This window comes from Lepidochelys olivacea (genome assembly GCF_965140295.1).
Source record: "Lepidochelys olivacea isolate rLepOli2 genome assembly, chromosome: 16".
In the NCBI taxonomy this organism is placed as follows: Eukaryota; Metazoa; Chordata; order Testudines; family Cheloniidae; genus Lepidochelys; species Lepidochelys olivacea.
This window is the reverse complement of record NC_140426.1, coordinates 16,929,897-17,174,131: the sequence shown is the minus strand read 5'-3', so window position 1 is coordinate 17,174,131 and position 244,235 is coordinate 16,929,897. Positions and strand designations below refer to the sequence as shown.

Here is a 244,235-nt window from a genome sequence, read left to right as displayed (position 1 = left end):
CCTGCCGGGAACCCGTCTGCTGCACCTTGGCAGCCGCTCTGAGAGAGGAGCAGCTTCAGTTCAGAGGTTAAACGAGCATATTTGCTTTTCTAAATATAAAAGCCCAGATCATTTCTATGGCTAGAGTCTTAAAGGGACAGCTCCTCACCCAGCGTACGACCGTGTAGCGCTCATGAAGCTTTGCTGATTTACTGCAGTTGAGGGTCTGGCCCCAAATTCAATCCACCTCATTGGGGTGGATTTCCAAGCCCTTCACAAAAATTAGTTGGGTCTCTCAACCCCTCTATGACACAGGTCAGTGTTAACATCCCTGTTCTACAGATGGGGAAACTGAGGCACAGAGAGTAAGTGACCTGCCAAGGCTGTTCAGAGAGTCAGTGGCAGAAGTAGGAACAAAGCTCAGGGGTTCCTGGCTCCCGGGCCCACCTTTGTTCCACTAGGCCATGCTGCCAGAAGACAAGGAGCCAGAAGAGTGGTTGGTAAACCACAACCTGCACCATGGGTTGGGGGAAGGAAAATCAACGCCAGAAATACAAACCCAGCCCAGGCTTTCTTGGCTGAGACAGGTGAGACACGCAGGAAATACCCCATGCTGCCAAAGAATGCAGCCACCTCCCTGTTCCTGCTAACCCCCTCTTGATGAGCCGTGGGCCAAGGGCACAAGGTTGGGGGGGGATGTCTCACACTGAGGGGCAATGCCCATTCAACAGCAGCCTTGTCAGGCTAGCAGAGAGGCGCACATCATGCCCACCAGCCATGGGCCAGGCCTTCCGCTCCAGTGCAGATTTGGAGCCAATGCAGAATGGCATTTCCCCCTGCAGCCCTTCCCAGCTGGGGTGGGCGCTGCGGCTGAGCATCCTGCATCTGACACTGGCTGGGGCGGGGGAATGGGAGATGGGTGAAGGGAGAGACTTGGACAATTCGTTGGGCTCCTGGCAGGGATGGTTCCCAGAAAAGCTGGCTAGGGAGGAACGTCAATGAGAAAAGTTTGCCCTCATGGAGCAGAGCTGGAAGCTGGAGGGGTGGGGGCCAGGCAGAGGGTCACAACAACCAATGCCACCCAGCACCTTCAGTCCCAGTGCTATATGTGTGTGCAATTCAGGGGGTCCTTCTTAGACCCCCTGCTGCTTTGGGGTGTCCAGAGACCAGCCGTGACCGTGAGCCCTTTTGTCCATCTCCACTTGGCCAGGCCCCTCCTCCCGCTGTGCAGACAGTCCGGCCCCTGCGCACTGATGCTCTCCCTGGGGCCACCACTGAAGGCCACTTGGAAACATCAACTGGTGCAGAACACAGCTGCTTGCTCGCCTAGTGGCAGCTCGTGGCTGGTCACAGTGCATCACCCCCATGCTCCAGAAGGCTCTCCAGGTGCAATCCCTTATGGTGATTTGAACCCACACATCCCTTCATGGCGTTGGTGCTGCATGCCTTGGAGAGATGCTTCACTCCTCATGCTCTAGCCCAGCCATGACGTAGGAACGGACAGTCTCTTGATCTGGAATCCTCTCTTCCTTGGCCCAGTGGAGTTGGTTTACCATCTGGGCACGTAAGGTCCCACTAGCCACGGAGGCTTTTCCAGATGGGTGGTCAGTTGGTGTCCCAGCCGGACGGCAGTTGAAGGGATCTCTCTTTTGCCGTTAATTGATGTAGTTTCAGGTCCCATGGGTGCATGGCACTGTTCACGCACACCTAGAGCCTGCAGCAACCCCCTCGGCGAGATGGCGACAAGAAACCATCAAGCAGGCAGTTACAATCCAGGAGTAACTCTCGGATTCATAGATTCATAGATATTTAGGTCAGAAGGGACCATTATGATCATCTAGTCTGACCTCCTGCACAACGCAGGCCACAGAATCTCACCCACCCACTCCTGTGAAAAACCTCTCACCTATATCTGAGCTATTGAAGTCCTCAAATTGTGGTTTAAAGACTTCAAGGAGCAGAGAATCCTCCAGCAAATGACCTGTGCCCCATGCTACAGAGGAAGGCGAAAAACCTCCAGGGCCTCTTCCAATCTGCCCTGGAGGAAAATTCCTTCCCGACCCCAAATATGGCGATCAGCTAAACCCTGAGCATGTGGGCAAGATCCCTGAGCACAGGGCAGGAACTCCGCTGGCCAGAGCTGCCCATTGCCTTTGCTGCCAGCCGAGGGTGACTCACAGCTAGTTAAAGCGGGTCCGGGGCTGCTTTCTCCAAATGAGGTGGCAAATCAAAGGAGTGCGTTAAGGACCCTAATCAGAGCCAGCTCATTGCTCCCATTGTGGCTGCTCAGACAGGCCCAATCAGTCAGCGGTCTAATCTCCATCTCCACCCAGCTTCCCAATGGGATCCCAGCCTCTGGAATGTGCAGCAATAAACCCACTGAGCCCCCGTGGCTGGGGGGGGGGGGGGACTTGATCATTAACGCTGCAGCTTATTTAAAGGAGTCAAAGCCCAGCTGCCTGGCTCATCCTGGTCTCCGGTGCAGCTCTGCGTAGACTGGTTGCCCAAGCAGAAGGAGCAAGGTAAGCAGGGCTCTGCCACTGGGAGAACTGACTTGCTGCATGAGATGCTCTTCCCCTGTCCTAGGCCCCGGGGGCCCGGAGCAGCCTCCGCTCTCACTGGAGTCAGTGAGGGAGCTGCAAGCTCTCAGGAACAGGCCGGATGGGCCACATCTGCGGCCCTGTGCTGGGTAAGGAGCAGAGCGCTCCAGGTACCCGCTAACCACAGCTCCTCACGGTCCTCGGCGGAGGGGCTGTCAGGCCTGCTGTGGAGTCCCTAAAAGGGGGGAAGGTGGTTCCCAAGCCAGTCCAGCCTTTACATCAACACCTGGCAAGCTCCTTTGCAAGTGGCTGACGAGGGCCAGAGCCCAGGGCGCGAATGAGGAGCAGAGATCTCCATGGGAAAGCGAGGCCCCCCCAGAGCCCTCCTCTGCCTGTCTCCCCCCAGCAGCTCCCAGGCACAGTTGTCTCCCGGTCCTCGTGCTTTGATTTTAAGCGTTCTGAAGTTGCCACATCCAGCGAGGAGCGGGGTTTGCCACAGCCCCGGTGCAGCTTGGACAGCCATGGCTGTCCCTCAGCCCCCCGCCCCCTGACAGTCCTGGGGGTAGCAGCACAGAGACAGCCATGGGAGTTCAGCCTCCAGGCTCCTGGGGCACAGACACCCGCCCATAAAGGAGATGGGCCACCCGCCCACGCGACACAGGGCCCGACACAGCCGCAGCTTCCTCGCCTGGCTCTGGGTGCAGGGACTTTAACGGAAAGGATTTCCTGGGAAAACATCTTCTCCCTTAGGCCAACCCTCCCCACCGTCCTTTACAGAGAGGGAAACTGAGGCATAGAGCCATCGTGCAACTTGCCCAAAGTCACAGTATGGTAGTTCTAAGAATGCAACCTCAGTCTCCTGCTCTCTCTGGTACGGGATAGTTCCCTGCTTTGATCACTAGACCACGCTGCCACCATGTCAGCGGGAGGCTTCGGAGCCTCATCAAAAGAGGCATCAAGCATCTTTACTGAATGCCATTCGCCATTGGTGCCCGGTGCCATTGGCCATTGGTGCCCTTAGCTTTGCGGTGTAGTAGAAAGTGGAGGATTGTTCAGGTGAGTGCACTGAAGCTTTCCTTGCAGTGCCCCTGGGAGAAGCCTACAACTAGAGATCCCATCATTATAATGAAAGGGTCCTGGCCTACGGTCCGTCAACCCTCGCCCAGGCAGAGCTGTGCTCTTCCCATGTGGCAAACCAGGCGAGTGCAGCAGGATTTGAACATATAGCGCACAGGGTACGTCTACCCTACAGCCGGGCGCAACTCTCGTGGGAGCACAGAGCCACCCCAGCAGGGCTTGAGCGAGGGGGCTCAGTGTGGGTACTGCAGCTCGGGCTCTGCTCCATCTCCCTGGGTTGGGAGGCTCGCTCTCAGTGGCAGCGTAGTCAATACCCAGAGACCCCCAAGCACCTAGAGAGAAGGCGAGTGTAGCAGAGACGGGCACCAGGCCAGTGGGGCAATCAGCTCACACATCCGACCCCAGACCCTACTGAGCGGGGCTTGGCAAGGAACTTCCAGCACGAGCCATTCGATGCTGGGGAAGATTTCAAATCGGCCCCTAGGGACTGCCAGGCCAGATCCTGCTCTGCTGGGTGCCACAACAGATAGGCAGGCAGGCGACTCGGCTCAGCTGCTTTGCAGAACCTCGCTGCTGGACTCTTGGGTGCGGCTTCTCTCTCACCCTGAGCAGGGACTGGTTGGCTGGGGGGTTCTTCTGCACTGGGAGCCTCATTAAGCGGTGGCTGCTTTTAGAGGAGGTGTTGACATCTGGGAAGAGGTCCACTTACAGGCACATGCCTCCATTGTTCTTTTCCATTCCCACCACCCAGATGAAGGCTCCCTACTCCTTCTTCTGTCTCCTCTTCTTGAGCTTGGGAGCCTGTGTCCCTCCTGACAACAGAAAGGAAACGGGAGAGCCAGGGGACGGGATCCGGTTTGAGACAAGCTGGCAGGGACCGGCAGACGACGCCTCTCAGAACGGCCTGTGGAGGGAAGTGCTGCGGTGGAGGAGATTCGAAGACCTCCGTTCCCTGTTCAGCGTGGCCAAGGAGCTCCAGGGCTTTGGCAAGGAGAGGGCCGGCTTCAGGTTCAGGTTCGGGAGGCAGGAAAGCCGGGAAGAGGAAGGCGAAGGGGTCGGTTTCCTGCGGGGGGACGGTGAGAAGCGCAGCAGCACCCTGGGGAACCTGGCGGAGGAGCTCAATGGCTACAACAGGAAGAAAGGGGGATTCAGCTTCCGCTTTGGCAGAAGATGAAGGACTGGACTTGACTGAGTCACCCCGGGGGGGTCATACCCTTTACTCTGCCCTTCCCAACTCCTGCCATCTCCAGCCAAAGAAGTGCTTCGGGTCCCATCCTCTTCTACCCTGCCCGCTAGTTTCCCTTGGAGAAGAGGGTTCGGGGAGGTTGCTATTTTTGGGTACCACACTCTCTCCATCACTTTCAACTCTGTTTCAGATATCACATCCCCACCTCATTGTCCATGTCCCTGCTAGGCCAAACCCCCGATCGAGGACTCGGGGGGCAGGGGAGAAAAGGAGGGTGGGTGTTAAAACCCCGGCACCTTGTGCTGCCTTTGCTGGAGCTCACTGTAAGTGACCGTGGGCCGAGCAGTGGTCATGCTGCCCCTGATTGTTCTGAGCAGTCGCCCGCTCCACTGTCAGGACATTGAGCGGGGTGCGCTGCTATGAATAAGAATCAGCAGACCCAGCGCTGCCGTGCTGGTAAGTTAAAGTAGAGAGACTGAATGATTATAGGGGGATAATCAAAGTGTTGACAGGCTCCATAGGGACTGCCTGGAGCTGACATCTGGAATACGGCTGTGAATGAGGAATAGGTCCCACTGGGCACGGTGTACAGTTCTAAAAGCTCCTGCTCTCTCTCATTAACACAAACTCCCTCCGGCAGCAAATGCTGTTCAGTGTCACGATGCCATTTACAACAGGATTGCTCCTGCGTGCAAACCAGGACCAGGCAAAATGGCCCAATAAACTGTCACCCTTCAAAATCCCACAGAGCGAGTATGCCAGTCCAGCCATCGGATAGGGGCCAGGCTAGATCCTGAAGCATTGCTGTCTCCCAGATCCGACTCGGACAGCTTTTGTTAACCGCTATCATACTGACGCGGGACCGGCTGACCGACAATAGCGTTGCAGAGCAAGCCCAGATCTTTGCCTTGCTGCTGAATTGTGCCCGCTTTAGCCACTTGGGCCTTGCCTCCATGCCCATGTTGGTAAACAGTCCCAGTGCTGGCGAAGTGCGGGGAGTGCCAAGTGCAGCTTGGTTGCTGACATTTTAAGCACAGCGTCATCTACCCCCAGGACACTGTGGTGGAGACGCCAGTGGCTGGTGCCCACTAACACTGCTGCCAACTCTACCACTAGTGAAGCTTCACCACTGGGAGGGCTTAGCAGAAAAAATACAGAGCCAGCAAGGCCCTGCAGACTGAGCCTGATTCTCAGCGCTGGCCTCTCTTTTTTGCAGATGCTGTTTTGTAACTAACTGCATCCTACCGGGCATGCTTTTCCGTGCCCTCCATCAATGGCAGGCACAAATATGAATAATTAGAGGTCTGATTACCTGGAGGTGATAAGGGGCTAATGGCTACTAATATTTCACCGCGGGCACACAGAGTAGTGGCAATTATTTGCAGGTGCTGAACTGCACTCTAGAAAGCAGAGAGCACGTCAAGACTTGGCTGAAAAGCCAGGCTCCAAAAGGGGCACTGTAATGCACATTGTGCAGGCAGCCCTCTCAAAACCAGCGCCTCCCTCAGAGGCCAGCACAAATTACCCTCTTAGTTGACTCGAACTATACTCGAAATGGTGTGCGAATGCTTCCAGTGGGTTACCCGACACCTGGGTATGGTGCAGATTTCTCTGGATAGAGAAGTGGACCCGATTCTGGTTTCAGTTACACTGATGTAAAACTGGATTTGCAAGGGAGCTATTCTGTATTTACAGTGATGTGAGAGCAGAATCCCCCCCGCCCGGTACAAGAAGCACATTACCCACACCCAGGTCACCCGAAGGATTAACTTGACTGGCTGTCTAGAAGGCGGCTGCTATTTGAAGGGGAGAGGCGAGGCAGGGCATTTTTCCTTCCCTCACCTTCCAGCGCTGTAACTGAGAGCCCACTGCAAGCAGCATTCAAAATATAAAGGGGCCCAAGCAGCACTCAGCGTGTCCAAGCCAAAACGGACTCAACCGGGGGAAAGGAGTCAGATACGTTTCAAAATGCACTTTTGGTCCTTCTCTAATCCCAGCCCACGAAAGGCCCCGAGTTCAGAGAACACACGTGCACCAGTCTGATTGAACAGCAGAGCTGGGGAGCGGTTATTGATGTTACTATGGCAACCCCTCTCTCTTTTTCCCTTTGTGAATGTTCAAATCCTCAGTAAATATCCACTCGTCAATTTTACGCAGAGCTGCCAGGAGGACAGCTGCGTTTTTACACACAGCTCAGCGAGAGTCGGGAGCATTAAATATTTCACCCCGAGAACCTTGCGTTTTGTTAGGGAAAACCCATTGCTCTGCAGCGGTGACACTGGGCAGGGAAGAGCAGCTTTGCCCACTTTGGGAGAGGAAGTGAAGTCTAGTGATTAGAGCAGGGGGCTGGGAAGCCAGGACTCTGGGGGTTCTATTCCCAGCTCTGGGAGGGACGCAGGGTCTAGTGGCTTGAACAGGGGACTGTATGCAAATGTTTGTACAAGATTATTATAAAGGGACAAAACTATCTGCCATTAGGGCAACTTCTTACAAGCTAGAGACTTTCATTTTGCTTCCCTGGTGACTGGAGCAGACCTAGGTGTGTCCGAGCTTGGTTTCAGACAGCTTTATCCTGCGGGGGCAACAGCTGCATTGTCATCTTCAGCAGGAAGGAAAGAGCCACCTGCAGGGCTGTGATGTGCCACAGGCTGGCCAGGATCTGCTGGGTAAGCAGTGCTTCCTTGGAAGGGAGATAGGCAAGTCTTTCGCTGGCTTGGGTTCCAAGGGATGCTCTGAGCAGGTCATTCTTGCTTCAGGTTAGTTTTCACTAGATACTGAGGGAGGGGCCAGCTGGGGGGGGGGGAGTGTGTGGTCGGGGGGGGGGCAGTGGAATGGAGAATAACTCCTTGAAGCACAGTTTTGTATTTGCTCGAAACATTTTATTCCTCTCCCCGCGACCAATCCCCAGGACGGTGGAAGGGCCCAGCTCCACTGCCCCTCATCCTGAAAGGCCACTCCACTTTGGGCTTCAGGTTCTCTTCCCAGTCCTGCTCACTCTGGGGACACCAGCTCCCCCACTTCCTTATGGCCGCTCCTTACCTCTGATGGGAGCGGAGGGCTTTGCTCCCAGTATAGGCCACCAGATGGCGCGAGAGCTCAGGGGCACACAGCTGGCGTTCTGCCCTCGCAGCTCAGAGTCCGGCCAGCTCTCAGGGTGTTGGGTGATGTGTTGTTCAGAAGCACCAAGTGCCTCTGACGATTAGGCCAAGGCCCGTGTGCCTTTGGTGGTAGCGAGAGCACCAATGCCAAGCCCCAGCACCACGGAAGGGACCGTTTCTTTAAAGAATTCCCTTGCCATTTAAAAACTATCGACAATGCAAGGGGGAGGCTAGTTTTCAGCTTTACCGGAGACTTTTCAAGCGTCAGGAGCTTGCTCTGAGTGGGGACTGGCCAACCTCATGCCGCGGGAAGACTTTTCAAGGGGAAGAGTGCAGCCCGGCAGAGCTCTGCTGTGAATCCCAGCTTTCCGTCAGGGCCAGGGCACCCTGGCTGTCCAGTCTCCAAACTAACCTTGCCCAGGGCCTTTCAAATTCATCTCAGACCGTGCTCCCCTTCTTGATCGTTCGCTTTCCTGGTGGCCAGCCTCTCTTCTGCAAATAGCCAGACATCAGACCTTGTCAACACTGGTTTACACACACTGCTTACTCACGGACTTCCTGCACCAAGTCCCTTTTCCACTGCTGAGAGACCCAGTGACAGCCCTTCTCCCCCACCTCCCCTGCAGGGTTTGTTCTTGCCGGGTAAGCTGGAGCTAACCATCCATGTTTTAACTTTATCTTGAGCGGAGCTGCAGCCTTGCAAAGTCCAAGGTGGTGGCAGAGTTTGGGATCCCAGATGGGTCCATCCGCACAGGAAGCCCCAACAGCGTTTCAGTCATGTTGTGGGGGGAAGGGCAGAGCTACCGTGTTATAACAATCTCCCAGCGTTGTCTCTTTGCACTGAGAACTGTGTTATTAAAAGCTGTCCTGAGTGGTGCACTAGCTGGGGTGGCCAGCCTCTCAGATAAGCTTCCCCCGGGACTAGAACCCCTGCTGGAAAGGTAATAATAGACAGAGGCTCAGGAACACTTACTGATCAGCGGAGAATTCACGCCAAACAACGGGGGATACTGCCAGAGAAACATTGGCAGCACAAGTCCATAGCAAGATTTCCCTGTAGTTGGCAACATTTTCCCCCATTGGGAGAGGTGCTTGTCTAGCAGCATCTCTGCAGGATAGGAGGCTTCGTGTGGGTAGAGGGGACTCATTTATTTTTTGTCAATGAACATTGACCATATTTTGAATCTTGTGACAAGTCATTTCCTCAGCAAAGCTGCCGCTAAAAGGGCACGCACGATGCATTTGAGGAAAACCTGACAGGGAGCATTACCATTTCAAACGAAACAAAAGTATTTTCTCCCCTGAGCACTCACTCACTTTCAGGTTCAATAACCCAGAAAATTGGAGCAACCAACCTGTTAAATGCATCAATCTGTTAAATCAATTCCCATGGTATCTGGCTACGTTTAGGGCTTGTCTACACTTAAAATGCTAGCGCAGCACAGCGGTGCAGCTGTAGCGCTTCAGTGTAGACACTCCCTACGCCGACAGGAGGGATTTTCCCATCAGCGTAGGTAAACCACCTCCCCAAGAGGCAGTAACTCGGCCAACAGGAGGATTCTTCCCTTGACCTAGACAGTGCTCAGGGGTGTGGATTTTTCACACCCGAGTGATGCAGTTATACTGACCCAATTTTCTAGTGCAGACCAGGCCTGAGTGTTTTACCTCCTTTCCCCCCCTTCTAATCCTGTATTTCCTGATGCTTTCCCCACCAGTCAACTGACCTCCCCTCTCCCAAAGATTATGGTCCACATTAGGAGAGAGAAGGATTTTCAGGAATGATTTCATTTGGCATGTAGCCCCACCACCTCTTTCTTGCTCTACAATCCTTCCTACCCCAATCCAAAGCCAGCGCAGCATCTACCCGCAGCGGGCAGCTATTAACTGTATCCATGTCGTTCTGTTGAGATGTAAATCTAAAACATTCTAGGTGTGGATCTCTCCAAGGGCCATTGTCATAAAATAATTGTGAACTTCCTGTACTTTCGTGAGCATTTTTTGTTGGATGAAACCAGTCTAGTAAAGAATTAATCCAGGACTTGCTAAGAGTGGCACCAATTTTGCCACTAATAAAATTTATACTTACCTATTGCACATCCCTGCTTTTATTTTTTTTTAAACAACCTTCTGCTAATTTAGTAATGGTTCAATCTCACCTGCATATCAGCAACTGCAACTGGACAAATGTTCTGATGAACTCCTATGCCCCATATAAAGGTTTCCGCTCCCTTTATCATGCATGCTAAATCTTTCAGGAGGTCAGGATTCTGGTCCCTTACTGAGCTCTGTTACTGACCTGTTACATGAGTTTGGGCAAGTCACTTCACCTCTCTTTGCCTTCTCACCCTTGACCTGGTCTGCCTCGAGTATAAGCTAGCTGGGGCAGGGACTATCTCTGTGTCTGCATGTCGCCTAGTACAATGGATATAAGGATATGACAAATCTGAGATTTGCTGACTGGTCAAGAAGGAATCCTCTGGACTGTTCCATCAGCAGTGGTTAAGCTCAGGGGGCAGCACACAATGGTCAACAGAGGTCTTAGCTCATCCATCACTCCACAACCAAAGCCTTTTAGGAGCTTGGGAATTTCTGCCAATTTCACGCTAAGAATCCAAGAGCCAGGAGGGAGAATCCTGGCAGCAGCTCTCTCTGGAGCAGTACCCTTCCCAATTTTCAGAGAGAAACTGTGGCACAGACAAGGTGTCAGTGAGTCTGTGTTAAAACTGGGATTAGGAGGCAGAAGATCCTGGTTTCCAATTTTGGGGTTAGGCCACAAAGCCCTGCCTGCCTCACAGCAAGCACATACCTTGGAACCAACTATGGATTAGCTAGACATTGTTTTAGAAGAATGGAGAGGGACGCCCCTCCACATCAAAGGGGAAGAGAGAATAGAGACTAGATCTTGAATGCAAAACACATGGCGGAAGAAGAAAAGTCTAGGCTCAAGTCCTGCTCTCACTGAAGTCAGTGGCAAAACCCTGACTTCAAAAAGGGACCACATTCAGATCTTTATTCTGTAAATTTTTTTCCCCCCGTATGATTTTCAGAGCTAGTTCTAAAGACTCTGGTAACTCGCTGCCCTCTGGTTCTGATCAGCATGGTGAGCAGAAAGGCCTTTGTGAAATATTTCATCCAGAAAGGGGGTCTCATTTCAGCAGCAGAATTGTGGACGCTTGCACCAGACAGAGGTCATCTAAGCTGAAGCAGCCTTGCCAGTAGACCAATGAACTCCTGGTTTTCTTTGACACAGTTTATTTTTAAATATACTATGCAAGAGAGCGCAGAATAAAAAATAACACCCCCCCCAAAAAAAAACAAAAAAAAACGGAGAGCCATGTACAGAAACAATCTGTATTGGACCAAAATAAAGGGGAAACGGCCCCTTTGGTATTACAGAAACAAAGGACAGAGCTATTTACACATTGTAAAAAAGACAAGTCTACAGAAGTGTGTAATACTGAGATACAAATGTATAATATAGTGGCACAATATGTTATCGACAAAGTTAAAACAGTACCTCAGAAAAGAGATAGTCCAAGGGGTGTTTTTTTGGTGGGGTGTTTTTGTTTGTTTTGCTTGTGGGTTTTTTGTTGCATGTATGTTTGTATTTTGTAAAGGCAGCCTGTGGTGTTTTGTTTTTTATTTGACTGTCACGTGTTACACCAAGGTGATCTGTGAGGGCGAGAATGGTGTGAGCATAGAAAAGATCAGAAACCACCTACAAAACAAACAGTTCATAAGAGGAAAAATAAAATATCATCGAAAGCAATTAGTGTTTAAGATACACATGGTGGGGTTTCACAGGAGATACTGGGGGAATGAAGTGGGGAGATTGCTTTCTTCTCTTGTCCCGAGTGAAAGGAGTTAAATTGCACTGTTAATTGTTTTAAAGTCTTGTCCTTTCAAGAACACAGGGAGTCACAGTTAGTCCCCAAACCCGCTGGATTAACTGGGAGGGTCAAAGTGAACTGGGAAAGGCTGCCAAGGAATCACAGGTTCAGAAGTTTGTGGCATCCTTCGACAGTCTCCTTGAGAGGTGCACCCCAGGCAAAAGGGGTCCGCAGGCTTCTCCGATCCCTGCTTAATCCTGGACAGAACCACCCGATCATTAGGGTGATCAAGGTTTCCACTGGAATTAAATAAACTACTTCAAAACCCTATGTATAGATTTTAAACTCTTCAGTGGGATTTTGTACAGACACTGAAAGGAATGGCTCGCCACGAGCTGCTTTCCTCTTCCAACCAGGGCTGTATGAGAGAGCAGCGTCCAGGTCTGATGTAGCCCTTATCTGAGCTCATTACTCCCATGTAGCTCACCTAATTTGACGTGGCTGGAAATCTAACTAGACAAAGAACAGCTCTGCTGATGCATCAGCTCATGCCCATTTGGGATGCACAAAATCAACTAAAACCACGGCTGGAGGCACAGTGGTATCTTTAAATTCATCCTAATCCACCTCCCCCTGTTGCCACCCTTCTCTCCCTCACCCAGCGACGCAGTCAGTTCATTGCTCTCACAAAGGATTTGCCACTCCCCCAAGCTTGAACCTGGCTAGTGTTTTGCATCTGCAAAGCATGGATGTGCTCTTCCTCAAAAACATCACTCCTTTATCGTTACCAAAAGAGATCCACAAACGGACTCCTGTACCACTGCAGTCAGAGGGACCATCCGTGCCATTCCAAACCCACAGTGATTCGTCAGGGGCTCTCGGACATGAGGAAACATGGATTCCTTGACCAGCAGCTAAGGGTCACCGACAGAACCACAGGGAGGATTTTCGTAAACGTATTTCGTAGCATTCTGTTTCATGACAAAGTTTCATTAATAACTCCCCCGTCACCTCCAAATCTGTGGTGTTAGTGTCATGGATGTGCCTGCGGGGAAGGGGACACTGTGACCCCAGGAAAGCAGGGTATATATTGCTATTCAAACACTCATCCTCGTGTACAACAGGGGCCGGGGGAGGGAATCAAATTGCAGTAGGAATTCCTCCAGGAGGAAGGCAGAATGTCAGCGTCCGTCAGTCCGGGTTCCATCTTAAAGCTCTGTCCAAAACAATAAAATATTATAAAAAGGCCTGGTGTGACCTCAGCATTTAGACTTGTAATCCACAAGGCAAGAACTCCACAGACCAGAGGATTTTGCGTATGAGAGAGACAGGGCACCTCGGTGAAAGGGAGGAAAGTGCATCTTGATGAACACCCTACTTTAGGCAGTAGGGCTGTGTTCCACAGTCTGGGCCTTTTGCACATCCCTGTACTGAAGGCCCCTGGGTCCTTTGTCAGTCTACCATTGCGCTTATGCTGTAGTTCTCTCTGCAGTTGGCTTTGGCCTGTAATTTAAAAAAAAAAAAAAAAAAAAAAAGAAATGAACGAAAAGTGTTACCTGGCTTCTGCTACCTCTGAACAATATCGCTGATTTCTTTCACCGAGCTGAGAAGTTTGCTAAAGTCCTGCGTGGCTGCAGGGCCGCTGCTAGCGGTGGCCGGACAGATCTGGAGCTCCCGAAGGTTATTCTCCAGCTTGTTGATGGCCTCACGGAAGGCAAATTTGTTCCTCATCTGCTGGATGGAGTCCACGTAGCTCACACAGAACGTGTAGAGGTTTTTGCCAGCCTCCAAGACGGCGCTGTGGCTCGCCATTTGTTCGGAGTTCTTGTTGATGGCCACGCGCAGGGCCTCAGTGCTTTCCAGTACCACTCCCTTGGTGATGGTGCCACTGGCTATCCTCTCTGGAGGCTGGCGGGTTTTGCGCAAGGAGACTCTGGTGGATATGAGAGGGATGAAGGCTGTTGACGACGGCTGGTCCCCGCTTGGGGCGGGTGGGGCAGATGAGGAAGAGGGGGCTGGGGCCGCTGTGGTCAGCAGCGGCTTTGTGGAGGACTGTGGCTTTGGTACAGAGGGGAGTCCAGGCTTTTTTACACCCTCCCCTACCTGGTTTGGCTTGGCAGCGTCACTGCTTGCAGTGTCTGCAACCTGAGCCACCTGTTTAGATTTAGTACCACACCCTGCATCTGCTGCTTCGTGGCTGGGGCTGTGGGATGATTTTCCAGGCTTCCCGATGGAAGCTGAGGAGAGTGGAGGCGGAGGGGCCGGTTTAAGCTTTGATAACTTCATCTTGTCCTTTCCTGATGACTCGGAAGTCTGTTTGAGCCTCCTCATCCTTGGCTCCTCTATAGAAGCCTTGCTGGCCACCACAACCCCAGCAGAGTTGGGTTTGACAGTAGGACCTTGGTCTGTCATCCCAGTGGTCCCTAAGGCACTGGATTTGATGCCATCATCCTTGTGGGACAGGCTGGAGGAAGGAGCGATTATAGGTTGCCTGCGTACAAGTTTTGGTGTCAGAGAGGGTGGGCTGGAGCCAGGGCTGGACTCCGTGTCTTTGAACACATCGTCAGTTGTCTCTTCATTTTTCTTCAGCAGCCGGGGAGGGGGCGTCACCATCCCTCTGACAGCAAGATCCGTCTTGTTCTCATTTGCCCGCTTCCGAGGCAGGGCTGGCTTTTCGCTCTTGTGCCCGCCGAAGGTGGAGGAATCAAACTGCCGCACTGTGGACTGCAAATCCCTGGGCAGCGTCACGGATCTCCACTCCGTGTCCCTGGCTCCATGGGGCACGCACGATGCTGAGCAGGACCTCAGGAAGCGCTTGCTGGCATTAGAACTACACTCTTCTTCACCAGTTGCCAGCCGACTGCTCGTCATGGAGCTGTTTTTTTTCCATAGGTGTGGGGATAAAAAGCCAGAGTTCCCAGTGACAGCTCCGTTAGTGACTCCAGCCCCATTGCTCGGGCCCTGGCACTTTGAGGCATCGATGGCATCTGCAGGGGGCACGATGAAGGCTCCATTGCTGGCATCCCTGCTTTCATCCTCACCTCCACCCTTGCGGTCCGAGTGGCCGTCCATCTCCCGGAAGGAGCTGCTGCGTTTCGGAGGGGCAGGGGCAGTCTTCTTCTTCTTCTTGATAAGGGCACTGAAGAGGTTGGTCTTTTTGTCTTTTGGAAGCAACCGCTCATCTTCATTTAAACTGCTCTCCAGGGGAGCTCTTTCCTTCCGCGGGAGCAAGGGAGAAACAGCAGGTTCGTGCTCCAGAGGGTCTGCAAGGAACAAAAGATTCTACTGAGCTTTGCTTAAAGAAATACAAGTTTGCTTTCCTTTGGGATCACATTGCAGCACCTCCTAACAGGTGCAGGCTCTGTAAACAGAGGGCCAAGTTCAGACCTGGTGCAAGCAGGCACTGCTCCACTGAAGCCAAGGTTGGATTTGGTCCAGAATCTTTGGACACGAATTCTTGGGGGTGGGGAGTGTTTATAGGATGCCCTGCCAGAATACCTCACCCTTTGTTTTCTCAAGCAGGCCTCTGACTAAGTCAGTCAGACAGGAATTTACATTTAAAATTCAGACACACTCAAATTAACCCTCGTTATCCCAGAGTTCCTGACATCACATCTGGAGTTTTCTCTAGCCTTGTTGAGGGTAAGCGAACAATAAGGTCAACTTTTTTTTTTTTTTGGTCCCTTTGTTGTTTTCTCCCATGTGACTGAAGGTTCATTTTTTAAAGGCTTGTCTGTATCCACACACTCATCTCCCTGTTTGGTTACTCTAAGGTGTCCATAATCCCCAGCTGATATGATCCTCTGGTGAAGTGTATGGTACAAGCAGAAATCAAGGTTATTCTAGCAGCTGAATACACCTAACCATGTCGTTGTGAAGACAGGCAGCCTTGCACAACGGAGGAATCCAGAGATAACAGCCTGCTGCAGTGGAACTGCTCTGGAAGGAGAGCGGGGTGACCCTTTTTCCACTTACATGAGAAATACTTCAAAAATGAATAGTGGTTTATAATACTTTTGTCAGGAGTCCTGAAGGTCCCAATATTTGAACAACAGGGTCTCTCGTTCACAGGTCAGGCATTAGAATAGTGCTCAGACAGCCTAATTCAGAAGAGATGCCTTCAGGGTATTGTATACATTTACAGCTTGAGTAGGCAGCAAGAGGGGGAGATGGAGCAGGGTTAAATAGGGAAAAGAGGATGCTACATAGTCATATTCTGGAAAATATTCTGGGGTTTGGATCCTGGTTGAGAGGAATTCTTAAAAAAAAGGAAATTTCAGGATTGCAAAGTCACACTTTTTTGGACATGTGTATTTAAACCAGTCACATGCACCTGAACACATCTGGAGGAGCATAAGCAAAAAGAGCTTTTAAAAAAATTTGGAAGGGGACACCCATTTCTGAGAGCAGATATGGGTATGTGAACTCCTCTGCTCATTTAGGAACCAACATGAAAAATGTTTCTTCTCAACACTGATTTTTCAAGAAAACAATGACTCAGGTCCCTAACTAACATCCCTTCCCAGGGACCAACAACTCAGTGATCAGGACTTAAACTCAAATTTCTCACTGAGTGCTTGCTACTGATGGGAAGTGATGCTCACAGGTCTTGGATATTTGTAAGCAACTGGAAATGGGAAGGGACAAAGGACATTCTATAGGTACCTATTGTGAAGTTGACACAGTAAACACAGCTTCCAGGCTCAGATATGGCACCAAGACACACCTTCTCCAGAAGAACCATCAAGTGTCTGTATTATATAAAAAGTGACCCCAAAGAGGAGTTTCGGTGGTGACCTTCTCTCTCTCCTATGCATGTATGCCTACACACACACACAGAGGTGTGTACACAGAGGTGTACTAAAGATCTCCAAGATCCCAAGTCCGCAGAACATACTGCTTACTCCCGATGGGACAGCTGAGCAGGCACATTTAACAGGAGTTGGCAAGAACCAAGAGATCAAATTTTTATTGGGTTTTTTATTTTTTAAACTTTGCATTTCAAAATGCTCTGGATACAAATTAACTGCCCATGCTCAATGTTTTGTCATTGTTTCAACTGCCTCAAAATGGAAACTACACGCTTTGAAAAACTGATTGAAAGGCTGTTTAATTTCATGGTAGATTTTGTAAATACCTCAGTGTCCCTTGCTGAAACTATATTTGATATCTGCCACAAGTAATACGCTTCAGTGTTTCAAAACAGACAAGTCTGGACCGTATATACCAGAGCCCTGATCCTGAGCAGTGATCCAGTCTCTTTAGACCACTCTGGTGATGTAAAGGGGCTGGCAGCCAGGGAGATTCCTCTCTGCTGGGAATTCCCCCAGCACTGGAGCAGCTTCAGGACAGTGCAGCGAGTCCTATCCTATCCCTTTGATAACTCCTGACACAGGGGTGAGGGAGACGCTGTGCTCAGAGTATTCTGTGCTATGGCACTGCTCCACTGGGCGCCATGGGCAGCAGCTGTAAGCTAAAACAGTCCTCAGGGCTGCTCTAACTTTCAGCAGGGGCTGCACCAGTCCCTGAACCAACTAGGAAATCAGGAGGTAGAGAGAGAACACAAAAAGGCGATATCCCCCCCTTCCTGGGCTGCATGGCTGCTGCAGCTCAGAATCTGCAAGTAATACTGATTGCTAGCAATCTACAAGAAGTGCTAGGAGCTACAGGAACAGAGTCCCAAACCCATCGCGAACCTAGGAAGAGAAGTGCCTAATGACAGGACACATCCAGAGAGCAGGTACCTATCATTAGGCACTTTTCCCATGTTCTCTCTGGGTCTGGGCCTCCATTTTATTTCAGTCTGTCTCACTGGAGGGGAATAATGGCTGTAGCTAGAACATACCACATTCCCCTTGTCCTTTAGGATGCGCCATCTCCATGTTCTCACTGGCATCTTTGCTTTCAGCAGCTCTCCTGGATGATCTCGTTTTGGTCGGTAGTTCTGGAGCCTGCAGGAAGTTACTCACTACGCTTCTCATGCCTTTTTTCCCCAACTCTTTCTCCACCTCTGGAAGGCAAAGAAAAGAATGATCACAAGGAAAGCGCGCAGGGGCGGGGGGGTAGAGATAAAAGGCAAAAATACTGAGCTATCTCTGGACAACAGGGGGGAAAGGACAAGCTGACAGCACCCAAGGGAAGGGGGTTCAGCCAGACAGAAGGCCTGTTGGTAACAAAAATAATACAAGCATCTGCCTGCTCCATCTTTTTTACACTGGGAAGTACAACTTACAAACAAAGCTTCACTGCAAAGCAACTTGGTGGGGATGTTCAGATAGAGCAATAAACTACGTTACAATGCACTTATGCCATCGCCCCCATTCCCAGAAACAGTGTGATGAATGGTGCAAGTGGACTTACCGTCTGATATGCTGGATTCTTGAAACATTGTTTCAAATGCTTGGTGGATTTCAGCAAACGAGGGCCTATCAGACGGGCTCCACTGCCAGCCTGAAAGAATACTTCTACTCAGGACTTCTAACAAGCCTTACAAATATTCATTAAGCCTCACACTACCCCTGTGAAACTAGTTCAATATCATCAGCCCCCTTTTACAGGCAGGGAAGCTGAGATTTAGATGTTAGCCACCTGATTTTAAGGACACCGGGCACCCTCAGCTCCCACTGACACCAGTGGGAGCTACGCCTACACAACACCTCCAAAAAAAATCAACCATAAACGACTAATGGCCAAGGGGACTAAGAAAAGTCGTTCCCAAGACAATTAACAAGGCTCTCTTCCCCATCCTAGACAAACGTGGACACCCAATTCTTTATTTAGATACCCAGGAAAGAGGAGACAAAGAAACTTGAGTTAAACAACACCTTCCCCAAGACCTGGACAATTCCCACTCCTAGTAGAGAAGAAATACCCCCAAGCCAAGTCTGCATGTCTTCGGAACATTTACATCTTCCTGGGACAGCAGAGTTTAAGACTGTAACCACGTGCTGCATCTTCAATGGGAAACTAACAAAGGCTCCTTGTGCCACAGTGTTTAACCAGACCCTTGTACAGTGCTACTACCTCTTTGCAGAGCTCCATCAGCTTTCACATTTGTCTCTATATGCTTTTAGAAGACTCACATGCTCTCATGAGCTCGTAGACTTTCTCAGGACAACCTTCAGGGCGCTCCATGCGGTAGTCTTTCTCCAACAGCTCGTACACCTGAGACAGGTCAATTCCAGGGTAAGGGGACATGCCGTATGTTGCGATTTCCCATAGCAGGACGCCAAAGGCTGCAATAGAGAAATCAAAAGGCCTGAGAGTTGTTTTTTAAAAAAAGAAAAGAAAAAAACCCCAATAATCTTGCAAGTTTGCTGTAAGTGGATGCACAAAACAAAAATTCCCGGGCACTTAAACAAGCTCCCTGTTCTAGGTGGCTCAAATTCCATGCTCAGCAGCAGGTCAGAAACTAAAGTAATGTAATGAGCTTTTTCATCAACACAGACAAGTCTCCTGCAATACGACAAGATAGAATTAGACTAATTTTTAATGTATCAGCTGTCTCAAACCTGAATGTCTTGATACCCTTCAAGTCCTATTAAAGGCACAATTAAGAGATGCCATTGTGGATTAATTGAAACTGCTTCTCTGCTACACTGCAGTCTTGCTGTAAATCTGACTGCTCTTCTCATCTCTATTTTCCCTTTTTCTCTTTAGGATTCCCATGTCCAATTGATTCACTGTTTACGGGCTGCCCCCGTTCTAGGAGTATCAAGATATACAGAAAGGAAAGCTGCGGTCCCAACATTGTGATGGAATTCACAGCGATAGCTGCCAACTAGGCAAGAACTATGAGAGACAGTTTGGTTACAAGGAAAGTTTAACAGAATGCACCACAGCCAAATAAAAATAACTTCTATGATCGGGATGCCCTTTCTGTATTGAACTGTGGTGAGGATGTGAGAGAGCCCCATGGTTAGACAACTAAACTGGGATTCAGAGTACAAAGGACAGACCCCGCACCAGTTCAACAACCTGCACATAATTAGTTCGGTCATTGTATTCTGTTTTTAGCCTGAAGAGAAGGCAATTATAATCCTACGTAAGTACAGAAATCACATCATATTACATGATAAACAACCAAGGGCAATTTAAACCAGCCACTTCCATGAGCATTTCTGTTTGAATTCTGTCCTCAGGCAGTGGAATGAAAGTTAGCAAAATCCTGCACCCACAGCAGTTGTAGTGAGTGACTGGGAGAGGGCTCACTTTATTTTGAGTCAGATCCCAACTGATCAGGACTTGGCCCAATATTAATTAAAAATAACCTTGCGTGTTTAGAATACCTTTTCTCCCAAAGCGCTTTATCATTTCAATGTACACAGGAGTCACCCCAACCACTGAAGTACAGCAGCATCCTTGATGGATCATGGCAGCTGTTCACAGCAACACCACACACAGGTTTAGGATAGCACAAAGAAAAATCAACACCTTATCCAATAATACAGTACCCAGAGCTTTGTCGCCATCACCAGAACATTCACAGCATCAACAATCCCTTTTCAACATCCTAAGAATAAAACCCCACTCCAAGCAGAACTTGCCATAAGATGAAAAGGGAGAACAGCCAGAAGTCCACTAGATACTTCACTACTGCCAAACTGATTTTATGTGGAAGGAACTTGGGGTCAAATCTTCAGAAAGTCTTACATGCCACTGAATCCTAAATGTCTATGGTCACTTACACAAATGGGTCTTGGATTCCTAGGTCACTTAGACACTTTTGAAAATTTGCCCCTCAGATACTGTGGTGATCAGCAGCAGTATAAAACCTCAAGACAGACAGACAAAGTGCACTAGGAATTTAGGGAGTTAGAATGGATAGACTTAGGCTATATCATACAGGCTATCTATCCTGTTCTTATCAAAAGTATTCCAGGCTCTTCAAGAGTATCAACATGTCTTCAAGTTCTCTCTCTGCTTCTCATCTCATTCAAAGGATTCTTTTAAAAATGAGCTCAGAGCTATCACTAGGCACACAGAGATCATGTTTAAACATCTCAGACTCTCATCCTAAAAGTAGTTTACAGAGCCAGTAACCTTCAACAACATAATGCCCCAAAGTACCATTCTATGGCATTGATTCAGAGCTGGCTAGGGCACCTATCCTGCAAACACGCATCTGCTTAATTTTTACATGTGAGGACTACTCTCTCATGTGTGAAGTTACGTGTCTATTTAACTATCTGCAGGATTGCAACCTCAGAAGAAGTCCTGACTGACTGAAAGTGTGCAGCTCCTGGGTTTTCCTTTTAGGTCTCCCATTCAAACACTGAACCAGCCCACACATGATTAGCTGTGACAAGGTCACAGACCAAAGTGGTTCAGCCACCAATCATTCTCTCTCTCTTTGGGATTGGTTCAGCCACCAATCATTCTCTCTCTCGAAGAAACAGTTTTTAATGTCTTGATTTTATAGCCAGGAAAGAAAAAGGCTGTCATCTCATGTGCATGTAAGTATATTCTTACCCCAGACATCAGACTTAATGGAGAATTTGTTGTAAGCCAGACTTTCTGGCGCAGTCCACTTGATTGGGAATTTGGCTCCAGCATGGGCAGTGTATGTATCACCTGTCATCAGCCTGCTTAGACCAAAATCTGCCACCTTCACCAAGTGGTTCTCCCCTACAAGGCAGTTTCTGGCAGCAAGATCCCTAAGAAAGTAGACAAGAAAAAAATAGGCCATGAAAAGTCTTCACAATATCACACTTTTAGCAGCAGAGAGGACTTGGCTTATTATTGAAGAAATCCAGGACTTTGTATGCATTTTTCTGTATTAAGGGTGTAGAAAGGGGGAGATTATTTGTTCTCTCCACTTGATAAGGTTGTCGTCAAAACTTTTTTTTTAAAATTAGATTACAACCTTTTAGAAAAATTAAAAGCTGCCACCGTCAGGATAAAAATAATTTAAAAATAAAGACCAGTGTGTCAGTGCTCATTTTATAATTTATCTTAGATTACTGAAACAAAGGATGTTTAAGATCCTCACCAGTTTTCCTGTTTATTATTTACATATCACTCAACTTAAACAATGAAAATATATTGGTCAGTTTCAGGGATCTCGCAAATCAATTTCACTACAGTTCCCATGCTTACCACGTTTAAATCTCAACCACACAAACTATTTTTTCCAAACACATCAACTCACATAATATACAACCCAATGTAGTGCTTTTTCATACTGTACTAAAGAAGTTTTATTTTACCATAAGTATACAATACCATTTGTAAAAAGCAAAAAAATATCTGTACAAAATGCAAGCAACAGAAAATACAGTATCTCTCTTTCTGATGTGGATGGGCACGCATAGGAACTGCCACAGCAGGTCAGACCAGTAGGTCCATCCAGTCCAGTACTGGTCTCCGACAGTGGCCAGCACTAGCTGCTTTAGACAAAGGTGCAAGAATCTCTGCATAAATAGTTAAGGAATAACTGGCCCACAGGGAAAATTTCCTCTTAAAAGTTAGCAACTGGTTCAAGCCTTCAACCTTTCAAATCTCTTTAAAAAACTTTACTATCATAAACCTGTATGCTCTTATTACCCCTGTAAATGTCCAATTCTTCTCTTAATTCTGTTAAATTCTTGGCCTCAATATCTTGTGGCAATGAATTCCACCGGCTAGTTGTGTGTCAGGGTGTAACAGTATTTCCTGCAATGAAGTTGTTCTGAAACAGCTAGTGCATTCCTCAGGACACAACACTCCTTTATTCTGAAAATATGCTCACTAGGTACACCAATTCTACCACCACCTAGATGGCAGGCAAGGGCTTTGACACAGAATACAAAAACTGTATCCTGATGACCTGGATGGTCAAAGGTGGTCAACATGGACAATCATAATCTAGGAAAATCTGATTATGGAACAATTCCCCATGCCTCATACACACGATTCTGATTTGCAGAACAGTGGGCAACAATTGACTGAAATCATCCTTCTATTTATATACCAGCTAGTGAGGGATGCACCGACTGCAACTCACTAGGTCATGTATAATGTTAATATGGTCAAAGTGCATTGCGTGTTTAAAATCGTGAACGTACATGAAAGCATATCTGCTAGTAATAGATTTTGTAAAAATTTACCAGATTTTGTCAGGTTATGTTAGAAACTGATTTCACTACAAAGCTAAACAAAGAGTCTACTTCAAATCTAAGCAAGATCTGCCTCTCTCTGATACTTACTCTTTAAAAAGTCGCTTGCAGAACTCAGAACTTTAAAAAAAAACAGTACATTTTACCAAAGGCCCATTAAGCTGTGAGGCAGTGGTCTGACTATCCCCATATCAACACTGATTTCTACCATGTTTGTCTAAATAAAAACTCCTCTTTACAACCCCATTCCTACTCCTGCTTGATTCATTCAATGAGGTCACAGCCCATCATCTGAATCCATGGATGTGGACTATGACAACAACTCTGAAATAACTGGGCAAGAGGATGCAGGGGTGGCAGATTATAAGGAAGAAAACTTGTGTTTTCTGAAGATATTTGCGTCATCAGCAATAATGGGAAATGAAGTGCAAGAGCATGCAAACAAACGGGATTCTGCAAAACATTTTGTAAAGTTCATTTGCTACATGTTGAGGGGACGACAATCTTACAACAGCGCAAATCGAAAGCTCAAAACTCTGATGCTGCAAGTAGATGTTAACTTTGATTGACAGGAGCATGTGAACCCAGTTCTCATGCAGCACTGGAAATATGTCTTACAAGGAACCTTTAGCATTTCACACATGATCCTCATGTGAAGTCTCTATGAAGTCATATGTACAGATTTCATATTCCAGCTAATTGGGTGGGAAAGGTCACAACTGTGCCACGGAGAAGATGTTGTATTAAATAAAACAGCAAAGACTCTCAAGCCTCCATCCAGGCTGTCTCATTACATTGCTAGGAGGTGATTTCTTCAGACAAAGAATGCAAAGCACTAACCATAATTGCAGCACACTTAAAGGTCAACATCTCCAGACTTTAAGACTGCAAAGATGCTTAATACAGAGACACACGCAATTCATGCAATAATGGAAAAAAATCGCCAAAGCAGATGAAAACAAGGAGGGGGACAAATCAAAGCACTATGAAAAGGCAGCAAGGTGACTTTGCTGGGAACCCCAGTATGAGTATAGCAATGCCAACAGTTCTGGGGAAGAGGTCATTCTGCTGACCATTAGCTTAATAGGACTGAGAGATGATCTATTTCACCAAGAGCCATGATTTTTAGGAATCTCTGTACCTTTAAATGACAGAGGGGCCAATTTAACTACCTCACCTTACATGGCGATACCTTCACAGTATGTGTGGGTAAGAACGACCACCATGGCAGAATGGCTGTCTTGAGATGCCTCTTGTACAGTGTCTTCTGAAGTGCAGTGTCCCGGATCAGAATGCAACACATCAAGGAGTTAGTGTAAGTGATGCACCTAGATCCCATGTTGCTACACTCTGAAATTCAAGAGCTTTCTGGAGTTTGAGAAGTGGGCGAGCACTCAGTGTCATTCTTACCTGTGAATGAAGTTTTTCTTCTCCAGGTACTCCATGGCTGAGGAGATCTGAGTCGCCATGTACAGTAGCACCACAGCATTCACCTCCTGCCGGTTACACTCGCGCAGATAATCCAACAGATTCCCATAAGTCATAAACTCTGTGATGATGTAGAACGGAGGTTCCCGTGTACATACCCCTGTGGAACACAGCATTTTAGAACACATTGAGACATTGTTTATGTCTGCAGATTCTGCCCTTTGGGACATATATAAGAGTGTGTGTGGGGGGGGGGGAGAAGAGTTGTTTCCCAAAAACCGGATAGCAGTTTGTTTTATATTTCCTGCTTTAGGCTCTTGTATCTTAAATGCAAGGAAGAAAAGATAATTAAAATCAAGTACTACTTTTACAAATTGTGAATTTTGCAAGAGAATAAGTGTCTGTATCTGAAGCCTTGGTACAGTAAGCAGCTTATCTGCTCCTTAACATCCATATCGCTGCACAAGGGTTTAATTCAAATCCCTTTGCTTGGCATTTCTATCACTCACCTAATAATTGCACCAAGTTAGGATGCTTGATCTCCTTCATGACTGCGGCTTCTTTTAAGAACTCTTCTACCTCCATGGTGTCCTCCTGAACAGAAAAAGAAAAGCTTCAGCAAGGATAATATGCACAAGGTGGAAACAGATTTTAGCAGGTGGACTGAAGAATCACTGCAAACTGAAGGTGTAAGCTGAGACTGTCCCAAAACTACTGTTCCTTACTGCAGTTGTATCACGCTGCTGGGTGGGGCTCGATCCTCTGTTTAACTGATCTACTGTCATTCTTATACCATCAGCCTCTTTTGGCACAAAATAACTATTTCCCCTTTTGTGGTAGGCCCCTCTCCTGCAGGGAGATTATCTGCTTAGAGAAGCCCATTTAGAGTTCCCATCTTTAGAAAAAGACTGACGGCACTTGCTCATGCCACAAGAAATAGTACTAGGGTGACAAGAGGTGAATGAGGCAAGAAGACAGATGAGAACAAAAGGCACAATGCTACACATGCAGATGCCTGAGGCTACCTGCATCCATTACGAACCACCATTTCAAGGACTCAGAGTCGTCTCTGTTGATTGGGTCAGTGACAACTGACGGTGGCTGCTTCACAACTGAAAAGTGCAGGTTTTATGGCTTATGAATTTGTTCCTGGCTTTTAGAGTCTAATCTGTGATGTAAATGTTCTGGCTAGATGTTGCTGCATATTATTTGTTGAGTGTCATTAAGTTGCTCGCAATTACACAAAACAAGGAAGATACTGTCTTTATTTGAAGGAATATATATTCCAAAACGAATGTGCACTGGAAGGCCAAAAGGTCATTTCGAAGTGGTTCAAAAATATACTTGTAAATACAACTATTCTTTCTATATCAATGTTTCTTTCACTGGTGGATTAATGCTGATAGGCTTCATAGAAGAAGTGTTTTAAAGAGGGATTGCAAGGGATTTGCTGCTGCTGGTAAGGCTGATAACATGGGTATGGCTTATGCTGTAGACCTAGCTGGTACTCTATTTCGTTGTTAGCACTGATAGTTCTATTAAAACAGTTTCACTCCATCATTTACTGTTCCTTTATGAATTGGTACTGTTTAATTGGCAGCTGTAGTTTCCTGACACTGTCAATATTACACAGCTGTGACGTTCTTGGGAACAGAAATTTAAACCATTTCCTTTGGCAAACGAAATTGGGTTAATCAGAGTTTCAGAATGATCCTAAATACTTGTTTATCTAATGTTGGATATGTAAACTCCACCAGGATCATTCTGTACAGAAGATGGCAGTTTTTCCTTTGTGTTAAATCTCTTATCCCTCAAAGAAAGCGGTAACAGAAAAGAAACAAACAGAGAATTACTGTAACAATTATTTGTTTGAGAATCTAGTGTTCATGAAAGGTACCAGATTTATCCAATTTCAATTATATCACACCACAGATCTGGTACAGCAGCGTCAGCAGCACGACACAGTAATATATCTCAACCCTGACCTAAAGAGATCACCTCCAGAGGTATCAGGGTAGCCTAAGGCTGCATGACCAGTTCAAATCACTGGCCTCTCTGCTAAGGAAATGAACAAGGATTTCATTAGGTCAGTCGTGATAGATGTAAACTAGATATCTCTGCACTATGAAAAGGACTGAGATGATCAGCTCACTTTACAATGGGCCATGAAAGTGCCCTCACATGACAATAATTTTTAGTCACGATCAGCAACAGGTTGGATTCAAACTAATGGCCTAGAAGTTAGAAAGCTTTGTCTCCAATTGCCAATCCATTCCCTGAGCTATCCTCCACCAATAACATTGTGTTTCTGTTATCTCAGATCTGTGTGTGACATTCCTATACCCAAGTACATGAAATAAGGAAAGTGTCTCAGCCTTAACACTGAAATTTCTTGTTTTTAGTTAGCATATGGCATCAAAACTATAACCTTATATTACAAACAGAACACTTTTTGATCAATAGCAATGCTCACCATCAGTCCAGTTACTGAGAGGCTGCTCTGTAAGAACTAAACCTAGGAAGTGAGTTAGTGCTCTTTGAAAGGATATGACATTCCTCTCATTGCTTTAAAACTGATTCCAAACTGGAATAGCCAGCTCACTAGTGAGTATTCTTTCAACCCCAAACAATACTAGCTTCTGTTATTTTGGGGTCTTAAAATACTCAATACACAGGACATTCTGGCTAGGATACCTTGATTTTCCAGTGGAATATGCTAGTGAGAAATGCACAAGCACTAACAGATTATCTAGCACCATGCAATTATATGTGATAGAAGCACAGAACACGTCACTTTGGGCCCTTGTTTTCTCTCTGTATAAACTACCGTATATACTCGTTCATAAGCCCATTTTTTTTTTTTTTTAGTAAAAAAGGGAAGTACTAGTGAAGGGGGTCGGCTTACCAATGGGTATAGAGCAGGAAAGGTGGGACACAGCCCCTCCCCACAACAGAGGGGGCAAGGAGAGGCAGCACAGCCAGCAGAGCCAGAGTCTCTCTGCTTCAGGCCATGCTGCGCTCCCCACAGCCTCCGAAGCAGCTGCAGCTCTGGGGCTGGCAAGCCGCAGCCGTGCTGCTCAGCCCCACCCCCCAGAGCAGGCCGTGGCCGTGCCGCCCAGCCTGTCAGAGCAGCTCCAGCCAGGCCAGAGACATCCTCCCCTGGCCCTCCCCAGATAAGGTGGGAAGGGATGGGATGGGGAGAGAGTGTGGGGGTCCCGGGCTAGGGGTGGGGTCATGGTCACAGGGGTTACTCCCCTGACCCCCAGCTTCTCTCCCCCCAAAAAATTTCCCCACCGGTTGCTGTCCTGGCCTGTCTGGGTAAGCAGCTGGCACACTGGGACAGTTTGTTTACTTAGGTTTACCTCCATGCCTGTGGACACTCGAGGCAAACAAACCATCTTGGCCCGCCAGCAGCTTATCCTGATGGCCCGGGATCCAAAGTTTGCTGACCCCTGAATTATAGGGTCGACTTATGAATGGGTCGTAGAAATTTTCCATTTTTACTTATCCATCTTGGGGTGTGTGTGTGTGGGGGGTCGGTTTATAAACAAACCGTCTTATGATCGAGTATATGTGGTACTTGGTTCAGCAGGCTCAGAGCTACTCCTAACCAGTTTAAAGGAGGCTGGGTCACAAACGGGCTGCAGTGAGATGCAAGGAAAATAATTCATCAAGCACAAAGGATATCAGAAGAACCAAGGACATTTTTCCCCTAGTTTTTCTTTTCATTATTATTTCTAATATGCAGATCTGGGGCATCGAGGGAGACAAGGAAAAGCAAGAGAGCTTTGGAAAATAGTCTTTTAAAGGACAATAAAACGAGTGCTTTGGGCTTCCCTAAAGAAGCCATTGAACACGTGGCTCCTCCTGCTGGCGTTGGAATATAAATGTGAGGTATTACAATATTCCCTGAAACTTTGAAGATAGGCATAATCCCATCGGTCAGACAGTAGACTGATGGATTTAAAAGAAGGTGAATTATGAATTTGCTTTTAAGTATGGTTTAGTGTGCATAATTTCAGATTACAGTGCTTCTTCAGTCTCTTTTAGGGTATTCGAATATTTCCCATGGGAGAGTATTGCTCTGGATTACATTATGAACCATTTTCAGTCATAAAATATTTACTTGGAGTATCTGAAACAGTCACGGTCCTTATCAAGGTAGCTTTTTCTGACGCACAAACACGGAGATTTTATGGAATAATACACTGTGCCTTTGCTGCTAGAGGTTTTCATCAAAGCAAACAAGAAAGGAATGCAAAATTATTTGAGGTAAGGGGGGAAAAACATCTTTGAAATGCCCCTTAACCCTCAAATACCACATCACCAGCAAGATTGCAGATGGCTACAATAAACTCAGTGTTTCAGGAAAACAACTGGTCTCTCATTATTCCTTTAAATAGACATTTCATTCTGCTTGTCAAATCCCTATTCTAGCAACACTATGGGGATCAAGGAAGAGTTCTTCCCAGCATTCTCCTCTGCAAACGAGATATAATCACACTTTAACACTAGGTGTCACTCTCTCCATAGAATAAAGAGGAAAGGGGACTTGAAGTGTTATTTTTCTTTGGATGAAACCAAGTGGGGAACAGTAACACTTAATAACAAACAGAGTGTTATAAAAACAGTTAAGTGCCCAAATGATCATCTTCTGAAACCATAACAACCCAGGAATATTCTGGTAGTCAGAATTCAAGGGGTTAAAAAAAATAGAGAGATCACTTTCCCCAGGTCCAGGACGCATTTTTATTCACAGACATAAAGCATATATACATTCCTCTCCATTTCATGATTTCCAACATGAAAGCTTTCATTTGTTATTGTTTCCGTACCAGCACACTACACTGCAACTCCAGCAATGATGGCATGGTCTGAAGCTTGCGTTTGAATTCCTAATAGTCAGAGTTTACGCTATGTGGATGGAAGGCACTATGGGATCTCAATGAGCTTTTTTTTTTGGTTTACAAAATCAAACCTCAATGCCTCTGTGAGCTAGGTAAGTATTATCCCCATTTCACAGATGGGAAACCAAGGCATAGAGAGACTAAGCAGCAGAGGCAGGAACAGAACCTGATTCTCTGACTTCCAGTCCAAGCCACTAAGAGTCTAATCTATTTTGGTTGTAGATACTTAATCCAGAAAGTTCCTTCCCCTCATCCTAAATCTTTTAACAGTGAACAGCTACTGAAATGCCTATTTTCTAGGTGCACAAGGAGCTCGTCTTTTGGGAAAGGCACATGATGTGACTAGAACAATTAAGGTATCTGAAGTACCAGTGAAGCATGATCTCTAAATTACATTGCCTGTTTCACATCCCACAGTAACCTTTATCAATTTGTGTCAGTTATGTGACACCTCACCTTTGCAGCTCTCCTTCCCAAAAATGTGAGAAACACACATATCCCAGGCTTTAGCCTGGTTACTGGACACAATGAAGTCCTGCCTATATTACAAGTCAGAACAACATTGTAAGCAGCTTCCCTGACTTGGTTGTAATTGTTGTGTAGATGGAGCCTTGGAAAACAATACATAGAGCCCTGTGCAGATACAAAATCTAGTCTGTGGATATCCACAGATCTGTAGGGCTCTAACAGTACAAACGGTCCAACTCTCATATAAACATAAAATAATTAGAAGAGGCAGACAAATGCACTTAACTAACAGCCACAGATGTTCTAGACCAGATGTAAGTAAAGGAAGGATTTCCAACAATTTGCATTATCTGACCCTGACGGAGGAAGACAGACAGAGACCACTATCCAATAGCCAGGCTTAAGAAGGGGTAGCATAAAACTTGCGTTCCAACTGGAAGGCTATGAATAGAAGCTTTAGTTCCTACCTTTAAGGTCTTCACAGCCACTGTAAGGTTATATTTCTTCCAGACTCCTTCATATACCTCTCCATACTGGCCCCCTCCAAGTTTGTGCTTCATGGTGATGTCAGTTCTCTCAATCTCCCACTTGTCATAGTTTGGAGACACTCCGTAGATAGTGGGCTTGTTGCGCTTGGGTGCTGGGTAGTGTAAAGTGGTGATGAGCCCATCTGCTACAGTCGAGTGGTGATGGACCAACTCTGCCAAAGTGTTGAAGCGGCTCTCTGAGGAGACATACAGCTGAAAAGCAACCACGAGAGAGAGAGGGTGGGTTCATTCACACAACACAAATAGGGTATTGATAAAACGGCTTTAACATGCAGACACATTATATTTTGCTTTCCTGATATTATAGTTTGTTTTTGTTTTACTGTTGCTTACAGTAGGCCGGCAGACACACCACCTCCAGCTGCCATCTGGTTAGATCTCCCAAGCTAAGCAGAGTTGAGAATGACCAACGCTCGGATGGGAAAACCTCTGATGCAGATGACTGAGCAGGCAACAGTCTTTCCTCTGAGTCAGTATGGATCCAGTGGCCTTGAATCGTGTTGCGGATCACCCTGTTGCTGTTGGAAGTGCTCTCTTTCAAAGGAGGCCCTGGCCACTTGTGGTCATTTAAGATCCCATTCGCTTTTCAGAGAAGTGGAATTGTTAGCCCCAATGTCCTGACCAAATTTCTACTTGGGTAATGACATTCTACCTGCCTAAATTCCCTTTGAAGTTTCAGTAGGACACCATATGCCTCTTCACTCTTGTGCTATGAGATTGTGTAGTGCTGCTGTGTGGCATTAAACAGCTGGGCTGTTCCAATCCAGTGATCACTGCAGAGCAACAACACACTTTCAGATTTGTCTGGATGAGAGATGCTACACGGATGTAAGATCATTGCCACTGAACGTGAGCCTTCTGTGGAACACTAACAGTATGCTGCACATGCCTTTCTCTAGGTCTCTTACACATTTAGCAAGCCTGATGCATTTTGAAACTAAAAATCCCTTAATAATGCTGGGCAAGTGACTCAAGAGTAACACACTGCATTCCCAGTGTTCAAATTCCAACCCAACTCTATACTCCTTGGGCTCATAGAAGCTGGTAACATGGGAAAAGGATGCCGATAATCCCCAAAGTAGAGAGGGGGAACATTTCACTGCACCAGCATATTGGTCTGCGCTGGAAGCAACAGGCTGAAGGTGGCAGAGTTCCTCTTTTCGATTGAAGGATGTAGCCTTGTCATGGAGTCAATTCAAAGCCGAAGGAGGAGCAGTAGTGTGCCTATCAAACAAGGGAGATGCATCTGCAGCAGGGAAGCTGAAGAGAATCAGATGGGGAAAGTGAGGCGTAGCATAGTCTCTAGTTTAAGCCCTGCCAATCGCACTGTGCGGGCTCTGGCTTTCTGGATCTGTGTTTGGTTCAGTGCACCCAAGCAAGGGAGGGCTGGGGACTGGAGATGACAGAATGTTTGTCTGAATGAGTTAGAAAAAGGTGTGAGAGGGAAGAGATAGGGAATAAGGAGAAGGGAAACCAGACACCAGTTGCATAAAATGAGGAAGCCTTGTAGTGCAAGAGAAGCATTCCTCCAACCCCTGGCCCCCCGCCCCAAAATCTCATGAAACACACAAACGGGTCAGCCAAATGGTTAAATACATATAGTAACCCTTAAGGTTAGTCACAATGGGCAGAAGCTTCCAGTGCTCCAGGGACTTATCTGAAACAATGCAAAAAAGGTAAAAGCTCAACCAGACACAGCATAACCCAGAGGGCAAAACTGAAATGTGTAATCTGCAGCGATGGCCCCATGTTCTGTCTGTCTGTCTCTGTACCACAGGATGAGTCACAAATACGTTATGCTGTTGCAGCCCTTTGTATCTATTATCTTTCAGGCTAAACAAGAATTCCAGGAGTCTTGTCCTCTGTAAAGTTTCTGGGAAATGTAACATCTATGCAAAATTTGGAGCCTAGAAAATAACTGTGCTGTAGGGACACCCTCCTCCACTGATACGGGGCCATAATCCTTGTCTAAAATGGCATTTCCTCTGAGGAAAATATCCTTTGAGCTACTGGAAGAGAGGCATACATGCATGCCCAACTGCTAGTCTTTCTATAAAACCACTTGAACTGAAGCCACAAAATTAACCGTTCAGGGGATAACGCAATGACTAATGGATGCATATAGACATTCTGAGCTGGGGAGTTTTGCACAATGAACTGTGGAGATCTACATTCCCTTATTCTTCCTTTTCTTTAGCTGCCTTTGCCATTGGTAAGGCTCATGCAGGAAGTTTGTATCTATAGGAGGCAGAGTTGGCTCAAAAAGGGGACATTTTCTAACCCCCTACAAAAGTCAAGACAACATTCTTCAGTGAAGTGTGAAAAAACCTTCATAATCGACGAGGTGAAAGCACTTTTGGCCCACACACAGAAAAATGAACCAACATAAATGATGCAATGCAGCACAGCAAGAAGCAGCTAGCTGTCAGTGGAGCAGCCTAGTTGGACTAGGACTCCTTGATCAACTATTCCAAGCTACTACAACCACTGGTTTAAGCAGATAGTATCTGTATGAAAGCAACTTCTCTGATACTAACCGTTCAGATACCACATTGATGGGTGCAACAAAGAATGTACTTAGACGATAGTTCAAGATCCCTTTGGCATACAGTGTGCTGATATCCCTTTGCATTAAAAAACGGTGATCTTGGTCTTATATGTTGGTTCTCATTTTACAGTCTCAAAGCACTTCATATATAGGATTTGAACTGCACAATGTTCCTGTGTGGCAGATAATAGGCCCATTTTACCTTTCTATTGGAATTGGGTTTTGGAAAATATTGTTTTTAATTAATCTAAATTTTAGGCCAAATTGGATCGTACAGTGTTTCTTTACATCCAGATGAGGAAAGTGATACACAGAAGTTAAAATGACTTCCCAAAGGTCACACAGAGAGTCCACAGCAAAGCAGGAAATAGATCTTCAGATTCCTCTGTCCTCACCTCAGATCCCAAGACCACACTTCCTCACATTTTTGCATGCACAAAATTTACTATTCATGAATGGATCCCAAACAAAAACTTCACAGTACAACTTTTCCGTAGACGGGGCTTTTCTATCCTCTTGATGCTCAAATCCCAAATTCAATCCTGAACGCCTTACTTCCCATCAGCACTAATGGAAACCAGAATTATGCTGATGTGTTCAAATCTACATCTGGAATTTGTGGCATGCATCAGAAGAAAATGAAACAAACAGCAGCTACGAATGGCTATGCTATGCAATAAGCCACATAAACATTCTGACCAAATATTCACAGCTACCTCTCTCTTCCTCAGACCTCTTTCCCCAAATATTCACCCAACCTGTTTGTCAAAGAAATTGCACCAGGGACCCTCCGTTGCTGCTGACAGCAGTCCTTGTATAGACATAATGGATTTTAGGCTTCTGCAATGTGTAGGGTCACATGGAACGTTCATATAAATTGTTTGCTGGCTGCACTGCTGATACGTTGCCCGGACAATTCTTGTAGATCCTCAGAAAACCTGTGATGCTGGCCCTGCTTCAAAGGTCTCCTGTCTGTTCTGCCTGCACAGATTAGCTGCCCTTCTGCAGCTTGTGTCACCAAACTGCATTCCCTTCTCTGCTATGGCTTTTTAACATTCACCCACTCCCAGGAAGGTCTCAATGGATTCCAGGGCTGACCCCCCCTGCTTTCTGATGCATACTTAACCTCAACAGATTTCATCATCCACAACTGCAAAACCAAAATTAAAATATATAAACATCACCGCAAAAGGAAAAGTGCACAGGTAGTCATGATAAAAGCATCAGGGTTTCAGTGATGGGTTTCCATCAAGGTCACTCACGGGAAGTCCAAGAGGAAACAGAGAGAACCATATAAGATGCACAGTCCTGTGACCCTATATGCTGAGAATGACAAGATTTTAAAGCCAGCTCCACAATGCTGTTTGTTTGATTTGGTTATTGAATAGGAAGACTTGGCTTCAAGTGCATCCAAACTAGGAAAATCAAACTCTCTGGAGTACGGAAGGAGCTTACCCTGAACCTGGCTGCCCTGGGCCAACCAGCCAAGAAAGAACACTTTTAATACCTTCCTTAAAGTAAAGAAGATGTGGTCTGGGTGAAGATGAGCCAGTGAAGTGGAAAGTAGAGAGAAAACTTCTTGAAGATCTTATTTTCTAAGCTGTTGAACACCAGTGGGTTTGATTTAAATGGTGCTAAAATTAAAAAGTAGTCATCTCTATCTGACCCTTTCCTATACCCTTCTATTTTCCTTTGGAAAAAAGATGAATAAAAGCTGTGCTATGCAAGGCACATTTGTATGCCAAGCAGCAGTTGTTCCGCACATTTTTGTAATACCTCCTTCCCCTGACACTGTGTTCACTCAGTCACAGGATATGATCCCACCACCGCCATTCATCCCAACTGTGGCGCTTGCAGTATTAAATTACTCAGATGGGCTGACTAATGATACAGCAAGCTGAGAAGGCCCCAGATGCCCAGAGAGCTGAGGGGAAGGGCTTTGCCATTTGCTTTTTCTTTAGGAGAGGGATGATTTACTGCAGAGCAGTTAATACAGTTTGATACCCAGCAGTTCAGAATGCAAGCGTCTGGCCTGGCCAGTCCAGTATTTCACTTGGTAAGGACTTGGACATCAGCTCTGTCCCTGGTAGAGACCACATTACCGTCTCCCCTCCCCCGCCATAGCTTTTGGATTTCATGTGACTCTCAGCTACAGGTTTGTTTTAATGAATTCTGCTTGTCTGTGCCTATTCTCAACAATGTTGATTAGAACAACTCTGGGGAAAAGAAACCATTAACCTGCGTAGTATAGTTGTAAGCTGATCACCTGAGCTCTGCTTGATTGTTTCCTGGGATAAACAGCACTGCCAAGATGCAAGCTTCCAAGTACCAAATCCTTAAAATGCTACAATGGGGATCACGTGGCATGACATCTTGCAGTTAATTGGTCATGGAGCTATGCTCATTTACAACATATGAGGATCTGGCTCAACATCTTCATAAGCAAGCAACACACATCCCCAATACCAATTTGGAAAGAAGCAACATTAAACTTCTAGACACAGAGAAAGTATAATATTCCCGACCATCCTTTAACTTTCTTAAGCGGGCTTGTCTATATGAACATTTAGGGTACGTCTATACTGCATACTAACTGCAGGCTCAGACTCAGGTTGGAGCCCAAGCCCCGCTTCTGTCCAAATACGAGCACGAAGGACCCAGATTCTAGGACACTATGGAAAGTGGGAGGATCAGAGCCCGAGTCCCTCTGTGATTCTGGTCCAAGCCCGGTCATTTTGCAGTGTGGACACAATTCAAGCCGCAGACCTGAATCAGAAGGTCTGAGAAGTGCAGTATGGACACATTAGCAGGGCTGAGACACCCAGGTCCAGCAACTATAACCCAGGTTTAAAATGCAGTGTGGACGCTCAAGTGCGGGCTTGGAAACACTGAGTTTATAAGCCCGTTTCCACAGACCCAGGCTTACAATGCAGTGTAGACATATCCTTAGTTCATGGCAAGCTGGGACATAAATCTACCTCGCACGAGCCTGCCATGCAATAAAAAAGTTCCTAGTATGCTTTAATCCACTCCCATTTCAAAGCGTGGTAGAACGAAGAGCGCTACAGCGGCAGCACAGATCCACATGGACACATAGCTGGCAGCAGGCTAATCTGAAATGGATTGAAACCCCAGCTTGCCACAAACAGTGTTATATAGATAAACTCTAAGTACATAACACAGACCATTTCACTTTGCTAATTTCAACCATGTGGAGCCTGGCTGCATCCTGAATGAGAGAAGAGCAGGGGGAAAAGGAAGAGATCACAGTACCTATACATTGCCTTGACAAACCTTACAACATTACCCTAATTACAAAGCTTTTAATTAAAGCAGCTAAGAAGCATTTTCATTACAGAACATTTGCTTTTCTATAAGCTTCTTCCATACTTGAAGTGTCTTAAATGGTTTTACACAGTGATGAGTTAGACAAATAGAGAAGCCATTAAGTACATCAGGTTTTACTGACCTGATCCTGCACCAGTGAAATCAGAGAGTTTTGCCATTGATGTCAATGGGAACAGGCCCTTACTGGGCAAAGGAACGCTGGCCTGGACCAGGACCATGGAACCCCTTGTGGCTGATTTTTTAAAATGTATGTATTTTTAAATGGCAAGGGATCTTTAAATTACTAGATGTTGGCAGAAAGGGCCTCATGGAGAACAGCAATAGCCATGCCCCCCGAGCCGTACTGCAACGTCCAATTTAGACTAGATTTAAAGAAACACTGCACAATCCAATAGGGCTTAAAATTTAGATTAATTAAAAACAACATTTTCCAAACCCCAATGTTCTGATGAAATTCAAACAAAAACCCTAAGGAAAATAACACTTTAAAACAAACGTTTCCCTGCAGCATTCACAAGCTGATTACAGTAGCACTTGCTAGTGCACAAAAACCTGAAAGTGAATGAGACAAGAAACTGGCCAATACAAAAGTGAAACTACAGTGCTAAACCTTCCTTTCATTATCCAAGATGAAATGAAGAACAGAAGGCAAAAAGCAACAAACAATGATAGCACATCTAGTGGTGTTGTAGCTGTATTGGACCTGGAATATCAGAAAGACACGGTGGGTTATCAGAACAACTTTTGTTGGTGAGAGAGACAAGCTTTTGAACTTACAAAGAGCTCTTCTTCAGGTCTGGGATTCCCAGTTTGTTTAAAAGCGTCATTTAACTGGGATTTCCAGACCCAAAGAAGAGCTCTGTGTAAGCTTGAAAGTTTGTCTGTCTTGACAACAGAAGTTGGTCCAATAAAAGATACTCCCTCGCCCACCTTGTTTCTGTAATGATAGAACATGATAGCTTTACAATTATTTTGGTTCCAATAACCTGAAGTGTTGTTAGTAACACAGATAAAGAGACTATTTTTAAAAGACATGACTTTTAACTTGATAGTGTCATTTTAAGCCCAAACTATGCTACTTGAACCTCTGGGGCAAAATTCATTCCTGATATAACTCCACTAAAGACATTAATGGAGTTACATCAGGATTAATCTGGCCCAAGGTTTTCACGACTGAGACATACCAACACCTGTTAGGGGCTTGTTAAAAGGAGACACGTTTTCCCAAAGCTCTGCTGACAAATGGTTATATCATCATCTGAAGTGCTCTTTGTTTAGATGTTGTAGGTCTGTATCTAGGACCTGATTCTACTCCTGCTGAAGTCAATGGCAAACCCTCAGTTGATTTCAGTGGGAGCTATACTGGGCCCTTTCTACATCAAGTAGTTGAAGTGGACAGAATGATTTTTCCTTTGCAATTTGCGAGGTTTAACTCCTACCTTTCCATCAGATGCAGTGTTTATCCTGTAGTGGTACACCCTTCCCTCGTATCTCAGTGATATAGACCTCTGTCCTGGGCTGCTCTCACTCTCTCGCACCAGAAAGCTGCCATTGATTCCACTGCTCAGCAGGTACTCAGCGGCATTGCGCGATACTGGTCCATGGTACCAGGAATGTTTCTCCAAACTATTCACTGGGGTGATGTAGTTACTTGGTACCCAGCCCTGCCCATTCTTTGTTTGGGCCTCACACCATTCCCCGTTATGATTGTAGCCCAAGACACGGAGCTTTTCACCTTCACATAAAAACAAAATATAATTAGACATGGCAAACCTGGGATCTGAGAGTAAAGCTACGTGCCTTCTGGCTCACACATCGCCATCCAAAGTTCTGCAATCAGAACATATGCACTAATTCAGCAGAGAACTTAGGCATGTGCGTGCCTTTAAACACAAGTATATTCATCAAAGCCAATGGGACTACCCACATGTTTAAAGTTACATATGTGCTTAAATGCCTTGGTATATTTAAAGGCCTAAAGTTAACAACTCTCTTGCTAATGCATGAACCAGAATAGAATCCAGCAAACTCTACCTGAGCTACATAGGCTCTGCAGGGCTAACAGGTGGGAGAAAAAGGAGTAAAAACTTATTGATTAGTAAGGCAAGCAGATGTGGTTTCAAGTACACACATGGTATAGAACCTCTGAGTGAGAAGGGGATATTTTTATATAGTCACTTTTTAGAGAAGAGCTGCATTTTAATGAAACAGTTATAAAGCTACAGACCATACTCTAAAAAGTACTTTAAAAGTACAGTTAAGGTTTAATTCAGCTTTAAATCCTGGCTTCCATTGAAGGGCTTAATTTTAGTATATAATTTTCTTCCCCCAATCCAAACTTTAAGCAGACTACCCCATTTAAAAGGCTCTTTCCTTGTGCCTTCATTTGTTTTAGGACAATTTCCACTACAATGGTTACACTGATGTGTTTCATAGGAATTATGAACTCAGATATTCCTGACTGACTTCATTTTCTTGTTCCTTGTCACAGATGCTCTAAAGCACCCCCTGGAGATCTCTTACCTTTAGTTATGCTGAGAGTGTTGTCCCCACTCGCCACAAAATCATATAGTGCAACAAAAAGATTGGGATCATTTTCACTAGGACCAGACAGGAGGTTTTCCTTGGAGTTCCAACGGGCTGCTTCACTCAGACCCTGGGGCTCAAAATCGGATACTACTGGCCTCTGAAGGGCTTCTGGAGGAGAAGAGAAAAAAAGATACAAGGAAAAAATAGGTTCAATCTTGCAGATAAAAGCCATCTGTTTTTTGCACCCATTATGAGTTTCTCGTTTATTTCATTTCTTGACATCTGTGGTCCTCATGTACATGGGCAGAGGGCAAAAATGGTCATTCCTTAATACAAATCTTATGGAGCATACGGAGCACTCTCATTCCAAAGCTTTGTGCAATAGGGTCCCCACATTCTTTTCTGTAACATGCATTTTCCCTGCCTTCCAAAGGCATGGTGAGGACAGAAGACATCTTTTCTACCTCTCAATACATTTCTGTTCACGTAGCCTGCCTGCTGCTTTGCAAGTCATAGAATCACAGGACTGGAAGGGACCTCGAGCGGTCATCTAGTCCAGTCCCGTGCACACATAGCAGGACAAAGTATTACCTAGACCAGAGTGGTGGCCTGGTCCGCAAGCCATTGGCTGCTGGTCTGCGCGCACATTGGAAAAAAAAATTGCCGGTCCCCCCATCAGATAGCTTGAGAAGCACTGATCTAGACCATCCCTGACAGGTGTTTGTCTTGGCTCAAATACCTACTGGATGCCAGATTTATTTATTGATTTAATTTTTTTAAGAACAAAGGTAAATCTGCTAATTTTTTCTAATAAATAAAAAACATCAACGATCCCAAATCATAAGACGACACACAGGACAATGATTATGGGGAACAGTATACTGAGGTTACAATTACAAATACTTCTACTTTAAAAAAATTATAAACTACCCTTCCTCTTCATTATTTTACCTAACAAGTTCAGAGTACAAGGCTGTGTTTCCCCCGACAGCAGCTGGTGACACGCACAAAGCAGAGATGGGACCATTTTTCTTTCACTTTTTGCACATTTGTAGGTGTCTGTGATGCCTTCAGCTGCCTCAAGGGAAAGATTCCCGACAGCTGGTCTTCGCAATGAAAACTGAGTTTCAAGGCCCCCTGTACGAAGTGGCACATTATACTGCTAGTATTCAATAGAAAGAGCAACCCAAAATTTCAAGCTAGTCCAAGCACAGCAGAGAACCTTCAAGCTGCTGCAAACTTCTACCACGTATTGTAGAATGGATTAGTTCAGCATACACCCAACCCCACCCCTGCTGCCACAAATTAGTTCCAAGCCTTTCTTTCTGGCGTTCACATGGCAGCAGCTTGGAGGGGGGCGTCGCAAGCCAGGAGTATACCACAAACTTTTGCCAGTACAATAATGTCAGTTAGGGGTATGATTCTTCATGACATTTTTATACCAGCAAAAATCCCTAGTATAGATGCAATTATACAGCAAAAAAGTCCTTCTGACAGTATTGTTTATTTTGGTTGAGGAACTAGTATAAACTGTACTGGCAAACCCTTTCTAGGGTAGAGCAGGCCTTGGAGTCGAGCTCCAGCTGGGTGATGCCCAAGACAAGGATGGGGAGTGCAATGCCCTTGATCTGGAGAAAACTGTTCTACATTTCCAAGAAAATACCAGTTCTCACATCCTCCCTGGCTCCCTTTTGTGATGCAGGAAGCTCCAAGAAATCTTTTGTTCAGGTCCCCTTCCCTGATCAGTAATGATCATGGATTGACCATTACTACTACAGCCAGCTGGAGTTTCTCAGATGCAAGTGGGGAACAGTAATTTGGGAATCACTCCAAACTTTTAGAAACATGATTTTGAAACAAGCTGGGAGCTATTTACAAAATGAACCAACACTAGTGGAAAGGAAGGTTTTAAACGCTGTGTAGAGGGGATATTACATACGAGTGGGGCGTGAATGTGCTGTGACTGTTATTACATCGGAGAATGGCTAAAATCCAGACTTCATTAAGTTAGGTCCGGTTGCTTTAGGGTATGTGGAGGTAAAAACGTTATTCAACAACTGACAAAAATTCAGTAACCTCAGCATGTTGGTACAAGTCAGCAAGATAGATACATACATGCTCAGAGTCTGTAGTATTAACACAGTTTATTATAATCATTTGGACTGGGTAAATTCAAAGATATCTATACACCTAATTAAGCCTACTTTCTTAGGCCAAATACTTGCTATTGGGAAGTATATTCATATAGTAGATCAAGAAGTCAAATCATATTGCTTCACAAAAAATATAAAATGCTAAAAGGTCAAAAAACAACTGAGAAATTTAGAAAAAGCATATCTGAAGCCCTGTTTTTCCTTCCTTTTTGTGTAATGCTGATACATATTTTAATGCTCCAGGCCTGCTTTAATAGGGACAAAAAAGGAAGAAACAGAAAATTAAGCTATAATCATTTTACCATGAAAATACTTTGATCTTGTCAAGCCCATTAAGCTCCCCTTATCAAACTCAGGATGCTGCACTGATTGGAGTTACTCCAAAGTGAGTTACATCATCAGACTGGTAAACACCTGGAATAAACAGACAGCAAACAGCTGGAGGTGACTGATACACATCATCAGTAAGAAGTGGTTCTATGATGAAAGAGCTGCTCCCCCCAAATATGGTGCAAGCAGTGCAATTTATGCTGTGGGATGTACCATAACCTCAGATAGGAAGGAAAATGCCTCCCACTAGGGACTGTTCAACAGGAAGGCAGGAAATCCAAGGTAGTTTCACCTCCAATTACAATGTGACTGAGGCCTAGCAGGGGATTTGCTCGGTCCTGTCCATGAATCAGGATACTGGAGTGAGGCTACAGTGCCCCACAAAAGTCCTGCTCTCAGTCCCAGTCCACAGTGATGTCAAAATCTGATTATGTATAGATACCAAGTTACTTGTTTATTTTCAGACCATCAGATGACACTGTCAAAACATTAAAAGCAACTGCAACGTACAGTACCGAAGTCTAGAAGACTAGTTTTTTTGAGAATACATTTTTGCAAGCACCATCTGTGAGAAGTTATTCTGGGGAGTATGCCTCAAACCTTCACTGATAACTTTCCACAAGCCTGGGGATTGGGGAGAATGGGACTACTGAACAATCTAAACTGTTGGCTGGCCTTTTTTTCTTCTTTTCTTTTAAACTGGGAGATTATAATAATAGGAATCATCAAAGAGTCTCCCTGACCTTACAAGTATGGCTTAAGCCAGCACAGATCACACAGTACATGCTATACACATGAGATGAACACCCCCCTCCATCCCCCGCTCCCTGGGTATCTTTTGACTCATTAGCTATCAGAACTTTACAATGGGAGACACACAGAGCACACAAACAAATGAAATGCCTATTCAAGAACATTGGGGCTAACTTACTAAGAATAGCTGAAAGAAATGTAAGACAAAGCTAACAGGCTTCAACTATACATACCTGACACAGAGATAGGCATATCCTGTCTGGACTTCTGAACGTCTAAAAACTCTCTCTGCAAGACAATGTTATGTTCCGATACTCAGTGTAGCACAACCTATTCACATTCTCTCCTATTGGGGCTTAAAATCGATACAAAATAGTTCTCTGTCACAGTCACTCAGGCTTTTACTTCTACTGGGGTGTGCAGCAGAAGTCCTATCAGCACCACTCTGCCACTCTCCCTTTTCCTTAATGATTTCCTTTACTCTCTCTCTGCCCCCTGTTGACAGAGGCCTTTATCCTGTCTTGCTTGCTGCTCCCTACACTTGGAACAATCACCTTCTTTTTACCTTGGTTTCCATCTCTTGGAAATGCCAGCTTCAACTGTACAGCAAAATCCCTTAAATATCCACACTGTACCTCTCCAAGTGAGATAACATCTTGGGGCACTGACTATATCTCACTGTATTTGTAAAGCACTGAGCCCTCTTTTCAGTCACAAACATTCTGGGCTAGAACCAATGATGGGAGGTGAAAAAACTTTAAAACGCATTACCAAGCCATTCAGCCAGTCAGATCCCTCCATAACTTACCTCTGCCGTGATGCAGACTGAATGCTGTCAGCTGCCAACGACAAGGCAGGTGGTGAGTTGAGACTACTGCTTCTTCTGCAAGAACTCACTTTATTACTACCTTGTTGTCCCCTGGTGCTCCAAGCGCTCCCATTTTGATTTTCATTCATCAGTGGTGTCCTGTCATAGACCTATGTGATAAATTCTCTGGGGTAGGAGCTCTCTTTTGTTGTTCCCTATCCACATCCACACAGTGTCCCGCACGGTGATGCCTGATTCTTGCCTGGGGCCGCAAGGCTCTACTGTAGTACAAATCTCCATTGTGATCAACAACACGGCTACTTGCTTCTTTATAGCACCCTTGTACTGGGGTAGATACCCACAAACAGACTATATAAACAACAGTTGCTGCAGTTCTTTTGAGTCAGATATTTGGTGAAATACTTACCTCATCTCTTCTAAAAGAAGTCCCTCTCTCACATAGCATTCATTCATGTTAATACACTAAAAGATCTAGTAGGCCTAGCAGTCTCGTTAATTACTGCTTACTTCAGGTAGAGAGTCACTTTTAGAGACCATATATAAGAAAAGTTCTTGGATGCAAAGAATTCCGGTCTAGACCAAAGTGAGCAGATTTCCTTAATAATTAAAGCACGGGGCTGGAAAACAAAAGGCAAATCACAGCATTATGACAAGCGTCCAAGGCTGACAGCTGGGCAGTCCCTTGGGGAGGAAGAGACCTCACATCTTCCAACAAAACAAACATCCCATCGACTTCCAAACTCGGCTGGCACTTTTTCACATGGTCATGTGAGTGAAGGAGTAGCTGGAGGACACAGAATAGATTATTAATCTCCTTGTGTCAGACTGTCAATCAATCTGAAGTATTCCCCCTCTCCCTGACTCCCCAAAAACTTCTACTATGAGCCAGGATACACAGACTGAAGAAGATTAAATATGCCTGAGTTTTGTGCATACTTGATGACTGTTGGAATAGCTGCCTCTTTATCCCCACTATTTCCTTAGTGGCCACTCACAGATTTTCTGCGCCTCATGGAATCTGTATTTTAAAAAATCTGTAAAACAGACCTTCCAAAGAGAAGGGAGATTCCAGGTTTTAATTCATAACCCATCCCACTCAGCGAGTTCATGCTCAGCCTGTTCGGTCAACCAGTTTATAGCACAGTCTCATATAACCTTCTGCAACAAACGCTTTTACCATAACTCGCGCTACAAGCTAACATTTCGTTAGTCTAGTCTAATACAGTCAGTGCAACAACAAATGTTCACATGAAGTGTCACCTATTTCTAAATGAATAGCAGCACAGATCCAAACTCTCACAACCTAAACTATTTTATTCACATTTGGTCACACGCTTCCACATTTGCTCCATCATAACTCCGCTGGCTGAGCTATACATTTTTAAAAAGTCATTCCCCTTTTTCACAAGGGGAAGATCAGATGCAGCCTGCATTGATCGGCACAGTCAGAAAAAAGGCTTGGACACGCTAGAGATTAAAAACGAGCTTCCACAGAATACACACGATTTATAAATTTCAATAAGTACTTTACATAACACAGCAAGCCCTACTAACCAAGCGGGTGACAGCTGGAATGAGTTCCAGAAAGAAAAAAAAAGCCACAGCCCCAAATCTATAAATGAATTTAACTACGGTCATTTTCTGAGAAATGTGAAAGCAGTCACACACTGACAAAAAAGTCCTATTAGGCTTTCTATTCCATCCCCTCCCTCTCTCAACAATGCAGGCATGAGCCACACAGTGTACTTTCTAGTATTCTTTCCAGTCAAGCTTAACAGTCTTCCCAGTGCGATGGCTTCCACCACTTCCTCGGAGAGACAATTCCATAGTTTTTAATAGGCTTCATCATCAGGATGGGTGTTTTTCTGGCATTTTCCCGTTTTTAATTTCATCACATTAATTCTGCTTACAGCCCCTTGATACCATGGCAAAGAATTCTTGACTCTTGGCATTAACTAGTTTGAGACAGGCAGCATGGCACAGATGCTAGGACATAAGACACAGCAAGGGAGACCTAGATTCCATTCTCGGCTCTGACACCATCTTGTCATGTGATCTTGGATAAATCACTTTGGGTAAAAATTTCAGACGTACCTTAGTCTCAGTGAAAGTCAATGGGGCTTGGGCAATTCTGAAAATTGCAATCTGTGTTTTAATTTTCCCCTCTTTAAGATGAAGAGCAATGATGCTCACCCATATCTGAGCTATGGAAGAACATTACATAAGAGCTAAGCACTTAACTCAACATGCTTCCCAGAGAGTGTGGCTACGCATGACCAGCCCCTGGATGGTCAGTTTTAGAGCTGAAATAAAATATAACTCTTCCCATGAAACTATAACACCTTCCTCATCCCAGCCCAATGTGGAAGGGTAACAAGCAGTATCCAGGTCTGTAACAAAAAGATGTCACAAGGCAGGAACCACTGGAGTTAGTGGATAACTAACAGGCCATAACAAAACCTGAAACATACAATGATGAAAAGAACCATACTATCAGCGGGAAAAGAGAAGCCAGGGGATAGGAGTCAAACTGAATGCACGTGCGTTATTGGTCTGCAACCAAAATTATTTGATTGGATAAAACAAAATGAAAGAGCTTCCCTGAGCAGCAGTGGCCACAACACACTTTATTTGTTCCAAATTTATTCACCACAAAGCCAGATTTTGATCTCAGTTACATCAGTGTAAGCCTAAAATAAATCCATTGATTTCAGTCAGTGTTACTGAGATCAGAATCTGGCCTGGTACCTCTCAAGTGCATGAAGAGAAGCTCTCTCCAAGAATAGGACAATGACTATTGGCTGCTCCAAACCCCAGGCTGGTCTAGTGTAACTGTAAAATGACAATTTACCAGAAAAGAATATCCACATAATCCGATGGCTAGGAGTTTAGATATCACATCTTCAGTTACTTTAGAAAACAAAGGATTTTACCAGCATGCACAAAATAGTTTTCTACCTTTCGAGAATGTTTACAGGTTTAAATAAGGCTTCTGCTTTATAGAATTATAACCAGCAGCCTTCCAAAAAAGGAAGCAAGAATATTTCAGCCCCAATTTGGGACATGGACTCGCTCCATTTTTCAGATCAGATTGGCACACGTACTCACTATGCCTCTGCAAACTGGCAAAGATAAGGGCGGGTGAGGGGGAGCTGATGATAAATGTTTCTTTTCCTCCCATTTTAAAATATTTCCTAGTGGGAATAATGTCTTCTTCTAGCCTTAGTCCCATCCATTTGGGGTCAGCTCTTTGAGTCCTTCTCCATTACAGTCTGTCTTGAAACAGTTCTTCAGAATCTCCACACCTGGGTTTCCAAACCTTCTCTTATCCTCCACTTCTTAAAGTTAACATCCTGCTTCCTATACATTCTTCAGATCTTTTTTAGACATGCCCAAACTATCTAACCCTGGATTCCTCATCTTTTCTATAATTAGTACCACTTTTACACTTCCCCTAATTCATTTGTTCTGAACATGATCCAGGCATGTTAACATTTTCATTTCCAAGGTGTTCAAGATCTGTTCCTGTCTCTTCCTCAGTGCCAGTATTCTGAGCCATACAAAAGTGCAGGCCTAATTGTGGTCTTGTAGATCTGACCTTTTCAGTTTGATAGACATCCTTCTATCACAGATCGCTCCACTCATTTCTCTCCATTTAGTCCATGCCTTTCCAGTTCTACATAGAAGTTCATTGCTGAGTTCACCATTATCCTATAGTATTGAATCTAGATACTTGACATTCTGGACCTTTGGTACTGGCTGGCCCCTCAGGGTACAGCTATGCAGCAAGCAGGATCCTGCAGCAGTGAGTCTCAGAAGCTGGGTATATAGGTTCATGCTACAGAGTTACAAATAGCTGTGTAGATCTTCAGGCTTCAGAGCCGGAGTTCCAGCCCGAGCATCTGCACACCAATTTTTAACGAAGTAGCATGAGCCCCGCGAACTTAAGTCTGTAGACCCAGGTTCTGAGAGTAGTGGCCACAGGATCCTGCTTGCTATGAAGACATACTCCTGGACTGAGTGTCATTGTCTTCCCAGTGGGAAATGTGTGAGAGAGAAAAAAGCCCAGCTTAAATCACAAATGAAATATCAGCATTAAAACTAGTTTAAGAACTACTTAGTTAATCAAACAAGGAAAAATCTGAGAGGTCCCAATTCATCAATACACTGAAGAACATGCTTACTTATAGCACATGCTTAAGCCCATTCCTACTGAGCAAAGCACTTTGAAGCAATACTCAACCCCTTCCACATACTCACAAATATGCAAAAAGGACTTTCAATGATCTTCATTCCTAGAAACTAAAAGATCAGTATAACAGAAAAGACTACTACAACTTCAAGTCTTGTAATACAAGACCATTGTGACATGACATTTCTGATTGTTTAGTAACAACACATGAGCGGATGCACACAGAGCACAACAGAAATAACAGTGAGTGGTTTCAACTTAGTGTAGTAAACTTCCTGACAGTAGTTATGTCCAAGATTTAGGTCTTGTCTTTACAAACAAAAATTATGACTATTAGGTTTCTATAAAATATGTTCATGAATTTATTAATAATTTGAATGAATACAGGTTTATTCTGTTACATTCCCCTATAGTGCTTGCAAGCCACACACTGCAGCATTGTGCTAATGCATGAGGACTATAAAGTTAAATGAAACTAACTGCAAATTAAAGTTAACTGATTGGTCTATTTTCATTACCCAAGCTAAGAGAAATGCAGACAGTAAACAGCATCAGTGCTGAAAAGTCAATTCAGTTTGTCAGATTTTTCCAGGTATTCTTAGCAACACAGGTAAGTAATTAACCGCTTCCTTCATTTTAGATATGATTTTCAACCAGAATCCCTTTAAAAAACAAAAACAAACAGCTTTGCTCGACTATGATTCAAACAATGTAGATTTAGGGAAAATCTGACATTTAAGCTAATGTTCAGTAGTTTTAAAACAGCAGTTTCAGACTCACACCACCTATAACACAAGCACAAAACAATTACACTGATTCTCTTCTTCGCTGAGCATCTGGTAACGTTAGAGAGCACAACAAAATGGGGTTGCCAGTGTGGGCACTATCAGTGTTTTTCCAGCAAGGTTCAACAGCCCTCAGCAAGGATCCCTTCGTGATCCAATCAAAACCACCCTTCTGTACTAGCACCTCATCCTAGGCAAACACATTGGAAAGTAAGCGCACTCAGCTCTACAAGATAGTGCAGTAGGAGATGCATCTTCAGGAGTAACTGGCTGCAACTGTTTTCCCACACAACTAATGGTAATTTTATTTCTCGATTACCAATGAGACTTTGTAGTCTACGATAGTCATGAAAGCACAAGGCTGCCACTTGCTTTCTCTTTTTTCTCCCCCGTAATTCCACATGTTGCTAAGACAGGGAGAGCACAGTAAGATCCTAAGGGTGTGGGTGGGTGTCTTGTGACACTGTGTTGCAAGGTAACTGGGGAGGAATAGAAGATGGCACACAGCTTGTAAGGATTCGAGAGAAACAGCACATAATTTATGGCCCTTGAGGAATATTTATCTCCTGGCGCTCTTTACAAAGTCTTACTAGACCATAGGCTCAGGTGAGGACCTGTTGCTTCCATCAAAATGATCACATCCTCGTGTGGAACAGATGTCCTCATTCTTTGTGTAATATAAGCAAATGGTTTGCACCTGTCTCTCTGGAATTTGTGGTTTGGATCAGTCAACCTGGTGCTCAAGTGTGACCATCAGAGAGAAATGGAATAGCACAGGAACATATACTATAGTTTTCTTCTTAAAACTGCAACAGAATTGAAAGGTATCTAAAATACTTGATCAGGCTTTGAGCTTCAGAAAGGGATAGCAGGAATAATTTTTTTCCCCTGTTATGCTGTTATATTTCCACTCTTCAATCCCCTTCCCAAGAGAGATGCAGAACTGATCAGGATTATGATGCTATCTGTATTCCCTGATTCCTTGGTCCCAGCAGGAGAGTAAATATCATTAAAACTACCAATTGCAAAGCTTGTTCATTTCCATTATCTTCGGATGCTGACTTCAGCTTTGTCCCGGGCTGGGAAATAAATTTGATCTAGATATCAGTTTGCTGGAAGTGTTTTTAAGCATTGTTTCCAAACTCATTTCCCAGTCCACTGTAGGAAATGAGTATACAGATGCAGCTTTAGAGAAACTGAAGTAAAGACATAATTTATAGTATCAGGGGACCACCTCATAGCAATTTGGTCTTGCCTGTGAGCACCAAATCAAACTGTGTTATAACCCCATTTTGGAACTGTAAAGACAAAGGCTGTAGTACATTTCCATATCATCTTTTTAACATGGTTTGATTGTATCCACACACGTAAGACCACATTGTGCAACAGCAAAATTAGAGCAATACTATGCTGTATCACCATCCCTCAATGGTAACTTTTGCTGGGAAGATTAGGGCCTTATGTGTTACATACACTATAAAAACTGTATGAAGGACCCAGCTGCAATACAGTGGTGGCCCAACGTGGTTCAAGTCTTCCCATAAAAACAGGGGTATTCTTGGCTGCTACAGACTACCAAATCAAAATAGGGAACTAGATGACCATCTCCTTATGCACCTATCTATAATGTGTAGGGAAAAAACTGTGTGATCGTAGGGGACTTCAATTTGAATGACACATACTGGAGGTCTCATGCCACCAGTACTAAAACATCCTTGGATTTTTTAAACAGTATAGATGACAATTTCCTAACTCAAAAAGTGTGCACACACAAGCAACTCTTTATTAGACCATGTCCTAACAGAAAGAGAAACTGACCACAGAACTAAAAATTAACAGTGATCATGACTTGATATTTATAATGTCCATATTTATGTCATATTTATAATGTCCAAGCAGAATAAAGTACAAACCAATAATATATAACAAGTCACGATCACTTAATTTTTAGTTCTGTGGTCAGTTTCTCTTTCTGTTAGGACATGGTCTAATAAATAAATAAATAAATAAACACACACACACACACACACTTGGTGCTTTAATAGGGCCAGTTCACAAAACAATGATGAGTGAACAGAGCTGGGAAGAAGAATTTAGTCATAAAAATATGTATGATAATTAGAAATAATTTAAGAATACCTTACTAGATGCCCAAAAAGTCATAACTGAGGAAGGCAGCCTGGCTGGTTTAAAAACTGACCTGGTTTAGAGGGGAAGTGAAGGCAGTTATAAAAAATAAATTTTATATATAAATAAAACAAATGGAAGAAAAGGGAAACTCTTCGTAATTAATATCAATCAGAAATTGGGAATTGTAGAAAATGGATAAGGGAAGCAAAGGGACACAAGAAGAAATCTAAGGCCAGCATTGTTACGGATCATAAGAGGTTTTATTTTATATATATGAATGAATAAATAAATACATGGAACAAAAAGAATCCCTCCAGTGGTATTGGTCCACTACTAGATGGATATAATAGAATTATCAAATAATAATGCAGAAAAGGCAGAAGTGTTTAATAAATATTTCTCTTCTGTATTTGGGGGGGGAAAAGATTATGTAGTCTCGTTATCTGATAATGATAACTCTCTTTTCATCCCACTAGTATCTCTGGAGGACATTAAACAGAAACTACTAAGGTTTAAAACTTTTAAATCAGCAGGCCCAAATAACTTCCATTCAAGAGTTTTAAAAGAGCTAGCTGAGGCACTTGCTGGACCATTAATGTTGATTTTCTGTAAGTCTTGGAGCACTGGGGAAGGTCCATAAGACTGAAAGAAAGCTAATAATGTGCCAATTTTAAAAAAGGGTAAAACGGGATGGCCTGGGAAACTATAGGTCTGTCAGCCTGACATCATTATCGGGCAAGATAATGAAGCAGCTGATATGGGACTTAATAAAGATTAAAGGAAGGTAATGTAATTAATGCAAATCAACAAGGGTTTATGGAAAATAAATTTTGTCAAACTCACCTGATTTTTTTTTTTTGTGAGATTACAAGTTTGGTTGGTAATAGTATTGTTATACCATTCTTTGACTTGGTATCACACAACATTTTGATTATAAAACTCGAATATAAAATTAACATGGCATACATTAAATGGATTAAAAACTGGCTAATTGACAGATCTCAAAATGTAACTGTAAACCAGGAATTGTCATCAAGAGGGTATGTTTCCAGTTAGGTACTGCAGGGATTGGTTCTTGGTCCTATGCTATTTAATATTTTTATCCATAACCTGGAAGAAAACAAAATCATCCCTTATAAAGTTTGCATAGGATATAAAAATTGGGAAAGTGGTAAATAATTAAGAGAACAGGTCACTGATTCAGAGGGATCTGGATCTCTGGGTAAACTGGGCACAAGCAAACAATGTGTGTTTTAATACAGCTAAATGTATACATCTAAGAACAAAGAATGTAGGCCATACTTACAGGATAGGAACTCTATCCCAGGAAGCAGTGAGTCTGAAAAAGATTTGGGGTGTTGGTGGATAATCAGCTGAACACGAGCTCTCAGTGTGATGCTGTGGCCAAAAGATAATGCAGTCCTGGGGTGCATGAACAGGGTAATCTTGAGTTGGAATAGAGAATTATCTTTCCTTAGTATTTGGCACCAGTGTGACCACTGCAAGAATACTGTGTCCAGTGCTTATACCCGTAATTCAAGAAGGATGTTCATATATTAGAGAGAGTTCCGAGAAGAGCCATGAGAGTGATTACAGGATTAGAAAACATGTTTTATGGTGATAGACTCAAGGAGCTCCATGTATTTAACTTAACAAAGAGAAGGTCCAGGGGTGACCTGATGAATAGTCTGTAAGTATCTACATGGGGAACAAATATTTACTAGTGGGCTCTTCAATCTAGCAGTGAAAGGTGTAACATGATCCACTGGCTAGAAGCTGAATTCTGACTGGAAATAAGGCATATATTTTTACAACGGGGGTAATTAACTATTGGAACAATTTACCATGGATTGTGGTAGATTCGCCGTCACTGACCATTTTAAAATCAATACTGGATTTTTTTCTAAAATAACATGTTCTCAGAATTGTTTTGGAGAAGTTCTAAGGACAGTGTTATATAGGAGATCAGACTACATGATCACAATGGTCCCTTCTGGCCTTGGAATCTATGAATGAAAAAGTATTAAAGAAGAGTGGCACAGACCTGGATTGTACAGAATTAGTAGTTCTGTAGACTGGTTCGGCCCAGTCTACTCAGACAAAATAAAACTGTTTTATATCCAAGCCTGGCCACTACTGGATCTCCCAACATGATCGTTTTTAATTAACACAGAAAAAAATCTTACAAGGGATGGAAAAAGAAAGAAGCGGGGGAAAGTAAGAATAGAAGTGGTGGGGGAGAAAAGAGAAGAATGCTTCTACCACTTGTTCTTGTTGATATTAGAGCTGAACGAGTAACAGCAAACATATTTTACAAATTTAGACTACTATTTAGATATCTACAAGCAAATCACAATTTCTTCAATTTGATTTATTAGAAATTATTCATGTCTTTTGTGATTTTTTTCATTTATAAATTAATTGGGAACATTTCTCTGGTGAATATTTGACTCTCGAGCAACAGTTACCTGTGATTGGTCAAGTTAAGTCACATGGTTTGGTTTCCATTCCCTGATTTGATGAGTGAACAACATACTTCTGGAATGAATATTATTTGAACTTCAGTAGCACTTAAGAGGCCTCAAAGAAGATCAGGGAACCACTGCACTAGTTTCTGTACAAATACATATGGAAAGACAATCCCTATCCTGAAGAGTTTATAACAGAAATAAATAAGACAGACAAGGATTGGAGAAAAGCAATGTTATCCCTGTTTCACAGATGGGATTAAGTAATTTGCTTAAGGTCACACTGAAATCTGTGGCAGAGCCAGGAAGCCAGAACTCTCAATTCCCAGTCCGGCGCCCTAACCACAAGTCCAATCCTTCTCTATCTAATCATGCATACAAATTTAAAATTCAGTTTCCACAAATACTTATACACGTGACTTGGAAATTCGCTTTCCATGAGCATTCATGGAAGTGAAACTCAGTTGCATGAACTCTTGAGGAAAGCAAACACAAAAGGCATACGGATCAGATCAAAATGAATTAAAACAATATAACTGAATATTGGCAGAAAATATTTTGCAGTATTCAACCAGCTCTGTTGATCTAAATTAAATATAAGATGCTTTTCAAGCATCTAGGCTCCTTTACATTTCAGTCCTAACTTCAAGAGTGGCTTCTCTCCCCGCCCCCTTTCCCCCCAAAAAAGGGAGACCCTTCTGCAGGCAAAACTAAATTCAAGGCCTGCAGATATGGCTTTGTTTATTTTATCAGCAGTAAGATCCCTTGAAATTTTACAACCATAAATGGTAGAGCCATGTTCCCTTTGTATACTGTAGTTAATGAAAATCACCTGGTTTTGAAAACACATGGAGCCACATATACCATGAAAATTCTCCTCATCCCCATAAGTGAGAACAAACTAATGAGCTTAGGTTAACTTTGAAAATAAAAAGTGTCTCCGTTATAGCCCCAACTCAAAAGTGGAGGAAGGACTTCTCTGCTAAGGTCCACGATCACACAATCTGGCTGCTCCTCTCACAACGCAGAGCCACACAATATACCAGAGGCCTAAGCAAAGGGATTCCAGACTTTAGGAATCCAGCTGTTAGGCCTCAAGAAGCCAAGACTTCCCCCCAGAATCCACTTCAAACAGCCACAGTTTTGAACTTACCTTCCAAATAGCAGCTGGAGGAAGAAGAAAGTCCTTTTTTCGATTTGCAACCCACCAATTTCAAGCAAATCTCCAACATTTTCATTTGTTAGTTTGGCTTCGGCTTGTGTGTTCTCTCCCCTCCCCCTTAGGTTTCACATACACAAAAAAGAGTTGCCAGTTAAGAGATCTAAAAATCCAGCACTCTTAAAACCAAGAAAAGAATAAGCCAGAGAGACAGATAATCCACAGGGCCCATAGTACCAGTCCCAGAAACTTAACTCAAGTTTTGCTCCCCTCTTGTTAACTCTTTTGTCAGGCGAGAAAAAAAATCCTACTAAGTTGGAAGCAATTACTTCTTGCGGCAGCTCCAAAACTCTGCCATTCCTTCCCTCATACTCTCACTCCGTTAGACACTTCGTGCAGGCAGAGCTGCTTACGTTAAACTGCCAACAAAGGGCCCCCTTCAGGCTTTGGCTGTCTGACTTCATGACATCAGATAGGCTAGTTACGCCCACAGCATACTTAACCCCTCATTGTTCCAACTTGCCTACGATTCATGTCAACAGCAGGATTCTACTAACATATTTCTTCAGTCATTTCCAGAGAACAAAATCAGCAAGTCTTCCTTGCCCTGGGAGCAACGACAGCGTCATTGGAGGCATTTCCTTAGAGTCAAAGAAACTCAAAACAAAGTAAGGGCTAATTATTATTATTTATATAACACCATAGATGTATATGGGAATTTACAGTAGTAAGAATGCACAGACTGGCAAAGGATAGACAATGTCCTAGCGCCGAAGAACAATGGCACTTTATACTAATATTTTGAACTTTACTCCTGTGCAGAAAAGCAACACTGCCAGCCATTCCTTCACCACACTAAGTACAATGCAGGAGAGGAATAGGCATTATTCCCCAGCACGTACAATTCTGATACCACTGTGATATTTACTGTTGTATAGACTCACATACCTAGACCTGAAGTAATTATACTTTTTGAATATTTGTTACATAGAGGGGCAATGCTTCTGAGAACCCCAATGGCCTCTCCCACCCTTAACACTGTTTTGCTTTGCAGGTTTGTGAAGGGTATGGTCCTGCTTGCGGCTCTCCCCAATTTTGTATTTGTGGTATGTCCAACCAATGCGTGGCTCAGCTCCTCTGTCGTCTACATTGATCTACATCCCTTTGTTTAAATACATACATGCTTTTACATTGTTCTACACCAGTGGTTTTCAACCTTTTTTCATTTGTTGACCACTAAAAAATTTTGAATGGAAGTGCGGACCCCTTTGGAAATCTTAGACTTTAGCTGCAGACCCCCAAGGATCTACAGACCACAGGCTGAAAACAACTGTTCTATGGTAGCAACCACCTTTCATGGACCCCTTAGATACAGTCTGTGGAGCTCCATGGGTTTGCAGACCACAGGTTGAAAACCACTGCTCTACACAGTAGACATAAAATGGAATATATGTAATACTGTATTCTTCTAATTCTTTAGAAAAAAATGAACTTCAGCAGATCAGATGGGTACACACCATCACAATGTGTGGAACACTGCTGCTGCAAACATGACTAGAGCTCTTGGGATCCACAAAGAGGACTGACCCCAGCATGACTTCATATTTTCCCTCCATGTGTTCCCTGCCCTGAAAGTTTCTCTCCATATTTGTTTTAATAAACAGTTGCGCCAAAATAAACTAACTATTGCACTTCTCCCTTCCCGCTAACATTTTCAAATATTTAATATTTCAAGGGAAACTCTGCATGTCTCCAGGATCTGAAAAGCATGTATCTAACACAGCAAACACACAGTCCAGATTCTCCATATACATTATTTTAGAGCATTGTTTTGCTTCAGAGTTCTGGTCTGTGGAGGTGCATTCTCCTAACAGCACAACTTGGAAAGAAATCACCAGTCCGTCAACCCATGCCATTTTTTAAAACGGTAAGAAACACTGTTTCTGATCATACCACCAGCTGCATTCTTTCTATAGCATAAATCACTTTGCACCCATTTCTGGTTTTATCCACACATCTCAAAACATTGTAAAAAAAATAAAATAAATAAAGATTGGTGAGCACTATTATCCCTATCTCTGTGACTCAGTTTAAGTGAATTCCTCAAGTTCACAGTCAGCGGTAGAGACAAGGACAAAACTCTGATCTCTTCACATTAAGTATGGTGCCCAGCCCACAGCACAGTGCTACCTCCCTTAAAAAGGAAAAAAGAGTATTGCAGTTCACTCAGGGCTCTGCTTGAACTGTGCTCTGGAGGTGGATGAATTTAGCCAAGATCCAAGAGCAACTGAGGGCTATCTACTCACTCAGAGACCGTTTATTTTCCAAATAGATACTGTATGCACAGAGTTTACACTTTTGAAAGATTTAAGCCATTGAATTGTGAAAAGGAGGATTAAATCACAATATTGTGAGGAGGGTTATGCAAGACACACAAGTGACCCAGTCATCATGTGCTGATGAACTGCGATGGAGTAGCAACACAATAGCGGATCTGAATCTCATGTTGTAATGTTTAGTTATACTGACCTATTCTACTTTTCCATGTCATGAATCCTTTTCACTGCAGCTGCAGGAATGCAGAATTCCACTGGAATTACCACGACTGCCCCCATTAACACTCAACAGCCTCATTATGAATAAGGTAATACAAGCAATGCCAATTGAATTAATAAGGATTACATTTATTATTTGAAGTGGTTTGTGCTTGATGCTTTTAAGCCAGGTTTCAAATTCTCTTTATTCCCTTCCTTAGATACAGGCAATAGCTATATCAACACCTAAATACACTTCTGAAGAGAGCACATTCAATTCCCTATTACTAAAAACTGAACATTTAAAATGTGTGGGTGTATGCAAGATTTCTGAGTAGTTTCTTAAGTTTCCCTGTCAAGATTACAGACACTTCCATCTAGTACAGTCCTTTTAGTTGTTGAATGGAGTATGTGCATGGATATTCTGATGTTAACTAATGTAGTTGCTTTTCCTGGCTTTTCATTTTTACTATGCATTTAACATACAAAGATTGAGACCATATTGACACAATGATATTACATCTATCTAGTTTGCTTGCTCTACATGCAGTGATTTAACTATATTAAACTGAAGTGCATCTAAACCTCTTTGTTATGTTGGTTTAAGGTACTTTCCTTGTTAATCATTGCATCCACACATCTCTGCCCTTGTTCTAATTAATTAATTAGCATTCTGGGCAGATATCCCGTGGTGCAATGCTCCGCAGCTCAGCTCTGTGACTTTTCTCACAGGGCATTGTGGGATGGCTACTGGAAACTAGAGGAATTCTGGGACTGATGGGGCGGAGTCAAACTAAAATTCCCATGATTCATATACTGGCTTTCATTAATTTCGCCATTGCCATTTTTGAACTTCTACCAGGTAGCATGGAGGACCCACTGCAGAAAGCTGTGATCATGACAGTAATTAATACAAACAAGTTGATGCAAGTGCATTTGGTTAACAAGGAAAGTACACTGGCAAAACAAAGTGACCTAAAGTGCTTCCATACAAATATAGTTAAATTGGCAATGGGACCAGCACCAGGAGTGCCCCCTTGTCTATATTTGCTCTGACAGTGTCTTGTAGATATTCGCATTCTAGTGACTCTTCTCCAGACTGGATTAAATATGCTGCTCTCCAAAGAGGGCAATTAAATCCAGGACTTCTGAATAAGTCTACGCAAAAGGCACAGGGGGGCATGGTAGCTGTAATGGCCATGTGAATTCATTACTAGCTGGTATCAGAAAGGATTAGTCATGGCTGCCTGCCACCATTTCAATGAAGAGATGACATCAGGTCAAGATGATCCCAAAGGAATGGTGGGGCACAGAGGTACACAGACAGATCAATCCAGGTGTGAAGCAATGCAGTGTGGAATAGTAACTGAAGGACTGCCAGAAGTGATATATTTCAGAGTAGCAGCCGTATTAGTCTGTATTCGCAAAAGAAAAGGAGTACTTGTGGCACCTTAGAGATTAACAAATTTATTTGAGCATAAGCTTTCGTGAGCTACGGCTCACTTCATCCGATGCATTCAGTGGAAAATACAGTGAGGAGATTTATATACATAGAGAACATGAAACAATAGGTGTTACCATACACACTGTGATCACTTAAGGTGAGCTATTACCAGCAGGAAAGCGGGGGGGAGGCGGGGGGGGACCTTTTGTAGTGATAATCAAGGTGGGCCATTTCCAGCAGCACTGAGGAACAGTGGCGGGGGGGGGGGGGGGAGAACAAACAATGGGAAATAGTTTTACTTTGTGTAATGACCCATCCACTCCCAGTCTCTATTCAAGCCTAACTTAATTGTATCCAGTTTGCAAATTAATTCCAATTCAGCAATCTCTCGTTGGAGTCTGTTTTTGAAGTATTTTTGTTGAAGAAATGCAACTTTTAGGTCTGTAATCGAGTGACCAAAGGTCAGGGTTCCAGGGGTGTATCTGTGTGGATTTGTTCTTGTGCTTTTTCAGGGAGTTTCTTGAGCAAATGGTGCAATTTCTTTTGGTAACCCTCAACGGGATCAGAGGGTAATGGCTTGTAGAAAGTGGTGTTGGAGAGCTGCCTAGCAGCCTCCTGTTCATATTCCAACCTATTCATGATGACGACAGCACCTCCTTTGTCAGCCTTTTTGATTATGATGTCAGAATTGTTTCTGAGGCTGTGGATGGTATAGTGTTCTGCACGGCTAAGGTTATGGGGCAAGTGATGCTGCTTTTCCACAATTTCAGCCCGTGCACGTTGGCGGAAGCACTCTATGTAGAAGTCCAGCCTGTTTCGACCTTCAGGAGGAGTCCACCCAGAATCCTTCTTTTTTGTAGTCTTGGTAGGAAGGTCTCTGTGGGTTAGTATGTCATTCAGAGGTGTGTTGGAAATATTCCTTGAGTCGGAGACGTCGAAAATAGGATTCTAGGTTACCACAGAACTGTATCATGTTCGTGGGGGTGGAGGGGCAGAAGTCCCCAAGATAGGACAGATTCTTCTGCTGTGCTAAGAGTATAGTTGGATAGAACAACAATATTGCTCGGTGGGTTAAGGGAACCACTGTTGTGGCCCCTTGTGGAATATAGTAATTTAGATCGTTTAGTGTCCTTTTTCTTTTGTAGAGAAGCAAAGTATGTGTTGTAAATGGCTGGTCTAGCGGCACTGCTATGGGTACCCACATGGCCACACAGTATGCCAACGTTTTTATGGCTGACTTAGAACACTTCCTCAGCTCTCGTCCCCTAATGCCCCTATTCTACTTGTGCTACATTGATGACATCTTCATCATCTGGACCCATGGAAAAGAAGCCCTTGAGGAATTCCACCATGATTTCAACAATTTCCATACCAGCATCAACCTCAGCCTGGACCAGTCCACACAAGAGATCCACTTCCTGGACACTACAGTGCTAATAAGCGATGGTCACATAAACACCACCCTATACCAGAAACCTACTGACCGCTATTCCTACCGACATGCCTCCAGCTTTCATCCAGACCACACCACACGATCCATTGTCTACAGCCAAGCTCTGCGATACAACCGCATTTGCTCCAACCCCTCAGACAGAGACAAACACCTACAAGATCTCTATCAAGCATTCTTCCAACTACAATACCCACCTGCTGAAGTGAAGAAACAGACTGACAGAGCCATAAGAGTACCCAGAAGTCACCTACTACAGGACAGGCCCAACAAAGAAAATAACAGAACGCTACTAGCCATCACCTTCAGCCCCCAACTAAAACCTCTCCAACACATCTGTCATAAATATAAAGGGAAGGGTAAACACCTTTAAAATCCCTCCTGACCAGAGGAAAAGTCCTTTCACAGGCTTAAGAAGCTAGGATAACCTCGCTGGCACCTGACTAAAATGACCAATGAGGAGACAAGATACTTTCAAAGCTGGAGGGGGGGGGGAGAAACAAAGGCTCTGTGTGTGTGTGTGTGTGAGTGAGAGAGAGATGCATTTGCCAGGAACAGAAAGGAATGGAATCTCAGAACTTAGTAAGTAATCTAGCTAGATATGCGTTAGATTCTGTTTGTTTAAATGGCTGAGAAAATAAGCTGTGCTGAATGGAATGGATATTCCTGTTTTTGTGTCTTTTTGTAACTTAAGGTTTTGCCTCGAGGGATTCTCTATGTTTTGAATCTGATTACCCTGTAAGGTATTTTCCATCCTGATTTTACAGAGGTGATTCTTTTTACTTTTTCTTCTATTAAAATTCTTCTTTTAAGAACCTGATTGCTTTTTTCATTGTTCTTGAGATCCAAGGGTTTGGGTCTGTATTTGCCTATGCAAATTCGTGAGGATTTTTATCAAGCCTTCCCCAGGAAAGGGGGTGTAGGATTTGGGGAGGATTTTGGGGGGAAAAGACGTTTCCAAGCAGGCTCTTTCCCGGTTATATATCTGTTAGACACTTGGTGGTGGCAGCGATAAAGTACAAGGGCAAAAGGTAAAGAAGTTTGTACCTTGGGGAAGTTTTAACCTACGCTGGTTAAAATAAGCTTAGGGGGTTTTCATGCAGGTCCTCACATCTGTACCCTAGAGTTCAGAGTGGGGAAGGAACCTTGATAGCATCATCAAGGATCTACAACCTATCCTGAAGAAAAACCCATCACTCTCACAGATCTTGGGAGACAGGTCAGTCCTTGCTTACAGACAGCCCCCCAACCTGAAGCAAATACTCACCAGCAACCACAAACCACACAACAGAACCACTAACCCAGGAACCTATCCTTGCAACAAAGCCCGTTGCCAACTGTGTCCACATATCTATTCAGGGGACACCATCAGAGGGCCTAATCACATCAGCCACACTATCAGAGGCTCGTTCACCTGCACATCTACCAATGTGATATATGCCATCATGTGCCAGCAATGCCCTTCTGCCATGTACATTGGTCAAACTGGACAGTCTCTTCGTAAAAGAATAAAGGGATGCTAATCAGACATCAAGAATTAGAACATTCAAAAAACAGTTGGAGAACGCTTCAATCTCTTTGGTCACTCGATTACAGACCTAAAAGTGGCAATTCTTCAACAAAAAAACTTCAGAAACAGACTCCAAGGAGAGACTGCTGAATTGGAATTAATTTGCAAACTGGATACAATTAACTTAGGCTTGAATAGAGACTGGGAGTGGATGGGTCATTACACAAAGTAAAGCTATTTCCCCTTGTTTATTTCCCACCCCTCACTGTTCCTCACACATTCTTGTCAACTGCTGGAAATGGCCCACCTTGATAATCACTACAAAAGGTTCCCCTCCCCTCCCCCGCTCTCCTGCTGGTAATAGCTCACCCTACCTGATCACTCTCGTTACTGTGTGTATGGTAACACCTATTGTTTCATGTTCTCTATGTATATAAACCTCCCCACTGTATTTTCCACTGAATGCATCGGATGAAGTGAGCTGTAGCTCACAAAAGCTTATGCTCAAATAAATTTGTTAGTCTCAAAGGTGCCACAAGTCCTCCTTTTCTCTTCAGAAGTGATATAGTTAGGAATGAACACACTCATCATGAAGTGGACTTACCCCGTTCGCGACATATTTTGGTTTAAAACCAAATTGTGCGCAGACGCAAGGCACTTTGAGGTGAGCTGACTACTATTACGCCAATGTAACGCTGCTGTACAGGTAAGATCTGAGTATCCAAAAGCTGAGCTTTACTGATGACAATACTACGCTGACATGAGAGTTTCTCCCGTCGGTGTAGCTAATACACAGCCTCGAGAGGTTGTAGCTATGTCAACAGGTGAAGCTCTCCCGTCAACATAGCACTGTCTACAGGGGGGTTAGGTCCGTATAAGTATGTCTAGGGCCCTACCAAATTCACAGCCATGAAAAACACGTCACGAACTGCAAAATCTGATTCTTTCGCCCCCACAAAATCTGGTCTTTGGTGTGCTTTTACTCTCTACTATACAGATTTCACAGGGGAGACCAGCATTTCTCAAATTGAGGGTCGTGACCCAAAGGAGAGTTGCAGGGGATCAAAAGGTTGAGGGGGGGTGGGAGGGAGTACTGCAACCCTTACTATTGCACTGCCTTCAGAGCTGGGCAGCTGGAGAGTGGCAGGTGTTAGCCAGGCACCTAGCTCTGAAGGCAGCATCCGGCCAGCAGTCGCGCAGAAGTAAAGGTGGCAATACTATACCACACCACCCTTACTTCTGCGCTGCCCCCTTCAGAGCTGGGCAGCCAGAGAGCGATGGCTGATGACAGAGGGCCCAGCTCTGCAGGCAGCAGCACAGAAGTAAGGGTAGCAATAGCATATCATGCCATCCTTCCTTCTGCACTGCTGCTGATGACAGCTCTGCCTTCAGAGTTGGGCTCCGGGCCAGCAGCCACTACTCTCCAGCTGCCCAACTCTGAAGGCAGTGCCGCCGCCAGCAGCAGCACAGACATAAGGATGGCAGTACCGTGACCCCCCCACCCCCCACCCCAAACTCCTTGTTGGGTCAAGACCCCTACAATTACAACACTGTGAAATTTCAGATTTAAAAAGCTGAAATCATGAAATTTACAATTATTAAAATCCTATCACCGTGAAATTGACCACACTGGACTGTGAATTTGGTAGGGACCTAACTATGTCGCTCAAGGGTGTGGATTTTTCACCTGAGCAACACAGTTATACTGATATAGGTCTGTAGTGTTGATTTGGCCTAAGGCAACTTTATTTCTGAATGAGAGTGCCCACTCAAGGGTTTAATGTGCTTTAACTCACGCACGTTCAATACACTCCATTAGTTAAGTTGGCCATAATTCCCACATAGACAATCCCTTTGTGATCCCATCACTGTCAACTTCATTCATTCTCTCCTCATTCTCCCTACTGTGTGTTACTCTCACTTGGATCAGGACAAACTAGACTAAGCACTAGGGGGCAAGGACCTTAGGGCTAGTCTACACTGGCAACGCTAAAGTGCTGCCGTGGCCATGGCGCAGTGCCAGGAGAGAGCTCTCCCAGCCTCTAAAAAAAACCTCTCTCAACAAGGGGCACAGCTCCCAGTGCTGGGGCACTGTTTATACTGGCGCTTTACAACGCTGCAACTTGCTGCGCTCAGGGGAGTGTTTTTTCACACCCCTGAGCAAGAAAGTTGCAGCGCTGCTAATTGCCAGTGTAGACAAGCCTGTGTCTCTATTTATAGTGTGCTGTAAAAATAATGGGTGTTGGGTAAACAAAACTCACAATAGTGCCATTACGTGCACAATGATCTTCTAATTGTTAAACCAATTAACCCCTTTTAAACCCCCCCTCCCCGCCCCACACACACAAAACCTGGTCAACAGAAGTGTGCTGATTTCAGGATTATAATGACTGATTCAACCTTAAAGTCAGTTGTTCTATTACATACAAGCTTTTGTAATATACAATTATTATTTTATTTCTTACTTTTTAAAATTACCTCCAGAGGTCGAGGCACCAATTCTTCCAGAAGACCATGCAAGTTAAACACCACTAATGTGCATGATGGCTGCAATGGGAGGATCAGACTCCATAAGCAGAAAGTGAATTCTGGGATGATCTCACAGTAAAGAGGAGATGGTGTAAATTTTGCTATGATCACATTAAAAGCAGACAGTGCTTTTCACCAATTTTAAAGTGCTGCTGAACTTTGTTTTAAAATTCTCATCTGAGATTTAAAAAAGGCAGCAGCTTTTGAGTCCCCAGAGTAGAGTAGAAGCAATTGCTTGTTTGTTTTTTGAAGGCATGTGTTAAATGCACAAGGATGGAAAAAGTCAGTTGAAAGACATGCAGCATAAGCTAGAGGATAAAGAAAGGGACTGAGTGAGAAGAAAGACATTCTGTACCCAACTTTGGTGCAAACTTGATTGGGGTCATTTTAAACTCTGTGCCTCAGTTACCCCATCCGTAAATGGGGCTTATCTCTTCACAGGAAGTGTTAGGGCGAGTTAATTAATTGATTGGAGAGCACTTTGTGATCCTTAGAAGGATAGGGCAACAGAACTAGAAAGGCTTTTTTAATAATACACATCTTAATATGCCACTGCTTCTGGTCTGTGATCCACACAAGCAAGACCAAATTGCATTATAGCACAGTCAAAGAATTACCATATTAGACTGTTCTGCTCTGAAATGGAAGGTTTCACAGTGCAGATGGATCCTATAAAATGCAATATATAGTGTAACACCATCCCTATCCCCTCCCCCCATCACTGTCCACACTGATCATGGAAAACATGCTAGATCTTATGAGCAATCACTATGTTTTAAAATAAAATTTTAGCTAGTACAATTTTGATTCCAGTGCAAATGGAATGCTTCCTCCCCTCCATGGGCTAGTCCAGCCTTCTTTTAGACACTGATTTAACTGTAAGGCTCAGCCGGGGTCCTCAAACTGCTGTGGTGGTCTCCATTTGTCAAATTTTTTTTGGCAGATACCAAGGTCTCTGATACTGGGGACTAGCAACTGAGGAGCTCTGGTGGGGTTAACTCTGATTTGCAATGTGATCAGTTTCGTGCAGCACAGAATTCTTTGACTGATGCAGACCAAATTTTAAACCAGCTTGCAATGAATAAAACTTCAGCGCACTACGCATAATTAAGTAACAAGAACTTCACTTTTATATGCCAAGGAAAACATGGAAAAATCTCAAACTGGACTCACCGTGATCACTAAAGTTAAAGCTAGCACAGATCATATGGCATGGCCAAACTTACTGACCCTCCAAGCTGCATATGGTAATCTTCAGAAGTTTGAGAGTCGGGCACACCCCATGGGGCTGAAGCGCAGAGCCGCAGCAGGTGCACCCCGCAGGGCTGAAGTACCAACCTCCCTCCCTTAGCCCAGAGGTCCCCAAACTGTGGGGTACGCCTGCCTACCAGGGTGCAAAGGAACATTCGGGGGGGAGGGGTGCCACAATTGGCCCAGGCCAGCCCCCACGGAGGGTGGGGAAGGAGCACCACCCAGCCTCGCCCCCAGTTATGCTCCAGCCTTGTCCCTAGCCATGGCCCCGGCTCCTGCCCCCGCGCCTGGCCCCATCCCCAGCCATGACCCCCCCCCCCCCCGTGGCCCAGCTGCCACTCCCCTCCTGCCCCTACCCCCAGCCTTGGCCCTTGGCTGCAGCTCCGTTCCCAGCCCGGAGGCGAGAACAGGGACGGGGCTGGGAACAGAGCCACATGGCCACTGGCCCATTCTCTGCTGTGCACCCCGGCATCTTTGTGGGAAGGGATGAACCCCACACTGCTCTCCTATGCTCTGTTAACTGTCATGAAGACATCACGGATGGCAGTGCAGTTAATCATCAAATTCCTAACTGAAGACGACTCGCAGGCGCCCAACATTCTGCGTGACATGGATAGAAGCAACTTGAGATTGCTTTTGGCATTCACAGAGCAGCTGCATAGGGCAGACTGTCACTTCTGGGCTCGGGAAACAAGCACCAAATGGCGGGATCATATAGTCATGCAGGTGTGGGATGACGAGCAGCGGCTACAGCACTTTCGGATGCAGAAAGCCACCTTCCTGGAACTGTGTGGAGCTCGCCCCAGACCTGCGGCACAAGGACACCAGAATGAGAGCTGCCCTCTCGGTAGAGAAGCGTGTGGCAATTGCTATGTGGAAGCTGGCAACTCCAGACTGCTACTGGTCGGTCACAAATCAATTTGGAGTGGGGAAGTTGACCACTGGGGATGCGTTAATGCAAGTGTGCAGGGCTATTAATCGCATCCTGCTATGAAGAACCGTGACTCTGAGAAATGTGAATGAAACAGTGGATGGCATTGCAGAAATGGGATTCGGTAACTGTGGGGGTGGCAATAGATGGCACACACATTGCAATTTTGGCACCAGACCATCTTGCAACAGAGTACATCAATAGGAAGGGGTACTTCTCCATGGTGTTGCAGGCACTTACGGATCACCGACGGCGTTTCACTGACATGAGTGCAGGGTGGTCTGAGAAGTAAATGACGCATGCATCTTCAGGGACACTGGCCTGTTCAGAAAACTACAAGCGGGGACTTTCTTTCCAAACCAGAAGGTTATAGTGGGGGATGTTGAAATGCCCATAGTGATCCTGGGAGACCCGGTGTCAGCTGTAGCTCATGAAACCTTAAACGGGACACCTGGACAGCAACTACAGGCTGAATAGGTGCCAGATGACAGTTGAATGTGTCTTTGGCAGACTAAAGGCAAGCTGACGATGCATTTATCGCAGGCTAAACCTTAATGAGGATAATATTCCCATGGTCACAGCCGTGTGCTGTACGTTGCGTAACATCTGTGAAGATAAGGGCGGCAGGTTTGCTACGGGTGTCATGCTAAGGCTTGGCTGCTGATTTTCAGCAGCCAGATACCAGGGCTGTCACAGGAACCCACGCGGGGGGGCAATTTGAATCAGGGAGGCTTTAAGGCAGCACTTTGACAATGAGCACCAGTAATGTGTCTCTCTCTGTCAGAGGCGCTAGCTTTCCTCGGACACGGTGGTGTCATTTGGGGCCTTATAGTCCTGTACGACAGGGATAACAATGCCTGTGCCAGTGGTGGGGCCTGCAACCTCAATTTGTAAAAAAGAGGAAAAAAACGGTGATTCATCATGAAAGAATTTTGCTTTTATTCAGCAAGAAACAGCGCACGCACGCACACACACACAGATGCCTGATGGGGAAAGGAGGAACCAGGGACGGACAGACTTTCACAACTGTGTGTAGGTCCAGCTATCATTGTGAAAGTTGTTTGTGGGAGTGGAGTGAAGGGGAAACCGAGACTGCCCGGAAAGTGAAAAGGAATGCGTGGGTGGAGTTTGGGGGGGGACGGGGGAGTCATGGACAAGCGTGCTGCAGGGGAGGGCGAGCACAGATCTGCTCCGTCTGCAGCCCTATTAAGGACTGCAGCATCTGCATTTGCTCCTCCATCACTGTAATCATCCTCTCAGTTGCATCCTTAACAAACGCTTGATTCTCTATTCTGTCCTGCCCCCAGCACTCCTTACGTTCTCTTTTTTCTTCATTTGAGCACTGCAATACCTCCCAGAACATGTCGTCTTTGCTGCGTGTTGGGCGCTTTCTTATCGGGCGGAGACGCTCGGCAGGGGTGCATGGGGTGTTCCTGAAGGCCACATCTGGTGAAGCACAGGGGACAATGCACAGAAGCGGGATTGTTAAATTCACGCACAGCACTGAAACGTTTCAGTGAAATACACCTTTTGAAACACTGCCATCACTTTCTCACTGACCCTAGCCAGGCACACATCTCCGTAAACAGCCAAAGCATGGTGAGTGTTGGCGGGAGGGCTGCTCCACATGGGGAAAAGAGCACACTCTCTTTGCAAGGTGCAGAGCATTCTATAGAAAAAATTCTAAAATTCTCCCACGCTTTTCCACAGGCGGGGGTCATTCTAGCAGACATCTCACTGCTAAGGGTAAGCAGGGAAATGAGGGTACATCTACTCCATGCTTGTAGCTTCCACCCTGCTCCCTACGCTGCTCGCCTATGTGCCACTTTGGTCCCTGCACAAGTGATTGCCGAATGGCGTGAGAAAGTTTCCTACAATGGGGGAAGGAACAAAGCTGCTCTGCCACAGAACCTTCAGCGAAGGATTAGCGAGTACCTCCGGGAAACTTTCCTGGACATCTCTCTGGAGGACTAACCGTGGGACCTCGGCGTGCATCAACACCATTCTGCCGTACCCATTAGCTACACAGGGAAATGTCCACCTCACAGAAACACAGACAGCCTCCCACATTTCTATATCCTGAACCCATCTCCACGCTGCACAAGCCATAGCCACTTATCAAGTATCTCATCTCCTGCTTCTTGCTCCCAGGAGAGCGACTGCTGAGACTGGCTATACACCTCTGGAGTGGAGAACAGTTCCTGGCTGCCTGCCCCACCGGGCAACCCTGCCGGGAGCTGCACATCCTCGTTTAACTCCACCTCTTCATCAATAACTTTGTCTTCCAGGTTAGATCCTCTTTCTGCCGCCTCCGTTCCCTCCGAAGTATCCACAGAGCTCTTGGTGGTGGAGGTGGGGTTGCCACCAAGGATAGCATCCAGCTCCTTACAGAACCGGCAGGTTTTAAGTGAAACAACGGAGCGACAGTTTGCCTCTCTCGCCTTATGGTTCACCTGCCTCAGCTCCTTTATCTTCGCTCTGCACTATAGCATGTCCAATCATAGCTCTCTTTGCACAAGCCTCGAAAAATGTGCCAGTAGGTATCCCAATTCCTATGGCTCAAGCGCAGCTGGGACTGCACAGCCTCCTCTCCCCATATACTGATCAGATCCAACAGCTCCACAGTGGTCCAAGTGGGACAGCATTTGGTGCAATAACCTGCTATGGTCACCTAGGATGATGTGATGGGACCTCTCCATGCTGAGACAGCAGGAAACAGAATTTCAAAAATTCCCGGGGCTTCTAAGGGGGAGGGGAGGATGGTCGTTTACCTGGCTGCAGGACAGCACAGTTCAAACCGCTGACCAGAGTGGTTAGGATGGGCATTGTCAGACACCTCCTGGAGATCAATTAAAGTGATGAGATCAAGAATGATGTCTACACTGGCACTTTGTCAAGAAAAATGTAGAGGAAAAAGACATAAGTATCTCATCGTGGTGGATGTATTTATTTGCCAAAACCGGGCATTTTACCCGACAAAAGTTGCATCGCAATGTGTACACATACACAATTTGGTCGACAAAAAGCAGTTTTTGGCAACAAAACTTGGTAGTATAGACAAAGCCTTAAAGACAATCTCAGATTTAAACAATCTCTCGACTCAATTGCTTTCTGGTCCTGATAATTACTCATTGACACCTTGTAAACACGCAAAACATATCCCATACGACTACTGTTTTAATGCATACTCAAACATTCCTTGCTTATTACTTACCTAACAATTGGTGTACTATATTAAAAGGCAATTATGTCTGCGGACAATGTTTTATTTTTAATACCTACCACCCAGCACAGGTAGTTTGTGAGAAAAAAGAAAAGGGAGGACTTGTGGCACCTTACAGACTAACAAATTTATTTGAGCATAAGCTTTCGAGAGCTACAACTCACTTCATCGGATGCATTCAGTGGAAAATACAGTGGGGAGGTTTATATACATAGAGAACATGAAACAATGGGTGTTACCATACACACAGTAACGAGAGTGATCAGGTAAGGTGAGCTATTACCAGCAGGAGAGCAGGGGCAGGGGAGAGGAGGGAAACCTTTTGTAGTGATTATCAAGGTGGGCCATTTCCAGCAGTTGACAAGAATGTGGGGGGTGGGAAATAAACAAGGGGAAATAGCTTTACTTTGTGTAATGACCCATCCACTCCCAGTCTCTATTCAAGCCTAAGTTAATTGTATCCAGTTTGCAAATTAATTCCAATTCAGCAGTCTCTCCTTGGAGTCTGTTTCTGAAGTTTTTTTGTTGAAGAATTGCCACTTTTAGGTCTGTAATCGAGTGACCAAAGAGATTGAAGCGTTCTCCAACTGTTTTTTGAATGTTATAATTCTTGATGTCTGATTAGCGTCCCTTTATTCTTTTACGTAGAGACTGTCCAGTTTGACCAATGTACATAGCAGAGGGGCATTGCTGGCACATGATGGCATATATCACATTGGTAGATGTGCAGGTGAACGAGCCTCTGATAGTGTGGCTGATGTGATTAGGCCCTCTGATGGTGTCCCCTGAATAGATATGTGGACGCAGTTGGCAACGGGCTTTGTTGCAAGGATAGGTTCCTGGTTAGTGGTTCTGTTGTGTGGTTTGTGGTTGCTGGTGAGTATTTGCTTCAGGTTGGGGGGCTGTCTGTAAGCAAGGACTGGCCTGTCTCCCAAGATCTGAGAGAGTGATGAGTTGTCCTTCAGAATAGGTTGTAGATCCTTGATGATGCTATCAAGGTTCCTTCCCCACTCTGAACTCTAGGGTACAGATGTGAGGACCTGCATGAAAACCCCCTAAGCTTATATTAACCAGCTTAGGTTAAATCTTCCCCAAGGTACAAACTATTTTACCTTTTGCCCTTGTACTTTATCGCTGCCACCACCAAGTGTCTAACAGATATATAACCGGGAAAGAGCCCGCTTAAAAACGTCTTTCCCCCAAAAATCCTCCTCAAATCCTACACCCCCTTTCCTGGGGAAGGCTTGATAAAAATCCTCACCAATTTGCTACAGCTCACTTCATCAGATGCATTCAGTGGAAAATACAGTGGGGAGATTTATATACATAGAGAACACGAAACAACGGGTGTTACCATACACACTGTAACGAGAGCGATCAGGTAAGGTGAGCTATTACCAGCAGGAGAGTGGGGGGTGGAGTGGGAACCGTTTGTAGTGATAATCAAGGTGGGCCATTTCCAGCAGTTGACAAGAACGTCTGAGGAAGAGCGGGGGGGGGGGGGGGGGAATAAACAATGGGAAATAGTTTTACTTTGTGTAATGACCCATCCACTCCCAGTCTTTATTCAAGCCTAAGTTAATTGTATCCAGTTTGCAAATTAATTCCAATTCAGCAGTCTCTCCTTGGAGTCTGTTTCTGAAGTTTTTTTGTTGAAGAATTGCCACTTTTAGGTCTGTAATTGAGCGACCAAAGAGATTGAAGTGTTCTCCGACTGTTTTTTTAATGTTATAATTCTTGACGTCTGATTAGTGTCCCTTTATTCTTTTACGTAGAGACTGTCCAGTTTGACCAATGTACATGGCAGAGGGGCATTGCTGGCATATATCACATTGGTAGATGCGCAGGTGAACGAGCCTCTGATAGTGTGGACTTCCTGGACACTACGGTGCTAATAAGCGATGGTCACATAAATACCACCCTATACCGGAAACCTACTAACCGCTATGTCTACTTACATGCCTCCAGCTTTCATCCAGACCACACCACACGATCCATTGTCTACAACCAAGCTCTATGATACAACCGCATTTGCTCCAACCCCTCAGACGAACACCTACAAGATCTCTATCAAGCATTCTTCCAACTAAAATACCCATCTGCTGAAGTGAAGAAACAGACTGACAGAGCCATAAGAGTATCCAGAAGTCACCTACTACAGGACAGGCCCAACAAAGAAAATAACAGAACGCCACTAGCCATCACCTTTAGCCCCCAACTAAAACCTCTCCAACGCATCATCAAGGATCTACAACCTATCCTGAAGGACGACCCATCACTCTCACAGATCTTGGGAGACAGGCCAGTCCTTGCATCCGATGAAGTGAGCTGTAGCTCACGAAAGCTTATGCTCAAATAAATTGGTTAGTCTCTAAGGTGCCACAAGTACTCCTTTTCTTTTTGCGAATACAGACTAACACGGCTGTTACTCTGAATCCTTGCTTACAGACAGCCCCCCAACCTGAAGCAAATACTCACCAGCAACCACACACCACACAACAGAACCACAACCAAGAACCTATCCTTGCAATAAAGCCCGTTGCCAACTGTGTCCACATATCTATTCAGGGGACACCATCATAGGGCCTAATCACATCTCCCAACTGTATTTTCCACTGAATGCATCCAATGAAGTGAGCTGTAGCTCATGAAAGCTTATGCTCAAATAAATTTGTTAGTCTCTAAGGTGTCACAAGTCCTCCTTTTCTTTTTGCATATACAGACTAACACGGCTGCTACTCTGAAACCTGTCATTTTGTGAGAAAAGGCTCTCTCAACATTCTAACATGCTAAGCATATATTAGCCCGCCAAATCTTTTGGGTTTGTTCACAGAGCTAGGGCATGTCTACACTAGAAAATTAAGTCAACCCATCTTAGGTTGGCTTACAACCCATGTCTACACTACCCTCCATCAGTGGTGTGCGTCCTCACCAGGAATGCTTCCACAGACTTACGAGGGGCAGTGTGGGGGTGATGAAAGCCTGGGCTCTCAGTTCCATATGCAGCTGCAGCCGGGAGCCCAACAGGGAGCACTGCACACGTAGTCTGGGAAGCTCCCAGCAGGGAGCCAGGAGCCTCGGTGCAGCTGCCGGGCTCCCCATGGGGAGCTGGGAGCCTCCAGGCAGGTGCAGCTGGGCTTGGACTTGGGAGCAGGGAGCCCGGGCAGCAGCCAGACTTGGGGAAGCTGGGACCCGGAAGTGGAGGGAGCAGCCTGGCTAGGAGTGGGGAGCCAGGGGGCCAGCCAGGCTTCATACTGGAGCTGTGAAATTGACAAGATTGACGCCAACAGCCAATATAAGTAATGCAGTGTCTACACGGACACTGTTTCACCCTAACTACACGAACATAAGCCCTATGCCTCTGATGGAAGTGGAGTTATGTCGTCGGTGTAGTAGGGCACTTACATCGGTGGGAGAAAGGCTCACAGAATTAGACTGACAAACTGCCTTACACCAACCTAACTCTGTAGTGAAGAGCAAGCCCAAGAACTGGGCCCCAATCCACCAAGGTGCTGAGCACTCTCAGCATCCACCGACTTCAGTTGGAGACGCAAACTCATTGCCTTGCTGGTTCAGGCCCATAATCTAACACAACTGCGCAGAGGAATCATCACTAGGAAACATCACACTCTCCATACATTCAACTTCTTTTTCTAGAATTCACATCCCCATGCTGCCACAAATCACCCAAAACAAGAATATTCATATGATAAATGTTTTACCCTAGGGGTCAGCAACAGGAGATTGCAGAGGGACTATAGGCCTGTTAATCTAACTGAAAAATTCCTTGTCATTAACATGGCAGAATCCTTCTTTTCAATCTCTCCCCATAATGGTAAATATGGGACACTCTCACTGCTATACTTAAGGTCTGTCCACATTGGCCTTGTCTATAATAGAAAGATTAGTACCATTTCTACAACAGTGCAGTGAGCGTGTATGCACTAGCGTAGATAGGGCTCAGGTATTTTTACCAACATGTCCTGAAAACCTGCTCAACTGAAGCTTCTTGCCACCACCTTAAAAGTAATACATAACTCTACCTCTCCTTAGTTCTCCATCCTTGCAGGAGCAGCAAAAGCACCCTGGAAGTGGGGGAGGCCACTAGGATTGCTACTCACCCTTACAGCCAGTAAAAAGTGGGGGGGAGGCATGGCCCCCTGGCTCCTCCTGCTCCGGCACCCCTGCATCCTTGTCTTACTTCATATCAGCTTTTGTCATTCTGCCTGATGCCAGTATTGTCTGCCTTTCTTCAGCCTCTCATGCAGACATCTCTGCCTCGTATGCAATTACACGCATGGAACACCTTTCCTAAGCTTATCCACAGGCCATTACACCTTCTCTGCATTCAGACCCTTCACAGACCCACTTTGGCTGCAACCTGAAAAAACAGATGACTAACAGAAGTCTGAGGAGTAATACTGAATACTTCATATAGTCGATTAGTGAGCATAACTGTTTATTTCTCTTCTGACCACTCTACATAGGTGCTGTACCGCTTCCCCCGGTCTGTCTGACTTCAGTTTGTGAGCTCCATGGGGCAAGACCTTTACTGTTGGAAACTGTACTGTGGGTACTTCTGGAAGGACATAAAATAAAAGCACACACAAGCATAATGAAATGTTAGCAATTTTGGAAGCTAGATATCCCAAGAGCCACTGTGATAAAATAGGTGAGGTCCAGAAAAGAATTCTGGGCTAATCATGAAAACAAAGCACACCAAGCAGTTCAACTGAAAAACAAAACGCTTTTGCAATACAACATGTGTATTTGTTGCTTTTACCTCCTTGTCTAAAAACAGATGTTTGTTATTTGCAGTTCTCACAACTGAAGGAGTCAATTGACAAATGGTGGGATTATAGACATGGGCTGTTAAACTATCAGAAATTCCTTTCAAGTAACATGCCAGAATCCTTGTCTTTAAGGTGGTGGCAAAGGGGCTATGCCTGAAGCGTAAACTCTTGAAGTCATCACTTCATGATATCCTCCTTTCTAATTTCGGAGTGTCAGTAAGAAAGAAAATTGCATTCATTGTCAGCGTTTGAACCCTTTATGGTTTTCATGTTCATGAAAAGCCTATTAGCATCTCCCATTGAAAGATTTTGAAACATTTACAGACAAAGAAAGAAAAGAGGCTTTTTGGAATTTCTAGCATCAAGATGGAAGTAGTTCTGAAAGGCGTAAATCACAAAACCACACCTTTGTTATATTGACTTTGCTTTCTTTATCTTGTCAGCCCATCAAATAAATTGTTAAGAAGGGAGTGGAAACTGAGTTTGAGAGTGATATGGAGAGTTGTTGCTAGTTTGGAGATTTTATTTAAGTGTGTACTATAATATTTGCTGCAAGATCAGAGAACATGGAACATATTTTAAGGCAACAAGGACATAATCAAAATAGACACGTACCCAGAAAATTTCAGAAAATGAAAAGTAAGTTTTTCCACCAAGTACTACCTCTTTGGTAATTGTGGAAACCTTTTTTGTAATTTAAGAAAATGAGAAGGGAAAGGAAGGGTTAAATGAAACACACCAAAAGGGGTTAAACCGAAATAACATTGTTCAAAACTGATGGGTTCATGTAAGGATCATAGTTTAACCTTGCATGATTTTTAGTACAACAGCACACACAATAAGCAGCAGGACTGTAAAAGTGTGGTTGATTCTTGGTGGTAAGGAAGTAGTTAATTTCTTCCATTCAAGGGCTGAAAAACCTGCCAAAGCAGAAGACCAGGCCTGAAAGATCAAATTACATCTGAGGAGGGGGTGGAAGGGGAGAATAAGAAAAGAAAACAAGTATTCTGAACCTCTGCACAGTATTAGACCCAGTAGGGATTAGAGGAACATGGAAGAGCCAATATTTATCCAAGTTATCTCCAGCGCAGTTGAAATGGACTGTAAACATATATGCTGTTCTTCTTCTTATTAAAATATTTTCAGATGGATAGGAACCACAGGCTGTAGCCAGCATTCACAACTATTATACAAAAATTACTTTTTAAAAATGGTTTGAGTGGTTGAGGATCTCCATACCCCACCCCCACCCATTTAATTGCTATTCATTTTGTCCTCAAGGTTAAAAAAACAAACACTCAAGGAGGAAATGAAACCAGCAGAGTGCTCTGCTATTAGTTTGCTCAATAGCATTATTACCATGAACACACACAAGAAAGTCAAGTTTAGAAAAGCAATAGCATTTGAAGGGCAGCCTGAGTGATCAAGAGAATGTACATATTGATAACGTATCCAGACCTAATCATCAATGGTGCATACCAAGACCTTGGTCAACACTGAAGAAGCATTAGGAACCTTCTCATTTATTTAAAACTAGCAGTTCTCAAACTTCATTGCATCGTGACCCCCTTCTGACAACAAAAATTACTACATAACTCCAGGAGGGGGGACTGAAGGCCGAGCCTGCCTGAGCCCCGTCGGGGGGGCCAAAGTTGAAGCCCAAGGGCTTCTGCCCTGGGTGAGGGGCATGTAACCTGAGTCCTGGGCAGTGGGGCTTGGGCTTCAGCCTTGTTGGGACCTAGGGCCAACACCAGTCTTGGCGACCCCATTAAAATGGGGTCCTGACCCACAGTTTGAGAACCCCTGATTTAAACCTTTGGTCACCTCAGGAGGAAATAACCTGGTCAGTGGCCAGTTACTTGCAAAGAAACGCACTGCATGAACAGCTGTGAGGTTTGAGAAGGCTGTGACCGCAGTGATAAGCCACCAGGGGCATAGTTTCAGTCTGAACATTTCTGTTGCACTTTCTTCATCACCAACTGCTCTGAGACCTCATTGTCTAAATTCCTAAAATATACAGAAAAAATTAAAAATAGTCTATATATTTCCACTTTCCCCGAGCAAATAACCATTTCTAGTGTTGGTTCAATTCTTTGGCCCTGAAGATTCTCAGGGTAAATTAAGTCATATAGGAATAGATAACTTTATTCCTCCAAGTACAGTATGAACATTTTCATCTATAGTTCATGACAGCAAAAGCGTGGGTTACAAGAAGCTCACAGCAACCTCCGAGCACAGGTTCACTGCTTGCCAATATTCCACTCAAACTAGTCCTTACACACTAATGCAATGTTTGCTGGCAAATCCAACAAGAGTTAAGAACAAACACATTGCTAATTTTAGCAAATTTAAATTTCTCTTCTATCTTTAAAAATTCCACAAACAGACATAATCTGTTCATAATTCATCAGTATCTGGAGATTTTACGGTAAAAAGTAAATCACAAGGACCATTATTCTCTTGGGCCCCAATTCTGCAAAGGATCACACCTGGATATACAGTTACTCCCACACAGAGTACCATTATCCCTGGACAGAAGCCTTTCAGACGAGGGACTATATATTTTCTAACATTTTACAAGGATTGCAAAATGGCTTCCTTTACAAGCCAGTGCTTTCCGACCAGAAACTCAAGGCTGAGATAAGCCTTTAATTGAGGTGTGTGTACGTTCCATGAGAAAACGGAGCTGAGTTTACAACCATCCTCATTTCAAGATTTTTCTTTCTACAGTGACTTTTTTTTAAAACCACAGTATATGTCTTGTCTCAGACTCCCACAGATTTACATATAAAATCCCAGTTCACCTGAAGTATTAATTACTAATTATTTCCAGTTTGAGAAAATGAATAAATACCCCTTAGAGGAAAAAGATTTCAGTTAAATAGACTTGCCTGTGGCTATGCTCTCCTTCAAATATTTCAGCATTTTATTTTGTTGGCTGGCAACAATACAAATGTTATAGGATTCATGCCGGGAATGCGCAGTAGGGGCAGGACTAGTATTTCACTTTGATTAGTAATGTTACTGAGACTGTAGCTAAAAGGGGGAAATTTGAGAAAAACAGCAGCTACTTTATTGTAAAAAGGCAAAAAGCAAAAAAAGGACAACTCTTGTTCACGTGCAAATTGGGGCACTGATGCAGAAGAACAACTGTCCATCATGCTCCCTTATTACTTAGTGAATTGGCACAAGGGATGCAGTTCAAATGTGGAAAAATGAACCAACAAAAATAAAAATCAAGAGAATACATTTGAAATCTCTAAACATAAAGCCTCACTGGAGAAAAATATAGGTTCTAATTTGCACAGTCTTTTGCAAAGGAAACTGATCCTGTCTAGCATTGTTTTCTGTGCGACGCACTGTTAAAAATGAAACAGAGGCCCAATATAGACATAACTGGGAAAAGTTCTTTAATTAATCTCTTTCCAGGAGGAGTTTCTTTGGTGGGAGTGAGTATGCTTTTGATTTTAGATGTAGAAAAATTGCATGAGGGCAAGCAGTATGTCCATATAAGATCTAAACTATAGAGAAAATAAGGCAAAGAAGAAAGGCAAGGACAGAGACTGAAAAATAAACCAACAAACAAACATTCCTGATCTCTGGAGAGTCAGAACTCTGTATTCCAGCGCATGAGGAATATGAGAGTCTTTCCTTTCACCCTCTTTCTTTTCCCTACCTGTCCACCATTACTTAGACCCATTCACAGGGCAGATCCATTACATGTGATCAGAGGATTACAGTAGTTGGGATGAATAAAGATTGTAGATTCTTCTGGTCCACATCATACCCAGAAAATAAAGCAAAGCATAGAAGTATAAATGAATAGCAACATCAGGCACCCCAGAGGTTATCTGACTCTGTTCCCATGCTCGCCCAATAATAGTTGCCAAGTCTGTAAATTTTAGACTCAATGGAGTGACTTGATGGTTTTCAAGAGAAGCAGATTTTTGATATCTTACAAAAGTAATTAGAAACAAACTAGTCAAGTAAAATACCTAAATCATTGTTCTGAATACCTGATTCATAGATGCATTGTTCTGGATACTTGATTCACAGATCTATATTAATCAAGTATTCAGAACAATGCATCTAGGCATTTTACCTGACTAGTTTATTTCTAATTACTTGTGTAAGATTTCAAAAATCTCCTTTTTTAGAAACCATCAAGTGACTCAATTGAGACTGAAATGTACGATGTACAGCTGTGGTGCACCTATTTTTGGTGGCATTTAATAATTCATTCTTTTAAAAAATAGTTGAGTGAAGCTAACCTTCGAATTCACGAGTGCAATGCCGTCTTCCTGAGTCTGTGGGCAGCCATCTTCAAACCAAAGTTTTTACATAGGTGACCTAAATCCATTCCCCTCAATGGTGAGGTGCTGATTTTTAACAACCAATTATATGCAACGGTATTAACTACGTTGCTGATGATCATTTCAGCAGAAATTCCCAGCTAATGTGCTTATCCAGAATGGCTGGATATCCCAAAAGTTAGAGATGGAAAAGACCCATTAGTTCTACGGTATACAACCCACAAAGGAGAGAGTAGGTACGAAGTATATGAGACTTCCTGATTTTGTTCAGTCTGTCTAGCACGTTTATGGATTCCTGCAGCAGGCAGATAGAGAAGCTGTTCTGAAACTCATTAATGATCACTGCTCTGTAGGACTCCCCCTCTCTGCCAGTCTGAAGCCACTTCCTGACTTTCAAACAGCTGAGAAAATATTATTTTCCAAAATTTAAAAATATTAAATTTCAAAGTAGGGAACCTTTACCTGCTGCAGCTGAAGGAGGCAAGGAAGCATGGACCTTTGAATGCAGCTGCCAGCATTTGAATAGATAGCTTCAGCATCCTGCTTGTAGATTTGCCCACAAATCCTACAGAAACATGAGACTGACAGTCATTGCTATATGAACGGACCAAGAAGGATTAAGACTTGTTTGATCAACCGTTCAGAGAATTTCAAGGGGATAAAAAACATTTGTGGTGTTTACAGACTTACTTCCATCTGAATCACAAGAAGCTGCATCCAAAGTTCAGCTAGAATCGAGTGACTTACATTGTTCCAATCCAAGTATGGTGAAGGAAATTGCTTGAATTTCTAGAGAGCTGTGTGACTGAAATCCAGATATGTGAGAGGGCTGCTATTTATTAAAACCTCTTTGGAAGTACTCACATGTGAGAGATGTGTTTTCAAACGAGGCACGCCACCTGCAACTGTCCCTGCAGATATTGTCTAAAAGGTTCATAAAGTGCTATATATATGACAATTCTATAAATAAATGCATGGCTTTTTTCCATCTCTGATCAAAATACAGTGCATATTTATTTAGTTTTTATGCCAGGGACATGAAGCTCTGGTAAACTGCAGAAACTCATTTCTGGAAAGGCTGTAAACTACTAGTGTATGCTTTCATTAATGCTTTCTTGCTGTTCTTAACATGTATCCCCTATACTACATCCTTAAAAGGCTATCACAAGTCCAGGTATATGGACAAATCAGCCCATAGATTTTAACTATTGGTGTGACAGACAAGTGCATCAGGCACATTTGGCTTTTCAAACAGTTAATTTAGTTCTGAACATGATAAAAATTAGCACAACACACAACGGGTCAGGGCCTCAGCAGCACTAGGATAGCTTTGTGAAGCACTGTAGATGCAATACTGCACTAACGGTGCCTTTGTCCCCCTGGACAACTCTCTCTGGGCAGGGGAATCCTTCAATGACAGAGCTGCCATAATGGTTCTTACACCACTCCCAGTCTGTAGTTGGTGAAGCGGAAAGGCTGTTGGAAGGGGGAGAAGCAAGGGTGTCCCCATATTCCAGCAATCTACAGCTACTGAAACAGAGGATCTGGGAACTAACCCAGCACAGCTTACCATAGGAAGGACAGCACACAAAGGTGGCTTAAGGCCTCCTTTGCACAACTTCCACCCCTGCGCTGCAATAAGCACTCCTTGACTGTAGCTCAAGATCTGGCTGGGTGCATTGGATCCCCCACACCCAAATCACACACTTGTCTTAAGTTCTCTTCCAAAGCCAAACATCTGGAGTGCTCAAAATGATATTCAGTCAAGTTAATGCCACTGGATAGCAGTAGACTGCTTGAGTTCAATTTAACCACAACAAGCAGAGAAGAAACACTGACTTCTATCAGGAAAACTGATTCTTTATAATCCTCTCTCACCTTTCATTTCTTCCATTAAGAATGATATTTAAAATGTTCTCGAAAATACAGTGTCCAATGCATTGTGAAGCTGAGTGTATTCATCTCCCTGCCAACATGCTACAAAAGGATGGATATTTATCATCATGCTTTTCTTGAGTGTCTGAAGAAATGACAGAGAGCAGTGTCACCAGTGGAACGTGGGGCTACAAAGCAGTTTCTAATTACACATCGACTTTTACTATTTTGGATTCAATGGTGTGGCTTTACTGCAAATACAATTGCTTATTTTGGATGACGTACCTGAGTCTACAGGCCCCTTCTTTCCAGTGCCACACAATCTGTCTAGCATGGATGGTTTGCATGTCTTATATGGCATTTAAAGCCCAAAGTTACAATACAGATTTAACATTGAGTCCTGTATTATAATGATTCACTGTACTTCAGTTCCACTACCTGCAAAGCCCAAGTGGGCACACTGTCTCAAGGTATTCCTGGGAAAAGAAAAAAAATGCAACATTATGAAGAAATAAAGGTTCCGAGTTAAACCAACAAAAGTGAGGAAATCCAGAGTTAAGGACAACTGCTCTGTTAAGCCTCAGGTCTGGATTTCCTTGCTTTTGTTGGTTCAGCTCAGATCCTTTATAAGACTGTACACCTGGAAGATGTCCAGAGGATTTTCACAGAGTGACAACCAGTACATCTTAAGGGAGATTTATTAAGGGTGCCAGGTGATCCCATTTCAAAAACTTTCCCCCTAAGGAATTGGAGAGGCCAGAGAATAGAAATTTACTAGAAAACTCCTGGGGCTCTGGAGTCAAGGAGGGATGAAGCTAGTACTTTGCCTAGTGTGGGCTGATGAAAACTGTTGGAGATCTGAAGTAAAAAGCATTTAAATCATGCAACATACCATTTATGTTTTTAACCTGATCTAACAAAAAAGCAAAATGTTTACAGATTTAAGTGATATGTCTTTTTTTTTTTTTTAAGTCGCACCTGCACTGAATCCTTACACAATCAGCTGGCATCTTTGCAGGCAGGACTGTTGTGAAGATTAGCTAGGTTGTTTGTAACAAGCTGGAGAGTTTGGCTCTTTGTAGCCTAGACTGTCAGTCCCCAAAATAGGACATGGTTTTAAGAAAAATGGATTTATGGATTAAGTGTAAAACTAGGAGTCAAGTGACCTGGGTTCTATTCCCAGCTCTGCCACAGACGTCATGTGTGACTTTAAGCAAATCCAGTGCCGCCCAGAGGATTCAGGGGTCCTGGGGCAAAGCAATTTCGGGAGTCCCTTCCATAAAAAAAAAGTTAGTTTTGTAGCCCCAAGCGGTGAAGAAAAAAAAAAAAAAAAGAAAGAAAGAAAAACCCAAGTCATGCCACCAAAGAAAGAAGAGGACAGGAGGACCTGCCACCAAATTTGGTGGACTTCGTATTGTAATGACAACTGCTCTAGCCCACTTCATTCTTGAAGATTTTAGGAAGTCAATTAAATGGCAACTGGCTAATTGGAAAATACAAAGGCTTCCACAAATGCCTGTCAATATTGATTTCACAATGCCCTTTTCAGCGTCTGCTCTCTTCATGTTTGCTTTTACTTATGATATTATAAGAAGCTAGAACAGCTATGAGGAACAGCCTATTCTGAACCCATTTCCAGGAACAAGGTTTGTTTAAACAAAATGTATTAAGTGAAACCAGCTGTATTAAGGGTAAATGCCATCTGAGGCTGGATGCTGAAAACTAGCCGTATTACAGCATTTGGGTAATTATCCCTTGCTTTTAACATGAATAATAATAGCTGTATTGTGGTATTACTAAAGGGACTGGCTGGATGATGAATGCTTGTATCTGTGACAATTCTGTGTGCGCCGTCAAAATGTGTATATCCTATCGTTAAAAAATTGTATTAATAATGTCATTGCCCACTTCATCCCTCTAAGCACAAAGCTTTCCCCATCGCCATTCACCAATCATCCTACCTACTACTACTCTACAACAAGTAGTCAGGAGGGGGTTATGCAAAGGTTGCTAGCTCTTCATTACAATAGAGGGAGGGGCAGTCTCTTTTGATTGGCTCAGTATACACAGTTGGTCAGTTAAGCTGCATCACATGGGATGATGCTTTCACAATAGCTGATGCCAAAAAGGGACTTGACTAATTAAAATATCAACTCTGTGGAAAACTGACTGGTTTGAAACTTTAAAAAGTTGAGACAAAAAATCAACAATGTATGTACAATAATTTCACCAAAGTCCATTACCACTGGAGGTGAACAGGATTCAAAACAAGGTTGGGACATTTACGTGGATAACAATAATATTCATACAGAGTTAGGATACTAAGTATTCTTAAAGTATAGAATAAAGAGCTTTGTAAGGGATATAACCCAGTGCTTTAGGGCATAAATCAGCTATTGGGGACCAGTAAGAAACTTTCCATGGGTAGCACGGTATCCCATAACTCCTTACCATAGGATTTCTTGCCACATTCCTCTGCAGCAGCTGGTGCCGGCCGCTGTCAGAAACAAGATACACCACTGCTCTGATCCCGTATAACAATTCCTATGTTTATTGCTCTATAGAATCTCTTCACAATGGACGTCGCCAGACCTCAGAGAATAAGGACTGGTCTATGCTGACAATGTACATCAACGTAACTATGCCTCTTAGGGGTGTGAAAAATCCAACCTAACCCCGAGCGTAGAGAGTGCTAGGTTGACAGAAGAATTCTTCCACCGACCTCGTTACTGCCCCCCAGGGAGGCGGATTAACTACAGCAGCGGGAGGACCCCTCCCGTTGCTGTAGGGAGAGTCTACACTGACAACGCTACAGTGGCACAGCTGCAGAGCAGGAACCGTGACACCTTAGCATTTTAAAGACATATGTACATTAAGCGACCCAAATATTTACCTGCACAATGCTGACGGTGACCCAAGTACCATTGGCCACAGAGTGGCAAAGCTACTGTTCACAGCGAATTCTCCAAGATCTTGCCTGTTATGGCAGGGCTTCCTTTTGGCAACTGCATCTGTACATACTCCGAGTTCTGTGATCTGGAGCAGATAATGTCCAATTAACTTGAAAAGTATTTCTGTATGGCTCACCAATGCAGCTAGACTGTAATCAAGCACTGCAGCTGTGAAAAGAGAACCATTAGTCATTTTACTCGGGGAACCAAGTAAGGATGACGACGGAAATGAAAGCTGGGATTCATTTGTTTTCACCAAAACCGCCCACAAAGGGGAGGCCAGGAGAATACCCATATTTTTACATTTACATGCCAACATGTTTTAAGGCCAGAAGATTTTTAAGCAGAGATATATTTAATAGATCCAACATAAATCCAAGCATCAACTATCAAAATCAAATTGCACAGCTATGATGTAATAAAATAGCTTTGATTAACATGAGGTCAGATTTGAAATTTGGCTTTATGTGTAAGAAAAACCTTTCACAGAAGGTGCAAAAGTATATTTCAATTACTTATATAAATCACAATTTATACATTTTTAATTTTTGCTCCAAATACATAAAAAAGTCATATAGAGCTGCATATACCCTCCCATGTTCCAGATCACTCCTCGGTCACAACGAGCAATTAAGGTTGCATGATTATATGAATTCAGGATGACAGCCAAACCCAATCTCTGATGTATACACACTTCAGTATGAAGGTACAATCACAAAACCGATAGTGTAATGTTTTTTGTAATGTTGATAACACAGTATAAGAACAGGCTACACAAACATAAAAGTACAGAGATTGGTATATCCAAAAGGGAGTATCTGTATATTTGATAGGACAGGGATAAACGTTTGAAATGGACAAAGATTCAGAGAATCAATGAGGACAGAAAAAACTATAAAGCCCAGCAAGTAGATATTTAGACTGTTTTATTACAGAGAAAGATAGGGGTCACGTGCCATGTATTGAAAAGAGGTGGGATTTGAAATGAGTTAAGGGCACAGAGACTGTAACAAACCATGTGGTTTAGAAAGAAGTCTAGTCTAGTTTTAGATAGGCATGGGGAGTGAGCTAAAAAATATACTGATGAGTTTAAGGGGCAGGGGGGAAATATCTGTCTATGTGAGTCCCCGATGAAATGCACATCACCATCATACCTAAGTATTAAGGGTCTACCACTTACCTGGGATTTTCAAAAGCAGGACAGTGGGGTGGGAATAGGTATTGTTTCATATTCTCTGTGTATATATAAAGCCTGCTGCAGTTTCCACGATATGCATCTGAGGAAGTGAGCTGTAGCTCACGAAAGCTTATGCTCTAATAAATTGGTTAGTCTCTAAGGTGCCACAAGTCCTCCTTTTCTTTTTGCGAATACAGACTAACACGGCTGCTACTCTGAAACCTAACAGAGTTTGGAGCCCAAATACCATGCTTACCTCCCCTAAGCTCCCTGCAGTTATAAGTCTTATTTAACAAGGACCAAAGCATCCACTAAGTTCTCTCTCTGCCTCCTCAGAGAGTTGGGGTTTTTGTGTTTTGGAAGGAAGTCATTCTGTTCTGAAGGAAGGCTTTGTTAACAATGCCTTACATTTTGATCTGAACAGTCAGACTTGGTCTCACTCTGATCTCCAGCAAAATTTCAACTGATGAAGTTGTACCAAGAATAGTCTTCCCCAACAGTGAAAGAGCCGTGACGTGACGTGAACCAAGAACCTCTTGACGCCAGTTGACAGAAGGCACAGGGATACATATGGGTTACAGAGATCCCTGGGATCTGGCATCTACCTTCTAGACCACTGAAGAATGGCAAGTAAGGTCTCTAACGAAAGGCTGTGTTACGCTCATCATCATAATCACTGCGAAATGTATGTACTGAAAATATGTGAAGAGATGTATACATACTAAAAATTATGTTCTTTAGGTTGGCAAGTTAAGGCAAGTGACTGAAAGATGATGCACATATCCAGTCAGGCAGCTGGGATGAGATGCTTATCCCACTCTGGCAGGTCACATGGAAATTAAGTATTGTATTGTTCACAATGGATGCCCATTTACATTCTTAACAAAATGCTTATCAGTAGATTGCTGGGGCTGGAGGAACAAACAAAAACAGTGGGGGTTATCCTGTTTAGGGGGTGCAGATGAACCCTCAATTATTCCTTCAATCTGTGAGGACAAGCTGCCAGCAGGCTTGATCTTAAACAAGAAGGGATCTCAGCCAAACTGGTTGAAAACACTGAACATTTATGTAAGCATCTGGTAGAAGACAGGAGAATACCTTGCTAGTTAAGTTTAGGGGCTAGAAAGTCTGCTGTGATTCTGTTGTGTGTGTGTCCAATATTCATACTTCCTATCACTTAAACATCTGTGCTTTGATAATAAATTTGTTTTCTCTCTCTCTCTCTCTCTCTATATATATATATATACACACACACAGTGTTAAGTTGAGTGGGGATCCTAAGTTGAATCTTGAAAGCTGGGGTATACTATTCCCTTGGGAGCAGCAAACCAGAGTTCTGTGAGTGTTCAGTGCAACAGTGGCTGAGCACCTCAGAAGGATTCTCAGAGGACTACGCAATTGGTGAGTCCCTATCACTAATCTGTACACAGACAATGAGGCCTCTGGAGGGCTGAAAGGTAGCGCTTGTGTTGCCAGAGGCTGGTGGTTTCAAGGAGTTGATCCACAGCAGACACAGACAACACTTCCTCATGCTAAGCACAAGTGGTGGCAAGGTGCCTCGCAATCCTACATACTCTTAGGAAGCAACACACTTGGGAGTTTTCCCATCATCTCCATGGGGTGGAATGGTGTCAGTGGGCTGTGGATAATGAGGTTGACTCAATACGGACCTTGTAAATTAGGAAAAGGGCTCTGAATTTGGATTTTAAATTAATAGGGAGCCAGTGGAGCAACATGAGATAGGTCTGCTTTTGTTGTTTAGGTGGAGGGCAACTTGTGCGGTGTGCCAGCCACAATCTCCATATGAGGCTTTTAATAACCTGTGACCTAATGTCCAAGGTCAGTGGTGAGGTCAGAAAACTGGCAATTTATGAACTGTTTGCCATTCCTATCATAAGAGGACCCAGATCCACACTTTGCTAATCAATAGATACCATAATTTGTACCTGGAAAGACTGCAGGCTCTCCCCACTTCTCATCAAAGATTTAGCAGCAACAACAGTGCTCCAATGGAGATCTTATATTACTAGAACTTCATTACATTTACAAAATATGCTAGAGCACATTTACTAGTATACAAGAATTGAATACTGTGGTTATGTGTTTGCCATGTCAACGACTTCCCTAAGCTCTAAAAGTCCCTTTTCTTCTTCTTCTTCTTTTTTTTTTTTGGGGGGGGGGGGAGATTCATAACAAAATCATCATCTTTGTCTCCTCAACAAGCCAGATACAGAGAACAACTACACCATGAATTATTACAAATTTATCTCAAGTGTCCACTGGAGTGGGCTTTTTTTAAAAAGCATATAATTTTATTAAATGGCTTTAAAGAACTGTTTGTTTTATTAAAGAATTTGACTATTCTAATGATTTCCCATGACAAACTCTGACTTTTTAAAACTAAAATTATGACTTTTCCTGTTTTTTGCTACAGCAACCAACCCATCCTAATCAGAAATTAAACTAAATTATGTTTGTCAAATTACTTTTATAGCATTTCTTTATTTACTTCCTAACTTGCAACAGGTCTCCCAGTCAGTGTGAATTAAGGAAGGCTTGCTAATATATGCTAGGTGGTGGCATAATTAGAGGCAGGATAATCTTGTGGCTAGGCCACTGGACTGGGACTCTAAAGACCTGAGTTCAATTCCCTGCTCTGCCAGTCTTCCTGCCTACCTTTGACCTCAAGCAACTCACTGAACCTCTCCATGCTTCAGTTTCCCCATCTGCAAAATGAGGATCATACTTGCCTATGTCACAGGTGTTGCAAGGATAAACTCGCTTTTGTCTGTGTGGTACTCAGACACTACAGTGATGAGCATCATAAGAAAGCCTGTAAATAAAATTAAATATAATAAACAATGCAGTGAGAATGGTGTCAGAGGGATAAAATCATGGGTCCCTCACCCTCTCTAGCTGCAGGGACGGTGAGCACTTAAGTAGCAGTCCGTTCAACCCCTGAAGGTCAAAACCCTTAAATGAGCTCTCATGAGCCAACATTTGCAACTGCATCTCAAGGAAGTAGCATCTAACCCCTTTGGCTAGATGGAGGAAGGATGTCAAGAGGAGCAAAAGCCCATGCAAACAGCAAATGTCCTTGGACATAAACTCTGGTGCCTAAAGTAACAGCTTCACCTGCTGTTGTAACCATGGTACGGAATTATGTACATCTTTACAGGGCTGTACTATGGCTCTGTAGCACAGTGAAACATAGCTTAGCCCCCTAGTGCCTCAGCATAGTTACATACACTGCAGAAATAGTTCCAAATTTGAAGGTGGATGAAAAAGGTTAAGGAGGGATGGGGGAGAAAATGGTAAGTCCACAGGACTGTCCACTTGTCTTCCTTCCTCCCCTACCCCCTGTCATTCATTTAGATACCAAAACACACCTATTATAAAGTGTAAGGCCAGAAGCGACCATCAGATCATCCAGTCTGACTGTCTGCATATCACAGGCCACCAACAGCACCCAGTAACTGCACACTAAACCCAACAACCGAAATGAAACCAAAGTAGTACAGCCCATGGGGGACTAGACTATTATCTGCCACAGGCAGAGAACAGGAGGGACAGAGGCCCCCGCGATGGCAGAGAAATGATTAAGAAGAATTAGAGATTTCCTGAATACCAAAATACTGAGTATATTAGCAAGTATAACAAGTTTAACTCCCTCTTCCAGCTCCACACCCTGCCCCTGGGAGGATCACTATGTTTTAAAGCTTCATTTATGTTTACAATGGTAAAGTCCCTATTAAACTTCTTTGTCACCAATACATTTTTGTGAATTCAACATAACACCCCTAAACAAAGCAGTAATCAAAAATACTGTATCTTTAAATCCATCCCCGTTTCCTTTCCAAGTTTCTGTTTGGGGCTGTTACAGCTCCCTTGGGACTGCACTGACTCATTGCATTTTCTGGATGACGCAAGTGTGCTTTTCTGCACAACTTCAAAACAGGCTGCAAACGTTTCCAGTCAAAAGTTGGCTGCTGAAAAGCCAGATAATCTGGGTGATCTTGTTGAGCAGGCATTGTCCCCATCAGGCAGGGAGCAGTCAAGTTTCTTCCTTTACTGGAAACTTATTGATCAGTGGCACTTTTACTCCTGGGAAACACTACTAAGAATGTTCAGGTTTTCATTCTGAAATCCTAAATGGCCCTATGGGTCCCGAAACACCTAACCGTCTTGGCCATCCACCCAGTGACCTCATATCCATCTTTTCACCCTAGCTTCTCTGAGGGCGGATGAGTATATCACCATTCCAACTGCACTTCTCCCATAGCCAAAATACTCTCTCTCCAACTCGTGCCTGCTCTTCAAATCCTTCCGTAAACTTACAGGGCCTGTCCTGAGTTCTCTGCATTGATATGTCAGAGAGTGAGCCCTGGGTTCCCAGTTTCTCACTCCACTCATCAGCAAAGTTGTGGAGAGGACACAGGCAGTCCTGTGCATGGAGGAAGCACTGTGCCTTGTGTCCCTCAGTAGCCACCTTTCTGGTAGACTGGGGAGACGTATTGATGGGTGGGTTCTGTAGCAGTCCTGTCAAGTCCTCAGGAAGTGAATTCAGTAAGAGGGAGGTGGAATCTTCAGTGGAGAGAGATTAAATCCTATGCACTTCCCCTTTACTGAATTTTTCATGCTTCTTTCCTCTACTCACTATATCTCAGGTGTAAGAATTCTTGCCTACGGTGAACAGCAAAGGGAGAAAATTACTGGGCTTGAGCTTTTTGTTTGCTGCTTTACTATATATAAAAGTGGCCTGACAAGTTTTAGACTCTGCTTGTTTCTTACATGAGAACTTCAGGTCTTGTCTACTCTGGAAGACTATGGTGATTGGATAACTAGCAAACCACAACATCAAAAGTGTCAAGAAGTTGAACACTGAGCAATGAAGAAAGAAAGGATTTTTAGAATAAATACATTTTAAATGACCGTGGCTTTTTAAAAATTCTTCTTAATCTTCCATTAGACCTGCTGCTTTGTTCTGAGTTTGGTGCCCCAGAATGCAGCACTCTAGAATGTCAGATAATGGTGAAAGCTAGCTTTGTAGAAACTGCTTTGTAAGAAACTGAAAATTGCAAACTATTCACCTATAAGAGCCTCATACCTTCATGCAACCACTCATTTTCCAAGAATTTGCAATAATACATTCTGGGACAACCAACTCAAAACTAAGGAGCAGACTTCTTAGAAGCTAAATGTATATACTTCTAAGTCAACTTGAAAACCTACATGCTCAGCATCCCCCTCCCCACGTCCTGATTACCGGGATACTTATGTATGTCTGTAGTTAACTCAATCTGGAGTCGTGTAGCCCACCTTTAAAGCAACAGAGAGGAGAAATGCAGTTAGAAATACACATGCAACTCTCTGACATGAGAGCAACATGGTGGTGTCAAACAACAAAAATGGAATGGATTTTCTCAATGCTTAAAGGCTTACGTCTTTTCCAGTCAAAACTCAAGGGACATTTTCAGATCTAGTTTTGCAAAGCAAGGCTAATTGAGGACAGTGATGAGAAAAATATTGGAAAGCATGATTCATGGAGGTGGATCACCACCACCAACACCCTTAGGAGGAATTTAGTATGAGTATACACCACAACCATAACCTTATAAAATGATGCAACTCCAATCAATCAGAGCAGGCTTGAGGATCATTTATATGGACACAGTGTGGCCTGGTGTATAGGGCACTGGAATAAAAGTCAAAAGACCTGGGCTCTATTTCCAGCTGTCACCAACCTGCTGTTACCTAATGGCAGTCACTTAATCTCGGTATCTTCATTTCCCTTCCTACTTTTTGTCCATCTTGTCTATTTAGATCATGCGCTCCTCAGGGCAATTACCGTCTCCGACTATGAGTTTGTACAGCGCCTAAATACCAAAGAGCTATCGATCTCAGATGGGCCGCTAGGGTTTACAGTAATACACATGATTAAACTGGAGTGACTGGAGCACTCAAGTATTCCAAGAGAAGGTCCAAAGGCAAGAGAGAAACATGAAGCTTTGGGTAATATAAGGTTTCTCTGGGAGCCTCACAACCTGACACAGTAGAACAACTTCTTCCTCAGAGTCAAGGGCTAAGGAAGAGAAGCATCAGTGCTGTAAGGTAGAAGCTAGAAGAAGGATGACTAGCACCATTTAAAACCAACAAATGGGCATTAGTGAAGTTTCAGGCCTGTCACCTTTGTCATCATCAACACAAGTACTCAAATGTATTAGGTGCAGACTACACACAGTATAAAACCCCAGTTGTGGTTGCAGTTTGGTACTTCAATAGTAAACAAGTCCCATAAACCTTGGTATATACTACTGATTATGTCACTTAGGATCAAGTTTTAGTCAACGCATTTTTTATTCTTTATCTACTGGTTATATCTTAAGCTAAAAGGAAATTCCCTTCATAATTTATGAGGACACTAATAGTCGTGTAATGATTTAAAGAAGTATTTTTTTTAAATCCTTCCAGATCCTCTCTGATCAGAACATTCACTTAAATTAACCGTGTTAACAGATATGATTGTGATGGTCCAGGGGCTGCCACCAATGGAAACGGAAGTCCCTTCTAAATTCAAACCATGTGTACAGCTGTGGTGTGGTTTACCTCATGAAGTTTCACATCAAGACATGACATTTAGATAGCAAACACTCCACACTTAGGAGGTGGGTTCATCTCCATTAACAATATGGTCTCAAGTCTCACCCAAGCAGAGACAACGAACTGCCAAATTACAGGTGATGGGTTTAGAAAAGTGGACTCTGAGAAGAAGAGAATTTTATAAAGAACGTTTAGATCCCAGAGGTGGAAACAGAGAGCCAAATTCTGCAAGCCTGACTCAAGAAAAACATCATCTGAAGTCAAAGGATGTTTTGCTCAAAGAGGAGCTGAAGAATTTGGCCCAGAGCACTTTACTCAAGAAGCCATCTAATCCCAGGACTTTAAAGCATAAGCAAGCTGGAGGGAGGAGGAGATCTTGCAGGAAGACTGAGCTCTCCTAGTAAACATCTGAACAGTTTGGAATACTGGCTATGCTATTAAAATGAAGCCGTTGCTGCTTTTCCAGTATCTTTTCCTCTGTTTATCTCAGTTGCCATGGCTGCCACTTGAATCATCTTAACAAATTGCACACACATGTCTCCGGCCACGCTATTTCCACTCACTCCACAACTTCAGATTGACTTGTACTCACCTGGCAGCCCTGCAGGCCAAACAAAGTCATCATGCCACAGTGACGGAGAACTGCTTCATTGACATCAGTGATTAGTAATTGCTTTTGATTTCAGATCTGGATGACTAGTTAATACTTCAAGGGATCAGCTCAGTAACAGGGTGCAAAAAAGGAGAGAGAATGGAAAATTCAGGCATCCTGTGGACATGTATTACTTGGGTTTTAACGATAGGGCAACGGCATGACTGTGCTTTCAGCCCATTTATGGAGCAGCACTGGTCTTAAACCGAAGGGCTATTTTTCTGCCTACCTGAGACAAAGGGGATGAGCAGAACTAAAATACAATTCTCTTCCAATTATAAATCATCTCACTCTATTGCAGAGATAGTATATTGTCCTATTCTAGAAACAACATACCGGTATATACTCCAAACATACCTAAAACTACACATTTCAAGTAGTCAGAGAGGGACGAGACACTGCCTGGCAATTGAGAATAAACCTCATGAAATGGGCATTCCAGACTGGTGAACCTGATGCTGCTGGGAAATACAGGGCTCAGAGAAACTTTACCTCATTAGGCACTGCGGGAAAACAGACAACCCCCGAGCCTTCTGCAACTGTACAGATAAGATCCATTTTCTAAGTAACATTCTCTAAGGTAGAAACTCCACAAAGATGAAGTAAGTCCCAACCAGGAGGAGTAAGTCTGGCACACTTCACTCAGATGCCATGGCAGTTACAGGACTTCTCCGTCCACCCATCTTCTTTTGTTCTTTTTATAACATTAAGTCAGGAGCAAAGAATTGATGTTGTTGGAAAACAGCAGTTGAAAAAGAGATGCTGCAAACAGTAGTCTTTGCATAGACAGAGAATATACTGATGCTAGAGACAGAGGGGCAGGTTAAAGATAGCTATCCTCTATTATCAGAGGACAGGCTCAGGACATCATCAGGGTAGGCTGGTGTGGATCTTAGGCTGAGTTTTAATGGGGACGAATTTCCATCTGGAGTCAAAAAGGATGGAAATTTAAGAAAACTGCTCTTGCATTACCACAGGAATCCCAGGTTTTTTCTGACCTCCTGCAATCTGGACCCTACCTAATTGAAAAAACCCTGCTGAACTGGCCATTGGTATGCTTGTATCTGTGCTCCTCAATCTTCCAGCGTAAGAGAATCAGATCTTGGGATTCCAAAACTGGAATCCCAGAGTTACATTGACGTTCCAGAAATGTAACGGCACCTGTCCTGGGAGTTTGGGAAATTTAAAAAAAAATTTGAGAACTTGTCATATATAAATAAAAATCTTCGGGCCAAGATCCTCAGCTCATGTAAATTAGTGTCCTTCCATGGATTTCAATGGAATTACGCTGATTTACATCAGCTGAAACTTTAGCCCTTAGTATTTAGACAATTATTCTTGCCATCTAGAGTCATGTGAGGCATATATAAATTTCAGAGAGCTTTGCAGTTTTCTGATTTTACTGACATGCTGCAGGATATTGCACTGTAACTGACATAACACCAGACCTCTGGTATGGTAACTATTCTTAAGCACACAAGATTGTAGGATCTCAAGTAATTTGATTCTAAATTCCTGAGATTGCAGATTTGCTCCAGGACTGTATTTGCTAGTAGGGCTCTCCTGGCACCAACAGCACGAAATTAACGAGACTAGCATCATCCAAGGTAGTTTCATAAATGCTGGGACAGCCAGCACAGTGCTCCAGTGCAGAAACACAGGCATGAATGAACTGCTAATGCTGGTTTTCTTCTACTGTTGCGATGATCTGAGAGAGAGACACAAACTATATTGGGAGAGGAGGATGAAGTGAAATGAAAAACAAAATGGCGGGGGAGAAGGACTGACCAGAAGATAAACAGAAGGGTGTAGAAGATGAAGTGATATAGTAATAGCAGTGGCAGCTGAAAATAAATTCTCCCTCAAGAAAAATGTAAGAAGTAGGGTAATCATTCTCTGCACAAAAAATGTGAGAAGTAGGGTAATCACCCTCTGCACCCAGAGATGATGGCAACACTGCAGAATGCACCTCTCATTTGCTTGGAGTTGTCCAGTTAAACATATTCTTGCCAGTTCGTCCTAATCAAACTGGAGGATATAGGGGAAAAAAATTACAGAATGGGACAGCTTTCTCCTGCTCAGAGAGAAAATGATTCCTTATGAGAGTAATGGCACATGCTGTCCCATACATGAAAGTCATACTAGACTAGATAGTAACTAACATATTATGACTTTTCCCCAACAAAAATCCATTCCCTTTGATTCTCTATTCTTGGGCTCTGAATGGAGGGAGTCTGAAAGCTAAAAGATGACAAGAAAGCCTGGATCATGGTGTGAACAGAAATTTTCAAATCCAGATGAGCAACTTGTTCCAGCACTGACAACGCCCTCCTTTGAAAATCAGGATACTTATTTAGGTGCCTAAATATAGAGTTAGGTGCTTAACTTTAGGTGCCTTCATTCAAAAGTTTCTGTATGGAGATCTTAGCGCAGACTCCTCTGGCAAACCAGTGCCAGAGGAAGATTCCCTCATAGTCACCTGTATATGAAGTTTGAGACACCTCTCCCTAGCTGTGTGTCACTGGTAAACAATTTGTATATTGAACAACTGCTGGGAATATGCCCCTCCTGGAGATCAAACATGTTCCAAGTATGTTAATCAAGGATGGACATACTGTCATTGCAAGAGGGGCACCGCTTGAGGCTCTGGCCTTAGATTTGGTGTTTGTCATCTTTAGACTGACCTCCACTAGCATGGAAGCAGCTCAGTGGATCCTTAACAGAGATTAAATGACCACCAGAAGTGAAAATCCCACTGTCTACAAAAAAGACTGTATTTTCCTTAGGTGAAAAAGGGGACCAATGGGAAAGTGACTGATAAGACAGAGCTCACTATAAGACAGAGCTCACTACCGACAGTAGTCGGAAGGAACTCAGTGGTAGCCGAGACTTGATTCATTTACATATGTCTGAGTGGGAATGCAATGGCCTAGATAGGGTGCTATTCAGAAGTTCTGAGCTCATACCACTCACCATCAGTGGGGATTCCTGTAAGCAATAACTCAGCAACAACAACATACCAGTAGACTCATCTGCATTGCTCTACATAAGGTTCCATTAGCAATTTAAATTTAAAAAAGGTAAGTTTAGCTAAAAATTTCCTCTGGCTGTAACTTATTGGTTATGAGCTTTTCAAACAGAGCCAGCAATGGCAACAGAACTGTGCAAGGCCTAAGGTGTTGACATATTTTACATGATATAAAAACATGACAACACTTAATTTTCCTCCCTTGCTCCCTTTCTAGGCACAAATATTGTGGATTTGATTTGTTTAGGAAGAAAGTACAAACTCAAGCCTTATGCTCTCACTAGTCAATACTGCATTGTTCAAAATGTCTTTTCAAGTAGTGATTTTTTTTATTTTTGAAGGATGCCACCAAGTGGTAGAAATCATGAACTTCCACTATAAAATGAGCAATACAAAATTTCATCTGAATATGCTACACCTTTGAAACAAAAGAGGCATAAATACTCCACCCCACGTAGCACCAATGGGTGCATAAAGATCAAAATAATCAATGCCTCAACATGTTATATGCACAAACACAAGTCTGAATCTTGGGACATACACCTCTCAACTTGCCAAGGCCCAAATGTGTGTCACAATGTGTGACAAAAAACAAAATGAGCAAAGCAAAACAATTATTCATGCAGAAAACATCCTGTAGGATTCATTCTTTTAGAGTAAAAAACTCTCTTGTAACCTCAGTTTCATAATTCTTTACTTCTGATGTAAACGGTTTTCCACAGTTAAAGTGAGAGACACCACATTTGTATGAAACACAGGCAACTTTGGGACTGAAATGAGGAACATTTTAGAGGGCAAATGGTGCAGTGTCAGTTCTCATTATCAATCTGCAAAGTAATAGTTTTCTACTCTAACTCACATTGCCAGTCAAAATGCAATGTACTGTATATAATATGCTGTAATAAAGAAGTTATTTCCTGCTGTTCTGCCTTCCTTCTACCATAGTACTGGAGAGATGAGATTTTAAAGTGCTTACATGCGAGCAAAACCAGCTTCTAACTTGTAGATTTCCTTTTATTAAAGAAACTACTGCTTAGTCTTGGTACCCTAAATTGTTAACAAGAGACCACCTGTCACACAGGGCTTCCCATAAGAAGCATCAGACACAAAAGTGAGGAAGATTACCCAATTCCACCATACACACCATGGTTTCCTTTAGGAAGCATCAATCAGTTCTAAGTTTTTATAATACAGTAGCACCCACAGTGTGTTGGGTATGTCCACACACACAGCAAGGCATGATCTATGACCCAAATGTGCTTACAGTCTAAGGGATTTGACCCCATGGGCTCCTCTGTAGTGTATTTAAGCCAGGAGGGCCTAATGAAATTGATCCTAGGGTACTTAAGAAATAGCTAAAGCGATCTTGGAACTGTTAGCAACCATCTTCAAGAATTCATGGAGGATAGGTGAGGTCCCAGAGGACTGGAGGAGGACACACACACAGTACTTATCTTTAAAAGGGGGAACAAAGGGGATCTGGGAACTAATAGACCAGTCAGCCTAACTTTGATACATGGAAAGATACTGGAGCAAATTAATCTACTTGTAGACACCTAGAGAATAATAGGGATATAAACAAAAGCCAGTATGGAATTGCAAAGAACAGGTCATCACAAATTCACCTAATTTCCTTCTTTGATGGGGCTCCCTAGTGGATGGGGGGGGAAGCTGTAGATGTGATATATCTTGATATTCATAAGGCTTTTGACACAGTCCCACATGACATTCTCATAAGCAAACTAGGGAAATGTGGTCTAGATGAAATTACTATAAGGTAGGCGTACAACTTTTGAAAGACCTCATTCAAAAAGCAGTTATCAATGGCTCTGGGTCAGACTGGGAGACCATATCTAGTGGGGTCCAGAAGGGGTCAGTCCTGGGTCCAGTACTATTCAATATTTTCATTAATGACTTGGATAATGGAGAGTATGCTTATACAATTTGCAGATGACACCAAGCTGGGAGGGGTTGCAAGCACTGGAGAATTCAAAATGACCTTTACAAATGAGAGGACTGGTCTGAAATCAACAAGATGAAATTCAATAAAGACAAGCACAAAGTACTACAGTTAGGAAGGGAAAAAAATCAAGTGCACAACTATAAAATGGAGAATAACTGGCTAGGCAGTAGTACTGCTGAAAAGGCTCTTGGGGTTGTAATGGATCGCAAATTGTATATGAGTCAACAATGTGATGCAGCTGCAAAAAAAAAAGATCCTAATATTTCGGGGTGGTGTGATGGGGTATATAATCCCCACAGCACAAAACCAAGGGTTAGTGAGCAGCTCTGGGCCCAGAACGCCCTGCCCAGCTGAGAATATTCACAATAGAGGCAGAGCTCAAAAAGGCAGTGGCCCAGATCGGTCAGAGCAAAGGAGTAGTCCTACACTGGTAGCTCCTGCAGAGAGGCCACAGGAGCTCCACACCTACTTGACCAGATCCTGCTGCAGACCCGCTGAAGGTCCCCGTGAAGACCAGGAATAGGGGACCACAAGTGAAGGAGAAGAGCCTCCAGATCTCTGTCAGTGAGCAGCCCAGGCAAGAGTCTATAAGCCAACCCCTGTTGTGACTTTGGAGGGTGCTGTAAACATAGTAGGAAATAACTCAGGGAGTAGGTTTGATGGTATTCACTACTGCAGGCCACAGGGCCCTGAGCTGGAATGCAGTGGAGCAGGGAGAGCCCAGGTTCTCCTACCACTGGACCCAGACCCTCACGCTGGGAGACATGGCCTCAGACCCGCACCACTGGGCAATACTGCCAGGCTCAGACAGCAAACCCCTATTAAGAGGAGTGTTGTCTGTAAGACATGGGACGTAACTGTCCCACTCTACTCAGCACTGGGAAGGACCCAGCTGGAGTACTGTGTCCAATTCTAGGTGCCACACTTTAGGAAAGATGTGGACAAATTGGAGACAGTCCAAAGAAGAGCAACAAACATGATACTAGGTTTAGAAAACCTGACCTATGAGGAAAGGTTTAAAAAATTAGGCATCTTTAGTCTTGAGAAAAGAAGACTGAGGGGGGAACCTGAAAACAGTATTCAAGTATTTTAAGGGCTGTTATAAAGAGGAGAGTGATCAATTGTTTTCCATGTCCACTGAAGGCAGGACAAGTAGTAATGAGCTTAATCTGCAGCAAGGGAGATTTAGGTTAGATAGTAGGGAGGAAAACTTTCTAACTATAACGGAGATTGAGAAATCCCCGTCATTGGAGGTTTTTAAGAACAGGTTGGACAAACACCTGTTGAGGATGGTCTAGGTTTACTTGGCCCTGTCTTAGTGCAGTGGGCTAGAACTGATGACCTCTTGAGATCCCTTCTAGCCCTACATTTCTATTGGTCTGTAATTAAAGGCGAAACTCCAGTGTGGACATGTCCAGCAATAAGATCTACAGAGCTATCACATTAATAGTGTATAAATCAGTGTTGTCTCTGCAAGTCAAAACTGAAAATGATTGTGCATGCCTGCTTATACTTAACTGTCTCTGCAGGAATGGTGTAATGTTCTGAACAGCATTGGCATAACATGGCAAAAGCTAATTTAGATAATTAGTTCTGAGTAGTCAGTAAACTAATCTTGTAGGGATACTCTGTGCTGTGTAGACTTGCTTTTTGGCAAGCATTGTTAGCTCCTTGACTTCTACATTTCAAGACTCGCTCCTTGTTTCAGTAATAGGGCAATTTGTGGGTTAACTTCTAAGGAATTATTTTGGTTCTCTTTGGTAGTTCCCCTGGAACTCTAATGAACTCCTTCAGTTGGCAAGATCTGTAGAAGATTTTTTCTAAACACAGTGAATTTCTTTTAAGCCACAGTTTCTCAACCCCATAGGGTTGCAGCCTAAAATGCAAATCAGAAGGCATTAAAGGGTTGTGGGCTCGCTGGGCTCAGCTGCCCACTCCAGGCATAGTGACCTGGTGTATGAGGCCACAGCATTGCTCAGGTTGATCTAGCTGACCTTCTGTCATGACAACAGGGCCAAATTTGAGTGAGTGCCTCTGAGACCCCATGCACCAATCCCACTTTCACAAATTAGGGGGGCTCGTCAAACCTGAGTTGCGCTGCAACCCCAAGAGGTCACAATGTCCAGAGTGGGAAGCCAAGCCCACCCAGCCTCAGAGAACAGGAGCCGGGAGGGAATGTTTGATGTCATGCTCTGAATTAAGTACCAGCCCCCCAATATGCCCTGTACTCCTCAGACAGATGATGCCTGATCCTCCATATCTCCTGCCCTGCCTGTCATCCAAGGCCACCAATGTATCCCTTGCCCATGGGTGGGAGACTCCCCCTCTGTCATACAATCCAACCTGTCCCCCAGCCCCCTAGATCCTCCTCCAATGTACCCCCAGCCCCTTCCCCTAGCCACCCTCTCTTTGCCCCAAGAACCCCAAATCCCCCCACCTCTTACATTCTCTACCCCCCTGCCGGGGGGGGTGGGCACTGTGTATTTTTGGGTTCTTGGATCACTGCCCCTCCCCCAGTTGCCAGTGGTGGGTGGGGGAGTTCCCTCGGCTTTTCATATCTGGCTGGAGTGTCTGGAATCTTAGCTCCAAGCTGCCCACCCCCAATGGGCCCCTGCGGGAGGTCGGGGAGGAAAATGAGGTCTCCGGGCATCTCTGTGTCACCACAAACCATCAGCATTTACAAATGAGTCTTGGGCCAAAAAGGTTAAGAACCACTGTTCTAAGCCATCTTTCCCAACATAAGGCTCAGATGCAATCTTTTAGCCATGCTATAGGGTCGTCTGCTCCTCAATAAGCAAAGTTCCCCAAGAGATGCAATAGAGGTCTTGAAGGAGAAGCATGACAGAGTTCAGTCTTCTGTTACTTGAGTGGAGGGCAACTCAAAACATGTCTGCCCAGCTGAGTGACTTCCATAGCTGCCTGGTACAGAGGCGGGACTAGGCCACAAAGTCTGAATTGGAAAAGGCAAGTGACAGAGGGTGCCACACAGTCTTCAATAACTAAGAGCCTAATTAATAACATCACTTAAGAGAAAGGTGGAAGTATCAGAGAATCAGGTGGGCAAAAAAAGGACTGAAACCTAGTATCCCCCAACTGAATAGCAAAGGGGCCCAACTGGATTTATGGCCAAAGTTACCCCCGATTCTGAATTGGCACTCATGCTGACAGTGTGAACCTGAACAGAACCAGAAAAGAGGACTGTTATTACAAAGCAGATCAAAAGGCATGAGGGAGTGAGAGTGGATAATGCTAAGCTAGTTACTGAAGTCAGGGTTTAACACTGCCAGGGCTAAAGGATACTAATTAAATAGTTTTTTCCATTTTCCCCAGGTTGAGGCCCCTGGCCTAGACAAGGAGTAAACAGCAGACTCCTTAAAGACTTTCTACATGAGATGTGAGTTCAGGTCTCCTGAAAAATGTGTGGCTGATAGCCCTCAAGACCAATGTTCAATTACCCACAGGATAAAGCACAGGCGTCAGCAGGGAAGCTTCCAGAAGCTGCCATGCTAGTGTGCCTCAAGCCAGACCCAAAAGAACCACTTCTAGCGAAATGAAGGTAAGGACTGAAAGGGCATGGAAATTGAACTGAGTTTTTGCCTAAGACTAGATCAACTGTGTTTGTGATGTGGACTCCTGTACACTGCAGACTCATCTGCGCATTTTAGCCAGTAGTGTATCTGCACTGACACAAACCTGTAATATAGTCACACTGCACTATGTAAACCATGATTTTCAAATGGGGGTAAGTTGCACTGGAGCAAGGCACAGTTTGTACCAGTGCAGTGAGGTTTGGAGCAAGGCACTGTTTGTACCAGTGCAGTGAGGTTTCCACCAAGGCAGCTACACAGATGACTGAAAACATCATTGCTGACAAGGCCAAAGTGCACTGAGATCACCAATTCATTCCATATAGACCATGAAACATCAGAGAGCAATGATTTCCGCTCATCAGCTGACCTGGTTTGAATTAGAATTAGCAATCTAGAAGCAATAACCAGTCATTTGAACCATCCAACCTTTTAGGCGATTTAAAAAAAAAAAAGAAGAAGAAGAAGAAAATCCCTTAGCCAAAGCAAACAGATCTGGAGGCCTGAGAGCTCCTCAGGGCACAATGTAATATTGCATCCAGGCCTTTGGAAAAAAGCACCCACAGCAAAATAAAATATTTAGAGCCCCAACATTTCTGACAATATGTTCCCCATAAATGACACAAGATTGAAGAGTCTGAAAATGATTGTGTGTGACATGTGGTCCAAATGTGCCTCTAAGAGAAATACTGATTAACTAGGGTTCTACAAAAAGAAAAGGAGTACTTGTGGCACCTTAGAGACTAACCAATTTATTTATAGAAATTGGTTAGTCTCTAAGGTGCCACAAGTACTCCTTTTCTTTTTGCGAATACAGACTAACACGGCTGCTACTCTGAAACCTAGGGTTCTACAGACACTGTAAATAAAGGTTCAGATAAAAGAAAAAAACTGTAAGCACAGATAAAGATTTCTCTTTGCTCTAGAGTAGAAGTGAGCAATCACTCCGGCTTTACTACTTCAAACCAAATCCCGTTAAAGGAGTTCGGGATATTTTCTGAACAAACTCCTTTTTAATTATGTCCAATCCGAGGAGTATGTTCTTTATCTAATCCTAATGCAGAATGATTAGTTCTGCTTTTCTTATTTCCATAGAGTAACTCAGACAGAGGCTTCTGGTTTCCAGCAAGGTTCCTGCTGCCTACTGAGAGTTTGTCTATACAGTGTTAGTCCACACAAGAGCAGTGTAAATGCTAGTGTGCAGTAGTGTGTTATGCACTGACTGGCCATGTGGACCCTGCTGGCACACACTAAAAGTTCCCTAGTGCACATTAATGTAGTCCCGTTTCAAACTGTACTATGTTAATGTGCACTAAGGAATGTTTAGAGCATGCCAGCAGGATCCACATGGGCCAGCTACTGCATCACACGCTAGTGTCCACTAGCATGTACACCATTCCGCTGCAGACGAACACGCCACATAGACAAGCCCGGAGTTTTCCAGCTACGTTGATGAATAGGCAAAAAGGTCTGGGGACTTGCCTGACATCAGATTGAGAAAAGTTAGCGGCTCAAACGAGCATTACAGCCCTGGATTCTTACAGTTCCCAGGATTTTCCTCTGTGCACTAGGCCGGTGGTTCTCAACCAGGGGGACACGTACTCCTGGGGGTACTTAGAGGTCTTGAAGGTGATACATCAACTCATCTAGATAGTTACCTGCTTTTACAATAGGCAACATAAAAAGCACTAGCAAAGTCAGTACAAACTTAAATTTCATAAAGACAATGACTTGGTTCTACTGCTTTACGTACTACACACTGAAATGTAAGTACAATATTTATATTCCAATTCATTTATTTTATAATTATATGGTAAAAATGAGAACAGAAGCATTTTTCAGTAACAGTGTGTTGTGACACTTTCATATTTTTATGTCTGATTTTGTAAACTACTAGTTTTTAAGTGAAACTTACATACTCTCAAGACAAATCAGACTCCTGAAAGGGGTACAGTAGTCTGGAAAGGTTGAGAGCCTCTGCACTGGCCTACAGAACCTAACCTTCTATTCAAATGATACTCAATCTGTTCTCATAATTTTAGCTATGATAAGGTTCTTAGAACAAGGGACTTCTCTTCCAAAAAGCACGAAGCAGCTTTGACAAAAGTTCTGATGTAAACTCTGAAGGCAAAAATACAGCTGCTCATAATTAGGAAATTCTACAAAGACTGCTAACATGCAAGATGAACACTACATTTTCAACTTTCAGCAACAGAATTTTCAAACATGTTTCAGCATATGATTTACAGGAAAGGAAACTCCAGGGGATGTTTTATATATATTCTGCCTAAATATTTTATCTGAAGGAACTATTTTTATTTTAGCTAGATTCTGTTGGGCTATACATCCTAGGAAATCCAATACAATTGAGACTGAGAGCCAGGGATTCCTCAGGTCCATAGACAGTTCTGACACTGACTTCCTTAGGCAAGTCACTGCCTCTCTGTGCCTCAGTTTCCCCATATGAGACTAAGAGATTGTCTACCCGGGGTATTTCTGCACTGATGTAGCTGCACCAGTTCAAGCCATGAGTGTAGCTGCTGGCAAAAAAGCGATGTGCAAACCCTGCTTAACAGTGCTATACATCTGTTTGCAGGGCTGCCCTTGTGTAGCTACTTTGTTGTGGCTACACTAGTACAAAAATCCCTAACATAGACAAGACCCAAGAGAAATAATGACATCACAAGAGCAAAGAGACTGAGCAGCTTACAGGTGAAGGGATTTCAGTGAAACTGTTTAAAACTTATTTTTGTTAACTCCCGTTTTATTTAACTATGACATTAACACAACATAATGAGTGACAGTTGGGGAAAAAAGACTTCTTGTTAAAGATTCAACACTCACTCCCCTTCAATTAGTGCATGAGGGCTAATATACATCCTCTGAGAGCTACAGAAAGTCCTTCAACAAAACCACCCTATCACTCCTCCTCCTCATGTCACCCCATCAACTCTTATGCCCCCTCTCCACACACAGCTGTCATGTACATGCTCTTACTCCTCCACATCCTAGTTCCTCTCCAACTTCAGGTCATGTCACCACCCTCATCAGAAGGGGATTCCAACCAGCATACGGACATTCCAGTACTTGCACACACCAATACAACCCCTACTCCCTTTCTGACCTCTCCATCTCATGAGTTCCCTCTCTCTGATCACCAGCTCATTTTCATTAGTATCGCTCCTGTCTGGTTCCTCACCACCTACAACTCTGCTTTCCCCATTACTTAATCCTTCCTCTCCTCACATTCACGGTCATCAATGCCAAGGTTTACACTCTTCTGAACTCTCTCCGGGGGGGGGGGGGGGAAATCGGTGCTGCCTGCGGGAATGTGACTCAAGCTGTTGGGGTGGCCGAACCTTTACATTTTGCCTCCCCACTCTCAACAGGCACCAGCTGTCTGTGGCAGAAGCCCCTAGCCCCACCACAGGGCAGAAGCCCCAAGCTCTCCCCCACCCCTTGTCTGGTAGGTGGAGACTGGAGGGGCATGGGGTGCTCCGCGAGCCACATTTTAACTAACTTGCGAGCTGCAGTTTGGCCACCCTTGCAATAGACTTTCTTATATAATGATAGGGCCCACCCTATAGCAGTATTTCTACAGCGCTATTATGAATACTCAGATAAGAAAATGATCTCTAGTCTTCATGCAAACAGTTAACCTGTCTATCTTGCAACAGGCTTTATCATGTAGCAGCCATGCTGGGTTACCATGGTTCTCAAGCATGACCATGAACAAGCTAGGGAAAGGGGGTGGGGAGAAAAAGGCCAAGTTATGCCTGGAATTAGCCTGTGGAATGCAGCAGGGGTCACGTTCCAGCCCCTCAGCATTCTGCAACTCATGGATGGAGGTTTCTCCAAAATCCTGGGAAACTCACAGTAGGCGATGACCTACACCCACTTTATCTTCATTATGCTTGGCATATCCCAAATACAATTAGATGAATTAAGTCAATTTTTTGCTGTGCCCGCTTTCCTTCGGAAAACAGCTTGTGACATGGTGTGATTGGCATCAAGCCTACCATGAGATTCCTCAGTGATATTTTTCTCAATAATTCTGCTGATGTTATGTAATTCCGTCTGTTGCTCCAGCCTCATGCAAAACACTGATACAAGACAAGTGTAAAGTATAAAGTGGGAAAGAATTACCATATAATGAGAAGGGTTTTTAGCCTTGCACACACAATGTTGGTGTGCTAATACATTGCAGTCATTAAGGTTTCCACCTTTCTGCAGAGTCATTTCAGATTTGCAGTAAGGTCCTCACGTTGGGCATTTCCCTTTTTAAACTACTAAAAAACAGATTAAACAGTTGAAGACCAAGATATTACGCAAGCAATAAACCTGAACGCTAATCCCATAACCACAACATAGCCATCTGTTGAGCAATGGTACAACCCAATTGCTTGCGATGGACAGTAAATTGCCTGCAATTGCAGTAAATGCATTTATTAAAGTACTAAAGATGCTTCTCATGAAAATTAGGCAGCATGCCTAAATACTGTCCTAGTTTGTCAGACCCTTTGCTGCTCTTAGCCAGGGATATAACATTTAAGATACCTGGCACCACTGACCATTACCTAGTTTCTGATGTTGAAGAGGCAAGTTTATTGATATTCATTTATATTAAGGTAACACCCAAGGGACTCATACTGGAGCCACGTTATGCAAAGCACTGTACTAACACGGATGAAGAGACATTCCCCCTGACATATTCGGAGGTCTTATTGTCTTTGCTTCCAAGATAAGGAATATACTATAATTTCCCTAAGGGGCTCAAAAGCAGAAATAAATGCATGCATTATTTCCTAATAGTTTAGTAGGAAACAAAGGAGGGAGATGACCTGCTGTGTCCCACCTATTCCAACGCACATGAGGACAAACTGATTGCTGAAATCTAATATAAAATGACATTTCATTCTGGGAGAAGTAAAGTGGCGCATTTGCCTAAAGTAAAATACACTCCTTCAGCTACTGTAACCAAAGGAAAAGGCTGTATGATGATAGAGATTCCTGGTGGTTCTGACACAGTGGTTTATTTTCCTTAGGACAATTAATCAGGAAAGTTTGGAAACATCTGAATATGCACTTTGCTGGAGTCCTTTCAAAACAGAACCTAACCATCACCAAACAGCAGGGGTCCAAACAGTGAACATGACCCAAGTAAAGTTACTAAACCAAAACTAAGTGCTGGGGAGCCACAGAAAACAGAACCACATTCCCAAAAAATTCTGGCACCATAAATGCAGAGAGACTTAAGCTAGTACAGAGCTCTACAGTTAGCCTGTCCTCAGGAATGTAATGGAACTCTTAGAAGTTGGAACAATCAACTTGTCACTATCAAAAAAGTAAAACATGAGAGAACAGAATGGAGAATTCTAGCCTAGTGTTCCAGCAAGTATGTATTAAATTAGGCAATGTGGCTTAATTGACTTATTGCTCATGAACATTAGCTCTCCTGTGGTGAGAGCGCTCAATAGGACACATTCAAACAGTGGCTCTGAATCAACACGCTAACAACGGAAGCTGATGTGCACAAAATCACACTTACTTGCACTTTTTGTAGTTATTGGAGGTGACAACGAAGTGGCAGAAGATCATGAGAAGAGGGGGGAAAACTGGAATGTCAAGAATGCCAGGCACTATGAATGTCTAACCTGGCCAGAAAGGAGAATAAACTGGCCTTCAGTTTACTAGGGCAGTTAGGAGCTCTCTCATTTGGAGGACTTTCAAAGGGCATGGCTACACTTGCGAGTTACAGCACAATAAAGGAGCCTCGGGCGCACTAGCTCACTACCTGTCCACACTGGCAAAGCACGTAGAGCGCTCTGACTCCACGGCTACAGCGCTGCTGGTACTCCACCTCAGCAAGTGGAATAACTTGCTGCACCCTCGCTGGAGCGCCATGGCACCAGTGTGAATGAGATGTTGCTTTACTGCGCTCTGACCAGCCTCTGGAAAAGTCCCATAAACCCCTTAAGTCAAGTGGCCACTCGTGTCATTGTTTGGAATCGGCTGTAGGAATGCGGAAATGCCCTTTGAAAGCTCTGTTTCTGACAGCCGGCTACTTATCTGCTCCGAGACAAAGCAACCATTAGTGTGGAATGCTGTGTTTGAGAGAGACAGAGAGAGAGGTGGGAGGGCGAGGGGGGTCTGCTGCTGTCTGAATTTACATGACGGCATGTGACATGCTCTCAGCCCCCAAAAACCCACTCTCTCCCCCCCACATACACACAACACATTCCCTGTCACACTCCACCCCACCCCATTTGAAAAGCACGTTGCAGCCACTTGCATGCTGGGATAGCTGCCCATAACGCACCGCTCCCAATGCCGCTGCAAGTGCTGCAAATGTGGCCACACCAGTGCGCTTGAAGCTGTCAGTGTGGACAGATTGCAGCGCTTTCCCAACTGCACTCTCTGAAGGCTGGTTTAACTCAAAGCGCTCTACATCTGTAAGTGTAATCTGTAGCCATCCGAAAGAAGCATCATTTAAACTACCCAACAGAAAATACCATGCGCTGATTGAACAGTATTCATACCACAAGGATGTGTGTCACCATAAATACTGCTCCTGAAAATACACAGAACATACTATACACTATTTTGTACTTCTATACTGTACATTCACTCTGTCCTGGGGACAGCTGGCTGTAGAGATGCATTTAACCAAGTAACAATTTCTCTTTTCTGTAGACTGACAATATCAAGTCCAATGCTATACCAGTATAAGAAGTTTCCAGGAATGTCACTGCATTTTGCTCCGAAGCCTAGAATGTCTGTAGAGTCAATGAGAAGTGAAGGAACCAGCTGCAAACATGACTGACAGCTTTCTTTGTTCAGAATATTACCAAGATGAATCATTACTGGGTTTCATGGTCAGTTACAACCCAACTTTTAAGTTCTCAGCATTCTGACTTTATGAATTACATCAGTGCAGTGTACAGCTACAGTAATGCATGCATCTATGTGATGCCAAGAGTCTAGACCATTGTGATATCAGAAGTAATTCAACCAGTCAGCACCCTTGCACTACAGCTAATTTGCATGCAACGATTTCATTGGTGGTATGAGGGAGACACCACAGTGGTGGATTGTTGGTCCACCTGACACACTTGTGCATAAAACTGCCACCTGCACAAATCCATACAACTTTCCCAGAATAATGCCCAGAAACAAATCAACACAACAAGCGTGCACAATAACCTCAAACACACATAGCCCTGCACTGCAGTACACATGCCTTATTTGCACCTGCACAAATCCACACATCTCTCTCAGTACAACACAACCTACACGCACATCACCCAACCACCACCACACACAACAACATGAACATGAACTCCCACTTTTGGCTTTTTTACACATATGATTTTACTATTTACACCCATGCAATAGCACGGGCTTTCAGTGACTAGTTTACATTATAAACCAATACTGTTCATTTGAAAAAAGTGTAGATAGTCTATAATTATTACAAAATGGTGTGTGCATGAACAGAAAATATAATCTGAGTTCAAGGCCACACCAAGCCAACTATTTAGAAAAAGCTGTTAAGGAAACCTGTGGAAAAATGATAAAGCTCACATTTTAGAAAGCAATGCTAACTCAACAGCTATTTCTCAAACAGCATGGGAGTAAAATGCATCGCAGTATGCTATCATTAATAGTTATGTCTGTCTGCTAAACAGCAGTCTATCACAAGATATTTTCTACAAGTTCAGTGCCGATGTCTAAATGAAATGGGAATTTTGCAGCAAACAAAAAACACAAGTGCAGCCTTAAGGGAATCCCACTGGTTCACAATGTGGCTTTATTCCAGCAGTCTAAGGTTTGCATACCAGTACCGTTGACTCATATCAATAAAGATAAGTTTCCAGTACTCTGGAATGCCTGCATGTACAAGAACACTGGGGTGAAAGGAGCCATAAAGCACGGCCTCTTTCACAATCATGTTGGCAAATCAGAAATAAACCAAGGTTTTAAATATTGCTGAGTAGGGAATTCACTCTACCAATTCATCCTGGGGGAAGGGAACTGATTGCTTAAGAGGGTTGGACAGGCTGGGCTGGACAATGCTGCTTGGGGCAAGAAAGGTTGTGAGGGGTTTTTTGGTTATTTTTCCCCTTTCATTTTAAGATCCATGGGTTGTTTTTGTTATTTTATTTTAAAAAGTCATGTTTTATGTAGATCTTTAACCACTGAGAGCAAAGGGAATTGTTCCATTGTCACCAATGGGCTATGGATTATGCACCTAAAGTTTACAGCACAGTTTGTAAAAGTGGGAATGAATAAATTATTAGTTGTAGCACAATCAGCAGCCCCTTGCATGACAGCTTTGTCTAAGCCAGAACTTAGGGAGACCCTGTGTAGTGACACTGAGCAGCACAGGCTGGGAGCTAGAGGGTACATCCACACTGTGATAAAAGATCCGTGGCACAGCTGTGGCTGCCCTGGGGTTGCTGACTTGGGCTTTGGGGCTCGAGCTGCAGGGCTATAAAATTGCAGTGTAGATGTTCAAGCTCAGACTAGAGCACAGGTTCTGAGACCCTGTGCAGGAGGGGCGTCTCAAAGCCTGGGCTCCAGTCCAAGCATTTACATTGACTCAGGCTCTGAGACGCCATGCTGCAGGTTATTTTACCCCAGTGTAGGTGTCCCCCAGAGAGTCCGGCAGAACGAGGTGAGCACAAGGTATCCAACAGCCAAAGAATTTCCCAAATTCCACCTATTCGCTACTGTGAAGGACACAACAACAGCCAGTTATCTGAAATTATTGCTTTTGAGTTACTGCTCCTCACAAAGTGAGAGAAGCTAGGAAAGCTTTTTCAAAATCTCTCCTGTTCAAGGGAGAGATTCCCCTGGTCAGCTGAGGGAGACTGAATATTAGCCCTTGTGCTAGTCTCAGAACAACAAGATACTTGGACAGTGCACAGAACTTGCTCCTTTCCTCTCCTGGGGAAATGTAATGATGATGGCAAAGTGTTTTTCTCAACTCCTCAGATTATAGGAGCAGACACTGCACCATTTCTCAATATGAGAATGAACCACGAGAACAATGGAAAATCCAGTAGCAAGCTGTGCTTGCTTCCACCCCTGCCACTAGATCAAATGTCAGAGAGCACAGTGGGTTACATTACACGAGTAGGACGAGAGGACCAGGGAATTGTTTTGAACTGATAAGATAGTATTAAACTTTTTAGCTTTTACAAGTGTGAAGACAACCAGTCCCTATTCTCTTCCTCCCTTAAATTTCTCAGATCTGGGGCAAAAGCTTCTGTCAAAATCAGAAGGGGCAGAGTATAGTCAACTTGAAGCATTAATAACAACAACAAAGACACCTAAAAAATGTAGTAAGAAGAAGCAGGGCTCTTTTTGCCTGCTTTCTGGTTTCTGAGACTTTAGGGTTCAGGTTTTCACTCTTTTCTCCAGAACAATGAGGGAGGGGTAGAATGTTTTGTTTTTAATGAAAACTGAGATAGTCTCTCAAATTCAGGAGCTATGGCTTGACCACCAGACAAGACTGCAAAGCTCACAAGAATTAGCAAAGCTGCTGTTTGCGAAACAGAAGTCACCAGATCTGAATTCATCAGTTTGTCACCAACATTTGTGCCTACTCCTCTGCTAAGCAGCATACTGCTTTCTTTAATGTTAGGGTTAGAGGGTTGCTCTGTGCAAGTGATATTAATATGGCAAAACACAAAAAGAATGTTCAAAGCTGAAACCATCCCTCAACCCCTGTCACCCTCTTCTTCAATTAGAAGTGATCAGGTCATTTAACAGATACAAACAATCAAGCTAATGTGCACGTTTATACATTAAAATTAAGTTTCCATACCATCTCTCCAATTCAATTTACAACAGATCTGAAAATCTGTAGATAAGTTTGGCACAGAGATCCAAATAAGCTACCATTGAAAATATTAACAATGCACTGAAGAGTGAAATTACTTGTACAGGTTAACTACATTAATGTCCTACAGATTATTGAAATGCTATATGAGGCCATTTAAGGCAGGGAAACTATGTTCTAGGAAGTGGGGAAAGGGAATAAAAAATTAAGTATTCTCCACTGCAACTGCTTCAACTACAAGATGATTTTCATTATCTTTCATCTGCCAAAAAAACAAATTAAAATATCAATCAAATGTAGCGATCCAGGTAGAAACCTCAAACTGCATCTCTCCCTCAACAGCAGCAATTATTGTGTCATTGTTCTCAACTTGCTAAGTTCTTCAAATGAGATCAGAAATGACTATAGCGGAAAACACAAAACCTCAACAACAACAAAATCTCATCTTTGGTACCTGAATTACTTCTGAATCAAGATATTTATACCCCTAAAACTAGGAAACAATGAAATGGAATTAAGGCTGTCAGCTTTTCCATTATGAAACAACAGTCATAAAAACCATCATTTGGAAAGTCTTAGCATTTTTCTATTTACTAGACTTTTTATTTTTAAAATAAGGGTTAGTAAAAAAGTTATGAATTATTTTACGAAACAATATGGCAGAGTTAGGTCCTCATGCACCAAACGAGTCCTGAACAAATGTGAAATGTAATCAATATTGCTCTAACAAAAATCCAATACTTGTACAGCACATGGTCCTTTGAACTACCACACTCAACTGCCATATTTACAGATTAAACTTCAGTGCCTGCCACAAATGACTGATCCCAGCTGTATTCATGTAAAATAGTCATAGCATCCACTCTTCTTAAGGTTGAATTTATTTATTTCAGGACAAGCCAAAACAAAATGCATCCCCCAGGCTCTAAACACCCTCACAAATAACTAAAAAGAGCACTTGCTACAGAGCTCAGTGAAGTCAAAGCAAAAATTTCCCACTGAATTTAATAAGATCTGGCTAGGCCATTTAAAGAATAGCACCCATAACTCCATGTGAAATCAGTTCAAGATGTAAGAAGCTTGGCTCCTTTAAAGAAGTTGGGAAACAAAACTATCCTTAACAGCAAAACAAAAAACAAAAAACAAAACCCACACAACACACTGAAGTAGCAGGTCAGCAACTAATCTCCTTCCCTATGCTCGCAAAATAAATGAACAAAAATATTTCCTTCTTTATTCTAACCCCCTTTCCTGGTAGTCCATAACTGACCTAGGAAGATCCTTTTTAATATGAAATTACTCATGCTTTGTCTCAGTTCACAAGTGACTTTTTTTTTTTTAAACTAACATTCATTTTGTGGCTAGGAGTGCCAGATACACACTTTTACTCCCAGGTTCCAGGAGAAAGGTTTGCATCCTCATCACACACAAATGGCTGAATCTAGTTTTGTAGCCCCTCACTGAAACAAACAATTGAAGAAGTTTAAAAAAATTAATTTCAGTAGTTAAAGATGAAGTTGCTGACTTTAAATGCTCACATTTTTCTATTCTTCTTTGCGGCCTCAAGTGAAGAATGTATCTCTTATAGGTGCACTGGAATTTAGCAATGCAGAAACAAAGCTCTCCAATGCCGGCACCGTCTTTTTATCTATGTTTGTACAGGATCCAGAATAATGGAGACTCCGTCCTGATTGGGGCTGGTAGACACTAGTGTAAGATCAGTGTTTAATACCACTAATATACACTAATTGAATTAATGGGTATATATTGTCAAATCTGAAAAAAATAGCACTCAAAAGTCAGGAAATTCCAAAAGTTACGATTTTTGCCACAACGTTAACTTAAGTGGCATTGTATACCCAGTAAGTTGCATTTCTCCACCAGTACGCCAAGTGCCTGAAGGAGAGAGTGGGACTGGAACTGCACACCTTTCCCACTATAATCCAATCACAGTCCAGCTGATTCAGCAACGCAACACTGTTTGCTGAATTCTTGTATGTCGAAATCTATATCAGACTCCATCATCATCACGTTGTATTTACTAGTCCTAATTGATCTGTTCACCACCACCATCAGTAATACACTGTTTAGTCTCTACCCTATGAGCAAACGATTAAATTGACACTGCTGTAAAAATTTAACTTTGGGAATTTCCTGACTTTTGATGGTTTTACTTTTCAGTCTTAATACTGTATTAAAGGCTAATTTTTTTTTTGCATTTATTTGATGCACAGTTGGGCCCCAACCCCGTAATGGGACCCCAAGAGGATGGACCTTTGTATCCACACAGAGCCCCAATGACTACAGTCCACCCTTCTGGATCAGACTGGAGGACCAGGCCTTAAAATATGAGCAGAGGGTACTACAGAGCCACAACTTCCAGCAAAATATATTTTCAATATTTTGATATGTAAACATCGGTAGCGATAGTAAGCCTGGTTTAGATGCCTTGCCAGTTTAGATATACACTATACAAATTGTTTTCCAATAATATCTTTGGGTTTTTTTAAATGCTCACAACAGAATGCATTAAACCTCTTCTTTTTTAATTTAAGTATTTAGATCCCTTGTATGCTACAGCATACACAGCAAGTTTGCTTTAGAACTAAAAAAAAAAGGGGGGGAGAATGGGGGGAGGGAACAGGTTGATAATAGAATACAGTCTTTCATCTCTACTTCATCAGTTGGAACCTAGCCCAGGCTGGTAGAGATCAAATGTCACTGTCATCTGAAGTCTGGTCTGTAGCAGATGTGAAATAAACTGATGATCATGGTCCAGGTCCTAAAAGACAGCTGTCTTCATCAGAATATACCAGCACAACCATCACCCTTGCTGAGACAGCTGGCAGCGAGGCAAAGGAGTAGGAACAGACCAAAATGCCCTCTAACCTCGAAAGATGGTCGCTTCAGGGCATTTGTGACGTTTATGCACAGGGCATCATGGGTAAATGAGTGCTGCTGCGGCCACCTGGTTGCATGACCATTTAATGAAAAGAGGACTCTGGTCTGTGAGGACTGTCAATCTAGCTCCTTTCACGAGCGCTAAATTCACATAATAAGTCATTTTTAAAAGGAGAAAATTAGTTTAGCATAATTCTACAAAGTTATTTCATTTGTTTTTGCTCCTGTTCATTTATTCCAATCTGCTGCACCTTTCCTTGGAGGGGTTATTAGCTCTGCTAATGGCCGCCAGCACTCATTTAATTCTTCTTAATGAATGTATGAGTGAGTAGCGGAAGCTATTATGTAGAGCTTAATAAAGGGCGGGAAGGAATTTCCTAAAATTTATTGCCACAGGCTGCTGCTTGAAGATAAAAAATAAATGGTAATTGCTTGGAACAGGAAGGAGGAGGAAGATAAAAAGTCCCTAGACATGAGGTACAAAAACACCAACTGCTATGAACCAAAATCTCAAAGCCCAGAGGAACAAGATGGCCTCCTAGTTCATTTTTTGATGTTTAAGACATTTCCTTTGAACATGGATTCTGGCTGAGAAGCTTGATCTCATCTGAAAGGATTATTTTCTGACACTGGAAGGATAAACATTCACCTACGAAGGAAGAACGGATAGCATTAACTCAGATGGCATCTTATGGAAATGTGATTTATATACTAGCAACAAGATGGACAGGTTCAAGGACATCCAGAGTGCATTTTTGGATCATATAAGCACAGCCATGATATTAGGATCACATTCTGAAGTCAACACCTAACATTTTATAGTGCCTTCCCATCACCACCACCTGTTCCATTCTCCACTGTTTTGGTTTGAGCAGGTGAAGAAGGGAGAGTAAGTGAGGGTTGGATGTGTGTGCTACCATTTCTTCAATTTCTGTTATTGTTGGTAAAAATCGAAAGACTGAATAGAAAAGTAGTATCTGTCCTGGAACTTTAAGTGTTTGTTCTACATTAAAATGCTGCAATCATACTGTCATCCTTCGAGTGAACCCTAGGTCAAGTCTTGACAACTGGCAAGAACAAAGTGGAAATCAAAGACTCATCCAGTGTAATTGCAACCTGAAAGAAAAATACAGGTTTTCAAAACTATGCTTTTGATTATGAAGCACAACATTTCTCAGTCCATCTAACTCACTCTGAACTTTACCCAGACAGTATAATCCAACCATACAGATGAGTCTAGGTAAGAAAACTTCGATCAATACCTCTGAACCAGAAGGCTAGCTTCATATGTATGCTTTAGAATTTACTTCCTGTAAATAAAAAGTGACACACCTTGCATATTGTACCAAATACACACTAAGAACTCAGCTAGTGGCCAAAAACAAGGAACCTGTTGGAGTTCTGTGTTAATTAAGGAAGCAGCAAGTTGAGAGTACAACCACTTCATGCTGGACAGAGCAACAGTCTGAAAGACGTAGACCAACACGAGAAACATACGTAGACTTGTCTCAAGTCAACCCAGATCTCACATACGACTTTGCAATAAGACGACAAGTCTTTTTGCAACCCTGCACAGCCTTTTCAAAATGCAGTGGGGAGGAAATGGCTAAATGGAACTAGAGGAAGAAGTCAGTGAAGTAGCAGACGGGATAGACAAGTCATTAGCTCCCTTGTCAAAACAAAGGTAGAACAAATGAAGTGGAGTGGAGGGCTACCCTATATTTACCAGTCAGTAAATCCACCCAGGAATTTTAAAGGTGAGCTGCAAAGGGAAAAAATTGTACCTCCCCCCCTCCTCTTTTTTGGGAGAATGCGGGGGGGGGGGGGCGGTGGAACTTCTTGATGATGTATGAAAAGCTTTATGGTTGTTTTTTCTGAAAAAAATTGAGGTATTTTTACATTGGAAATTCAGGTCCTGTCTAGCCTGTAAAACACTGTAGTAACTGGAAAACTGTGAAATAATGACAATACAAGAGTCACAACAATGAAAGCTGACCAACTGAGATGGGAAGGGATTTTTAGTCAAGTCTATTTAAAATCAGTTTTTCTTTACATCTGTTCAAGTTCAATTACTAATATTCTGGAGAAACGAGACCTATTAAAGATTCAGTGCCCTCTACCCCTTCAATGATCTAACGATATACATCTTTGGGACATACAGGCCTCCAGAAAAAAACAGGGAAGACCAGAGTTCACATTTCTGATAGTTTTAAAGTAAAATATAAGCAGGGAGGGCAGAGGGAAGGGAACACAACAAAACACACCTTTCAGGCCTGCCTCATTGCAACCTAAAACAGCACAAAAAGAGCACACACCCAATTTGTCTTTTAAATGCTTTGCAGGTCACCTGTAAGTGCAGATCAGCATCATCTTTAGCAGACAGTAAAAAATTAAGATTTTTTTTTCTAGACAGGGTTTCAGTTCCTTCACCACTCCTATTTTACTAGCCTGGAGGAACAAAATAGAAAAGTAACTGGTCAACCTAGAAAGAGCAGCCAGATTGGAGGATGGGAAGAAGTAGCTCCAGGAGGCAAAGTAGCAGTTTGGGAAATGGAGATGAGAGAAAGTTTTAGCACAAAGATAACTTGGGATAGGGATCTGCAAGACAAGTGTCAAGCATTATGGGATGCATTATGCAAAAAGATAGTTGGAGATTAGGGGGGCAATTACTGAGAGCATTACAGGCTGGCATGGCCGGAGCTTTCTTTGTGAAAATCAAAGCAACAGACCTGCCCATGACTTCCTTCCACATTACTATTTATTATGTGTTGACATGCTCAGCTTCATAAAAGACATACAACACATCCCACAAAGCTTCCAATCTAAATACACAACACAAAATGCACTGGGAGGAACAGAGAATTCAACATGGAATACTGTACTCCCTCCCCCCCCCAACCCCGCCATACTATTTATATCACCTTTTATGTAATAGCTCAGAGGATCAGAATTGCAGGATTTGTAGAAGTAGTCATTTTGAGGAGAGATTGGAAAGAAAAGGATTTTTTCTACTTTTAAAAATCAATATTTAGCCCTGTGTCAGGGCCATTTATTAACTTTCTGGGATGCGTATTGCTGTTTCTTACCACCACAAGCAGGAACATGGAATCTTAATCACTTCAGAAACAACTGAGCACTGCTGAGTTCCTTGCACTACAAAAATACTGTAACTTCTCAAAATCAATATGTACATTTTACCTACTCCAGGACAATATCTCTCTCTTTTTTGGGGGGGTGGAGGGTGGAGAGAGGATAGAGGATGAAAAGAGCAGTGACAATTTCCAAAGCAGAACTTGATGTGAACCAGGGAAGAAAGAAACAGTTGAATGTGGAAGTGATTTTTTCCCCAAAGCAGGAATTTCAATTTCTAGTGTGTGCAAGAATCAGATGTGGGAGGGAAAGTGTAGGTGGAATAGGAGAAAGGAGGAATCAAGGACCTTGTCATTGTGTTTATCAGTAGAACACAACGTATCAAAACAACAGGGAGCTCCATCATCCAGGATGTCTCATAACCACCCACACAGCAGGAAACAGGAGACCAGCTCTGCAGAAAAGTCCTGAACATTTCCTCTGGTCTCCCTTTCACCCCTCCTTCCAAACTACCTACCTGCGTGTACGTACGTGTGTGATAAAACAGCTCTATGCAAAGTACTCTCAGGGGTCAAGCTCCTAAACTGAACTTTTTTAAATAACTCAGACACAACTATGATTTAAAATAATCATTCTCTTAATAGAGAAGCCACCTTAGGAAGCGTTGATGGGAACTGGATCAAATGCATTAGCTTGTCGAATCAGGGGTCGCATTCAGCTTCATTCTAGTGACAGTCTCCATTTGAGAGAAGTCCAATGTCCTAGTTCTGCAATGAAATACACACATGCAGAACCCACACCCAAGCAGAGACTTAATGACTTTAATGGGACATGTACTCAGGCAAAAACCTGCACCCATCTGATCTCATTGCAAGATCAAACCCAAGACTAGAACAACAGGGGAACAACATGTCAGTATTTAGGTGCACTTGGAGAGTTGGGTAGAAAGTGCTTGCTCAGAGCCTTCTCACCGTGCCTAACAGTACTTCACTTATAAAGCATTAAATTCATATGGGTGGGTTGGAAGGGTTTTTAAATAAACATGGAATCCTCTCCTCCAATTTTTTTTGTCCAAAGAGGCACATTTTTATAACTACCCATTCAATGCATCCGATGAAGTGAGCTGTAGCTCACGAAAGCTTATGCTCAAATAAATTGGTTAGTCTCTAAGGTGCCACAAGTACTCCTTTTCTTTTTACCCATTCAACATCATTCTGTAAAAAGTTAATAAATCCTATTGTTTGTTCTTCTTGATTTAAGCATCAAGAAATTAAATTCACCTAAAGTTATTTTCTTGATATACCTCTGACGGCACACGGCTGAGAAGGAAGCCACAACACTTCTGCAGCACCACTTTTTATGTAAGCATCACCTTGGTGTACTGGGATTGTTGCTAGGGTGCAGGATGGAACCACCGTACAAACCAAAGTAAATGGAAGGTGAACTCAAACCACACAATCACACTGTAAGATTGCAGCAAAATGTCTCCAAGGTGGCCACGTGCTCCTTTACTTTGAAAAATTTTAGAGGCAAAATTGACCTGTTTAAAGTAGTGCATTTTTAAAATTCAGCTGCTAGCAATTTCAATTTCAGAGTCATAAAAATATACTGTGTTAATAATTGAAACCTAAAATGCCTGTCTGATTTGCTATAGTCCTTAGTCCCTCTCCCCAAAGGGCTCCATTTGCCTAGGGGGAGCACTTCACAACCTGCATCAATTTTTAGAAACAACTTCAGTGGATGAAAGCATCACAGCCATACAAATGCTGTCATCCTTTTACTGCCCGAGTTTAAAAAAGGTGACATCCCAGAGAACCATCTAAAGCGGTTTAACAGTAGAATGGTTATAATATGTCCATCAATCCCATGCACTCCAAATAATCCAGGATACAGTTATTATAACTGCAGTTCACTCATAGTTTCAACATTTCAGCCACAAAATCTGCCCTTTATCAACAGACAGACAATATTCCACCATCTCTTCCATGACTCACTAAGACTAGGATGATGAGGCATCCTTACAGGATGATTCAAACCCAACTAGTGGCCATTATATGTGCATCATTCCAGGGCCTTCAGATCATCATGTTCAAGGTCCTGCTAAGGCCCACCATTTCCTAATTTGGAAATGTTGCACATTACAGGGCTGTCTGAGCCAGAGAGCAACAGCAGGCGTTACCTTGACCAGTGCATTCTTAACGCCTTCATTATTAGGTAAGGTTAAATAATGTGAACTTGACCAAAATGTTTTAACACTGATCTACTGGGAAGAAAACAGAACTAAACACTCTGTTAATGGTTCTCACTTTACTTACATTATTTACTACATTAAACTGAATATAGCACCTTTAGCTTCTTTGAGTCCTTACCTGACATTAAACAGTGTTGAGTTTACTTTTATTTAATGTTCTTCAAGTCCTGTGTTCTTAACCAGAGCTAGGCAAAGCCATTATCCTGCTCTTTGAAGTTCCCAAGTACCATCAAGTGATGTCTGCTTATCATCAGCACAGCAGTTATTCAGCTGAAATGCATGATGCCTGTGCTTTGCAGAAGCAATTGCTAATTACAGCAACCAAAATGATTAAAGTGTTTAAAGCTAGCAGTTGCCTCCAAAAATCCAACCATTATTATTCTAATCTGCCCTCTGCATGGCTCAGAAGATTACCTACTTAAATAACAAATGTTATTAACACTGTATATTTTGTTAACCAGTCCAATAGGCTTTAGCACTCTGTGGCCTCCTCCAGACCTATTTCTGTTGCAGATTCAGACAGAATCCACAGATTAAATTTGTGAATTCTAATGCAGAAAGCCACAGGGAAAACAACCAAGGAACTACTGCATCACCCCAATCCTCAAAGAATACCTTGCTGCTTCAGTTCTGATCCAGAGACAAAGCAGGGCAAAATGAGATAGTCTTTTTCTCTAAGGACCTAACTATGCTGGTCAGCAAATTCCATAGCAGTTTCCATTATTATCAGCAGTAGTAGTATTACCGCACCATCTAGGAGTCCTACTCTTGGACCAGATTGTTCTAGGTGCTGTACAAACAAAGACAAGAAAGACTGTCCCTGCCCTAAGGGGCTAACAATCTAACTTTAATTCAAGAGACAACAGATGTAGCCCAACAGTTTGTCTGTTTTACCAACAGATGCTGGTCCAATAAAAGATATTACCTAATCCACCTTGTCTCACAGACAGATGGGGAAGTATAAGTAAACAATCAGACAATACTGGTCAGCATGATACACATTTGTCTCTGGAATCTGAAGATAAACATTGAGATAGCTTTGCAAATATGTATGGAGCATGCCCAAGCATGTTGGACAGCATGGGAAAAAAGCATGAAGGTATTTGACTGAAGATGTAACAAATGGAGAGTGGAGATTGGCATCCCTGGATCAGAGGGGAGAATCCTGTATAGTGAATGAGAGATGATAGGTCGGGTGGGAATTGACTGTGAAAGGCCTTGAAAATTAATACAAACAGCTTATGTTTGATGTGACAGAGAAATGGGAGCCAGTGGAGGGATTTAAAGAGAGGGGTAACAGGATCAAAACGACTGGTTAAGAAAATTATCTTTACAATGGCATTCTAAAATAATATGAGGGGAGCAAGATTGCATTTGTCAAGGCTAGAGAGAAGGATGCAGCAGTAAACAAGATGCAAGATGAGAGCCATATCTTAGACATGTTACATAGAAAGAATTGGCAAGCTATTGATATAGCCTGGATGTGAGGACCTGGAAAGAGGTCTGAGTCAAAAATGGAGCACTACAGACCTACCAATACACATTTTTCCTCACAGATGAGGAATATGCAGGGGTAAGCAACATCTAAAGCAGGGGTGGGCAAATTTTTTGGCCTGAGGGCCACATCGGGGTTCCGAAACTGTATGGAGGGCCGGGTAGGGAAGGCTGTGCCTCCCCAAACAGCCTGGTCCCCGCCCCATATCCACCCCCTCCCACTTCCCGCCCCTGACTGCCCCCCTCAGAACCCCCAACCCATCCAACCCCCCCCCCCCTCCTTACCATACCACTCAGAGCACCAGGACTGGCAGCCGTGCCGCCGTGCCAGAGCCAGACCTGCCGCCGTGCAGTCTAGAGCATTAGGGCAGGCTGGTGGCTCTCCCAGCCGTGCTGCCCAGCAGGAGCTCGCAGCCCCACCGCCCAGAGCGTTGGCGGCACGGCGAGCTGAGGCTGTGGGGGGAACACAGCAGGGGAGGGGCCAAGGGCTAGCCTCCCTAGCCGGGAGCTCAAGGGCCAGGCAGGAGGGTCTCGTGGGCCTGATGAGGCCCGCAGGCCGCAGTTTGCCCATCTCTGATCTGAAGTGACGTATATGATCATACTTTTCATATTGTAGGGGTAATTATTATTATTATTTGAATTATGCTATCACCCAGAGGATGCATCCCCCTTGTGCTATGTATTGTTCAAACACATAACAGGAGACGACCTTTGCTCAAAGAGCTTTTCTCACTCCCTACAACTAAATCCCAAGAAAGGGCATCTTGGATCTGTTTTGTACCTTGGAGATCTTCAGGAAGCGTTTATTAAATAACCATACAGTAGGTAATACCATAAAAGGTACATAGAAATTGTATTTAGGAGGATCCACCAAGAGTCATCATTACACAAAGGTTAGAATGGAGAGAACCTCTGTCAAATTATCTATATCTTAATAGAAATAATAGTTTCGCATTTAATTTAGTACTTTTCACTGGAGCATTCCAAAGCTGTTTGCAAACATTAAGCATACCCAGATATAATACAAGACTTCTTTCTCCAACAGCCATTGCAATCGTTCTGGCTAACCTGGAAAATACAGTTTTAAAACAACTTTATACCTGGACAGCTTTACAGAGGATGTGCAGGAGGCTTACAGTTAGTAAAAATAACACACAAACACATTCGAGTGTGCATATGTGTAGTCTAAACTACATTGCTAGATGCGTTAATCTTTTTCATAACTATTACCTCCCCCCAAAAAACTTCACAAAGACGGAGATATTACCAGGCTACAGAGTTTAATTTTTGTAAGGCCATAAAACACTAATAAGAGTTAGACCCCACAATATCTTCACTGTCCCTTTACCTACCTATGATCAGACTTCTGACTTTAAGACAATATTAATACAGTGGGTTGAACTGTGCTCCCCAGATAACCCCCATGAATCCCACTTACAGACAAAAGTTTAAATCTTCAGAATTGCTGAACTTTTTAAACATACATATTATTACACAAATATTTACAAAGCCACTTTCCTCAAAGTTGCTCAGGAAAGCTCCTTTTGTAAAACTGTAAAAACAATCTAAAATACAATACAAACAATATGAAACAATACTGAAACAGATGCTAGGCAGGAGGCAGCAATAATTGAAACTGAAGACAGTGCTGATAAAATATTTTCAAAATTGTATTTCTACTGTTTAAAGCAAGGAAGCGTAGACTGAAATGAATGCGGTGCTCCCATGCTCCTGCCCCAAAGTCCTTATGATAAGTGACAAGGCACCATACCTTACAACCTAAAATGCAGCAGTTCATTCCCTTAGTGCAAGGGATGTCAAAGAGATATGCACCATCAGAAAGAAGGCCTCAAACCAGCCAGGATTATGGGCTTTAAAAGTAATTATTGTATAAGACTTTAAGTTCAATAGTTCTACAATATTCTTTTAGCAACTTTTTAATAATAGTGTTTGATTTAAAAGACCTGATTGTTCACCATCTTCTAATTCAGGGCGGTCACTTCTGATCCCAGATCTTACCATTAGTTTTTGATACCACCTTTGACATATCTCTCTCATTAAAGGGCTACAGACCATTTTGTCAGAACAGAAATTATACCAACTACTATACAAGATCTGGAAAAGACATCTAGTGGCTAGGTTTTAAAATTTCTCAAGGTTCATTTAAAAAAATATCACAAAAGATTAAATAAAAGAGTAACACCTGTAGTTGAGTTTTCTACAGCATATCCTCACTGACAATTGCTGTAGTTATAAGAGAAACTGGCGAGATCAAGAACATAACACCAAGCATCTTAGTGGGTCATTAAACATATCTAGCAGTCAGTAGAAGTAGAGATGACTTTTTGAAAACATGAAGTTTCAACAAACACACAAAGAAATATTTTCAGGAAACCTGAATGACTTCCAAGTTAGTTTTACATCTTCATCTTCTACCACTGACACTCCCAACTGCTTGAAAATTAGCAGTACTTTTTCTTGATATAGACAAGGAATTACCAGTGATTAAAAGTTTTAGCAATTTCTACAACAGCTGTGCCAATTTCTACCTTTCTTTGCAAATCAGGAGCTGATCAGACTAGTGGTTATACTGTACTGCAACAAGTTGACAGTGCTAAGTTAATAGATGGTTTTTGCCTTCAGCACTTTAGATGGTGGATGGGTACAGTAAATAAAGCTTCTCTTTGTACAGCGTTTATGACAGGAAACACAGGGAGCATGCGCAACAGTTCCCTTCACACTCCCAATTGTGATGAAAATCTGACACACACAGGAAATATACGGCAGGGGGGAATTCCTGTATTGTCTCAAATTTCAGTATCCCAGTTAGCATGTACTATTAAAGGGCAGTGGTCACATCAAATTCAGCACCGCCTTAATCATATATAATGCTCACGTTCTCAGAGTCCATTATTTTGTCTCAAAGTCCATTATATGTAAATATGCAACACAAACCAGAATACAGTAATGTTCAGTACAGAAACTATTTGATGAGCTTTAAGAGAACAGAGCTAACAGGATTTGCTTTACTGATGACTGAGAAAGCAACTTACTGGAGGCGTTTATTCAGAGGCAGACTGGACATTCTCCATATTTATGTTCAGGGACTTGAGTATGCTTTAATTGACATGGCAGAGATGAGGTAGGAAGAAAAGTTAGACCAGAATATAAATGCACTGCAGTGCATCAGCACAGCAGCATTTATGGATAAATGACTGCTCAAAACAGTCATATGCAGCAACACTTGTTTTTTAATACAAGTAATTAAAAGAAGCCTTTGTAATTAATAATCTACACAGAAAATCCATCACTCAGTAAAAATGACAGAGCAAAGATATGCTACAATACTGATCAGCTATCCTTTAGACTCCTGGGTGAATCCTGATCTCGCCGACATCTGTGCAAGTTAGCAGTAACCTCACTAAAACAGTGGAATTAAATTGCTGTAAAACTGAGAGCAGAATCATGCTTTATACACACAATAAGAGACTATAAACCAGACATCCTGGAAAGGGAACAGCAAAGCAAGGTATAGACAGACCTAACTTTGTAGAGACTTTAGGCAGCACTGAAGGCTGAATCTCAAGGAAACTTGCATTCAGAATTCCTAGTAAACACACAGCAGGGAATGTCATTCTAGACAGATAAACTAAGCATGTGGATAAGGGAATCTTCCCAGAGTGTAAAAAAAAAAAAAAAAAAGAAAAAGAAAAAAGAAAAACTTAAGCAATGTTATACAATTTGTACCAAATGTTGCCCTCTAGTGTCTGCAGCTCCTATCAACTTCAACAAAACTCACACTGAGCATTTAAGTACAGAACTGGGGTCAAATACAGTAGCTAAAGAGGAATAATTGAAAGAGAGTAGGAAAGAGCCATCATAATTGTTCGCTAAAATTCTCTGGATACTGATTAATATTTCTGTCCAATATTTAGTGCTTCACCTTCCTTTAAACTAGAACAGCAAGCACTGATAAGCAGACTGACTCCTACAGTTCAAGTTTAATTTGAGTTCCATCAGTACAGAAACAAGATTTGATAGAATATCCAACAAAACCCTTTGTAACTTCTGCTTAAATTGGTTTTATATTTCTACAACAATACTCCTCAGTGATTCACAGCAGATCTTTTAATACATCTGGCATGCACATGAAGACGACTTGTGCAGCAACAGTAAACCCACATCACAAAAGACCACTGGGTGAAGACAGTGGCTCTCTTTATGATGATATCAATAGATATAGTACATAAAATACAGGCCAGAAAATATGGAAAGCACAAGATATGTGAAACAGTAAGTAATTCTAAAAAAATTCCTATTTTCAAGAGTATACTTGGCTTTTACTACATTCATACAGACAGAAGCAAAAGTGAACATAAACCAGTCACAACACTGTGTAGAAGAAACAAAGAAAACACAGGCTAATGTCATAAGCATCACACTAACATACGTTTAATCCTACAATGCTACACATTTGGAGTATATCAACATGACTGCAGCAACATTCTACACAGTTGTGAGATTTAAAAATTATGAGTCAACAGTACTGTAATTCAAGGCTTCAGCTTTATCAATTTACCACTCGCTGAATATTCAATTAGCACAGGTCTGCTATTGGAAATTGAAGTAAAAAGAAAAGGAGTACTTGTGGCACCTTAGAGACTAACCAATTTATTTGAGCATGAGCTTTCGTGAGCTACAGCTCACTTCGTTGGATGCATCCGATGAAGTGAGCTGTAGCTCACGAAAGCTCATGCACAAATAAATTGGTTAGTCTCTAAGGTGCCATAAGTACTCCTTTTCTTTTTGCGAATACAGACTAACACGGCTGTTACTCTGAAACCTGGAAATTGAAGTGTTATTATTCCAGATAAACATTTAGATTATCTGAAGTCAGCTAACAGTTATACCTTGTCTGACATCCTGTCATGAAACCCGAAAAAGGAGTTATATTTACATTCACAAGTGATAAGTTTAACATGATTATACAGTAGTAGTGGTAGTGATTGCAGCAGCAGCGATCTATTCTTATTTATATTACAATAGTGCCTAGAGGCCCAACTGAGATTGAGGACCCGTTTTTCTAAGCACTGTAAGAACATAAAGAAAAGGATTCAGAGTAGCAGCCGTGTTAGTCTGTATTCGCAAAAAGAAAAGGAGGACTTGTGGCACCTTAGAGACTAACCAATTTATTAGAGCATAAGCTTTCGTGAGCTACAGCTCACTTCATCGGATGCATTCAGTGGAAAATACAGTGGGGAGATTTATATACACAGAGAACATGAAACAATGGGTGTTACCATACACACTGTAACGAGAGTGATCAGGTAAGGTGAAAAGAAAAGGAGTACTTGTGGCACCTTAGAGACTAACCAATTTATTTGAGCATGAGCTTTCGTGAGCTACAGCTCACTTCATCGGATGCATACTGTGGATACACAGAGACCATGAAACAATACCTCCTCCCACCCCACTCTCCTGCTGGTAATAGCTTATCTAAAGTGATCATCAAGTTGGGCCATTTCCAGCACAAATCCAGGTTTTCTCACCCTCCGCCCCCCCACACACAAACTCACTCTCCTGCTGGTAATAGCCCATCCAAAGTGACCACTCTCCCTACAATGTGCATGATAATCAAGGTGGGCCATTTCCAGGTTCTCTCACCCCACCACCACCCCCATACACACACAAACTCACTCTCCTGCTGGTAATAGCTCATCCAAGTCACTTTGGATGAGCTATTACCAGCAGGAGAGTGAGTTTGTGTGTGTGGTTTTTGGAGGGGGGTGGGGGGGGTGAGAAAACCTGGATTTGTGCTGGAAATGGCCCACCTTGATTATCATACACATTTTAAAGAGAGTGGTCACTTTGGATGGGCTATTACCAGGAGAGTGAGTTTGGGGAGGGGGGGGGGGCGGAGGGTGAGAAAATCTGAATTTGTGCTGGAAATGGCCCAACTTGATGATCACTTTAGATAAGCTATTACCAGCAGGAGAGTGGGGTGGGAGGAGGTATTGTTTCATGGTCTCTGTGTGTATATAATGTCTTCTGCAGCTTCCACAGTATGCATTCGATGAAGTGAGCTGTAGCTCACGAAAGCTCATGCTCAAATAAATTGGTTAGTCTCTAAGGTGCCACAAGTACTCCTTTTCTTTTTGCGAATACAGACTAACACGGCTGTTACTCTGAAACCTGTAAGAACATAATGAATGAAAATATCTTGAGCCCAGGTTTAATTCTTATCTACCAGGGAGCTCCTCTTTATACACTTAAAATGAAGTGAAGGACAGAAGAGAAAGTCTCATATTCAGGGCTCCTTTGGGAAGTTCCCCACCATCACCTCTTTCCCCTCCCCCCCCCACACGCTTAGTTTCAATTACTTTCCAAATGAGCCTTGCAGCAAAGGAGGCTCATGCAGCACAACCATGCATGGTCACTTCACAGCGGGACTTTCCCAATAGCAGTTGGAAATTCACTATCATCTCATGAGTCTAGTAGGTTTCAAACTGCCCTTAAGTAGACTTTAAGCTACATAAGTGTGTGGAAGTCTTCTACTTGCATGAACAGGAAAACATGGGAGTCCCATAAGCACCTGGTCAATGTAAGTTTCTGGGCAAGGTGTAAAGATACTAACAAAAATGAAGTCTCTCTTTGTATCCTAGCATTTATCAATAAAGAGTGTGTAGCGTTAGTGTTTGGAAAAAAAACAAGGGAATTAAATCCAAAAATATATACTAATTTAAATTATTAATAATCTTACACTACACTCAAGTCAAACAATGCAAAAGTTAAAGTTTTCTTAATAAGGTTAAGTTCCATCCATCATACATATGGATTTTTTTTATTACTAACCCAAATGTATATTTTAACATTCAGTGGGCCAAGTTCTGCCCTCCGATATGCACTCACACTTCAGTTCATTTGAAAAGGAGCTGAGCAGCTGCAGACCAAGGGTAAATGAAGGCTCCATGAGTACAAAAAGGGCAAGTTAAGGTTATTATGAGAACTTCAATTTTGTGTTTCTTGACATGAGTGCTTTAGCATTCCATTAACTGTAATTTGTATTTAATATAATATGGTTGTATTATTATGTACAACTGTCTTACAATACTAAAGAAGCCACGTGTCGTTCCATTTTGTACAAAATGCTGCATGCCTCTTAAGAAAAGCTCATTCCTCTAAGAGAGAGCAGACATGGATTGTATACTCTTCAGGGCAGGGACCCTGGACTCAGTCCTCTGCTGAAAGAAGCATGAGCTCATCACATGAGGAGGAGAGGTACAGGTGGCCTTTCCACTTCCCCTAACCCTAGGCTGGCCAGGAACTGAAGCAGCCCATGGTGCACGTTAAAGTACTCTAAGGGATGCTGTAACTGGCTTGGAACTGCCCTCCCTTAGAAGCCATTATGTTGGCGAGGATCACAATGAACTCCAGCCCACAGAACAGCTCCGATATCGGGGCAGGAAGGGAAGAAGGAAGGGTCAGAAGCTCTGATGGCTGTACACCAGTTGAGGATTCCCCCATGGTGGGGAAAGCTTCAGCTGGCCATTTAGGAGAGATTTAAGGCCCCTTTGCACCACTCCAGTAGAACAGATGGACATTAGTGGGGCCAAAAGTCTGATGACTTGTCTTTTTACATGTTGAGAGCATGTAGGGCATTATTGGCATTATATAATGAACAATAGCTAAAAATGGAGTTACTCTCATGCAGGTTGTTTTGATGTACATGGTTATCCATAATTACTTACACTTTAACCATGTTGCTAACCAACTAGCAGTGCAGAACACTCAGGCATTTGAGATTTTTTTTAAACATTGCATATGGGTGTGGTTCTGTCAGTTTTATATTAAATAGAACTTAGCTCTGAAAGTGGCTCCACTGAAATCAATGGGACAGCTTATTAAATAAGGTACTACTTGATGTAAGGGTGACAGATGTCCCATACATAATGTCCACTCAATGGGATTCTGTTCTCTCATGGGGACATTCTGTGTATGGTAGAGTTAAACCTATCAATGTATTTTTGCCATTAATTATTTTTATAAACTTTCCTTCCTTGGAACTTTAACACTAACAATCATTTTTAAAAGACAGACTGACATGGACTTTGCTAAGAGATTTATAAAAAGAATATTAAAAATTGTTCAATAGGTCACCTTTGTGCCAAGGCCAAATATAGTGTTCTTTTAAACAGACGTTGCTGCGGGTGACAAGCCATTCCACCTGCTCCTCTCTCAGCTATCTGCGATGACATAGGTCCCTTCGTTGAGACCTTACCTTGGGTAGCCCAGCTTCCAGTTTCTCTTTAAATACGCATTAGGTTTGACTGAAAACGAGACACCTGACTTTCCGGGGGACAAGATGGTGCACACAATATGGCAGAGAACATGCACACACTGATTTAGATCTTACAGGCAACCATGTAATGAAAATACTAAAGAGAAATTACATAAAACAATTAGATTTTAAAATCCTGAAAAGAATCCCAATTTGTTTTTATACCATATGATCCACAGCAGCTTTACGAATAAGAAGTGAAATATGAATCACTCTCTTTCCATATACCAAAAAGGCAGTAAAGACAGATTATGGACTATTTTTTTTACATGGCAAGAAAACTACTGATACGCAATTTGAGAGAGACGGGGAGCACCTGAAGCTATGTTTTTCCTCTCTACAACCTAAACAACCAGACTATTTTTAAAAAATTACATATAATTCATTCCCAAGGTAACATTTTGTAGGCAAGGTTTCAGCCAGGAGCTATGCTTTTATGCCAAGCCCAAAACAGGGATGAATGACTAGAAACAGCAGCAGAGTCTTAAATACTAGCTGCGCTACTGAGGTAAGAAGCTTTTCCTCATGTGGATAAGCGAGACTGAACTTTTGCAGTCCCCTTAACAGATGTACGAGTCTTGAGGTTCCCTTTCAAGTTGTATTCTTTTTTTAATCAAGACACTGAGGTCTCTTGTGGACATATGGAGTATTGCCATAATAGACAATATTTTTTCTTGTAAATGTGCTGGGTTCTTCTGACCTCATGTCATCCTGACAAAAAGTTACCTTCTGTCTATTCCTGTAAAATGATCAAAAAGCAGGATTTCTGCCTTGACTCCCAGATCAAAACACCAAAGTCGGTTGGAATATTGTGTTACTTGCAGTTTAGTACTCTGTTTCTCGCTCCATCCCATCTAAGATTGAGGCTCTGTCTAGAGCAGTGGTTCTTCAAAGCCGGTTTGCCGCTTGTTCAGGGAAAGCCCCTGGCGGGCAGGGCCAGTTTATTTACCTGCCGCGTCCACAGGTTCGGCCGATCACAGCTCCCACTGGCCGCGGTTCACCGCTCCAGGCCAGTGGGGGCTGCGGGAAGTGGTGCGAGCTGAGGGATATGCTGTCCACTCTTCCCGCATCCCCCATTGGCCTGGAGCGGCGAACCGCGGCCAGTGGGAGCAGCAATCGGCCGAACCTGCAGACGTGGCAGGTAAACACACTGGCCCAGCTCGCCAGGGGCTTTCCCTGAACAAGCAGCAGACCGGCTTTGAGAACCACTGGTCTAGAGAAGCAGAGGCAACAGAGATGGGGCAGACATGTGTATTTGATTAAAAAATAATAAAATACTTGGTTTGGAGTGTTTTTGCAGTGCGAACATGCCACTGATACCACAGCTGTCATAGGCCTATCATCCAGCTTCCCAAGAATTAGCTTCACTTTTCAAACAATCACTGTACGGACACATTGTGTGGGAAGAGGGGAGAAATACAAATCATTTTTAATCATTGATTATTTTAATATTTTAAACACACTCAAGACTTCTGCAGCATCTGTCTGCAAATAATGTTAAGAATGATATTGAATTTCCTGAACACTGGGAAATTCAGGATGAAGAATAGTTTCACAAATTAAGTCCCCTTACAAAATAAGTGTCGGGCACATTTATTTTAATAAACTTTTTCACCTGCTGTTTAATTGTGTTCCCAGAGAAAGCAAAGCTTTCAAAGTTATCTGATGGCCAAAGATGACAAATGCTGGTCCGTTTCCTGCATGAATAAAGTTATTCTAAGTGGAATAAAAATGCTAAATGACCATTGTCAGAATCATATTTTCTAGCCTAAGAAAGCAGTTAGTAGCATGTTGTCTCAGAAGAACTTCTGAACTCAAAGTAAATGCGGGATAGAGATTTAGTAAAAAAAACATATTTTTCTGTCTGTCTGTCTTTTAAAGGGGAACCATAGCTTGAAATCTAATCAGTTAAAAATACATTTAACCTGCCCCTGAATCCCACTGCCCTTTTTTGGGGGGAATGGGGGGGAAGCTTTAAAAATCACATTTCTCTGTCCCGTTACTGGGTGCAAGGCCCACACAAACATAAGGTGACACTAAGCTCCCAGTCCTGCAAGGTGCTTCACACAGGCGAACACCTCTGCTTCCATGAGCATCATAATACAGGACTGAGGCCTCACTGGCTACCTAGGAGCACAGTGAAAATGAGCGTCCACAAAAGATGTCAAATACATAAAGTAAAAAACAAAACAAAGCAGTTCTCTTTGTCTTGGGTATTACTACTATAGTAAATATAAGTGTTTCAACAAAAGTGATATATTTCAGTTGCCCTTTACGTAGACGCAAAAAAGGTTAGTCATGACATGAAGCACAGCATCCTCACTTGAGTCAATTGGTCCAAATCTTTTACATACAGAATTCAAAGGATTCAAAAAACAAACAAAAAAATGTTTCTAAAATGTCTGCCCTGGATAACATTATGAAGAAGTTGCTTTCCCCGAAGTTAGCTATATAAGAATGCCCACTGGGGTTTCACAAAACTGGGAAACAGCAATCTAACCATGAAAAAAATATGATCTTACCAGCTGATCACATAGAGGGGTCACCAGAAACCTTAGGGAGCAGAAGAGGGAAGACACAAAGGCTAATACCCTTCTTTCTGAAAACGTTTCAAAATGTTCTTTCAAAACATTTTCAAAACATTTCATACAATTTAAGAAAACACTAATTTGCAGGCTAACTACAAATCAAACAGGGCAGCAATCAAAACACCTACCATGTTCCACGAAGACATTGCAATGTGGGCCTCCATGCCTAGATGATTCTTTCTTCCCTGCTCCTTTGATAAAGTGCAGGGCAGGCAGACTTGGCCTCCTCTGGTCCCCAAGAACTTTTCCAGGCTGCTGCCCCATAAAGTAACAATAGGCAATCTTTCCCAGGACAAGAAGGGTGTGGAGACGGAGATCCCTGATCTTCCAGGTTGGCAGAGAATTTGGAAGTAAAATAATATTTTAGATGTGTGCGTTTGTTGCGTTTACTGCATCAGCAAACTGATCACTTTAAGCAGAGAGTTCAGTCAGGTGCACAGATTCTTTCCACTCTTTAAAAACTGCAACAAGACTCTTCAGGTGGCTTTATGCAAAGCTGAGAGTTATAAGATGTTCCACTTACTTAGTAGCTACAAGTGTTACCAAAGTTTCAAGTTCTTGTCTGTAATGAGTCTTCCACTGAGTAAGTGGGAACTAGTTCATCTTACCAATAAGAAAACCACATATAGGGTCACCCAGGCAGGAAATAGTTATTCCCATTGCAATCAATGTCAGGGTTTCTTTTTTTCTCCTTTTCTTTTGCATAGCACTTAGTTAATAAAGGCCAAAAAGCCAGCGATTTGGCTTCAAGTATTAGTAAAGTCAGAGAGAGTCAAGTGTGTTAGAGTCATTTTAGATTTCCAAATAAACAAGGTGCAGACAGTTCAAAGTCTTTGGGGATCCATAATGACTTTGGAGTGAGGGGGATGTTTCAGTGGTGGAACTTGCAGTCATCCAAGCCCAACAGATTTGCCTTCTCTGATAACAGGTTTTCTGCCACTCTTACCATTGCTACCTCTCTGATGCTCTGGGTAAAGTGAAGCAAGTGATTGGGCACTTCAGGATCATTTTGGAGCAGAAGCAATAACAATCATCAAGATATGACGGGTAACGAATTACCCATCTGCACCAGCTTGCTGCTTATAAGGCAGAGAAGCCAAACCTGACTTGTTCCTTATTGCTCATGAAGGATATAGATGCCACTCTACTCAGGTCATTCGATGCTGGTGGCAGGAAAGAGGCGTTAGTCCAGTGATGCTCTCCAGGAGGAAGGTTTCTGCACAGCAGCCATAAAAGGTCAAGCTGGGGTGACGGGGCTGGCTTCATCCCAATTGGAAAGCGTAACACTTTGAAAGGCCAGCTTGGTGAGTTATAGCAAGGCTATGGCTTCTGATCATCCCAAAGTTTGACAAGGGAGTTAGAGAGGCCAAGAACCCTAATCCCCACATGCCCTGAATGCTCCCAGGGGCCAGAATAATGGCGGCGGGGGGGGGGGGGGAGACACGACTGCAGTATGACAAGGGGGAAGGGTGTCAAACCCCAGTCTCGGGTGGGGAGAGGAAACAAAGAGGATGAAGCTCAGCGCTGGTGGGGAGGAGAGGGGAGATCAAACGCCCCAAAAGGGGGGGGGGGCAAGGCCTAGTCTGAGGAGGGAGGAAGCCCCTTGGGGCGGAGGGCAGGGAAGGGATTAAGCCCCAGCCTGGGGGGAGGGGACCCCAGAGGGACGGGGCAGGGCTGCCGTCTGAGAGGAGCGGGGGCAGTGACGGGCTAAGGGGCCGGGGCTGGGGCCCCCCGGGGGCGGCTGCGAGTTCCCGGCTCCCCCCCGCCCCGGCCAGTCACATCCCCGCCCTGCCTCCGGCCAGCCGCCGCCTCTGCCTCCGGCCGCCTCGCCGCCGCGGGGCTCGCACCGGCACCGGGCGGGGGGGTCCGCTGCCGGCTCGCTCAGGGCGAGAGGAGCCCGCGGCACACGGCGGCCATGACAGGAGCCTGCTGGCGCCCGAGCGAGGCTGCGAGGGGCGGGGCACGCAGCGGGCGGGGGCGGGGCAGGGGGCGGGGCGAAGGACGGGGGAGAAAAGTGGGGAAGGGGAGGAGAAGTGGGGGGAGGGGTCAGAGGAGATAGGGGGGAACTGTACCCAATTGTCTGACAGTCCCACCGCAGCTTGGGGGGGGGAGTCTCTAGTGGGAGTCACCCCCCCCACATAGCCCTTACCACTCCTATGTGACCTGGAGCAAGTCAAGTCAGTTACACTATCCCCTGCCTCTGTTTCCCCACCTGTAGAATAGGGATAATACCACTTCCTTCCGTCCCCCGTTCGGCCGGCTGGGGGGATTAGATTGTAAAATGTGTGGGGCAAGGGCGGGCTTTTGCTACGTGCTCACACAGCGCCCAGCACGCTGGTGGGCTCCTGCTTGCCAGACACCTCCTCCCAGACCTGCTCTGAGCCGGCCTCTCTGGCACTGTACTTCCCAGGGTGGGGGCCCTGGAAGAGAGTCCTTTACCACATTGGGGGATGTGCCCACGGAGATATTGGCAGCATTTCCAAGTCTTGTGGCCTGATCCTGCCAGGTGCACCCAGCAGTTGTTGTTCTCAGAGAGTACTTGGCACTGCACAGGATCAGGCCCACTGAGAGGGCATGCCCACAATTAACCTAATTACATAAGCAGTAATGATCATTTATTTTCATTGGTGCCCACTGTTCTTTATGTCTACTCACTCAATGCTGTTCCTGTCTGCTCCTCCTAGCAACTCCACTCCTCCTGCTAATGCTCGCTCAGACTGCTCCCCAAGCTGGATCTCTCACCTGACCCATTGTACACCCTGGCTCACTACTCTCTCAAAGGACTTGTCTACATGGGGAAATTGACCAGAATAACTATTGCAGAATAAACTATTCCAGAAGAACTCCCCATGTGAACGCTGTTATGCTGGAAAAAGACTGCCTTCTTCTCATTTAGCATAATCCATTTTCAAAGTGGATTAAGCTAAACCAGGAAAAGGACTCTTGTATTTCAAGGAAAAGAGCATCCATACAGGGAATTATTCCAGAATAGCTATCATGCTTTAAATTCACCCTCTACTTTATTCTGGGACAACTTCCCTGTGAAGACAGTGATGGATCCTCTTCTCACAAAAGCTTGGATTTTCAATTGTGCCTAAGGAAGTTAGGTACCCAATTTTAATGGGAGTTTGGCACCTAACAGCCTAAGACTCCTTTGAAAATCCCAGCCTAGGCTCATCTCCCTCTCAGTGCAAGTTATGGGGAAGGGCAGGAATCAAAAGCAGCCTACTCAGATAAGGGAACATGTCAGTTCAGGAATTGAATAAAGAGACTATGTGAACCCCAGAAATGCCCTTTGCAACTTGCCTTCAGGGTTTAGTTGTGGGTTTGCTGCACTAGCAGGAATTGCATAGACCACTGGAGACCTCTAGTGGCCATTTAGAAAAAATATCAGATTCCATTTCTTAGAACACATGAAAGGAAATAGCCCCTTACCTGTGCTGATGCTTCTGTTCAGAGGCCCCCGCCCAGCAGGACCAGTAAGTGTTAGTTACTTGGCTTCACAGTAATTGATATGTTCACACACCTTCACCTGTTTGACACGTCCAAGGAATCTAACTAAGAGCTGGAAACTTCCTCTGCTAAAACCAAAAGGAAACAAAAAGCTCAGATCTGAAACAGATGGGCTGGATTTTTAACTAACTTCTCACGCATCTCTGGCTGCAGATCCATGTGTATCAACCCGTGTGACCTACGTAGACATGTGAGAGGAGATGGGGCTGGTGAAAGACAAACTGGGGCATGGAAGGCGGTCTTATCAGAGAAGCCCCCTACAGGCAAAGACACTGCACATTTTCTGTTAGATAGATAGATGCCCTTCCTTGTTCTTCCTCTGAAAGTTGAGCCTGACCATGGGCCATTTTGATTAGAGATCCACTCAAGAAGAGGCACCACAGGCTCCTTTCTTCCTCCATTCCTGAACCTGAACCTGCTGGTGACAAGAGGAGGTCCCATGGTTACAGTAGAGCGCTGGGAGGAAAGATAGCCCTGGGTCTAAATCCAAGCCAAGCAACTCAGTCTCCACTGGCACTAATCTCATTTGGAAATTGGTTTCTCTCACATCTTTCAACCATATTAGCTAAACTACTTTCAAGAAAGATTTAAGCCCATCTGCACTCCCCCTTCCTCCAAGAACTATTACAGGGTTATAGTGTGCCAGAGGCTGCCAGAGGTCCAGAAATACAGCAATATTTTAAATTCACATAGCAATTTCCAATCAAGCCATTTCTGGATGACAGCTGACAAAACCCTCCTGGGAGGCAGCGAAGAGCAGTAATTTCATCCCTCAGCCCACTTTTAAACCAGGTTAAGGTGCTGAACGTGGTTTAAAGGCAGAGAGAGTAGTTAAGGATACAGGGTAGAATGTGGGTAATTCACCTGGCCGCCTTTTGCCCGAGTCAATCCCCTTGGAAAGCAGGAACCATTGCTGAATACTGTCTTGCTACTTATATTGCTCCACACCCAATAGCATTTAAAAGCTACATACTAAAGCTGGGCAAAAATCCCCAAACTCCCCCTTTCCAGCAACAAACAAAATCTTGACTCAGTGACTTGGGTAAAAGAACATAATCTGCTATCATACAAGGAAAATAAATGCTGCTAACCAATTCTAACACGTACAGGGTAACGGTGAAAGGACACCCCTGTGGTTAAGTCTTCTTGGGTTGTTTTCCTCCATGAATACTTGAATGGCAGAGGTGCCTGCATCATTCACAGGCTCCAGCTTTTAAGGAGAAAAGGAGTACTTGTGGCACCTTAGAGACAAAGAAATTTATTTGAGCATAAAATAAATTGGTTAGTCTCGAAGGTACCACAAGTACTCCTTTTCTTTTTGCAAATACAGACTAACACGGCTGCTACTCTGAAACCAGCTCTTAAGGAGGTAATCTATCCAGACTTTTCCTCCCAACTTGATGATGTGTTTGTCACAGTGTTTAGTAGGAAATGTTCTCAAACCTCAGATGCAGATCACAGCTCTGGTCACTAAAGGTTCCTGGGCCTTGCTGCGTGGAATGCATTACATGGAACATGCAAAATACTCATTTAACAGCTGGAAGATGCAATATATAAAGCTTAGTGCCAGGCTGAAATTCTGAAAACTTGAGTGGAAACTGCCACCTAGTGCTTAGTCAAAGGCAACTGCAGGGGGCAACACGAAGGAGATGGAAGGCAAATTGAGGCATATATCTGCTTCCCATGGAAAGTCTTGGAGCAAAGGCTCCTGCAGCAAAGGGCTGAGCTGAGGATTTTCAATATCAGTATTAGATTAAACCACAAACAGGACAAGTTTCTTGGTTCGATCAATGGGCCCATCGCAGCCAGAATCTCCAAGCACTTTACAAGCCAATTAATTCAGTCTCTGACCTCCCTTATAAAACAGGCATCATCCCCACTTTACAGACAGAGAAACCTGAGGCACAGAGGAATGGCAGACAGTGGTCGAGCAGGAACCAGAAATGCGAGTTGTGACTCAACATACCCTGCTCTACCCACTAACCTCACACTCTCCTGAGGATCCCAGGGAGGACCCATATTTTAAGGGGTGAGGAGTCCTCCTTAGGACGGCCCTGATGGTCCTGACCTAATTCCCCAGGGATCTTTCAGGAAAGCAACTATTGTATAGGAACCACTGGAAGCAAGGCCACTCTGAACTGGGGCGACCGGACAGCAAGTATGAAAAATCAGGACGGGGGTAGGGGATAATAGGCACCTATATATCACAAAGCCCCAAATATCAGGACTGTCCCTATAAAATCGGGACATCTGGTCACCCTACACTGAGCACACGAACACCACACAGGAGCACCATGCAGGGCAAGATGTCCCATGCAGGGAGGCTGGCAACGTCTTGATGGAGAGTGGGTGCGGAGGAGAGGGACAGACAGCTAGCAATAGCTTAGCAAGGGATGCTTCAGCCACTTCTGCACAGGCAGGATGAAGAGATGGGACCCAGCAGGGTATAGTGCAGCCACTGACGTCCTTGTACAGGAAGGACTTGACCTAAGAATGGTTCCATAGTGAGACCCAGTTCATCACGGTGGGACACAAGCTCATCCAAACAAACGACTCACAGATTCTCTCTCAAAAAATATTCTTTATTGAAGATTTTTTTAAAGAAAAATCTAGTAGGAAACAACAGCTAAATCCTTCACTACCAGAGCTCACAGTATCAGACCTACAAAATAAAACACTTGGGATCATCACTTCCATGCATGGGATGGGAAGAAGCCTTTTGCTCTGGAGGATCAAGGCACCTTGCCTGACTACTACCTCTGGGCACTCAATACGCAGTGAGATGGCCACCTGGCACCAGCAGGTCTTTGTACCATTCTGTACGCTATATTCTAAGGGCAGAAAATGCAAGAACTGACCATCCAAATCCAGTGTGTGTTTGGAAGGGGGCAGAGAGAGCCGCACAGCACGCTGACAGAACCATTCACAGGCTCGGCGATGAGTCCCGTCCTTTGGAGATGGGTAGCTGTAATGTGGGTCTTGAGGGGAAAAATGTGTCTCTTGAATAAAGGACATATTGGTAGAACTCCTATCACTGTCATGATCAACCACTGCTGGGACCGGCTACGTGATCCTTGGGGAACGGCCGGGGCGGGGGACAGACGCACACCATAAGGCAAAACAAAATACATTGTTTCCTCTGTCCTAACAATGTGGCCCACGTTAGGGGCACTTTAAAAGCACATTGCCCACCATGGCAACCAGTCTAGCAAGCTACATCCCAGTGGCAGCCGCTCTTCACAAAGACCATATGTCCAGTCTGTAGGGGTTTACATTGCCCTACAAACCAGAAGGAATCCTGTATTTTCTGAGCTCTGGAAAGACATTTAAGGGATTGGGGCAATGCAGGAAGTTGGGGAGTCAATGCTGCTTTGGCGGGATTCCAAGCTGCCATATCTCCTTCCCTCATCCCTCCAGTTCCAACAGCCTCTGCCGGGTCTCCAGCACAATCTCCTGCATCACCTCTGGTTTGAGAACGTCCTTGATCTGCAGTAAAAAGGAGAAGTGCAACGTTTGCAGTTGTGACCCCGGCACATGAAGTGGACGAGGCCATGCCAGGTGCACAGGGCAATGAACTGCAGGCAGGTGTTAATGCAGCATATGGAAACACGGGGGCTGTGGGCCAAGCAGACTCTACTGGCAACAATCACAACAGATGCCCCAAGTCCTGACAGCAAACTAACCCAAGGGCACGAGAGGGGAACTAATGAGTCTTGCCTGGTCTGTCAGGGATGGTCTAGATAATATTTAGTCCTGCCACAAGTGCAGGGGACTGGACTAGAAGACCTCTCAAGGTCCCTTCCAGCCCTACGATTCTATACCTACTGAGTTGAGGGTACAGACACCACAGCCCTTCTTAAATCATGTGCTTCGGTACTTAAGAGGGAGCATTATATTGGAGGTGGAGCTTGACTACATGTCCCACCGTGCCTGGGAGGCTGACACCGGACATGAAAGCAGGAGACATTTTAAGTCTGTCTGTTTGGCGAGGATAGGAGAACAACAAAGGCTTGTTGATGGGATCTCTGTGATAGCATATGGCATTAAAATAATTAACAAATCGTGGGGCAGAGGGGCGTTGACTGCACCATATCCAGCTACAGAAAGTTGGGCACCAGGAACCTTCCAGCATCGGAAGGGGATGTGCATATGGGAGAGAGAAGACAAAACTCTGACCTTCCAGTCCATTCTAGGTGAGACACCTCCTCCTCACCTCACCCTATCCTGGTGCAATTCCAAACCCAATAGGTTTGATGGGGATCAGACAGGAAGGGGCTGTTCTTTCATGCAGGGAAGAAACCTTGTCGTTGCTAGCGATGGAGATATTTGTTTCTATAGAGCCCAAGCTGAACATTACCAGATGTAGGATTTTCAACCCATCCCCATACCAACCTTTCCACAGCCATCTGCTTCACGCTGTGACAGAGGACATCATATTGCCGCTTACGATGACAGAGGACCTTCTGGGTGGATCCCAGGCAGCGAAGGCATGCCCTATCCTACTGGCTTTGGGGTAAAGTGGTGTGGCCTGTGCAGCAGGGAGGGAAGAAAGCAGCAACTGGACTCAGTACCTGATGGGGGTGGGAGGCCTCGTAGCAGTACACAATGCTGGTGTCGTAGAGCATCAGTTTCTGAGCAACCAGAGCCAGGATGCAGTTCCGGAGTCGTGAGATTACCTCCCGGTCATGTAAGGAGACTGGCTGAGAGGGAAGCACGGACAAAAGGGGAAAAACATGGAATGTGAGAAAGGGATGAATTTGCAAGGAAGTACTGGAGGTCTAGGACAACACAAGCGTCACTCCAAACCGAAAACCACATCCAGTAACTTGTATCGTCTACGTAATACAGCTTCTGTCCCTGAAAGTGAATTCAAACGTCTAAGGAGGCAGGGGAACTAGTGATTAAAGCAAGGACTGGGAGCCAGGAATCTTGGGCTCTTTCCACACTGCCAGTTAAGGAATGTGGTCTATCAGTTCTGGTCAACAGCTACTCACTGCCCACGATATGGCTCCACTATAAAGGAAGCCTGGATGTTCAGACAGAAAACTCTTTGTCTGAAGGTTCCCCCAATTCCCCATGTGTACCTCCTTCCACTTCCCCACCTAAAATTCCATGTCTCGGGCAATGTTCTGCCATCCAAAAGCTGAACTGCAGCTTTTTGTAGCCCATTGATGCTGTTCCTTAATTTGGCTGAGTGCACCAGGCCTGCAGCACACACCAGAGGGACGAGAGAGATCAGGACCAAGCATTAAACCTGGGCGCCCCACATGGCAGCACAGACTATCACCATGAAGCTACGCAGCTGTCTGTGCAAGGAAAACCCTCTCCCCACACAAGCCAACTCACTCCACACAGGCAGTGCTAATGGAACAGTCCATTGTTTCAGCTAGGATGCATGCGGTTTACTGCCAATATTAAAGGGCTAGGAATTCGGCTAGCAGTTCACTGTGCGTTAGATATGTGAACAAATCATGGGGGTGCTGACTGAGCCAGCTGTGGTGGTTCCCAGAGACCTGCCTGTTCCCATGGCGGTGGCTCCCTTCCTTGTTTCCAACTGCTAATTCACACTAGCAAACTGCTACAGATATAAATATTTCCTTCATGTGTTCCACATAAGCAACTGCTGTCGTGTCCTCCAGGACATTCCGAGATTGTGAACGAAAGGGGAGATGCCGCAGTGACAATCTCTTTATTCAGGCGTGGGCCATGCTATGAAATGTGTGTAAGCCCTTAGGTTAGCACTTTCCCTGGACACGGGTTCCCTTTACCATAGATACCAGGATCCTGTTTCTTGGCGCCAGGCTATTGAAATACAGCTTGATAATGAGGCCTTTTGACGAGCAACTAACCAACCCAACCACCGCTGAAGCACTGTTTCCTCACCTCCAAATCGGTGACAAAGCCCCCTGCCTCTTCATTCTTCTGCTCGGGCGTTGGATAGATCCAGATGAAGCCGTTGTTGCCAAGGATCACAGAGGCGCCGCAGGGCAGATCATGGAAGTGAGTCTTCTGGCGTTTCACAAGGGAGGGAGAAACCTGAACGAGCACACCCTGGCCAAGCTGAAGAGGAGAGCATGACACTTAACAAGAGAGGGGTGTGGCCCGACCACTGACACCAACTCCATTGGTGGTCTGGGAGCCAGTCAGCTTCAACTCGGGGCTTTGCTGTCCCCGTCTGGGAAATGGGGATATCAACCCTGCCTGCCTCCAGCGTGCTGGGAGGATTAACTAATGCCCAGGCAGCCCTTTGAAGACAAAGAGTCTACGGAAGCTTTCAGTGAGAGATGTACTAATATCGTGATCATACCAACATCCCATCCAGCCCTCCCGAAAGGCAAAGAGCGAGAGAGGCTCCATTTAGCGGCACATTTGATCCAGTCACCGTCCCTCACCCTTTGTACAGTAATCCTGCTCCGCTTTCAGCTTTGAAGTGCTAATATCCCGGGTCTGATAACTGTGAACTGCAGCCTAATTACAAACAGCCCATTGACTTATTTCAACACACAAGACCAGAGACAAATGCCAAGCACATAAAGCCCCCGAGTCCTGGGGCAACAGAGAGAAGGAAAAGGCCCAGGCAGTTCCGGGCAGGAAGAGCTATCAGGAAGTTTCAGCCAAGAGCAATTTCTCCCCAGGGTTCTGATACCCAGAAGGGGTTCACTATCTGTAACTGCTGATAGGGAGGGCTAAAGGGCAAATGGACAAGATACATTTCACACAGGGGAACTCTGCATTTTATTTCACTTTGGGCTCCAGTCCCTTCATCTTCCCAGCCTGCAGATACAGGTTAGTAACAAAATCTTGTTCTTATCTAGAACCCTTCATGCTGAAGGACCCCGCACTCGGGAGCCAACTCTGCTCTCATTTACGCTGGTGCACAGCCAAACAAATTCCAGTGACAAGGAAAAGTAGCAATCTGCTCGGTACCTCACCTTCCCGTATTTCAGACTCCGTGTGTGCAGTGATACAGCCCCATCAGAAAATACTGCCTGGACTTCTGCCTGGCAGTGCTGCTTAAGGAAAAGAGAAGTCTGCCTCCAACCAGCCCCACTAGCCTTCATTCCCCCACCTCCCATCGCTCCTGCTGGGCAACCCACAAACGAAATATTCAGGTGGAGTTTCCCTTTATCCCATAGTTCTCCACCAATCCCCAGCACTGCTGTCTGATGGTACTTTCCTGGTCATTTCAGGGCAGCCTAGGGGCTCAAAGCTCAATCTTTATTCTCAGCCTGGTAGCCTCACAAAGGGCCATGCAATACACGCTATGGAGTGACAAAGTGGCATATCTTAGCATCCAAGACAACACAGGCCCACAAGCCCAGGTCCATCCCCCAGCTAGCCCACCAACAATTAGTCCTTGGGAAGTGGGGAGGGAGGGCAAATGTGCAGAAGCAGCAAACTGGAGGTGAAGGATTTGGGGAACAGCATTCAGACCGGCAGTAAGACCAGCCTGATAAGCCTAGGAGATCACCAGATAAAACAGATTATAGAGCAGATGTTCTCAAACTGGGGGTTGGGACCCCTCAGGGGGTTGCGAGGTTATTACATGGGAGGTCGCGAACTGTCAACCTCCACCCCAAACCCCGCTTGCCTCCAGCATTTATAATGGTGTTAAATATATAAAAAAGTGTGTTTAATTTATTAGGGGGGTCGCACTCAAAGGCTTGCTGTGTGAAAGGGGTCGCCAGTAAAAAAGTTTGAGACCCACTGTTATAGAGTCTAAGACTGAGTGTCTCCTACGATGGTCAGCAGATGATCTCTGCCTTCAGGGATGGTGTGCACATGTTGTTTACCTCCAGCAGCCATCCTAGGACAGATGCTTCCTTCAAGCAAGCATCCCAGAACAGGATTAGAGCCTCATGGAGAGGCTGTCCAGTGCTCCTGACCATGATACACCTACTGTTTAGGCAAAAATGGGACCTAAGGCCAGACAGAACTGGGGAGGCGGAAAAATGTCAGGTGGAAACAAAGGGGAGTATAACACCCTTCCTGTCCCACCTATTTCAGTCAGCGGTGGAGGAGAGAACTCTTGGATTAGGTCACACATATGAAGAAGAAAGGCTCATGTTCTGATTAACAGAGAGAGTTAATCTTCCGGCATTCGGCTATGCACCAAACACCCACAGACGCTTCCTGCCTAAATGCAAACGAAGGAAGGATACACTGATAAGATCCCCTTCCTGTAGATAGTCCCTCATTGCAAGCTCATCCTCCGCTGATCTCCTCCTCTGAAATGTACAAAGGGAGGAAAAGTCATGTGAAAAAGTAACTGATCCCCATCCATTTTAATTCCGTCCACCACAAGCTATGGGGCATGGCCTCCTTAGATCAGCAGATAGAGCACCTGCCTCCTTCTATAGATCATAAAGCCTTCCAAGGGATACTCTGCTGCTGGACGCAGTTTGATCGGGTAAGGCACTGGAGAATATGCTGTAGGAACAATCCAGCCTGGCCAGGATGAGGGTAGCTGACTGGCTGGGACCAATACGTCTCCTCTATCTCAAAGTACCATGATACCCAGAAGTGTAAAAGGTGCAACAGCTACAGGAACAGATACACATCTACACTTCAAGCTGGGAATGGGATTCTGAGCTTGAGCAGACATACCTGTGTTAGCTCTGATTGAGCTAGCACGCTAAAAATGCAGCACGAGCAGCTGGCCCGAGTACATATCTAGTGCCTCTGGCAGGCACGCACTCAAGGCTGCTGCAGCTACACACGATTTTTAGCATGCTAGCTCGATCAGGGCGAAGGTGGGTATGTCTCCCCCCAGCTGGGCATTACATCTCCAGCTTCAAGTGTAGTCCTATCCACCGAGTGTATCAGTTATGTAGATGGAATGACACTTGATGGGATGAGCTGCCTTCATGCAGAAGGTCCTGGAAAGGGATACACCAGATTAACCTGCAGACCTGCATGCATAGATGAATTAGCTGGGCACCAATGCTGCACTCGCAACAGCAACTGGGGAAAGAGATACGCAGCCTCGCAGCTCATCTCAGCGCCTAGCTCCTCACATCTGCTGCCGTTGAGCAGCAAGAAAGGAATCCAGCAACACACTACTTGGCATTCACTCACCAGCTCCCCTCCTGGTAGGTTCATGGACGAGAGAAGCAAGACTGAATCCAGCCTGGCGTTGGTCTCCACCTTCCATCGTTTCTGCTGAACCTGAGGGGAAGGTGAGAGAAGTTCCTCTGTTATTCTGAAACATCAATCATGTGCTTACCAGTGGAGCAGGATTTTTAATGGCCAGTAGAACCAGAGTCCCCAGCAATCAACACCAACCAAGGAACTTCATACAGACAAAAACGAGGAGTAAGTGACGAGATTTGTGCTGTTCTCTGTGTATGTGAACATACCCCACCCGATACAAACATCCACTAAGAACATTAACAGGGGATCTCAGGCACAGATGTAGCACACAAAACGACTTTTAAATCAATTTTTAAGACTCCAACTAAATGTTACATTAACCATGTCCCTTTAACGAAGGAGGCTGATATCATCTCCATTCTACAGATGGGCAATGACTTCCTTAACGTCACACAGCAGCTCAGCCTGGAATAGAATTCAGGATCTTAAAAAAGGAAAGGTCCACTACAGTAAGATGCTGAATTCCCTCAATGCCCAGTGGCAGGTGCTAAAAAGGCTGGATGCTAAGGTGCTGGGCACACTAGAAATGTCACTGATCAGACACAGACGCACCAATTACAGTCCTATGTTGTCACTACTAACCTGTACTAACACTCTTACATTTTAAATGTAGGACAAGTGTAATTCTGGTTTTAGTGTGTTATCAGGGAAAACGAGTCATTGGCAGGAAACAGTGGCCAGGATCTCCTTCGCCTTACCTCTGTGACTCTCCCAACCACAATGTCACCAACTTCCCCATTATACCTGGGAGCAAGACAAAAAGGGAAATTGTGTTCAAGCAAACCTCTTCCCAGACTGGCTCAGACACATCGCTCGACTCAGATACATGTATCAGCAGGAGACTGACTAAAAACACAGCATAAAAAAAAAAAAAAGGCAGGGCCAAGCTGGCAAGAGTCATCTTTGGAGCCTGTGAAAAACTGTAGCATCAGTGTTTCCAGTACTAACCTTTATTACCAGGGATTTACAACTGGCTCAGTACAGGAGTAAGTAGATGAAATTCTCTGGCCTGTGTTACACAGGTCAGACTAAATGATCTAATGGTCCCTTCTGGTCTAACAATACATGAACAATATGGCTACGAAATCCACCAATCTGGTGTAGACGGAAGTATTGATCTGATAAAGTCTGACAATTTCTACATTCACCCCAACATCTCCCACTGTTGGACACACACTGAGACCATCTGTTGGCTTACGCCCACCCTCTCTGAAGTCGTTAAGTGGGAAATGCAGTGCTAGGAATTACACAGAAGGAACATCTGATTTCTAAATAGGTTCAGAAAATGACTTCTGCCTCAAAGTCTGTTCTCACCTGGTTTTCAGAGCTTTGACACAGATCAGTTTGTTCACTCTCTCCACAGCACCTGCTACAGATGCTACAAGTTTCTCATCTCCCATATACGTGCCATGGCCCCTGCCAAAAAAGAATACATCAAACATCCACACATACATCTGCCATCCCGACCACCCTGGGGTTGGCCAACCAACTTTTTCGCACCCCTGGCTTAGAACTGTCACAGAGTTATTAGGGAAAGAGTTCCCAAGCTCCCTAGAATTAAAACAGGAAAGAGAAAGGGGGCTATTTCCCCACCACTCTAGGGCTGAGATCGGTCTCTCTACCCGGTTCCCAGCGAAGAGTCTGTGAAATAAAGATACCTGCAGGTGGTGACATAGCTCAGCCTACATCCTCATGTGCACTAGTGGTCCAGCTTTAAGTGAGACTGATACCCCCCCCCCCAACACTGCGGAGAGGGAGAGTGACTTAGGGCCAGTTCTAAGCATGAGCCAAGCAATAGCGTGAGGGCACTGAGAAGTTAACAGCCAGATAAAGAAGACCAGACCACACCACATCAGACCTCACCCCACCCCTCACCAGCAAGGTGAGCTGGAGGGGAAACCAAAGCAGGGCAAGCAAGTGTTCAGGGGTCCCCTGAGTAACCACAATGACTCTCGCTTGCGGACCCAGCCCCGAGGAGAAGCCGTTTTCTGCATCTCGACTCTGGGGGTAGAAGCAGGGGCAGGGAGGAATGAGCAGCCCCCCAGAAAACATGGGATTGAAGGAGAACTCTGTTAATTCCCAGTAGCCACTGGGATGGTGTGGAGGAAGAGACCCTGTCCCACAACCCTCGGAAAGGGGACAGGGAAGCTGCAGCATAGCCCCATTCCGTGCAGTATAAGGGACCCTGCCCCATAGCCTTAGCTGCTAGGATGGGGGGAAAGGGAGGGCTGCCATTGGGATGCAGGAGGACAAAAGTACCCTGCCCCATAACCCACGCCCTGGGGAGGGGCGCTGGGCTGCACCCTAGCCACATGTCTGGGGGGATAAGGACCCATAGCCCATGCCCCAGGGCTGTGTGGCAGCGCCATAACCTCCTGTTTGGTGGGATAAGGGACCCTGCCCCATAGCCCATGCGCCGGGGGGGGGCGGCTGAGTCACAGCCCCATATCTGGGGGGATAAGGGACACTGCCCCACAGTCTCTGAGCTGCGGGGAAGGGCCCTACCGGTGGAAGAAATCTGGGGGAGGCCCCTCACCTCATGTAGCCCGTGTCTGTGGTGATCGTGTCCCCCGGAGCCACCAGGTGCTTGTCGCTCCCCTGCGCCAGGCTCTGGACCACCAGCTTGCGGGCCACCGGCAGCCGCACCTCTATTGCCGCCATCTTAACTCCTGGCACTTTCCTTCCTAGGCTTCAGTGCCCGTCTGAACCACACGTTCTCTCCGCCATGTCAGTTACAGGCAAGCGCGTGCGTGGGAGCTGCCATCTTGGCTTGGGGCGCCGCCATCTTGGATGAGGGCCCGGCGAGCCTCAGCAGTGACAAGACTGGGGAAGCCATATTGGATCCTGGCAGAGAGCGGGACTGGCCTTCACTGCGTTGGGTTCAAAGGAAGGGACAGGTGTCGAGCCAAGTTTAGTGCTGGCAAGCTGCCTCGGGCTCTGGTGCCTTCCAGTGCTGGTTGTGGGGTTTAAGGCTACAGGAAAATGGCCCCCCAAGACAGGCCACATGTTGGTAATGCCCAGAGGCAGTATTTCATAGTGAGCGCTGCACGCCGGCCATAGTAACTGTGGGCGTATTCGGCCCCACATCCCCTTGGGGCCCACGGGCCCTATACGCATGGCCAGCACTGGCACCAGCGGGCAGCCACCCCCCTGCAGAACGGTGGGGAGCAGCAAATCCCCACTAAACGATGCTGCCGCAGCGGTGTTACCAACTCTCATGATTTTGTCATGAGTCTCGTGCTAATTATTGTTTTCCTTAAAGCCCCAGCGCCTTCAAACCAGATCCCAAAGCACTCAACAACTCTGTCATGCACAGGCTTCATTTCAGCTATCCCTGAGACACAGCCTACTCCGGGGCACAGCAGCTGTCTAACAGCTCACGGCATTGCTAAATGAGCGTCTGACTCAGTGGAGCTCAACCATGGGTTATGCAGCTCTCCATGGGTTACGTGGGCCACATCCACTCTCTCTATATACTACCTGTATGGCCCAGAGGAGGTCACATGGGCCGCAGCTGTGTGCTGATTGGGCCACAAGCAGCCCGTGGGTTGAGCACCACTGGTCTGACTGAAACTGCAAGAATGTAGTGTCTACACGTAGACAGGAAAAGGAATGTAATGTTAAGAAACTAATTTTTACAACTAAGAAAAACCAGCTCTTGTCATTTACCTAGTCATCCTGTCACTTAGGGATTTAAGAGAGAGATCATACCGTGGTCATCAGCCAATGCTTCCCATTGCATTAAGCCTAAATGCAGCACAGGCGTCCATCTGGTAAGCTAAATTATCTTCTCTGGGTGGATGGTTATATCAGAGAACAGCTGTTATTGTTATTAAATATTTGCACTGTGATAGCCCCCCAAGGGTCCAAGCAGCATAGGGTCGTCATAGAGCCAGGAACTGTATAAACACATAGCAGAAGAAACTGGTTCATGTTCAGAAGAGCCAAATCATCATAATCCTTTCTGCCGTTCAGCTGCTGTGCTGAATCCCACAGCGTGACTCGCCTCTTACCCCACAGTGGTGTTGCTCCTGACAGCCCTGGTGTTAGCGAAAAGAATCCAAAGTGAAGCTGAAGAGAGCTGTAGTGCTGTCTTGTATTAGACCTGATCCTGCAATGAGATCCACCAGTGATATCCCCATGTATCCTAAGCAATCTTCTTGCTAGTGACGTGACCATGGTGGACAGGAATTGATTAGGATAGTGGCTGCTGGAGTATCAAAAGCGGGTCTGCCCCAGAACATTGGTACTGCCTAGAACATGGTATGGTACAAACAGGCCCTATTTAGGATTGCAGAGCACTAACAAATCTTGATCTATGATATATGGATGTGTGTTTGTCTTTAAAGGCCAGGTGATTCCAGAAGGAGGTGGGGATAGTCCTCTGTACCTCTTTGTTAAGTACTGCAGGAGTTATTTGTAATGAATGAAAAATTGGGGTTCAACATCCTGTGCTTACATACATATGAACACCATGTGTCTCTGGCTCTGTGTGTGGCCTGTGCGTAAATTGCTTTTCTCCACATTTTAAAACCATCATCTTTCAAGATGCAAGGATGGTTCTTGAAAATAATCCATGAGGATTGAGCAGTAAATTATGCTCTGTCCAAAATGTGTGAAATAGATACTAGATGTTAAGGCCAGGAGGGACCATTATGATAATCTAGTCTGACCTCCTGCATAACAGGAGCCAGGCCTCAAAATTTCACCTGGTGATTCCTGCTTCAAGCCCATAACTTTGGTTGAACTGGAGCATAGAAAGGCATCTAATCTTGATTTAAAGACTCCAAGTGATGGACAATGTACCACTTCCCATGGGAAACTGTTCCAATGCTTGATAATACAGTGATGGGATCTTTTGTTCATTTCATTCAAACACAAGCTAGGATCCTGAAGACACTAAGGAAGTGAAAAGAACCAAATTTCAATGATACCCTCTAGGAGAAGCTCCACTATCCCCTTTCCAAGACCAACATTATGCTTTCCTTGAACACAAAGAGAAAGAAAACTCCCAAACAACTCACCTTCTAAATGATAAATGTTCCAAGTAATTTTTATTTAGAATACAAGAGAGAGAGGTACAAATGTATTTACAGCTGTGTACATATACCATCAAATAATATATAATATCAAAGTTTTGTAAATAATGTTTTACATAAATATTTACAAAGGTAAAGTGACAATTGTTTTCTGGAAGTAAAACACAGTTTGCGAAAACTCTATACATCTTGTACTTATAATTAATAATATTATAATAGGTTTTTTATATTCTATTTCACAAAACCCTTCTTATTGGGTTCATAACTGTGGCAGGACTCAAGGGGGCGCTCCGGACTGCATTCTGGGTGTGGTTTGGCCAAAGGAATTATTTCTCTCTGGTCTCCAGAGGGCAGTAGAGGTAAGAGTTTAAATAGGCCCTAGAGAGATGGATCTGCTGAAGGACAAGCAGCCCTAGTTTAGAGCTGGGGGAGGAACACCCATGCAGTGTGGGAGGTGGCCTTGGCAAGGTGAGCGGAGAGTGTGGGGGGCACTTCTAGCCACTCCAGCTCACACACTTCCTGGAAAAATGCTTTTGGTGACACCAGACGACTTGCTTGACTCTCCATTTCTTGAGCACACGATGGGGCAAATTTTTATCAACGTCCTGTTGCTCAATTGCCACTTTGCACGTCCCGTCTGCATGGGCAGAAGCTCAGATGTGTGTGCAGTTTCAGGGGTCTTAACAGGTACACAGCTTAGGCATGAAAAAAGTAGGGGTGTGGTTTTTGAACTAATACACTTGAGTCCGTGGAAACTTACAAAAGATCCTTCCCACTGGTGCTAGCTCTGGCATGGCAGACCAGCCGGACGTGGTATGTGGTGGACCAGCTGAAGTGGCATGGGGACCAGCTGGGGGTCTAGCATGGACTCCAAGCCTAAAGAATATGGTGGCAAAAATGGAACCTGGCCCCATGATTTTTTCTGTACTTTGCTCCCACCAGTACTAACATCAGAATAGGGTTTTGTAAATACCCCCAGTGCAAACCGCTTTGGGGCCAAAATTGCCACTGGTGTAAACAGGCACAGCTGCATTGACTTCAACAGAATGGTGCCCACTCCCACCAATGGTGAATCTGGCCTTCCAGCTGCACGAACTTCAATAGAAGGAAAAGCAATTTTTCTTCTCTTCCTCCAACTGGATTAAACACAAAAACCCTTGGAAAATGTTTCAGAAATCAGCATTTTGGCTCTCCCCTCCCCCCACATATACTGGTGTCTGCACATTAGGGTTCATGTTGTTTTTCATTCTCAATGTGTTTACCCTCCCAAATGCCTTTATGCCACTCGCTGCCTGATGCCAAACACCTCTTCGTCAGCAAACTGTTTAATTAAGAAATCGGCCCTGCCCCATCCTCTCTGCCCCCCACCCCTCCCTGAAGGGTTGATGCCCACAAATTCATCCGCATTATCAATGCCAGTCTCCGACAGCTGGAAATGGCTCCCCGGAGCCCGACAGTGGCTCACAGCACCATTGTAGGTATGTGATGTGCCAGGGAGGCAGGGTGGGGCCCGGGCAAGGCTGGGGAGTGAGACTGCAGGGAGGCATTGGGAGGTCGGTGCCTTGCGCTCTTCTGGTGGGCCCGGAGTCCAGCGAGCTGGGAGTAGGCACTTTGGCAGACCTGGCACTTGTAGGGGCGCTCTCCGGTGTGCAGGCGCACGTGGTTGCGGAGTGTGGAGGACTGGCTGAAGCGGCGGTTGCAGAAGCGGCAGACGAAGGGCTTGTCCAGGGTGTGGATGCGCATGTGGGAGCGCAGGTTGCTGCGGGAGTTGAAGCCGCGGTGGCAGATCACGCACCGCATGCGGCCGGCCGTGCTCGCACCGGTCTCCACCGTGTGGAAGTCCTCTGTGTAATAAAGAACAACACAAGGAGTCAGCCGCTGCCCTCTGCTCTGCAGCCGAAACAGGATCTCAGGGCCTGAGCAATTCATGCCCTTCCTTGTGCCTGTAAGGTGACTTCATGGCACGAGGGATTCTCAAGGTTACAGCACCTTCAATAAAGACAGAGGCACATTGGTGCATGGTGACCGGTCGGGACAAGCGCAGTAGCAATGCCCCTGCAGCACATAATGAATCGATAATAAATAACCATCATTTCTGTAAGCACTGCGCAAAACTCAGCTGCATCTGCCATCTAAGGATCTCCAAGCACTTTGACCAATTAACCCTCCCAGCCCCCTGGGAGGTAGGTCTCTCTATTTCAGTTTTATAGACCAGGAAACTGGACACAGAGCTTCTCAGTGACTCACTCAAGCCGAGAGTGAGTTGGAGATAAGAGCCAGGTGCCCTATGCCTTAATCACTAGCCTTTCTTCATGGCGGGGGGGCGGGGGTTGCTGTTTTCTGTCCTTGAGATCTGGGCCTGTGTGCTGCTAAGATGTCTCTCAAGGACTGGGTTAGTCAATATTTGAAGGCAATAGCTCCCCCCTTAAGACTCAGGTTTAAATCCTGGCTGGGAGTCAAAAGAAAATAAGATGGGTGGGTTGCATCTAGCCCTTATGGGGTGTTTGTCCATGTCACAAAACCACTGCCCACTTCGCGATTGGGCTCTGGAGGAGCCTGAGGCTAGAACAGCAGGTGTCTGGATCAGCATTGGCAGAGCTGGGCAGGGACTTGGTGCTAGCAGAGCAAGGGTGCTGCAGGCCAGGCTTGGGAGCAGGGGACAAGTCTGCACAGCCTCTGTCTGCATCATGCCTGGCGCTAGCCAGCGCTTTCAAACCTGCACAGACCTCAGCACCACAACAACAAAGAGCGATGCTACCATCTTGTCAGGGGAGTGCAGGGCTTTGAAACGATGAGCAGCTGGCCATGGAATTCACAGCACAGCAGCTCCGGATACACGATGAATCCTTGCTCTTGTTTTTCTGTGCTGGGGGAGGAAGCCTCCCCTGCCCATGCGAGTTGTGCTCTCACTCACAGTGGGTCCATGGCTGCGCATGACCCACTCCTCCTCCCAAGGATTCGGGGTCAGGGGGGCAGGATCAGTCACCTCCGTCTCTTCCTAAAGGATCTCCACGAGACCTTAGAAACTATGGCCAGGGCTGTCTAAAGAGCCCTGCACCCACAGCCGGGGCCAGATTTCCAGAAGCGCTCATGCTGGGTGCATGCTGGGCACCGAGCTCTTTCGAAAATCTGGCTGAGTCACAATGGCGGCTGAGCGCTACTGGCAATTGGGCCCCGGTTGTGGGGGCCGAGCAGTTGGTGATCAGGTGCTGAGCTCTTCTGCAGCCCTGAGCCCATGCACATACAGAGAAGCAGTCACCTCGGCAGAGGCAAAGAGGCAGGGCGGGGGAGTGTGAGTGAGTCAAGGACAGTGGGGCAAACCCCACATCTGCTCAGGCCCTGGGATCTATAATGCAGTGCAGGCAGGAGCACCCTTTTTAAGGTCACACTGAGGCAGCCGCACAGAGCAGGCTGCATGGGGCTCACTATCTCTCCTTTCCTTACTACAGTATTATGTTCTACAAACTGGTCCCCCTTTGCATTCTGTCCCCTATTGGACCTGGAGATCTAAAATGCCCTGTTTCTGGCTCATTCGCTCCGGTCCCCTTCTCCGTCTGTCCCAGTGGGAAATGGCAGAACAAGCAGAGAAGGAATCCCAGAGGAGTTAAGAGTCCCCTGTTATGGGATCTTGGGAGAAGATGGGGTTGTAGGGGGTTAAGGAAGGGGCCACCATACAGCTCAGGGAAATCAGTGACTCAGCACTTAGCCTCTGCTAGTGCAGATCACTGAGTCAGCACTTTCTCTGCCCCACTCACCATCCAGGAAGCCTCCTCCAAGTGGGAGTGATGAATGAAAGGCTCTCTCACTGCTGGATTTGGGCCACAGGCTATTCAGGCTGATTGGCCTTAGGGATCCTGCAGACAAAGCTGTGATAGCCCTGGACAAGTCAGCATGGGGAGGCAATGCTAAGACTCACTGATGTCTCCGGCAGAATTTCGGGGGAGCCCCTTGGCCTTAATCCTTATAAGCTAAGCAGCCTTTGTTCCATAGTGGGGCTCAGAGGGATCCCAAGAAGAAAAGTACAGAGCCTACCCTCTCCACTGGGACAGCTTTTGGGATCCCAGTGGTGTTGGTTCCACCAAAGCCCCAGGCAGTTTTCTATTGGGGCAGCTAAAAGGAAAGCCTGGAGAGAACAGCAGCATAAGGGAGACCTAATGTGCTCAGACCCTCCCCCTTACTGGTATTACAAAGGGCTCAGGCAACATCAAGTTATTACTGGTCGTTATCTGTTGAGCGCTGGAGTAAATCAGTGCAAGTCTCCCAGTGGAGCGAAGCCGATTCACGCCAGCTGAGGAGCTGGTCCAGGCTGTGCAAACAGCTCTGGAGAAACGGGGCCCAGGATTTTACAAGGCCAGACAGGTCAGGCCCTGCGGCAGGTATCTCGAGCTGCAAGGGAGCAGTGGTTGGAACAGTTCAGAGCCAAGTGCTGGGCTCCCTCCAGAAGCACACCTGGTAGAGAAGACCCTCAAGGCTTTATTCCATCCCACTCTGCGCCCCTTTTCATCAGGGTCTGTCAGCACTGGGTCACGGTCCACCATCAGTCCCTGCTGGATGAGCCCTGAAGGAGCCTGTTTGCCTGAGAGGATCCAGGTGCTAGTGAGACCCCTCCCACCCTTCATTGTCTAGGGATAGCCAGGGCACAGCCAGCAGGGCTTGTGTGCGCAGAATGCGGGCTGGGGGATGAAAGCTGATGTGCATTTGCAACAGTTACTGTCCTATCTAGCGCTACGTACCGTGCTTGTTTTTCTTCTGCTCCTCCTCCAAGCCCGGCACGCCTGGGATCCCCAGGAAGGTGTTGTGGGAGTTCCCGTACCAGACCAGCAGCTCTTGGTCTGGTGGAATCATCTACAGGGAAAGAAAAAACAAACAGGGTGGCGATGTGAATAGATTTTTCTGCTTGTTGCCTCCATGATAGCTGGAGCCAGAGGCTTCCTTAGACTCCTAAGGCAAAATTCATCTCTGGTGTAACTCGGGGGTTACAGCAGAGATAATCTGGCAGCTGGAATCTGGAGTGATTCCAAGTGGGACCCTGGAACTGAGGGGTAAAAGACAGGAATTATGGCACATGATTAGAACTGCACATGGCATCCAGACACTTGCCATTTCCCTAGTTCCAATAGCCCAAACCATGCTGAGCACACTAAAAGCCCTAGAAAAGGCAGACACACAGCCCAGAGACTGGACTGTCTGAGAAAGTGCTGCCGAGACTGGAAAATAGTCAGAGATTGATCATGACAAATAGACCTGACAGCTCCCTCTGGCTTCAGCGACAGGCCAACAGTGGCTTTATCTTAGAGGCCTCAACTGAGCTCAGAGCCCCATTGCGCTAGGTGCTGTACTTACACAGAATAAGAGACAGTCTCTGCCCCAAACAGTTTACAATCTATATAGACAAGAAAGACAAAGGGTGGGAGGGAAAACTGAGGCAGAGAGAGGCAGTGTTAATCTGATCCAGTACTGCCCCTAAACATTTCGGCCCAAATTCTGTCCTGTGCTGAGATCTACTCCTGTGCGGTAGGAAGGGGGAGATCTATCTGAGAGCCAGGTATGTGCTGTGCTGAACCTAGGGGCTGCTCCATCTTACCCCAGCTGAGATGTGGCAGAGCACGACTCTTCTCTGCCCCCAGCAAGCCTCCTACTACCACCAAAGGAGTCAATTGGTGTGTGGGGGGGGAAGGGACCTGCTGGTGCTTTTTAAGCTCAGCCAGGAAGTGCAGATACAATAGCTAAGGGCTCAGGTTGCCCAGGGTACAATCAGAGAAGACCCTGACAGTTAGTTAAAGGAAAGGCTTGCACACTTCCCAGTAAGGGGCAGTGGTTTGGTGGGAAGATGGGTCTAAATCAGTGGTTCTCAACCTGCGGCCCAATCAGCACAGAGCTGCGGCCCTTGTGACATCCTCAGGGCCATACAGTCAGGATTGGATGCAGCCCACATAACAAAGACATGGCACACAATGGTAAATGGGTTGAGAATCACTGGTCTAAATTCTACTTAGATTCTCAGTTCTTTGGGGCAGGGATAGGCTTTTTGTGCTGTGTTTGTACAGCACCTAATACGGTGGGGTCCTGGGCCATGCCATGCCAGTAATAATCATAAATAACCCTACAGCAAGGTCTTTGATTCCCGCCGCATTTCAGTGCAGCAGGCGGAGTATTCTGCAGCAGCCATAAGGACATTTAAGAAGCGAGGTTTGAAAGCATCTCTTCTGCATTATTTATTGTGGTGTTGAAATCCATTTATTTTCCTTTGCCCTTCACTTTTTCAGTGTCTCAGGTTTGTGGGAGGACAGTGCATACCTACATTGTAGAGATCAGGGGATTGCTGGGGCTTTTGGCACCTGGGAAGTAGTTTGAAAACGTAGGGCGAGCAAACCATATTCTGCTGAAATGACCCATCAAGAAATAGTTAACCGGGCTGGCATTTAGAGTGGTGTCATTAGGTTTCAGAACAAGGCAATTCTCACTGGTCTGAGCTACAATTTTAGGCTGTCAGACACTGTTACACTAGATCACACCTACTTCGTGTTTTTATGGTTTTTATGCAAATCATGTTTTAGAGATTTAATTTAAATAATTGTAATAATAAAAGCCCAGATTCTGGAGCACAACTTTGCAGCCATCGAGTCACCGAATACACAGGGGCCGGATTCAACAAAGCACTAAAATATGTGCCTAACTTTAAGCATATGAGGAATCACGCTACAAACAATGGGAATTGACCTTAAGTTAGGCACTTGGTTAATGATGAATAGTGGCCTATCTAAGGGTTGAATAGTATGAACTTGGAAATAAATTGTAGGTCTCACTTTCTGGCATGCATGCTATCATTTAACCATCTCATTGAAAACTAGTCCCTTTTAATAGAATAGAAGAAATAGAAGAGAAGGGATGAACGCACATCCAGCGTTCACGCGCTGGATTGCACGTATGCACCAGTGTGCGTGCGTGTGGATGAGGGCAGAAGTGTGCGTGTGCACAGAAAGATGTGTGCACACAGGCACCAAGGCAATCTGAATCACCCCCACAAATCTCACGGCCTTCCGATTGAAGGTTGAAACTCACTGCCTCAACTTCACACCCCCACAGCTGCAGCTAGACACAGCTGAGGAAGAAGATGAAGAAGGAAGAGGAAGTGGGAAGAAAGAAAAGAGGGAAACAAAAATTCAACAAGCAAATAAAAGCAATTAATTACAAAAATGTCCCCAATCTACCTGCCTGGGGGGGAGGAGGAAGGACTAAGACGCCTTGGGTCATTAGTGGAGTTGGTTTAACTGTGTGGGCGATGTTCAGACACTACCGCAATGAAAACAGACGGATTGCGTGAAAACATAGACACTTTACAAGTCTGTGTGCTGGGAAAAAGAGACCAAAAGAAAGTGTGTCAAAGTGTGTGTCCACCTGCGGAGAGAGTGCAAGATGGGGGGGAGGTGAGAGAAGAGAGAGTGTGTGTGTGAATGCAGATGAGAAAGATGGTGTGTGTGTGTGTGTGTGTGTGTGTGTGTGTAATAAACTGGATTTTTCAGTATATCAGTTCTTTTTCTAGCATTGCATCCTACCTCTGCTGGATTCCCAAGAAACTGATGTCTTTTTTAATGACATGTAATCATGTATGAAAGCATTGCTTTCCATGATGTTATTGCAAAGATTAGATCCACATTTACAGATCAGAAACTCGGTCTTTGGGAATTAAGGGCCCAATCCTGCTCTCTTTACGAGATTAGCCCTGGGGTCTATTCAGGAGAGTCAAATCTGCGGGATTGGGCTCTTACTACCGTCTCCAGAGGGTCACTCTGTTCTGAAATTAACCACCCAGAGCCTCAGTCCTGGGATTCATATTTATTTTAAATCCACGTTTAGCTTTTGTGAAGTTTCAAGGTGGTGAATAGTGGCTGGAATCACTCACTGTTCTGAGACACTTTATTTGTGCTCCCGTAACTCAACAGTAGCTTTGATTTAAAGGGTGCGTATATTACGTTTGGTGAGCGAGTGGCCCCTTCATTTGGTATTTCAAAGCGGGGAAGCAGCCAAGATATCAAGGGTCATTCAGCGCCTACGCATGGACAGAGATGTTTGCAATAAATAACCTACATTTCTTAAATGAGCTTTGCTCTGAGGGCAGAATGGATACACTTGCTGTAAAAGATATGGTGGAGCCACCCCCCTCTAGCGGGCTCATCAAAGGGATTCTAAGGATGTACCCAAGCGGATCAGAGTGGATGAGGTCCACTGGGTGAAAATCCACTTCTAATCCCCCCTCCCACAAATAGACACCTCAATAAATATTCACCCCAATGCAGGCTGATCCAGCATTCTTTGTGCCCAACCTCCACTCCTAATGATTTCAAACAGAATAAACAGAGGAATAGGAGCCAACTTCAGAGCATGAGTACCTGTGGCACTGTGCGTGTGCATTGTGTGGCTGGGTATGGGACTCTGGGGCGAGGAAGGAATGCAGAATCGGGACCTAGACTGAGCTATTAAAATCTAATCTCAGACACTTTCAGGACACTTTGATTTCCCTCCCTCTCTCTTTCAGAACAAAATTCATAATTAACCCCATCTCCATCTGACACTGTGGAGTGATCCTGCTTTATTTAATTCACTGGGAGCAGAAGCAGACCCATGCACACCAGTAGACCTCTGGATACCAGCATGTACCACACGGTGCTTAACTGTGACATTTATTTCCTTTGTCAATTGGAGTCACAAACTCTTACGTTATTATAATTTTGGGTTTTCTGCGATCTAGAAGAACTGAAAAATAGTGTTCTGGTGTTTGTAGAGTCATGGATTCAGACATATGAGCAGCGTGAACTGCGTATTACTGTCTGTCTGTATTAGGTATTATATACACACCTATATATGTATCTATCGTCATTCATACACACACGTATGCTAGCCATCACATACATGTCATCGATCTATATTTCTGAGAATTATGTCAGTATAATACTATGATTGTATTTCATCATATGGTATAAAAAACAAAGATAAAAAGCAGTTACACTCCCTTTACAAGGAGCAACCTTTCCTGCAGCTCATCCACAGGAATAAGGAGTTTAGGATCAGCTATAGATAAAAATCTGAGCTATTATTTTTCCGTTAGGCAAAGAAACCCCACCTGTGAGGAACGTTACATAATAACAACACTTAGCTCTCCTGTGTCCTGGATTTACACAGGTGAGCTGGGGATGGTTTCTAGCTTCGGGCAGTGCCTTACGCTGCAGAAAGCTGGTTACAAATGCCCAAGTTGCCTGCCACAGAAAAGGAACAGTTTTCGCTCGTTCTGCACCAACCTATTTGACTTGACTGTTTCATTTAGCTCCAGGATAAACTGTGGGCCTGAATGATCTGTCCCTATGCTGGCAGAACTCCTATCTGAAGTCAGTGGGAGTTTGACCTGCCTACGGGGCACAGAATTGGGACCCAATGGTTTTTCTTTCAAATCTCACTTTGGGGGTGATCTGCAAGGTGCTGTGGACCTGGGTCACCATCCAACAAAGCATGTGGCTCACCTTTAAGCCCATGCAGGGCCCTAAAAACTTCAATGGGACTATGCACATGGTAAGCACATGCACTTAAGCTGGTTGGGGACCAAACTGCTCAGCACCACGCAGGCAGCCCCTTGCACGTTCCCTTCCGCTAGTGTGTTCAGGGCGCAATTGTTCTATCCTGGATCCCTGGAGCTGGCTCTGTTGGACACACGTGGCAAAGAGCAACACGGCGAGCGTGTGCTCATATTCCTCTCCTGGCTAAGAGAGTCTCCAGAGCCAAGTGAATCCAATCTTATTCCTGGGGCATTTGTTATCCTCGACTCACTGCTGGAGTCGTGCCAGAGCCAATCCCGCCGTGATGGGAGGTTGGATTCAATGAGGGACATTCCCACCCCTGCCCCCACCCAGGCAGCTGAATAGTAATACTGCTGAGACCCACGTTGGGCTCTGAATCCAACATCTCTTTCATCCGAAATGCGGCCGCCACCTTGAACTCCAGCTGCTTCCTGCTCGGCAGGCAGGGCCCACTGGCTGCCCCAAGGTATCATCCCAACAGGGTTTGAGGTGGGGCCTTCCCCTCTGTGTGGCATGCTCCCTATATGCCCCGCTTCCAGAGACTTTCCATGGGAGTCTCAGCACCTCCTGGGCCCTGTTTATTTGTCTCTCTCTGCAGGGAGTTTGCGGCATTGGCTTACAGGGATTTTTTTAATATCGGGTGTGTGGAACATGTTGCCTTCAGCTCTGATATTGTTAGGTGCTCAGAGGCCTGTGGGTGCCTCTTGGAGATGATTACCTCCCATTAGAACTGGCTGGCTCTATTGCTTGGGCAGTCCGGTTGTGTGCCGCTTGTGAGGAGCGGTCCCATTGCAGTCCTGAGCTCTCCTGGGGGGCCAATTTGTGATGAAAGACAAATAGCCCTCGCCTGTCCATGCAGCTGGGAGCCAGCACCCCAGCCGGCGAGATCTGCGGTCTCAGAGCCACAGCCTGGCAGCTGTGCTATTATTAAACCTGTATATTGTGGTAGTTCTGAGAAGCCGGATCGGGGCCCCTTGTACTGGCACTGATGAAAACATGATCCCTGCCTCAAAGAGCTTGCGACTGAACTCCACTAACCAGAAACATGGGCTTGGCCAGTTCCGTAGTTTGCAGCTCTGGAAGCCTGATCCTGCACATCTTTATCCAGCCAACATGCCATGGCCTGATTCTCCTCTCTCTCACACTGGTTTTACACAAAGCTCACTGGCGTCACTCCTGATTTATGTCGTTGTTACCAGGAGCAGCACCCGGTCCATGGAATTCAATGAATCTTTTGGCTGAATCAAGACTTGCAGGATCAGGGATCTGTGTAGTTAACTTGAATCCCCAATACTTTAATTTTAACCATAACGTAACCTGTATGTTTTATGTTAAACCTACCTGATTCTGATTTGTCCCAGGCGTAGACCTAGAAGCGGGGTCCATTAGAGGCAGTGACAGAATCCTGCTCCCATTAGAGGTAGTGGCAAAAGTCACACTGACTTCAATGGGAGAAGGAGCAGACCCCTAAGGTTAACATCTCAGTCCTCCACACAGATCCACAGCAGGAAGAAAGCCCAAGTCTTATTTCTTTTCTCTTTCCCGTTTCCTGCACACACACACACCCTGTGGATCAAGACTGAACTGAAATGGGAGGAAAAAGACAAACTCCCATTTTTCCAGGCCCCCCCTACAAACCCAGGCAATGGCGATTGCACCGAGCCGCCCGCCAAGCTCCGTTCTCATGTGTGCGCGTGTCGCTCTCCAACACCGCCCCATCGACCCCTGCTGTTCTCGAGAGGTTCTCGGTGCCAACATTTCTCCCTCCGCAAGCCACTAGCCTTTTCACTGCTGCCTGAATTAGGCCCCTGAAGGCAAAGTACTGACGAACAAGGGAGGATGCGCAATACGGGGAATGCCAGTTCCCTGCTCCGCTTCTCCCCAAAACACACACACTTTTTTCCAGCCTCACTTACCTCAATGGCCTTGTAGAATATGCTGTTTCCTATCTGGATCACTTCCAAGTTCTGCTCCTGCTCGTTCCTGGCACACTTGATGTAGGTCATCCAGCTACGGTGGTCTTCTTGGCTGGCATCGATGAAGTAGCGGACAGTGCCATCTTCATTGAAGACCTAGGGTGAGGAGCAAGGGAGTGATATATTAGTAGCCTCGTGGCTGAATGTGCAGCCCAAGTCCTTTCCACCTGACACACCCAGGGATGGCTCAGGGTCTTGTGGGTGCTGTGAGAAGTCAGTGGCCTTTAAACACCCCCTATGCACACACAGAGCCTCAGTAGGTCAGGGATGCTCATCCCTGGGGCTATGTGGCAAGTTTGTAGCGGCTGGGGTGGGTGTTATTTGTCATGATGGGAGGCAGGGGTCAGAAGGGTTTAATCAGTTAAAGGGAGGGGGCAACACATGGGATGGGATGTTCGGTGTGTGTAGCTCATCTTTCCCAGTGGAGATGACGTGGGAGGGCCATAGAAAGGGGAAGCCTTGGGCATGTACAGGCTGCAACAAAGGCAGCAAACCTGCATGAGCAGCACCTCAAAGCCAGCAGTTTACCTGGCAATTAAAACACACAGATTGAAAGGGCTCCATCCCTGGTTACACTGGAGATGGGCAAACTCCCTAGTGAGCCACACTGGTTATCTGGGAACAGGGACAAGATCCTCACTCCCCGCAGCAAGTACTGCTGTCTGGTGCGGCCTTGGCCTTCCCTTTTCTCTGCATGGCACAAAAAGAGGCCAGCAGAGGAGGTTTGGTGCTGGGCCAGGAGGAGATTTTGGAGCCTAACCCAGCTCCCAAGGAAGCGGATGGAAAAACTCCATCGGCTTCACTGAGTCGGATCAGGCCCCGGCCCTTCCAGATGAGGGGCTATTGAATGAAAAGGCCTTGCCCTTACCGTAATTCTCCTAGCTACAGCCCAACCCCCTGCTGTTTTCCATCAGCTGACTTGTACCTACAGAAATGTGGCCCAGGCCAGCCCAGCCTTAGCACCGAGGTCCTTGCTGTTCTCACAGGGGTCAGTTCAGCTGTTTCTGTAGCGCTTTGCCCCTGCGTTTTGTTAAATTAGGCTTGATCTAAACCCCAGGGTCACGCAAGGTCCGCCCCGAAAGGCTGGAAACCTCGCGTCCATTCCGGCCAGTCCCCCGTTCCCTCCGGCTGGCCCAGAGCACGCATACCAACCCGCTTTCCCGGGCGAGGCAATCATTCCGCTGTGGCTGAAACGCAATCGGGAATCCGGTGCGTTTTACTCCAGGTCTAATGGCACCGTGTGAGGCAGGTTCTGGTCTCTCTACCTGGCTTTGTGAGCGAGAAGTTGCATAAGGCAAAGGAAACCTTTCTCCACTCTGGGCCGGGGACTAACTCCAGGGGGGCGGAATTTATTTATTCTATAAAAGATTCCTTTCTCCTATGGAAATCCTGCGAAATTAACACACACACACCCCTTTGGGATAAATCACGTACGTTCACCGGCATGTCTAGCTCCTTTAACGGGACCATCCCAAAGCCCTTTAATTAGCCCCCCCCCACCATATCATCCTGGTCCCCCATTATACCGTGGGGAAACTGAGGCACGGGGGGGGGAATGACTTGCCACAGGTCGCAACGAGCAAGCGACGGGACCGAGGAGTCCTCATTCCCTGCCCCGTGTCCTGGACCGCAAAGCCGGTCGTTAATTGCTCTGTGAAGCGAGGTCTGCGTGTTCCTGCAAGTTGGGCGCACAGGCACAAGTTGCGCGGGCAGGACGGGGCTAGCTAGGTAACCGGGGCTCTCCCGCTCAGTGGAGGGGCTATGCTCAGTGCGCAGGAAGAGTTAGGTAGCCCATCCCTGAACTCGGGCGCCCCCCTCCCCTCTTTACCTCCCACATGAGATTGTTGTTCTTGCACAGATCCACGTGCTCCGGCGAGATGACTCTGCCGGTGAAAGGCCCCATCTCGGTGCCAGCTTTGATCCAGGTCTTGGAGAAGATGCCCAGCCCTTCCCCGGGGATGGAGCTCTGGGCGATGATCACTTCTGAGGGCAGGACCAGGCTGGATAACTTCTGCACCTCTGCGGGGAGGGAAGAGAGAAGAGGGGGTTGGAGGGGGGGGGGAAATCAGGGCTCGCCTTTGCCCACCCCCCGTCTAACTAACCCCGATTCTACCTTTTGTCCCTCTCCCCCAGTCTCTAACCCAACCCTCCCCCCACCCCAGGCAAGCGGCGCCCGGACACCAGGGTTCCCTGCCAGGGACCGAATCCTAGCGCCGCGTTCTGCGGGCAGGGGAGTTCCCTTCCCGGGGAGACAAGGCACCAGACTTCAGCGAGGGACTCCGAAGCTGGGATGCGAGCTGGTCTCCCCTCCCCGGTCAATTTCTGGGCGGCGCTGGGAGACTGGAAGTCATGCTGCCCTGGGCGGGGCGGGTTGTGGGGCAGAGGAATCCCCCCGCCCCCAGCCTCTCCTGCCCCTGGGCACCTACAAAGTACGGCTTGGCAAATTCTAACCGAACTTCGCAGCCTTGCCCGGGCCCCCCAGCAAACCCGCGCCGAGAAATGCCCCACTCGCATCCTACAAGATCTTACAAGCTTCCCCTCCAAGGCATTGAGAAGGCACCTGGGGGGGAAAAACCCGACGTTGAGAGCGCGCAGGGCGGAGAAAGGGGGTTAAATGGTGTCTATTTCAGCCCATCGAGCAATTTGTCACGCAGCTAAAGTGATCCGCATTCATTAAACTCAACTAGAAAGCAATTGCTAATTCTAAATTCATTAGCCCTTTAAGAATGCTGTAGCGATCCATCGCGCCTGAATGGCGCAGGGACTTGCTTAAAGGGGCCCAGGAATTCCTCTGACAAAATGGGGAGATTAGCTGGTTGAAATAATGTGAATGAAAATGGAATTAGGCTCCATGGTAAATTAAGAGAGGAACAGAAATCCTCGAGGGGGGAAAGGGAGCCGGGGCGCCCCATAGATGCCAAAGCGAGAGAAAACAGATTGTCCCCGAGCTGATGAATGAGGAATAAGAACTTGAGACATCTTAAAGAAAAGAAACGTCCCCCCCCCTTCCCCGCCCCGGCTCCCTTTTTAAGGTCTTGGTTTAAGTGGGAACTTTCTCAGGTCAAGCCCAAGTTAACTAAATGAATTAAACCCCTCTTCTCTCTCAGTCAACTGCTATTACACGCCTAATAAGGCCTTAAATGCCAGGGGCTTAAGGCTTCAATGGGCTGAGGATAAACGCTGAGCAAAGCGGGGAAGCGATGGGAGGCCGGAGTGGGAAAGTCAACGCGGGAAAAGGGAGCTTGGGAAAGAGACTTGAACATGCAAAGTCCCTCGGAGGTGGGGACCCCCGGGGCGCACGGATCCGCAGAGCAATGGCTGCTGGCCTTTTCCTCTGGAAACCAGGAGCGCTGGATTCTCCCTGGCGCCCCATGGGTGGGATGATTTTCAGCCGAAGGGAGAGAGGCCGCAAAGCTGCCGGGAATGGGGCCGGTGGGAAGCCAGCGGGCGGAGCGCCCCGCGGACCGTGGCGCGCTCTGGAGGGTGGCTCTCCCCAGACTGGTCCCGGCGCCGGCGCCTCCTTCTTGCCCTCCAGAGCCGGCTGGCGGGGGCAGGTTTTAGGGACCGGCCCGATCCTCACCCCCCGCCGCTTCCCTTGCGAAGCGGAGCGGAGCCGAGGCTACTCACCCCCCGAGAAGGACTGAGCCAGCACCTCCGCCGTGAAGGCCGTTTTGGGGTTACTGTGGCTGTTCTTCTCCTCCAAGAGCTGCTCCCCCAGCACGTTCCTCCACCGGCCGTAGAGAAAGCTGTGGAGGATGTCCGACGTGATCACCTCCGCCAAGGACAGCCCCTGCGGCTTCAGCCCCGTCTTGAGAACCAGCGCCTCCGCGGGGAGCACGGAGCCCATCATAGAAACCCAGCGGCGGGGGGACAGGGCGGGATCGCCGGGCAGCTGGGCGCAGAGGGCGGGCGGGGAAGTCGGGCGCAGAGCGCTGCTCAGCCCGGGGCGATGGGCTCCTTGCTCTTGACAGATTCCTCTTGGCAAACTCTCTCAGCCGGCTATATATGAGCGGCGGTGACCCTCCTAATTGGTTATTAATGACCCCCCGACGCTGGAAGATAGACTTGTTCTACCAGACTGAGGCAAACCTTCAGAGACCCCCCCCTTCCCCCTGGGTGGGGGGTGGGGGGGGAGACAGACACGGAGAGAGGCAGCCTCGCATATCCCAGCAATAGCCCATCAGTGGAGAGAGAGACAGAGAAAGCTTCTCTGATGGACACCTGCTCTGGAAACATCCGTAGACCTTCCCAGCCAGCTGGGGGGAGGGAAGGGGAAAAGGAAACTAAATACTAAATATAATAATAAAATAATAATAATAATAATTAATAACCCCCTTATCGCGGGCTGGCAGGGGGACAGCGGGCGGTGTTTTCACACAGTGCGAGCGGTGGGCGCTGCAAAAATAGAGACATTCAGCTAACCTGGGGGGCCGAAGGCTGCATTGGCTTTCAAGTGAAGCCACCTGGATTCGCCTTAGGAAAGACGGGAGATTTTCGCTCTGGCGAGGAAGAGCCAGGGGGGAGGGCAGGCAAAATGGGTTTCACTCCCCAGCTCCTGCTCGGGTTTGCACCGATACCCCATAGCGCACGTTTACACGAGAGCTTTGAACCCTGCCGACAAAGAGAGAGAAACGCCCGGCTGCTGTTTGCCTTGGACAGCACCCGCGGCCCTGCAGCAGGACAGAGCCGAGCTGCTGAAAGTTACCGGAGGGTTTTTAATTGTAAGTTGGAAAAATCAAAGCTCCTCCCGTCTCTCAGGCGCCTCCAGCTGCTGGCCAGGTACAACCAGGGTCCCTTCGCTCACTCGGGGCAGAGCGGAGAAGTAAGCGGGAGAAACGGATCTGCTGGACTAGGGGCCGGTTTGGCTCTGCCGAACCCGAGGGGCTGTTCCCCCAAGAACGGCCGGGCTTCCAACGCCGTTAAAACGACCTGAGCTCGCCCACACGGCTGGGCGGATCTGCGTCCCCAGCACCGACCCCCGGCTCCTTCTCCTGGCGCGTCCAAACAGACTTCGCCCTCGATTCGCAACCTCGGGGACAATTTCGCCCTAAGAAAGCCGAAACTGGCATTTTAAAACTACAGGGGGGGCGAACACAGCGTTCCTCAGATCTCGTGGGCTCGAATGTCTAGATCCAGGCTCATGGTTTAAACATTACCTTGCAAAGACGATTTTAAGGTGGTGGGTTAGATCATAACAGGGGATAAGGGGAAAATTCCCCCTTCCGCTTCTCCTCTGTTCGGGGGAAAGGCTGTACGGCCCGTGCAAATCTTTTGTTGGTAAACGCTGCATTTCTGTTTTGCAAGAACTAAACCGAAGGCTCGGACATTTAGTTCGGATTATGTGGTTTAAAAACACCGACGCATTCGAGAAACAAGCCTCTTCGCCTTGGGAAACAACTAAATCCCCCCCAAAGCTTCTATTACTAGAACTAGTAAAAAAAAAAACAACCCACCTCCCGCGATGTGTTTGCAGGCAGCCCCACCAACGCCTTTTGAAGCTACAAGAAAATTCTTTAAATCCTATTAAGAACCGCAGAAGCGGCTTTGCGCTGAGGCTGGGTTTTACATTTTAATTCGGAGCGCAAGAAGGCAAAAATGGTGTAAAACCTAAACGGCCGTTTATACGGATCCTGATTGCAGGGCGATTAAATCTAAATCTCCCCCCAGCTGTTGCCAATACTCTGGGGAAAGGGGGCAGGGATCCGCTCACCTATGGCTTTCCTCGGGTCAGTCCTTAGATATTAAACTTTCTAGGCTTCGATTTCCACGTTGGAGGGGAACGCCAAGGAGAACCAAAAGAGACTTTTCTTTCAGCGGGGATTTCAACAGTTTGGGATAAAGGCAACGAGAAACGGCCGGCAGAGATTTGGAGCGCTCGGGGCTTATCAGTCTCCGGTGGCCCTTTCTAAGGAAAGTTTGCAAACAATTGTCAACCAAAGAGAGACACTGGCGGGGAATCAGAGAGCGCGGAGCCAAGGAGAGCCCGCGCAGCTCCGTTGGAAATCGCTCCATTCCTCTGCCCGTTCGTTCTGCGCTACGGTGTTTAATTTAATCTAATCTACTCCTGACTAATCTCAAAAGTCATTTGGCGGGGGGTGGACAGCTCGCCCTGGCTTTGGGACTTGACAGAGCCCCCGTTAGGGAACGTGTAGGGAGAAGCTGGGACGGAAACGTGCCGAACCATGTCGTTAATAAAAAGACAACGAGGTAAAACCGGAGCAGCAATTTCCCCCTGGGTTTCTCCTGCTCGAAGTGAGGGTAACAAGTCTGCAGTCACCAGGCACCCTCGCCGGGCTCCGTGGATGACAGATTGCGGAGAGATCAGATCGTTTTTAAAGACAGAACCGCGGGGCCACCGAGGTGATCCTTTGCCAGAATACATCAGATGTGAAACTGACGCGCCCTGGTGCGTGCCTGTCTGGCTCCTGCAGTCCTCACTCAGGCACAAGACCCATTTGAAGACAAAGGCAGCTGGGTGGGCATCTCTTCTTCTGCCGTCCGGATTGTACTTTCTGTGGGGCAGGGAACTCTCCTCATAGGTGACCATAAAGCATCTAACCCAGTTAGCAAGGGGGTGTGTGTGTGGGGGGGGGGTATAAAATAAGAACCAGGCCCATGATGTTGGACCCAATGTTAACTAAGGTGGAAAGGAGAAAGGACCTGAGACTTAGCCACGCCCATTGCAATCTATGGAAAGGCTGCCAGTTTGCAGCAGTGGGCGCTGGATTGGGCCCACAAAGGTTAGTTAAAGGTCTACCAGGTAGGCACAGCCTGGGAGCCCAGAGGTTGCACATGTTGCATCCAATGCAGCAAACCCACACCAGCTTCAGATTCACTTTGAAATAAACCCTGGGAAAATCCCTTGCAATGAAACAGCCCAGGGGGCTGCCAACAATGAAGCTAGGACAAGAGAAAAGGCCTCTGGCTTTTTCCTGACACACCTGACTGTCTCAGTTTGGCCCAGCTTCTCCTGTTGCATTTCTCAGGAAAAGGGGGTGAAATCGGAGTAGATTTCCCATGCCCTGAGAACCACCAGCCCCCAAGCACCCTCTCCCCCACCCGTCACATTACAGCCCTGCAGGGGGCACCTGCCTTTTGGCCAGTGCACCAGGATTGGGAAAAGGGGATTCGGAACAGGAATTTCTTTGGACCTGCTGGACCTCAGTCCTCCAGTCTAGGAAACTGAGGTGCTGGCTTTGTATCCAATCCTCGCTCGGGCCAGGAGATGGGGCAGAAGCAGATTATGGTAGGGCAGAAACCCCTGGGACCAGCCCAAACTTCTGGATTCTTGTAGGGCAAGGAGCCCTTCAGGTGTTGGATCCAAATAACAATGATGTGCACCCATGTTGCATTGGTGTCAATGAGGACACAAGCGGTGGGCAATGGAGAATCAGGCCCCAAGGAGCTCAGAGCCCAGCTGTGCAGGGAAGCATTCCCATAGACTGTAGTAAGGACTATTCAGGTTAGTGCTCACAGGTTTGGGCCCTCAGAACAACAGGGCTTGAACAAGCAGAGGAGCCCTGGGAGGACAGGACACCGCCAATAGGTTCAGACAGTATCTGAAGAGAAAAAAGGCCCCTACCACCCAAAGGTCGGGGCTCAGCAGTCAGAATGCTGGGCTTGGGGGCACCACCATAAGCTGTGGCTAGTTCTTCCCCCCCAGGTCCTATAGTCTGTATTTGCTATGCTGTGCTTAGTACATTTGCAGAACATCAGTGAGAGGTGGCCACACACAGAAAGAGGAGCGAATCACCAGGGGCAGGATCTGTCATGCAGATCGGAGAAAAGAATTTTGCCCTAATCTTGGTGGCTTAAAGCTATTGCAACCCAAGAGATGCATTAACTGCCACACACTGGAACCCTCATGAATGCGAAGAAATCTATCCCACTTCACCCCATGGTCAGGCAGCCCCCCACTTCATTTCAGGATCCTGTTCACAACCGTCCTTATCCAAGTCCCGCTGGAGTTAATGGAAAGACCCCCACTGTTTTCAGTGGTCTTTGGGTCCGGCCCCCAAACCCGCACATGGACTTTTCAAGATTTCTCTCTGTCCTTCTCCCATCCCCAGGCCTGCTACACCAACTTCCTCTCTGCCTTTGTACACCCCTTCCACTGTGGGTGCAAGAGCCTTCTCCCCTGCAACGCACTCTGACTGGAACAGCTTCTCTCTCCTCTCTCCATCTCATGGTCTCTGTTTCATTTCCAAACTCAGATGCAAACCATTTCCCCCCTTTCCCAAGCCTTTGAGTCTCTCTGGCTGTTATCTGTGATGTAATCCTGCAATTGTATTATTTACATCAACCCTGTAAGGAATTTTGGTGAAAGTGTTTTGTAAGAAGGCTGTGACAACGAAAGGAAATTGCCCAGTCATGCTAATAAATTCAGGAAGATCTCCACAGGGTATACGGAAGCACAGATCTTTAGATGCCTTACTTTACATGATTTCACTGCAAGTAGATTATACTTTCCTAAAAACAAAGCTGAAACAAAAACTTAGCTGTACAAAAAAATTCTTTCCGGCAGAGCATCAGAATTTCTGGGCTGTGGCTACCGGCACAGCCTATTTGAGCCGAGCTGCATGTAACATAGATATCAGGTGTAGGGCTTTAAAAAAGGCCTTTATTGCTTTCACTCCAGTGCAAAGAGAAGTGGGTCCCTTTTACGGATTCTTTTCTGGAGCTGTACATTGCCCAAATTATTCGATGACAAAATATGCCTCTTAAAAACATAGGGTACACAGCCCTCCAGGTTCTTGTTAAAATCCAACCCTGCTCCGTTGACTCAGCCTGCGAGATATCTGGACAGAGCATGCCCCTCTTGGGGGGGACACAGCACTAATAACTCCAACTCAGAGCAATCACACACACACGTTTGCAGTGTACAAGTGGTCAGATCCACCTTTAAATACACGCTCCCTCATTGCACAGAAGGGGTGGGGTGGGGTAAAGTAAATCTACCTTTTGTGAGTGATTAAAATTAGCCCCAGCTGTTTTCCAAACAGCCTTCCCTGGTCGAGGGTTTGTGGTGGGTTTTGTTTTCCCTCCCCTAAATATTGTGCCTCTCCCCTTCCTTTTAACAGTTAAGAGGAAACAAGTTTAATATTCATGGCTGTTAATAGAGGAGGCCCATTATTATTGGCCCATTGTTCTGGGCAATACACAATGCTGCTTGTATTTTCATGTGTATATTCCCAAAGTTCCTTCTGAGCGTTGAGTGAGGACTTTAATATTCATGGGTGTTAATAGAGAGGCCCCCAGTATATTGGGACATTGTTGGGAGGTGTACATATTGGTCTGACTCTGAATAGCCAGAGTTCCCCTTTCTTTTGCTCTGTTTTGCAGGGTTGATGGGCCAGGAGCAAATGGGCACTTTTCCCCCTCTCCCCCTTACAGAGAGAACATCTTTATTCCAGCCCCAGACTTTCTGGTTTCCCATTCAGAACCCTCCGAAATAATGCCAGGCAGAAGAAAAGTGGAGCAAATCAATCTTTCATGGTCTTTTTGAGACCAATTTGACATCCATGGACTCTTCTTTTCTTTCACAGCCTACAAGGGGATGGTCAGGAGCTGGACAAGGTTGGGGTCTGATGAGGGGAGACATGGAATCAAATGCAGCAAAGAAAGAAAAGAAAAGCAGGACAAGAAAAGATTGCCGGGAGAGGGTGATGGGGGGAAAATGAGGGTGAATGACAGTGCAAGAAAGGCGATTAGTACCCAACAGCTGCTTTTTGGGGGCTGGGAGGGAGCTGTCGCCCCCTCTTTCAGCCCTTTGCATGAATAGGGTCCGAACAGAGCGGAGATTGATTTATAGTTATTGCAGTTGAACATTTATTGCTCTTAAAGAGTAGAGGGGAGAAAAGAGAGAAAAGGGGCATGAAAAGCTCCTTTCTGTAGTAAAGAGGTATCAAATGAAGACTGCCGAGATAATATACAGTGGCCAATGGGAATTTGATTTGCTTTAAAATTTAACTCTTTTGGGGCTGCAGCTGATGGACACAGTTTGAAACAGAACACTGGGAAGCCCTTTGATTTTTGTATGGAGACAAAGCCCTGGCTTTGCCCCGTTTGTCCTCAATAGCTCTCGAATATCTCGTTAGTGGGGCATTCCCTACAATTACCAATTTATGAATGAGGGAGAGGGAAGCTGTTTCTCCCCCCCCCCTTCTTTTGTGTGTGTGTGTGTGTGTGTAGGGGGAAAAAAACCACCACCAATAATCCAAATGATATTGGATTAACTTTTTCATTCACGCCTCCCTTCCCATAAACGGGTTAAAGGGACAATTCGTTTCACAGGGGCACTCTCGAATATTTCCAGGCTCTCTGGAAAAAAAAAATTTTTTTTGAAACCCGAGTGCCATCTCGGAGTTAGTGTCTCACCCCTGATATTTGGAGGAGAAAAAGAGAAGGCACTTTTCAATAGTCTTTACCCTTGGAAGGCATTTTAAGAAGGTGCAGATTAAAATTCTACATAAAGCTTTCTGGAGGGACGTGCTAGAATGAGGAAGTAATTCGAGAAGGGGGGGGAACCCCTTTAGGGATTGAATTTGTTTTATTACCGAGCTGATTTCTAATTTCTTTGACTAACCCCGGCAAATCGATCCCCGCGCCGTCTCTCTGCGCCCTCGGACAGAATGGAGCCCATTGTTAAATAGAGGGAAATACATTTTTACTAGTGATTGAAAGCTCCTTTCTCTTTTGAACGTTAGAAGAAAGTCTCTCGCATGGAAAGATTTTTTTTTTTCTCCCTTAAACATCTGTTTGGAGAAATCCAGGCTCTAGGGCAGAGCCGATCCCTAAACCCCTTCCAAAGTCATTAAGAAGATATTAGTTCAACTGTGAAAAGTCCAGCACCGTTATTGATCAGGAGGGGGAAATAATTAAAAAAGATTTGGGATTTGCCAGAACTAATCATGGCTGGCTGGGGGAGGGAGGAGGCTCCCGATAACCAAATGCTCGGTGTGCATTTAGTTCAAATGAAGTCTTTATGCGGCAGGTCATTAACGCAGCTTTCCTCGGGAAACCCCCACCCCGCCCTTCTTCCAAATTCAGGTTTCTTTGGGGGCTGGGTGCGCTGAAGCGAGCTCACCGGGTAGGGCGCTGTCTCTCCTGGACCCCCAGCATCTGGCTTCGAGTGGGGTCCCTGTATTTTGGTTTTAGTTCACGCGCAAAAGGCAGAATAGAAGCCGATCTACTTGAAAACCGGTTTGATTCCGAGCAGCTTTCAGCTGCCTTTGATTCCCCCCCTCCTCGCCCTTTAACATAAAATCTTAAACGGGGCGGGGGGGGGGGGAAACGGTCCCTGTTGCAAAAAGTCGAACGGGCCCAAGTGTTACATTCCCCCCCCCCCGCCCTGGAAAGTCCTACATGTGTCATTTATTAAGCATTCATGGGGCTTTTCTTTCGCGTTCGCTTGCAAGCTCACAAAGGGGCAAGCTGCTGTTTTGGGGGCTTTTCTGATGGAAAAAGGGCTCGGAGACCCCTAGAACAAAAGAAATCCTGCAAATGTTTTCAATAGCTTTAACTCAATGAGGAGTACATTTTGCAAAGCAAGGAAAGAAAAAAAGGGGGGGGGGGGAGAGAAAGAGAGAAACGGTGAATGCCCAGTGTTGTGGCTGAAAGGCAGGGCTGAATTTAATGGGGAGATATGGGTTTATTTGTTGGGATCAAATTTAATTAGCTTAGTACAACCCTTGAAAGACAAAGCGGCCTCAATATGTATCCAGTCTGAAGCTCATTTGGGAAGCGGAGCTCCTGGAAAAGTCAAAAGAGAAAAGGAGAAAGGAAGCAAAGCTCCAAGAAGAGAGCGAGCCTTTGGGGGCGAGGCAGGTGACTGGCACGCGTAAAACAAGGGAGCCTTTTGGGCACAAGGCAGGATTCAAAAGGGGGCGAGGAAAATAGACTCTCCTCAGATTTTACCTACTTCACATCTCGGAGGGGCCGAGGCTGAAAGGGCTGAATGGGGAGGAAGCGGGGGGAGGCTCTAAAGCAACCAGAAGCGATGGAGAGGCAGTTTTGTGGCTTTGGAGACAGCAGGGGGGTTGGTTATGGGAATGCGCCCAAATGTTACCTGCTCTAACAGGCGGACACGATAGCGGCGAGAAAGGGACGGGACAGGGGGACCCCCCCACACACACACCATTGTCTAGCCGGGCACAGAAGCCCGATGGGCGAGGAAAGCCGGGCGAGGGGGGGTGAAACCCGTGCGTCCCGGGCAGATGAGCCGGCTGCTCAGGGAACGCGCCCAGGTCCGCCGCGGTGGCAGGGATGCCCGGGTGCGCAGGGGCCTGCCCAGCCTCCCCCTGCAGCCACGGGAGCAAAGGGGACGCGCTAGCCAAGGGCTGAGAGCCGGGGCGCTGGGCCAGCTGCTCACCCCGCCGAAGGATAATAGGAAAGCCCTCCCTCCCCCCACTAGCCCTTGGAGGGGCAGGGAAAGGGCTGCAAACTGCCCCAAGAAGCATGCACAAAGTTTGCTGGGGAGAAGGCAGATGGAGACCCTCAGTTTGGGACCAGGCATAAAATGTTATGGAGGAGTAGCGCTTTCAAAGGGGCTTAGGGGAATTAGGTGCCCAAATCCCATGGAAGGTCAATGGAAGCGTAGCACCTAAGTTCCTTGAGCTCCTTTGACAAACACCTGTCCCTCACTCTTCGACCCCTTCAAAAGCTATAGGTAAGATCTCTTACTGAAAGGGTGGAGAAAACCAGTAGGGGCCCCTTGCCAGCAGCTGGACCATGTAAGAGAGACTGTATTGGTAACAGAGCATGAAATCACAAAATGTTCCCAGACCGACATTTGCTATCCAAGATCCATGTAAAAGTTAATGGCTCACAGGGAAACGAATAGCTGACGGTCTTGATGAACACAAAGGGGTTCCTGAGCCAGGATGCTAGGAAGCTGGCCATATTTGAACCCCATGGAACATGGGAGGGGATCCTCATTCCCTCTGAGTTGACAAATGCACCAGCCGCTTTTCAACACCATATGGACAAAGGGCCCAAGGGCTTCCAGGCTGATCTGCTTCCCAGTTTTAGATGACATGCTGGTGTGTGGCAAAGGCTTGACTGGAAGATGGTAGGAAAGTGCTTAAGAGATTGTAAGGCTGTGGGGTAAAATGCAGCCCTGGTAAGCATGAGAATCCACTAGCCAGTAAGATCACTAGTATGTGAAAGGACAACAAGCTGGACCCTTTGAGATATAGCCACTCCCCCGTGTTTGAAGCAAAACAGATCAGACGGGGGCGGCTAGATGTACAAAGTGAATGGACTTTGGGGAAGGGAGGGATAGCTCAGTGGTTTGAGCATTGGCCTGCTAAACCCAGGGTTGTGAGTTCAATCCTTGAGAGGGCCATTTAGGGATCTGGGGCAAACATTGGGGACTGGGGACTGGTCCCAGCTTTGAGCAGGGGGTTGGACTAGATGACCTCCTGAGGTCCCTTCCAACTCTGATATTCTATGATTTCTGGGGATAGTACCAAGAGTTCATTAGGGACTGTTCTCATGTTGCTAAACCCCTTCCATGAACTTTTAAGGGATCTTATGGACAAGGCCAAGAGGCAGAAGAGAAGGAAAAAGGAACTAACTCCTACTAAACTCATCAAAGGCTCCAGCAGGCGCTGGAAAGGCTAATGGTAGTTTTGCCTCTCCTTTGCCCATCCCCAAAGTGCAATATTTCGTCAGTGGCAAGGTGATAAATCACTATGGGTCACAAATTCTTAGCCAGGCAGATGAAAACTACCACCCCAAGGAAGTTAGAATTCCAGCCTGTTTCCAAGCTGGTTATTGCTCAGCATAGGGACTCTCTTCCACCCTTCAGCCCCAAGTGCGTTGGCCGCCACCTGGCAAAGCTAACCACCATGGGGATGAAAGAGTGACAGGGTGGAGTTTGGCCATCAGCTGCAGGGCCAGGGGAAACCAATGTCATTGCAGGTTTTGCTGGACATCCAGGGCTGGTCAGGGGATATGGCCACGGGCTTGTGACTGGAATACAAGCCCAGCAGGTGGGAGGGGAGGGAAATGATGTGTGCTGAATCCTGGCTTTAGCCAGAGGGACAGAGCAGGTGTCCCTCACGTCACCTCAACTTCCCTTGTTAGCCAAAAGGGGCTGCAAAAGAGCACAGCACGAGGGTCCCACCTGTGAGGGCAGTAACAGCTGAAGAGCAGAAATCAGTGGTTCCAGAGGGCACAGAGATGGCAGGAAACTCCTGATAGGAACATAGGGTAATGAAGAACTCCTGTATAGATGGGCAGAATCTGTACTGCCCCCCTCATAAAAAAACTGGGCTCCCCGAACCATATAAATCATTAGTTTAACCAACACACCGTGGGAGTATGGCTCACCTCGGGACTTGGGTCAGGATTTTGTTTGCTGCAAGTGAGTTTTGGGCTGCAAATGAAGAAAGAAATAGATCATAGATTACAGTCAGCAACAGCCACCCAAGAGATAAACAGAAGAGATCAAGGGTGAAAGTCTGGCCTCCTTGAACTCAATAGGGCCAGGATTTCACCCCGAATATTCAGAAGGGGAAAAAAAAGCCCTCTTGCAGCTTTTCTGTCCTGATTATTAATGCCCAGCTCCCTATCTTCTTCCCCAGCCTCCTGGATTAATGGAAAGCAATAATGCTTATCACTTACATAAGCACAGCATCAGTATCCCTCCTTCCTGCACCCCTACCCCCTGGTCACCTTTCCCCAGTGTATCCCACCCTCCGTGTGCACCATGCAGCCAAATCTACTGTATGCTTCTCTGCTGCTAACTCAGCCTGTCATCTACCACACCCCCCGCCGATACCCCTGGCTAACACACACCCTTTCGCTACCCCTCTGTTTACTATGCAGCCTCCTTCTCCCTATTAAGCTCATCACAGGACTGCCTAGGCAATGGCTAAAATGGGGGACTCATTGTGATGGGGGCTGCCCCAAAGAGCCGACACCCCCACCCTAGTGCATGCTCTGTGTGCGTCCAGCTCATTGTTCACCACTCGACGACAGACAGGCCACGAGAGGTCTCTTATATGCATGTACAGCACCTAGCACAATAGGGCCAGGGCCTTGGCCTTGGCCAGGGGCTCTAGATGGGGCTATAATACAAATAATAAGCAGCATATTTCCAGGCATCCTCTCGTACGCCAGCTTCTTACCCTCTCTCTCTCTCTCTGCTATACTGCCTAGCTCTCTGGCCTTCTTCGGAGCATGCCCGGGTCAAGACTATTCCACTGGAGTTCATTGCTGCCAGCGTATAGGAACAAACAAGAGGTCTGCTCCTTGTGCCACCCTCCCACTCCCAAACCTGCTGCCTCTCCCCTTCTTGGTCTGCCACGTGGCCCAGCCCGAGAGCAATCCCTTCCACTCCCAAGGACCCTTTGCGACCTCAAAAGAAATAAGTCTTGGAAAAAAAGGGCCAAAGTGTCACCTTTTGGAACCAATTCAAGTAAATTTAAAAAAAAAAAAAATCCAAACCAACGGTTTGTTTTTGTGTGACCATTCTTGCCTCGGAAGTTTAGAAAGCAGACACAAAAGGGGCTTTGAGATGGCACCTGGTAGTGCCAGCCTCCCCATCCTCTGATATAGGAGCAGCTTAGATATTTAAAGCAGCTGTTTTGTTTTTGAAGTCTTGACCCTCTTGGCTATAAACACATGTGGGCATCTCCATACCCAACCAGCCCGACTGTACCATTTCCGAGGGGAGCTGCAGGCATTATCTGCCTCCAGTTCTCTCTGCAGGGGTCCGCGTAGCCAAAGAGATGCTGGAGCTCTCTTTTCAAGTTGTGTTTCCAGGATTCTCTTGGCAAAGGGTCAGGGAGCACACAACGGCAAAAGGAGGGTAAAAAAGCCTGTGTCTATTTCCTGGCCCTGCTTTTCAAAGCTCCGTCAGTTTTGAAATGAAACGTGATTGTGTTAGATTGGAAAGGTAACTTCTTTGCTGCCCGGCAGTTGTTTTTCTGGGGCTGGAGCCTGTTCTGGCTTGGGCGACTCTCTCTGCACAGCAGCCGCAATGACGAATTGCAAGAAACAGCGAGCCGAGATTGTGCACGCGGCCTGGAATGACTAAGGCAATTGCCTACAGCCCAGTGGGCTGTCTTTGTGGCCCACACTCTGTGCTGTTTCAAGGCAGGTGGATTTCAGGGAGCAGGTGAGATACAGTTAATGCATGGTCCTAAGAATACATTCCTGCAGGGCTTGCTGTGGAGTGATACCATAAAAAGACCCTTTCAAGCCCCTTATGTTGGCCTGGAAAAGGGCTAAACCAGGGCATATGAAATCAAAAGCAAAGTTGGAAAGAAGCAGAGAGTTCGGAATAGGGAGTGACTCGTAGGGTTTTAGACAACGAAAACATTCAGCGATATGAACACAACAGCTTGACTGGCACTTGAATGAGCAGGGAGCTAATGAGAGCCCCAGGCCAGTATGCTGGGGTTCAATCTTAAAACCCACTTACTCGCTCTTTATCCCAGGGGAGATCCTGGAGGGCCCAGTTGCTCACAGCGATTATAGACCAAACAGGACCAGGACAGATCAAAGGGTGCAGGTAGCAGTGGGAAATTTGGACACGTGATGGCCAATCCATTGCCATCCTCCAGAATCTCCTGCGGAAAGCAGGCCCCATGCAGCAAGGCTACGTTCAGGGCTGGAGCAATGGGTGCCCACACCAGCGGGACTCTCTGGGCCAGGGTCATCTGCGAGGTACGTGACACACCAGATGTGAGCAGGTTCGAAAGCCGGTGTAAATGGGAAAGTGGTGTAACTTGCACCAGTTCAGCAGGCAGCAGACATGCAAAAGGCAACCAAACCATCAGCCCAAAAGGATCCTGCTGTGGGTTTGCAGATGTAGCGGCCGGTTATACCAATTATGCACACGTCCCCCGTCCCCAAGGAGTGTGCGCCTGCATCCACTAGCTCCGCTGCTGTACTGTAGTTTAGGACAGGAAGTGACGAATTCTTCTCCCAGCTAAACCCATAGGGGAGGCCAAACTCAGACCAGTGATGCCAGCGCAAATTGACCAAAGACAGTGAGGTTGTACGGAGGCAGATGAGCAGAGTTTGTTCCCTAGAGGAAGTAGGAGAGAGAAAAAAGTGCGCTTTGGGGGATGGGGAGGAGAATCTGCTTTATCTTATACCCTCCTATTACCTGCGTTCTTGCTCCTTCTGCCCCTTCCCCCACCTGCCCTACAACCCCTTTGCACTCCCAGCTGGATGCCAAAGTGGTGCAAATTACCCTGATTTTGCCTTTTGCAACTGACACGTGACTTTGTCTAGAGCCAAATTCAGCCTCCCAAGGATTACGGCGAGAGATCTGGAAAGGCCTGGAAACCCTGCCACGCCCCAACAGAGCAGCTCCCCGAGGACACTCCATGGGTGCAGGCAGCCACATGGTAATAAAACCGAGTGGGCCGATCCTGCTCTCAGTTATATCGGCGTAAATCCAGAGTGACTCCACGGACTGCAGTCGAATGACTCTGGATTTGCATGGCTGTAACTAAGTGCAGAATCCAGCCCCAAAATAGCTCTACACTTGCTTGACATACTGCGATCCCATCAGCTCAAGCCTGGTTAGTGCTTGCATGGGGCAAGCGCGGGTGAGGGTCCGTCAGTGGCGCTTTCTGATCTCAATCTCTGCTGGTTCTGGCGTGGTCCTGGGGGGTACCGTGGCTGAGGGGAGCAGCGTGGGTGCCTCTCAAGGGAGCACTCTTCTCTCCGAGTGGGTACGGACCCCAAAGCCCCAGCGGACTGTTAGAACAGATGTGGTCTAGGGAGCAGTGTGGGAGATTCAAAGGGCCAGCGCTGACCTCCCGGCCCATGTGCAATGCTCGGGGCACTGTGCTTCTGGAGCTGCTATCTTTTGGGGCCATATGGAAAGCTGAGCTCCGGGCCACCTGTGGTCATGTATGGGGCAGTTTTCACTTGAGCAGGGGTGGAATATGTGAATGCCTGGGGAAATCTTAGACTTGGGAATTGTCTTCTGCTGCCCTAACTCCCTCCTGGGAAAGGAATTCTTCACTTCCTGTCCTAAACTGCTATGCAGCTGCGGTGCTCCTTGGGGACAGGTGACCTAATTTGTCAATCAGGTGGGTAGGTTTGCAAGCCTCCTTAGGGTTGAATAAGCATACAAGAATTCTTGGGCCTCAATGGCAAATGGGCCCGCAGCCTGGCCTCGAGGGGAGGAAGCAGAGGGAGGGCTTTCCATGCCTGCACACTCTGCGTAGCGGGGAGCAACATTTCCCATCAGCTTTGATGCAGCGGCAATCACACAGCCTCGCTTGTTACGAACAACTGAGCGGAACGCTGTCCTTCAATGGCTTTGCAATCAGACCACTGGGTGTCCTGAGGCCTGGGAGGATAAAGGAGGGGCCCTTTCTCCTGTCCCCCTCCCTCCCCAGGGTCACGGTACACTGAGCAAGAGGAGTCTCCGGGCTTGGGTGCCTCTAAGACATGGGATTGTCCATTCTTGGTAAAAAGTTGTAGCTAATCACTCAACTACACAGCACTCCAGAGGGACAAACCAGTGCATGCAGCTGAGTGACTGCACCCAACAGAGCTCTGTAAGGAAGAGACCAATAAGACGGAATGCGCTTGTATAAGTACCAGACCATCAGTCATTAAATACCGTAGCTGTTACCTGAATAGCACTGCGAAGAGAAGGCCAACATCAAACAGATTTAATGAGAAACACCTAGCCACATTTAATCCAGCTCAGGTTGGTGGCCAGCCATCAAAAGTCACTCCGATCCAACGGCTCTTCCAGGGCCTGTGTGAGAGGAATTTGGGGGCCTGCGCCCCACTCTCCAGGGACTACGGTTGTCAATTCTTGCGAAAGTTGGAGTTTTTCTTAAAACTCCAGCTCCTGGAATGGAGAAAAGCGTGAGAGTGGGGCCTGAGCAATTCTGTCAGAAACTAGGAGACAAAACGAGAACCTGACATCTGTCATTTAAAAAAAACCAAAAACACCACCAATCTTGTGGTTTTTAAGCCAGTTTCATGGGGGCCTCTCATGGTTTTTGGATGCTCAGGGTTGGGGAGACCCAAGTAGAACTAATTGGCCTGCTCGTTGGTAATATTAGAAAAGGCCAGGACTGGATGGGCCATGGAGACTGGACTCCCCTTCAGGGGAAGCGCCTTGTATAAGGTAGGAGGAGGGGAAGCATGGCATGCCCCTGCCCACCCTGTGCTCCATCCATCTGGCCTATTTCACCAGTGTTCAAACACACACTCTTTCAGCCACATGAGTGAAATGCACATGGCTGAAATGGGGCACAAACCAGCCAGCATTAAATCAAAGGATGGATCCTTACTACCGTGCAGACCTTGGGACAGGCAGGGGGTATCCAGTGGGTCAGGGGACTGACGCCTACTATCTTGAAGGCAGGAGGGACCATCCCTGGCTGGGATGATTTAGCTGGGGATTGGTCCTGCTTTGAGCAGGGGGTTGGACTAGATGACCTCCTGAGGTCCCTTCCAACCCTGATATTCTATGATCTCTAATATTTTTTGAAATCCTTTTGATGGCAAGGAAAATCTCTCATCCCCAGAGTGGAGGCTGTGGAGACATTCAGGGCCAAATCCTGACGTCCTTACTACAGTCTCCCACATGTTGGCTTCATCTCCATCCGTCTCATGTGACACTGTACAAAGGGAAAACATGATCTAATGCAACGAGAGTCTTTACCCACACAGGACTGGGAACCGAACACCTGGGGGCCACGTTAGAGCAAACCACCTCAGAGGGCGGAAACCACATACAGAGGGTTGTGGTGAGCTCCATCACTGGCAGTTTTTCTAAGGGAGGCGCTCTAGTTCAATGAGGGGTTAATTGTGCAAAGGCCAACGGCCAGCGATGCGGCTCAGACTCGATGATCACAGTGGTCCCTTCTGGCCGTAGGAGCTACGATTCTATAAACAGCCATGGTCTCCAGACAAAAAGGTAGAGCGCCAGTCAGTCCATTTTGCTGCCAGTGGGATCCAGGTACATCCCTGGTGTAACACTGAAGCCAGTGGAATTCCACCAGAGATGGATTGAACCCATGGAAGTAAATAGCCAATGGGATGAGATGGAACCTCACTTTCCTGGTGGGTCTAGAGGGATTGTCCCCCTCATTCCTTTCTGGGCCTTAAATGGGGAGAGAGTTTGAAGAGCTCGGATTGCTTGAATGAATAGCTCTCTCCATACCCTGCAGGTAAATGCTCCCAGAGGGGGAAAAAACTATAGGACTCCAGCTTGAAACTGAAGGACAGAAGTTTAAAAACCTCCTCTGAGCAGAAATTCTCCATGTGAAACCTGGTCAGTGAGAAAACTAGGCCGGGAAGTGAGTTGAAGGGGATATTAGAAATAAAGGACGTGAGCAGGGATGAAGGGAGAGTTAGAACCGTATGTGTGAGACAGGCTGGCTTTGGAGAAATGGTCACGGCTGCAGAATTCAAGTTTCTAATGTGGCAATAGAGAAAGAACATGCAGTTCAGTGTCCAAGTCCCAGGTCTTCAATGACGAAAAGCCTGGCAGTCACTTGGGATGTTACCGTCTCCCGGGGGAAAGCCCGTCCCTGGAGACAGTGATCTGACCACACTCTAGGAAACAGGAAATGCACTGAATGGAATCACCCTTCCCCAGGCCCAAAGAGACCGACTGCAGAGGACCCCAGGTGTCCTTCCCGTCAACGAGCGTTAACAAGATGGTGCTGCCCCTAACTGTGCAGAGTTTTCAGCAGTCATGCACTGAATTAGCTTCCAGAGGGCACCAAATGGTGAGCCACAGCAAGACTGGCAGCTCGGCCAGCCGCCAGCCCTCAATAACCACCCCCAGGAGACTGTTCTGCTACCCAGGATCAAAGGGGCTCAGGTCCACGAGCGCCCACATCCAGAGTACCTGCTCAGCTATCCAGACTGGCTGACATTGCCTTGTACGTCCCAACCCCTCCCTGCCAAACTGACTGGAGACAGAGCCCTGGGGAGAGCCCGCAGGGCTGGGGAGAGGCTGGACCTTTCAGACTTATCTGCTGACAGGTGACCTCCTAATGATGCCGAGTAAAAGAAGCCATTATGAGCCCTCCTGCCGCTCCCTCCCCATTGTTACCCCCTTTCTCTATAAAACAAATAGAGTGACTGCCTCTGCCAGCCTGTTGTAATGACTCTGCTGCGGAGAAGTTTAATATTCCCCCGTGAATAGCACATACAAGGACTCCTGCAGCTCCGCGTGAATTCTGCGGGGCAAGGCAGACAAGTGAGTGGCAGGTGGGACAATAGGAAGGGACTGACTAATCCCCTGGGGCCTGAGGCACCTGCACTCCAGCCAGGCCAGGATTAAAGAGCAAGCAAGGCAGACAATCAAAAGATCAGAGGCTTCTTTCAAATGGCCTTGAAATAGGATTTTCTTAAAATGATAAGGGCAGGGGTGGAAAGATAATCTAGTGGGGGAACCGTTACTAGCCGGACAAATGCATACAGTACCTGTCGCCTTCTGGCGTACCTTAAATATTCCCAAAAGAGAGAGAGAGACCAGAGAATTGCAATTGCTTAATATGAAGCAGCATCCTTCATAGATTTGGCATTTCTTTGCTCTTCGAGCCCATCAGCAGCTGGAGGCCAGGGCTGGGTTATTACAGATGGGAGCTGATGTTTTGCGGCACCTAAGGATTAATATAGTTATAGATTCATAGGACTTTAGGTCCCAAAGGTGACCATTGGGATCACGTAGTCTGACCTCCTGCACATTGCAGACCACAAACCTCACCCTGCCCCCCATAACAGACCCTAACCTCTGGCTGAGTTACTGAAGTCTTCAAATCATGGGTTAAAGACTTCAAAGTTACAGAGAATCCACCATTTACTCTAGTTTAAACCTGCAAGTGACCCGTGCCCCATGCTGCAGAGGAAGGTGAACCCCCCGCCCCAGGTCTCTGCCAATCTGACCTGGGGGAAAATTCCTTCCCAACCCCAAATATGTTGATCAGTTAGACCCTGAGCATGTGGGCAAGACTCACCAGCCAGACACTCGGGAAAGAATTTGGTGAAGTAACTCAGATCCCTCCCCAGCTAGTGTCCTGGCTCCGGCTGGTGGCATAGGCAATCTCCTCATTATCCCCTCCATAAGCTTATCACGCTCAGTCTTGAAGTCAGTTAGGTTTTTTGCCCCCATTGCTCCCCAGGGAAGCAACTCCCCAGAACTTCACTTCTCAGATGGTTAGAAACCTACGTCTAATTTTAAGCCTAAACTTGATGGCCAGTTTACATCCATTTGTTCTTGTGTCCACACTGATGCCTAACTTATATAACTCCTCCTGTCCCTGGTATTTATCCCTGTGATGTATTTAGAGACAGCAATCCTCGTTCTCCTTGGCCTTCATTTGGTTAGGCTAAATGAGCCAAGCTCTTTTGAGTCTCCTCTCCTAAGGTAGGTTTTGCATTCCGCAGATCATCCTAATCGCCCTTCTCTGCGCCTGATCCTGTTTGAAGATTTGTAGGCCCCTGCTTTCAGCCTGGAAAATACAGAGGCTAAAGGAAAAGCATAGGAAGCCTTTTCTTGCACACAAATCTCAAGAACAGCTGGGCTTTACCATATGACACGATCAGGTTGGCTAAGCCTCTGAAAACTAGGATCATTAAAAAAAATTCCATGCAAAACCAAACCTGTGATCAGTCAAGTTAAATCATTCAAATCAGGAAATATGAAAGTTTATGGAATTGAGTGAAACATCATCTCCTCACATGCAGGAACAACCATACAAGCTGGAGTTACATGATCAGACAGACAGTCTGTTTTCTACAGCCCTAGAGACACACCTAGCACTGTGTAGTATTTTCATTTCAGTACATATAAACCATTGCTATGGGAAGTCTACACAAACATTTTAGCACCACACTAGAGAAGCAATGCAGTAAGAGAGGGCCAGTGAACTTGTGTTGTCATAAACATGCAGTTATTGAAAGAGTTCATCAACCCACTTATGCTTCACTGATACGGTTATTCTAATGCAATTAAATATTTAGTATTTGGGAGATAAAACATACATGCTTATGGAAAAAGACAATCATCTTTTCATTTTAACTTGCAATGTTAGAAATAGTTTCTTTAATTTTGCATGACTTGAAAATGAAACCTATTTTAAAATATCTGAAAGTACACCCAAATAGATTTGCATGGTAAAATACTCTGTATATAGAACACAGTCCAGAAGACCAATTGGATAATCATTAACCTAGCAAGACATTTTAGCAAAGTTATACAAGATTATTTCTCTAAGAGTTTGCAGAAAGATTGCAATAAGAAATTTTCTTTTACAAATGTACCGGTACTCGGAGAAAAAGTAAAATAAGATACATACAACTTAATACACATAGCTTGCAAATTAGGGTTGGAGAGTAAACTGAACCAATGACAGGTTTCAGAGTAGCAGCCGTGTTAGTCTGTATTCTCAAAAAGAAAAGGAGGACTTGTGGCACGTTAGGGACTAACCAATGAAAAGGTCTGTCACTAAAGCTATATTATGGGAGTTGATTTAGTGGAGGAATGAAAATACACATTAAAAGATGCTCCACATCTGTCTGTATCCAAGGTTGTCGGAAAGTGTGTTTGAGAGGAGGTCTGAGAGCATTCAAAGACTGATTGTAAGGCCATGAGCACAAAAAGGCAGAAGTAAAGTTCAAGTTAAACTTTGCGGCCTGAATTTTCAGGTCCTAACGGTGTCACCTCAGAAAGCCACAACTTCAATTTCTTCTTAAAACTATTAGAAATCCCAGCTCCTGATGCAGGACCTTCAACATAGTATTTTCTGAAATTAAAAATATTAAGTGTTTTCATAAAGGTTTTTCTGCTCTTTCTGGCAGAGTCTTTTCAGCAATGGAGAAAAATGACTGACAATGGGGGAAGCCGACTCTACCTAGAGTGCTGAAAAATGCACAAACCCACTGAAAAAGCAGCATGACCCTCCCCCCCTAATTTTTTCGTTGGAGCTAGCTCAGATGCTGCGTGTAACTGAAGCAGGCAGAGTTTTCAGAGAAGTGATTTTCAAGTGGAAGCTGTCTCTAACTTTGCATTAATTTATCGTTTGTCTGGAACACTTCCCCTCACCCCCAGCCCCGAACTCCTCAACTGTCTCCCATTTCCCCACCTTTAGTCCAACTAGACCCCCAACCTGTTCAACACCAACAGCCGCCTGTCTCTGCGAATCAAAAACCCCAAACAATCCCACCCCTCCGGTCACCTGGTAAACCTTTAATATGAAGAAGGTGGTTTACAAACCCAGGGCCTGCTTGCCAGAGGTGTGAGCAACTGCAGCTCCCAGAGACTTTGAATGAAGTTGTAGATGCTCAGCTCTTCTGATCAGTGTCCCCCCCCCCCCCGCGACTTGCGCCAGCCTCCCCCCCTTCTCTTTTGTCACTCTCCACGTTGTAGAATGTCGGGCAAGGACAGTCTCTGGCACCCGATGGGTGCATACACATGTATGTAACGCTCAAGGGCAGCCAATGGCTAGTGAACTACAGTGGCCAATTCCAGTCTGGAAGGCATCTTGCATTTTTCACCCATCACAGCCCTTTGTTCCTGGTTGTTAAAGAAAGGGGGAATAAAGAGGAAGGATGGAGCCACTTGTGGGTCACAGTTTAACCAGGCATCTCTTACAGAGGACCGGAAGGGGGGGAGGTGTGAAAGGAAGCAGTCTCATGGCCAGAGCACCACCTTGGGGATAAAACCCAGGTTCTCGCTCCAACTCTCGCCCCATCCTTAGCCAAGGTGTTTAACCCACACAGGCCTGGCTGGGTTGTTTAGGGCTCACCTGCAAAGCAGTTGCAGCTCTCCCCGTTTGGAAGGGCAGATTATGTAGGATCCCCTCAGACCACTATTGGTTCCATCTCCACAGCCTAGAAAAAGATCCTAAAGAACGAGCCAAAGCCCAACACCCATTTCATCAACTCCTCATGCCAAGCGCAATATCCTTCAACCACCAAGCCCTTCGATCCACAGCAGTCACCTTAAACACCTCTCCTGGCACAGAGCAACCCAGAGGGAGCACCGGTTGGGCCAGACTAAAGTTCCATGGAGTCAGCATCCCACAGGCTTTAAGCTGCCCGTCCCAGCCAGAAAGGTGGTTACACAGGGTGAAACACCCATGAGAGGTCATGGGAGGCCCCACTGGCTCGCCCTTCCTTCTGCAGCCAAGTCACAGGGTGCATGGGCACGCACTCCACTGAGGTAGTAGGCAAAGGTGGCACCAACTGCACGGACATTTGAAGAAGCGTGATCTAATGCCACAGGAAAGCACATGGAAGTTACTGCGGGTCCTGTGCCAATCAGCTTTGCATTTGGTTTCACACTGGTCTGTTTCATTGTCATGAGGTTTTGTAGCAAAAAGGCCTGAACGCCTGGAAGACATCAGAAGGATATTTGAGACTTGGCCTTCCAGGCCTCGCCCAGCGCCATAGGGGGTCATGGGAGAAATTCATTCTGCTAAAAGCAGCAGCAGTGAAACAGTTAACTTGGACCTTTAGATCTTCTTTCGGTTTCCAAGTTAACTTCCATTGAGATGAAGGGGGCAATTCACACACGTGCTCTTAAGCTCAGAGGCTGGAGAGTCACGAAGAAAGCACTGCCTCAGTTCACACCTGTGGTTTCCAAGTTCTTTGCAAGCATGGGAAGACATTTAAAGTTAAAGACAGAGGCTTGATTGTGAAGCACCTTACAGCAGATTCCACAACCACAGAACCCCGCGCCATAGACAAAGATTGAGCCTTGAGAAAAGAATTGGACGAAGCATTGGAGAAGCCTTTGTGGTAGGGTTTTTGCTGCCCTAGGCAAAGCGTGTGCCTCTTCTAGACTCCTGGGTCCAATTTGCAAGGGTGCTGAGCACCCCCAATTCCCACTGAGAACTAAACTCTAGACTTTTCTGGCTGCTCTACCCAGCTGCCTGCCTGTGGAGGGCTGATATGGAGAAGGAGAATCTCCAATTTATAACCCAACACGTTAAATTGCTCCTGCACTAAGTGTCCCTCTCACTGATGACCATGCAACAATAATGGAAGACAACTGCTGAACTTGGTAACATTTCAAGCACTTTAGCCTTCCAGGACACCAGACTGCTGATGAAAAACCAGCTTTGCAGGCGCCATCTTAATGACAGGCCGAATTTCAAAGGCTTGCAAACTCTCTCTTTTGCTGCCCCACCCCCTCAATAAAAGGTTGCATCAGAAGGATATTTTTCCATAATTTATAGTATGGGCATTTCACTGGGGAGACTTGCTAATCTGTACTTACAGATACATTTAAGAAAATGCATCCTCCCACAATCCTGCGCCATTTATGGCTCTTGGCACAATCCGCAATACTCAGTCTTCAATTAATGGACACCTTAGGGTTCATTATCACACAATTGCTCCCTGTGAACCATGCCAAATGCTGTTTTGGCACAGAGCTTGGAAGATGAATTAGAAGGAAGTCTTCTCGGTAATGCCCTCTCCCCAATTCCCATTCCCATCATCAGTGTTTATGCCCTCCTCCTGCAGTCTCCCTCCCCCCCCTTTCCAAGTGGCTTTTACTATTCCATCTTTCAATGTCTCTCTTGATTCTCTGGAGGTGTATTTAAAGATGCTATAGTCTCTCTTCTTCCGGCTCTCAACACGCCTCCGCGTCACTGCTTTACAGATGGGATCTCTTTCTACTCCCCCAAATCCTTGCCAGCTCTGCTACAGATGCCTGGGTGCTTGAGAGGGCAATTGGGTGGACAAAGTTTTATTTAAGTTGTGGGGCATGAACCTCATATAAAAAATGGATTTCTCTCAAGTGATTCAGCCCAGTCTGAGTTGGCTGCAGCTAGAGAAAGTTTCCCTTCCCAGGAGATTCCTGAGGGGGAAGGAGAGGTCGTTCAATGGTTAATGTACATTGCTATCCCATAATATACATTATGCCCAGGGACTCAAACTCCTTTCCACCTTTTTGTAAGGGAGGGCTGCCTTGCTCCAACGACTGGGTGCCGAGGAGCGACACTTCCAGGATCGCAAGTGTAAGCCAAAGTATTCTACTTCCTACCACGAAGGACAAAGTTTTGGGAGAAGAATAACAGGTTCAGGAGATTATAAAACCAAGCTCTGCTAATGCACTAACAAGCAATAAACGTGTTTACGCAGGTGTAGACAAACCTTCTGTATCATTCCTGTTTATAGAAAACTTCCCTTTATTAAATAGATCTCTGTGGCCACAGAAATTTACATTTAGAGTACCGTATATTGGAACTCCGTGTCCCATGATTTCAAAAGACATCCCTGTGACATTAAGAGTTTGACTGGAATTAAAGCTCTCAAGTCAACCTAATGGAGTTATCCAAAACCATTAACATGAAATCATTGGAGCTAAGTTGCTGTGATCTGCGCCAGGTATGCAGGCAGAGATGGAGCTCTTGAGGTAAAAGCAGCTAGCCCATGCTCACTAGTTCCAGAGGAGAGTGAGCAAACTGAGGAAAGCAGACTAAAAATACTTCACCCACAAGACATCTTGTGGAAATTTTATTATATAGAGTGTAAAATGCAACTGTCAGTCAAATAAAAGGAACACGTTTTTAACATCATGCTCAACATTATCCAATGGCGTTTCTTTATAGTTAGACATTTCAAGCATTATAAGGAAAAAATAAGGAAAGAACCCAAGAACAGTAACTTCAGTACATTTCAAAACGGAATGTCCCGCAGGTCAATTAAAAATGCAAGAAAAAATAGCTTCAATTCCGTTTTTTCCTTTAAAAATACACTGTTATCTGTACAAGAAACACTACAGTAAACATTGGAAATCATAGTATCCCTTTTATTAAATCAAAACTATTTAGCGCATACCGTGGTTAATACTAGATTCATTTATTTCTCTAGGTAATTTGACAAATATTAGATAAGAAAATATTTAAAAAGAAAACTGAAAAAAGCAAAAAACACCTTGGAATTAAAAAATAGTTACTACTTTTTATATGGTTTAATGTTCCACAGTGTTTGTTAAAGGTACGAATAGCAGATTCATTTTAATATTAAAAATAACAGTATTTATATTTCTGAGAGCATAGAGGAAGGGTTTTTTTTGTTTTTTTTTTTTAAACAAGCTTGGAGGTCTTAGATACATAAATGCAACCAGCAATGGAGACATGAAAAAATGGATTGCTAAAAAAATTAACACATTTTTATATTACCCTTTAGAACTCTAGAAATTATACAAACCCTACAAAAACACCTCCCCCCCACACTTGCCTGACAGCAAAACAGTAAGTGTCTCAATACAGAATTCACATAATTCATTAATTACAATACATACCATAGTTCAGTTTTTTAAAAAATGCAATAAAATCAAAAAGACAGCCAAGATACAAGAAATTAGAAGTAAAACATTTAATGAATTTACATATTTAAGAATATTTAAATACTGTTTAAAATTTTTTTTTTTTTAGGATTTGTTACATACCACCTAAGACTTCCAAGCCACTCTTTCTGTTGCAACAGAAAAGATTGAAAACTAAAAAGAAAAAAAAAAAACACACAAAAAACCACATGTTGAAATGTCACAGCTCTGGGGTGCGTTTTGGTGCCTGTAATTCTCTGGCTTCTTTCCAAAAAGAATCCCGGAGTTTTTATAAATTTGGAAACAAAAAATTACCAGCATGTCCATAAGTTTAGTACATTACTAATTGTTCCTGATTCTTAGAAAAGTTCAGTTTAGATTATCCTACAACTAGTGTTTCACAAACAAACAAAAGTCTTCATCAAAATGTTGCAAATCTAGAAACCTCTGTTACAAAAAGGTTTTCTTCCACAATGATTCCAAGAAAAAAAATTGCCACAAGGACATTGTTCTACTGCTCCTGCATAGAAAGAGAAAGAAACAAAGTCAGTTTAAGCCTACACTTAAAACTTATATTGACACAGCTTTGTAAGGCAAGGCTAACCCCCTGCCCCTCTTGACCAATACAGCTAGGTCAGCAAAACCTGAGCATAGATGCAGCTAGGCCTATAGACAAGTGCTTCTGTTGGCATAGCTACTGTTGTTCAGGGAGGTGGTCCTACCACTGACAGAAAAAGTCCTGACAGCATACTCGGTCTACACTGGGGGTTTACGCCAGCCTAGGCTCTGTAGCATAGACCCAGCCTTACTCAGCAGCAAATTCTAAAGTGATCTCCAGAAAACGCCTGCCCACCACATCTCCTGTTCTAACAAATGAAGATATGTACCACACAGGGATATCTGAGAAGTAAGTATCTGCAAGAACTCGGCCATACCACCTCTTATCCCTGAGCTTTCTTCCTGGGAGTCCATGCCCCTCAGGGAACTTTCTATTTCTTTCTCCACAGGCCCAGACTTTCCAAGAGAAGGCTGGAAGGGGACTCCCCTTAGTACTACATCTAGATCAGCCAGAAGGTAATTTAATTACACTAAATATTCCCTCCCACGGCATTTCCAGCAAGTCGGGGACCAGAGTGAGTATGCAGGTTCCTGCAGAACAGCGCACTGCACCATCAGTAATTTTATGGCCAAACATTTGTCTCTCTAAGAATTTGAGTTTCAGTGCTGATGAAAGGTGCCGGACAGCCATACCCACGAATTATCCAGACAATGGCAGTGCAAGCTTTTCCATACTGCCTATGAGCGTGCTTCTACCCAGACCTGGGGTGTGGGAGCATAACGCCTGGGTCTTAACATCTTTCTTTCCCTGCAAATAGTGCAAACAGAAGCACCGAGAGAGGTATCTGCCCACTAGCAAATTAACAGACCAGCAAGTCATTTCACCCTCATTACCATACACCCATCATATGCTAATAAACGATGGCTGGTAAAAGACTTCCAAGGGAACAATTCCCACTTTAATTTAATTCAGATTGACAAAAAGTGAGTTGAAGTTTGATGAAAATCTTCATGAAAGTTTTGTTGGATTTTTCAGCTGGCCACAGAGCTGGTAGAAAAATTATGAAATCCCAAGAAAGAAAGGATGAAGTTAGTTGAAAACCAATTTTCACAAACTAGTAATAACTTTTGGGCTCTGCTGGGCTCTATTAAAACCAGTGACTCAGTGATGAAGAGCTCTGCAACCCATTACCAAGACAGTAAGTAATCTAGCTCTTAGACTTGGATTTTAATAGGGAGTGCTGTTTTTAAAAGGATCAGCCATCTTCATAACTTGTATGTGTGAGGTTCATATACAGATCTTGCCAAATGCCAGAGACGCTCATCTTAGCCAGGCTAACTTTGCAGGCAACAGCTACTCCCGACCAAAGAAACTTTGATGGGGAGATCTAAAATGAATCCTACTCAAACTTCAACGGGAAAGATGACAACTGAACTGCAGGGCTTGAGTGACAGATAAGGTAGATATGGAATTAGCGACCATATACGCACAGTGCAATCACTCTTCCAACTATGTGTTTTCCTGTTCGAACACTAGAACTGCAGGCCAGCTTTTCTGAAGCATTTGTGTATTTTTGCAAACACCTAACCCACGCACAAGGATACCCAACATTCATGAAAGTCAAAGTCTGCATGTGGACGTGACCCTGCAAATTGGATGTGCACCCTGGTGCAAGGCTGGTACATCCATTAGCTCTGAAATGCAGAGATCATAGTAGCATGTGGATTGTGATGCAAGTGCCCACGAAAGCCCTCAGTTAGGTACTAAGCTTCCCATAAAGAGGCATAGTGGGTTGCAGTTAGCTGATTGCCCTCTTTGGTTGTGTCTCAGACAACAAGGCAGCTTTATTGCCTATCCCCATGGTGGGGCCTTCACCACCCTGGGGTAATGCTAAACTACACTAACCCCTCCGAAGAGCAACAGCAGCAGATGACAGAAATACAGACCTGGCTGTGGGCCTGAGCTTGCCCTAGTGTTTGCCCATAGTAGGCAGCCTGCTGTCTGTAATACTCTGCCCACGCCATTGTGTAGTCCGGCTGGGAACTTGCCTGAGAAGCAGCACTGGCGGCGTGACCTGAATGACGAAAAGGAAACACAGGTAGTCGAGCACCAGCAAGAGCAAGCAAACAAACATACACTTAGGATATTGTTTTATGATGTTTAAATACAGCAGACATCTGAAAATACAGCAGCAGCAACCACCTGCCATTTGGACAGAACAGGACACGTTTTAAGCAGACTTGCAGGTTATAGTTGGTGCGGCACTTTGAAAGCATAACAATTATTCCCATTGTTCAGGGGTACTTGGCTTTGAAATTGTGCTTGTTCATCCTTTGAGTCCTCCAGCTGAGGAACATCCAATAGCTCCAGAAGCTAGGGCATGAAAGATGCCAGAGTGGCATTCCTCTGAAATGTCAACGAGAAGACACCCCACCCCCCCAAAGTGTAGAGCTTTTCTTGTATCTCGGAGAGCCAATCCCACCCCACTTCAGGCCCTTTGTCAGTTCTTACGTTCAGGCACGGGTACATGTGCAAACATGTTCCTAATACAGTCCAACTTTTTGAGGTGCACCTGAAAGGGAACAAACAGTCCACTGTGGACTGCAGTTCATTGGCCTCACCTTGCCCTGAGATGGTGCAGTAACGAGCGAGACTTAAAGCTTTCTGTGGGAGAACTACACGCACCCTCGCCAACAGGAGGGCACAAAAAGGGATTTGTAAGGGAAGGGGACCTTGTAATGCAAGGGGGTGGAGAGAAGTTAATGGATTAGAGCTAACTCTGTTTATAACAAGAGTGGATTCATCTCCAGCAGCCCTGTTTCACTCACTCTGTTTTTTGTAATACTCCTCCCACGCCTTGCTGTAATCAGGCTGGCTGTTCTGCTGCTGGCTCTGTTGGCCTGTGCAAAGAGGACAACAATGGGCATGTCAATAAGGAACAGATGACAAGTCTCTAGCTAGTGAGATCTCCCCAACAGACAGCTCCTGGCTTTAAGTCTACTGCCCATGCCCTCAACATTCCTCTTCACACCTTGCTACAACAGGTGGGATTCTTCGCTTGGGAAGAGCTATTTTAAAGAGTAAGGATGCCTGCGTTGTCTCCATTTAAATCCTTTCCTCAGGGAGCAACACACTAGTCTCCTACCTGTGGTGACCAGCTGAAGCCAAATTGACTTTGCTGGACAAATAGTTAGCCAGCAGTGCAAGCCATCCTATGACATAACTGGCAACCTCTGGAGAATGTTTACTACCTGGTACTACAGGAGAACTGAAGGGCACTGGCAGAACCATGATGGAGGAGGAGGACTGAACAGCACTGGCTTGCGCCAGTGAGCAAGACTGCCTGTGTCCTTGGCAGTTAAATTCACATTCAAAAAAGGGGGACCTGGGATGGGAAAAAAAATGTTGACAACCCAGTTTCTGCCAAGCCACGCTCCGATGACAGAGCTTCCAAGGAACCAGCTTGAGATCACTATGCTGTTCTTTGTGTTTGTCTCAGAACAGACTCTGAGGGACTAGATTAGCCCCTGCTCGTTCGGTGAAAGCACACTGCAAAGAGCCATCACTTAGAATACCTAGTTTGCAGGGTCTGTTGACACCCTGCATCCACACACAACAGCTATCCCATGCACCTTACAGGTGCTTGGCACGCCAGCTGGTTGCAGTACTTGGGACGCAGTCTTTAGTTCAGTGTTAACTGAGCCTGTGCAGCCTATCCTGGTTTGGTCGAAGTGTGGCAAGGGAGCCGCAACCTCTGTAGCATGGCCAATGCCATCCCACAATTCTGTGCCTTGCATTTGGAAGCTATCCAAAAGACCTGCTTCCAGCAACAGTGATGCACACTGTGGAACAAGTTATTCCAGAAGTCCCAGAACACACCGGCGCTACCCTGTTGTAAGGCATATGCTGGCAATGAATGCAGACTGTTTTTGAAAACTGTGAAGACATGAAAGCTGGTGTCTCTGGCCAACAGAAGCCAGTCCAATAGAAGATTTTACCTCACCCCTACCTGGTCTCTCACAAGAGAGCCAATCATTTCATAAAACATTTCTGCAGCCACTTTAGTGAGAACATATGAACCCTCTGGGAAAAAAAAGTCAAACAATCCAATTAATGGGCTCAGCATGTCTAAGCTTCAACAAGGGGAGAAGCTAGCCACCTGGGCCCAGGGCACCCCCCCTTACCCATACCATTGTGGTTAATGCACAGGACCTGGAAAATCATGCGGCAGACTAACTAAAGAGCAATACAGACAATGTGCTAGTTAGAGAGCAAGGAAAGCCAGGCAGTCTAAAATGCATAAGCGCTACACGAAAGCCACTGCATGCATTAGACTGGTGGGTGAGGATGGGAGGCACAAAGAAAAAAAAATGGAAGCATGCTCTTCCTGGCCATCTAACTGCCTTCACTCTCCATACACAATTCTGGGTGCTGCCCTGCACTGCAACACAGGCTGGAGAGCGCTTTGAAGTGGCAGGGGTTGGGGGAAGGGTGAACATAATACACTGAAAGTGTGAATTGGGTGGAGGAAACAGGGCAGCAGTGTCCTGTCCAGGGGCATAAAAGCGGGTTAAAAGACTTGACCAAAGCTACAAGTCAAGACCTTTTCTTGCAGAGGTCAGGGCTGCCTTGACTGTCCACCTGCTAATGCCAACAAAGGACCTCCTTCAATGCCTTTTCTTCTAGGAGAATTACAGTCCGCAGTGGGCTGAAAGGACACGCCACTAAATACATTTCACGGCAAAATGTTTTACCCGGCCAGTTAATTTATTTAAGATGGGGGAGAAGTAATTAAAATCTAAATACATGTGTAGTGTTGGGGGGGGTCTGCCCCTCCTCTCACGACGGGGGCTGTGCTGGTGAAAGGGAAGAGGGGGGACATTCTAGAATTTGCTCATAGGAGGTCTGTTCTGAAGAGTGATTCATCTGGCTCTTTGACAATGCTGAGACCATGGAAACCAGGCTGTGACACTTGCTTTAGAACAGACTGGGAAGGAAATGGTCAGAAGCTGATTTTAGATAAAACTTTGTGTGTAAAAACAAGAAGATGTAGGAGACAGGTATTTACCTAGTTTCTTATAATAATCCTCCCACGCCTTGGTGAACTCCACCTGGCCTGACTGGGTACCATTGTGATCTGCAGCAGGAGAAGAAAGCAGTGAGGTCTGCTTAAAGCACAGCATTATCTTGTCTGTCCTCTCTCTTTACCAAGACTGCCTTCAGAGTGTGCCTGGCTATAAACAGGAACATGGAGCGTTCTAAGTGGATATGGAATGGAACAGCCAACATTCCCACCAGGTTTAAGAGCAGCGATGCAAGACATCTGACCCAGAGCACGGCAGGGGTGATACGGACCCCAGCTGGTGAAGGGTTTGTCCAAGGGTTTACAGTTTGGACACCTCAGGAGGCATTTGGGGGGTGGGGGAGGATGCATGCTTTTTCCATCCGTGTCTGGCTTGGTGTTTGTGCCATTGTGACTTCGGCATGCAAACAGGCCCCAAATCTGAACATCAGGGGCTGGTGGCAGGGTGGCCAACGAACAGCCTTCACTTATCCCATCGGCTCATAGCCCAAGTCTGCTGACCTTCAAGGCTGGTGCAAAACCCATTTCTCTTCTCAAACCTTTGCTTGAGGAAGGATGGGAGATGTACTGGAGGGTTATTTTAGGAGAGGATTCTTCCTTTGTAAATAATTGCTCTTGGAGAGCAAAGTTGGTACAGATTTTTTTTTGGTGGGGAAGGACTCCCCTTGTTCTCATGCAAAATAATAAGTTAATCGGGGAGGGGGTGTGTGTAAATGTACACACCCTCAGGCAAGTACAGCATGTTTCATAAATGTAAAAGGAAGCACACCCAAAGCCTTTTTACATGAAGGCAAAGATAAGAGCCTCCAGCATACAAGAATGGTGAAGAAGCCTGCCCGACGACTCCCCTGTCCTGGGATCTGAGCTAAGATATTAATGGTACCCCTCCCTGCGTCATTCAAGTAATGTTAGCAGGTTAGCAGAGTTGTATTAACTGCTTTCCCCATGCAGAAAAGAGTGTATTGTGGACACGGCGTTTGATCTTTCAGTCAGACAGTTATGACAGATTCTAAAACCCAGGACAGGCTCCCGGACCCAAAGCAAACTGAAAATAATTGCAAGCAACATATTTCTGGTGTTACAAAGTAAAGAAAACATTAGTTACCATTAGTACTTTACTATAATGCTACCTGGTGAAGGAGTACATTTGGGTGCTTGCATCACTCTATTTTATGCTACTTGAACTACATATCCACTGTAATTATCTACAATGCTTCCTAGACTGTATGTTCCTTGGGGCATAGACTGCCTTTGAAAGTGTCTGTACGGAGATTAGGACAATGGGCCCCTGTTCCCAAGTGGGGCCCCTTTACGCTATCGTAGCATATGTATTAGAAATGTTAAGTTAATGATGCACCATGGCAGGGGATTTCCATGAACAAGTTGCAGAATATTCAGAGTTATGGTTTCCATGGCACCAAATTTTAGTCTCTGATCTTGGAAATATGGATACAGCTGTACCTATAATCACTGTGCAGCTCTCCAGGTGGTATGTATAGCTGGAGTGCTACATCTTGAGCTGGTCTGCTAGTGGGAAACTGTATGCTACAGGCAGCAGCCAGTTTTCAGATTCTTATTTCTGAACCAAACTTAACACGTAAAAAGACGCTGGCCATTCCTGAGAAATTTGAAAGGCTTATTTTTAAAACTTAAATTATTCAAGTATTTAAAAACGTACAGAACGTTCTCTTAACACCTGAAATACCCCACATCATTCCAACACAGGTGAAGAGAACTGTATTGAGTTTCTGAACCGATTCACCTTTGGCTGAGGGAAGGCATAAGGAGTTTCTGAAAGTAGCCGCCTCTTGGTCTGAAAGTTTAGGCCTCTGTTGAGAGTTAAAGTGCAAACATCTCTACCAGAAGAGGAAAATATTAACTTTGGGATTGCTGACAAACTGAAGCTGGTGTCTGCATGGAACGACTGCTCCATGTATCGGAGTGACACGCAGCACAATGGCACTGCTGGAGCCACCTACACTAAGGAGGGCCTGTTGTTCTCCTAATCTGAACGGGTTGGGGGCTTAAACAATCAGGAGGTCAAACGCCGCCTGGCTCGGAGCAATAGCCGCTCGAAACAGGCACCTCGGCAGCACACTAGGTCCAGGACACAAACAGCTGCAGATCTGCTTTTCTGGCCTGCTGACTGGAGTGAAGGACAGAAGTTTTTGAACTCTGACCAACAATGAATTTGTACAACTTTATGTAGTTTCCTCTTAACCATGTGACCTACTTGTCTTGTTTAATTGGTAAGGCGCTGACTAATTCCCAGCATTTAACAGCTTGGGTGCTGGTCTGTACTTACAACCTTTCAGGGACATTTTATTCCAATAAGGGGGGGGGGGGTGTTCTTTGTCACAGGGAGGTGGAACTAGGACAGGAGCTAATCCTACCGTCTTCCTCCTTCCCATCCAACCCCCTCTCCTCTCCATTCATTCATTCCTACCAAAATCCCAACCTTTCCTTCAGGCTGCGAAACTAGTGGTGAGGGCAGCTCACATCGGGAGAGCAGGTGAATAGCAAAGAGAATCAGGGCAGTCAGGAGCAGAAAGGAGGTGGGCTGCTAATGACAGGCTGTGGCTAGTGGGAGGGAATGGTGCTGTCCAGTGCTCAGCTGGGGAAGGCAGGAGGAGAGAGAGTCTAGAGAGGTGGGAAGGGTCTTGTTAGGGGGGAGCAGGGAGGGAGTCCAAGCTCCTGCAGGAAAGAGGGGTGGATGCTTAAAACAAGCAGCTAACAGCAAAGAGCGATTTATAACAGGTTTTCTGTGCGCCTTCGATTTATGTTACACTACTATAATCAGGAGCATTGATCCCTTACTCCAGGGTGCACCTGCATGCACTTCTTTAATTGTGTAACTTCTTCTACCATCTTCCATACGAGTGGTCTCACGAGACCTGCAGCTGTGTACCTGTGTGGACTGCAGATTAACTTTTGACTTTTCTCAAACCAAAATGCTAACCACTTACTTGGGACTTGCTGTCCAGGCTGTTGCCACGTCTGGTAGGTGCTGCCCCAACCCTGTGTCATGAATGCCTGAGGACCACTGTGGATTATAATACCATACACTGAAGGAGATGGACAGGACATTTTCTTAATAGATCATATGCACAAAAACAGTAACAGCATCAAAATGATTATTAGGAGTCAGCAGCTGCTAAGGCAAGAATTAATGCAAAAATAGGGGGAACTCCTGACCGGTCCAATACTGGAGAAGAGAGCATGAAGGCCTTCCTTAAGTTACTATTAGTAGAGCTGAAAGGAGGGCACATCAAACCTCACTCAAACTTGAGGCCGACAGTATCTGTTGCTAATTTAAATTTCTTTCCACACCCTTGCCGCATTGATGGTGGGCGTTCTTAGATGTGGCAGGAACCGGCACCTCCAATTAGGAGCTTTCTAGAATTGGGCTTCAAAGCTTCATCTCACTCATCCTTGGATTTTGGAGTCTTCAGTCTGACTTTCTACAAGTTTTCACTTATTCTTAAACCTTCACGTCTCAATCTAAAATGTTCACATTCACGCTCTCTACGTTAGAGTCCAAAGGACTTGTGGAAACTTACTTTTGATGAGGTGTAGCAGGTGCTTGGCTGAAAGGATTTTGACCAAAACCGCCAGGTCCACCCATGCTGGTACCCTGTCACAGAATCCACAAACACTTAATGTTATAATCCCTTCCACCATTTTAAAAAACAAAAACAAAAACCCAGTCACTATGTGTAGAATAGTAAGAAAAGGGACTAGACAGCACAGGACATACCACAGAACCCATGGCACCAATTCGGAAAGTGTAAAATTCCCAAAAGTGCCTAAGTGAATTGGGAGCCCATTTTTGAAAACCACTTAGGCTCCTAAGTGTCTCACTGAAAGCCAATGGGACTTAGGAATGTATGAAAGTGTTTCACTATATGTACTCCAAGATCAAAAACTCTCTCGTCAAGGGATTCAGGATAAAGGCTGCTTTCTCAGTTTTACAAGGTCCCACTTCAGTATTTTCTCACCTCCCTTTACCCAAGTCTCACCTGACTAGGTTCTTTGGCCTGGTTCCATTACACTGCAACAGCCATGGCTTTGTTAACAGGTAGGTTAAGAGCCATCATAGAACCACTACTGTAACAGCAGTCTGTCCTGCCATCCCCTTTGTGCACTTCTGTAATCCCCAAGTAGCAACGTAACTCGGCCTTCTCCCCCAAATCTGATTTTAGACATCCTTCTGGTATCCCACAAGATCTCTTCTAGCAAAGCATTAGATCTTCCATCCATTACTGAGCAGACCACACTGGATTACTGAAGCAGGCTTCTGGGAGAAACATTCCAGGCTACAGTAAATCCATCCATATTAATCCAGGTCTACCGGAGGGCCAGTTCAGGCTTTTCAGGCTGTCTGCTTACAAGCAAGTTGTTTTGAAGCCAGACTATCAACACCACAAACACATAGCACAGAATACAGAAGTTTGTGCCCCTGCCTACCCGAACCTTTATCAGTAAAAGTAGTCAACGCCAATTAAAACCAATTCAGAAGCAATACCACATGACACTTACACCAACTTTCTCATCGATGAGATGTCTAGCAAGCTCAATCTGTTGGGGAACTCCTCTGATGGTGAATATCCGTACGCTAGGGTCCGTGTTGGGAGGTGGATTTCTTTGAAGCTCCACGTGGGCTCCTGACTGCTGGTTTATGCTCTTGATGTTCTCTCCACCTACAGAAAAGAGAAATCAAGGCATGAGAAGAGATAAACATAAAACTCATTATTTTTCATTTATATAGAGAGGATTATCACGATTTCAAAAGCTACGTCCTACAGCTGGAATAGATTTTCCCCATACCCTTGTGCCTGCCTTAAGTAGTGAAGGAAACACTATAGTGAATATAGTCATAATACTTTGGCTCACATCCCCACAACACCCCTCTCCATTTATTTATGAGTGCACCCAGAGACTGAGTCTTTGCTGCTACTTGCCAGACTTTTGCCTCTTACTGGGTCAGCCAATGGCACTTAACATCTGAAGAAGGGTATGTGCCATAGTGCCTTTGCACACTTTGCTGGGCTGCTAACCAAATTCAGTATTACGGGCACATATCTTGTGAATAATAGAGACCAACGACAAGGACTCTTCCTGCTAATTTACTATCATCTCTTACCCTTAGGGCCAGCTAATCAGTACAAATGCAGAAATTATTTTGCAAGAAAAGTAATGGAGACTGATACACTGTTATTCTTACTGACTTAAGGCTACATGTTCACTGCCGAAACAGGTGGTTGGTTTGTTTGACAGCAGGACAGTTAATGCGCATTACCTTTTTCTTCTTCTTCTTCTTCTTTTTTTTTTTTTTATAGCAGCGAGGACAAAGCCTGATAGTTTTCCTATAGTTATGCAATGTTCAAGAGGTGCTTTCCTTAAAATCCTACCAGCTCCTGCAGCCACTTCCCACTTGCAATGCAGCACAAATGGCTACACACACTTCTGGAACAATGCAAGGTTCAGTTGCCAGCCTGTCACTTCACAGCTAGAGTTCAGGCTTGTATACATGAGGAAATTAACCACAATAGCTACTCAAAACAGCTCCCCATGTGGACACTTATCACAGAATAAGAGTGTGTCCACATGGGGAATTATTCAGGCTTTAAATTCACAGCCTACCTTAATCTGAAATAACTTTCAAGTGTAGACATGTCCTTTAGGTGCATCTTTGGTGAATATATATGAACAGTGAACCAGCTCTCTCAGATAAGTGAGTCACAAGAGTACTCTTAGGCACGGTGGAGCTAATGAAATCTGGTTTGACTTGGTGAAAAAACTTGCAAGGTCTCAGTCTCTTAATGAAATTTGCTTAACAAAAGCTTCAGCCGATGTTACAATGGTTCGATTCTTCTTTTGGAATTTCACAGAACTTACAGATCAGCGCCACTCAACTGGAGAAAAGGGGGTGGGGGGGAGTTTTACAGCTCTGATTCCTACAGACCTAGATAAGGCCACTAGCTGAAACATACACTGCAATGGGGAGAAAAGGAAACTAATGAGCAATTGAGCAAAAAAGTTGATTAAAGTGTATCCATAAGTAGCTTCCCTGTTTTTGCCAGTGTTTCTGAAACCAGCCCTGAACACAACTTCAAGACAAAGTGCAGACATTGAGTACATTTGTTCATTTCATTGCAAAACTTGTGACCTTTTCAACATTCTATACCTCCTTTTGTGGGGGGAAGGGTCACCCCTAGGCAATTAACTCTTTCTAGATGCATTTTGGGGGATTAGAGACAAGTTTTTATGCCACATCCTTCTGTTTTGCCTGCAGATTACCCTGTGTAGCCAAATAAGAAATCATCCATTTCAGCTGTGATTTGGAAAGTTATGAGAGTTTTGAAACAAGAATTTTGTTTCATTTAACATGTTAGCATGTGTGCAAACCGAGAGGCTTGGGCCTGCTTGTGTGCTCACTAAGCTGCCATATGGAATGGAAGAAAGTTTTACACACTTTTAGCCTGCCTACTTTTGAGCGCATAGAAAGGAAGAGAACTTGGTTTCAGTGACAGATGCTAATGTGATCATCAAAGCAAAGCTATGTGTAACCTCTCCTGAGCTCTAAATATCTTCCCTTCTGACTTGGTATCCTTGCCCAGCTGTAAATGACCACAGTGTATTTAGTTTCAAATTGTTTCCATAATTAGCATTTCACATTTCATTATGCAAGTTACCAAGAGCAGAAATGTTTAGTAGAAGCTATTAATTGTGGGTCTGGTTCCCATCAGCTTCTTCTTTTACCATTCCACACCAAGTGAAGGCAGTTATCTCTAGGCTTGTTCACAAAAGGTTTTATGTTTGTTCCTCCTGCACATTCTTGGGTATCAGAATTCTTCCTGCCCCCCCTCTGACACACCAAAAGTTACTCTCCTCCCATTTGAAATCTCTTCTCACTATGCCTTTGGAGCATACAAATAAGATGAAGCAGCCAACATGATGCTGCAGTGTCAGAAGGAGTTCACCTTCCTTCATAATGAAGTCACCCGCTCGGCGCATGGTGGCTGTCTATAGACTTATTTGGCAGCTTGCTCCATTCTTCTACCTGACGGGGGGTAGAAATGATCCAGGAGTGGCCCCCCAGCTGGATGTGAAATTGTAAAGCAATTAATCAAACCTGCTAAAAGGCAGAGCTGACAAGAGCCGGGCCAGCCACGTTATCTGTCAATATTGCTGTATTTATCATGGAAATCCAGCGGGGCCCCTGAGAGGCTGCAGTTTGTTTCCAGGCACCAGCACACAGAAAAAGCACTTGACATTTGTATGGCTCTCCACTCCACCCTTCACCAAGTCTTTCAGACAAGAAAAGCTGCACCTACCCACCCCTAGAGGAAAAAAATCCAAACAACTTTCAGTGAGCCTTCCCTTTTCCTTATTAAGCCACAGAATGCTCACCATGCCCATGTGGAAAAGGCACTGGGGTCAGTTACTGTATGCACTGCAGATACAAAGCTTGTAACAATGCGGCCCGAATTCCTCTTCCACCTCTGACCCCCTCAAGGAAGTTTGTAAGGTAACAAGGAATACTGCAGTTACTAACGTCTACTCTTTTGTTGACATGATGCTTATGCATGTGTCAGCTTCGGATCCTGTAGAGGAAGGATGGTCCGAAGGTGAGGGACTAGCCTGGAACCCGAGTTCAGGTCCTTGCTCTGCCACAGACCTTCTGCGTGACCTTGGGCAAGCCACTCAGTCTCTCTGTGCCTCAGATTCCCAACACAACAATGGAGTTAACAGCATTGCCCTGCCTCACAGGATGTTTGTGAGGACAAACACACTAAACATTGTGAGGCCAGATAAGTACCTAAAATAGCCTAGATTACATGAAATTCAGTCTCCACCATGAACGACCCAATTCTAAAACAGCTTATTTTTAGATTCATTAAGTTACTTATAATTTTTTTCCGGTCAAAATAACTTTATTCCAACTTCTTTAATCCTAAACACACTGTGCCCCCAGGATTTTAAGGGTTACTTTACAGCTGTATGAACAACCAATAGAATTTACAGACATTGCTCTAGTGACCCCTGCTGTATTGATACATCGGTTTCCATTATATGGTTTGTTTTTTTTTTAAATTGGGGTTAGTAAGAAGCAAGCCAAGTCCCTACTCGGAGCTGCATTTCCCAGAGTCTTCCTTCACATCAGCCTCATGACTGTAGCGAACGACTGCAGAAAATGGTTAAAATATAATGAGAAGATTAAGTGATTTCTTCTCGGTCAGATACAGTATAGAATCTCATTCACATGGAAATTTTCTATTAAAGAGCCAACTTGGGACTCTGCTCTTAATTTCTCTGTAGACGCAGCCCCTAGGGTTTCACTGGCTGACCCATCTGGAAATTTAGCTTCAATACGCCAAGTGCCACAGGGCTAAACCCCTTATCCCTGGCCAGGCCTAGGTGTTTTAAGAGGATTCCTATTTGGCCATCCATAGGAAAGAGTATTAACCTTAGCAATAAGATCCCCTCTTCTTCCCACTGACATACAGGTGACAAAAGAGCAACAAATGCAGAAATAGTGGGCATGTGGGAAGAGAACTGACTGACACAGAAGGCTCTGAAAATGTGTCATATACATTTCTTATCCAAGACTCCCAGGAGATGCAGCTACAGCCATCACTCTCAAACAGATAAAAACGAACAATACAAGTGTAAATACCCCAATAGTACTAATTGTAAGTAAATATTACACAACTTCCAATGTTCAAAGCACTGTACAGTCAATAATCAATCCTCTGAAAGCCTCTGGTAAGCGGTCCCATTTTACTGATGGGGAAACGAAAGTACAATGGCTTACACCCACAATCACACAGCAAGACTCTGGCAGGGCCAGCATTAGAATTCAGGAGCTTCTTACACCTAACCCAGTGTTCACTCCCCCAGATCACAATGCTTATGTTAAAGAGACAACATTTCTATACATTGTTAGAACTCATATAAGTTACTTTTCTGTACTTTCTAATGGTTACTGGTAGCTACTGCAATAGTTAAAATAGCAATGGTAGTTTCCATTATTATATTTTACCACTTTTGCTTTTGAGAATAACTTTCCTTTGCTTGGTCTCTGTCCTGACAGGATTTTTTGTTGCAAGACTGAGCACAGTATCTTCAGCTTTTTCTGAATTATGAGGGAACAAAAGCACTTTTTGAATTGCTAATACATTTTCACTACTCTTGTGAATAGGGTTACAGCAAAAACTAAGTCTGAAACTGTTTAGAAAGCCTTAAGGAAACTCTCTCAAGGGTTTTATTGGGGGGGGGGGGAAAGAGGAGAAGGGGAAGAGATTGGGAACGGGGAGGTTTGAAGGGAATTAAATTTCAAAAACTGAACTTTCTTAAAGCAGTCAGCACGTTCACAACAGCATCTGAAAAGTCTTAATGAAGGCCAGTTCCTTTATGATTTTCACAGCATATGCATCCTGCCCACTGATAATTGGTATGGAGTGCTGGTACACTTCACAAGAGAAGCTAAATATCACTGGCACATGACAAAATCCCCTCAAAATCACATTAACACCAAGTGCAGAAGAAAATAGTAAGAAAGGAGAAAAACAAACAGTGCCTCTTCTCTTGAATTTAAGAGAACTCCACACTTCTGGCTGCATTCTGAAAATTCCAAGCTTTTATTTCCAAAGATACATTTGTGGCATAGTGATGCCTGAAACAGGGAAGCAGCAATCCAGCCTGGCAGAAAATTGTCTTTGCCAGCAGCAAAGAGGGAACCCACTCCTACTTGATTTACCTCAACTCCGGGGACGCTAAAAGCCAAATTGTGACTATTTAAATGCTAACATTAAGCACACAGATCATTCTTTTCTAAAGAGTAGGGAGAAATTAAATACGAACTACTTTTATGTGTTGGTGATTTTTTTTTTTTTTAAACTACAACACTAAGTCTAGATTCCAACATTATCTCAGGTGCATTGTACCAGTACAGTATTTCTATTCCTGTTTCCAGTTAAATATAGTGTAGTTATGGTGCACACTTTATGAACATGAAGACACACACAGCCAAGTTACAATTGCTGTTGGAGCCTTCGCCTTTGCATTTGGTATTGTTTGACTGGGACACAACTGTTCTAAAAAGGGAACACAAATGTTTCCATTACTTTGGTACACTTGAGTTCAATGACTAGGCAGCAGTGCGATGCCAACTACAGAGAACTACAGACTCTAGGCAAGCTCAGGAGTCCTAGGCACTCATAGGGCACCTGCCCAGTCTATTATGCACCAGGAGATGAAATTCAGCGGGTAGGTTAGATCTTGCTGTTTCCAGACAGACTTAACTTACAGGTGACTACATAAGCTTGGCTACAGGTAGTCACTTGCTGATCTCCATGTACAAGGAGATACAACATTCGCTCCAACAAGAAGTACCGTGCGATGGAGTGCAAACTAAATACAAGACAAAGGGTACCACTATAGAAATGCATCGGTTTTGTCTGTCCCCTGGTAAACTTGCTCTTTAAACCACTCTGCTAGAAAGGGTCCTTAAAAGGACCTAAATCTTTTCATGAGATAGCTGCTTTGCACGATATGTACACCTGGCCTGATAACTCAGAGTATGACTTTTCTGCATGCAAAAATGCCTAGAATGTACACTTGTGAGAGATGAGGCATCAGAAGGATGCGTACAGAAAGCATTTGCCTTACTGGGTGCTTATGCTTACTCGGTTTCTCTTGTGTTGTATGATCATGGCCACTGAACCACCATTTTCCATACTGAAAATACCACAGCCACTCCAGTAACGTTTAGGAACCCCCATCTGAGATGGAGATTACATCTCAGAGCGTCATGTCAGCATTACCTACCTTTGCCTATAACAAGGCCACACTTATCAGCTGGCACCGTGTAGGTTATTTCCTGCATCCCTCCAGGTGTGCCGACGCTCCAGTCCCCACGACCACGACCTCTTCCCCGGGGTACTGCCAGACTTCCAAAGCCATCTCGTTCCTTGAAGGGGAAAAAAAACCCCCAAAAAACAGCATTTCCATCAGTATTTTTCCTGACCCCAGTACCTGTACTTCTAATTCACCACATCAAAAAAAAAGGCAAAGTAGAGTTTAAATTGCATGATATAATCAATACCACTAATATCACTAAACTAGGGAATGCCTGGCCTTTATATCCGTGAGATTCTGAAGCAGTTCAAAGTAGTGCTGTTAACGTAGGTCACAGCTGCCTTCCTGATTCTGTAGGTTTATTTCAGCAAGTAGATATAAATGCATGCCTTCAAACAGAATATCTTTTTATAACTGGCAGGTATGCATAAACTCAAAGTCCTTTTAGTTGCTGGGCTCCAATCTGAGCAGGGCTAGTTGCCTAGCTTTCCTTAGAGCAAACCAGAAACCTTAGCATTAATGTACACTGTTTGGCACCAAAGACTTCACAAAAACCAAAAGTTAACCCTTTCAGATGCCAGTTACCTTGAGAACTACTGGAATCCCTCAGCTGAAATACACATTGCTTCAAATAGTCTTGAACCTCCAAACAACGTTGTCCAAATTCAAAGAAGTGTAAAAGAATCCAAATGCATGTATCTGCAAAGTAAAGGCCCTCTGCTGTCACAGGCCAATGTCACAGAGGGTCCAAAGATGAAGTGGCTGAGGAAACGATTGGCTCTAGTATGTAAAGAGGTTTTCAAATCATGAGTAACAGCACTGGGAAGAGCCACAAAAGGCTGTTTTGTCCCCCACTGCCTTCCACAAAGAGTAGTGGAGCTTTCCAGCCCTAGAGCCTTTTCAGAACAGCATAAGGATGGGTATCCAGAGTACAGATCCATTAGCTAGAACCTGCAGAAAAGATCCAGGAAGAAAAGAGCTCTTTGTGCACTCAGTTCATGCTCAGCCATTCTGAGCACTTCTCAACCTTATCAAGCGTTGTGGTAGAAGCGAGGTCTTCCATGCTAACCCCAACCCTCAATTCCAGGCTCCCCCCCACCCACCATGAGGATAGATTAAAAAAATTTTTTTTAAAGTTAAAATTTGATTTTTCTAAATTTAAAATCAAATCTGAATGTAAACAAAATATTAAGGCCTAAATTTATTATAATCTCTTAAAATATTTAAATATAAAATAAAATGCTGAATCCATGAGCTTGTGTCAAAAACTGAGTTCAAGGCTGCTTTTCTATATAAAAAAAATTCAGGGAAAACATCTAATGTTTGAGGTCAAGCTTTATATAAATATAGCACAGCAGGCCATGTGCTATATTAATGCCTGATCATGTAGGGGCCCAGAGGCTATGCTACTGGGTGCAAGAGACTGGCAAAGTCACCACAGGCATTGGGACCCTACCTCTTCCTCCAGAAGACATCATCATGTATATCAGGCTCATCCACTGAGCCCACCTGGGTGGTCTCATACTCCTATTTTATAGCTTCTCCCTACCTGAGCTCTGATAGGTTCAAATCTCAAATTAAAAATACTTATGACTCCACCCAACATGGAAACTTGCTCACCAGCTCATGGAAAAATACTGATCTGTCCAGTAACTACCAGGCCTTGCTTCTGGATGGTTTTGGGTACTTCAAGTAAATGGCCTTGCTCTGTCTCCTTGCATGTATACACAGAGATACAAAAAACAGAAATCCATTAATTTCTCAGCTGCTTTCCTCTGCTGCTAAACAAATAAAATCTAAAAGGCACGTGGGTTACTTGAGCAGAAGGCTCAGACCGTGGTTACTACTTTTGTTTTCTGGAGGTACTGGTGGGGGAAGTTATGTAACAAGGGAGAAGGAGCAGAGTGTCCAACCAGAAAGGAGCAAGACTGATGTCAAAGCAGGACGCTGTGGGAATCGGAGTGCAGCCGCTAGTGTTGATTTCACCCCTAGGGAACTGGAGAAAAAACCTGTCATGGCTGCAGCTTGTACAAAAGACCCTATTTGGGAATATTTTCAAGAAATTCTTGGACCTCTGGGTAAAAAAAGGAACACATCAAATTTAAACAGTGCAACAAAGAGATGCAAGGTCTGGTGGTTAGAACGAAACATTATGAAAAGTGCTCCTCAAAAGGCAAAGTCTTTGAAGATGTGGTGGATGTGTCTGAACCATCGGACTAATTTTTGCACCATTCTAATGGACAGCCTACCCTGTCTTACTATGCTAGTAAATGATAACTTAGATTACTGACATAAATGTGTTTTTTGGGGAGAGATTACTTGTGAATTTCAAAATGAGTGTTCAAAAGATAATTGGCATGTTAGTTTGTTGTGGGAGTATATATCAATTACTTTTTTACTGTTATTGCTGGACTTCTGACTTTATTACTCAATATAATCAAAACATCTCAGGTGAAGATTTCCTATTTAAAAGTAAAGATTTCAGGTATTAACTTCAACATTTAAAAAATACCCCTCCCCCCCACCCGGCGCAACTGGTTCAGTATGTTGCTAGAGATAAGGGTTTAAAAATAGTTTTGACAATCTTATGATTTATTTTCTCTATAAATTTATTCTAAACCCAGTTTTAGATCTTTAAAAGAGTGGTACAAACAGACGCAGGAGGAGGGAATCTTTCATTGACAGACTTTGTTCATCATCCAGTAAAACTACAGCTGAGTTCATAATCAGGCCCTGTAAATTCTAGCAAGACTCCACAGATGAAAAAATGTCTTGATTTGTTTATGCAACAAATTCTCCCTTTCCACTTGTTCAGAACAAACATTTCATTGACTTGGTTCATATCATTACGACCAGGCTACACTCCACCTAGCAGAGCAGACATTGCTGGATACAGTATACGAGAAATAAATTGAAGAGTTTGCAAAAAAATATTGATGGAACATTTGTTAATCTGAGTCTTGATGGGTGGAGCAATGTATACAATGATCCAGTAATATGTGCTTGTGAGACAAAAGAAGATGGGGTTGTCTATCCTACAGAAACTATTGATGCACCAGGAAATGCCCATGCAGCTGAATACATAAAAGTAGCAGCAAGCTACAACCCACTGAACAAAAATTCAAGTGTCAAATGCTTAGCATTGTCAGAGACAATGCTGCAAATATAGGCAAAATGAGAAGAAATCTAAAGGATAACGAAGGGAACCTGAAACTTGTAACATATGGGCGCAGTACCTGTTTGAATGCAGCAGTCATTTGAAGACTTAAGTACAACTCCAGGAATAAAGAAAAATCTTATAGAAATATTTTGCAATTTCAACAACAACCACCTTGCTTCAGTTTCACGGATGAGAACAGGAGGATCCAAATAAAGTCTCCCCCCGTGATGAAATGATGGAATTCAGTGGTTGATCGTTTTGATCTATTTAGGAAGAACTGGCCTCTTCTAATAACAATTTGTGAAGAAAATAGTGACAAAATAGATGGAACTATCACAGCCAAAGCACTCAGACTAAAGAGAAATGTAGAAGATTCGCTGAATGTACAGAAGCCTATTTCCATAGCCTTGGACAAACCGCAGAAAGATTGCTGATCATTTAGGTGTAAATGTGAAACATGTTTTGATAAGAGAAGCATACGTATTCAAAACATTTAAGGTTATTTTCTTTAACAAATATAAATGTTATAATGATGTTGTTTTCTATTTTTATTTAAATCCCAGTTACCATCCTAATGCAGCTTGATGCAAATCATGAGCAAAACATTAAATTAGCTAAGTAAATAAGCAGTATATTATTCACCATTTTCTTCTTATACTAAAAATTTACAGTTCAGCATCTGACAATATTAAGCTATCCGAGAACTAAATGGATGTGCTTGAGAGACCTTTCATAGTTGAACCAGCACATGGTTAAGTGGCATCAAGGATAGCAAAACACTCTGTGAAAGTGACACTACAGTACTCTAATGGGTAGCAGCACAAATGGCCTGCTGAAAAGAGAACATAGTTGCCTACTCAATACCCTCTATTCCTTCTTAGACGGTGGCCTATAGTCATGCCACCATGTTTACTATGTACGTCCCATAGCTACCTTTCCCATTCTCTGTTAATATAGATGTTTGCCTCATGGGAGTCTACAGAACCCACCTGTGCTGTGAGAATAAGCTCATTGATGATATGGGCTGCGTGCTGACACCGATCAGGAAGCCCCATGACCTGCGCGACTCTTTCAGGACTAATCCCATCATCTGTGGAGGGAGAGGTGACAAAGACTTAATTAAAAAGGGAAAAAGGCCCACCCACCAAATGAAGCTTCCCTCCCGTATGGCCATAGCCAGTGGTTTCTCCGTAGGTAGATCTGTTGTGTCAGACCTGCCATCTTTCTCCACACCTTCAGCCCTTCCCCCAACCCACCTACAAACCCATACTGATCATCTGAGAAGGGTCTAATAGTGGAAAGGTAACACTTTCACATGCAACATGATAAACCTTGAAAGAGACTGCTATATTCTTAATAGGATAAAAGGTAGCCAAGTGACCCAGAGGAAATTTGAATTCGTCAGGTCCTAACGGCCAGGAATATCATGGAGTACTTTAAAGCCAGGAAACAAGGGTTTTCCATAATCCAATTCTTTGGATCAATTAGCTACAAGACCAAGACATTGCTGCCATAGTGTCTAATGTTTTGAAAATGAGGTGTATACAATTTCTTTCCAGTCTCTCAGGCAACAAGCAGAAAACCCCTGTAGAAACCGCATGAAGAACCAAGAAGGTGGTATGTCATTCTAAAATTGGTGTTAGAAAGGGACATAAAAGCTATACCTACACTGCGTACCTTACAGTGGAACAGCTTTGTGCCGCTGTAAGGTCTCCAGTGTAGTTGCTCTTTGCCCGCAAAAGAGAGCTCTCCTGCCAGCAAAATAAAACCACACACAAAAAAAAACGCTGTCCATACCGGCGCTTTTTGTTGGTAAAACTTTTGTTGGCTGGGGCGTGTTTTATTCACACCCCCCGACTGACAAAAGTTTTACCGATCAAAGTGCAGTATAGACACAGCCTAAGTAACTACAAGCAGACAGAAAACTAGCTGCTGTAGATTAGCACTAAGCAATAAAACTGGGCAGTCCCTGCTTCACACAGTGATCAGAAAGCAACAGACCTTTGTTCTCACACAAACCTGGTTTAAACTGAATCCTAACGCCAGCATCATTCTGAATCTTTTTGATCATTTCTCCATTTCTTCCTATTACAATTCCAACAGCAAACCTGGGCACAGAGACCTGATGGGAAAAGCAAAGCAGTGTAAAAACTCAGAACTGGAATATATTATACTTGTTTTACAAGAGGTGTATTCATCCCGCTTACGTACCATGCCAGGCCAAACGAAGCAGCTCCAGGCTGTAAGGTCTTATCCCTCTTAAGCACAAATGTATGGGCAATTTTCAATCCTTAATATTTCCACTGACCATAAATCCCTTCCCCTATCAAAATTAGCCCTCTGCATTACAAGAATGGCACTTTCAAAAAAATTTTTTGGAAGAGATGGAAGTGCCATCCGCAAGCCCAAACAAATGCCCTCTCTGGAAAGCTGGTGAGCCTCTTCTGGTGGATGGGTGCGATATATTTAAAGGCAGAGAGTATCGTGAAGGAAATAAATCTCACTGGCAATGTTTGAAGTTAAATGGTCTCCATCCCTCACCCTAGGGAGGTAACCACAGCACTTGTGAAAAGAACATACCTCTATGCTGCCTCCTCCCATTCTAGAGCTGAAATCACTTCGTACGCCTCGGAAATCTGCCTGATCTTTCTCTCGGATGATCTCCAGTACCATTTCCCTTGCTTGCTGTGGGGAAAAAATTATGGTTACCTTTTAACTCATGTCTATCCCACTCCCCATCTTAATGCTCAGGGCCTCAATGATTAGGCAGCATCAAGCAGAATTGCTTCCTACATTAAGCAGACTGAAATTCCTTCACTTGGGATTTCTTTCACTTTTTAATGGAATTCTGTTTGGTATTGCATCCTCCCTTCCTCATTAACAATTTGATAGCTTTTTAGGAAGAAGATCCCCATGTGCAATTGTTTAAAATGTCTTTAAAAAAAAACACGGACATTTGTTTCTAAAATACAATCTTAATTGGGATTTAAGGAAATTCAAGACCCCTGCTGCTGAACAGAACTCAAACCCACACATGCTATGGCAGAAGCCATGATGGCACATTAAACTGCAAGTCCGCTAGAAGATGGGGAGGAGGAGACAGGAAAGGAAAGAAGAAATACTAGCTACTAAACACCTTGAAAAGTAAGCACCGGAAAACAACCCTGGTAATCTGTGAAGGTTTTCCTACACGAGTGAATAATCTTGTGTTTGTTTCTGAAGGCCCTTCACAAGCTACTATATAGCCCAGCTAGTGAAAGTGTACATTGCTAACAAACCTATAGTAGCCAGAATTTATAGAAGTTACTTATTAAAGCTACATATCAAACTTTAGGCTCCAGGCATTACCTAAAGCAGCACTGCCGATATTTGGTGATTGTGTTAATAGGATATAGGGGAGATTGTCCCCTCAACCTTTCTCTGAAGTAGCTATCACAAAAAAGGTTGCCATGGAAAGAAATAAAGTTATTGGCAAGATTTAATACAAATCTGCCATTGTCAGAATTATCTGCCAAGTGCAACTATCGTAGCATCCAGAGTTTGTTAGATGCTCAAGGATCTCTATAGAGTTTGTTAGGTGCTGTGCAAATGTACAATCCCTGCCCTGAAGGGTTTACAGTTTAAGATCCCTTAATTCTGATTTGCATGGGATTTACTGCTCAGGAAGAACATGGAAAATATGCTGAAGCACATCCAGCAAGGCAGACTGAGGGGCAGTCGACAGAATAGAAGTGACAAGTGAAATACAGTTTGGTTGAATGTACGAGTGCTTTTAAACTTGTCTTACAGAGCTACACTTTTATAATGTTAAGTTTAAGTAGTTTGTGAATCATTCGTAAAATTTCAAAGCTGTATTACTAGCTAGATACATCTAGGAGCGGAGGAAAGGATATTAGTGTTCTTCAGGAAAGACCTGGAACACCCTATCATTGTAGGTGTTTCTAAAGGCAACCAGACACTCAGCTCCCAAAGAAAATCAAGAGGGGTTGGGTGCCTAATGCTTCTGAAAGATCTCACCCATTGTTTCTATGCTTGGGCAGGAACTGAAAATCTAACTTTAGCTGTTGGGTGCTATCTGGTGCAACAGCCTTTTAATGTCTTGAGAGTGGTCTAAATTTAGATTAGCATGCCAGCCTCTAGTAAAATGCGTTAGTTTCAGAGAGGCACTTGATAAGCACAAACTGCCATAACTAGGAGTTCTAAACATCCACTATGAAGCATCCAACCACCTCCGGTGGTATAGTGGGATTAAACTCTGAAGTCATGACTCTACGTTTTAAGTAGAGCACCTAACACAAGAGAGCCCCTGGATGCAACTGCAATATAAATATCAAATACGCTTAACCTGTGGTGCCAGGAGTTGTTCTACTTTCAGATTACAAGTGCTACATGAAGTATTAAACCTTCTGGTTACACTGGAGTCTTATCTGGAGCACGGGTGCCAGCACCTACCTTCATTAGCAGATATTTAGAATGAACAATGCAGCCACAGCCTTATTTAACCCCATGCCATGCTCACAAGCACCATCAACAGTTTCACTGTCTAAAGGGTCTCTTAGTGCAATTATGCAGAATCACATGAAGTGTTTTTACTCCATACCTGTACTTTAAAAGCATCTCCAGTAATACGGAGAGGTTTATCTGCTCCCGTTGGCAACGGGCCATCTTGGATCATAACCATTTTCACGCCTGTTCGCTCCTGCAAAAGCCACACAACACTTTAATAAGCATGGTCCCTAAACAAGAGTGAACAGTAGGTGTCCAAACTTTGGTCACTAAACATTTATATGGGTCAGATGAGCAGCCTTCCAGCATGCTGTTTTTAAAGCAAAGACCACAACTGTTCTACAGCCTAAGCCCAGGACTGCAAGGAGGTGCGTTTCTCACACCACATTTTAGTGCAGAGACAACTGCAAACAGAAAATCCAACTTCTGTCTTTCTAGCCAGGTGTAACAGTGAAATAAGAACCTCTCTAAACACACAATTACACAGTGTGTCAGATACCTTTGGATGATACAGCCAAAATTAAAGCTCTCAACAAAAATCACAATTATTATCTTGGCATAAATGTATTACTGAAGCCCTTTATAGCCTTTAAAGATTTGTAAAGTATACCAAGATAAATAGAGAAAAAAAATACACCCAGGAACACTGATTTACACCCAGATGTTTTCATGGGGATGGAGGGAGAGCAGAGGAGATTAAATACCAACTTCACCAACAGGAGTGATGAATTTGATGAAAGGTATCCTGGGGAACAGCACAGCAGGCATTAAGCAGCTTCACCAGGGCACCTGAATCCTGACCTGGGACACCCTTTGCTCTGCCAGGTGAGGGCCCCTCCTCAACAGGGCATACATCTTGCCACAGCTAGTGCTTCTCTTATAATGCAGAGATATATCCACTAGGCGCTCAACTGAGGACAAGCTCATTCCTTTTGTAACTCAGGGCTGGATTTGAACCCAAGTCGCCAAAGGTGAAACACAAACATGTTAACCTCCTGCAGCAGGCACGAGAGGCTCTTTCTTTGAAAGCACTCTTCCTTGATCTCTACTGGGTCACATACCACCTTCTTACGTTGGTGTGAAGTGAATGGATGGAACACCAAGCTCACATACTTCCAGTGGCACATGTACTACGGTTTGGGAACCCCTAATCGAGAGGAACTTTGCTGGGGGGAAAGTTCCTTGAAGTAAAAACATCTCACACACCTGCAACTGTTTTATTGTTTCGCCTCCTTTGCCAATGACTAGACCCACTTTGGATGCCGGGATCAGAATCTCCTGGATCGTACTGTTGCCATCAACATCGTTGTGAAAGCCAGGTCCATTCCGACAGCGATCCACTATCTGCCCCAGTAGCCTCTTCGCTTGTCTTTGAAAAGAAGCAAGGAAAGCAACCATTAGACAACGTTTCATCTGCCCAAGAAACTAAGAACCACTGGAATGAGAGACATTTGGGGAGAGGAGAAGTGAACAGATGAGAAGAAAACTATGGTTAGCACAATGGCTTTTACGCTTTGGAACACCAATTCCCCTTCACAACACTTATCAGCACTTCGATTTCTAAAAAGTGGAAAAGGGAGGAAGCAGTGCATCTTGACACCTTTGATGCTTACACATTTTTAAATCATTGGCTTCACCACAGCTTGGGTGTACCACATTTTAAGTGGAGTCAAGAAGAATCTCTAATGCCTAAACTCCCAATTTTATTGTTAATATCAATCTTTGTAAATCGTAACCACAACCTCACTTCCCGACTGAGGCAGGCAAGGAGCGCTGCTCTGACACATTAACACAGCAGGTTAGACCACCACCTCTGATCTGACTGAGTCACAGGTGAATCCCTTCTTCTCGGCCTGCTCTCCCGCAGCAACACTGGCAGGGTTTGCTTGCAGCCTTCCATCCTAGCTGGGGCTGCTAAGGCTGTTCAGAAAATGGGGCAGGGGCCGTGTAGCAGCTAGGGCAGGGGTTCTCAAACTTTTGTACTGGTGACCCCATCACATAGCAAGCCTCTGAGAGCGACCCCCCTTATAAATTAAAAACACTTAATATATTTAACACCATTATAAATGCTGGATGCAAAGCGGGGTTTGGGGTGGAGGCTGACAGTTCGCAACCCCCCATGTAATAACCTTGCGACCACACAAGGGGTCCCGACCCCCAGTTTGAGAACCCCTGAGCTAGGGCAAGAGACTAAGTGCTGCTTGTGAAAGTAGGCGGATGACAAGGTCAGGAGACTGTTCCCTGGCAGCTTTATAATGGCTGAGCTGACTGGCAGTGGCTTTCCATCTTCATGTTAATTGCTGCCACCTACCTGCCCCTTTCTCCTCACTGAAGAGGATGGAGCCAGGCCAGCAGCCACGCATTTGCACTTGGGTGGTGTTCTTCCTCTCTCCTCCACTTAGCAGCCAACCATCTCACGCTGCAGAGGGAATTGTCCCCTTAGGACACATTCCCCTGGGAGTGTCAACTCAGGGGGTGAGGGTCTGATGGCCTGCGTCCAACAGCAGAGCATTACCCCAACCTTGGGCCTCAATCAGGAAGCGAGGCAGGAGCTGGAATTTCCAGGAGTAGATTTCAGATTTGAAACTAACAGTTGGATTCTTGGTTGTTTAAAAAAAAAAAAAAATCACAAAACCAATCTTAAGTATTCATAAAGCCCTTAAGTTAATTTTTTTGATGGAAAAAGAAAGATTAAAACAGAGGGCACATTGAAAAACAGAGCATCAACTGCCTTCTGTTTTAATTGTCTTCCTTACTCTTTCCATTAAAAAAAAATTTATTCAAAATTTAAGGGCTTTATGAATACTTAAGATAATCATTCATTCTTTTTAAAACAATCACCCACCCAACTGTTAGGAATGTTCCCGTTATTGAGCCTTCTTCCTCATTCAGTTTCACAAGTCTAAAAAAGTGGGATCACCTGCGACAGCCCTGGATATGAGTGTGTCTAGCTGCGTATTTCAGAACTTTTAGGTGTTAAGAAGATCTGCTCTTACCCATTTTCCCCAAGTGTCTCATCAGGCATTACAGCTTTTTAGTATTTTGCTCTTGTTCTGAAATATCCTTCGCTAGAGGAAAAAAATCATATTGTTTGCCCTATAATCCGTGCTTGCCAATTACAGTTATTCTGGTTCAATGCTTGCAGAATTATGGTACCGTGAGGTGCCTTAAGCATCTTAGATCTCATAGGAACAGAATAGTCAAAGTCTTCTCTTGAGAGAGAGACAGTCTTTGTGCCTATGTATTTTTACTAATCAAAATGCAACTCAAAGATTTCCAGATGGATTTTAAAAAACCCACCTACCCAAAGGTTGGGGAGAGAAAGAGCAGCTCCATATGTTAAGTGTGTTCCTGTAAGCCTGAGGATCCTGGATCCAGTCCCAGCAGGAGGTCCTCAACTGGTTTGTGAGAGTCTCAAACTCAGCTCCTAGGAAGGGGGAGGGAGGAAACACTGTCCCTAAATTTTCTATAGGCCTAAAGAATAGAAACCCCCGCTGGATTGCCAAATGTGTGTCTACCATGCAGGGACCAGAGTTCAAATATTCAGTTCAGTCCTTCGCTTCTGGCTGGCAGCAATATGGAGGAGGCACCCTGATGGACCTCATGCTGCTCTGGAGCAATACCTCCTGTTTATTCAGGAATGCAACTGACAGGCTCTGGGGGCCTTGTGCAGCCCCTCTTCAGCTGGAAGGATGGCCATCTCAGTAGCAGTGGGAAGGTGGAGGGGAGAAGAGTGATCTTTAATGGCTTAATTTAGTATCCTGGAAACTTGCAGTTAGTCAACTGCATCCTAAGTGCCCTAAGAGCAACTCTGAAGTGAAATTCCACGGGACTTCTGCAGTGGGTTCAGCAGACTAACTGGAAAAGACTCTGATGAGTAAACATCTCAGTGTTAGACCAAGCGGCTCTAGAGTCTGGTGACCCTAAAGCTTCTGTAGGCCAACATTTGCTGATTGTGGCTAACCAAATAGCAGCACCGATAGAACACAGTGGTAAGGAAGAGGAAAAGGAAAGAGAGAAAAACAACAAAACAAAACTCACTCAATGCTCTCTGGTGTTCCGGTGAGCACACAGGGCCTCTCAGGCATCCCGCCGCTGTCTGTTAAGGGAACAAGAACACGGCGACAACAGGGATTGGATATTTCACAACTCTTGAATGGCCAACAGTAGTCAGCCAAGCAGGTAGATACAAGCAGCCTAGACACAGCCTACACAACTAGCTCTTTCATGTTTAAAAGAGGCAGTAAAATCTACATGATCCATTATGGATTGCACGTTGTAAGAGGGTAGTTAGAGACAGCCAGTCTCAAGAACAAAGTGCAGCCTCAAAGTACACACAGTACTTGCATGAAGCAATCAGGTTCTACACCTGATCTGAATTCTTGGCTGCAAGTCATTATAATTATGTATCTGGAAATAAAGCAAATAGTTGTGAAGTATCTTATTTATCCTTCAATCACCCTGCACACTCACTCCTGCGTGAGTATTCAGTCTTGTGCCTGCGGCATCTTAGACTGATATGATCATGGTGTTTTCCTACACTTAGTACAACTATATATTCCATGTTAGCTTTCTTTTAAGTGTCACACTCCTAGTAAACGAGTTGTTACATGCAATTCAATTGGATTAAAAAAACTGGACAGCTGCTTCAGTGACCAAAGGGCAGCACTAAAATGTTCCCTTTGCACACTGAAATATGTTGATCCTCGATATCTTTGAATTCTCATTAACATGTTCTAAGACAAAATGGATCTCTCCTTTATTTTTAAATCTCCCCCTGCCAATTAAGATTAAGAACCCAGAAGATAATATTTTGCAGTAACTATATTCCTCCCCATGTAGTAACATAGTCTGTTTTCCCTTCGGGGAAACGGAAGTATCTTCACAGAAAAATAGTACAAAGCAAGAATACGCAGCATACCACAACAGATTGGTACGGTCTCCTTTTTAGTTTGAGATGGATCCGATCAGGAGCAACTCCCGACCTCTTGAAATTTCAGTTTCCAAAAACTGACAAGTCTATGCAATTAAATACAATCCACATCTGATCTCTCCAAAGAAGTGCCACTGGAAGACAGCCCTGAACAGGAGCATTTCCCATCTCTGTAGGGAACAACATGGACCATCCTTTAACACTTAAGGTGCATCTGCTTCTTGATTAGAGGTGGTCCCCTCATTTTGCTCCCAGAAGTAGCTAACAGGTCTGTTTTCTGTGTTAGTATGGAGGTCAGTCCCAGAACAGAATTCCCTTGTGCATCATTAGGTAACCAGCGATAACACATATGAATGTGATGCACAGCCAGGTCTCCACATCTATTGGACATGCCATATTTCAATGCCATGCCCTGCTACTTGTCCACTACACACAGAAGCTCTTACCTGGAGCAATCTGAATTTTGCAGCCAGACTCTGCCTGGATCCGTGAGATCTGTTCACCGCCCCTGCCGATTACTGAAACAAGTTCAACAAGTGTCAATTTACTGTTGTCCTAGCCAAGAGCAGAGGATCTGCTCCCTTTACTCCACTGCAACTGGCAGTAAAGGGGAGACTGTATTCCAAAACTGTAAAACAGGCCTCCCCATACTCTGGTACACAGAAAGCCAACGTTAGGGTAGAATCCTTACATTTTTTGCTGAATTCTAGTAATTGTATTTCCTTGTACATACAAGTCTTACACTGAAGTGGGAATACACGGTAGGTAAAAATAAGTCACTAAACAGAGCCAAGTCAGGAAAGGTGTTTTAAGGTTATTGTCCTGTGACAACCTGAATCTCAGGTCGGATAAGAAAAGTGGCTGCAAAATTATCAGGACAGCCATAAGCAAAGGTATTTGGGTTATTGCTTTTTTTTTTTTTTTAATAAAGAATTCACTGCCTCTCCTTCAAGAGCATGTTGCTGGTTTGAGCTACACTTGAATACACCTGGTTTTATATTGAAGTGCCATAACAGACCTCAAGCTGAAAGTGAAAACTGGCCTCCCTTAGATCCCCCGCATCACTGAATGATGACTGTGTTTCACACTGTATATCAGGGAGAGAACATGCACGGCCAGTCATACGTACTCTTCCCAAAGAGTAACGTGGAGCACAGCTGCAGGTCAGCCAAGTCTAACAGGCATGATTGGGTCAACATTCTCTAAGCAGAAGGCCCTCAATTGTGGAACTTGCTTCCGCTAGTTTCTGTCTGAGCTTGAATCTTTATCACCCTCTTTGCTTCATGCCACATACTAACTTTTTTGCCCAGACCTTCTCCTCATGGAACTACAGAACTACCTTCGGAATGGCCAGCACCTGGCCCCCTAAAAGATTGGGATGGGAGGGCAGAGAAAGAGTGCCGCTCCTTTATAAGAAACCAACAAATGAATAATTGAACTGAGCCAGGAAGAGTTTTCAATTTCAGCTTCAGGTTGGACATCCTGGTCCATCGGTCTATGTGTAACAGCAGTAAACACGGATGGTTATTTCCCTTTTCACACACTAAGCACAGCATTTGGGGTGATGCTCCTTTACCAGAAGAGATGACATGCTGGAATCCCAAGGTTATGGAACATGCCATGGCATGACTCTAGTCATGACAGCAGTAGGATTCCCTTGAAAGGAGAAACAGTGAACAGCTGGAGGAACACAGGGATAAGGGTGAAGTGTGAGAGAACATCATCAAGGGTGCAAGAGTGAAGTGAAGGAGAGAAGAAGAAACAATCAGGAAGAAAAAGGAGAGAGAAACCCATCCGTGCAGGAAAGTGCACCCCAGTTATTTCTCTCTGCACTGAGCGTACTAGGGATCTGTAAAAATTCAACTTTCATTTTAAGTGTTTAAACGCTATTTCTTTCCTCCCTCTTCCCCCATCCACACTGACAATAGCATACTTAAATGCAGTAACTGGTTCTGGTGACTGGCAAATGGACTCATTCTTGGTAAACCTTGTAATTTGGTCTGGGGAATCTGTGGTTACAGCCAGAGTTGCCAGAACAGTACATCTTCAGAAATGTGTCTCCCCTGCCTCCCCACACCCCAAAAAACCCTATTCCATATTCATCACTATAAAACCGTTACCAGCAAACAGGTAGTTTATATCTGGGTTTTTAAGTGCAGGGCACTGTGGCAGACCCTGTTTAATTTGCCCTTACTGGGAGATGTTATTAATAGGCAAGATTTTTCACAGCCAGTAAATTCACAGTGGCATTGACTAAAGCTGTGAGTCTTATTCCTCACCCACCACAATAAGCACTGTTCTTGAACAGAACACACATTTAGAAACTGAATTTAGAACAAAAACATCCAGGATACTTACTAAATCCAACCATTTTATCAGGCACTTTGAATTCTTCTGTTATTACTGTCCTAAAAATAGAGATTCAAATAGTCACTGCAAAGAACAGTTTAGTAGACCACCTTTGTCCTCCCACAAAAGTCAGCCACACAGAGTACAAAGTTTTGTACAGAAAAGTAAACACTTCAGCCATAATCAAAACCATTTGGGTTGGAAGTGAGCCCTTGAGGGTCATCTATTTTACCCCCTTCTTTGTGGAAGAAGTGGTTTAGTTATTCCTAAACTCTGATAGATTTTAAATCTACCCTTGATCAGCTCCACATAAGTGGATTCCATACCTCCTTTGTCTGTTCTTGTAAATCTTTTTTCTAAAACGGAACCTCAATTTTCCCATGATGCAGCTTAAGACCATTACTTCTTGGTCTGTCCTTACTGCATGAGACTAACTGGCCGCCGCCCTCTAATATCCCTTCATGTATTTGTAGACAATTATACCTCCCCTTGGCTAGATTGTCTCTGGAATTAACAGAAACAGTTCTCAACTGTTCCTCATAGGTCTTAAATTTTCATGAAATGTTTTATCATTTTTATTGCTCTCTGGACACTCTAATTTCCCCATCTTAAAATGTGATGCCAAAAACTAAAGTTTTCCACCTGAGGCCTAATCAGCGTTGAGTAAAGCAGAATAATTACCTCGCTTGTTTTCCACACGATACTCCTCTTAAACATACCCCAATGAATATGGCATTTGCCATTTTTATTAGCACTTGATTCAAGTGAATCTTGATAGACACTTCCCAACTCTTCATACATTGGAAAATGCACAATATCCAATTTGTTTGACACCCCTGAAAGCAATTAAATATCTTTGGAGGAAGCTCAGCATAGGTTTCTAATGAGGCTTCTTGCGAGATCTTATGACACAGTTTGTATTATAACAGCCATAGGAAGAATAAAAATATGAATTTCTAAACTTTTCCCCAGCTGCGCCATAGATAAGTACTTATGACTGAGGACCTAATCCATAACATGATTACCTACTGCAGCATTATATTGTCCCACTCTTACCAGAGTTAGAATATGGGTCGCCCTTACTGTCAGACAGCAGCGTGATGCTACGGTTCGATCCTGTATTATAAAAGGGTCCCCGAGTAAATTAGTGGTGGTGAAAGAGTGCTAGTTGACAGCTTAAAGAATGAGGTCCTCTGTTTGGAAAGGGAACAGGCACAGCAAGGGTCTACCAACTGTTCTATCACACTTCAACCTGGGTGTAATAGTACCACTTCTAAACACTGGGAGCTTGAAAGTATCCATAGCCATTCCTTGCCCTTTCTGCTGAGCCCTTAACAGGGGGATTGGTTATGATGGTAGTGTGCTGCCACCAACATATCTGGAATTTAAGGACTTTGAGCAAGAGGCAACTTCTGAAGTGAAATCACCACCACTCGCTACAGAAACACAAGATCCTAAAAACCAAGCACGACTTAAGACACGAAAGCTTATGCTCAAATAAATTGGTTAGTCTCTAAGATGCCACAAGTACTTCTTTTGTTTTTGCGGATACAGACTAACACGGCTGCTACTCTAAGACTTAAGACAGCATCCTTTAGAGCCACACTATGCCATGCCGGGTAAGAAGTCATCCGAGGGGTCATATTTTACCAGCAAAATGAGAAAAACCTCAATTGCCAGCTTAATACTTCTGATTCCTCTTCCACTGCCAAAAAAGCACGTCATTTTCTTATGCTCAGTCCTACAAAGGTAGATGAAGCCAAATCCAAGCCTTCCTTACAAAAATGTGAGCTTTTTTTTTCAAGTGTGCAGTGTCTCAAAGGGTAGGCAAAAACTGCAGTCTGGAGAAAAAGAGAGCCAATAGTTTTCCACGTTCTCAACCTCTGACTTCCTAGCACTCTAGTACAGATGGTGGATCAATAAACAATTAGAACTGATCAATAAATAATAAAACATAACCCACTGCTTACCTTTGATGTACCAGGGCCCCTAACTGGTTACCTACTGTGGCAGAGAGGAAAAGGGAAAAAAAAAAAAAAAAATCAAAGCATTAGTACGGATAAACTAACTTCATCCCTACAGAAAGAGTTCTTACCATTTCATCAAAAAAAAGAAAGAAAAGCAAAATGGTAATTTAGGTTCAATGGCTGAAATGAATGTGTTATGTGGTAAGAAACAGGAGGGGATTTCTTGATCAACGCAGTCTACAATCCAGTGTCCAGCTGAACACAGGATACGAAATTGATCTGGATCTCCCCATGCTGAGAGTCATAGGAGAAAATCCTGCCAGCCCAAATCCCTGTAAACTTACCTCCCCCGCTTCCCAAATTAAACCCAAATGTAAAGATCAAGCAGATTTTGGTACATATTAAATTAAAAAAAAAAATCAAAAAGCCAAAGCAGATTTTGAGATTTAGTTTAATCAGAAGCATTAGAGATCACTTGCACATACTTCTCTCTGTATCTCTTATCTGTGCTCCATGGAGCCCACTTAAACGGAGACCTGTTAAAGGAATAGGTCTGTTAAGTAACCTTGTGGCACCCACATTGTATCCTTTTATCACATTTCTACTGAATACACACATTTTAGCCACACTTACATTGTCAGCTGGTGGCTCATCTAGGATTACCCCTCACCTCCTCAACTAACCTCCCCCAACCAGACAGTGTTTTTGCTATTCGTTTCAAGCCTCCCCCCCCCCAGATTAATTTTTCCTCCAGAAGTTACCGTAAAAATATGGTGCAATTACAAACAGGGGCCCACTGCAAAGTAGGAAAACATCCTGCAAAGCTTCCTACAGGACTTCACCTGTAGGAAACATACTAAGAAATGGGCCATTTGCTCCCATTTGCTCCACAGCTAGAAGACCATTTTGATTATCTGAACTGTGATAAATATTTTGTTCCAAACTTTTTAGCGATAACTTTCACATTCTTTGATCTGAAATAAGTTGTGACTCAGCTGATGAGAAGAAGAAAATGGATGCACCTCACATTCTTCAAATATAATAAGAGTATTGTTTTGCAGTGCTGTAGCCATGTTAGTCCCAGGATATTAGAGAGACAAGAAGGGTGAGGTAATCTTATTGGACCAGCTTCTGTTGGTGAAGAGAGACTAGCTTTGAGCTTACACAGGGCTCTTCAGGGCCGGGAAAGGTGCTCAAGGCAGGTCTACACTACAAATTTACATCGGTGCAGCTGTGCCGCCATAGTACATCTGTAGAAGGCACTCTAAGCCAATGGAAGAGAGCTCTCCCACAGGCTTAATAACTCCACCTCCGCGAGAGGGTGTAGCTATGTTGGTGGGAGGTTCTGACAGGGTCTAGGGATGTAAATATTGTTTTAAAAGTTATCCATTTAAACGTTTAAAATTATATTGTTTAAACGGTTACCCGATTAAAGGGAGAGGGGCTTGGGAGCTGCTCCAGCCAGTCAGCATCTGGCCGGCCAGCATGGGGTTCCTGGGGTTGGCGGGCTGGCCAGCCTGGGGTTAACCATTTAGACTAATGCTAACCAGTTGACTAATGCTAACCAATTAAATATTTTACATCCCTAACGGGGTCCCACTGCAAAGTAGGAAAAATATCCCACAAAACGCACTACAAAACTTCACCTGTGTGAAACACATTAAGAAATGGGCCATTTGCTCCTAACAACTAGAAGGACCATTTTGATTACGTTGGTTGTGAGGGGTATTCGTCATCACAGGAGCAGAGAGAAGTGCAGATTTTGCATCTGTTATGGCAGGGTCTGATGCTGCTTTGAGTTGGTATGTCTTGGACTGTGAAGACCTTGCTTCTGATGAGCACCGTGAGGTTGGAGGGTTGTTTGAAGCAACACCCTGTCATAACAGATGCAAAAGTTGCAGACAATTCCACCCTTATGATGACCAATACTCCCACAACATACATTTCAAGATCCATAGGTCCTTCACATGCCTATCATAACATGTGGTATACCTCTGCCAGTGCCCTAAATGCCCCAACAGCAAATACCTGGGTGAAATTAAACAATCACTATGCTCTCAAATGAACTCTCAGGAAAGAAAACGACAAGACAAGACCACCATATAATCAGCAGGCAAACACTTTTCACAGAATGATCACTCTGTATCTGATCTCTCAGGCCTCATTCTCAAAGGAAACCTGCACAACACCTTCAGAAGACTAGCCTGGGAGCTTAAATTCATAACTTTGCTAGACACTACAAGTCATGGACTCAAAGATCCTGGATTTATGGCTCATTACAACAACCTGTGACCTGCTAACCCTCCTTTGTCCTGACTGCAGGGGTGTTAACTGCCCACCTCCCCTTAAAATGATCTTTTGTAACATGTTCCTCCTTGGATTTAGCCGAGACACTGAGTACCTTTCCCAGACCGGAAGACTAGCTCTGTGTAAGCTTAAAAGCTTGTCTTTCACCCATAGAAGCTGGTCCAATAAGAGATATTACCTCACCCACCTTGTCTCTCTAATAGAAAAATGCATAAAATCTGTGACCAAACACACTCTTTAGATAAATAAAATAGGCAGAGTCAATACCTTATTTCTTTTGTGTGTCAATATCTTGATAATGGTCCTGGACAAGATATTGACAGAATATATATATTTTTATTATGCTGTTCAGCTCAGAGGTAAGACAACTGCTGTGTTATTGACCCCTTTAGATTTGCCTTTGCATACGCTCACACTGAATATAAAATGTCCTAATTTAAGAGTTATCAATACTGCAGTAGAAAAGTTGGGTGATGTAATGGGGAATATTTGCTCTTATTGATAAAGATACTACTACCCAGAAGGGCTGAGCAAATAAGATACAAGCTTATTCAGTAAATTCGGAAACATACCATCCTGTTCCCAAGCTGGTTTAAAAATACTCTTACAACAATAATAGGGCAAGAGACATCATTTGTTTTACCACAGCACTAGGGGCCCTAGCCATGGATCACAATTTCACATTATTCCAACAAGGTCGCAGAAAGAGCAGTCCCATTATTGCCAGGGCTGTTTCACATTTCTTTTTAGCATTTTCCCTAACACAATCCGTTTCAGCATCTCTCTTAGCAAACTGGATAGGAATATTAAACAGATTAAGAAACAGAGCTGTACCCCAATAAACCCTTCCACCTGTCCTAAATTTTTACACTGATAATTAAGCATAGCTTCCATTTTGTAACAAGTACTGGTTGGGGAGATACTGTTTTGTTGACAAGCAGAAGAGCTCATTTAAGTCATGAAAATAATGTACTGCACATCTGGAGAGCCTCCCATCCAAAGATTTTGAGCGCATTACAAACAAATTAACCCTTTCAACATGCAGGTAAAGTAGATAGCCTCATTTTACTTAAGGGGAAATGGGGGGCACAAAGGTTAAGGCACCTACATAAAGTCTGTAACAGAGGAGTAGAACCCAGATTTCTTGCCTCCTAGTCCTATATGACTTAAGCACAAGACTTGCCTGCATCTTCCACGTACATGCACTCTCCCTGTTCCCTACCCAAGAACATGAAATGCTGAGAAACTCCATGCCCCCCCCCCCAAAAATTACCCCTCCATGAGAAAATGATTAGCCCATGGTTCCAACAATCTGAAGTTTCATTCTCTCTCAAACATGCCCATTTTGCTCTGAAAGACAGACTAATAGAGAGGCAAGTCTGGGACAGAATGCATGTACTGAAATACCAAAAACTGATGATCTATTCTACGCAGAGGGCACCATCTTCCGCTTAATGGCAAGGAAGGGGTTGAACACTGATAGGCCACGTATGTGTTCCCCCTCCCCCTCTTCACATCTATTGAGTACAATTTAACTGTAAGTGCAGTCATTTTACTGCAAATAAGAAGAAAGACTGAATAAAATCAGCCCAATTTCCTGTTAATGGCACCTGCTGGTTGATAACTGAATTCTGCCTAACAGATACTCAACACAAATGCAGATTTTTATTTTTTATTTTCCACCCTATAAAACAGTGCAGTGCCTCCCACCAAATTAATGTGCATGGTGGGAATATACAATCTTATGGAAGAAAATATCCCTCACAAGAATAAAACCACAGCAATGCAACACATGCAGAAGCTGAGGCATAGAAAGTTGCAAACTATACTTTAGGATTTTGAGAAGTACACACTTACTGAAGAGGGTCAGGAGTGTTTGGGGGATGGGGTGGTTAAAGTGTATTTTTCCCTCAAATACTTCTCCCTCCTCAAGTCTGTCACTAGTTTTCTCCCTAATGAAGCCTTAAAGAACTTCAACCGGAGGGGAGGTCTGCCGTTCTTCCACTCCTTAAGTTACAATTCCTTTGAAGTGCTCATTACTATAAATGAAACATTTGCATCTTTAAGGGATCATTAAAATGAGGGGAGAGAAGATTGGGTTTGGGTTCTGGTTCTGCCACAGAACCTTCTGACTCTTGGTCTCAGTTCCCCATCTGCAAGACAGGGATAATACGTCCTCTCTTTCACCCATTGTTCTAGTCTATTTTGATTGGAAGTTCTGAGACAAGGATCTTCTCCTATTATGTGTATGTACAGCACTTAAATGGGGCCATGATCTTGGTTGAGATCTATAGGCACTACTCTAACACAAATAATGTGAAACATTAGATTTGCTTTGCCACTTGAAGTGGCTATAAACATTTTGGGGGTAGGGAGATGTCTCTAGGATTCTTCCCTATCTCCTCCTGCCAACGCTCTTTGCCCCAGAACAGCAGCAGTCCTCTATCTGAAGGCTGAGCACCAGTTCTAAATCCTATGTCACTAAAGAATACAAGACAATTCCTCAAAGGCCTGACTGGACTTAAAATGGACATGACAAAGTTCAGGGTCTGATCTTCAATTTCTGAGACTCAATATGCTGCAGCTACTAGACAAGCTCCCCTCTTCCTTTGAAAAAGCAAATTTTTTTTTAAAAATTGTTTGATGCTGTAAAATGGTTAAATTGCGCCATTAGTTAAAAATATTCTGGCAGTACAACAGTAGCAGCCAATAGAATATGGGGACTGAGTCATGAGAGCTGGATTCTATTTTCAACTGCATGCAAACAAGAGCAAGACATTATATCTAAGCAACTCAGGCCCTGTCTACACAGTGTGACAACACACAACAGAGGAGTGTAAACTGTAGAGCACTTAAAGTGTTGCACTCTAACTACCCTGTATAGGCCCTGCTGATATGCTCTAAAAGGCACCTAATGCACGTTGATGTAGTCCTGTTTGACACAGCACTATATGTTAACATGCATGAAGAATCTTTTAGCGCATGTCAGCAGGGTCTACATTTTAGAGCACTCTACGATTTATACCCCCTCCTGTGCACATTCCTCATCACTAAAATGGGGATAATCCACCTTTGCAAAGCGCTTCAAGATCTATGAACACGGGTGCTATATAAGTGCCACATAAAATTAAACAGAAGTTAGAGTGAGTGTTCGTGCCAATAAAGCCAGTTTTGCCGAACTGTGCTACCAGTTCTCAGTTAGACCCCCACCCTGTTCAAGCCCTGTGTGTGAAGAAAAGCATGCACATTTTAGAGTACTTCCCAGAGAAAGGAAATAATGAAACTGAAAATCCTCTGTTTCAGGCTCCATTTCAGACCCACAGCCTAGGTTAGTGCAGCCAATTTTAGTAGCTCTAAACTGTAGATTAAGGTTATTTAAAAAAAAGGAGGGGGGATTTATGCACTGTTTTCCAATACTATGACAAATCTCTTCTCCCAGGAAAGGCTATAAAAGCAACAGAACTTATGACCAATGCACTGCCACCATTTGTCTCAGAGACAATTTCATAATCTTACATCACTCAGCAGTGCTGGCAGCCATTTACAGAACTGTACAGGTATGAGTTAAGATTTCCTAGACCCTGGCAGTTCATTCCCACATTCCGCTACTGGAAAATTGGATTCACAGAATATGCAAGAGTATTAAGAAAGAAGAAAAAAAGAGAACAATGCCTGAGCCAGGCTATTTTTTACTACTGGATTTGTTTTGACACTTACCAGCAGGGTTTAACCAACCCCCCCAAAATCCAACACATGTTTATGGAAGTGATATGAAAAGTCCCTTTGTGGTGATGTTTCCAAACTGTGGTCCATGGACCACTGGTGCTGTGCTGAAAAACTGGCTAGTCACATAGCACAAGCTGTCCCTGTTTCCAGCTACTGATTATTAAAAATATAACATACTTTCCCAATATTACTTTTCCATAGACATGATCACTGAAGAGATCTCAGGGATATTATGCAGTTGTAGATGGGAAGGAATGTGGTCCACAGGTGTCATAGTAGGGAGCGAGCTGGGCATTTATAAACATCTGTAAATCATGGGCTACCAAAAAACTGAGAACCTCTGCCTTAGATGTCTCCATTTAAAATTCAGGGGGAGTTCTGTGAAGAGGCTTACTAGACTGGGACCCTAGTTTGCTGCAGGAATACAGTCTTTTCATCCTACACTTAAAGAGGGTATTTACTGGGATAATCATATTTCTGTTTAAGATTTATTTACTACTACAAGTAAAACCTAAGATTATTAACACTGAAAGAATAAATATATTTCCTCTCCCCCTTCCATCCCTACAAGTTTGATGACTTAGTGAATTTCACAGCTTTTGCATGTGGTCACTTATTTTTTATCCCTGCACTGTCAGTCAATTTTCCTTTTGTTTGCATGGTCTTACATAGCAGAATTTTTTTAACAAGGACATTTTGACTGTAAAAATCACAAAGATATACAAGGGGTCAAGGACAAGTAAAGTACATGCAACTTTATGAAAGCTAGAGACCAGATTTCAAGTACTGCATCCCAATAAACTACGGAGTAATATCAGTATTTCTATCCACTGTATGTAGACAAAGTCTATGTGTACAAAATCCATCAGAGAGAGTACAGCACCTCTAAAAGGTTCTGCTGGGAAACCAAACAATGCCTGCTATAGGGAAGCATCTATTTGAATGAGGAACTTTCGATGAAATTGAAAGGAACTGTAAGGAATTAGCAAGCTCATTACAGAAGCTGAATTTATGCTGCCGAGGTTATTTAACAGCACAACCAAATTTTGGAGACGTTCATGATTTGCCAGTAAGACTTCACTGTGGGCTTAAATTTACAAGTACAAGGTCTGACTACATAAAATTATATTTGTATATATGTATTAAAGGGCTGTCATGCAATTAAAAAAATTAATCGCGATTAATCGCACTGTTAACCAATAACAATACCATTATTTAAATATTTTTGGGTGTTTTCTACATTTTCAAATATATCCATTTCAGTTATGACAGAATACAATGTGTACAGTGCTCACTAAATTTTTGATTACAAATATTAACACTGTAAAAAACAAAAGAAATAATATTTTTCAATTCACATAGTACAAGTACTGTAGTGCAATTTCTTTATCATGAAAGTTAAACTTACAAATGTAGAATTATGTATAAAAAGTAACTGCATTCAAAAATAAAACAAAGTCCACTCAGTCCTACTTCTTGTTCAGCCAACTGCTCAGACAAACAAGTTTGTTTACATTTATGGGAGATAATGCTGCCCGCTTCTTATTTACAAGGTCACCTGAAGGCAAGAACAGGTGTTCGCAAGGCACTTGTGTAACAGGCATTGCAAGGTATTTATGTGCCAGATATGCTAAACATTCGTATATCCCCTCACGCTTCAACCACCACTCCAGAGGACATGTGTCCATGCTGATGGGTTCTGCTTGATAACTATCCAAAGCCGTGCGGACAGACCCATGTTCATTTTCATCATCTGAATGGGTGCCACCAGCAGAAGACTGATTTTCTTTTTTGGTGGTTTGGGTTCTATAGTTTCTGTATCAGAGTGTCGATCTTTTAAGACTTCGGAAAGCATGCTGCACACCTTGTCCCTCTCAGATTTTGGAAGGCACTTCAGATTCCTGAACCTTGGGTCAAGTCCTGTAGCTATCTTTAGAAGTTTTGCATTGGTACCTTCTTTGCATTTTTGTCAAATCTGCAGTGAAAGATTTCTTATAAGGAACACCATCTGCTGGGTCATCATTAGAGACTGTTATAACATGAAATATGGCAGAATGTCGGTAAAACAGCAGGATTCAACTCTCCCCAAGCAATTCAGTCACAAATTTAACTAACTGATTTTTTTGAATGAGAGTCATCAGCATGGACGCATGTCCTCTGGAATGGTGGCTGAAGCACGAAGGGACATACAGATGTTTAGCATATCTGGCACATAAATACCTTGCAATGCCTGCTACACAAGTGCCTTGCGAACACCTGCTCTCACTTTCAGGTGACATTGTAAATAAGAAATGGGCAACATTATCTCCCATAAATGTAAATAAACTTGTTTATCCGAGCAATTAGCTGAACAAGAAGTAGGACTGAGTAGACTTGTAGGCTCTAAAGTTTGACGTTTTATTTTTGAATGCAGTTATTTTTTGTACATAATTCTACATTTGTAAGTTTAACTTTCATGCTAAAGAGATCGCACTACAGTACTTATACTATTTCTTGTTTTACAGTGTAAATATGTAATCAAAAATAAAGTGAGCACTGTACACTTTGTATTTTGTGTTGTAACTGAAATCAATATATTTGAAAATGTAGAAAAACATCCAAAATATTTAATAAATGTCAATTGGTATTTATGGTTTAAAATGAAATTCATTTTTTTAATTAATCGCATAAGTTAACTGCGATTAATCCACAGCCCTAATATAGATGACATTCTAAAAGTGCTTTGGTCATTAGTGTATTAAGAATTCATATAGAACCAAATACACCTGTATCAGATGCTATTTTTCACTTTTCAATTCAGATTTAGATTTTAATAAATGCAAAAACTGCCATACGGGACCAAATCAGTGAGCCATCTAGTCAAGCATCCAGTCTGACAGTAGCCACTTCAAGATGCTGAAAGGAGGTACAAGAACCCCAACAAAATCTTGGCAATGGTTAGGTTGCTGGTGTGATGAGACCACTGCCTACCATACCTGTATTGGCTCATTGTACTCCCCTGTCTGTATTCATCTGTTGTCTCTTGTTCTATAGTTAGACTATAAACTCTTTGGGGTAGGGACTGTCTTTGTTCTGTATCCGTACAGCACCAAACATAATGGGGTCTTGGTCCATGACTGGGGCTCCTAGGTGCTAAGTATTATACAAATACATAATAACGTAATAGGCAGTTTTCAACATTCTCTAACCCCCAGTAGTCAGAGGTCAGCTTAGGTCCTGAAGTGAGAAGATATACCTAAAGTTTTCCCTTTAAATCTTTACTAAAGCTAGATGTTCTTGCTATCCATACTTAAGTTTTTGGCAGTGAATTCTATGGGCTCATTATATGAGCACAGTATTCCAGGGGTGGCCACTTTATTGGTTTATAGAATAGGATAATGTTTAGTATTATTCTCCATCCCACTCCTTAGACATCCTAACACTTTGTTTTCTTTTTTGACCATTGCTGCACACTAAGCAGAGGTCTTCACCGAGCTGTCCATAAGGATGCCCAGCTTTTCCTCAGTTGTTACAGTTGATTTAGAACGGAATCAGATGTACGAGTAATTAAAATTATTCCTTCCAATGTGCAATACTTTGCACACTTAAACAAGTATGGAAATTTTTCAAGATGCTCTTTCTTTAGTTTATAGGTCTGGGATAACATGTTCCCATGAAAAGCTCCCTCACTCCTACCCAACTGCTATCTGGTTTGCTTTCTTTCTAAAATGGAGCACTTTCATAGATCTCACCTCCAACATGATCAGGACTACTGGGATGTTAAGAAGTGAGGGAGGAATATCTGAGGCTTTACCTCCTACACTCACAAGAGACCAACATCTTTTCCACTTCTGAAGCACCCACCACTAATGAAAGATTGCTTCAGCCGAGACCATCACCAGATGCTGGATATGGAACAGCCAGCGTCCCAATCTACCATTTTGAAGCATTCGATTACTGCTATGCTTAGAAGATGTTAAGTGGCAAGTATTATTTTGCTTGAATTATGGACAGGCTCCAGGCTTTTCTACAAGACTGAAATTTGTTTTCAGAAGCCTCTCAGAAACATCCTTACTCAAGTAGACACCGCCATGTTGTTGGGGAACTGTTCCTGCTTCATAATTATTGAAGTGACTATCAGTTTTGATCTAGTTACATGAAAAGTATGAATTAAAAATATTTCATCTGAACCTGACATAATTGAGCTCAGTTTTGCATAATATCTTGTTATTTAACAATGCATGCAACAACAAGTTAAAATCAAAGGTAGGATACTTTAATAAAAGGCATGGCAAAAAAGTGCCAGAGGGAAATTTCTTACTTGCCAAATACAGACTAGGTGATTGTGCAACATGCAGGAATTTCCAGTCCAGAGACTGATAAAGTGTGTGCCCCATGGTAGAGAGGGATTCATTCTTCTCTTTTCCCCTCCCCAATGCAACTGGTCTGTTAATTTCTTCATTCTAAGGGCATAAATACATGCCACAATCTTATTTTGGCAGATTAGTGAAGCAAGTAAACATGCAGAATTTATTACTACTATACAACTGATATTTACTTAAGGGTAAGAAGATTAAAGTCAGGTTTGTTTTCACAAACTTTATAAGCTTCATAACTTCATAAGCTTTTTTATACAATCATCCCTCACACTTAAACGTAGTAAGCTTGACAATTCATTGCCATTTCCAATTCAGAGAAGCTAAATGCAAGGAGGACAATGCTGCTGTAGAGAAGCTAAATGAATTTTGTGCATTGGTCTTCACTGTAGAGGATGTGAGGGAGATTCCCACACTTAAGCCATTCTTTGTAGGTGACAAATCTAAGGAACTGTCCCAGATTGAGGTGGTTTTGGAACACATTGATAAACTAAACAATAAGTCATCAGGACCAGATGGTATTCACCCAAGAGTTCTGAAGGAACTCAAACATGAAACTGCAGAACTGGGGTATGTAACCTATTGCTTAAAATCAGCCTTTGTAACCGATGACTGGAGGATACCTAATTTTTTTTTTTTTTTAAAAAAAGGCTCCATAAGCGATCCGAGCAACTACAAGCAGGTAAGTAACTTCAGAACTAGACAAATTGGTTGAAACTTTAGTAAAGAACAAAATTATCAGATATATACATAAACACAATATGTTGGCAAAGAGTCAACAGCTTTTGTAAAGGGAAATTATACCTGACCAACCTATTAGAATTATTTGAGGTGGTCAACAAGTATATGGACAAGGGTGATTCAGTTTATATAGTGTACTTGAACTTTCAGAAAGCCTTTGATAAGGTCCCACACCTAAGGCTCTTAAGCAAAGTAAGTAGTCATGGGATAAGAGGGAAAGTCCTCTCATGGATCAGTAACTGGATAAGAGATAGGAAACAAAGGGTAGGAATCAATGGTCAGTTTTCACAATGGAGAGACGAAAATAGTGGGGTCCCCCAACGATCTGTACTGAGACCTGTTCTGTTCAACATATTCATAAGTGAGCTGGAAATGAGGGTGAACAGTGAGGTGGCAAAATTTGCACAATTCAGAATTACTCAAGATAGTTAAATCCAAGCTGAGAGCGAAAAGTTAAAGGGTTCTCACACAACTGCATGACTGGACAACAAAATGGCAGGTGAAATTCAAGGCTGATAAGTGCAAAGCAATGCATAAAAAATAAACCCAAACATACATACAAAATGATAGGTTCTAAATTAGTTGTTACGACTCCAGAAAGAGTTCTTGGATATTTCTCTGAAAACATCTACTTAATGTGGAGTGGCAGTCAAAAAAGCTAACAATGTTAGAATCCATTAGGAAAGTGATAAATACGACAGAAAATATCACAATGCCACTATATAAATCCATGGTATGACATCTTGAATTCTGCATGCAGTTCTGGTTGCCCATCTCTAAAAAGTTTAGAATTGGAAAAGGTACAGAGAAGGGCAACAAAAATGATTAGGAGGATAGATTAAAAAGACCGGGATTGCTCATTTTAGAAAAGACTAAGGGGTAATACGATACAGGCCTATAAAATTGTGAATGCTGTGGAGAAAGTGAATAGGGAAGTGTTATTTACCCCTTCACATAACACCAGAACCAAACATAAGAAAGTACTACTTCACACAACGCAGTCAATCAGGTGATGTTTTGAAGGCCAAAAGTATAACTGGGTTCAAAAAAGAAATATATAAGTTCATGGTGAACAGATCCATTAATCGCTATTAGCCAAGATGGTCAGGGATGCAATTTCATAACCGTATATTCCTAAGCCTCTGACTGCCAGAAGCTGGGACTGGACAACCTGGGATGGATCACTGCATCTATTCATTCCCTCTCAAGCATCTGGAAGTGGCCACTGTCAGAAGACAAGATATTGGGCTAGATGGACCATTGGTCTGACCCAGTATGGCTGTTCTTACTTTCACTGCAGTCAGTAAAATATTTTTCAACTCTCACTGGAAGAATGTTAGGCCTTAACACTGAGCACTGTAGTGAGCATAATTCTGGAATGGAGGAAAACTCCAGGAACACCCTCATTAGAGATGTATGCCCATAATCAGACATTTGTTTTTGTTGAATTTCAGAGGAAATGAAGCACGGAACCACTGGAAAGGAAAGAGGGGCTATTACAGCTCTAACTGGATCAAAATGAATGTGCTAAGCACTTATGATCTAGTCAAACACAAAAGATTTGGTTAGTCTAGTAAGGCAACTAGTAACACTCTGAAGAGGCCCATTTTGGTTACGAAAGAGCATCAGGTTTGAACAGTTCACTGATTAAGTTGGTAACACAGTTTTGCCATACAGAAGACGGAGAATTAGAACAGGCTTCTCGCTCTCATAGCAGGGCATTGGAAGCACTGAAAAAATGATGCTTTAGCCCAGATGGAAGGTGGCTGGTCTCACAGGAACACTCCAACAACTGTGTGTGTGTGTGGGGGGGGTGTATATGGGTGCACAAGAGGAAATATCCCACTGAACTGAATAGGAAGCAAATGGTAGGTCTCCTTTTGGACACTGAGGGCTGATATTGGAGGAAGGAGTATCTTCTGACAGCTGAGACGACAGCAGGCCAGGAACTTCTCTCCCATGCCCCAGAATGATTCCTCAGAAGGAAGAGACAGTCCACCCATCTTATCAGCACCTTGTCACATCCATTTCCCAAGGCAATTGAGAATTAGCAGAGAGGAGGGGTATTTTTCCTTCCATAGGTGAAACCCTAAGATGAGACTGTTTGCCTGCCTGCCTCCCTCCCCTGTGCTGCTCTGGTGTTGCCCTACATTAGAGCATTACCCCAATCACAAAAAAATCCAGTGACTGAAAGTTCATCTACATTTAGAGAGAGAAAGTTAAGGTTATATGCAAAATTTCAAAGTCTGAACAGTACATTTGTGGAAAAGAATCACCCAGCAAGGGTACCTTTGTCAGGCAAAAAACCGGAACTATAAGTACTAGTTTTCTAATCTGGTGAGGAAAAGGAGACCAAAGCCCCTTTGATACAACTGCTGCAACAAGGAAGTGAGAGCTTTTTGGTGCTGTAAGGCAGCAGGTAATAAAACACACTGTTCCAAGAGCAGTGCACAACTGATGACACAGATTCGTATGGATACACGCATCCATTCTGACTTCTGTAGCACCAGAAACGCAGCAAAAATTTACAAAAGTCAAACTACCAGCCAGGAAAACATTTTTAGCAATTCACAAGGATATTTTAAATAATGGAATATTAATATAAAATAAGGATCAGACAAGGTGGTCTATCTAGTCTAGTATTTTGACTCAAACCATGGCCACCACCAGATGCACTGGAGAAAGGGTTAAGAAATACTGTGATGGATAAATATGGAATAACCTTCCCACTAGGAAATAAGAAATAGCCCCATCAGTTTCCTCTTTTAAGTCTCTCTATAAAACTTGTGCTGAGATGCCTACCTAATCAGCTGTCATGCTGTGACTGCTGCTTGTTACACTTGTTATAATCATCTCACAGCTACCGTGTGCTATCACCTACCTGCCGTTTACAGTTTTATATGTAGACTGTAAGCAATTTCAGGAAGGAACTGTCTTTTTGTTATGTGTACATAGTCCCTAACACAATGATACCTCATTTACAATTCAAATGTTAAATAATTATATTACTTAGCTAAATCTCTCTAAAAACCAGTAAGTTGATAATATTCCTTGTAGAATGTATAGTTTTGAAAATACGGTTGAAAATATGAGTGTTGTACTATCTGAGCAAAACTAAACAGCACAGGAATTCTTGTGTACAATCTCGACACATAAAATTATCCACTAAGTCATCTTGGCTATTCCTACTACAAATGCGAAACTGATCCTCTATTTCCATGTCCACAAATAAACATTCCTGAATGCTATATCTGAAATACCTATTGTCAAAAAATGGCCAGCTTACCTCCATCATCCAGGGGTCTTTTTTGTACTCCATAACCATAGACAGAGGGGTCCACCAGCGGCGCAGTATTATTCAAGTGAGGAATATCTCCAATTTTAGCAGCAATCTGTTGAAGCAGATTTTGTTTAAAAATTAGCGTATGTGAAATGTCAGCCATAGCAACTAAATTCTTTGGTCCTTGCTGTCTACTAGAGCACTTTCTCCTGTTACTGTTTTGTCTTTTTAGCTACTAAAATCAGGGCTTTCGTGGCGCAAAGATGAAAAAAAAACTGTAATTTACTTCACAAGTTAACTGTTTCTGCTTACTTCTGATATTCCTATTTCAATACATTCTCCTTTGCCCAGCGTTGTTTCCTGTACCATGTCATAGGCATTTATTTAAATATCAGATGTTATTAGTAGAGGAAGTACAGTCCAATAGTTAGGGTGCTAGCCTGGGATTCAGCAGCCCAATTCCCTGCTCTGCAACAGACTCCCTGTGTGATGTCAAGTAAGTCACTTGTCTCTCTACCTCATTTCCTCGTCTGTAAAATGGGGATAGTAGCACTTCTTAATTCACAGGGGTGTTGCAAGGATAACTACACTAAAGACTGTGAGGTGTGCAGATACCATAGCAATGGAGGCCAGATAAGTAACTAAAATAAACGTAGGGATACCAAGAAACTACACTCATTTTTTTTAGAGGGATTTTTGTTAATAAGAGTAGCATAAAGTATATGAAATGATGCTTCATGCAAAACCTGATGAATGTTCAGAAAAGTGTCTTATTCTGTATTGTTCCCCTCATTCTTTTCCAAGGAAAAATATTTCGACAGGCTCTGTATTAGGAGTTTGATGGAGGATTTAGTTCAGAAGAATAAAAGTAGCAGAAAATCATTTCCACACAATCAGTTCTGATATCAGATTACTACTAATTGGGATTTCAGTAGAGAATAAGCAATAGCAACAAAATAATATCTTTTTACACAGACATTCTTCATAATGAAGGGAAAAGAGATGGAAATATATAACCAAAGGTGTTTCTAAAATGTAGCTTTCCTTGCAACAACTGACACATATCTACAAGGGTTCAAGTTGTTGACGCTACCAACTGCTGCAGAGGAAAAGCCGGCTGTCCAAAATTCAGGACCTGCAGTAAGTAAAGTAGAAAGCTCTTTGTGACATGGATTTCTATTACACTAGGACACTGCTTTTCACTTCACTCTTTTTATTTTTTTTTTTAAAAGAGTAAAAAACATTGTTTGTGCTACTTATAGTGAATAAAAATGGCCTTCGGTTGTCTTCAGTCTGCCCCCTTCCTTTAAAAATAAATTATATATATATATTATATATGTATACATATAAATATAAAAACAGTATCAGTATGCAGGTTCCAAAAGAAGTTCTCGATTTCCCTCTTTTCCCTATCATATTTTTGCAATCTCGACAGGGTGCACTTGCATGTACAACTGGAAATTAACAGGGGCAGCTGAAACCCAAGTTGCATCTTTTCTAGAACCCACTGAAGAGGAAGGGGTGGTCAGTCTGAGGCGATCTAGTTTCTTTCTAATATATGGAATAATGCAGCTCCACAAAATGCTGCAATTACAGAACAACTCAGGTGTGGTTTATTTGTGTCACCCAAAACCACTGGTTTCATGTAAATACAATTTTAGGGGTCACATTAATATGTACTGTCCACCTCCCCAAACACATGCAGTGTCTCAGGTGCCTGCTTATGTAAACTGTCACATTCTATACCAGGACATGTTTCTGGCCCTCCTCCCATCTGCTATCCCTCGCTTGGTTGCTTTATTAAAGCTATTTACATTTCAAATACCACTTCAATACGGAAAAATAAAGATAAACAGCCATTTTTGGAATCTACTAACAGCTCCTATGTAATAATTTATAATCCACAGATCTGCAATAGACTGGGTCTGCGAGCCCTAATATATTGTGGCAGGTTACTGATCATATGTTTTAACAGGTTCATTGAGAACAGTCTCCCATTTTAACAGTTATTTTGTTAAAAAAGTCCTCCCACCGCCCCAATTTCCACAACTGAATTTATACTTTAAATAGTTCATTTGGTCCAAATCCTGCCCTTGGCTACACCTGTGCTGTTTCCCAACTACCCTGCTAAGAGTCAAAAATATACAATTAGGGCAGAATTTGGCCCACAGAAACTAGACTAAAATTCAAAGTCAGCATTTTCACAATGCACAATTATTTCAAGCTGGTCAAGGCTTATGAATATTTTAAAGACCGCTGTTGGATTATACAGGGACCACTGACCAATTCCTTACCACAGGAGGAAAAAAAAATAATCAAAAACTACAATGTAAAGTTAGCAAACATTTAGAATAGATGCAGCAGTTACATTATGTTTTAATGTCTCTTGTTTAAGTTACAATAGGAGCCTCATTTATTACTACAGGTTCTGCAGGAAGATAAATGAGGCATTCTGAAGCTAGGAAATTAACAAAAGCATGCAGCCCTAGCCCTTATCTGACTGGATGACCTTGAGTAATGTACTGCTAGCTACCGCTTTCACCCCTCTAGACGTCATTCTCCATTCCCCCTATATAAAAGCCTTTATTCAGTTTAATTCTAAAGTGTGTTGTAGAAACATCACTAAAGCAGAAATTATTTCTGGGATTTGGCTGGCCATTCAAAACCTGAGCTACACATTTGCAGAGGTACAGTCATGGAAAAAAGTGATAGTTGTACGTGCTTTACTATTTACAATGAAGATAAAAAATAAAACTATTTCTTTAAATTGAAGCATTCCTAGTAGTTCGGGAGGCATGTGACCTGGTACCTTTTAGACTTCTGTCCATTTATACCTCTGGTGCATCCTTCTTTTACAATATCATTTAAGGATTTAAAATCCATTCACGTGCGGAAGATGAAAGTTTCGAAGGCAAGTGTGATAGGACCTAAACCATCAACTTCTACAGAATTTAGTCTAAGTTTCTAGACTACAGCTACAAAAAGAATCTTTCAGATCTTAATACAATATAACTCAATGAAGTATTATCGCCCTGAGTCTTCCAACAGCTCCGGTGCCTCCGCTGCTGCTCATGTTTGTCAAGCAGAATACTGAAGGTAACGTGACTTGCGTCAGTTTCTCAACTGCTATCTAGAACCCTGTGAGGAGTGGTGAAACTGTCCAGAACCATGTAAGTTTTGTTTTGCCTTAACTGGGAAAACCAGCTGCAGCAGCAAAGACCAGCTATTGATTTATTTGAAGAAAATCTAAGAAATGAGGGGGAGGGGGGAAAAGGCCAGGGAGATGTAGAGTAGCTGATACCTTCCTCCCCCTTCCCCACCCCTAGGAGTCCAAAAAAGGCACAAAGAGGCAGAGAAGTATCTCCCTTCCAAAGGAGTGGTTGGAGTGTTCTTCCTGTCCCTTTTTTTTTTTTTTTTAAATTAAAAAAGGAGACCTACAAGGTAGAGCCTGATATGAAAGATGGAGTTTACACATGGGACCATGATAAAAATCCCAGCACCTAAGGTTGGCAGAACAAGGGCTTACCAGCCATTACCCATCACATCACATCAACGACGGGGCCGCTAACTTTGTCTTTTGCATCTTCCTCTAGATAGTCAATTTAAACCTCCAGCTAGTAAGTATCCGGCTAATTTCTCAAATTTAGATTTTTTATGATGCAAATCACTTCACTGCAAGAGTAGCATGTGCATGTGGAGAGGGGACTAGCACCATACAAAGAAAAATAATTTATTACATGGTGAGACTGTTAAGGAGGGGAGGGGAATGAATCACCAGGAAAATTTGTTAATACAAGTTACATTCCTTAAAGGAGTAATACAAATGTTCTAACTCTCAAAAGCAATTGAATTCCAAATTACAGTATCAGCAGCCTCACTATGTGAGCTGGCTACTGCATATGTCAGCTAATCCACGAATCTGAGATTCCCCATGGAAGGCGGGGAGAACATGTGTCTCAAAGCATCAGCATACATTTAGAGATTTTTTTGTTTTGTAGGTTTGTATCAGAAATTTTACACTATTACTATAAAAAAAGGGTTCACCTAGGACAATCCAATAAAACAAGACAACTCATTTCTTTGAAAGGTCCTACAGACTTCTGTGGTTGCCAGCACATTTCACAATGTCTAAGCATGCAGTTACTGTGTCTGATCATCCTGTAGATCTACTGACCTGAATATTTAGTTGCCCACAATACTGATGGTTCAACCCAGATTTACAATAATATAACCCATATGAGAAGTGAAAGTGGACCTCCAGCACATTTAGATTAACAGTCCTATATGCAGCTTTAGCTCAAAATTGATTCAAAACCACAAGAGGGGGTATTTACATCAATAACCCAGGGGCCAAAGCAGAGCTGTAGCAGTTCTAGGGTTTGCATGATTTTTTTAAGCGAACAGAGTTCATAAAAAGGTACCATATTGCTGAAATCCCCCCGCCCCCCAATGACATCTACCTACAGAAGAGGTATGCCATGGACAAGTACAGTGCAAACTTTTCTAATTTCAGCCAAAATCTTAGTCACCATCTCTAGGGACAAGACAGCAGAATCAGTCTCTACACCCCATTCAACAAGAATGCCAGAGGTGATAGTTGGATCTGTAAGGCACACAACTGCCCACTAGGAAGTGAACCAAGACCACCTCATTTCATATTGGTCACTGTGACAAGGATTTAGTCACATCACAGCAAGGCATGAGCCAAACTATTTGTACTCAGTTATAACTCCCTTCATAGCTATTAAGATAGTGAGCTTGATCTTAAGTTCTATTTTTTGCCCAGAATCAACAACTCTCCCTCCCCCAAAGAATACTGAACAAAGCTGTCAAGCCAGGCAGCGTACAACCATCTTACAGAATAGCAGATCAGTGACTCAACTACCAAATCTTGGGGGAGCCCACATTTATCAGACACATTTATTTTCATTGATAAAGGCCTGTAAAGCGTCCTGTTCCTAGGACGCTTCATTGGAAGCGGACGGCTTTGAAGACTTTCAAAGCTTTCACTAGAGTAACTCAGTACATTCTGGGCCTAGGGATATCAATTTATTCATTCCCCTGTTAAACGTAAAGAAAAGCCAGTTTACAATGAAAGAGGGCCCTGATTATGGTACAGTTTAATGCTCCATTTTCTCTGTGTATGAGTGTGTGGAACAATCCTACCATAACCCACAAATCTGACAGAGCAGCCATATTAGCATAGATAAGCGATCAACTTTCACTAATATACACAGGTCAATACAGTCACAGAAATTCCTCCTTCACGTTTAACTCGTTATTGATCCAGCGAATGGTGCATTTCAGTATGAATTCAGTATGTTTCCAATGCAGTACTCCGTTTCCTTTCAAAAAGCCACAAATGATCAGCAAATAATGGAAACTTTTCTTCTACCTGAGCAGGCTGTCCAAGATAAAGTCCATCCATTACTTAAGAAAAGGCAGAAAACATTCTCAAATACTCAAAATGAATTTCTGCAAAAAGCTGGAGGCCTTCAGTAAGAGGTCCAGATTATGACATGTGTCTACGATATTTCCCAGTACAACAGCCTCTAAAGGTTAACGATCTGATGCTAACAGGAAGACACAGACATCAACATGCAGTCAAGTCAACACAGCTGTAGTAGCCACTGAAAAATCTGATTTGCCTTGTCTGGGTCACTGCAGAAGAGAGTTACCTATTGCATATTGTAAAACATTACTAAGATGTGATGCTTTGGATCAATAGCTGAAAAGCAGTAAGTTGCAGATAATGTGTGTCTTTCCGAAAAAAGTAGATGATGTGCTACCTAGAACAGCCAGTGTCTTTGCACAAGTCTCTGAAGACTAGGTAAAAATCAGTATTCGCTACCATATTGGTTTATGACGGAGCTGTACAAAGTGGTGAGCCCTTTCGCTTCGTTAGAACAATAGGTCAAAAGGTTTCATGATCCAACTTATTTCTCCAGGAGCTTCTCAGTTAAAGAATAGAATACAAGTATCTGGGAAACAGAGATCTTTTCCCCCACCACCCCAGCAAAACTGGAAAGGGACAGTAAGACCATACAGAATCTTCAAGACTTGCTTCTAGTAGTTAGCCACGTTATGTCCTGTTGGAATGTAAATAACCACAATGAACAAGTTCCATTTAACACCTGCGATAAATATGGAACAAGAAAAATGATGAATACACAGGAATGAATTTTGCACAACTAGCAAAACCCACAAGGCAGTGGTCTCCTGTCTCTGAGATCACTTTTCATAAACTTGCACATTGCTAAGGAGCACCATAATTTCTCAGGTTTCAGAGTAGCAGCCGTGTTAGTCTGTATTCACAAAAAGAAAAGGAATACTTGTGGCACCTTAGAGACTAACAAATTTATTTGAGCAAAAGCTTTCGTGAGCTACATTTCTCAGACATCCTAGATTTTATGCAGAAAAGTTGTTTGGATTTCCCTAACCCTCTCCACCCATCTTTGAATATTTTTGTTTTAGAATCACAGAAGTTACACTTTTCCACCTCTTCTGGGATGGATGCTAACCCCTAATGATAAATACAGTATTTTCCCTATATTATAGTTTAAATTGATTTACCTAGACTAGTCTTAAGTATCCTTTTTCAAGGAACAAAAAAAGGGCGAAAGCTTATTTCTATTAACTTTGCCAAGGAAAATGTTGCAGGTTAGTATTTCTTTATGAAACAGCCACTTTTTCTGTGTCAGAAGCCCAACCACTGAACTGCAAAGTAACCATATCTCCCAAAAGCCCACAGAAGCTGCACCTCCAGCTGTCTGACCTCCTTCAACCTTGCATCCCTATAAACCCCTTAGGGGTCTATTCCCCCCCCCCCCCCCCTCCGCACCCAACACTTCCTAAATCTTACAGCGGGGAGGCGTTTTCACAAGCACTCTGGCCTCCTGGGTGATGAAAGGCGCTGCACAGACACAAGGTCCGGGCATTATTTTTCAGAGAGAAAGTTGGGCAGGTGGTGAACAAGGCCTGGGAGAGCCACGAGACTGGTCTCCCCACAACCTCTGCCCCAGCGCTCCCCGCCCATCCAGGGTGCGCCTAGGGCGCCGGCCCATGCCATCCCCCTCCCACCCCGCCCCTCGCAGGCCTCGCTCCAGCCCCCCGGGGTCCTTCCCCAGAAGGAGGCGCAAGCCCCTGCGCCCCACGCGCAGGCCGCTCCACCCTCTGCCCCACTCGCCACCTGGCCGGGCCGCCCCGCTCCCTCTCGCGCCCCGAGGCCTAGCAGCGGCTCCGAGGCCTGCTCCTGTGCCCGGGCTCCGTTACCTGGCGGACCCGGTGCAAAGCGTCGGCGAAGCCCTCGGATTTAATCCCCACTGGAGCCGCGCTCTGCCCCTGCGCCAGCTCCGCCATTACACGCGCCAGCCACCCCCACCACTACCGCCACCGCCGCCGCTCCGTCCTGCCTGCCTCTTTCCGCCGCCTGGGCACCCGTACCCGGAAAAGGAAAGGCCCCAAACTTCCGCCGGAAGCAGAGGGGGAAGGGGACCTCAAGCCCAGCAGATAGGGGGCTCTCACAATGACGTCAGCAACCCGCCAGAACGAGGCCGCTTCCGGCGCGTGCAAGGCCTTGCTCGGGGGCGGTGCTTCTCGTGCGCTGGTGGCTGGCTGGCTGGCGCCGCATGGCTCCCTAGGGGGAGCGGGGTGGGGAGGCGTGGACCGAGCCCCGCACTAACCCCATCCTCTGGGGAGCCGCTCCGCTCATTGCCCTTCCTCCCTTATAGCATCGCTCATTAGCATCTTAATTAATGATGCTAGTCCTAGATAATCTAGCCCTGCCCTGAGGGCCCACAGCACCGCTGGTACAACTGGACTAGATGACCTCTCGAGGTCCATTCCAGTGCTAGGCGTAATCAATATCGCACGCACTTAGACCAAGCCAGCAGGGAGGGTTGCCCAGGAAGTTTCCCAGCTTGCTACAGTTTTGTCTGTGCGACCCCTAGCTCCCCCACGCAAGGCCCCTGAATCATGGCGGGGTCCCCAGGGCATCATAATGTGACACAATGACGCAACACGGTTATTACTGGTGTTCTCTTATTTAAAAACAAACAAACAGACAAACAAACAACCCTAGACCGGTGTTTCTCAGTCAGGTACACAAAGGTCTTCCAAGGGGTACATCAACTCATCTAGATATTTGCCTCATTTTACAACAGGCTACATAAAAAGCCCCAGCGAAGTCAGTACAAACTAAAGTTTCATACAGACAATGACTTGTTTATACTGCTCTATATCCTGTACACTGAAATGTAAGTACAATATTTATAATTATATGGTAAAAATGAGTTCAGTAATAGCGTGGTGGGACACTTCTGTATTTTTAGGGCTGATTTTTTAAACAAGTAGTTTTTAAGTAAGGTGAAACTTGGGGGTACGTAAGACTAATCAGACTCCTGAAAGGGGTACAGTAGTCTGGAAAGGTTGAGAGCCCTTGCATTAGTGCACTGCAGTGCAAGTCACCATCTCTGGATGGCAGGGCCTATGAGCCCAGAACTATTTCCCAGAAAAAGAGCATTTTTCCTCTGTGGATGCTGTCAGAGGCTGCTAGGGATGGGCCTAAATTACGATTTCTGCTCATGCAAGATGCCTAAGAATGTCAGGTCACTTTGCTTTGCCCCCAGCTGTTTCTCCAGCATCCCCCCTCGCTCCTGACATGGCACTGGCTAGTAATACCCACCTAAACATCCCCATTCCAAGCTATCCCAGTGGAGCAATTACCAATGTGTGTCTCTGGGCTTTCCGATGAAAATAAATATGTTTTCCTCCTTTTTCCAGTGCTCTAGTTTCCTTGTCTCCTCTCAGGCATGTATCCTGAGAATCTAGCTTCCAAGGCAGAACTATTCCAAGCCTCTTAAAAGTTGGTTGAATTCTAAAATAGGTTGCAGTTGTGGATTCAGAGACACTAAAATAGTCCGATCAGAATCTGTGTTGTTAAAAGAGATGTCAACGCTAGAATTTGTAGTCGTCTTTTTACAGGTGTTAATTAACATGATTGTACATTCCAGTCTAGACAGGTGTCATGGGGTCCATTCACCGCTGGTGGTACCTCCTCCTGCCATCCTGGGAATTAGCTCTGCCAGGCATTGCACCCCTCCTCTCGCAGTGTCTCTCCCACCTTCCTCTCACCTTGCAGCCCCTCTCGCTCCTGGAACTGTAGCCTC

The 244,235-nt window shown here is 44.5% G+C and overlaps 5 protein-coding genes across 20 annotated transcripts; 1 reads left to right on the top strand and 4 right to left on the bottom strand.

Moving 5' to 3' along the window:
* Nucleotides 1-4,347: 4,347 nt before the first annotated feature.
* On the top strand, nt 4,348-4,770 carry QRFP (pyroglutamylated RFamide peptide; the record flags this gene model as incomplete). Its single annotated transcript, XM_084650335.1, has 1 exon — nt 4,348-4,770. The coding sequence occupies one exon, from the start codon at nt 4,348-4,350 to the stop codon at nt 4,768-4,770; it is 423 nt and encodes a 140-aa protein (XP_084506461.1).
* Nucleotides 4,771-12,798: 8,028 nt separating this feature from the next.
* ABL1 (ABL proto-oncogene 1, non-receptor tyrosine kinase) lies at nt 12,799-131,622 on the bottom strand. Of its 4 annotated transcripts, none has more exons than XM_084650539.1 (12): nt 129,830-129,956; nt 41,038-41,149; nt 38,577-38,750; nt 37,493-37,788; nt 30,077-30,349; nt 24,744-24,828; nt 24,217-24,394; nt 21,182-21,366; nt 18,793-18,945; nt 18,071-18,160; nt 17,556-17,720; nt 12,799-14,973 (listed from the first exon to the last, which is right to left on the bottom strand). In XM_084650539.1, exons 2-12 carry the CDS (start codon nt 41,066-41,068, stop codon nt 13,277-13,279), a joined length of 3,327 nt encoding a protein of 1,108 aa, XP_084506665.1. In that variant the 5' UTR covers nt 41,069-41,149; nt 129,830-129,956; the 3' UTR covers nt 12,799-13,276. The 4 variants fall into 4 exon arrangements, with proteins under 4 accessions (XP_084506665.1, XP_084506664.1, XP_084506662.1 ...); XM_084650538.1 differs by lacking the exon at nt 129,830-129,956 and adding an exon at nt 53,376-53,783; XM_084650536.1 differs by lacking the exon at nt 41,038-41,149 and having other exon boundaries at nt 129,830-131,622.
* Nucleotides 131,623-135,775: 4,153 nt separating this feature from the next.
* Nucleotides 135,776-145,124, bottom strand: EXOSC2 (exosome component 2). Its single transcript, XM_084649820.1, has 9 exons — nt 144,904-145,124; nt 143,682-143,783; nt 143,066-143,111; nt 142,293-142,382; nt 141,377-141,442; nt 140,147-140,215; nt 139,098-139,274; nt 137,786-137,914; nt 135,776-136,700 (listed from the first exon to the last, which is right to left on the bottom strand). Exons 1-9 carry the CDS (start codon nt 145,026-145,028, stop codon nt 136,620-136,622), a joined length of 885 nt encoding a protein of 294 aa, XP_084505946.1. The 5' UTR covers nt 145,029-145,124; the 3' UTR covers nt 135,776-136,619.
* Nucleotides 145,125-147,525: 2,401 nt separating this feature from the next.
* PRDM12 (PR/SET domain 12) lies at nt 147,526-163,204 on the bottom strand. 3 transcript variants are annotated; one of them, XM_084649693.1, is made up of 6 exons: nt 162,579-163,204; nt 160,780-160,970; nt 158,892-159,047; nt 152,140-152,251; nt 151,162-151,272; nt 147,526-149,250 (listed from the first exon to the last, which is right to left on the bottom strand). In XM_084649693.1, exons 1-6 carry the CDS (start codon nt 162,799-162,801, stop codon nt 148,868-148,870), a joined length of 1,176 nt encoding a protein of 391 aa, XP_084505819.1. In that variant the 5' UTR covers nt 162,802-163,204; the 3' UTR covers nt 147,526-148,867. The 3 variants fall into 3 exon arrangements, with proteins under 3 accessions (XP_084505819.1, XP_084505820.1, XP_084505821.1); XM_084649694.1 differs by having other exon boundaries at nt 151,162-151,260; XM_084649695.1 differs by lacking the exon at nt 151,162-151,272 and having other exon boundaries at nt 147,527-149,250; nt 162,579-163,200.
* A 23,668-nt stretch (nt 163,205-186,872) lies between these two features.
* On the bottom strand, nt 186,873-242,504 carry FUBP3 (far upstream element binding protein 3). Of its 11 annotated transcripts, none has more exons than XM_084649987.1 (21): nt 242,485-242,504; nt 235,075-235,180; nt 230,993-231,134; nt 221,145-221,195; nt 220,663-220,693; nt 218,702-218,751; nt 216,790-216,861; nt 215,452-215,509; nt 212,617-212,779; nt 211,505-211,603; nt 209,485-209,589; nt 208,924-209,026; nt 207,894-207,994; nt 203,715-203,856; nt 197,421-197,581; nt 196,442-196,515; nt 195,848-195,924; nt 192,867-192,935; nt 190,627-190,698; nt 189,745-189,872; nt 186,873-187,759 (listed from the first exon to the last, which is right to left on the bottom strand). In XM_084649987.1, the coding sequence occupies exons 2-21, from the start codon at nt 235,111-235,113 to the stop codon at nt 187,751-187,753; spliced, it is 1,746 nt and encodes a 581-aa protein (XP_084506113.1). In that variant the 5' UTR covers nt 235,114-235,180; nt 242,485-242,504; the 3' UTR covers nt 186,873-187,750. The 11 variants fall into 11 exon arrangements, with proteins under 11 accessions (XP_084506113.1, XP_084506112.1, XP_084506116.1 ...); XM_084649986.1 differs by having other exon boundaries at nt 186,874-187,759; nt 220,663-220,696; XM_084649990.1 differs by lacking the exon at nt 221,145-221,195 and having other exon boundaries at nt 186,874-187,759; nt 220,663-220,696.
* Nucleotides 242,505-244,235: the final 1,731 nt, after the last annotated feature.

Bases quoted from the DNA above. Each gene is read 5' to 3' on its own strand.
- EXOSC2 (XM_084649820.1), bottom strand. From the start codon at position 145,028: ATGGCGGCAATAGAGGTGCGGCTGCCGGTGGCCCGCAAGCTGGTGGTC. The intron at 143,784-144,903 runs GTGAGGGGCCTC...CTTTTTTGGCAG, and splicing joins ACAGACACGGGCTACATGAG to GGGCCATGGCACGTATATGG. The intron at 140,216-141,376 runs GTATCCTTCCTT...CAGCACTGCCAG, and splicing joins AGGAAGGGGATCTTATCAGT to GCAGAAGTCCAGGCAGTATT.
- ABL1 (XM_084650536.1), bottom strand. From the start codon at position 129,965: ATGGGGCAGCAGCCTGGAAAAGTTCTTGGGGACCAGAGGAGGCCAAGT. The intron at 38,751-129,829 runs GTAGGTGTTTTG...CTTCTCCTCCAG, and splicing joins CAATGTCTTCGTGGAACATG to AAGCCCTTCAGAGGCCAGTA. The intron at 14,974-17,555 runs GTATGTTCTAGC...TGTTCCTTGCAG, and splicing joins TAAAGGACAAGGGGAATGTG to ACCCTCTGGAGCACGAACCT.
- PRDM12 (XM_084649693.1), bottom strand. From the start codon at position 162,801: ATGATGGGCTCCGTGCTCCCCGCGGAGGCGCTGGTTCTCAAGACGGGG. The intron at 159,048-160,779 runs GTAAAGAGGGGA...TCCTCACCCTAG, and splicing joins ACAACAATCTCATGTGGGAG to GTCTTCAATGAAGATGGCAC. The intron at 152,252-158,891 runs GTAAGTGAGGCT...CTTTCCCTGTAG, and splicing joins TATTCTACAAGGCCATTGAG to ATGATTCCACCAGACCAAGA.
- FUBP3 (XM_084649982.1), bottom strand. From the start codon at position 242,427: ATGGCGGAGCTGGCGCAGGGGCAGAGCGCGGCTCCAGTGGGGATTAAA. The intron at 235,181-242,340 runs GTAACGGAGCCC...CTGCTTCAACAG, and splicing joins CTTTGCACCGGGTCCGCCAG to ATTGCTGCTAAAATTGGAGA. The intron at 189,873-190,626 runs GTGAGTGAAACA...TTCGTCATTCAG, and splicing joins GGAGTATTACAAAAAACAGA to GTCACGCCGCCAGTGCTGCT.